Genomic DNA, 220,894 nt, shown 5'->3' on the forward strand with positions numbered 1-220,894 from the left:
TTTCAAACTTACAAAAAAGTTGCAAGTAAAGTACGAAGGACATTTTTCTCCTCCGAACCATCTGAGAGTAAGCTGACATGCTGCCCCATCGCCCTCGGACACTTGTATCTGCAGTGTGAGCCAGGACATTCTCCTTCTTCTCTACAACATAACCGCTGAAATCAGTAAGTTATCGTATTCTTACTCCCCGCCCAACCTCTTACTCTAAGCTTATCTGCAGCCCCCATTCACGTCGTCGTGCAAATTGTCCCAGCAATGTTATTTGTAACAAAAACATCTAATCCAGAATCAGGTGTTACAATCATGTTGTCATGTCTCCTTAGTCTCCTTTAATCGGGAATTAAATGAAATTTTAATATATGTAGGGTGAAGGAAAGTCAAGCCTTTGGAGGCCACCGGCTTTCCAAGGGTTGAGTGGAGCAGCAGATGGCGAGAGCCCTGCCTTGGAAATGAGGCCACGAGAGCCACCGCTGGAGGCTGGATGTCCTCTCCGTGGCCCAGAGCAGATGAAGAACAACCGCAGGCTTTTCGCTCAGCCGTAGATAACCCCGTACGGAGCTAAATCTTTGACAAGGCCCATCCATGTGGCTGACTGGGCCATACCGGCAGAAATGCTACTGGAAAATGGGTTACATCCACTGCTTGTTAATCTTAGGCTTTAGTTTTTATTATTATGATATCTAGTAATAATTATGATTATAGCCAATTAGATATTCTCAGTCAGCTTACTTTGCTCAATGCTTTAATTTTATCATCTTTTTTCATTTTTCCAACGTTACATGTGCATTATTATTAAGCCTATCTTATAAGTGAGGACGATGAGGCGTGGAGAAGTTAGACGAAGGTGACTGAAAACCACACAGCTTTGCCATCTGTGTGATTTTTACCTCCAGAGTTCACGTACCTTTTCATACATATGCATGGACACATTCAGTCTTTTTAATTCCTAATAAAATAAAATCAACTTCAATCTCCTGATATCTGATTCTTCCTTTTCTAAAAGAAGCATTGAGAAAGTGGGTTTTCAATTTCACACAGAGACCTGGACCAGCGCCTAACGCAGGAGAGCTGCTCAGGTTGTGCGCCTCCCCCCCCCCCCCCCGCCCCGCCCCATGCAGAGACCAGGCCAGGCAAGGTCTATGAGCCAGTAAAACATTTATTTCAAAAATTATTGGTGCTTAGATGACAAATGGGAAATAAGAGCCAGTATCTTGTACTTCAGCATGTTACTTTTTATCACTTTTTAAGCTCTGAAAAACCAAAATAAGATACAATTTCATACATGTGGACTTTTGAAATACAGAGTCATGTGCAAAGTAATGCTAAAGGAAAAGCTGGGGATGCTATTCTTTATTTCAGTAGGTTTCCTTTACCCAGAACTTGCTTAAGTGCTCAAGTTAGTCACTGGGCAACTCCTACATGCAAGGCACGTCAGAGCCATGAGTCTTAGCTTCTAGCGTCAGATTTCTAGAAGGCCTTCCCGTGCAGATGCCATAAGGACTCTGCGTGTAGCCCCTGCCAACGGCCTATGTGTGTACTGGCTCCTTTCCGGGGCCTCAGCTTGGGTCTTCCCCTCGCAGCAGTCATTTGCTCGGATGCAGACGCCCTGCCAAAGGACAGTGGCTGCTTCAACTCTCACCCCGGAGCTAGCAGCATATCAGAACTGAATCTTTCATCAGGGGGTTGTAAGTTTTGAGAGGAAGGCCAACATCTTATTGTCATTAAGGAATGCCAACGCCTGAGGGATTTCCTCTAGGAGAAAAGTGAAGGTTTCTGATCCATGGTCAACCATCACTGCAGTCAATGGGATTTATTGGCTCATAGGGCCCCAGGATTGAGGCCGTCTGGGGAAGGCAGCAAACCCAAACCACTCTAGGCCAGAGAGCAAGCTTCTTCTCTGTTGAATTTACAAAATTTAATGACTTGTTTTGGTCCATTAATAAAACAATTTCTTTCCAGCTAACAAAGCTAATATAGGAATGGAGAACTCATTTTTGGTAAATCTCTAGTCACCAATTTAAAGATGTCCTTTCGAAAATTACTTACTAGAAGATTTTCAGAAGAATCATAATATAGCTAAGAACTCCATCCTCAGTGCCTAGCTGGGTAGTTGGCTCATTGCTGGTCCTCAATTGAGTTTCATTGAAAAAAAATCACAGAAGGGGCGACTGCATGGGGTAAGTACAGGCTTGATTCGGGACAGTCCAGGGCTTCCCCATCCTGTCTCTGGAGAAGACAAGCCTGCAGGGAGCTCACAAGCCGGCAGACTAAGGCTCAGCACAGACTTTGCTGTTGCCTTGTGGTAGGAGGAAGAGTCAGGATCCTTCGACAACTCTCATCCGGTTAGCTGCCCAGAGCAATGGCTGGCGGACCTCCTTCTCTGCTTAATGCAGGTAGACCACGGAACCGCAGTCCTCAGGGAAGCTTCTCAGAGATGGAGACAAGCAGTGCCTCCCCTGGTGTTGGGCCTGTGCCACTGTGGCCAGATAAAAGGCCGACGTGGTTGTCTGTGACATCCTATAAGGTAGTACCAGGCGGGTCTGCAGGCTGCCCTGGCATCCAGCCCGATTCTGATGATCGCAGCCACGACTTGCACACACTTGGTCTGGGCTGGTCTTCACCTTCTGTCCTTAAGGGAGACCCAGGTCCACTGCCAAGATCACGCTTGTCACTTCCTGCTGCGGGAAAGTGAGTGTGTCCTTCTCATGATCTCACACACTTCACATGCCTGACTATACACTTAATGTTCACTGATCTCTGTTACATTTTCTAGGAATGTTTCATAATTTCTTCCCGGAGAGCCCATTCTATAATGTAACTCGATTAAAATCAACTAAACGTGGACTTCCTTTTGTCTGCAGGGATCCTGCCTACCAAAATAAACTGGATGGTGCCACTGGGTATCTTGTGCAAACATAAGAGACCTGTTTAGATCCCTGTGTTCCCTGAGTCTTGGAAAATGTGTGGTTTAACCTGTGGAATATTTCATCAGTTATATTTACTTCATTCAGCCTGGAGCCGGGGGAACTGGGTGCGGGTAGTCTTGAAGCCAAGAGGTTCTTACTGTTTCTCTTCGAATATCAAATGTTAAAATTAAACATTTACCTACTCAGTACACTACTTACTACTAAGAGGCAGGCTAGCTATTGCCTCTGTGTGCCAGCCGTCAGTCCTTGTTTCCTTCTGTCTCTGTTTCTATTTGGGACAGATCGTCCTTTAGCCAGTCAGCTACCATGTCAGCCATTTCCTGGTAAAAATGGAGGGTGAAAGCATGAGGTATTTTTTTCTCACAGAGTCGAATATCTCCTTCTGGAAAATCTTTCTTTATGTCTTCGTAGTACTCTTTTGGACACCAAGGATCTATAGTACCATAGTAAAATGTAAGCTAAAAGACAAGACAAAAACATTTTATTAGAAAACACGTGCCCCTCCCAATACAGATTTGACAACAGCAACCTGCAAGCAGCCTGCTTTCAAAGCAGCCCTTGTGCCTGGCCCTGTGACCTGGTCCCATGGCTCCCTCCAGAGAGTGGCTCTTTCAAGGCAGCGAGCCTTCATGGTTTGTGGGAGTGAACTGAGAGGCAGCTGATGGGAAAAAGCCCACGCGGGGAGAGACTTGTGTGATAGCTCACCCATGATTCACTACAGGACTCGCCAGAAAACTTGTGTACGTTGAGGTTGGGATGGACACTGGAGAGATGGTAGATGAGAATAAGGAAGAGTTATTGAGACAAAATCACTGAGTGACTGGGGACCATTCATTACACACTTAATAGTTTTCATACACCCACATGGTAGGCATATGGGACGTGTGCTGAATGCATGCAAAGATGAATTAGATAGACGAGGCTTCTCAATGTAGCAGATGAAATGTGATCAGAACCCTGTGAGTGTCTATGACATTTCTACAAATAGGCTCCATGCGCAGGAGAGCATATTGATTCAGTGGGGAGCTATTATAATCACACTTCAGGTCAGAGCAAGCAGGCTGCACGGAGACAGAATCTCCTTTGAGGCATCACTAAGATTAATCTATACCTGCTCATCACATGCACACACACACCACATGTACATGCCTATGCATATATGTATACATGTACACACACATACCTGTCTGTGTATATGCACACGGGCACATACATACATATATGTATACATATATGTATACGTGTACTTATGCACACATACATTTATGATAAATACACATATGTGTGTCTAGCTCTAGGCTGTTCTTCACTAAAAACTATGTTCTAGTGCTGAATTTCTGAAAAAAAAGGGCAACAAAAGTGAAATCTTATTCAGAGGGGTATATAGTGGTAATTTCTACAAAGAATAAGAAGTAAGTTTTAAGGACCGGTCCCTATGGCATCTGTTATCACCGAAGAAAGAGTTATGCCCGCTCCAGCCCTTAAGTTGCCAGTTAGTCACTTGTAGTTTCCATAATACACCAAATTCACTCACTCGCTCAAACTCTTGTTCATTAATCTGTGCAGCAAATACTTATGGAGCATCTACCCTGTACTGGGAATCTGGCGAAGAGATGATAAGACAGTTTCTGGTGGGGGAAGCCTGGAGGTGCTCCTACACAAGACAACGAGAGAGCCCAGATGAGGGACAGCTGGTGGGCAGCAAAGGTTCCCCAGAGAGTTGGTGCCCAAGTGGAGTCTTCAAGGTGGGGGAGTACACTGTGCAGAGCAGGCCAAGCAAAGTCAGAAGTCTGAAGGAGCATGGCCTGCTTGGGGAATTGGGAGTCATTACAGATGGCTGGAAGGTAAGACTGGTGGGCGATCAGACGGGCAAGGCAGAGAGATCAGGTCATGATCTCCTGTGCCGTCCTCAGGAGGCTGTACCTACTCTGAAGTCCACCAGAGCTAACAAAGGACTTCACATAATCAGGTCGGAATGGGAGGAAACTTTTTCCAGGTGCAGTGGTGAAGAGATTGGAGGGGATCAAATGGTAGCAGGAGGAAGATATGGGACATACGTGTTATTGCCCACGGGGTAACTGCTGTATCATCATTAAACCAATTGGCTGAATGTGAATAGGTGAAATGGCTCTGATAAAAACACTGGCCTTTATTACAATAACATTATGACTTAACCAGTATTTAAAGAGATGCTTAGCTAAAAACACTTTCAAGAGGAAACTACTTCATGTAGCACACTCCAGAGAGTTAATAACTAACAACTAAACATTGAGTTGCAGACGTATTCTGAATCACTTCATAGAGATTTTTCTGGTTGTCACCCGGAGTTTTAGTTTTGAATGATGCAAAGGATCTGGGGCATATAGGTTTCTCACTAATTTATTCTTCCCATTCTCCGATTTTTGCCCACTACAACCATTTCTGGGCACTCCAAAGCCCCTAAACCCCAAATCCACTTTTCCATGGCTCTTAGCAGAGTGTACTTTGTTTCCTGGGGAACAGGAGAGCTGCGCAGTTGCCTGGTTCTTTCCTCCTGGAGTCAGTCTTTCTACAGCTCCAATATGCTTCGACCTTACAACCAGTGGGTGACTATTCTCGCCAGTTGTAGACAAAGAAGTTTCCTAGAATCTCTCAGCAACCACCCCGCTCCAGCCTCTTCTTAAAATACTGTTGGGAGTACAAGCTGTCGGCAGGCATTAGTTGCTACCAATAAGGCTATAACGTTAGTTCTCGCTAAACCACTCCCTACTCTTACCACCAAGAATCCTTTAAACTACATCCAGGAAATCGTGTATGGGCAGCCACTGTGCACAGTTGCTCCACACTTCCTCACAGTATGAAAAAGTGTTGAGAAGTCCGGAAATCCAGACTTGGGCTTGAGTCCGTCAGGTCTGTCCCTCTGCTCCAGTGCCTGAAGATACCTGGATCCTGAGAAGGGCACTCTGGGAGCCCCCACACCAGTACAAGCGACAGCGGTGAAGTCTTCTGAAAAACCCTAACACGAAAGGGTCAGCAGGAAGGAAAGCACGGCAGAAAAAACCTCCCTATAAAATCTCTCTGACAAAGAGAACGACATCAATGCAAGCACCTGCTCTTTCAGACTATGTCTAGGGAGAACTTTGCATTTACTTTTCAGTGAGGAAACTACAACTTGAAATGTCTCCAATGAGAAGTCCAGCCTGACAAGCCTCAGCACTGGGGAGATGCCATCCTTCCCTTTGTGTGTGACTCTGTCAGCCAGATTCTTGGGCACCAACTCTCTGGGGAACCTTTGCTGCCCACCAGCTGTCCCTCATCTAGGCTCTCTCGTTGTCTTGTGTAGGAGCACCTCCAGGCTTCCCCCACGAGCAATAAACAAGGATGAGGAGGGACCCTACATCTACCTTCCAGTATCAAGAGACATGGCTGGGGGCACGCACTGCCAACGGCAGGTATTAGGAACCTCAACACAAAGTGACGTAAGAGCGCAAGACAGCGCAACAGTGAGGAGGCAAGACTTGCCATTTGTTTATCTGATTTTATTTCTCGATCCTCCGTGACCAGCAACCATTTAGAGTTGGTTGTATTGGGTTAAATCTCTAAGTGCTGGTGGGATAATGTCTCTTTTTTCCCAAGTTCTTCAGGCTATATTCACTGACGGGCTCTCTATGAAAATCTTGGCTTACAAGTACAGCACGTGGTTATTTCTAATGCCTTCACATACACTGGCTCAAGATACTTCCTGCTCCCTATAGATTATTAGTCACAGGCAATAGATCTGAACAGAGGACTCTGAACCCGTAACCCTAAACAGGAAACTGAGAAAGCATGGGGTGTATGGAGGTCGTGGGGGATGGGGGGACAGGTGAAGTAGAGAGAAATAACTGAACACTAAAGCACAGTGGTTAAGAGTGGTGCTGTTATTGTGTTGATATGTACAAATGCATCACAATGAAGAATAATGATCTGATGAAAACTCGCAATAATGTGCCAGGCTCTGTGCTAAGTAAGCTCTGTGCTCACTGAGTCCTTACAATAATACTTGAGGAAGATATTTTACCCCTATTTTACAGCAGTGGACACTGAGGCTTAGAGAGACTAACTTGCTTAAGTTTAAACAATTAGTGAGTTGCAAAGCTGGGCTCTAAGTCCAGAGAGAACATTCCCAATCAGCGCCTTTTACTACAATTTATCATTAACAACGAAGGGACCTATGCCACACAAACACAAAACCTGAATACCGGGATGTCTTAAACTGGATATGAAAACTGAGTGTAACAATCAATGACAGGTACAAACTCAACTATCTTTAAAGTCTTCTCAAAGTCTCTACAGTTCTGGGGTGCTGCATGTGGTAACTGCTGTGAAAATACTGGAATTGTTAACTAAGAATCCCAGGCTATAAGCAGAAGGCTTGAATTCAAAGTTTTGTAAGAAAATAAATTAATTGCTGTAGGTTATTTCTCTCTGGCACTTGCTTTGACATGCATGAGAGTTGATAAAAAGTATACATTATCAACGTGGAAATTATTGTGTTTCCAAATCGTTGTCATGTTATGTAGTCCATTTTGCTATTAAATATGAAGTTTAATTTTCTCAGTTCTAGATTTTGATTCCCCAGGACTGTGCTTTCATTTTTCCTTGTGTGTTTTCTGCACTATAGTCTGTGTTATTTTCCTTGAACTCTTCAGGGTTCCCCTAAGGAGACATGTCCCTGCTAAAATGTCCCCGCAAATTGCTGCAGCTTGCTGCCATATAGACGCCACATTTGTCTTTTCTCATGTTTCTTTTTTCTTTTCACTTTGTGTTGCTGAAACTGACAGATTCACCAAAAATGACCCTCAACTTCTGTCTCATCTGGTACTGGTTAAGTGGCTGAAGCTCAGAAGTAAGACAGCCTTGTCCTGGTGAAGCTCCCAGAGTAGGGAAAAACATAAGCATGTACAAACTGGCCCTTCAACACAACAGGCAGAGAGGTACGGACACAGTGTAGGAGCCCAAAGCAGGAAAACCTACTTCTGCTCTGAGAGAGTCTACAAAGCTTTTTAATTATAATAGAGAATGTATAGAGAAATGATACTAGAAACCATCTTATGAACCAAGTTTATAAATTTGATTTGGCTACTAACAAAAATCACTTTTAATGATATATCAACATCTTAAGATGTTAATCATGAAAAAGACATAACGCAAAAATCTCTATCTGGTGGTGTGTGTGTGTGTGTGTGTGTGTGTGTAGACAAGCTAATGCTGAAATTTGTGACAACGTGGATGGACCGTGAGGGCATTATGCTAAGTGAAATAAGTCAGAAAGAGAAAGACAAAGACTCTATGATCTCACTTATATGTGGAATCTAAAAAAGGTGAACTTATAGAAACAGAACAGATTTGTGGTTGCCAGAGGCAGGGAAGGGGTGGGGAGTGGGAGGAATGGGCGAAGGTGGTCAGAAAACACAAACTTCTGGTTATAAGATGAGTAAGTCCTGGGAATGTCATGTACAGCACGGGGACTATAGTTAACAGTATTATACTGTATATTTGAAAGTTGTTAAGAGAGTAGACCTTAACAGTTCTCATCACAAGAAAACAAAATTGTAACTTTGAGGGTAATGGATGTTATGGTGGTGATCATTTCACAATATATACAAATATCAAATCATTACGTTGTACACTTTAATGCACTGTTATATGCCAATTATGTCTCCATAAAACCGGGAAAAAAATCTCAATCTGAATTACTTCTCTCTATTCAACAGTCCAGTGGGACGACAGGCATTACAGAAGTCTCAGGTCTAAACAAGAAAGTTTTTCATTGTCTTAAAATTTTGTTTATTTACTTTTTCTTTTGTTAAGTTTATGGATAAACTGAATTTTAAAAGCTCCTTAGAATATAATTTACCATGTAGCCTAGTTTGGTGTAAATTAGTTCTTCTCAGTACTTAAGTGAATTGAACTTGATTCCTTCAAGTGGGCTGTGGGCAATCTGTTTCCACGATATAGTGTAGACCTGGGCAGAGTGGTAAGTGGTGTTTCTGGGGCTAGCATGTTCCGAGCGAAAGGGCTTCTCATAAAGCCTCTATGTTCCATTATGGTAAAACAATCTGTGAAATGCTGACGCTCATCATGCAGTACCATGGGGAGTACCGTGAGGCGGGGGCACTGCTAAGCGCCTGGGCCCTTGGCGTATCCGCCAAAATCGGAATCTTGGTTCTCCATCTACTAGTGCTGCTACCTTTGACCAGTGACTTAGCCTCTCTGTGCTTGTTTCCTCATCTGTAAAGTGGGGATCGAAACTGCTACCTTGTGGGCTGGTGTTGAGGATTAGAAAACAAAGCATATCTAGTACCTGACACACAGTGAGCACTTTTAAAGGGTAGTTGCTATTACAATGGGGACGATGACCAAAGGGACCTCTAGACCGAGACTATCTAATGGTGGGGGCAAAATCTGTCTAGATTCTTCCACACAATGGCAGCTGTGCCCAGGTCAAAGGAAAAGGGAGCCACATGACCTTAAATTAGTTTCTTAGAACATATATTTTCTTCTGATAAGCTGCTTTTGATATGTCAGGCTCAGAAAATATATGAGTATTAAATATTTTTCTAAGCCTAAAGCAAAGTCTTCTATACATTATTCATTATTACACACACACACACACACACACACACACACACACACACACGCTGCATTCCACTGAAACGATAGTGGAGAAAGACACTGGATGGAAGATAAATCATCAACCAATAAACAGTGAAGAACACCCCCACCTTCACCACTATGTACACTCAGCTTATTGAGTGGATTTTCACCCACTTTTACTCACAAAGGAGGCCTGGAACCTAAGGGGCAGTGCCATTTGGGCATTCTTGATGTGTAGCTTTCAAAACAAAGCAAGGCACCAGTTTTCTGAGACTGTGAGTTCCCTTCCTGGTAGGGCTCATAGGTGAGCCCCTGGGTTCTCACAACAGCAGATATAACGCCCCTGTGATCCTGGGCTGTGGGAGGCTCCTTTGTTAGCATTTCATAAAGAGCCATAGCTCCCTCGTGCTCAATTGATAGGCTTCCCAACTAAGGTTATGGGTTGATTTCTTTAGAAGAGTGCCCTGAGCTGTCACACTGTGTGGCCGGGAACAGCCAGCCAGCACTGAGAAAGCCAAAGCACAACGCTGCATGCGCTCAGGGAGGAGATGCATTTCCTCTGCCTTACTGTGAGAAATTAAGAAAAGTTGTGTCATTCCTGCTCTCTTCACTTTTTCTTTGCTTCTCTGAAAGAGCTCCCACTTGGCCAGTTTTTTTGTTGTTGCTGTTGTTGTTTCTTTTCTTTTTTCTTTTTTTAAATCAAAGAAGCAAAAGGTCAGACATAAAGCCGCCAGTTGCTCACCAAGGAGTCATATTAGTACCCAAACACCTAGGCTTCCTATGCCCCAGCTGGACTTCCTGCCCTGCCTTCATTTCCCTATTTTCATCCCCTTCCTGCTTTCCCAGGCTCAGGGTACAGACCTCAGGTCCTCCAGTGCATTCGCCTCTGGGGAGAATCCAGAACAGGCTGGAAGGCAGCAGTGGCCCTCTGCCTCTCCCCTCCCCCCAAAGTCAGACACTTAAGCCTCCACCTTGCAACCTTAAAGGAAACCTATTCTGTAATATAAGCAGCTCTTTTCAGTTATTTAAAAATCTTATCCTCTAGGGAACAGAGAACTACCAATCACAAGTCTTTAAAGTTTCACTGCAGTCTTTCTGAGCAAACATTTTTAGGAACTTGAAGAACTGCTACAGAAAGGGAGACAGTGTAGGAAATTCATTTTCCAATTTATCTTGTTTCCTTTCTTCCTTCTATCCCAAACTGGCTCAATTACCATTCTTAAGAAAGTGAGAATTAAAATCCCCAAAGATTGAAAAAAGTGGCTGAGGATGGAGGGAGGTGCAGGCACAATCCGTGAGGACAACTGAGCCCTGTTTCCCTCTGCAGGGCCCAGGGGAACAGTGGGAATCGGCACCCCAAAGGAGGAGCAGGTCCAGCCTGGTTCCTGACTGGACCACTTCTCAGTGGTTGGAACCACCATGCATCAAAGGCTTGCAAAGTGGGGCTCTCTCCCTGCTGCGTAAGGCAAGTGTAAAGGGCCAGAACCCACGCACTCCTGGGTGGAAGGCACCGGGCCATCTGGTGACTGGCTTCGTCTCTTTCTTCCCTGGGGCTAGAGTGAGGAGCTGACCCAAAGTGTCTATTTTCCTCTGGTGAGGCAGCAGAGTGTGAGGCATTGGGAGTAAATTTATCCTCCTGTGTTTCTGTTTCTCCCTGGTATACGCGTATGCCTCAGTAAAGTGGCAGATGTGCCAGAAGGGTCTTGCTTAACCAACTTAGAGAAATGGCCAAGTCCAGCTCGTCAGAATTCGCTGCATTAGGTACTGGGCCCAAGTCCTGGTGAAGATGAAGTGCCCCTGTGGTTTCCTTCACCACTGTCCTCCACAACGTCTCCCTGAGACACCTTACACGGGGCAGTGGCTGTGAGCTAGAATGGGATTGGGGCTTCAGCGTCCTTTGGCTACATATTTAACACATCAAAATCTTTCATTACAGAATGGAAATTTCTGTGAAGTGGTGTGTGTGGGGAGGAAAAGTTAGGCAAACAGTCTTCTTAAAGTACTCAGAGACATATCTAGGATATAATTAACTTTAATAATAAAAATAATAATCACCTTTTATTGAATGCTTAGTGCATGCTAGACACTCTTATGTGGTATTTATATAAATTGTAGCATTGTATTTTTGGAACAACTGTATGAGAATAGATACTATCACTAAACCATTTTATTCATGTAAAAAGGAGGCACAGTGAGTCAAGAAGCTTAACCAAGGTCACACAAGGGAGCAGGTGGCCGGGCTGGAGTTTGAACCTCAGGCTGTGACTCTGACGACGTGTTCCCCAATGTACCCTCCCCTCCTTTCGACCACGCTCCACTGGAGAGCTCAAGGGGATGCTAACACAAGTGCCTAAAATGAGGCTCTCAAGGTCAAAATGACTGAGATAAAAACAAACCTATCAATTTCCAGGATGATTATGACATTCTGAACAGGCTTCAAATTAAACAGGCAGAACTAACACAATCAGTTTCAGACGGAGGCTTGGCGGAAAGGCAGTGCTGGTTAGCGGGCCCAGGGAGCGCTTCTTATGCTCCACTAGGCAGGGCCTGTGCATGTCTGAAGGATTTGCATGCCCGAATCCGCAAACGCTGCATGAGATTTGTCCCCAAAGGCAACATGCACCTCTGGGCTCAGGTGGGCTAAGCAGGATGGCGGGGGAGGGTTGGGGGGAGCCAGAGCAGAGGCATTTCTGTTCCTGGGACACTTTGCCCCTTTCACAAACCACACTGTCGCCTGTCCTGGGCTCTGGGGGCAGGAGTAGCACCACTCTGCAGGCAGCCCCTCCAGCACTGCCCACCTCTGTCAGAAAGCTGTGTCTCCTGGGCTTTCACTGGGAACAATTGCAGAGCCCTAGTGACTGACAGTGAAGCTCAGACCAGTCTGGCGGTAGCACACACCAGCTGTTTCCATGAGCCTAGGCCAAAGATGGTCACGGCAGTTTAGAATTTCCCTCCTCAGTGAGTTTTAAATGAAAACTTCAAGTTTCTAAATCAAACACTAATTCACTTTTCTACGAATGAGACACACATCCCCTTGCAGTTTAGAACAATGACAGAACAAGGGAAAGCTGACCTCCTATTTGCCTGAGACACACCAGGTGCCTCATGAAAGCAGAGCAGACCCCAGAGGCTCCCAGGAGAACTGGGAGTGGGGTGGCGAAAATGTACAGTTGACTCTCTTACTTTGGTTTATTCCAACCTGGCTTTTGTTCCCAGCCCTTCCCCCTCCACTTCCGTCTTATTCATTACGTCCTCGCCTTCCTCCCAACCTTTAGGCTGTGCTTCCCCAGAATCAATCTTTAGATGTCTTCTCTCCTTACACGACATACTTCCTTAGGTTACTGTCATCGTGCTCATGGCTTCACATATATCCTCATCACTCTCCAATCATTCAGCCCAGACTATCTTCTAAGCTTCCTACCCACCTATCCTGCTACCTGCCAGGCATGTGCCCACTTGGAGGTCCCACAGGTATCGTAAACACAGCACCAAAATGACTCCTTTCCCAACCACCGCCCGCCGTTTGCCAGTGCTTCTCCTCCCACATTCCCGATCTTGTTACCAAATCCAATACAGAGAAGTCACCTCAGGCTCCTCCGTCACCATCCTCAGGTCCCGTTAGGACTAAGGGCCTTTGCTTCTACTTCCTAAATCTTTCCAAATTCTACCTCTGCTCCATCCCCAATCCCACTACCTCAGCTCTTGTAAAGGCCTTCTAAACAGTCTCCCCACCTAAAACCTCATTCTCTTCACACATTTCCCCCCAAGTAGTCCCCCTCATTTGTCAATCTAGCCACATTCCTCACTAGGGCTGATTGGTAGGAACTGGTGTCTCTGACCTGGCTGTTTGTTCACAGGTGGCATATGTTCTGATGGACCAGTGTCACATAGTTGTCTAATAATTTGAGTATCACCCTGATTATTACTTCCTTGCTCAAACCCTTCAATGGCTCCCCAACAACTCAAAACAATCTAGTCTCTTTAGTGTAGCATATCAGGGCGTCTTGCTCTCAGGCCAGTGCCCAAGCCACCATATCACATGGACTAACCTTTTCTAGTGTCTCTGAAGAAGGTCTTCTTCACTTGGGGTCTATAGGTCCATGTAGGTTCATGGGTAGAAGCAGCAGTAGAGGGTGGGGGGTGGGTAATGTAAACTTGGCTAAGAAAAAGATTACATCTTTATTTTTGCTAACCTCTGTCTATGAGTTAGTCTTTCCTTCAAACCATAGTAGCATTAATAATACCTATATTTTGTCACCTGTAAAATGATGGACATTTTTTGAATCACAGTAAACTATAGATAACAAAATAATATCTTATGCTCATCATACTACAAATTTACAATAATAATTATGATGGCTGTTATATCTCATTATTTAATGTGTTAATAAAGATGCACATATTACATATGACATATTTGTCTTTAAGATATTTTGATAACTATACTTCAATATAATTGGATTTTTTTGGTAATCGCGTGTACTTATTTTATGCTATTAAAAACATTATTCTGAGAAGGGGTCCATCGAGAGAGAACCAAAGAGATCTACAGCACAGTAAAGGCTTGGGGTCTATACTCGAATGGCTGCCCGTCCGCCCACTTGGGATACACTTGTCGATTGCTCACTAGGTCTCATGCACTGAGCTAGGCCCTATGCATGTCGTGGTGAGAAAACACAGCTCCTTACCTCCAGGTGGGTGACAGGGGAAAGCTGACCATTTAAATAGTGTGTGATAGGTGCAATAGTGATACTTGGAGCCATGGGAACCAACAGAAGGGACATCCAACCCAAACCAGGGGCTGGGGAAGGCCTCTTGGAGATGACACTGGAGCCAAGTCTTAAAGGACAGGTAGGGTTTAATCAGGTGAAGAAAGAAGACAACCATGGGGGTGGCCGGTTAGCTCAGGGTTAGAGTGCGGTGCTCTTAACAACAAGGTTGCCGGTTCGATCCCCACATGGGCCACTGTGAGCTGCGCCCTCCACAACTAGATTGAAACAACTACTTGACTTGGAGCTGATGGGTCCTGGAAAAACACACTTAAATAAATAAAAGTTAAAAAAAAACACCTTAAAAAAAACAAAAACAAAAAAAACGACAACCATGATGCCACAGGCCGTATTATACTCTTTTGGAAACAACTATGCCTCTGATTATATTTGCTCCAGGAAAGGGAAATAACTTTATGTAGTGATGAAGGACTGCAAATAAATACAACTGACACTGTGTACAAAGTCTCTAGACCTTGGAAAGAAGAAAGGAAGGAAAGACTGTGGGAAGGGAGGAAGGGAGGAAGGAAAGAAGGAAGAAAGGAAGGAAGACAGTCAGCCCAGAAGATTTTTCAGAGTTAAAAAGGCTCATTTTCCTCCAGAAAATAAAAAGTTCTCTTTATGTGGACAACGACAATCCAGCTGTAGAAATCTGAGTGTAGAACCGAATCCTGCTGACCACGGTCTGCTCATTCTCTAGGGGAGGAGAAAGAATGCAAAAGCCATCCACGTGATGCAGTAGAGGGGTTGTTTCTAGACTAACTTTCCTGCGGCTTCCCAACTGGATGGCACAAAAATACATTTTTCAGAGCTATTTTAAATGTTGAATAACTGAGATCTATTGTGTGATCTTTACAACAAAATGTATGGTTCAAAATGTCTTCACACGGGACAGTCCTGGATAGGTATGAAGTTTCAGAAGGCCTACATTTGGGTTGAAATGGGACAGAATATCCTTGATGGGAATATCTAAGGTAGGGACAGGTCTAGTTTTAGGAAGTGGTTTTCAAGTCTGACTAATTATCAGGGTTGTTTGGGAGGCAGGAGGCAATGACCACTGTCTTTCTACAACTACGTGCCCTTTCGAATTTCCTTATTTTCTCAAGCAGATGGGGACATATGTTGATTCAACTTTCTCCAATATTAAATTACAGCATATTTCCTCTTTTTCCATTACAGAAACAAAAAGTTGCAATAAACCTCCTGTCTCTGTACCTCATTTCACTTAGGAATTGGAATTGCATTATTCTAGTGGAGAGCTGGGAGAAATGATAATCAATTCATCGCAAGATAGTTTTGCATTATTAAACTAAACAATGCCTTGCTTTCCCAAATTCCACAAGTACATTGAATGCTATCTAAAACACAAAACCAAACCATTCCCTGTAGTTGGAAAAGTTTATTCCTCGGACTGAGTGTTAATATTAACCTTGAAACGTCTGCCATCTACTATTCTATCCCCATGTTTCTGCCATAAAAGTTTCAGTAAATGTACAGTCCTGACACACAGTTACCACAAGCAGACCTCTATCTGGGAATGATTACGCTTGCATATGGATTTAACTTAGGACGGGAATAAGTTAGCACCTTCCTTTGACCTCTTTCTGAGCACAACACACAAACGGAATCCAGGAATGATGAGTCTTTTACAGCAGCTGGCTTCCCCAGATGGTAGGATGGGCTTGGACACACGATGGGTCTCTTCAGTCAGCAAGTGTGAATTTTGGAAGCGAGCATCTGCCAGTCTTATTATTAACTGGGAGTTGAGTTGTTTTTATGAACTTCCAGCTTTGAGAACTTAAATGCATTTTTGAAATAAAATCACTTATAATTTAAGTGAAAAATAAAGTACTGTTTTTCTTGTATTTTCACATCATTCAAGAACTGGCAACAGTTGAAAGGCTGGAGAGAGAGTCCTTCTGAGCCCCCCCATCCCCCCACCACCACCACATTCAGCTAGTGAGGGTTTCCTTCTGGATCCCAAATTTCAACGTCTAGCCAATTGCTATGTGAGAAACATGATGCCCACTATGGCCACAGACACACACAGACGGGCGTTTTCACAGTCCTCTCTGGGCACGCCACCACGGATCAACATTCTGAAAACACTCTGTTAAAGAACATACACATTTCTTGCTTTAAGATAATTGTATTGGGAGATTATAGAAATGTGAATGAACACTTAGGCAAGTTTACAAATGTCTCAAAGTTTATGAAGAGATTCTAAACCCAGTAATGTAGCTAAAAGTGTCCTTGCAGATTGTAGATTCCTGGGCCCTAATCCTCAAGTCATAAAAACACACTGATTGGACCACTCAGCAGGGCTCAATTCATTGCACCCAGCAGATGTCACAGTTTAGCACTGACTGAGAAGCTCTAGATTAGCACAGTCGAACAGGAACATAAAGGTATAGATATACAATTTTAGAATTTCTAGTAGCTACATTAAAAAAAGTATAAAGGAATAGATGAAATTAGTTTTAATAATATATTTTACCTAATCCAATATATCTTGAAATATCAATTCAACATGTAATCAATATAAAAATATTAACGAAATATTTTACTTTTGCTTGGTCCTAAGTTTCTGAAATCCATGTGTATTGCACACTTCCGACACATCTCAATTCACACTAGCCACAAATAACCACATATGCAGCTCTATCCTATTTAGGATGGACAGACAGACAGACAACGGATGCTAAATATTTCAATCTTTGCCTTTCTGCACCTGTTTGAATAGAAAACTGTTCTTGGTGTCAGACCTGGACATTCCCACTCTAATGCACTGGAGGCTCACTGAGTCATAAGGTCACAGTAATGTTAGTTCTTTCCCTACGTTTTACTAACATTTTAATATAACTCACATATTCTATAAATATTATTGAGAATATTCTCTGTACAAGGCCCTGGAGGGAAGTATTGATTCTATAAATAAACCCAACAAAAATAGGTGGTAAAATATACTTAAGAAACTATGCAATCATCTTTACTTACTTTCTATGCAACTTTCAAGGACAGAATTACTTTTAACTAGAAGTAGAACTCTGTCTGAACTCTACAAAGCCCCGAGGTCTACAGATTCTAACCAATTCTAGCCTTTCATCTGCAGTACATATTTCTGCCCCTCTACCTACTTCCTGGCAGTACTGAAGTGATTACCTTAGGTAAATGTTCCTTTATGGTCTCGTTGTCTCTCTTCACGACCTCCATCATTTCTTGGCTCCCAAGGTAGGCAGCATTAACTATATTAAAAAAAAAAAAAAAAAAGTCAAGCACTTAGAATATACAGAACAAACACAATTATCTGATTAGTTGTAGTACATTCCTGGTCCCCCCTTTTCTTTCAGCAGGTGCTATCTGATGTGAGATATCAGCGAGGCCAAGCCAGGCATGTGAGTCAGGCAACATGTGTTGTTTCTGGAAATGAGACCATGTCCTACAAAAGAACCTCCGTTCAGCCTCACCTGGCTTCTCAACAGCAACGTTGAGCAGTGTGACAGCCTCATGTCAGATACCAAAGCAGATGACGTGTGTAATTATACCCGATCAGTGTGTTTTTATGATTTAAGGATTAGAAGCAAACTTTTATACATAAATCCTGTATACCAGGGAAACTTCACACAATTACTAATGTGAAACTATCCTGGCAATTTTTTAAAAAGGACACAACTAAAAAAATATGTTTATTTTAAAACAAGTTTAAAGGATCTCTAAGAGTTTTTAATGAGGGTTGTTAGTTCATTACACTGACTGCAAATTGAGCAAAGTGACCCTCACTTTCAAGATGTCAAATTACCTGGGAAAGAGAAGAAAGCCAGAGGGAACACGAATTTATGTGGCTTTATTGTGCTGGTATAAAAACTTTCATTTCATCTTTGTGCCCTGAATTCAATTTTATTGGTATTACACATTGTTGTTACTTTGCTTTCTTTTTTTGTCATCATCTGCCTGGTATATTTGTCCTTTGCTTTAGTTTCAATCTTTTGTCATTTTGTTTTAAGTATGTTTCTGGAAAGCATAAGTGGATTTCTTCAAAAATACAATTTGAAAATCTCTCTTAAATAAAAGGACCTAACATATTCACATATAAGGACAAAAAGGTATTTGGTTTGACTCGAGTCATCGTGTTTTGTATATGCTTTGCTTCTTGTTATTTCTGACTCTTCCTTCACCACCTTCAGTATGAATGATGAGTTTTCCTTCCCTACTTTAAAAAGTTTCTTTTCAATAATAGTTTCAAAGCATAAATTTCATTTTCATTGGAGTGGTTGGCCGTACCTAAAATGTAAAACCTACATTTTTTTTCTATTGCTATCTGGAACTAATCAGTATCTATCATCTCTCCACCCAAACAAGCCCTTAGCATACCTGCACTTTCCCCATGCCTTTCTCCCACTGTGAGTCCTCTTTGGCACTATAAGTAATACACTCTTATTCCAAAGGCAGCTGTCTCTGTGTCTGTCACTTTACTATACCTGATTAAAACAAATTCTGGACACATTTTAAAACAGAGAGGCAGAGCGGATGTGCTGGGAAGGATAGTGCAGTGGATTTTGGCAGGGCACAGTAGTGCAGAGGACAGAGCTGTAGGAAGGTGGTGTGGGGGGCGGGGGCTGGGAAGGAAGCTCCCGAGGTCTGCAGAGGGTTCCTCCTGAGTTCCCGCTAAGTACTGACCGACAGACACTAACATGTGCGAAACTGCCAGAAGCTGAGGAAAGAACCATCTGAAAGGACTTAAGAGGGAACAATCCCCAAACTGGGAAGAGTTACTGTTCTACCAGCCTAGTAGAAAATCTCATAATTAATGATATGTCAACTGTAGAAATCAGAGAGGCTTTTGCCTTGGTGGTGGGGTAAAAATTAGCTCTACATTAAGTGCTGTTCTGGTACCAACTAACAGAGCTTGAAAGCAAGACTAGAAAGGACCAAACTACTTCCCATAACATAACTGCGTCCCATAACAAAGCTCAAGAATATCTACATGAATACAAAAATATCCAGAATCCAACAAGGTAAAATGAACAATGTAAGGCACTGAATAAAAAGTTATCAAGCATGCAAGATAGGAAAATACAACCCAAAATGAAAAAAGTTAATCAAAACTGACCCAGAAATGACAAAGAAAATAAAATTGGTAAACATTCAAGAAATGGTGCTGGGAGAACTGGAAAAGAATGAATTGGACCACTACCTCACACCATATACAAGAATGAATTCAATGGATTATACTACAAAATGTAACAGCCAAATCTATAAAACTCTTAGAAGGAAACATAAGAGTAAACCTTTGTGACCTTGGATCAGACAATGGTTTCTTAGATACGACACCAAAAGCACAACTGACAAAAAAAAATAAATAAACTGGACTTCATAAAAATTAATACCTTTTGTGCCTTAAAGAGCACCATCAAGAAAGTAAAAAGATAACCCACAGCATGGGAGAAAATCGTATATCTAATAAGGATCTAGTATCCAGAATACATAAAGAACTCTTACAACTCAACAAAAAAGGGGCAAACAACTTGATTAAAAATGAACAAAGGATTTGAATAGGCATTCTCTAAAGAAGATATATATACAAATGGGCGAGTGGAAAGATGCATAACATCATCAATCATCAGAGAAATGCAGTCAAAACCACAATGAGATACTATATCACACTTACTAGGATGGTTATAAAAAAAAAAACCACACAAACAAAAACCAGTGTTGACAGGATGTAGAGAAACTGTAACCCTCATACATGGCTAGTGGCATTGTAAATTGGGATAGTCACTTTGGAAAACAGTTTGGCAATTCCTCAAAAGTTACATAGTTACCATACATCCAGTAATTCCACTTGTAGGCATAAACCCAAGAGAACTGAAAATAAAGGTCCATGCAAAACTGTACCTGAATGTTTACAGCAGCATGTTCATAATAGCCCCAAAGTAGAAACAATTTGAATGTCCATCAACTGATAAATGGAAAACCAAAATGTGAAAGCCATATGACGGAACGTTGCTGAGCAATAAAAAGTAATTTAGTACTGACACACACTACAACATGAACCAATCCTGAAAACATGATGCTATGTGAAAGAAGCAAGTCACAAAAGCCCACCTACTTACTGCATGATTCCATTTATGTGCAATGTCCATATAGGCAAGTCCACAGGGTATGTATGGGGTTTCTTTTTGAGGTGATGAAAGCATTCTAAAGTCAGATAGTTGTGATGGTTGCATTACTATGAGAATATACTAAAAACCACTGAATTGTGTGCTTTAAAAATAAGTTTTATGACATTTTAATTATATCATAATTAACCCTTTTTAAAAATTAAAAACATCTTGAAAGTTTTATAACTATTCCATATATTCAAGTAAGAAATATTGAGCATGTTAAGTAGAATTACAGAAGATATAAAAAACACCCATATCAAATTTCTAGAGATGAAAAATATATTGGATGGGGTTAATAGCAGAGTAGACCTCATAGAAGAAAAATTAGTGAATTGAAAACACAGCAATAGAAACCATCCAAAAGGAAACATAGGGATAAAGAAATTAGAGGAAAAAAATGAGAGAACAGAATATCAGTGAACTGTGAGTGAACTTCAAAGTGGTCTCATATACCATGTAATTGGAGTCGCTGAAGGAGGACAGCACAGAAAAAAATGTGAAGGAAGAATGGCTGAAAAACTTCCAAAATTCCTAAAAACCATAACCTACAGATCCAAGAAGCTTAAAAAGCACCAGAGCACAAGAAACATGAAGAAAATTATACCAAGGCATACAATAATCAAATTGCTTAAAATTCGCGGTAAAGACAAAAATCTTAAAAGCAGGCAGAGAAAAAAGATACATACAGAGGAACCAAGATTAAAAATGATAGATTTCTTCTTGAAATAATATAACTAGAAGACAGTGGAGTAATACCTCCAAAGTAATGAAAGGAAAAAAGTAACTGTCAACCTAGAATTCTATAGCCAGTGAAGACAGCTTTCAAAAATTAAGACAAATTTTTTTTTTAGACATACAAGAGCTGAAAGAATTAGCTCTAGGTGGAACTGTACTACAAGAAATGTTAGGGGAACTACTTCAAGCAAAAATATGATACCAGCTAGAAATTGAGTCTACACAAAGAAATATAAGGCATCATAAATAGGAACAATGTGGGTAAATTTAAAATATATTTTCTCTGTTATTTATATTTCGTTATAAGAAAATTGATTACTTAAAGCAAAAACAGTAACAACATACCAAAGAAGTGAAATGTATGACAGCACTATCAAGGTGACTTCATCAGTCTACTGTACCAAACATTTAAGGAAGAAATAATATTGATTCTACATAAACTCTTCAAGAAATGACTACTATCTGTCTGTCTGTCTGTCTGTCTATCTATCTATCTATGGCTGTTTGATTTTTGACAAAGGTAGCATTTCAGAGCAGTGGAAAACAGGGGGTCTGTGGTAGGCAGAATTCTAAGATGACACCAATATTCCTTGCCTTTCTATAATCCCCTCCCTTTTGAGTGTGGGTGGACTCTGTGAATGTGATGACATACTAGGTCCATGACGAGGTTCTATCACACAGTGGAAATGACTTCAAAGCAGATGATCCCGGTGGCCCTAATCTAATCACACGAGCCCTTCAGAATCTGAGTTTTCTCTGGCTGGTGGCAGAAGAGGAAGTCCGAATCACAGCACTAAAAGGATGAAATGTACCACTGCTGGTTTGAACACAGCACTTACGTGGAAAGGACCTGAGAGTAACCTCTAGGAGCTGACAGGGACCTGAGTTGATAGCCAGCAAGAAAACTGGGACCTCGGGTACAAAGCCACACGAACTGGATTCTGCCAACAATCCCAATGAGCTCAGAAGTGGGGTTTTTGACATGCACAGGTATAAGGAGGCTTCCGAGATCCAAGCAATGGGGATTCTTGAGCTGGGTGGGAGTTCAGTGGGAGTTTACTTTAAAACATTTATGTTTTAAGCACTTTTCCGTAGTGTCGTTGTTTAATTGGAAAAAGTTAAAAAATTAAAATAACTTGTAAGGAATCACATTTCTAAAAGTAAATTTTTCATCAGGAAATGTATCTTTATTCCTACTCTTTTTTTGCCTGATAATTTCTCATGTAAGTGTACTTTTTTTGTTGTTGTTTAAAAAAAGGAAAGTAGAATACCAGGTTGCCTTTCCAGTAATTGCCTCAAGGAAGCCATTTTTTTCATTCCTCAGAAATGCTCATAACACAACACAGTGGTCAGAAATAATAATACCAAATAGAAGTGTAATTTCCTAAGGGAAAAACACATTTCTTTTGGCAACGACTGTCAGTAGCGTTCCTGGAAACCCAGCAGAATTCAGAGTTTCAAGCACCACAGGGAAGGAAATATGTAGTAGCAGGAGTAATGGAAACAAAAACATGAAGGAAAGAGAATGATTTAGAAGAATGTTGTTTACTTTTGCTTCATTGCAAGTTTAAATACAGGTGCTAAGAAAAGATTCACTGAGGAGTCTAATAGTCTATTTTATTTACTACCATTGTCTGCAATCTGCTACAGGACTTCAACTCATGGTAGAGTGGCTGACGGTTTAAAATGGCTGAGTGAGGGCTAAAGTCAGAGAGCAGTAGGAGAGTCACGTCACACGTCAAAGGGTATCACTGGACTCCTCAAGTACACAGAAGCTACAACAGAAGGCTGTCTTTTGCTCAGCTCCACTGCCTATCTTGATGTCATTTTGTCCGTCCGAAAAAATCCCAACTCATCTATAAGTTCAATTTTGTTTACTTTCCCTTACTTATTTAGGTAAAACTGATCTCTCCTTTGTTCGTACCACTCGTGCCCTCCATCTGTTTTCATGATAGCCTTTCACGTCATCGATTACAAGTCTCCACATTTGGCTCCCTTACTTTGCTGGAAGCAACATAAGGGCAGGAGCTGTATTTCATCTAGCATCATCTCCAGTGCTCATGTGAGTGCTTCGTTCATGGCAGGTGTCAGTAAAGATTGTTAAATGAAACAAGTGGGAAGGGACTGAGGGAGGAGGGAGATGAGCTGGTGTGTTTTGGGGGTGAGGGGTCTGGAGAAAAAGGCTATGGCTGTCTGTGAAATGAGCAGGGGCTGCCATCGCCATGGACCCCAGAACTGGAGGCTGATGCACGCACACTGACATTGGTAAGCCCCGCTGGCAGGGACTAGAATAAGACTGAGACAAATCATTGCCAGCAAGAGGGAGCATCTAAGAGTTCCTGATGCGACTAGCCCTAAACTAGGCCACATAACACACTGGTGACAGCAGAAAGAGAAAAAGCAGTGAGAAGTGAAAACCACAATTAATGATAAAAGAGGAGATTTTAGGGAGATGTAGGAATAGCTTTCCGAAGTAGAACTTGGGGGTGGAAAGCCAAGTTTCTGCTGTGTTGGTGGTCTGTAGATTCCCTGGTAGGATGCTCCGATGCGTTTGGCTTTGCCATTACATTGGGGACATATTGCTGTTGGTGCCAAAGCAAAAGGGATTACTGGAGATGGGCATAGTTTACTTAAGTGAATTTTAAAGGTAGGAACTCTACCAGAGGTGGGTGTGTACACTGCAGTGTTAAAATGCGATTGTTATTCTGACCACGCATTACTTCTAGCGACTTTGATTTTCTTTAAAATGTCTGACAGTTTCTATACGTCCCAAGCATATACTGTGATGTTTACAAAGAAAAATCAATCTCTTAAAAATGCTCATTACAAGATTTCTTCGATTAGAAAAAGGGTTTGGTATATTCACCTCCATGATGGGAGGGTGGCCGGGGAGAGTAGCCATTAGTAAGCGCACAAATAGATGTGAAATAGCAAAAAGTTTTATTTTAAATTCTCTTTAAAATAAAAGGGGAACCAATACTCATCATGGGAACTGAGATAGGCTCTCCTGTGGTGGGTGCATCTCGACATGCTCTGAAGGGCCTGCCATAAATACACTGCACACCCTGCTCTGAGGTGGTCTTGCCAGGGCTTATGAAGCCCAGAGGTGCTCTGGAGGGATGTGGCTGTGGGGGATTTTAGTTATGGTGGGGAAAAGATGGAGTTAAGTGGCTAGGTTACTGGCTAACTAGTACGGATGGAGTTAACTGGCTAGGTATTTGGTGGGTGGGGTATGCTGGGGTTAAGTCCATGAAGATGAGTTCCAGGGCTGTGATGGAGTGGGGATGTATTAGATACTAGGTACCTACCCCCTCAAACCCTTATTTTCTCTTCGAGAGACATGGGACAGTCAGGGCATAGGATGTCTCCATATCCCTTACAGCTAGGGACGTTGCACAGTGCTGGCTACTAAGCTATAGGAAGAAGTTCCTGGGGGAGGAGTCCTCTTTCTAAATAAGACAAAGCCTCGTCAAGAATAAGTCCTCTGCTTTCCCCCGCTTTCCCTTCGTTCTAAATGTCAGACATGAGGCTTAGAGGGGCAGAGGTCACCATGTGATCACGAGAAGATGAGCATGAAGATAAAGATCTGTGAGCAAAGGACCAAAGAGTGGAAATCTAAAGAGCCCACATCCCTGATGGCACCACGACGACACTATTTACCCCTAGACTGTCTCCCTGTAGATTTCCTGGTGCAGGAGGAGAAGAGAGCCCCATCTGTTTAGGCCACTGTAACAATAGTTTTGTTATCTCCAGCCAAACTCAATCCTAACTGATTAAAGCAAGTAAAGATGGGGTCTTTGAACTTTCTGGTGCTTTTGATAATAGCACAGGGGTTGATGCCGTCCTTAAGCTATCAGATTCTGGTGCCTGAGTGGGGGATGATGGTGGCATCATGCCGTATATACACATACTAGGACTTCCCTGAGAGGGGGCAGAGGTAGGAGCTGACTGACAAAGAGCCTTTCCAGGGACAGCCCCTCCTAGCATGTCTTCTGACTGGTCACAAGGCTGGCAAGACGTGGCTGAATGTAGGGGAGTTAGGGAGGTGCAAGCGAAGCAGGGCTGCATGGTAGCAAAATTCTTGGGGTTGAGGACTGACTGTGAAACTGAATAGTCATGGAGACACGAGTATCCCGCACTCCAGCAGAGCTCTATGCAGACAGAGCTGCTCCAGCACAGTGAGGCTGGGCAATCGGAGAAGCACACACCAAGGGAGTTTGCCAGAAGGTGAAGCAGGACTAGGCATGCTCAGAAGCCCACCCAGATGAAGTCTTCTTACATGGGGGGAGTTCTTTGTCAGTTCTTATTTTTTTTCCAGATTATTTCCCACCTTTTCCTAATGTTGCCAAATGTGGCTTTTAACAATGTGAAAACCAGACCTAAAAAAGTAATTCTCCCACTCTAAAATTTCTGCAGAACTTAGAGAAATGTTTATTATTCATGTAATGTACATATATTATGTGTTTCTCCATAAGCCAATAATTTGGTTATTATAACCATCCACTTAGCCTGCAAACAGAGTATCTTATATATGTGACAATGAGTTCACCAAAGTGAAAAACACAACTCTAGATGTATGATTTTTTTTTTTAAATACAATTTTTTAGAGCGGTGGATAATTTTAATACATATGTAATTTTCTTTAAAAAAATAGTAAAACCTTAATCAAGTCATTTAATTCTAAAAGAGATGATATTCTAGTGCCATATCTAATCACCTTTTGTCCTAAATATTAATATTGACCACACACGCAAACAAACAAACAAGAAAACCATTTCCTTCATTGCTGAATTTTAGGCTAAACTTCCACGAATCATCAAAATTGCAGTTGGCTTTTATAAATAGATTTTCCTAAACTACACACATAAATCAGAGAATAGGTAACGTGGGAGTCTGGTTTTGTCTTACTCAAAAAATTATTCTGGGATTGAGTTAAACATAACATATTCTGAGCAGAAATTAGTGATTCTTTAGTGAAGCTTATGTGTCAACTCACTGAATAGTTAAGTTCCTTTCATATGACTGTACATGTTTTAAAAAGTTATTTCCATATTGATTATGGAAAGGAAAGATAATGAAAGTTTCTTTTACAAGAATGTATGCAACAAAGTAACGTAACCTACCAGGAATGCCCTTTGTCTCTGCACTATGTTTTTCTAGTTAGGTAACTGAAAGGAATTAAAACATCAATTTGGCCTAACTAACCAAAAGACCCTAGAATATTTTTTAAAGTTAATTATCTTGACCTGTGATACTGCTAAGCTGAAATATATTTGCTTTTGGCTTTGATCAGAAAATCCAATTTAGCTGTCTCAGTGAAAAGTCTATTTCTCATTAAATAGAAGAACATCTATTCTAAAGAAAATATGTAGTAGCAAACATTCCAGAATTAAAGAAAAAAAATCCATGTATTTTCTTTAAAAAGAACATTTAAAACCATCTAGTTATATAAATTGAGTGGATGAACACTGTGGTAAAGCTTGTAAAGGACGCTGATCGAATGAGGGCTACTCTTCTTTGAATGCTGGATGAGAAACGATGTTTCACTCCTCAGTCTGGTGAAGAGGCCAGTGCACAGAATCTCAGCCTGCAGGAAGGGGCATGCCATCTTTGCCAAAAGGGCAACAGCACTTGAGATACTTGAATATTTTTGTTCCTTGAATTTTTCAGGCCTTACTACAACAACAACAAAATATGTGTATAAACTAAAGGATACAGAAAATCAGTTTCAATCTAGATAGGGCAGGATTTATTATCCACTACTTGGACTGGCAAACTTCCTCCATTTGTTTCCGTAAGATTTCTACTGAAGTACAGACGTTACATAATGTGCAAACATCGCAAGGCCTCCTGAAAGTCAAGCTGGCATGTGAAAGGTCATTGTCTGGATGACAGTCAAGCCACAGAGAAGCAGGTCTGCAGTGGGAATGTCTGGATGGCACAGATGTGACCACTGAGAATCTTGGACCTGTTCTCCCTTGTCCTTGACAACCCCTCTCTTTGTATAAACCTGAAAATCATGCCACCAGTTCAAGTGGCTGGTTTGACTACTGATTACCCTCACCACTCATGGGATATACACTAGGGAGGAGTCCATGAATCACCTGCCAGGGCCAGTGTCATATAGGTACCGTTCTCTCTCAGCTGGGACCTTCTTCTGTTTGTAGGAAGCAAGGCAATAGGCATCACTTAAGGGATGCCAGGGAAGCCTGGGCAAAGGCAGCTTCTGTGGTAGTCACTGCAAGAGGAGGCCAGGGTGACGCAGGAGGCAGGTGGGAAGAGGCTACGACTGAGATGCGTGGTGAAGGATCATCCTAGGGTCACTACTAGGGGACTGAACCAAGAACCCTAAGAAGAAAGAAGACAAGTAACTCTTGCCTGCTTTTCCTTTAACCACTGTTATACAGGCTGAATGGGTAATGGGAAAACAGGGACCACTGAAGTATGTGTTACTTGGCTGAGCTCAGAAGGTCGATCTAGAAGGAAGAGAAGAGAAAATCAGAGAAGGAAGGGATGTCAGAAATAGGAGGGCTATGCTCCCCAAGTTTGTCTGCAATTGGTTGCTTGGAACAGAGATGAAACAATATGGCTGAGTGTTCGGTTTGGTTTTCAGGGTCGATTTTGCACATAACCTGTTTCCCCGAAAATAAGACCTAGCCGGACAATCAGCTCTAATGCGTCTTCTGGAACAAAAATTAATATAAGACCGGGTATTATATTATATTATATTATATTATATTATATTATATTATATTATATTATATTATATTATATTATATTAAAGACCCAGTCTTATATTATAGTCAAATAAGACCGGATCTTATACTAATTTTTGCTCCAAAAGACACATTAGAGCTGACTGTCTGGCTAGGTCTTATTTTTGGGGAAACACGGTGTGTACAGAGACATAAATTTCTGTACTTCAGTATCTTCACCTGTAAAGTGGGGACAGTAACAATAACTAAACCTCATTATTTCTGAGAAATACAGGTGAAATCTTAAAACAGCTGCTGCTGCAACTGTTGTTATTCATTGAAGAGTAATTATAAATAAAATACTAGCTAGACAATTTGTGTATATTATCATATTTAATCCTAGAATAATCTTTTAAAGGGTGGGATATTATAATCTCCATCTTATAGCTTAAGAAAGTAGGATTTTACTATGTAAATCATTTATAAATGCAGTATAAATTAGAATTAACTAAAAAGATAGACTACATTTAAAAACAATGTTAAAAAAAAGTAAAGTAGCAAAAACACTCCCTGGCACATTCAGAAAATAGAATCAGCAGAGCACCAAGTGTTAGATCACCATGACTATTATTTATTACTTTTATAATTTACCCCCTCTGAAAACATTTAAGGAGGAAAAAAACAGCATGCTCTACGGGAATATGGGGTCTGGTTTCCTTGGGCTGGTTTTTGCAAAGTTTTCACACTGGACTAACAAGACACACACTGGATTCCTCTAAGGACTCCATATGTACTATGTACAAAGAATTCTTTCTCACTGTTCTGCAGTTGGAGTGGAGAATCAGCAGGATAATTTTAAAATTAAAGCTTGAAATTCTGTCATACAGAATTCCCCTCACTCTAGTCTCATTTTATTTTTAGTTGTAAACTTTTGGAAGAAAAAACCTCAACAAATAATTCTTTGCTTGATATTAATCCACTATCTGAGATTATCCTCTGAACACTTTCTGATACAAGAATAAACCCATATATTTTGTAATGTGCTTACCAAGGCAGAACGGTTCCAACAGATTCAGGAGTGGAAAGTCACTCTGCACGTTCATCTTCTGAAGGACCACGCTGAGCAACCAGGACTTGATTTTCTCTGGACATGGTTTAAGCAGTAAGTAGCTGGAAACATAGAGAATGTACCGCAGCCAGCACAGTAACGGAGTGGCGATCCTGCCATTGGGTGACTCGGACATTCGCTCGATTGTTGGAAACAGCAGAAAGGAGCGAATTATCTACAAGAAAAAGCATATTGTGATGAGAAGTTTTCTAAGGGATAACCTACTGCTTTCTTGTTTCTTCTATATAGTACTGACAAATGACTGGGTTTCGGAATATGACTAAAGATCTGTGCAGGCTGAGAACCACCACCCACTACCTCCCACAACCAACCTGGGGAGGCTATAAGGATGGCCCTTGAATTGTTGGGGTTAATTTTCAAGGTGAGGAGGAAATCAGATTCCTAGATAATTTCTTGATTGTGAGAGCAATTCATAATCCCTTTGAAGGATTGATGAAAGTAGAAATCAATGTACCAGTTTAGTAATTATAACAACTTGATTCACTAATGATACAGAATAAAGTAGAGCTACACAAATACTCTAGTTCTAGTCAGCATTTCTTTTATTGATTATAATTGGAGATAGTTCACTCTTGAAAAGCTCCTCTATCCTTAATCTTACCAGCCCAAGATAATCTTTCACAGGGCCAAATATATTTCTAACCACCAAATTAACCTTAATAAAATGCAGGCCAGGGACAAGTGAAGGTGAAAATCTCTACTTATGTGGGAAAATGTTTAAGGACAAAAATATCATTTCAATTCAATTCATCAAAGTATCAGGAAATGTATTTTAATAGTACTCCAGAAGAAAAAAAGAACATCACTAAAATATTTTAAATTTACCATTATTTATCATATTAATATTTTAAAAAATATTAGGTTGGTGCAAAAGTAATCATGGTTTTTGCAATTATTTTTAATCTTTTAAAGTACAATTACTTTTGCACCAACCTAATAATATATGAAAATTTCTATGGGGGAACAAAAGTCTAAATAGTTAAGAACAATTCCTATCAATAATAGAGTAACAAACATGGAACAGATCATCAATGTTAATAACAGATTGTCGAAAACAGGAAATGAGAATGAACACAATGTTTTTCTTTTTTTCTTTATATATATATGTACATATATATATTTAATTATAGTTGGCATTCAATACTATTTTATATTAGTTATAGGTATAGCAATGGCCAGGCATCCATATAACTTGTGAAGTGATCCCCCATCAAGTCCAGTACCCTGTTTTTTTAAAAATCTTTTAAATTAAGTACAACATACATACAGAAAAGTGTACACAATACAAATGTGATATTTAACAATTAATTTATAAAATGAGTAGCTATGTGGGTCAAGAAACAAAACATTGCCAGCCTGGCATCTTCCAATCACAACTCCTTCCTCTGCTCACATCTTAAGCTCTATCCTGACTTCCTTACTTTGCTTTATATCATACTTATCATCCCTTAATATTATAATCACTTCTTTGTTTTGCTTTACATTAATACTTTTCATCCTGCTATAGACTGAATTGTGTCTCTGCCAAATTCATTCATATGTTGAAGCCCTAACACCCAACATGACTGTATATAGAGACAGCAACTAAGTTTAAATGAGGTCACAAGGGTGGGGCCCATAGATTGGTGTCCTTATAAGCAGAGACTACAGAGAGCCTGCTCTCTCTTTCCCGGGTTGGTGAATGCACAGGGAGAAGGTGGCCATCGAAAAGCCAGAAAGAAGCCTCACCAGAAACTGACTATGCTGGCATGTTGACCTTGGACTTCCAGCCTCCAGAACTGTGAGAAAATAAATGTGAGTTTGTAAGGCACGAGTCTATGGTATTTTATGGCAGTTCAAGCAGACTAATACATATCCCTTAATACTACAGTTAATTTCTGTCTGTTAATGAACTTTATATAAATGTAATCATGCAGGGTGTTTTCGTTTTACTTTCTTCACTCAACCTTGTTTATAAGATTCTTCCATGGTGATATATATAGCAATAGCTTATTGTCTTTGCTACACAGTTTTCTATTGTATGAACATACCCCAACTTATTTACTTGACTGATAGATATATGGGTTGTTTTTAATCCAGAGAAATGAAAAATATGATGCTATGAACATTTTTTACATGTCTCCTGGTGTATGTATGCATGTATTTCTGTTGACTATATCACCTCGAAGAAGAACTACTGAGTCATATGGTATCCATATGTTCAGCTTTAGTAGATAATTCCAAATAGTTTTCCAAAGTACTTGTACCAACTTACCCCCATGCCAACAGACGTGAGAGTTCACATTGTTACGTATCCTCATGACATTTGGTGCTGGCAAATTCATTTAGACTAACCTGGCGTATAGTGGTGTTTCACTGTGGCTTTAATTTGTGTTTCTCTGATGACTAATGAAGTTGAATAGCTTTTATATGTTTATTGGATATTTTCCATATCCTCTGAAGTACTTATTGAAGTTTCTTGCACATTTTTCTGTTAGGCAACCTGCCTTTTTTCCTTATTGATTTATTTGAGATACCAGTCCTTTATCTTGCGGTAGTCCTTGGTTTGCCTCTTCAACTCTTATAATTCTTTCTCTTTTTCATAATGGGGATAAGGTCTTAAGTTTGATGCAGTTGAATTTAACAGTTTTTTTCTTTTATAGTTATTGTTCTTTGTGCCTGGTTCAAGAAATTCTTCTCCAACCTCAAATCATGAAGATATTTTTTCATTCAAGATGCTGCTTTAGAAATTAGATAATGCTCTACCTCTTATCTGTTCTACAATGTGGGTTTTAAGCCTTTGGTTGTATTGAACTTCAGTGTGAGTCTGTTCTGTGACTCTGGGTGTCAGTGATTTGCCATTCCCCTCATGTATTTACATTCCTCCTGGATGAGCACTTTCCCCATGAGGGCCAGAGAGTAAAGGTGGGACTTTGTGGACTCAGTCCCTTTGTCATCTCATACAGTCCTTTATCAATAGCAACCTGTTTGATGGCATTGCTCAAATGTTAAAGTTGATCAGGTAGCACCCGTAATTCTGCCTTCATGTCTCTGTCTCTGTCTCTGAGGACTCTTTTCTATCTAGCCATGGCATAGCCTTGTTTCTCCTTGGTCAAATCTGTCAACTAAGTGCTCAGCCATTTCCTGTAGACTTTTCCTTTGCTCTCAACAGTAACTGAGATATTTCAGTTGTTTCTTTTTTGGTTACAATAATTTGACCTCTACTAGATATCCTCCTCTGTTACATAAGGAAGAATGAACTGTTCCCCAAACACCTCTATGGCCTTGATGGTGAATAAAAGACATTCTTTGGGAGCAGGGAGCCACAGCCTTTTCAGCTATTTTTTTTTAAATGCTGGATTGGCAACAACAGATTGCAAAATGCTCATAATGTGCTTCTCGAATGAATGCAGGGTTTCAGCCAGAATACAGGAGTTGCTGCCACCTCGGCATCTTCTCAAGTACAAAGCAGAGATGCTGGATGGACTGTGCTTACTAAAAGCCTTATGAGGCATTCTGGGTACTTGTGATGAGATCACTGTCGGCTCCAGAATGTCAGGGACGATCCAGAATCCTCCAATCAGAGCTGGCTGCCTGTACCATAATGGGTTTACACAAAGGTCATATCCAGTTGACCCTTGAGCAACATGGGGCTTTGAGGTGCTCACCCTGACCCAGTCAAAAATCTGTGTGTAACTTTTGATTCTCCAAAAACTCAGTCATCCCTTGGTATACGCAGGGGATTGGTTCCAGGATCTCCATGGATACCAAAATCCATAGATGCTCAAGTCCGTTACATAAAATGGTATAGAACAGTGCATACAGTTGGCTCCCCGCATCCAACGATTCGCAACCATGGATCGAAAACAGTATTTTCGATCCATGGTTGGTTGAAATCACAGATGGGAAACCCAGGGATATGGAGGGCTGAATATATTATTATCTGTGTGTAAGTGAACCCATGCAGTTCAAACCTGTGTTGTTCAACTTCACAAAGACTCATGTAAAGGCTAAGTGATCTCTATGAAGTCTAACCAGACAAGAAAAGTCACTTAAAGGAATCATTCTCCCTGGATGCCACTTTCAATGGCAATTCTGACTCAGTGCACTTAAACATGGATACAGAAGCAATGAGATCAGCTCTGGAATCCAGGACTTTTCTGATATTGGATAGTTTTCTTCTTCCCCTTCTAGCATAACACAGGGATACATACAACATTCCTGATTTAGGAGTAGTTGTGGAGGACACAGGGTAATCAGAGTACATAGCACAAGCATCGTAACTATAGTTATCTTCAGTTGCAGTTTTCCAGTGTCTCCAGGGCTCTGGAACAGGTCTCTCCATTCTTGCATTCAATACACAGTGGGTGAGCCACTGCTCCATCTCTGCCTTTCTGTCCAAAGATATTTTTCAGGACTGCTCCCAATGGCTAAGTTCAAGTTGACTGCTGTCTCAGAGATGGGCAATATGCCCTTCAGAGTGGCAACAATTAAGAAGTCTAACAATACCAACCACTTAAAGATGTGGATCAAAAGGAACTCTTAACATGCCATTAATTATTAGACACTCCCCTTCTGTTTTTGAAAGTACAATCATTTTAGTGGGTGTCTGGAGCTCACACGGCAAGTAAATTTTTATCACATTGTTTAATGTTAGCAGTTTAACTCAGGGAGCTGGCATTTCACTTGGATACCAAGCAGCATGCTTTCAGAGTCTGGGAGGCAGAAACGATGAAAAATCTTTCAGCAACAGGAGTGGTGCTACAATTAACCACTGATTTTATACCCACAAATTCAGAGTTCTTCCCCTATTTTGGGGGTACCTCTAATATTGTGAGGTCTTTTATTACCTTAAGTGCTACCAATGCTCTACCGGACTTCAGCGATTTCAGACAGGGGTGAATTCATACGAAGCACTCTTTGGTACTGAGAGAGGAAGGCTTTCTCACTGTCCCGCGGAGGCCTCCCAGCTGAAGGGCTACCTTCCCCCAGGAAGTGTTCCCTCGAGGCGAGGCCGAGAGCAGGTTTCTTGTTAGCAGCTGTGGTGGCAGCAAAGACAACGTTGAAGGAACTGACTTCTCAGTTTCATTCTCAGTTTCAGCTGAGCTTCAGTCCCACCTGGAGCTCTAGGAACGCAGTACAGTAAGGAAGCCAGGTCGGCCACAGTTCACAGTCACTGCGGGCCCTTGACAGGCAATATTCTTCAGTAATATTTCTAAGTCTTTCACATTGAGGCTCATAATCTACCTGAAATGCATTTTTATGTGTGGTGTGAAATATGGGTCTAATTTAATTTTTTTTTCCATATGGAAACCCAATTGTCCCAACACTGTTCAGTGCAAAGTCTGCCCTTCCCTTGCTTTTCTGCAGTGACCTTTTGTTGTAAATCCTGTGTGAATGGGTCCTTTTCAGGGCTCACTAATCTGCTCTACTGGCCCACTTTTCTAACTCTGCTCCAAGAGCACAGTGTCTTATTGACTAAAGCTTTATAATATATTTTGGTATTTGGTAGAGTAAATTAAACCCCATCTTCTTGTTCTTCAAGAACGTCTTGAGTATTTTTGGCTCTCTGCATTTCTATAAACATTTTGGAATTGGCTAGTCAAGTTCCACAAACATCTTGTTGAGATTCTGATTGAGATTGTACTAAATTTATAAATTTATTTGAGAAATAATAGCTTTACAATATTGAGTTTTCCCATCCATGAACACAGCTATCTTTAGTCTCTAAAAATGTGTTATACGTTTTATATGTAGTCATCATGTATTTTTGTCAGATAATCAGGTAATTATTTCTTATGCTTTTGTAAATAGAATATTTAAAAATTTTCATTTTCTAAATTGTTGCTTGTATATGACATAAATGATATTTGCCTGTTGATTTTGTGTCCAGCAAACTTACTAAAGTACCTTATTAGTTCTAATAACTTGTCTGTAGATTCTTTTGGATTCCTCATATCCACAAATAGTATTTCTTCCTTTCAAATCCTTGTATCTTTTATTTCTTTTTCTTACCTTATTGAGTTAGCCAAAACATTAATATAATGCAGAATAAAAATAATTCTTGCTCCTCAACTCAAAGGAAAAATTTTCAATATAATCATCATAAGGCATGATGTACACTGAAGGTTTTCTAGAGATATACTTTTTCAGATTAAAAAATTTCCTCAATTCCTAGTTTGCTAATTGCTTTTAAAAATCACAAATGGCTGCTGAATTTTATCAAATACCTTTTCTGTACCTATTGAGATGATACATCCTTTTTATATGTGACTATATTTGGTTTCCTAATATTTTGTAGGACTTTTGCATGTTGATGAGTAAGCCTGGCCAGTAACATTCTTTCCTTATTTATTTTTTTTCTAGGTTTGGATATAAAAGTTTTGCTAGTTTGAGAAAACTTGAGTTGGAGGGTATGGTCTCCTTTTCCATTATTTAGAGGATTTTGTAAAATAATAGAAGGATTTATTCTCTAAATATTTGATAGAACTCACCAGTGAAGCCTGGAGTTTTATTTTTAGAATGTCTGGACTATTGATTGGTTCAATTTCTTTAATGGCTTAGGACTATTCAGGCTTTCTATTTCATCTTAAATCTGCTTTGATGTTATTTTTTTCTAGGGACTTGTTCATTTCATTTAAACTTCCGAATGTATTGGCATAAAGTTATTCATCATATCCTGCTATTATACGACAATCTCTGGACCAGCAGTGATGATATTACCTCTTTCATTCCTGATATTGACCAAGAGTACCTGATAGAGTAAACCTTTTATAACTATGAAGGAACTCTCATCATTTCTAGTAATGTTTTTCCCTCAGGGCTTATTTTGTTTAATATCAACATAGCTACATCAGGTTTCTTTTGGTTAGAATTTGCACGATATAACTTTTCCCATTCTTTTACTTCCTACCTTTCTATATAACCTTATATTTAGAAGATAGAATTGGGTTTTTTATCTAATCTGACAATCTTTGTGTTTTAACTAATATGACCACATACATTTTTATTTAAATAATTGCTAATATTTTAGAGCTGAATCTAAAATGTAAATCTAAAATCTTATTTTGTGCTTTTTCTTTTTTGTATCCCCTCACCCCATTTTTTTCTTCTTTCTTACCATCTTTTGCTTGAGAAAGATGTAAATGATAAAAATATAATTGACGGTAAAGACTCAATAAATTGAGTAAATTATATAAAAATAAATAAAACATGTATGATAGTAAGTCACAATAAATCATTAATAATTAAAAAATTACATGACAATTTAAGTAATAAATAATAATAAGTAATAAAATAATACTTGAGCCAAAGATGTATAATGTTAGTAAGTCTCAAGTCCTGTGGTGGGGAAGGGAAGAAATAAAATAATAAAGGAAGACTAGGAATTGCTGGAAGTAGTGGCATAGTTTTAAATAAGGTGTTTAGGAAAGGCTTTGATGAAAGATGACACTTACACAAAGGCAGTTAGGGAGGAGGCTGGATAATACTTGGAAAAAGAGTTTTCCTAGGAGAGGGCAGAGCAAGTGCAGAGGCCATAAGATAGAACCTAATTTGGTGTAAAAACAGAACAGTATTGTCAGAGTGGAGTGTGTGCTCAAGTTATGATCCCAGGAGCAACAGGGGAACAGAGGATGTAGGGTCTAATAAGACTTCTGGTTTTAGTGTGAGTAGCTGGGAAGACTTTGAAAGGGTTTGGTAACAGGAGTGACTGTGTCTGACTTCCATTTTGCTAAGATTACGCTGGTTGTATTGTGAATACTGTCCCAGAAGTATTAAACCAATGAAATAGATAAGAGAAAAAAGTGAGTTATAAATATTGGAAAACAACAGTACCAGTACTTACGGCTTACCATGATTTATAGCTTCATGTGTAAAAATAATAGCTAAATACAAATGTAGAAAGTAACGTGTAACACTTACTTAAAACTTTAAAACCCAAAGGGACATTCCTTTATTTTTCTATTGCAAAAGAGATATTCTCCCACTAAATTAATTTATCAATTCAATTCATTCAATCCCAATTAAAATACCAGAAGATGACCCCTATTTTGAAATGTAACCAATTATAGTGTTAATTTAGAAAATAAAATGCGCTAATAACCTAAGAATTCTGAAAAAGAACAAAAAGAGGGGAGATTAGCTCTTCTAAATATTACACATATGAAGCTACAGTAGCTAAAGCTGTATGGTATCAGAAAAGGATCATGGAGCTCAAGGGAACAAAAAAAGTCTAGAAACTACAAACCTGAATAATACATACGGGAATTAAATTCATGATAACGTATCACTGGAGAAATAGAAAGAGGTGTTCAATAAATGCAGTTGGGAAAATTAGAAAACAGAATTATCTAGAATAGCAAAACTAGAGATGACTGTCCATAATTAGGAGTGGTTACATAAATTACCATGTATCCATACAATGGAATACGATGCTACAATGAAACATTAGGTAGATTTGCATGTGCTGACATGTGGATGTCCAAACCCTGTTTCTTCTAAACTAGCTGGTTGGGATTGTGAGTAAAAGGGAGTCAGCAAGCTTCAAATGAAACATTCTAAGCCTTTGGGGTTATATGTTCTTTGGTCTTTTTATTCTGAAAGTACAAAAGTAATTTTGCTTATTTTCATGTTGCTCAACTGTGTCCTATGAGTGATACTTGGAAAATTAGATGTCACTCAATAACGTAATCTCTACTGATAGAAATTTAATCAATTCTCAATCTTATTTTCTCCTCCAGGCAACTTCTAACCATATCAGTAAGTAACCAAACGAACTACCACCGGGGATTTGGTTAAAAAACATAATTCCAGAGAATAGTGTGAGGTCAGTACATTTAATCCCAATGCCTTAAACCTTCTGCATGTATAACAGCACTTCAGATGATAAGAGACAATATTCAGAACTAAGACTTTCAGATGCTACAAATTCTTCATTAGGAAAATAAAACTATATAAAAATAAATTATGTTCTGTTGTACTCTGTTTATGAAAGCAGAAAAATATGCTAAAACACATTAAAAATATTTTAAATGGGAAAGGTAGAAATAAATGTTTTTGACCGCCCCCCCACCCCTCCCAATCCAGTCAACCAGAACAATCAACTAATGAAAATGACCCGTTTTCCAAGAACTTTGATAATTTAGTCCTTTGTGGTAACTCACTGCTCAATTTAGTTTCAAGTTTATTCGTTTCAAAATAAGACTTCACTGAGTTTATTAAAATGTCCTCAAAGATTTAGATAACATAAATGGTTAATACAGTTACTCTCATACTAATACATGTACCATACAGATTCCATACTAGTTATGTAACCCACAGCACATAAGGAACTTCAGACTGATCAAATCAGCTGGCAGCAAAAGGAAGCAATCCATTACTTTGTATAAATGATCCATTACTGTGACCCATGTTAAACAAAACTGCATGCAAGGGAAACACTAAAAATACATGAGCAACTAAGGGGTTACATTTGGTTGATCTATATCAATAACAAATTGAGAACTAAAGTGCACTCTGAAATCATGGGAATGTCCTGAAACAATAAGGAAGTTCTAATATGTACTCTGAATGCATCATTGCCTCTCAAAAATATAAGACTAAAGATTGTTTATCACAATGAATACTTAGTTGATGAGACTGGTTTTCCTCTTTTGCTTTTGGAGAACAACAGTTATTAGCTGATGGGTGAAACTTATACTTCAGATTTGATAGGATAAGTCATAGTAATAAAAATGTCTTTTCTTCATATAGAATTCTATTGGCAAAAAAAATCACTGAGGTCAAGGAAACATACCCAATTTTATAACACAGCTGTGCAGAGAAGGTTTCCAAATCTGCGTACATGGCAAAAAACATTTTCTTATGTTACTGTCTCATTAAAGAAAGAACTTCTAGGCTGGCCAATTCATTCTACTCTAAGGAAACATTTTCATATATTTCATATTCTCATTTGAAATCTACGAGAGTCAACCTTGATAATGAAGCACAACCATGTTTTCATGAATCGTACAGGAAAGTAAATATACACATTGGGACTTCTTATGCAGGGCACTTTTGGGGGGACTAGAGACAGTACTTTGATGTTTGTTTTTCCTGAATTTATTATTATTATTAATCATTTTTCTGAAAGGAAGTTAGGAAACAATTTGAAGCATAGCCATAAGGTAAGGAATACGATGTTCAGGTGTGGTTTGTTTGGAATCTGTTTCATTAAATAGGACTTTTTTTTTTTTTTTTTAGAAAAACAAAGAGTAAAATCTAAAATATCATCAATTTTCCTGTTCAGATGACTTATGACATATGCACCCATTTTTCTGGGGTGCAGCAACGATGCCTATATTATGATCCACAGTACTTCAACATCCTCGAAACAACAGCATCACTGCTCCTTTCCCTGATTTTTTATTAGCTGAGCCCATCTGCTGCAGTCATGGAAGGGTGCTTCCCCACTGCACAAGTTGAAAACAAGAAACCATAGCATACAGCTTTTCCTTTTATGTGATTGCTAACATTGTTATGACATGTTAGAGAACATGCAATATAAACCAGACAGCTTTCACAGATAAAGTTGCTAGTAGTCAAAGCACAGGCCTAGAAATTATCCTAGTTTAGTTTATCTCTTCTCCCCATAAGGCCATGTTTTCCTCTCCTTAGGATAAGACTATACATAGCTTATTTAATCATATGTATGCAGTTTATAAACTGCAAATGCCATTCTATTTTAATGATCAAGAGCTTGCTTTTTGAGATCTTATATGTGGTCTTAATTTCACACATCAGTTAGACAGGAAAATGCCCCACAGTTGGGAAGTGCTTAGAATAATAGTAGTAGTGATAGCTTACTATCTTCTAGGAACTACACTAATGCATCTCATATACATTATCTCATTTAATATGCATAACAACCTTATCAAGTAAGTTTCTTCATTCCATAGATGAGAAAACAGAGGTTTAGCTGCAAAGCAACAAAGATGAAGTATGGACCCAAGCAGAGTAACTTCAGAGCTCATGCCATTAACCATTACATACACTATATACTTGTACACAAAAGAATTTCTTAGCAATCATTATTGTTTGGTGATACAATTCCCTATGGTTGAACCAATCACTACCATTATTGCTAGAGACAGGCCAATATTTACAAGTGTTTCAAAACATTCCGCTTCAGAAGTAACTAACTACAGATACTCTGAAGTAAAGTGTGAGATCCTTTAACTACTGATTACTGTAAAAAAAAAAAGTTATGCCACTTCAACGCTTTGTTTAAGATAGATGGCATTCATAAAATTGACCATTTCAGCACTTTTCATTCATGTGAATTATACTTAGACCTTCTGGGGCAGAAACTTTTCTACACTTTCATTACCTGAATGTAAGACAAGCCATTTCATGCGTTCAGTCTACACGTCAGGGTTGGTAATTACAAGGACTGCTTGCATATTTGCAGAAGTATTTATGTCACTTATGGTTACACTTAAACAATTGTAACAGTGTCAAAATTTTCCTATAACCCATTCTTCTCAAGCTTTTATCATTTTGCACACTTCACATTTATTTTATTTTTCAATTAGCAATAATCGCCTCGGATAAACCTCATTGGCTACGATACTGCCACTGTGCAAAGCTACACATTTATTTTATTTTTAATGCAAAATGCTCTTTTCCTCAGCTTAACATCTCTTGGAATCGACTTCTGTTTGAGTCTTTCATATTCAGAATCACTAAGAACTCAAAGAGAAAATAATGATGCTCACAGGCCCACTGGAGATTGTTCTTCACAAGCTGCTCTGTAGCACAACAATCCCTTACAGAGCACCTGCTATTCTGAATTAAACGGTGTCTCCAGGTAGCCTCCGAATTCAGTGACTGGTGACAATAGCAAGCCCATCCTTGCACCTACAGCTACAAAATTCTCATGTGACTCCTATGGCTTGGGTACGATCAGCTTTCTCTTGGTTTCCCATGGCAAAGCTACACAGAATCTGAAAGGATGACTCTGCTGACTAAAAACCTGCTATCTGGAAATTTCCTCAACTTGGAGCTGGTCAGGAAGCAAAACACCCCAATTGTTTGACAATGGGATTGGGACTTTCCTAAGTTAGAAACTCTAATCTTTAAAAGGTTAAGCCAAGGGGGCGGCCAGATGGCTCGCTGGTTAGAGCGCGAGCTCTGAACAACAAGGTCCCCTGTTCGATTCCCACGTGGGCCAGTGAGCTGCGCCCTCCACAACCAGATTGAAGACAACGAGCGGCTGCTGAGCTGCCGGAGGGGCGGCCAGCAAGCTCTCAACAACAAGGTTGCCGGTTCAATTCCTGCATGGGATGGTGGGCTGCGCCCCCTGCAACTAAGACTAAAAAAACGGCAACTGGACTTGGAGCTGAGCTGTGCCCTCCCACACCGAGACTGAAGGACAATGACTTGGAGCTGATGGGGCCTGGAGGAACACACTGTTCCCCAATATTCCCCAATAAAAAAAGAACAAAAAACGCTTAAGCCAAGAATGACTGAGAGGGTAGAGTCATTCATTGCGTCTACTGGTTTTTGTTGGATCTGTTCATCCATGCATTCATTAAAGATATTTTGGCACCTACAGTACACCAGACGCTGTGGTGAGTGTGAGACAAAATGGTGAACAAGACGAAGAGTGTCTGCTTTTAGAGAACTTCAAGTCTAATGGGAGAGATATTCATACTAATGCATGACAGGTGCCATGGGGAATAAAGAGTACATTAGAAACATACAAAATGGGCACTAGACACTTCCTATTCATTGTGTGCTAGGAACCTTTGAAAGGGGTCTTGGAAAGAGAAATTGTGTGACAAACATTCACTGAGCACCTATAGCAACAAAGTGCTGATGACACAGCTTAGTTATTTGGGGAAATCAGTAAAATGATTCTTCCCCACTTAACTTCGTTGAAAGACACTGTGAAACATGTACACTTCAGTTCCATATACTAAAATACCATTTTTATACCTGTATTATGATGAGGCAAAGGAATGTATGACACATTTTCAGACTGACGCAGAGTGGTACCACGGAAAGGCCATGGCTAGAGGCACACCCTGGGTGCAGGCGAAAGCACCAGACAACGAGGCATTTCTGCCACAGAAGCTGCCCAGCAGCACTCCTAGCTCCTCAGATGTCAAAAGGCTTTCTTGTTCCCTTTGATATGGCAAGAAGCAAACCCAACTCTTAGGGTAGCTAAGACCCCACGAGATAGAGAATAAAACTTGGGAAAACAAGCAGTTAACTCTTGGCAAAGGTTAGGCCCCAATAACTGAAGGAAGTACCAGCTTTGATAATGAAACAGGTAAGGATCTTTCCTCTTTTCAGTTCAGGAAAAAATAAAGGAGTATCAAAGACGTATGTATCTTAACATATCTTCTCCCCCACAGGTCTCTGACGGGGGTGTTCCTCCTGCCACTGACACCCAGACACAGCTCCCTGGGCAGCATTCCTCCTGGTGGTACCGTGACATCTCCTATGCTCAGCAAAACCCGTTAGTCCTAGAGTCCTCCAGCTGCCTCAGTTTCCACAGAGCTCAGAGATGGCACAAGTGCCTCTGGGAAGGCCGAGACCTTCCCTAATAAATTGGACGGCATTCCTGATAGCCTGTCAACATCTCTGCCAACTCGTAAGAGCACGTGGCACATAAATACAATAGGTCACTGATTTATCAATAAAAATGCCCCCATTGTATCTGAAAGTGCTATGTGATGGGAATGGGAATCATATATTCCGTTACCAGTTCAAATTTTAGTCAGCAATGAAAAAGTTCATTGATCTCAAAAGACCTTTAGGGGTAAAGCCCATGATATATTCAACTTACTCTCAAATGGTTCAGACAGAAATACACACACACACACACACACACACACACACACGCGCGCACACACAAACTGTCCCTTGGTATCCACGCGACACTGGCTCTAGGACCCCCGCAGATATCAAAACCCGAAGATGCTCAGGCCCCTTATAGAATAGCGTATCTGCATATAACCCAGGCACATCCATGTACTTTAAACCATCTCTAGGTTAGTTATAGCTAATACAATGTAAGTGCTGCGTAAATAATTATCATAGTGTATTGTTTAAGGATCAACTCTCTGGAATTATTTTCCCGGATAGTTTCGATCCCTGGTGGTTGAATCCACAGATTCGGAACCCACAGGTAAGGAGGGTCAACTGTGTATATATACTTGCTCTCCCTACCCCCTCATGCGAGTGCGTGTGCGTGAGAAAGAGAGAGTGGGAGACAGAGAGAGAGAGCAATGAGGTAAAATATTAACAACAGTAAATTTGGGTTAACTGCATATACTGTTCTATGTACTGTCCTTGTTCTTGTGACTCTTCTGTAAGTAAAATTAGTCCCAAATAAAATGTTATAAAATAAAGTGCAGTCCACCACTGCCCTCTATCCCCCAGCCATGGCACTTCCAATCCCCTTTATCTTGCTCCACTCTTTTTATAAAGGTAGTATCACCTTTGAATATATTAATTTATGCATATTTTTATGTTTATTCCCACCTCCCCTGTGCAGACTGAACTCTGCGAGGGCAGTGCCTGTGCCATCACGTCCACAGCAGGTGCTCGGTGACAGCATGGCGCAGAGCAGACGGAGTGGATGGAAGTATGGCTGAGGGGCAGCGAGTCCGCCAGGACGACTGCCTCATCCTGTACCCCCAAGCGACTCCTCCTTCCCAACCCCACCTCAGGACTGGAGGCTTATTCTGGATAGAAATTGAAGGAGACAGCTTTCTGACCTGGGTACACCAGATGGGGGGAAGGGACCACCATGAAAAGAGGGATTGTGTGAAACACCAAACACTAAATGCTTATACACTCCCATCTATGCCAACAACCGGCCTCGTATGCTGTTTCATTTTGATGGTGCTGCCCTCAGGCAGGAGATGTGGAGATTTTTGTTTGAGAAAACCAATGGCTCTAGAGAAAAACATACAGAAAAACATACATTGGGGAATACCACACACACAAAAAAAAGGTCAGGACACCTGCCCAATCACCCTACAGTGAAGCTGACTAGCTGACAAGCCTCACTCCCGCACAAAACCTCCTAGGATTTTCAGTGCTTCTTTCTTAAATATGACTAGATAACAAAAGAATGTCAGACATTTGAGGGAAGATTCATTTATAGTAGTCAGATGAACATAAACAAAACATGAGAAAAGGAATTCAGGTAAATAGAGACAATGCAAAAGTACAAAACTCCAAAAATGTGCTTTCCTCAGAGAGAGAAAGAGGAGTGAGCCATGAAATAGAAAGGGTACCACAACAAGGGAACAATGACTCGGAAATGATCTCAGAAATTATTTCCTTGAAGGCTGAAATCCAAAGTTTAATTAGATGAATCCCAAAATAAAGTTGGAAAAATATCCTGTATTTCTCATCGTATACAACTAAAAGAAAAACGAGATGGACAATGAAAAATAAATCAAGAGAATCATCTGTGAAGGTTTAAATATGAGTGAGAAAACAAGGAGAAAAAAATAAAAGAGAAGTTTTAAGTACATAAGGATGCCAATTTCCAGATTCAAAAGGATAAACAGTCCAAGAAATATCATTATAAAACTCAATAATGGGGATAAAGATTCTAAAACTGTCCAGAGGAAAAAAACAGGTCACATAAAGAATAAAAAACTCGAAATGGCACACTTCTCAATAGCAAAGCTTGAAGGACTCCAAGCTAGGCATCCGCTGGTAAAAGTAAAGATGGGGAGTGGGGATGGCAGACTAACTTACTGCAAAGCAATCTTCCTGCCAAGAACAATTAGAAAAGCTGGAAAACGCATTTTTTAAAAGTACCTTTGAAAGCCTCAAAGGCAGAGGAGATCTGACAGGCCAAAATTCGAGAAAAAGGAAACTTAGCGAGGTGTGCTGAAATAGTTATTCTTTGTTATTTAGCAGTTTGCGAGCAGCTAAGGAGGCAAGAAGCTGAGCAGAATTTCTGGTAAACTTCTCTGCCTCAAGGGTCAAAACTTGGGTGTTTGGTGCCCATTAAAGAGACAGTACCTAGGCTCTCAGGGGGAACTACTAGAGGGCTACCCCCTAGAAGTGTGATGAAAGGCACATAGCCCAGCGCTCCCAGAGGTAGCTGGGATTCAGCCTAATTCCTGACGGCACTGAAGTCATTGGTCTTTACTATAACTGCTAGAAAAAGCAAAAGTGAATCCCCCCGAGGAAGACAGGCACCTCACATTGTCCTAACAATTTTTCATATATATTGATAGGTATTCAACTAAAAAACAAACAAAAAAAACTGGAAAAAAAATCACCAAGCTGTGATGTTTAATTTCCTGTCAGTTTGACAGGCCAGGGGGTGACCAGGTATTTGGTCAAACATCCTCTGGCTGTGCCTGTGAGGGTGGTGGATGAGACTCCCATTTGAGCTGGGAGACCAAGCAGAGCAGACTGTGCTCCCGAGTATTAGTGAGTCTCATGCACCCCATTGAAGGCCTGAATAAAACCTAAATGCTGAGAGAGAGAGAACTCCCTCGTCTGACTGCCTTGGAGCTGGGACACTGGGTTTTTCCCCTGCCTTTGGACTCAAACTGAAACATCGGCTCTTCCTAGGTCTTAAGCTTGCCTGCTTTTGTTCTAGAACTTACACCATCAGCTCTCCTGGGACTCCAGTTTACTGGCTGCTGATCATGGCACTTGTCAGTCTCCATAATTGTGTTAGCCAATTAGTTATAGTTCATCTCTTTCTATATATACAGATATCCTACTGATTCTGTTTCTCTGGAGAACCCCGACTAATGCACAAACAATTAAGGGACAATGCAACATGACCAAAAACAAACAAGAAAAACGCAGAAAAGAAATGCAACTACATGAGACTTAGATATTGGAATTATCAGACATAATCTTTACTTATTTTCAAATATGTCATCTCTGGCTTTTTATATTTTAAGAATAAAAGTAATTGTACTTTAAAAAATTATTGACAGTACAAAGGAGAATAAAGTCAAACATGAATTTTAAAGTAAGTGTGATTAACATGATCAAATTAAATGACAGGATGTAGAATTTCAGGAACTGACAATTATAAAGGTAATGAAATGGAAATTCTACAAGCAAAAAATAGAATAACTGAAATCGAGAATGCAACAGATGGGTTTAAAAGCAGTTTTTACATAGCTGAATGATGTTGAGTGAACTGGAAATGGGTCAGAAGAAAATATCTAGACTGAAGCAGGGAGAGAAAAAAGGAGTTATTGTGTGTAAATTATACCTCAATTTTAAAAAAGAAAAGCTCCAAAATTAATAGGGAGAATCAAACAAATATGCAACACCTATAATACAAGGCGGAATATACAAGAATTATGAGAAAGAGGGTTATAAGGGAAGAATGTTAAAAATGACTGGGAAGAATCAGGAAAGAGTTCACATAGGAGTTTGCATTTGAAACGATTTTAAAAGATGGACAGAAGGCATCTGTTAGGTGGTGGTGGGAAAAAGCAGAAAGGAAGTGGACAGCGATAACTAGTAATAGTTGGGGGGCAGCACTGGGTATGTATGGGGGAGGCGCAGGGACTATGAAGGAGGCAAATTCAGGCCGTCTCTCTCAGAAGACCTTGGGGAGACTTCCTGGAGCTCCCAGAATACCAGAATCTGTCCCTAAATTTTTATGAAATCCCTTCTGAGTCAGTGTCAATCAATGTTCACATAATATTATTGAAGCCCTCAGAGGCTTTCTTTTCCATAGGATACAAGAGGCTCCTAGCCTTTTCCTGAAGGTGGTAGGTTTTGGAAGAGTAAAAGGCTGAATCTCTGACACTCAATTCGGCTTACTACAGAAGCTCCCATAACTATATTGGTGAGGAGATAAAATTCTTTGTTGAAATGGAGCTTCTGGACTGTCGACAGATTTCATTCATGTGTGCTCCCTATGATATCTGTTTGGCTGACATTGGGAAATGATTTACAGTCTGGTTTCCTAGGGACAGGTTGCCAGGAAAGACGCTGGCTTCAGCCTAGCCATTCATCAATATACCTCCTTGATACCTGATAAGCTGGCTTCTTTCCAACCAAATACAATTAGTCTGAACGGGCACGATCTCAAAGTAACAGCATTTTATTCTTGGGAAGCATCTTTCATTTAGTGCCTGCGAGGCTTTTTCCACTTCAGGGAATTATTTTGTGGCCTACGTTGTATATTGTTCACAGATTTTCCATACGAGCAAGAAGGGAGAGTAAAACAGCCTCATACACTCTGGGAAATCATATTAGATTTCCTGCCTTAAAGATCATATTCATAGTTCTCATCTCCACAAACTAATGGACCTAAAAAGAATCTACTGGCTGGAATAAACAATACCACATACACACACAAAAAAACAATGTCGGAATTTTGTTCATGTGTTTCTAGTCTCTTCCATGTTATCTCTTAGCTCTGACTGCTATTCCATCCACTGAGATTCTGAATGATCTCTTCTGTGAACACCCAGTTCATTAGCATAATAAGGTCTAAATGTGGCAAGGGACAAACTATGCTTTTCAGACCTGTATCCACCCAACTGCAAGGGTATTCAAAAAGAAAACACCTCTGCCTAGCATGGGCCACTCACTCATACCCCAGAGCCTCCTACAGCTCTGGCCACTATGATCTCATGGTCCGATATGACTGGAATACGGCTGTACTTTTTTGAATAAGGTCTGCTTCACTCTAGTAGTAGGAGTAACGATGATGCCCATCCCAACCTCTGATTCTGTTATCACATTCAAGCAACAATCAGGAGGCATGCCATCAGAAGGCACACCGATCAACCACCCAAATATTTTGGGGGCGGGGGAAAGGAGGGTTAATAAAAAGTCACAAGGAAGGCCAAAAGCCTAGCTAAGTGAGTGGATTAGGAAGAGGAGGTACGATAGGGTAAGAGGTTAGGATAGCTGCTACCGCCAGAGGCTGCTACCGACTTAGGGCCACTACTGGTCTTAGGGGTGGGTTTTCCTGCAGAGAAACCATGAAAATGACATTACCCTTTGCTTTCCCTTGTATTTGTTATCTACTGCTGTGTAACAAATTATCCAAAACTCTCTCTCTCCTCAACCAACTTTCTGCTATTAAGTCATACAATTAAACTGCTTTTTTAGAAAAGAAAATGCATAACCATTAAATGGTTATAACAGTGAAGAAATAAACCATTAAAGAAAATTTTTGGAACAAAAAATAAATTAAAAAAATCATCCCAAACTCACTACACAAATACAACTACTATATTCATTTTGGTAATTTTATTTTCAAGCTTTTTATTTTTTTTAAATATAGTTGCATTCATATATTTTCTCTATATTTTAACATCCTTCTTAATATTCTGTAATTAATTTTTATGTATTACAATGTCTTTCGAAAATATAATTTTAATAGTTGCACATTCTATACTCAACCTTTCCTTTAGAGTTGGACATTAGGATGTTCATGATTTTTTGTTACAACAAATAATATTTCGGACATGACTGTTTCTCTATTGTGGAGATTATTTTCTTAATATAGATTCTAAAGAAAAGAATTGGTTGATTCAAAGGGTATGAACACTTTTTATAGAAATTATTTTTTTCTGACAACACATGATCATTGCAAAAACAAAGTAGAAACAATGTAGTATCCACCTACAACACACCAATGCCTCCAGTTTCCCCAGAAATCATAAGCCACTGGTGTTTACCGGTTCAGGTTTCCTAAAAATGTACACAGAAGTATACACACACAAAACTAAACTTTTCTTTTCAATATTGCAATAGAAGCAGCTCATTTTGAAAACTGTCGAGGTATACTCATCAAACATTGTTAAGTACTACTATACTCAATAAACAGACACTAAGTACTTCCATGTATGGATTTATTAAGCACTGTGTCATTGTGTTACCTACACATTTTTCAAAAGATTTTTACTAGCTAGTTCTTCTTCAGTGAATTATCTGTTCATGTCCTTTGGACCTTTATCTGAGAAGCTGTTATAGTAAGTTAACCTTTTAGCCTAGTGGCTAAGAATATAGACTTTGGAGTCAAACATACACGGGTTCAAATCGTAGCAGACACTTATGAGCTGTCTAACCCTGAGCAAGTTACTTTTGTGCTTTCTAAGTCTCAGTTTCCTAATGTATAATATGGGAATAATAATAGCCCCCTTAGAGTAGTTGAAAGGTTTAAATAAGATCCATAAATTAAACAGCTCAAATTTTCATTTTTTCTTAAATAAAAACAAAATTGAAAGGGGGTACTTCATTATCTTCTCTGGTCTAAGCATGGAAACTCAAGGGACAAATTAATTAGTTTTAAAATGACTTACATAAAATCATGAACTCTTACATCAGATTTCTCTATAACAAATGCCTTTCTTTAAACAAGTTCACATTCTGTTTTAAAAAGCTACTTGTTGAGTTATAAAAGCAATTTGTGGTACATTTCGTATGTTAAGTCTCTCTGGATACTATACTGATCTTCAAAGGCACATTTATTTTTTTCTCCTACCTTCCTGAAATTTACAACTATATTAACTTCCATAATTGGAAAGAAAAACTTTTAAAGTAAGATCTTGCAAACCAACTGTAAAAATACATTTTTGAAGACAAAGAAAATCTGATATGGACTGTATTAGATGATATCAAAGAATTACCATTAATTTTGTTGGTGTGATAATGACACAGTTATATCGAAAAGGTCCTTTTTTGAAGATGCACAATGAAGTATTTAAGGGTAAACTATCATGAGGGCTACAATTTACCTGAAAGTATTTAAGAAAAAAAATGAGTTAAAGATAAAAGATTAGTAGCTATATTAATCTGGATAACGAGTATTTGAAAATTCATTATACAATTATTTTTATTTTTGTTTGAAATTCTTCATAATAAAGATTTAAAATGATCAGTTGAAAAAAAAGGTGTCTCTTTTTCCTTTCCATCTATATTAGCCTAGCTAGCGATATTCATACATCACCGAGATGGGCTGCACCTGAATATACCCTTAAAGTGCTTGAAAAACCTCTCCCAGGATGTGCCTGTTTCCCACCCTTACAACAAGCTGAGGTACCCGTGCTTCACTGAAGGCCCACTTACAACCGACTTGTGACTTCCGTCACCACAAGAATATTCTGAAAATTTGTTACAATGTCACATACTCAACTACTTCAGTGCCTAACGAGACAATAATACAGACACTGGAGTCTGCTGGAAATCAGAAGGCCACTGCAAAACAGAACGCTGAGAGCTTGCATACAAAAGAGCAGGGCTTAAATCAGCTTCCACTGACAGACCTCTGCTACCTGGCTGCTTAAATCTTGGAACTTAAGACTTCAAAGAAATGAGAATGAAATATATGGTCCCATGCCAGGTTTGACTGTGATAATTCAAGGAAATGAGAAAACACATCTTGGCAGTGCTGTGTTCCTGAACAAGCTGAGTATCAGCACCTTCACTCACGGGGGTTGCTGCTCTTTTGGATACGGTCAGAAGTGGAAAGAGCTAGAATACATTAAATACGGAAAAGATCCTTCCCTTGAGAACCTCATTAGTATTCCTCCCCCTCCAAGGGATGATATGAGAAGACAGACAGACCTGACATGTTATGAAAGAACCAAGGACAGGTTTAATTGTCAGAGCATCTCAAAACATTCTACGTTCCAAGCTTTTGGAAAGCTTAGGTTGGCTGTTCTCAAACTTCAGCATGCGCCAGAATCACCCAGAGCACTTGTTAAAACACTGATTGGTGATCCCAGACCTAAAGTTTGGGATTCAGTAGGTCTGAATGGGGCCTAATCATCTGCATTTCTAACAAGATCCCAAGTGATGCTGATGCTGCTTTGAGAACTACTGGCTTAGATAACTGAGTGAGTGCCTAGTGTCATCTATTATATTCTAGTCCTGGGCCAGGAAGAGGTGATGATAAAATGTGTTTAGGCAGTAAGTGCAAGGTTTTCTCTGGCCAGCAGCCACTTCACTTCATTTGCCATACCTGTCGCTTTAAACACATCTCACTAACTCCCAATATACTGGACCTTTGAGAGGATGAGGGGAATTTTCCATATCTAACAGTCTCATGGATACACAAATATTAAAATGGTTCAATATTTAAATCTGAAAAGTGTTCAGAAATTCTCAGATGAAATGCATTAGATAAAGTACTAAGTATTAACATGCATGAAGAATGTTCTATTATAAACCCCTGTTTTCACTTTCTTACAGCCTTCCAAAAAATTAGTCCTTTGTGGTGAAATTTTCCATGCTTGGTTTCAGCCCAAAGGTGATTTTTTTTTTTTTTTTGCAAAGTTTGAGAAAAATATATTAAATCGGTTTTGAGTTATGAAAAGATGAAAAAAGCCCACACAATTTTTCCACTTTGAAAGCAATTTCAGGATTTTTAAAAACACGCAGATAACTAAAAATGGCTGAAGTTGAAAAGTTGAAACTTTCCATGTGTCTGGTTTTCAGCAAGGTAGTCTCTTGGGTAGTTCAGGAAAGATAAAGTGTGCGCACACACATAAACAGATAAATATATATTTAAATAAATGCCTAAGTGATTGAGAAAACAGCATTTTATCATACTCAGTACAAGCTCTCCTCAGAGTAGGGGATTTATTGTTCTCTGAAATGGAGAATCTTTCACAAACCAAAGTATGTTTAGTTGCTGATTGCCTGATCCCTGTGGTTTTCACACACCAGGGTCACATGGACGCAACGGTGGAACAACTATGCACTGTATTTGCAGAATCCTCCAGTTCCCTTCACACTCTAATCTTCCCTTCTGCCCCAGCTCAATTCTAGGATTCTGATCACTGTCTCCCGAGTTCAATTTCTGCCCTTGGCCCATGCCTCAATACCAGCTCCCTTTTCTTCTCTGCTCTGGAACACTCACTCACATGTTCACCTTTGTCCCAATTCTCTCTGAATTCCCCCGGAAGCATTCACTTGCTTCCCACTAAAGCTCCCCCCACCTGCCCCCTTGTGTATTTGAAGAACTCAAGTATCAAAAACACAACAGTAGAAATCTTATGTTTAGGTCAAACAGGTTCTGGTAGCTGTCAAGGTAACTTACTCTAGCCATCTATAATTATAACCTTCCTAACTAGTTCCCCTGGAAAGCAGATAATGGGAAAGTTAGAAAACAGAACTCAGAGTCCTAGTTCTACCACTGATTAGCTAACTGACATATGGGTTAGACACATAACTGTTTGGAACTTTGGTCTCCTAATCTGTAAAATGGGGAAACTCAGGTTGTCATTTAACAACATGTGAACATGTTTTGTAAATTTCAAATGAATGATGGGTATAACTGTTAGTAATGATAATATATCAATTTAAAAAATTGCTTTAGGTTTCTAGACTCAAATGAAGAACCAAGTATAACACAAAAAAACACTTTTGCAAGGAAGGATGCAGTCAAAGATTAAGAAAAAGTCAATTTTCCTAGTTTTCAAATGTGCAGGCTTAAAAGACAAAATAGAAGGAAACCTGCTCCAACAAATGTTCCAATTTCTCTATCATTTTCAATCTCTCTCTCTCTCTCTCTCTCTCTCTCTCTCTCTCTCTCTCTCTGCTATTCCCCTCAGCATATGTTAAATTCTTTCCCACTTATAGGACAAAAATGTTCTCTTGACCAGTTTCTTGTTATCATCCTGTCTTCTCCCCTTCACTGGCCAACTCCTGGGTCACTATCCATTTATCACCTAATTTCCTGCAACCTCCTCCCATTATTTCACTAAAAAATGTTCTCTTCCAGGCCTTCGATCCCATTACAAATACCCGGAGCCTTAAATTCCCTTTCTCTTTAACCTTTGTTACACTCAACTCTGTTACCTCGTTTCAGTTATCTACTGGACATAACATACCATCTCTGAACTTATGGTTTAAAACCACAATGGTTATTCTGTCTGATTCTGTGGGGTCCAGAATTCAAACAGGGATCAGCTGGATTTCTGCTCCATGTGGCATGGGCTGAGTCATTACCTTGGCTGCATTCAGCAGGGTGGAAGGTCCAAGATTTTGCTCATGTCTGGTGCATCATGATCCCCCTATGTGGCTAGCCTGGGCTTGCTCACAGCATGATGGCCTCAGGTAGCTGGACTTCTTACATGGCAGCTGACTTCCAAGAGGGAGGAAAGAGAAGCCTCCAGTACCCTGATGGCCTTGGCTTGGAAGCACCAGACCATCACTTCTACCATATCCCATCGGTGAAACCTAGTCACACGCCCAGCCCAAGTTTGAAGGGGAAGGCAATGACACTTTACCTCTTGAGAGAGGAATGACAAAGAATCTGTGGCCATCTTTAATGTACCACATATCTATACCTTTCTTGACATTTCCCTTCTCTTAGTTTCTGTGGCATATTGGCATATTCTCATCGAGGTTAATGGCTTTCGATTTTTTTTACCTTGACCCACAGAAAGATATAAATTCTACATCTAACCTAGGATATCAACACACACTCATAAAAAATGAAACAAATGTTTAAAAATACATACCTTTATTAAAATACAATACATTTTAATATTTCCTATTCTATTTTACTCTATTTTATTATATATATTTTTTCAAACGCTGTCTTATTGTTCACAAACATATGCTTTCCTTCTCTGAAGAGGATATTTGGCAGCCTCACTGATGGCAGACTTGGTCATGTAACTTCCTCTGCCCAGTGCAGTGTGAGGAGTGACAATGTCACTTCCAGGCAGAGGTTTTAGAATGCAGTGTGTGGTTCACTATTTCCTTTTTATCCTCTACCGCAAAACTGGAATATTCCAGATAGAAGTTACTCCATCAATCTGGATTCTGGAATAAGAATGCATGGAGAGACCTATATGGGGGCAGTCTACTCTCAAAAGACTTGTACCATGAACAATAAACAAATCTTTGTTGTTAAAAGCCACTGACACTGTGTTACTAGTGTCCTCAGTCTATCCTATCTTGACTGAACCACTGGTTGAAACCCACTGAAGTGATTTCAGGATCCAATAATGGACTGCAGGCAATAGTCTTGAAAATTATTATACCTTTTACCTCTTTCTCGTCTTTATCCTCTTTGACCAAATAAAGTCATTCCCCTAATGTACATCTATGACCTGTTTCTTTTCTCTCTGAACTATTTCCCTTTGCAAATCACATGCACTGTCTTATTATTTCTCACCTGGACTAGGAAACCCCCCTATCGCTCCATTGTCCACTTTATACTCTACACTCTCTCCCCATTTCATTCCTCTTTTCACTAAGAGATTAATTCACCTGATGCAGGACTGTTATCATCAGATGTCCTTCAGTGGCTCCGTGCTGCTCAGGAAACAGAGTCCAAAGCTCCTAGTCCAAACTTTCTTGTCCCTGCATTCTATCCACCTATGTTCTCATAGCCCCCTTGCTCCCTTCCTCCACACTATGCTGCGTCTACCTCAGACCACTCACTGCTCTCTCCATGTACCCAGTGATAAAAACCATGTCTCTCTTTTTATACCGTTTCCACTGCTTACACTGTATAGCAACCCCTTACCACCAACACATCAAATTCTCTGCTTGTAAATCCTGACTCACCCTTCTCTGTTCAAATACCAGCTTTTCCATGAAGCTTTTTTTTGACCTTCCCAGTTAGAAGCCACCTCTCTCTTCAAAACACTTAGAGCCTACAGTACTTCCTCATTTGCCTTCCATTTCTTATCACATAATTTAGGGACAGGATTCTGACAACAGCTATTTTGACAAATGAGTTCTCTCTTATTCTCCCCCCCTCCCCAGATTACCTCGACTGTTGAACACAACTTAGTGATGTTATCGGAATGTTTCTCACAAGCATGTCTACCTTTGCAGACATGAAGGTTCATCAGAATAGTGCACGTGCTGCACAAAGAGTCTCAATAATCTCACAGTTGGTAGAATATTTGAATTGGTATTTTTCCCTAATGTAGATGAGATGTACTCCTGAATCGACATCTGCATGATGTCACATGCTGTTCTAACCTTTTCAGTAAAGGTTCTCAGCTATACTTGTGGTATACTTTGAGTATCTAAAATCTGAGTATCTAAAAGCACCGCTGGGGATCCAAAAAGAAACGAAAGAGAAAAAGGCTCTGAATAATAACAAATCCATGTACTTAATTTTGTCAATTTTACTCTCATGTCTTCATTTAAGACCTGTTCATTCTTACTTGAGATGAAATTCTAACGTGGTTATCTGTTTTCTCTACCCACAGCAAATCAGTAGCAATGAATTATAAGTAGAAAACTATAAAATAAACAGACAAGAATTTTTTTAAAAAAGCATGATCATTTCAGATTGTATTTTACTGTAGTATAATAACACTATCAAAATGATATTTTTGAATCACTAATTCCTCTATAATTAGTATGCATGTTGAAGAAGGCAGATAAGTAAATAATATAGTATATTAGACAATTTTTATCCAACTGGATAAAATAGTCTGGTGCTTAAAGGAGTGAGTTTAAGTAATCTGGAAATTTCATTTAGAGTGAAGATATTTTTGCCAGCCAGAAAGACAAAGGAAGCTCTATGTTATTGTGCATTTTCCCCAAAGGAAGGCCAAATAATATTAAAAAATTAAGTCTTGGAGGATCTGATATCTCTGGGAGGAGAGGAAGTGTTATCATCAAACACTATATACATTTTTAGAGGAAAAAAAAGTTAAATTACTTGACGCTAACCTCATGACTTGGTGCAAAGCCCAATTAAGAATCAAGGGCTTTAAAGCCCCAACCTTGAACTTTATGCAGACTATTTCTTGGCATAATCAGATGACACACTTTAATATACAGAGGATTAATATTGAGAGAGAATATTCTCGACAGTGGGGGTAAGACTGCTACATTTTTGTTCCCATGTTACTCCCCGCCACTCTGCCCAAATTGTTAAGAACAGCATTCTGGGGTCTCTTATTCCTTGAGCTGACACATAATGAGTCACATGAGTATACTCCAGGAACATCTGTAGGCTTTGCTTTATCCAAAGGTTGAAAGAGCCATCAAATACCTTCTTAGACTCTCTTTCTACCCATAGCTAATATAACTGTACCCCACCCCTGGATTCAGACAGAGCCAAGGCTGAGTCCTGGCAGGCACTTTTCTCTCAGTTCCCATCTATAAAATGAAACATGGACTAGGTTGTCTCTAAAGCCCATCTCATTCCTAAGGTCCTATGAGTCTAACATTGTGCTTATTATTGTTAAGTCATGATAGCTACTATTTAACAGTCAATCAATTACCTATTTTCTCAGGTTTCTTTTTAAATTCTTTATTCTGGACATTACTGTCAAGATATATAAAGAATTCCTATAATTCTATGGACCGAATTTGCTTAAAGAAAAAAATTTTAATACCAGATTTTTAAAAGAGCCAATTTTTTTAGTGTATTAAAATATAGGTCAGACAATATGTCTAAAATATGCAATAAGTCTCTTTAAATGATTTTAAGACCAAAGTTTCCTATAATTAGTTACAAAAATATTGTAAAGAACTGAACCAAAATGAAACCAAATAAACCAGCTACTAAACTACACATATGTCCTTAAAATCTTATGGGAGTCAAATATTCCAGTAAAAATAACAGAAGAGATGGAAACACAAGTTTCTTATTATCACACTTCATATGTTATAAAACATAACAGCTAACTTATTTTTGGCAAAATGATTAGGGATTGCAACACTCTGGCTTACACAAACTTATTTGATTGTCAACTGCATCTTAAATGGAGCGTGTCATGCTACCTTCAGGCATGCCGGCACCGTGCCGTCTTAGAGTGGCCTAGAGACACTGAAATGTCAACACTTCAGCAGGGATCATACCACCAATACGAACGGGGCCAGGTGTTTAAAGAGGGGTGGGGGGACTTCAACAATGTAGTTAATTGAAACCAGATAAAGCTTTAGAATCATAAAAAAAAAAAAATCATACAGATGTTCACGCTCCTCCCTGGGTGACCTCTATGGACAATTTATTGCACACGTTACAATTTATTGCACACGTTATTTTCTAAAATACACCCTTTTTAAGAAAACACAGTTTCACGTGTCTCTCTGAAAACTCTATAATCACAGTATGAGTTATGTCTCCACAACACACACTAGGTTAAGCTCATGTTTTATCTTTCTTTTCCCATTTTATCACTATTCCTACAAGGGCAAGAGCACCTGAAAGCCAGGCAATAATTAGAAAGTTACAAAGCTGAAGAAGAAGTAAGAAGCTACGTTAACCTCATGAGGCATTGCCCTTCTTTCCCAAAGACATTGTGAACACAGCCTAAAAAGAGAGATGGGTGTATGTTGAAAACCTGTTTTCAAAGATGTGCAAGAGAAACAATACATTACATGCAGAATGGAGATGGAGCGAACAAAAACCCCAAAACAGATCTGTGATTAAGTTAATAAACTCTGAAGGATTCAGAAAATAATACACACACACACACACACACACACACACACACACACGGAGATTTATGATAGGAATTGGCGCATGCTATTATGGAGGCGGAAAAGTCCTACAAGGTGTCATCTGCAAGCTGGGAAGTAGGAAAGCCAGTGGTATAATTCAGTCCAGGGCCAAAGGCCTGAGTACTGGGGGTGCCATTGGTTAAGTCCTGGAGTCTGAGGCCTGAGAATGTCCAAGGGCAGAAGGTGGATGTCTTAGCTCAGGAAGAGAGAGAATTCACCCTCCCAATGAGTGTCTGTTCCATTTGGGTCCCGCAATGGATTGGATGATGCTGGACCACAAAAGTGAGGGCGGACCTTCTTTTCTCAGTCTACTGATTCGAATGCAAATCTCTGGAAATGTCCTCACAGACACACACAGAAGTGAGGCTTTACCAGCTATCTAGGTATCCCTTAGCCCAGTCAAGTTGATACATAAAATTAGCCATCACAAACAGTAACACTATTATTCTTTCAAAAATGCAAGTACTCTTTCTTTAAATGTTTTTAGAGCTTTTAAAACACCTGGAACAACTAATAGCCAAAATTACATTTCATATCAGTTTTCTACATTTTATTTGACAGGACCAAGTCACTTCCTACACTGGGAAATAAGTTATATACACACATACCTATCTATATGCTTGATTGTATGTCACCCAAGTGAAATCTAACTGTAGTAGTGGTGGGACGAGCAGCATCTGACACAGCCCTCAGTGACCCTCCCCTCTTAGTATTCATGCTGTAGTGTAAATCTGCTCCTCGTGGTATTAAAAATCATACCCAGGGAGGCTACAGTTGTACTTTTCCCAACAGCAGTTAGAAGTGTGCCAAGCTGGTGGGAAAGGAACAAATTCCTAGTAGTTCCCAGACTCCAATGAAGATATTTTATCACATGGAATGAGTAAAGTCAAACTCCTAGGAGACAGAGATTCCAAGAAGGAATCCCTTCCTATGGTGCGTTCAGATGATCAGGTTCAATAGCACCCCGCCATGCTCCCACACATGCTGTCCTTACATAGGACAGTAGTTATCTCATCTATGGCTTAGTCTGCCTCCTCCATTAGACCTCAAAGACTGTCTTATTTACTGGGATGTCCTCATCACACAGCACATAACATAGCACAGTGCCTGATGTGTAGCAGGCATTTAATATGTTTAATATGTTTGCTGAACGAAGAAATATTTATGTTGTGACTCGCATCCACCCAATGGGTTATTTTAATGGAATGTATTAGTGAAAATATGAGTTTTTGTTTTGTTTTAAAGTCTCTTATAGTGGCTTTCCTGGGCACTTTAAGTAGGTCTTTGTGCCTCCAGTGCCTCTAGCACATAGTGGCACCTAATAAGTATTTGTGAGTGAATGAATGAATGAATGAATGAATGTCACAAAAAGGCTGCTGAGCTATAGAACTAATAGGAATCCATACTTAGGACTAAATAAAGATTTAGTGTTCAATAAAGATAGCTGTTTACCTATCAATGATGATGATGATAATAGCTTTTCTTCCTTTTGAAAAGAGGCATGAAGATTTGAAGAATACTCTCCCAATAAAGACAGAGTATTGTCTAGGTCTTAGCTAGTGACTGCTCTTAAATATTCTTTTATAAAAGACAACAAGTTAAGTTATATAACTTAAGAAATCCAAATAACTTTAGATTAAACATTGGAAAATTCCTCCCTCCTTCAGCATTATTTTTTGAGACTTTATGGAAATTGCATAAACGTAAGAGTCACACTGGCCCACAGTAATATGCAGAAAAGGATAAAGGCAGCTACCAAGTATTCTTTCTCCGTTCAATTTGTTAATTAAACAAGAGACAAAAGAGCAAAGGAAAGCTGAGGGGATTTGTGCAAGCGCAACAGTCACCTTCCGAGACGAGACGTACTTACTGGGAGCTCAGGGGCGCGCTTCAGAATCTGAAGGGCAACATAGCAGCCGATTGAATGGCCGATGACCACCAGTTTCATTTCCTTTGGCACATGAGTTCTCAGGAAAGCGAGCTTGTGTTCTACTTGACCATGGAGTCCATAGATGTCCTTAATTTCTTGAGCATTTGGATCTAAAAGCAAAAATATGAACATGTTTTCACTCAATGAGTGAAAGTCAATAAATTCACGAGGAAAAATATCTTGAGAAACAGTAACAACAGTAGTAGTTACCATTTATTTAAAACCTACAATGCCCTCTTAGCTACAGTGTTAGGCACTTTATTTAAATTATATCAACCAATCCTCACAAGAATCTAGAAAGGAAGTATTATTATCTTCACTTTACAGATGAAAACCCCAAAGCTCACAGACATTAGGAGATAGACTGACAGTCACACACCTATTAAGTGGGAGGCGGAGATTCAAACCCAGGTCTCTCTGTCCTCAAAGCCCATGAACTTTCAAATATTCCATGAACTGCTTTAGATTGAAATAAGGTTCTAAAATATTATGTTTCAGATTAAAGAACATTACAATTCAAATGATGATTCAAACGAATATTTCAGAGATAGATCTGGCTTTACCTCTGGAACTGCTCTGTAGATTTCCAAGATAAACAAACTACTTGTTAATGTTTGCTGAAGTAATGAGATTAATAGAAAATTACAATGTGCTATCTAGACATTATTTTATTAACAAAAACTAGAGGTTAAAAGACTATCTATATACTTGACTATATATTTTTATGTATATATTTTTATGCCTATTATTATTTTAACATACTCTGAAAAACTCTAGGAATCATTAACTTATTCTTCATAAAATACAGTAAAACACTACATTCAATTGCATCAAAATCAGAAGAATGATAATATGGAAATGATTTATACCACTCATTCTATAGGGAAAATGTACTCCAAGTTACAATCAACTAAGTACATTTGGAAAATGATGTTTCTAAGTTGAGAACCACTTGAATAGATAGATATTAATGCAATTCACCATCTCCTAATCAACATATGGTCCTGAATATGAATGATATGGACGGTTTCCTTTTAGAACCTGAGCCTATTTTTTAGACCCATCTCTGTGAATTCACTTTACAGCTCACTTACTGATTCTGGAGTTTATTTCAAAAGGTACATACCGTATAATCTGTCCCTAAATAGTTCATAGACGAATTAAGTAATACCAGTATTTCACATTTACTTTTCATCTAGTTCAAATTGGTTCACGCAGTTATTAAAAGTTTGTCAATTTTGGATCAAAATATTATGCATCGCTTATAGCTTCAGCACACAGGTAAATCTGATAACTAGTATTTTCTTCCATTTCATATAAACTAAATTGGCTACTTCGACAAAAAACAGTGACTAATTGGCCCATGGTAATATTGAAAATATAGATATAAATACAATATACTCCCCTTGTCTTAAAGGAGTCACAGTCTAATAAGAGGAAACAGAAATAGATAAAAACACAGTTATAAAATACCAAAGTAAGAGTATCTCAAGTGTTTCCTTGAGAAAAGAACAGGGTTTTATTGGATCACAATAGAAAGGTAATGACCCTTTGGATTCATAAAGACTGTGCCTTTCTCCAAGTAACGCAAGGTAAATACCTAGGAAATCGTCTTTACTACAATGCACTTGACTATAAATACTGGGGGTGCCAAAAAAATGTATAAAAGTGGACACTTTGGTCAACATTGCTCAAGCAGTAGTTTGCCATAATCAGAAGTGTGTGGACGCTGATGGGAACCACTTTGAGCACCTCTTGTAATTGCAGAAGTCAAACATGACTTGTGTTTATCTTTTGTTATGGTATATAGTGAGTATTATAATTAATACAGTTTTCCTCTCTTAAAATGTGTACACATTTTTTGGCACCCTCTGTATATAACTTTACATATTTGAATGCAGTCACAATAGTCTAAATTTAAGAATAAATATTTAGCTATATACACATACGTATGTGTACCTACACATTGAATATAGATGCATAAGTTTGTAAATCACCTATGACCACAGAACTAATAAGTGGAAAGGTCAGCGCTTCATGAGACTTTTGTTAGGACTGAGTCTGTAGGAAGTAATGCTCTAAATCTCACACCAGCATTTTTTCAACTCTCCCATCCTGCCCCTATTATTCCTCCAAAGTCATAGCTTAATAATAACTTTGAATGAACAACTTACATGTAGAGAGTGAAAGGTTGAAAATAGCACTTCATATTTTAAAGAATGCTTTGAGCAAGATGGATATACAGTTTACACTTTAAAGTTTTAAGAACACACAAAACAATATCACATGTTCGCCATTTCATATATGTAACTAAAGATATAAAAAGAGACATGACATTTACTTTAAATTCATGATAGAACTGGAGATGGAATACAGAAGATAGAACTTTTTCTGTATTGTTTTATTTCATTTATTTTATTAACAAAAATATGCAATTATGACAGTGTTAACAATCAACAGGTAGTGAATCACAGAATCTGGACTGTTATGTATTTGTACTTTTCTATAGTTTGAAAAAATTCCTCAAAATAAAAGAACACTTTTAATTAAGAATGCTTTGACATGCTATTCCTGGCTGTGTTACATCGATTTCATGGGGAAAACCACCATCCCCTTCTTCATCCCTCCCAATGGAGTATGAAAGCTCCAAAGGACTTTACTTGGGTTCACGCTACACACCAGTGACGCATGGATGAGGACCTCTCCAATTGCTTATGCTTACTTAACTCACTGATCCAAAGGTCTCCTTTTCACGACTGTCCCCTGAGTTTACTAAGCTGATGTGAAAGTACACGCTCATAATTTCAGTCTCAACCGTCCCCAGCTTCCTAAGCATTTTGCAAGCTCCCTTTGTCTACACACTGGTGCGACTCTGTTAGCCTTCAAGGTATGCAACAGTTACAAGGGCTACCTTCCTTAGAAAACGAACGGAAACCTTTGGAAACCCCAAGAGTGTCTTATAGAATAGTTTGTGGTGATTATTCTCTAAACGGATTTGGCTAAGAATTTCAATGAGGGAAAATATGGAGGCAGGGAGAGCGAGAGAGATTGATTCAGCAAGGAGAACATACGGCAAATAATAAAAGCAAAGGACATAAAAGTGTGACGTGTAATTTTGGACACAGCTATTTGTGTGGCTGTTTCTGGGGCTGTCTGTGGCTATACGGGGAGGTGGAACAAATAAGGTGAGAAAGGAAGGTTGAGACTAGACGAGGAGGCCAGTGAACGTCACCAAGGAGTCAGGACTCCGTTGTATGAGCTGAGAAGATACCCCAGGATCGCAAAGGGAGGGGCAGCCATCTGGTCTGCGTCACAGGACATTCGTGGCAGTGCCACCCTCCCCAGTCCTGCTACACTTCCTATTTCCATCTTCCTTGAGACTAATAATTTGCCTGATTCGTAACTTCTTTCCTAGGTCTCCCTTTCGTTTTTCTGTCTCTTCCCACCTACTTAAAGACCTCCTGGTTTATTTCTCATGACTGTGAGCCCCGAGACTTGACTGACTGTCCCCACCTTGGGCTCCTCCAGCCATTCCGCTTCATCTGCATGTTCCCCTGCCAAGCACAGTCCTGACAAGAGAGAAAGCTCTACTGGGTTTGCTCGCTCTTTCAGTTTGAAGTATTGGAATGTTAGTGGTTTATTGTTTCTTTGGATAAGCATGACCCAAATTCATCATTAGTTGAAAGATTGTGTAACTTTTAGATAATGTTTTATCAGCTGAAACTAAACCACTATGATTTCCAGCTTTTATGTTATACTTTTGAAACAAATGACTTGAAATAGTTGATAATGAATCTGCCATCAAGGAAGCTGACTACATGGTAAATCAAAGCCAGAAAGAGTTTATACTTCTAATTCCTCAAATTTTCTTTTCACACTTTTTTTTTAATCACCCCCTTCTGACATTGGTGAACATCTGTTCTCCCAATTATACTCAATTTATGACGGTGATAATGTGGTGCAACGAGAATATTATTTCCAACTGTTCATAATTTAACATGTGCTAATATAAAGCAAAACATTCTTTCAACATTTGATGTGTAGTTATAGCTTATGTCCTTTCTCTCAATGATTACATATTTTTCACACCATATTTTGCACGTCAGAAAACCTGTACTTTAGAATAATAATCTTCGATGATGAATAATATATCTGTCCTTCCTATCCAAAGCAATCTACTCTAGTAGCATGCATTTGCAAACATAACTTTCAATATGTAAAACAGATGGAAGCAGGACGGTCCTGGCGGAATGGGGGTGCCAGTGAGGCCCAGAGCCCACCTGCCCCTTCACAGAAACTTTGGGATACTCAGAACGCAGATGGAAAGTCACTAACCTAAAAGTCGGCACCCCTGTTTCTATGTATACGTCTGCAGCACCACACACAACAACCTAGGAGGTTGTCAATAAAGGCTTGATGATGACGACTGGCCCTTTCAACCCCTCTAGAAACCGCAGCTTCCTTTGGCCTTGTGGTGGCCCTTTGGGCTAATGCCTCTAGATGGCACTGTTCTCATTAGGTAGCATAGGGCCCAGGCTCTAATTACTAAGTTATTAACTCAATAGTACAGAAGCAGCCCAAGCGATAAGCATGCTCAAGATCAAATTATAAACAACAAGATGTCAATTTAAGCCAAGAATTAAAGACATTTCCCAGAAATTTGGACACAACAGATACTTTCTACCGGTTTTCCTCACCAGTGTTTACTGGTGAAGATCCACGGCAGTGGTTCTGAAAATGTGGTCCCAGGATCAGCCACATCCACATGACCTAGGAACTTGTTAGAAATGCAAATACTCAGGTCCCACCTCACATGAACTGAATCAACAACTCAGAGGGTGGCACCCAGTAATTGTGTCTTAATAAATCACAGCAGGGGATTCTGAAGCGTGCTCCACTCTGAGAACCCCTGCTCTAGGGTTACCCTTCGATTGTCTATTTTCACCTTTTAAAGATGCTTTTCAGGTTCTGTTCAAATGTCTGCTTTATTGAGCCTAAAATTATCTTTGGGCATATATGAAGAAGCAACTTAAAACAATAAAAATGTGTCTTTTAAAATATTTCACAGCAAAGCAAGTATTTGCTACACATTTTATTCACTTTCAGACACATTTCAATATGATGGTTGTTGAAATAGATGTTTTTAATCAAGGCAATAAAATCTGAATATTCAGTTTCATGTCACTACTGCTCTGAAACTTGTTCACTGCTAGGTAATCAATATTTACTTGAATTTTCAAAGTATACCCTAGTCTTTTAGCAAAGCGTAAAAGGCTGTCAACTAAATTGCATTCATAGAGGGACATACACATACACGTGTAGAGAACAAAAGACACTCTGAAGGAGGCACTGGGAAGTATTTATGCAAGCATTTGCAATGAGTTGTACTGTTTCATCTACACTTCATTTACCCTGCAAAGGGTCACAGACTAGGGTATCACCTGTGTCCGTGGAAGGGCTAACATGAGAATTCGCTCAGAGAGTAACTAAACCTGAAAACGTGGTCTCATTAGCACTTTGCACTAGCCACCTGAGATGACCAACCAACAGCACTAGAGCACTCACTGAACTAAGTAACAAATGTGCTGGCTTCTTGTCTAGGTTCTGCCACTCTCTAGCAGGTTATTTAGCTCTGTGGGGCCTTACTTACTCCTTCCTTGAAAAATAAGGGTTCAAGGTGGGATTTCATGTAGACACGTTTAGCTCTAAGATTCTATAATTCTGTTTTCTTCCTTTTAAAACTCCCCCCCCCCCAGTAGTGGAATCTTTCTAACATACACAAAAGTACAAAGATTAGCATAATAAACCCCCATGTACCGATTGTCCACTTTGTACAATTATTTTTTTTCTCCAGCTTTATTGAGGTATGGTATTACAACGTGACTGCTTTTAAAAGTGTACAATGTGATGATTTAATAAACATATACTTGTACATTGTAAAATGATTACCACAATCAAGTTGACACATCATCACCGCATACAATGTAGTGTGTCTGACATTAAGCTTTTGATGGACAAGGTATCCATTTCAAAAGACATCCATCTTGAATAAACATACTGCCAGCTGCATGTCACAGCATTAGCAAAACAACCAGATAAAGAACTAGGTTACCTCCACCCATGAAGATCCCTTTCAAAAAGACTTGGGTAACCTAGATAGCTGACTACTTGAGTGACCCATTTCTCCGTTCCTCTGCCCTACTTTCAGTTCTTATACTTTAGCCAAAAAAAGAGTGAACTCTTGAAACCCTAAACACTCCACCCTCAAAGCTGATAAAGGTAAAGCCCCAGGTCCACTCTCTCACTTTCTCTTCCTCTCCCCCTCCCCCATGTAGCCTTCAGAAACTATAATAAATCTCGTTTCTCAAAGTTCTCTGATGGCTTCTTGCTGAAGTACGTCCTGCAATCTATAACTAGAACCACAAGAGCCATCCCATCCATCAGTAGGGGTGCTGGGGGTGGGGAGAGTGTCTGTGGAGCTCCCTACCAGTGATGTGTGCCCAGGTGAGAGCGCTACTGTAACAGGCTCGGGACCCAGGAACAGACACTTTCTGTTGTTGTAATGGTGAGAACACTTAAGATCTGCTGTCTTAGCAAATTTCAATTACCTAATAGAGTATTATTAACTATCACCACCATGCTGTATATTAGACCCCCAGAACTTACCTTATAACTGAGTTAGTACCTTTGACTAATGTCTTCCCATTCCCCCGACCCCCCAGCTCCTGGCAACCACAGTTCTACTCTCTGGTTCTATGAGTTTGACTTTTTTGGATTCTACATATAAATGAGATCATACAATATTAGTATTTCTGTGTCTGGCTTATTTCACTTAGCATAATATCCTCCAGGTTCATCCATGCTGTTGCAAATGGCAGGATTTCCTTCTATTTATGACTGAGTAATATTCCACTGTATATATAAATGAGAATTAAGAGGAGGGGTCAAGAGCCAGGGACTTAAGATGTTCTCAGTAAGATGACACATGAAGAGTCTCATTTATGGCTTCAGGAGGGAAAAGAACAGAGGACCAAATTCCATACTAAATACACAACCAAAGAGTATCTACTCTGTGTGCACAAGGGTGATTTTGTTTTGTGCAATAAGTACAGAAGGTGCCAAACAAATGTATACACATTTTAAGGAAGGAAAAACTATTAAAATTACACTGATGGTAACTACTTTGAGCACCTCTTGTAGTTGCAGAAGACAAACGTGACTTGTATTCATCTTTTTTAATCAGTATATATTGAGTATTACAATTTTAATACAGTTTTTTTCCTTTCTTAAAATGTGTATAGATTTTCTGGCATCCTCTGTATAATGTGGTCTTGACCCTATTCCAGTTAATAGCCAGAAAAAAAGATATGGATAAAAATAGGAATCACTTCTTTTTAATTGTTACCCACTTCTTCAAATAAAGGAATTCTTACAAATTTAGCATACCTGCAGATGTTCATAAATGTGACAAGAAATTCTACTTAGAACAGAAACTTTTCCTCTGCTACTCAACAGAATCAAGCTTCAAGGGACTGGCTTCTAAAAAACGGTCAGGTAATACTTTTGAGAATGGACCAATGGCAGATACTAAAGAACAAATATTGAGTAAAAATGTTAAGAGGTAACTTGTATGTTTTACTATTGCTCAGGTGCAATGCCATATGTACACACTGACCTATTCTTGTGATCAGATTTGTAATGTAAATATATAACATTCCATTTATAACTTTTATAGACTGTTTATATCCCCTAAAATTCCAGTTGAGCCCTTAACCCCCAATGTCATGGTATTTGGAGATGAGGCCTTTGGGAGGTAATTAAGGTTGGAGGAGGTCATGAGGGTGGGGCCCTCACGATGGGATTAGTGCCCTTATAAGAAGAGACGGCAGATAGGTTGGTAGCTCTCTCTCTGTCATGTGAGGACAGAAAGAGAAGGTGACTATCTCAATCCAGGAAGTGGGCTCTCACCAGAACCTGACCACGCTGAAACCCTGACCTTGGACTTACAGGCTGCAGACTGTGAGAAAATAAATTCCTGTTACTTAAGCTACCTCATCTATAGTTTTGTTATGGCAGTCTGAGCTGACTAATACAATGATAAAAAGTAAAATCTAAATATCAACTTATGTTTAAATTCTACTATTTATTTCTCTATTAACACATTTTATTTTTCAGAATGGTTCTAGATTTATAGAAAATGTGAGCAGATTAGTAGAGCGAGTTCCCCTGTCACCAGCCCCTTTCCCCCTCCCTACCCACACATGGTCTCCCTTAGCATCAGATGCTCCGTAAGCACAAGATGCTAGTGCCATACGAGAGGCACACCAGAAGAGGAGCAAACTAGGCAATGAAGCCATAGCCACCTCTCTCCTAGTCAAATTAACTAAGGGGCACCCATAGGGCAAACGGCCCTTGAATGGAATGCTTCCAGAGAAGTTTGTATCTATAGATATAGATATATAGATATAGATTTACATGTATTTTACACATATAGATATAGACATGCATTTTTCCCCTCTATTTTTATTTTTTAGAAGAGTGAACATGCTGGAATTCTCTTAAGTTAAAAGCAGATAATTTGCATCTTCGTGCTCCGACTTCCTCCATTTAAAGGCTTCCAGCAGTCTACTACGCGGAGCCCTAGCTCTCTCCCGTTTCAAGCTTCCTCCCAAAGTCCCGTGCCTAGCAGTAGCATACCCACTGGATCTCTCTCCTGGCTATGTTTCTCCTGCTGCCTGTCACATCTCTGCACCCACCTCCACCCCTCAAAACCAAATTCTACTCAACTACCCATCTACCCATCAAAACCCATCTACTCCAAACAGTCTTCTGAAAACCATACTGAGTTCTCTCCATTGTTTACTCCTCAAATACCCACATGATCAGCAGGCCTGTGTATCACTGCATCATTCTCTAAATATGACAGTGAGAGCTTTAAAGTAAGAACCATGGCTTATAATACTTCTTCTCCACCAGCCCTCTTAGTAAACCCTGAAACTGTACTGCATGATCAATCAATATACAGTTGATTACTAGTTGGTAAATAGAGAAGGCAAGTCCTAGACAAAATGTATGATCTGCCCAAATTTTTACAGAGCATTACCTGCAGATGGATGAGAATGATTCTAACAATACTAAAATCATCAAAAGGTGACATCTTAGGCCAAGGCCATAAGCAGAGGTTTCTACTGGTGCAAGTCTTACACTTAGCAGGCTTTCTAGAAACATGAACACTCACTCTGTAAAGGAAAGCAGGTGTTGATAAAGACATACCATCCAACGTTGTAAGAATCTTCTTGTCTTTGGGGACCAAAGCATGCCCAGCATGACTGATAATCCAAACTGGAAAGCGTCTGTTTATTAAAGAGTACAAAGCCTTTGCAAATGTCACATAAAAGGCAGGAAAACCTGGGTTACCTAAGAAAAGAAACATAGACCTCAGGTTAACCAAAGCAATGAACTCACAGAAGATGATGTGCGGACTGAAAAGGATTTATTTCTCCTCAACAAATCTAGTAACATTTACACAGACACTTCAATTTTAATGTCCTTTATACCTTAAGTCTGGGAATAATCATTTAGAAAATTTCTGCTCCCACTTTGTTCTCCAATTGGTTCAAATAAATTCTTCCCCTTTCTTCAACTTAATAAATGGAACCACTAATTATAAAGCAAATACTCAAGTCCTAACACCAGCAACCATTCTTGGTTTCTCCATTTTTCACATCCAGTTCACTAATAAGTCCTGTCAAATTTGCATCTACAATACATCTCATCTTTGTCAACTTCTCTCCGTAGTATTATCACTTCTCTCTGGGTTTTCTGAACAGCCTCCTGACGGGTCTTCTATCCACTCTTGTCCCCTTGGAATCCATCCTTTAGAGTACCCAGAGCAGTATCTCCTAACCTCAAACCAAATCACAGCAGTACCCTACCTAACCACCTCTCAGTGACTTCCCATTGTCATTGAAGAGTCTAAAAGCATTAACACTGCCTGTAAAGCTCTTTGGGATTTGACTATTGGCAATTGCCAAGCTGCATGAAAACAAATTAGTGTAAGAATCATTCACAAGGAGAACTTGAAGGATTCTACTAAGTGTTTCCTTGTCATTCATCATAAGTATTTGTATTGTAAACAGATGTATAGTTTGATCTTTTGGGGAAAAGACCATCCAGCAGCACTACAGTGGATTTTTCTTGTATATGCACAGAGGGATTTTTGACATGGGTTTGCTATAGAGAAACAGAATGAATAAATGCTCTTTTTTTTTTTTTCTAAAAGAGTCAATCTGATACATCTTTAGGGAGAAAAGACAATTAAATGGGGTTTTCATCTTGCGATGATCATCTGTGATACTGTCTTTATAGATACAAGGCCATTTCCATCAATATCTGTTTCTCCAATCAATTTATCTACTTCTTTATACTATTAGGTTTTCTTCTCTTTGCAGTTACATGACATATTTTCCTGCACTGATGTCACCTCTGCCATCCTTGTCAAGTTTCACCGATTTCTTCTTCACTGGCCGTATCTTTTAGCAATGCAGGAAAGTGGACTAGAGCATAGACTCTGGAGCCAGATTGCCTGGGTCGGAATCCTGGCTTTGCCACTTACTAAGTGTGGGACCTTTGGCAAGTTATTTAACCTCTCTGGGCCTTGGTTTCTGTGTCCATCAAATGAGGATAATAAACATACCTCGTGTGAGAACTAAATGAATTCATACATGTAAAGTACTTAAACACTGCTCGCTACGTAAGTGCTGTATAAATGTTAGCTATTCAACTTGTCATCACTGTCTAGCCATGATGACAATACATGATGGCATTATCATTCATATTATTATTTTGCTTCTGTTGCATTCTGACCTAATGACCCTAGTCCCAAGTTCCTTTCTGTGATGGTGCTGGTGTCATCTTTGTTAAATAGGGTGAAAACTTCCTCAAATGCAGTAATATGCTCTTTGCTCAGCTGACCGACTACCGTGCAGCTAGAGGAGAAAGAAGGGCGGACGGGTGCATCAGCACAAGAGCTGTAGATGTGGATGACACTGTTTCATGTTTTACATTTAAATCTTTAGTAAGTGTGGAATATTTTTGAGGATAAAGTACAAAGTAGCAATCCAACTTCTTTCCAAGTGATTAGCCAAGTGTCCCAAGTACATTTATTATATAATCCATTCTTTCTGCATTGATTTGAAATGTCTTCTGATCCAATAGTGCATTCTTACATTAGCTTGCTAATTCTGATTCCAAAATAATTCCACTTATTTTTTCCTTTTCTCTCTGCCAGCACCATACTGTCTTGATTACTACATTGTGTTTTTAACTGGCAGGGAAAAAAAATCCTTTTCCTTTATTTTTTTCCCCTAAATTTTCTCGGCTGGTCTCATAACCTTTAGAATTATTTTCACCAGTTTCAATTTTTAAAAATCTCTTCAGAATTCAGATTGAAACTTTATCTCATTAATACATTAATTTAGAAAGATTTGATATTTCTTACATTACTGAGTATAACCTTCTTGGCCTGTATTGTCTCATGTTCAAATGTTTTATGTCTCTCAGCCAAGCTCTATTGTTTTCTTTACATGGCTAGAAAATAACAACAGCCAACATTTTTAAGTTCTATAACTTATTACACGCCAGGCAGCATTTAAGAGCTTTACATATATTAACTCATTTAATCCTCACATGAAGTAGTACTATTATTATTTCCATTTTACGGATGAAGAAACTGTAGAAAGTTTATGTAACTTGCCCAAGGTCACACAGATGATAAGTGCTCAATAAATATTGGATGACTGAAAGAATATACAAAAGAAAACAGTAATACTGAATTTGAAGAACACAAATTACCTGGCAGAGGATGTTCTGCATACCCGGTTTTAGTTAACCTTACAGCAGCTCTAAAAAGTAGTCGGCATTACCATTCGGGGAATGAATGGACGGCCACTTGCACCAACACTTACCACAGAGTAGGTGCTGAACAAATGGTAGCTATTATTACTATAATTATTATATTTTCCATTTTTTATTGAATCAATCGGACATGTAACATTCTGCAAGTTTAAGGTGTACAGCATGTTAAAACCTATCTACCATTAAGGAGAATCCATAACAACTACATAATTTAGATGCAATAGGACATATAAAACCAACAAATACTAGATAATACAATTGCTATAACACAAAATTTTCTCCATATCTCTGAGTTTCCCCCATAATGACTATAAGATCTTAAGCATCTGATTCACTGAGGATAATGCCAACTACTCCAAGTTCATTCGTTCTAGTCAATACTACAGCTTCTTTGGCATATTCTTTTCATTATCAATTATTCATTGACCACTTACTATGTGGAAGTCACTGTGTGAGGCACAAGATAGAGAAGGGCCTTCTTGTAATTTATATTCCAGCAGGAGAATATGTACACAGAACTAAATAAGATAACCCCAGAGTGTGCTAACTTCTATGAAGGAGCATGTGATAGAGAAGGGAAGAGATTACGATGGCCTGAGAAAAATGTCTGAGGAAGTGGCATTCAGCTAAGACCCAAAAGATGAGAAGAAATCAACTTTTGAAAGATTTGGAGGAAGAGCATATTGGGGCAGGAGAAGGACAGATGCAAAGATCCTCACCCAATAAAGAGCTTGGCTCTTGAAGAGCCAGAAGAGTCCACGATGGCCAGCAACATGAATTTCCAACTTGTAACAGACACAGCAATGGAAAATGTAATGCAAAATGTTTAAGTGTCATTGTGTACTTAGTCACTTAAATGTTATGGCTTATGTTACACTTTATGAACCATGAACTAAACTTCCTGGCTAGGAAGCCACAAAGAAAATTAGAAGGGGCTTGTTTATACAGCTAAAACCATATATATCTCCAGGTGTAGGGATGTTTGAAAACATTCCAATACAGTAATGCAAGTAAAACATTTTATCAAAGGCTATCAAGATGTACTGTAAACACATGCTTGAACTTATATATATAGTCAAGAGCCCAAGCAACATGTAACAGGCTGTGGTAATTATCTCTAGACCCCAATTGTCAATCAACTCTTACTATTCAACATCGCACACGTATGCCTTCCAATTAATCTTACAGGGGACAAAAACTTCCATATATCAAGTTAATGTGGCACAGCATCTCTATGGAAGGTTGTCACGTGGACAGAACTTTGGGCTTGTCCACGGAGCCTGGTCAGCTCCCTCTCCAATCACCAAAGTCACAACACAAGACACATCACATGGTTCCATTATCCCCATATGACCACCTGAGAATTACAGTGATTCAATATGTTCTATAGTGAGCTCTCAACTTGCCTCCCTTTGTTCATTTCACTACTTAAAGTCCAAGATTATTGCTACTTAACAGAAATTCTACAACAAAGATTCACTGCAAAAGATGAAACTAAAAGTTCCTCAAGGTGTGGATTCCAATAAATCACTCCTGATTATTAACACTAATTTTAAAGTGATGAATTAATTTTGCTAGCTACAAAAGCAAAGTGATTGAAAACGAAATATTATGTTGGTCTGCCAGAGATGGATTAAACATGTCGATAGTGGTTTCACAATCCTTGAAATACTGTCATCCTAATTTTCCCCATAGTATAAGTAGACTAGACTCTAAAAGAAAATACAATTCAAATCCCACAAACAACGAGCAGCACTAGCCTATAGCTCTCATGAACAACTCTAAGCAAAAGGGCCCAGGGCAGGAATGAGAACAGACGGGCAAACATAAAAGAACAATAGGACACTAAATGTGATCTGCAAATGTCAAAGCACTGCGAAATAATGAGACAATAAAACAACAAATGTTTTAAGCTTCCCTTTTTCCGTATCTTAAACCTGGCTCTCCCCTATGGTGGACTCTCTTCCTTTCAAGCCTCTGCCGTGGAGACCTCCCTATTTTCTAACACCTCATGTACCTCAATGAGAGCAAAGACTTTTACAGCACAGTATTCCTAGTAGCCCCTAGTATAATAAGTGAGTGAACAAACACCTCTGATGGAAAGTAGAGGGAGCTGTGTGCTCCACCTAACCAGTTCCCCTTATTACAACAACCTCTGCACTCTAAGCCTAAAGCCATCTACTTCCATCATCAACTTTTTATTCATTCTCGCAGATTCCCTGAAAACTTTGATCCTTAAATGACAGTTTTACTTGCCATCCCACGACTTAGGTGATTTCAAAATCTGGATGGACTGACTCAGCCAACACCTTTATCCCATAAATCAACGAATTCTGAAAGGCACGCCCTAGATCAGTGGTGTGCATGTCACAATCCCTGTTGGGCTTGTGAAACAGAGATTGCCCCACCCACAAAGTTTCTGTTCAGAAGGTCTGGGATGAGACCCAAGAACTTGCATTTCTAACAAGTTCTCAGATGACACTTCTGGTCTCGACACCAACTTGAAGAACCACAGGCCTAAATCGTTTCATTACCCAGAAATGGTTAACAATCAAAGCATCCTAACTCTGACAGCTCTTCTCCGGCTCCGTCTTCTGTCCTTTTAGACCTCACTCCCAGCCACAGCACCGCTCACAAACTAGCTACTCATTTTTGGTCGGTAACTCCTTCCATCCTGCATATATGCTATTCTCAACACTGACCACTTTCCAAGGCCCCAATCCACCCTCTGCCATCCTTACTCTCAACAGATCACCTCAACTAATTAACAGAGAAAACAGAGCTGGGAGGCAGAACTACTTCATTCCCTCTGACACAACTTCACACTGCTCCGTTTCAGTTACCCACTTCACCTCCTCACTCTAACCTCAGAAGGGATAGCCCTTCTCCAGTCCAACATACTGTTTCTACTTATTTTCTCAATCCTATACTCTGCCATGGCTGCCAAATCTCTGCTCCATCAAATAACACTTGTCATGCCTATAATTTCAAACTCTCCCTCACTAATGGCAGAGCATATGTATTTTTAATTTCAGTAGATTCCAACAGAGTGCTTTCCAAAAAGACTGTTATATTGTGGCAGAAGATTGGAGGTTTACTTCCAGAAGAGGTTAATTCAAAGGGAGATTTTGGATCAGGAATCTTAGGCCAGCTGAGAACAGAAGCACTATACTAAGGTTAAATTAAAGTGTTAATGAAACACTGAGACTCACACTCCTTTCCCTTGTTCAGCTCAAACATTAGCAGACAGACTTCCACTCCTTAAACAGGATATCAGAAAATTCCTTCCTGGGAAAACTGAACAATTCAAGAAATAACTACAGATACTGAAAGGTGGAAATCCTCCAATGAAATGCTGGGTCCCTACCCAATCACCCCAAGCTGAGGATTACCTAGGGTAACCAACTATCCTGTCTTGCCCAGGAAGATCGTGGTTTTAGTATCAAAAGTCATGTGTCCTGGAAAACCTCTCAGACCAGGATGGGGGGTATCACCCTAGGCACACCTGTGGATAAGCCCCCCTCCCCTAAAATTAAGCAAATAAAAGAGACAATTATTAACCCAGAGAAAACAAACAAAAATATACAAGAAATATAATCATAATACCCATAGGTTTAGCTATATAACATATAATATGATACGTACTGACAGCTTCATTTTATTTATTTATTTATTTATTTATTTATTTATTTATTTATTTATTATTATTTTTATTGGGGAAGGGGAACAGGACTTTATTGGGGAACAGTGTATACTTTCAGGACTTTTTTCCAAGTCAAGTTGTTGTCCTTTCAATCTTAGTTGTGGAGGGTGCAGCTCAGCTCCAGGTCCAGTTGCCATTGCTCGTTGTAGGGGGCGCAGCCCACCATCCCTTGCGGGAGTAGAACCGGCAACCTTGTGGTTGAGAGGACACGCTCCAACCAACTGAGCCATCTGGGAGCTCAGCGGCAGCTCACCTCAAGGTGCCGTGTTCAATCTTAGTTGCAGGGGGCAGAGCCCCCCATCCCTTGCGGGACTTGAGGGATTGAACTGGCAATCTTGTGGTTGAGAGCCCACTGGCCCATGTGGGAATCGAACCGGCAGCCTTCGGAGTTAGGAGCATGGAGCTCTAACCGCCTGAGCCACCGGGCCTGCCCTGACAGCTTCATTTTTAATCTCTAAGGCTGATGTGTGTGTGTGTATATATATATATATATATATCAGGTAGGTATAGGTATTTGAAACACCTTTTGAATTATAATTTTAATTTATAATTTTTTGAATTATAATTTATAATTCAAAAAGTGTTTTGAATACCTATACCTACCCCCTATATATCAAGCATTTACCCCTAACATTCTATTAACATTGATCCAGTAAAAGTCACAAGTGATCCAGTGGCCAAATCCCAGAATAAACATTCTACAGTAAACTTATAATCATCTTGAAAAAGAGACAAAAAAATTTAGAAAACTATTCTAAAAATTACAAAATTTAAAAAAGCATATTACAAAATTATATGTCTGATATGTTTCCAATTGCTATTATATATGTGTGTGTCTGTATGTATGTATATATATATATATATATATATATATATATATGACAACATAATATATATATACAATATAAATGCATAGAAGAAAAACAAAAAGCCCAGCCACTAAACTATTAAGGGTGGTTGTTATCAATGGTTTAAGTGATTTTATTTCCTTCCATAGGTTTTTCATATTTATTAAAATTTTTTTTGAAATCAGACGTTGTTATAGGTATCTGTATAGTCTCCTCATCCAGATTTTTAAACTTACCAGTAATAATGAAAATAAGCAGCTTCGGCCTGTTGGCACTTTGATCATTCAAGAGGTCGGTCCAGGGCCCACATTTGAGAACCTGGGTTTCAACTCCACAACATAAAATGAATTCCTCATGCACGGGAATTTCTTCCTTGATTTCTGAGTCCATTTCTAAATAAGGGGAGAAAAACAATATCAAGCGTCACTAAAATGTAAAACCTTGAGCCAAAGACAATAGTCAAGAATAAAAAAGGCAAATTTCAACATACTGAGAAGGAATGCCACAAGGTCATATGGGACATAGATGACTATTCAGCTCTTCTGGATTATAGGATTGTGAAAAACAAAGCAAACCACAAAAGTAGGGAGGAACAGGGAGGCGGGTCTTTGGTGAAATACATGACTGCAGAGGAGTGTGAATCAAAATCAGATTAGCCTTCCCACAACTCTCCTCTCCAGTCTAAACTGACGATGACAATGGGTAACTTCCACTTTCCCTCTGCTGGAATTCGCTTCGAGTTATGTGCTCTACCAGTGAGACAATCCCCCACCTTCACTGGTGAAGACTGGGGAAAATATAGAGGTCTGGCCCTTATACTCTCCCAGATAGAACTGCAAAGAGCGTCGGTGAACTTGATGGTCTCAGTGTTTCCCTCCTTTAATCCTCTCATCCCAAATTCTGTAAGCATGCTGTACGCATTATTAAAGCACTACATTATTAAATTATGAACTGGGTAGGTGGAAAACAACAGGATGAAACAACATCATGAACAATTTCCTGAATCATCAAGATTCCACAAGGTACGTGGAAAAACGCAGTCCCAAATGATTTATATCACTCCTCCCTCTCCGCTTCTGCCTTCCCTATGTCTACCAGCAAGACTGTTGCGCAAACATCCCGTGGTCTTTCTATGCTCTTCAACTATCCCCCATTCATTCATAGCCCTCCAGAGTCCAGATTCCAAGTACCCTTAGAGCTTTTTCTGCTCTTACCACTTTGCGATCCAGTCTGTCCTGTCCTTGAATTTCCTCAGTGTCCTTATGCTGTTCTGCTCCTATCACTTTGCTAAACTTTCATTCCCCGACCACTTCTGGAATGCTTTGCCCACTTGTGCCAATTTAGTGCCCCTGTTCCAATTCATTCTTCATTGCCTTCTCTGGAAAAATGGATCTGGGCCTTTTAAATATGTGCCCTCTGCCAGCTGACATGATGTGAAACTTTGTCAGAAGAGTGCCCTGGAGACACTGCAGAGGAAGGGGGTTTCTTTTGGGGTTTCTATGTATCTCACAGCAGGTTTCTGAAGCAATTCATTTTTTTAACCCCCTCTGCCGCTCAGGCTGTGAAGTCTTGCTAGTGCAGTGATTTCCAACTGCAGACAATATGTGTCCAGAAAACATATGGCAATCCCTGGGAATAGTTTCCTTTGTCACAGCTAGGGGAGACCTGGCATGTAGTGAGTAGGGGCCAGGGATGCTGGTAAACATCCTACAGTGCGCCGGACAGCCCCCCACAACAAAGAATCATCTAGGGCAAAAGGTCAATAGTGCCAAGGTTGAAGAAAAAACCAAACCAAACCAAACCTGCTCGAGTGCCAGGTGCCTACAGAGCACAGCTTTCTCCAGCATTTGGCTGCCACACACCTCCTTTCCCCAGCTCTTTACTCAGGAAGCAGCAGCCGTGTAGCACGAGTTCCACGCAGTGTAGCCTTGCGCCCCAGACCAGGTAGCTGCCCCCTAAACCCTCTGCTTAGCCCACACGCACACACTGGAGGCAGTGCCACGCTGGCCTAAAGAGCCAATCCCCGGCTCTTTGCCCCATACAGTAGCCTGGAACTGCCCTGGCCAGTAGGGCTGGGGGTTGCTACAGAGGGAGGTCTCTGCAAATCCTACTGCAGCAGTACCCATAGCAGTGTCCTACCTTCCTCAGTACCCACCTACCCGCCTCAACTCACCTGCACCCCGAGGGTGATTACTGTGGCCCTTCCAACACAGACACAACACATCTGCAGCTGCGCCGTGATTCACCGCACACCCTCCCACCGGTGTGGGTTCACCTGCTGACAAAGGGACTGCACATCAGCTGGGGCCCAGAAACCTACCAGATTTCTCTTATCATCCAGCGGGCTGCAACCACACTTTCTTCAATGAGATCTAAACCCACGTTCTCAGTTTGTCCTTCCTTGGGTACTTCCTCGCAGCCCTACCGTACCTTTTAGATGTCTCATTGTACAGTACCTTTATGGCTCCTTTCCTACCATGACTTAATCATGCTTTCTGTTAAACTATTTCAGTGACTGTGTTTCTGTCTCCTTGCTACACTGACATTTCCCCATGTGTCTATCAAATATTTCTCTTCGAATCTTTCCCATCTTAGACTCAGCACAAATCCTACTTCCTACTTGAGGTCTTCCCTGAGCACCCCAAGTAAGGAAATCTCTTTCTCTAAACTCATAGCACCCACCTTTCTCATAAGGTAGCCAGGTAAGCATTCCCTAGTAATCTCCACACTTGTTTCTTCATGCCATGCATGCCACACTGTCACAGCACAACTGTCAAGAATTCACTGCAGACACCACCTGTCCCTCCCCTGACTGAACACCTTAAGGCAATGGTGGCGAGGATATAGTGAAACGGGAGACTCCATACATTGCAGGTAATAATGAAACAGCCTTTACAAAGCAACCCGGCAGAACAGGACAATTTGATGCAGTCAATTTTGGGATCAATTCTGAAAGGGATACTGTGTATAGAAGAATGAGTGCATAGAATGCTCCGTATAACATGGAAGAGCTGAAGAAGCTAAATGGCCATTAACGGAAGAACGGTTAAGTAAATATGATAGATCGTTACATTGCCACTAAAATGATATGTATGACTCAACATTAAGGAAATGATTAAATAAATTATAATTCAATCTTATCATGATCCACTCTTATGTTCCATCAAAACTGCTCAGCTCTGCTAAACAGGTATAATTTATCCATCTGCTTTCTAACATTTCTAAAATCTCACTTCTCTATTCTGATGTGATGTTGCCTCTTCCATTTTCTTCATTTATACCTTTATATTAATTTTACTGTCATTTTAGTAGACTTAGGAAGGGACAAGAAACAAATATATATATATATATATATATATATATATATATATATATATTATTCATATATATTTATATATTTCAACCTCCATGCGTAACCAAAAGTCCAAAATGGATTTTCTTAAAGCTACTTAGAAAATAAAAGATTCTCACTTAGAAAGTGGGGATTCCTCTCCATTCAAAGTATATCGACTGACTAAATAAATAAAAGTATCATCTCACCTTTTCCTGATTTTTGGTTCACTAATAAATGTAACTATGACACAGTCTCCACAACTATCACAAAACACAGTATATTTACAAAGACCATATGACATTTATAAAGTGTTAGAAACAATATTAAATTTAGCCATTAGACACAGTATTAAATTAGAGAACTAACAGAGAAGACGCTGGATAACCTTAATACTTGCACCAGAAGAGAATCAGTTATTAACTATATTCAATTCAATTCACAAATACTTAACTTAGCAGATGACATCTTGGAGTTTGATTAGCCACAAAATTAATGAGAAATCATGTATATATGAAACTCAAGCATAGTCTATAAAAATTGGACAACAAACAAAACAGGAAATCTAAAACACCACCTCAATTAAACACAACTAAGAAACTTGGAGTTAATGTATGTATTTATAAAATATCTTTTTATTTAACTTTCACTGAATTCCACATAGCCAAATAAAACAGAAAGGAAAACTTAAAGTGGGAGAATTCAAATTATTCATTACCTAAGAATCCAAGGTAATTCAGTCCGCAAACAAGTGTCAGATGAACAAGGGACGATGTGTTCTAATGACATATTAAAGGCTGATGGCCCTGACTTCAGCCACAGCCCACAAGCAATCTTTAAAGAAATCAGTTTTGATAAGCAGCCAAGACTGAGGCTGGATAAAAATCAAGTGTGGATAAAATTTGCACAACGAGGCAAGCCTTACTTATGAAACTACAAGTATTCATCTGCTCATATTAATGAGTTTCTAATTTTACTTAGTAAAATATTTTTTTTCCCAATTAAATCTTATACAAACCTAGATATGAAACAAAAAAGCAGCACTTGCTCAGAATAAATTTTAGAGGCTCAAATTTATAATATTTATTTATTATAAAGTCAGCCACACAAGGAAATAAACTGAAAAAATGTAAAATAATATACCACACAAATACTAATCAAAGGAAATACGGTGTAGCTATACTGAAATCAGATTTAAAAAGTAAACTTGAAAGTAAGAAGTATATGAGAGAGAAACAGGGACATTTCATAATGACAAGAAGTCAAAGAAAACTTGAATAACAAAGTCAGAACCACCTTGTTTCAGAAATCAACCCTACAGCCTGACTTCTCTGTCACCATACAGAGCACCATTACTTTCCCAGTCACCTAACTCAAACGCTTCTTTGACAGCTCCTGCTGTATTCTAGGGGAACACCCACAGGCAAGAAAAAAGGAAGCCAGCAAAAGAATGAAAAGGAACAATGAGAAATGGGCATGAACTAAGACACATGAAGTGAGGTAACCTAGAAGGGAATTCTTCGAGAAAGTTAGGGGTTGGTAATGAAAGGTTTAAAATGCATAAATGTCACAGAGCAAGAAAACTGAGGCATTAGTAAGAACTCACATTTTAAGAGTATTTTCTATAAGTCAGGCACTGTGCTAAACACATTATAAATACTATACCATTTAATCAGACAATAATCCTCCGAGATGGGGATTGTTATCTCCTCCCTCGGTCCCCAACAGAACGCCTGAGGAGAAACTTGATTGAAAGCCATTAGGAATCTGCCTAAGGTCACACATTGGAATGTGGTAGAGCCAGAATTTGAATCCAGATGTCTGAATGAAACCAGAGCTCATGTTCTTGGTTTTAAATGTTTTACTTACATACATGGTTTCACTTAAATGAACAAATGAGATATACGCATAAGCGAGTTTTTAAAATGGTCTACTATTTTTCTTAATTTTTTTGCATACCTCATCACTATCTCTCTTTACCTCCATGCATATCACTAAATCCACGTTATTAACTCAGTATCAACTCTTCCATTTTTCTATAATCACATACAAATATACATAAGCATTTACATACATTTTAATAAATATGAGTGGTCAGTGACTGATAGGTAGGAACATATTATACATACTTCCATGCATTTTGCTTTTATATTTAGTAACACATTAAAATCCTGCCAAGTCAAATAGTATAACTTTAATTCACTATTTTTAATGGTTCTATAATGTGGATACACCATAATTCATATGGCCATCTCCCTGTTGACAGGCACTCTTATTATTTCCGTGTTTTGGAACAATGTTGCAATAAGTACTCTTAAATCCCCATGTTCTTACATGTATCCATATACACCAGTTCTTTTGTTTCAAATGGCCAGATTCCCAAATGTGGAATTACTGTGTTGAATTTTAATAGGAATTGCCAGATTGCTTTCCAAAAAGAGTGTAAAAATCACATTTCCTCTAGCAATCTAGGAAGTTATCTTTCCCCTTACATCCTACCATCAATAAGTGGTACCATTAATTTTCATATTTGTACTGTTCGGGTATAAACTGTCTCACTCTTTATTTTGCATTTCTTTGACTACTAGTATATTTAAACATCTTTTCATGTTTGCTGGTCTTTGGGATTTTCTTTTCTGTGAATTGTCTAGTCATATCTTTTGCCTGGGTTCTAAGTGCGTTATTGATCTTTTTCTTATTGGTTTGTAAGAGAACTTTGTACACTGCTATTAACCCTTTTCTGGGCTCCTATACTTTACCTATAGCTTCCTAGATGTTTAATTTTTATGATTCTAATTTTTACATTTAAACCTTTAATCCATCTAGGTAAGGATCCAAATGTTTCCTTTCAGATAGATCTACTTGTGCTAATACCATTTAATTAAAAAAAAAATCTATGCCCACTGATTTAAAATACAATCTTTTTCATACGTTAAATTTTCATACTGTTGGGAAAGAGCTTCTTCAGCATAGTGCTATGCTGTCAGTGAATATGGCAGTTGGGTCCATGGTTAATTTTCTTTTTTTAAATTAAAGTTTATTGGGGTAACAACTGTTAGTAAAGTTACATAGATTTCAGGTGTACAATTCTGTCTTACATCATCTATAACTCCCACTGTGTGTTCACCACCCAGAGTCAGTTCTCCTTCCATCACCATATATTTGATCCCCCTTACCCTCATCTACCAACCCCCTGCCCCCTTACCCTCTGGTAACCACTAAACTATTGTCTGTGTCTATGAGTTTCTGTTTCTCATTTGTTTGTCTTGTTCTCTTATTGTTTTTGGTTTACATACCACATATCAGTGAAATCATATGGTTCTCTGCTTTTTCTGTCTGACTTATTTCACTTAGCATTATAATCTCAAGATCCATCCATGTTGTCACAAATGGTCCTATTTCATCTTTTCTTACCGCTGAATAGTATTCCATTGTGTATATATACCACAACTTCTTTATCCATTCATCTATTGAAGGACATTTTGGTTGTTTCCATGTCTTGGCCACTGTAAATAAAGATGCAATGAACATTGCAGCACATGTATCTTTATGGATAAATGTTTTCAGATTTTTTGGGTAGATACCCAGGAGAGGGATTGCTGAGTCATACGATAATTCTATTCGCAATTTTTTGAGGAACCTCCACACTGCCTTCCATAGCAGCTGCACCAGTCTGCATTCCCACCAACAGTGTATGAGGGTTCCTTTTTCTCCACAGCCTCTCCAACACTTGTTACTATTTGTCTTGATGATGATAGCCATTCTAACTGGGGTGAGGTGGTATCTCATTGTGGTTTTTATTTGCATTTTTCTGATGGTTAGTGATGTTGAGCATTTTTTCATATGTCTATTTGCCATTTGTATGTCCTCTTTGGAGAAATGTCTCTTCAGGTCCTCGGCCCATTTTTCAATTGGGTTGTTTGGTTTTTTTGCTGTTGAGTTGCATGAGTTCCTTGTATATTTTGGATATTAGCCCCTTATCGGAGGCACTGTTTGCAAAAATCTTCTCCCATTCAGTTGGCTGCCTCTTTATTTTGTTGATGGTTTCTTTCACTGTGCAGAAGCTTTTAAGTTTCATATAGTCCCATTCGTTTATTTTAGCTTTTACTTCCCTTGCCTTTGGAGTCAAATTCATAAAATGCTCTTTGGACCCAAGGTCCATAAGTTTAGTACCTATGTTTTCTTCTATGCAGTTTATTGTTTCCATGGTTAATTTTTAATTGGTAAGTATAGAAATCAAACTGATAAAACCAAGAGTCAATATTATCTAAATCTCAAGTATGGCCATTGAAAATTACCTGTTCTACTTAAAATTGTCAGTGTTATTCAAGTGAAAAAGGAAGAAAGGAATGAGCTTTCCGAATCTGGAGCTATATCACAAAATTCCTATAAAAGTTTTAATGAGCAAATATAAATTTTCAAGTTCATTTTTGATTCCTGGTTTCTTTTTTCTAGAGTTTCAAAATTCCCATCCCACACATCATAGTCAAACTTTAGAAAACTAATAACAAAGGAAAAAAAAATCTTAAAAGCAGCCAGAGAGAAATGACGTATTACCTATAGGGGAACAATGATTCAGGTGTCAGCAAATTTCTCATCAGAAACTATGGAAGCGAGAAAGAAGTGGCACATTTTTCAAGTGCGGAAACAAAAGAACTGTCAACCTCGAATTTCATATCAAACAAAACTATCCTTCAGAAATGAAGGGGAAACAAAGATATTCTCTGATGAAGAAAAACTAAAGGAATTTGTTACTAGCAGATCTATCCTTAGGAAGTTCTCCTAAAGGCAGTTCTCCAAATGGAAAGGAAGTAAGTGAATAAGGTTTAACCTCAGTACAGGAAGAACAATGGAATGGGTAAAAGTAGTGGTAAATATAATGAATTATCCTTCTCCTCATGAGTTTCTTAAATCATATTTGGTGGCTGAAGCAAAAATTATGGCATCATTTGATGTGGTGTTCAATGTACGTAGAGGAAAAATGATTATTTTTCTATAAGACTAGGTCTCATATAACATGATATAATATAATATAATATAATATAATATAATATAATATAATACCGGGTCTTATGTTAATTTTTGCTCCAAAAGACGCATTACAGCTGATTGTCCAGCTAGGTCTTATTTTCGGGGAAACACGGTAATAAAATGGCTGTCTTTAGCCCTAATATATCAATAATTGCTTTAAATATAAATAGTCTAAATATACCAATTAAAAGGCAGAGATTGATAGAATGGATTTAAAAAGAAACATGACCCAACTATACATTGTCTAGAAGAAAGTCACTTCAGACATAACAATATTGTTATAATAGGGTTAAAATAAAAGAATGGAAAAAGATAAGGTGGGGGGATGATACAAGAAGGTAAAGGGAGTCAAATATATGGTGATAGAAGGAGAACTGACTCTGGGTGGTGAATACACAATGTGATATACAGATGATGTATTATAGAATTGTATACTTGAAACCTATATACTTTTATTAACCAATATCACACCAATAAATTTAATAAATAATAATAATAAAGTAAAAGAATGGAAAATGATATATCATGCTAATACTATTTTTTTAAAGAAAGATTGACTATATTACTATCAAATAAAATAGATTTCAGAGCAAAGAAAATTACTGTACAAAGTATATTTTATAATGATAAAAAGATCAATCCACCAAGAAGACATCCTAAATGTACATGCACCAGAGATTCAAAATACATGAAGCAAAAACCAATTGGCCTGAAAGGAAAAACAGAAAACTCCACGATTATGGTTGGAAAATCCCAGCAATAAAAATAACTACTAGACAAGCAACCAACAACATATAGAAGAACTGAAGGACACCATTAACCAACAAGATATAATTGACATATCTAGAACACTCATCCCAACAGCAGCAGAAGACACAATTTTTTTCAAGTATCCATGGGACGGTCACCAAGGTGCACTATATCCTGGGTCATGAAACAAATGTAAATGTAAAAGAATTAAAATCATATATCTTATGTCTTCTGACCATTATGGGAAAACTAGCAATCAATAATATAAAGACAACAGGTAAATCTCCAAACACATGGAAACTACAGTACATACTTCTAAGTAATGATGGACCAAGGAGGATGTTTCAGAGGAAATTTTAAACATATATAGAACTCAATGAAAATTAAAATACAAAATATCAAAATTTGTGGGATGCAACAAAAGCAATGCTGAAAGGGGAGTTTATAACACTATATGCTTACATTAGAAATGAGAAAAGGTCTCAAATCAATAATCAAGAAACTAGAAAAAGAAGAGCAAAATTAACCCAAAGCAAGCAGAAGGAAGAAAATGATAAATACCAGAGCAAAAATCAAAATTGAAAATACAGAAAAATCAACTAAATCGATATTTCTTTTAAAAAGGTCAATAAAATCAATAAACTTCCATTAAAAAAATAAAGAGAAGATGTAAATGACTAATATCAGGAATGAAATAGAGGCTATCACTAAAGACTGTACACCATCACCCTAATACCAAAACCACGCAAAGACAGTAAAAAAAGAACACTCTCATAGCTATACTTGAACAAAATATAAGCAAACAGTATTCAGCAATGTATTAAAAAGACTTATATCCCACAATCAAATGGGATGTAGTCCAAGTATGTTCAATATTCAAAAATCGATCAATATAATCCATCTCATGGTGCTCCAAGAAGAAAAATCATATGATCATATGAATTAACTAAATACAAACCAACTCACCCTGCAGTTGTACTCTTGGCCACTTATCCCAGAGAAATAAAAACATGCTCACACAAAAAGCTTCATACAAAGGTTCATAGCAATTCCATTGTAACAGCCCATAACTGAACACAACCCAAACGTCCTTCAACCAGTGAATGATTAAACAAACTGGCACAGCCATACTATAGACTACTACTGGGCAATGAAAAGGAACTACTGACTCATGTAACAATTTGGATGGATCTCCAAGGAGTTATGCTAAGTGAAGAAAGTCTTAAATAGTTACCTACAGTATGAATATATTTACACTACATTTTTGAAATAGACAAAATTATAGAGATGGAGAACAGAGTAGTGTTTGCCCAGGAGTAAGGGATTGGGGTAGGAGATGGCTGTCATTATACAGCATGAAGGAACCCTGTGGTGATGGAACAGTTCTGTATTTTGAATATACTGGTGATTATACAAAGCTATAGACCTGTACACACACATAAACAGTGCTTGTAAAACTGGTGAAATCTCAATAAACTCTGTGGATCATATCAATGTCAATTTCCTCACTTCAAAAGTGTACGGTATTTAAGAAAGATGTTGCCCTTGGGGGAGGTTAGGTACATGAGGACTTCCTTGGTTTTTTTTTTGCAACTTCCTATGAATCTATAATAATTTCAAAAGTTTTTTTTTTAACCCTAATAACACATTTATTTATTAAACTGCAACTTGTGTTAAGTGGAATGAAAGAGAAAAACTGGGAATTTTACCACATAGCCCTATATAAGCTTCAAGATACTGAAGTCATCATGTAAAACAGATGCATAAACAGAACTTTTTTACATCTGTATCCACCCATTAAAGTATTATCGATTCCATCTTTCTCCAGAATAACATGTCAGAGGAAGTAACCACCTGCTATATCCTGACTTGATGATAATCTCACTACTTGCAAAAAAACTACCTCCTTTTTCTGTAGTTCTTTCATTTGTGAAGTACATTTTCATCCTTCTCATCTGGCCTTAATAACACTGCAAAATAGGCAGTACGATTAATGGAGCAAGAAATTGAAGGTCAGTATTTTTATATTATTTGTCCAAGGTTATAGGACTTTAAAATGGTAAAATCAATTCTATCGTCTACTGACTCCTGCTCATAGTATTTTCCAGTCACATACTATTCTGAAATTGTATGCAATACTATAGAATCTGAAAAGTAAACTACATAATATTGTAGAGTGGAGATGAATACGATGCACTTTACCTCAAGATTCTCAGAAGGATCAGCCTCCTCCCCACACACCTCTCCCAAATCTGTTACACTGGGTAGCCTTGAAAATTGACTCTTCTACCAATCTCTGTCTGACCTTCACACTCCCCTAACCATACGTTTGAGGTTCAGCAGTAGTTGCTTTACTAATTGTCTATGGCACCAAGGTTAAAACGGAGCTTTAACAGTCTCTTGCTGCATTAATAAAGGGTCACGAGACTAGTAATTTTACAACTTTTTTTTTTTACAACTTTTACATTTTGTCTAACTTTGCTTTTTAATGACACCATACTAATCTCCAGTGAGAGGCTTCTCAAATCCGTGCAACTGGGTCAGAAAAGCAAGCTTATATGATGAATATAAAATCCATCACTAACCACTGAGGAAATATCAGAACTAAAGCACATACTATACTCATGATGAACGTGCTGAATTATCTTGACCTGAGAAAGGAACAGTTTTTTTTTCATAACTCCTTTGCTGCTTCTAAACCTATGAATCAAGGAACAAAGTGTCCCATCTGCATCTGTCTTGTGCAGAAAAATTAAAAACCCAAGGGTGAGAGTTTCCAGTTAAGGCGCCGAGGATAAATGAAAAGCAGTCTGAGTACTGCGCGCTGCAAAGACCATCAAGAGAGCCGTGAAGTGGGTGGGTCGTTCTATAACAGTTGACCTTTGAATGCTTAGTGTGTGTAAACCACTGTTCTCAATGTTAAATGAATTGTCTCAGTTAACAAAATAACCTTATCAAGGGGACACTAAGGTACCCCCGTTGTACTGATGAGAAAAACTGACGCACAGACTAGGTTCCGTAAAATAAAATATCAAGACGCACAGTAATTGTAGAGGCAACAGAAAAGCCCCATCGGTTTCCCCAAAATGCTGCACCCTAAATTCGAGAGAGCAAGCTCCGTTTTAACCTTGGCGCCATAGGGAATTATTAAAGTAACTACTGCTGAACCTCAAACACATGGTTAGGGGAGTGTCAAGTTCAGAGATTGGCCCAAGGGTCAATTTTCAAGGGCACCCGGTGTAGCAAAGGTGGACGAGGTGTGGGGGAGGCGGCTGCTCCTTCTGAGAACGCTGAGTCCAAACCTAGCGAGCGCGTACAGACTCGCTGACGGACACGTGGGGAAACAGAAACCCAGGGAGGAAGAGTGAGTTGCCCAGGGCTAGTTAGAGGCTTAGCTGGTAACAAAACGCAACTCTTTGGAAAACCCGCTCAGAGTCTGGCCTCTCCTAGTCCCTTCTTCCCGGCCAGGTGCCTAACGTCCGGGCTCCTACTCCCGAAAGGGGCCGCAATTCAGTTGCATAAATGGTACGTTCCCGCGCTCAGAGGAGCGATCGCTGCGCCAACAGTGAAAGGGGATCCCGGCCAAGTGCCTCCGGATCCCGGAGCGGTCTCAGCGCTGTTACTGACGCCCGTGCGGGCCGTCGGCCAAGGGCGGCGCCGGCTCTGCGAGGATCCGGAGAGAGCAAGGACTCCGGCTCTCGCGTACCTGCTCGGCGGTCCTTGCGCTCGCGAAGCCACCCGAGCGCGGCAGGCAGAACCTCACCTGTCAGCCAGGCAGGCAGCGGGCTCTAGCGTGACGGTCCTCGGAAGGCGTCACCGGGCCCGGAAGTCCCGGGCCCTCTGACGTCACACGGCCGCGCCGCGCGCAGCGCCGCGGAGCCTACGCCTTTAGGACGCGCGGCGCGCGGGCTTCGGGAAGATGCTCGCCCCTCGTTTGGGGGCTGTGGTCCCGATCCGGGAGGCCGCCGGGAGGGTATAACTGTGCTGGAACTTTCTCTTCCCTTTCATTTGAATTTCGTCCCTCTCTTATTTCAGTCATCCTTGATATACTTCCGGTTTTCCTGCCCCCCCGTTCTCCATTCCCCCCTCCTTTTTTTTCCTCTGCCCATTTTTCTCTTTCTCCTTTACTGGTTGCATCTCTTCCTTTACCCCCACACACAGGGAAGTTGATTCTCAGTTGCCTTTGTTTATTACCATTAATGCAGCCAGCCTCTGCTACTCCGCACTTTAGCCAAATGCTGACGACGTCTGTTCCGGACGTGTTTCGAACTTACCACCTGAGGACAAAAGTCACATCCGTTTTGTGAACTGTTGCATCCTCAGCGCCTGGCACATAGCAGGTGATCAGTATATATATATATATGTCCAAAAATGCAGTACTGCAGATGACATAGTTTTATAGCCAGGGGGAGAAGCAGACACGTAGACCAGCAAACCATCAGTGCATCTCACCTACGCTTAGAAAGGAAGACTTGCTCCTTTCGTATATAACATCTCTGTGGTAGGTACCACCATCCAATCACGTGTTGGAAGTAGACTGGTCATGAAATGATTTCAGGGGACTGGCAACCACACGCAGCACATGTAGGGAGGAAGTTGCAGTGGAAATAGTGTCAGAGCCTCTGCCCTTTCATGGGCAACATCATTGACGAGGAATAGAGGCAAAATGGTTGCATTTCTGATATGGCCCAAATCAACTAGGCAGGGATCCTTGAAGACAACTAGAAACTGCCACAGTTGTCGGGGACCATTTAGTGAAGGAAAAGAGAGTAGTTGAGGACACTTTTCAGAAGAGGTGGAGGGCCCACAATAGCAGTGAGAATGAGAGAGAAATGGGTAATGCTTAGAATTTTATGATAGGAAAGAATGTTTCTAGTGGATATTATGAGATAGTTAGGAAGACTTGGACTTGTTGATAAAATATGTTCCCACCTTCTTATTATTTCATTACACAGAAAGTTGAAACTCTGGGTTTAGACACCCTTTGAAGTACGATATGTAGATTGAAGATTATGTAAAAAGGAACAGGAGGAAGAAGAAGAAAAAAAAGTAAAGAAATAAGAAAAATAATACTTTTAAGACTTTCAAGGAGATTCACTATGTACTATAATGTAACTGCAACTTCAAATATTTTGTTTTAATCTATCAATGTGATCCATTAATCCCCCAATGGAACCACACCATAAAGAAGCTTTTAGTGGCATTGCAGGATACAATGAAGATGAGGAAAAGGTGGGAGATCTTGTTCAACTATCTTTGTAAATTAAAAACAAAGTAGAGATTGGGACTAGCTACAGATGAATATTCCTTTGCAGTATAGTATGTTCCCATTTTATTGTATTCCTCAGAAATGAATTGCTCTGTTCAGCGAGGTTTTTGTGAGCTAACTATACGGCTACAGTACTTTTACACATCATTCTTTCTTATTTTTTAATGGACACTTTATATTCTCCAGTAAAATAAGAATGGAATTTTTCATAAATCGAAGTATCTTTCCATATCATCCATGTATCCAACTCTTGTAGGTTGAATAATGGCCTCCAAAGGGAACCATATCCTAATTTTTGGAACCTGTGAATATGCTACGTTACATGATAGAAAGGACTTTGTAGATGTGCTAAGGATCTTGAGATTGGAAGATTATCCTGGATTATCCAGAAAAGCCCAATGTAATCACAAGGGTCCATATAAAAGGGAAGCAGGAGGGCCAGAATAAGAGACAATAATGTGACAATGAAAGCAGAGGGAAAGAAAAAAATATGATGGTGAAGCAACAGTCATAGTCCCAGTGAGACTGGGAGATGCTATGCTGCTGTCTTGAAGATGGAGGAAGGGGCCACAAGCCAAGGAATATAGGCAGCCAGCCAATTGCTGGAGAATGCAAGGAAATGGATTCTCCCATAGACCTTCCAGAAGGAACACAGACCTGTTACCACCGTGACTTTAGCCCAGTGAAGCTGATTTTGGAGTTCTGACCTCCAAAACTGTAAGGTAATAAATTTGTATCATTTTAAGTCAGTAAATTTTTGGTAATTTGTTGTAGCAGCAATTGGAAACTGATATAACGACTAAAAACAAAACAAAACAAAAAAAAAAAACCAGACCGTTTCTGTTTTACAAACAAGTGAATAATATTGGCTAAGTAGATTCCAAGTTTCAGAATTCTAGCTGTTGTCAAAATACTATGACTTCTCTTCCTTCCACCAATAATGACAGAAGCCCATTTTCTCCTGCATTGTATTTCTGTTCTGCTATTTGCTGAATATTCCTGTTTGATGTGACTTTTTGACAAGTAGTTAATCTTGACTGAAAGCTCATTGACTCAACTTATTTATGTTTTCCTCTAATGTTTAGCTTTCTTTGGACTTACCATGTGTATGAGTTTTTAAAGTTTTTTATAGTTTAAAAATGCATTATGTTGTGACCTTAAAAATTGCAAAGCAATTCTGTTCTCAACCCAAACTGATCATACTAATATATTTGTTTTGTATGCTCATGAGCAGCCTTAATGAGGACCCAGCCAACGATTTAACTCTCTGAATTATCCAATAGAGATATTGCTTTCCACGATACTGGGTACCACACAGCAAAGGAACTGAAATATCTGCTGTTCTGTTTCTCTGATATTGTGATTTTTCTGTTCAACTTTTGTTTTCTTAGATTTAGATACTTTTAAAAGACTCTCGTGCTTGCCTATCTTTTCATAGTGTAGTTCTTAAAAACCAAAATGTAGTCATATCATTAGCATAGAGTTCAAATCCATTCTTAGATCCCATTTTCATTCATGGTTTTCTTCAGAAATCTTAACTGAAATTGACAGAGTTAAATAAAAATTCAAAAGAAATGTTGAATTTCCAATATTATTAAATATCAACTTTTAGTTCTGGCATCATCCATTTTTGTGACATTTCAGAAAGTTCACGGAATCCCATTCATTTTTCCTTTTTTCTTTTTTTGTTTTGTTTTATTCTTATACCCCCCAGATGGTAAAACTGAGATATCTACCCTAAAGAGCATCTTGAGGGATTGAGTGGATCTATGAACTTTTGGCTACCCACATCTGGCCCTCTCCCTATGTTTGGGAAAATGCCCCACATGATAAGTCTTAACAACATTCTAAGCATTGCACTAGGCTGGGTTCAAGATAAATAACCCCTTGTATTCAAGGGGATGAGGTCATCCTCATAAAACTGTCCTGATATTGTAGATGTACTCATCAAGTGCCATATCAAATAGCATACTGTTAAGAGTCAGAAGAAAGGCGATTTAGAGACCTATAAATTGGGTAAGGAGAGCTTTTGACTGAAAGGGGTTCTTGAGTCCTGCCTTAAAATATTGCTAGTGCTTGCATAAAGAAGAAAGAAACTGGCATTCTAAATGAGGAGATCAATTTAACAAAATGTATAAAATAGTTTGAAATGGTATGATCCAGTGGGGAAAAGTTGACTCCAGTTTCTACTCTGCATAATCAAGACTAAATAACACTTTTACCTCAAATATTTTCACTAGGGTTGTGCACAGGTACTGAAGAATTGCTCTGAGCTTCTTCATGTCTATTTCAGCATCCTTTTCCAAACTTCTGTGCCCTTACATATCCCATGCTGTCTACCTAGAATGTTATTTTCTTTCCTGGTAACCCTACCCCGTTAGCTCAAAGAATTCCTACACAAGTTTCAACACTCAAATATGTCACATTATCCTAACTTTTCTGGGCAGAATTAGGCTCCTGGTTTTGCACGATAACTTAAACCTATCTATAACTTAACACTTATTACCTCTACAGTATGTTCACTTGAGTGGTTTTTGTTTTTCTGCTGGAACGTTTACAATTCCAGACATCATATTATTTTAACCTTAAATAATTCAGTATGAATCTCTAACAGATAACGACTTTTATAAGAAGAACAACAATACCATTATCACACCTCACAAAACTAACAGTAACTCTTTAATATCTTTTAATAGCCAATTCATGTTCAATTTCTCTAAAATAGATTTAGCTGAGTGCATCGTCATGTTTTCAGTCTGGGGCTTCTAGGGCAACATTAAGTGTTTGCATTTTATCACTGGAGTACCGTAATGTCATTTCATCTCATTGCAGAGCTTCTGCTGGTGTGTTTTAGACAAAACAGCAAGGACACAATTTAAAATGGAAAATAAAATGTAGGTAAAATAAAATTTCAGCCTTGACCATGACTCACAGCATTGCCTTGGATTTATTAGAGAATGTACTCTTTTGAGCCAGTTCATAGCCTTCTGGGGGGCAAAATCCATCTTGTCCATCAGTAGTCCCAGAAGGACACACAAAGTGCAGTTCTTGGTGGAGCAGCTTCCTAGGGATAGGAGCAGGACTCTTCTCATGGGCCTCTCTTGAGGGAGATAGACTATTGGCTAATGGTCAAACCAAATAAATTTTTAAGAAACCAACAAGCTGGGATATATTTTTTGCTCCTATTATTTCTTTCCCTGGTGAAGGACCTCAATTAGTTTAACATTCCTGGCCTCAACAACCCTAACCTTACTATGCCTTGGGGGGTTGGGGTCAGGGGGAGTAGAGTGACTTAGTTGATTTTTAAATTTTGGAAGAATAAACTATGCATGCTTCACTCATCTCTGCTTCTTGGAGCTAGCTTCCCACAGGGAGTAGGAGGTCTTTGCTCCTCTATGATATAACCTGGGCAAGTCTTCACCCTGTAGAACATTGCATCTGACTAAGTGGGTAGGACTTAGGGGTTCATTTTGCAGGCCCTTTTGACTCTCATACTAGCCATGGACCCTAATACAGCCTTTATCAAAAATCAAAATGTGTTTTTGCTCTCCATATGCTCTATTCCTAGTCTTATTTCTCAGTTTTTACAGAACCTCGATGGAAATAAAGGGTCTGTTTTCAGGGTCTCCTCAAATACAAATAACCATAAAATATTATGTGACTAAGCTGCTATACTCTACTGACTAATCTTTTATATAGAGTTTTATATTGATATTCATAAGTGGGATTAATTTGTGGCTTTCTTCTAATGTTTTTGTTACCAATACTAAACTATCTTCATAAATAATTTAGAAGTTTAATTTCTTTTTATTTTCTATGCTCTAGAACAATTTAAATAGTGTTGGCACTATCAATAATTTATATTTTCCTAAAAATTATCCTCTTAATTCATGTTCTCAAATTTATTTGCTTACAGTTGAGCAAAGTAGTCACTTATGAATCTTTCAGTTTCCTCTGTATTTGTGGTTATTCCATTATTTCCAACTTTGTACTTTTGTGGTATCTTCCGTTTCCCCACTTGATCAGATGACTTTTTGGATTTAGCAGTTCTTGGATTTGCATAATAGTTTTACATGTTTTTCTTCTTAAATTCATTATTGAATTTTTTATTTATTTATGATTCTTCCCTTGACATTTCCTTGATATTTTTTTCCTAACTTGAGTCTTATAAATAGAAATTTTCCAGCTATGAGTTTTCCTCTTTTGCTTTGTTTGTATTCCATGTTTCTGATGTTCTGATGAGTAGGGTCATTTGATAATAAGCAAGCCAATTTGCCCAGTTGAGAGATCTGTTGTCCTGTGAAAGAGATAATTGAATGATCTGTTGTTTGGATAAATATGTTTTCAGAAAGTCTCTTAAGCAATAAAGTTACTTCCAATAATTTCCTGCCCTTCTCACTGAGAGATGTATTTTTGTGCTACATTGATATCAGGCTTGGCCATGTGGCTAGTTTTGGACGAGGAAATGGTAATAGATGGCCCATTGTGGGATTCCACCACTGTGGAATTCTGTTATTCCTCTTTTCTCTCTGCTCCAAGATCAGTATGTTCCATATCGGGGTTGTTCCTTTGTCCAGGGTCCCAGAATGAAGAAGATGTGGATTAGAGGTGGAACCAACCATTACAGGACATGTAATGTGAGCAAGAAATTAATTTTTGTTGTAAACTGCTGAGATTTTGGGGGGGTTGTTTATTATTGCAGCATAAGATAGCAAAACTGATATAGCATGTATTGAATAAATAAATATAATATGTATATACTATATTCCCTTATATGTACCTTTATATACTACATTATATTTATATATACATATTATATGTAAAACATATCATGAATAAGTCAATATGATATAGTAACATCTTTTGAACAAATAATGTATATTTTATGGGACTTGAGATGTAATTTTTGCTAATTATTACAAAAAATTTTAGTTGTATCTTTGTTTCTTTTTACACATTGTGGTCATAATCAAGATTTGTTTGGTGCCGAGTATTTGGTCAAAAACGTTCCTCCATTACAACTTTGTTTCTTTGAGAAAATCTCATTGCTCTATATCCATCAGCTTTGGGACATGGTTCTAAACATTTACCAATATGTTTGCAATGTTTTGAATTCTGATTTTGTTGCTCCTTAAAACCAGTAGAAATGACCTGTAATCATAGTGACATAATAGATCTTTACAAATGTTGTCGGTTACAGAAGAAATTGTAGTCTCTTGTAACCATCAGATGTACAAACAATATGAGATATGAAGATTGTTTTAAAAAATTCTTCTAAATAGGGAAAATAAAATATTCTAATTTTTTTCTTGAAAACATAGTCATGAAGTCAAATAGTAAAGATTCATGCATTTTAAGATTTGTGCCTCTGATTAAGAAGTAATTGCTTACATAGCAATTACTTTAATATTATGTCTTAAAGAACACTATTGGTAGATCTAAGCAAAAACACGAGATGCCAAAAATATTTGAAAATAGTATTTGTAGTTCAATACCCCTTGCCTTACATTGTCATTATTTTATGTGGCAAAGCTGGCATAAGTGAAAATTTGGTTAATTGTCTAATTTTGTTCTTATAAACTCTAATTCTCTATATGTTAGAACAAATCTGAGTTTTAGTATGCTAATCTCTGAGTAATCAAATATGCTAGGGAAAAATAATATGCCGAGGAACTGCAACTACGGACCATATGATTTGCATTATTAGTACTTTCCATGTAATAATTCTACACATTGTTATCATTAGCAACACTATTTCAATCATGAATATCACCAAGTTCAGAAGAAATCATTTCTGAATTGTCTCTATTAGGCCATGATCAAGAGGAAAAAAATACAAGACCGAGTTTTCCTTTAGTGTTGTATCTGACATTTTTAAATAGACTCATTTTCTGTGGTTTCATGTAACCTATTACATTTGTCACTGGATGGCAAGGAGGCCTGTCTCTCATTAGCACTTCCGCTAGTACTTGAGAAAAATATCCTGGAAGAAAAAAGATTCAATTTTCCTCCCCCGATTTGGAGGCATTTGATTTTTTTGAGAATTTCAGTGAATATCATCTCTAATTTTAGTTGAATACCCTTCACCATATGATGTTTCGAGATATAACTAACATACTATCCGCCTAGAAATATGTTTCTCTTTGATCCTAAAAATGGCTTTTGATTAAAAAATTGGCTCTCCATTATGTTAAGAGTGAGATAGGATTTAAGTGGCGCTGGGGGAGACTGATCTGTAAAAGACAGAACAAAAGAATAAATCAGAATTAAATCTGTTACGTTTTTATCCACCTCAATTTTTTTTCTCTCCTTTATGTGTATCCGAGCCCCAATATTCCCTGAAAAGTTCCGCAGATTTGGAATGTGTTTATATTGAATCTCTCTCTCTCTCTCTCTCTCTCTCTCTCTCTCTCTCTCTCTCTCTCTCTCTCTCTTCTCTGTCTTTGCAAAGACGTTTTGGAAAATGTTTTTAGCCCAGTTATTTGCTTTGGTCCCTTCCTTTTTCTTCCATTACCAGAGATGTCCTTAGCATCTGTTAGTGACTCTTTATTGGGATGAGCCATTTAAAATGAGACAGAATTCTCCTTGCACCATTCACTAGTGAATATTTCCTAATGTAAGTGCTGAATGATTTTTCTGTTGTGAAAATCAGACTGTGTCACTTCCATGCTTAAAACTGCTCATTGGCTCCCTCTTAAAACTCACACTCCTCTACCCAGCATACAAGGTCTTCATGACCTGGCCCTAATTTTCCATTCTGGCCTCACCCCCCCACCCCTTCCAGGAGTCTAAACTATCTTGAGATTCTATACAAGCTATATTCTGATCCCTCTGTCTTTGTACATCCTATTTGTGTGGCCTGGGATGTTCTTCATTAACCAGGGAGGCTAATTAATTCTTTTTGTTCATTTTGTTTTAGCTCAAATGCTAAACCTTTTCTGTGAAATCTTTCCTGCCAGCCTCAGGCATCCTCCAGAGTCCCCACTCTACTTTGTACACACCTGCTGAAGCAGAGATGGCTAATTTACTGCCAATCCAATAACCATTCTCCCCTCCTTCCCTCATAAAAGATTCCTGATTTTATTTGGAGTGGCAGTGTGCCCAGTTCCCAAACTTCTTGTGATCAAGTGATCAATCTATGGCCAATGAAATACAAGTAGATTCTGAGTAGGACTTCCAAGAAATCTTTCCAAAGAAGAACAGATAGCTGGCACTGGCCCTTTCTTTCTTTATATGTGGACTGGAATGTGGGTGTGTTGGCTGGAGCTCCAGCATCCATCTTGGACCATGAGGCTCCCCTAGATGGTGGATTAGAGATGGTGGGGCAGAAAGAAGGAAAAATCTGAGATTGACGCTGTGAGGCTGCCTTAACAGCCTTGGACTATGTACCTCTGAACTTCTTTTACTTGAGAGATAGAGGTTTATTTATTGTGCTTAACCTGCCATTACCTAGATTTTCTCTTACATTCTAATATTGGCTAACATATCCATTTTAACAATTACCAAAATGTATAATATTGGTCTATTTTCAAATGTATCTTTCCCACTGTATTATTTCCCAGTAGGAGAGCTGGGGTTACCATGTTGTAATATAAAGTAATATAAGTATCATACTGAGTCCTGCCAGGGCATGACTCTTGGATTGGTGGTAAGGTGAGGTTAGCATAGGGTCTTCCCAAAAATTCATTCTTGGTGCCTATTATATAGGTAAGAGGCAAACATAAGGTCAGAACAACTGAAAGGAGAACTCAGTTGATAAAAGAAATACCTGGGCGTTTCTCACCCTTTCTGAACCTGAATGATGACAAGACTATGTTTGTATAAGGACACTTTCAGTAAGGGGTGTTCAAGTTTGCCTTTTTCTTCCTGGATAAATATGGGGACCTAAACTGACTGGCACATAGTAGATCACAAAGTGACAATGAGTAAGTCATAGCTTATAAGTCAATTTATTCTAGAGATGTGCTGCTCTCTGTGTATTGTAAGTGTTTAGTCACATCTAAGCCTTATTCAGGAGAGCCAGGGCCAGAGCCTGTTTCTGTCTTGGGCCTGAGGGTATGGAGAGTCCTTCTAAAATCAGCATGGTGATAACTACGAGGACCAACCAAAGACCACAAGAGTAAGGGAGAACTCAAGAGGAAAGTGAGGAAAGAGTGAGTCAGGGGCCAGCCACCTTTTGCACCAGGATTGCATGCTTCCAATGCAAGATCCTCCATTAAGGAATACTAAATTTTTCTGCAGTTATGAACACGTATGATGTTAGTTCTAGAAGGGCACATAGAGGTCATTTAGCCCAACTGTCTCATTTTACAGATATGGAACTGAGATCCACAGAGGTTGCATGAACTCACCTGTCAGTGGCAGAGCCAATTCAATGTTCTTTCCACTGTGCGATATCAATACCAGCTTATTGAACAAATCAATTTTCAATGAAGTAAAATACATTTAAAATTTGTGTGTTTGTGAATTTTTATGGAGGAGAAATCTTGTTCTTTTTAAAAAAAAATCAAATTTACAAGGGCATCCATGAACTATGGCATGAATAAATGTTGGGAGGATGGCAGTTTTCATGGTACCTTCACCTGTTTTCCAAGTTCCTGTGAATGGAATTCCAATAAGTAAGTCCCTCCCACCCCCAACTCCATCGACCCACTGGTTTTCTCCTGAAGGAAAGCAGCTTTTATTCCCACTGAAAACTTTTTTTGATATATCAGCTTACTCGTACTTAAGGCTTTGATGAGAAAATACCTTTACTATGGTAGGTGCTCAGTTCAGAGGCGTCTGGATTTTCTGTATCTGATTCTACCTGAATAGAGATGAAAGTTTGTTTTTATCACCATGGGTTGCATTAAAGGGCCCGGTGCTCTTCAGTCAATTCTGATATTTTGTTGTTCTTCGTAAGTGTCTGCTCAGTTCAGGGTGACAGTTTGCACCTGAAAATCCTCTCATTCACTATTATTTCTGACTTTGTTGATTCTGAATATTATGTTCGTTTCCAAAGTGATGCTTTTTCTTTACTTATTTGATGTTTTATGCATCATGCTTCCTTTACTCAGACAAAGTAGTTAACACAAGAAAATTTCCAAATGTTAACAACATTGACTGAATGAATAAACAACAGCATTTTGAAAGAAAGGTATTGACTCTTAAGTGCCGCTCCAGGTAGAGAAGCCAAGTCGCTGCTCGTCTTGACTGGGTCGTTCGAATCTCAGATCTGCTCCATGACTTTGAAATAACGTTTGTGGTATGATGCTGATGAAATAATAGCTAATCCAGTTTTGTTTCTGGTGTGTCCTTCTGGCCCTTCTCCCACCCAGTCACGTGGGCATTCCACGTTCCATGCAGCAAGGTAAGAAAGAGCAGAAAACAGAAAGAAGGCAATCCTTGCTTTTGTGTTTCAAGACTCTAAGCCTCAATGAAAAGGGAGGAAGTCAGTGACTGGACTCTAGACTGGAAGGCTACGTGGTGCGACAAAGCTTGGGGATGCCCCTTAGACTGGGAGTCTTGAAAGAGAAAGGCAGAGGATACGAATAATTGGGAAAGACTTTGGTGGAACAGGGATGCGCCTGGAAAGGAAGAGATGGCACGGCACCTGGATGTCATTTGCTATCCCATTTGAACAAGCAGCCAAGGTGTTCACTGCCCACAAGCCATAAAGGAGCAAGCCAGTGCACACAGGCAATGAGTCTCTTTTTGAGTATACCCTGGGTTGAGGAGCTAGGCCACTTGCTCTTGGGTTAGCTTCTTAATACGAAATTCCTTTGCAGTGGTCAACATGGCACCCATGGCCCCTTAATAGAAGTAGTGATGACCTTCTCTTCAGAGCTTTTGATTGGGCTCTACCCAGCCACACTCTGTGGAAACACCTCTGACTTGATGTCCTAGGACATCCATAATTCCTCTGAAGGAAGGCCATGTTTTGGTCTGTAACTCCCATGGTGAGTGAGAGCAAAAGTCTTGTGACCTTGGCTTTAGGGTGAACTGAACAGAATCAGCTCAAGATCCCTACCACATCTTGGACCGTGGTAAAGCATACCTCAGTTGTCTGACTGTGTTGGGAAGTTTTTAGGGAGTTGCAAATAGGAGTCTGGGTTGTTGTTTGCAAGGCTGAGTGGCAGAAAGAAAGGTCCTAGACGCAGGCGGTTGAAAGTCAAGCTGTCATAAGTTGGCAGGGGGAGGGTGGTCACCTGTGCCCACCCATAGCACTTTCGTGGGGCATCAGCTTTAACTGCCCCTTTTTTCATTCTGTGGGCCACGGCTGATCTAACTAGACACCACCCCTGCTTTCTTTTCTCCCATTATACTTAGAGCGTTACTCATGGGAAAGTTATCCAAGACATGGCAACGGGCAAAAGACATTGATGTGTGTCCTTTCCATGGCGTGCTGGATGTCCCCTAGTGTACACTTGGGCTGTTGTCTGGTTGTAGACAGGTGTACTCCTTTCACTGGTTTTCTGGGGACTTCCTGTAGGACTGAAGGTAACTTGTAAAAAACTGATGTAGCACATGTGATCATTGTCTAATACATAGTAACTAATACAAATGGAAATTGTCTGGTAGAGGTAAAATTGATTTCTTTCTGTAGAAAAGAAAAACCTAAACAATATCTTGTTGAGCTTTACAATGTTAATCAGTTTTACATCTATTAGCAAATCGATATCAGCCTTCAAAAGGTATTTCAGAAATACCAACTCCATGTGTATGTATTTATTATACGTATATATTTGAACAATGCATATTCAAATTTTCGTTTGAGCTTGTCTTAATATCTTACTGTTCCCTTACTAATTAATAATTTGAGTAAAATAAAATGAATAAAATCTTTGACTTACATTCATTTTGGATTTGCGTGAGTCTTATTTTAACATTTTGAACTTACACTTTAAGAGGATAACTTCTTGAGATGACGCTGACTTCTTGAGATGATTCTCTGACAGTTTTCTCCTTGTTTACCTCATTTAGAAGTTGCATTCTATTCTAGAAAACAAAATTCTTTCCATTGCTCTAAGTAATCATAACATTAGATGTAAACGAAAAGGAATGTGGTTCAGCACTGGGAGTACTAACTTCTCTTAATCATGGGACATTTTTGTTCAATAAAATGACTACCCTGGTTGGTTTAGTCTTGAAGAACAAGGTGTACTTGTAAACCAAATCAAACATTTTGTCCAGATTCTTATGTACAGAGCGGCTGCACATTAGCAAATGTTGATGGAATTAACATTATTATGAGAACAGACAAAAACCATCACTTCCTTCTTGCTATAATTATTGCTGAGCTGAGCACCATAAACCACATTGGAGTTTTTTTCAGATATGATGAAACAGGGATCATCCAGGATAGAAAAATAGTGATAAGCCAAGTATTGGTGATTATGAGGATTGAAATGGTCAAGAAATGAGGAAAGGTTTTACTGCTTGGGCAGACAATTATAAAGGGAGCAGTGGAAGGTAAGACAAATTAAAGCCTTTGACATTTGTTTCGGTTTCTTTGTTTTAGGTGTTCCCCCTCGCTCCCCACTTGGTTCTTAGGAATGCTTGCTGATTTAATTTGCTTTTTGAATGTGTAGGATAATGATATACTTTTAAAAGTGAAAGAAGTTTCAATCCCTTTCATTTACATTCCATTCTCCCTACTCCGAACTAGAGACAGACTTTATTGTTTTCTGGTTAATCTATCCTGTATTTCTTTTTTGTAATGATAAATAGATATGCTTTCTTATTTTCCTTTCATGCTTTCACAAAGGTAGTCTAACATAAATACTCTTTAGCGCTCTGCTTTTTTCATTTAATAATATCTCCTAGAAGTAACTCCACAATAGCCTACAGATCAGTCTTATTCTTTTTCACAGCTGTATAGTACTCCATTGTGTGTCTGCACCATCATTCAACCAGTCTCCTATGCTTGAATATTTAGGTAGTTTCCAAAATGTTTAAACTATAAATGATGCTACCATGAATAGCTTTGGGCATATGAATTTTTTTATTGTTGGAGTTGTATCCTCTAGGTAAATTTCTAGCAAGGGGATTGCTGGGTTGAAAATCAAGGACATACGTAGTTTTGTTAGGTATTACCAAATTTCCCTCCATATGGGGTTTTTCCCATTTTGCAGTTCCACCATCACTGTATGAAACTATTTCCCACAGCCTTGCTAACAGAGTAAGTTGTCACACTTGCATTTTTTTCAACATTATTCTGGAGTCCTAGCCACTTTATTTTTTTAAAGGTTTTTATAATTTTTATAAAAGTATAGTTAGCATTCAATATTATGTGAGTTTCAGGTGCACATAATAGTTATTCAACATTTATATACCTAAAGCAGTGATCACCATGACAAGTCCAGCAGCCATCTGACACTGTAGTATGCTATCACAATATTATTGACTATATTCCCCATGCTGTACATTATATCCCCATGACTTATTTGTTTTTTTACCTGGAAATGTTGACCAATTGATTATATTCCCTATGCTTTATTTTACATCCTCATGATAATTTTGTAACTACCAATTTGCATTTCTTAATTCCTTCACCTTTTTTTACCCTACCCCCAACCCCTCTCCCATCTATCACCCTGATAAATCTAGTACCCATCTGATACCATATGTAGCTATTACAATATTATTGACTATAACCCTTATGCTGCACCCTATATCCCCATGACTACTGTGTAACAACCAATTTGTACTTCTTAATCCCTTCCCCCTTTTCACCCACCACCCAACCCCCCTCCTATCTTGTAACCATCAAAATGTTCTTTGTATCTATAAGTCTGTTTCTGTTTTGTTTATTTTGCTCTTCAGATTCCACATATAAGTGAAATTACATTGCATCTGTCTTTCACTGTCTGACATACTCCACTCAGCACAATACCCTCCAGGTCGATCCATGCTGCCACAGATGGCAAGAACCCAGTCCCTTCTCTGGCTGAGCAATATTCCATTGTACATATGTACCACCTCCTCTTTATCCATTCTTCTATCGAAGGACACCCAGGCTGCCTCCACATGTTGGCCATTGTAAACAATACTGCAATGAACATATGGATGCACATATCCCCTTGAAGTAGTGTTTTAGGTTTCTTTGGATAAATACCCAGAAGTGGGATTGCTGGGTCCTTCTTTGTCTCTTGTTATAGCCTTTGTTTTAAAGTTGATTTTGTCTGGTATAAGTATTGCTACCCTAGCTTTTTTTGTTTGTTTTTTAATTTCCATTTCTCGAAATATCTTTTTCCATCCTTTTACTTTCCATCTATGTGTGTCTTTCAATCTGAAGTGATTCTCTTGTAGGCAGCACATGTAGAGGTTTTATTTTCTTATCCATTCAGCATTTCTATGTCTTTTGATTGGAACATTTAATCCACTTACACTGAAAGCAATTGTTGATAGACATGTAGCTATTGTCATTTTATTATTCATAATTTTGATCTTTTTTTCCCCATGTTAAAGAGGTCCCTTTAACATTCCTTGCAATATTGGTTTGGTGGTGATGCACTCCTTTAGCTTTTTCTTGTCTGGGAAGCTCTTTGTCCTTCAATTCTAAATGATAGCTTTGCTGTGTAGAGTAATCTTGGTTGTAAGTCCTTGCTTTTCATCACATTGAATATTTTATTCCAGTCCCTTCTGGCCTGCAAAGTTTCTGTTGATAAATCAGCTGACAATTTTATGGGAGCTGTCTTATAGGTTACTAGTTGCCTTTCTCTTGCTGCTTTTAGGATTCTCTCTTTGTCTTTTTTTTCCTTTAACATTTTAATTATACTGTGTCTTGCTGTGGGCCTGTTGGATTCACCTTGTTTGTGACTCTCTGTGCTTCCTGGACTTGTATGTCTGTTTCCTTCCCCAGGTTGGGAAAGTTTTCAGTCATTGTTTCTTCAAATAGGATCTCAATCCCTTGCTTTCTCTTTTCTCCTTCTGGTACCCCTATGATGTGAATGTTGTTATGCTTGGTGTTGTCCCAGAGGTCTCTTAAATTATCCTAATTTTTTAAAAATTCTTTTTGCTGTTTCAATTGGGTGTTTTCTGCTACCTTTTCTTCCAAATTACTGGTTTAATACTCTGCTTCATTTAGTCTGCTAATGATTCCTTCTAGTGTGTTCTTCATTTCAGTTATTGTATCCTTCACTTCTGACGGGTTCTTTTTTATGGTTTCTATGTCCTTTTTTATGCTTGCTATTTCTTTGTCAAAGTTCTCACTAAGTTCCTTGAGCATCCTTATAACCATTGTTTTGAACTCTGTATCTGGTAGGTTGCTTGCCTCCATTTTATTTAGTTCTTTTTCTGAAGTTTTCTCCTGTTCTTTCATTTGGGATACATTTCTTTGTTTCCTCATTTTGGGTGCCTCTCTGTGTTTGTTTCTATGTATTAGGTAGGGCTGCTATGTCTCCCAGTCTTGCCAGGTGGCCTTATGTAGTAGGGGTCCTCTGGGGCTCAGTGGCACCTGGTTACCTGAGCCAGGTGCTCCAGGAGTGTCCCTTCTGTGGATTGTGTGTGTCCTCCTGTTTATAGTTGAGCCTTGATTGCTGTTGGCATGTCAATGGGTGGTATTAACCCTCAGGTTGACTGGCTGTGGGGTTTGGCCACACCCACAGTTTATGGGCTGCTGTGCCGTGGGCTTGCCTTATGGAGCAGGATTCGCCCAAGTGGGCTCTGGTGCCTGTTGAGACTGCCCTTTATATGTGCTGGCTTGTGGAGCTAATTGGGCAGTGCTCTGTTGTGGTCCGAAGCCAACCTCCAAGGTTGTTAGTGCTGGGGCCTTTTGGGAGGGGCTCCAGTGCAGGCCAAGGTTAGCCACTGCCTGTGACCAGCCGGGGATTACCTTATAGGAGCTATAAAGCAATCCATGGTTGCTGCTGCCTGTGCTGTACCTGGAGGTACATGGGAGAGGCCACGCTGAGAACCGAGGATGGCTGCCACCAGTACCGGGTCTGGGGTAGCTCTGCAAAAATCCAGGACACTCTGAGACCAGCTGTGACCTGCCGGCTCCCATAAGTTTCACTGATAAAGCCTCTGGTGGTGCAAATTGGGTGAGGTGAGTTCTCAGCAGCGTGGAGCAATGGAGCTCACCAGGCCAATCAGGTTCAGTTTGGACCTGTGGGGGCGGACTCAACACAGGGAAAATGGCGCCCGCCTGTTGGCTGCACCGGAAGACAGCCCCACCCAGGGAAAATGGGGACTGTCCCTCCAGTCCTCACCCCGAAGTTACACAACCCTCCCTATATGTCTCTGATGCCTCCAGAGTCACCGTCCCTCTGCCGCAGCCTAGGGTGAGTGTCTGCGCGGGCCTTTTAAGAGGACGTCTGGGTTTCCTGCAGCTTTCCATCCTACCCAGATGGTCTGAATTCCCACTGTTTCACAGCTAGATGTTGTGGGGGCTCCTCTTTCTGGCACCAGCACTCTGGGCTGGGGAGCCCAGTGTAGGGCTTGGGTCCCTCGCTCCTCTTGGGGGAACCTCCATGCCTGAGATATCCCTCCTGATTTTCAACCTCCACACAGAGGTTTGGGACCAGCCTGTTTCGCGTCTCTAACTCTCCTACCAATCTCAACATGGCGTCTTTATATCTTTAGTTACAAAACTTCTGTTCAGCTAGACTTCAAATGGTTCTCCAGGTTGATTGTTCTATAATTTAGTTGTAATTTTAATGCGTTCATGGGATGAGACAAGCACAGCGTTTATCTCCTCCGCCATCTTGGATCCCCATCCTCCACACTTGCTTTTTTGCCAATCTATTGCCTAAAAAATGGTATTTCAGTGTAGTGTTAACTTGCATTTGTCTTATTACGAGTGAGGATAAACATCTTTTCATATGCTTTAGGGCCATTTTTGTATCTCTTTTTGTGGATTGTCTGTGTTTTGCCGAGTTTTATAAGGGCAATGGTAAAGCACGTGGTCTTTTTTTTCTCCTCAAATTTAAAACTTCTTTAGAATTAGAGATATTAGCTCTTTATCTGTAATGCTTGTTACAAATATTTTCTCCTAGTTTTATTGCCTCTGGATTTTGAGTTACAGTAATGAAGTTTTTTTTCTACATTGAAGTTAAAGTGGAACTCACCTGTGTTTTGTTCTAGTACTTACGTGGTTTCATTAAGCTGACTTTGGTATTCATTTAATTCCCATTTTTTTCTTCTTCTGAAGATTCTTTACCTTTTTGTCAAGTTAGTTACTAATTTTTAAAAAGAACTGAAAATATTTTATCCAGCAATTACAGTGGTGTTTACCAGGAGGGTCATTCAGATGACTGAGTCAAACATGATGGAAACAGAAGTACGCTAACCTCTTCAGCCCTTGAAGAAGACAATATAGTTTAGCTACCCAGTTCCTAAACCCATAGTCTTACAACATGTCAATACTTTTGGTAACTTGCTTTTGGCTTATCATACTTGTTTCTTTTAAAGCTCTTAAAAAAGAAAATGGTGCATTCTAACTTTTTCTAAAAGCTTCTTTCTCTGTTTGCTTACTATACAATAAAATATAGGTTACTTAGCTGAATCCATACATTTTTAAAGGAAAGACCTTAAACAAAGGCAAACTTAATTTGAAAATATGGTGCTTGAATTCTTTACATGATTAGCAAATGTTAAGACAATTCAAAATGTCCTCAACATATGAGCCCAAATAGAGCATAATATTCAGAATTAAAAATAATTGTTTGAGAAGTGAAATCCAAAGAATATTATTAAGTTAGAATTGTTTAAGTAGTCCTTATCAATGCACAAATGTATTTCATTAGATTATCAACTTTTAGACAGTACCTATACTACTTTCTCTGTGACCTAGAATTAACAAGACATAGTAGTCCACATTCATTATATATACATAGCTGTTTATATATATATATATATATATATATATATATATATATATATATATGTTCCTGGACCAAACCTAGTGCAACTGTTGTTCCTGGCAGTTGGAGATTTTGAATTCAACTCCACAGACATTTCTCTGAGCACTTTTATATATAACTGCAAAATATTTTACTACAGGTTCCAACCAAGAAAAGCTTAGTTTTCTATCAATTGATTTTTGGGTCTCCTATGCTCCAAACTTCATCATAAATTCTCTTATATTCTGGATTTGGTAAAAGGTTTTAGATGAGCTGTTGGTTCAAAGAGAAAAGTGCTAGAATTTTTACCAGACCAAACATAACCTTCCCTGCCAAAGGCACACTTTGAAAATCATTGTGATTCTTAATGATGAAGTGTGGGAATCTGAAAAGAAGCGTTGCTTAAAAAAGAAAAAGAAAAAATTTCCCCACAACATCCTCCTAAAATTGACAACCTATAAAGCGTGCTGCTCCTTCATTTCCTCCTTGACTCACTTCCTTGTTCCCAGCAGCTGTGTGGTCTCTGCAGCTAGCAGCACGCAGAGTGCTTAATCAGCAGAGAGGGACAGAAAGAACAGTCCACAGCAATAGACAGGACATGAGGACATGGTGGCAGATTTCTTCGATCAGAAGTGGTGTCAATGATGATCTGATCCTATATTGTTTAAATACATTTTAATATGGAATAAAACCCATGAAAGTCTTTTGTTCCCAGGTGAGAAAGTTGTCTTCATAATGGGCTGTAAATACTGCAGGAAGCTCAGGCAGCCGTCAGATTATTATTAAATTAATTCTAACAATGGGAACTATTTGAGGGCCAAAATTATGGATAATATCAAAGGAAACTCAGTACATCAAAACTACATAGTATTTCCTGTGAAATATCTCCGGAACATTTTAAGCTCCCTTTCTTTGCTGTGGCTCATGGTGGGTTTTGGATGGCTTTCACAGACGTGGCTCCTGTCTGAAGCTCACAGCAGTCTTGTGAGACAAGTGGCTTAGAAAGTGTCTGTGTCCTTGGAAGGGAGAGAAAGCTGAACCTTTGAAGGGTTAACGGGCCTTCGTAAGGTTTTCAGCATTTTTGGCATTTCATCCAGTGCTCTTTCCTATTACAACATGGGAAGAAAATAAGACTTAAAGCACAGGAAGAAAGAAAAAGGGAAATGAGTTTAATTTCATAGGTTGTTACAAATGATAGGTTTATATTAAAAATCTTTTTAAATGTAATAAGTTTGATGAACATCGGAACAGATTTCTTGGGGGAGGGATGCCTTAATTTTTAAAAAATTCAAATATAAAGTGAAAGTAAGCTTTGTGGAATGACAAAGCCCTTAGGGGGAATAAATGGTAACATTGTCTCTACTGGTTAGGTGGGTCTATTTTCACCTTACTGGAGAGACCCTTAGCATATCTCCCCACATGCAGTGAAATCACCAGTCCTTTCAGACTTTGCTGGGAGTGCTCCTACAAGAGGCATTTCTCTCTCTCTCTTTTTCTGGTGATAACGAACTTGGTTTTTATTGAGCTGAGGTTTTATAAAGGAGGAAAACCTTTTTAGAGGTTTTATTAAAACGAGGCATATTACCCTTATTGTAGAGATGAGTAGCAATTAAAAAACCAGAATAAAGGCAAAGATAAAGAGAAAAATTGAACTTTTTTTAAAAATAAAAAGCATAAGCACCCTACATACTAAAATTGTACACATCAAGTATTGGTCTGATCTTATACCAATCTATTTACAATTAAAATCACCATGGTTTTCTTACCTAGGTTAAACACGCCCAAAAAATTGTTATTCAAAGTATATGCTCCTTTAAAATAAACTCTTTAGAGAGCTCAAATCCTCAACAAACAAAAAGACCTTTTACCAACCACAGGTTATTATGATAAAGCCAAATTTATTTAAGAAAAAACAGATTTGAACACTTCTTTTTTTCCAGTTGACAAACTTTGAGAGATGTTGCTATTCAATGTGGCACACATATTAACAAAACCTTTTCGCTGACAGGGCATTATATTGAAATACCCTCACATACCTCAACCTCCATATATAAAAATACTCCTTTGGCATTAATGCTACTGTATCCTCTTGAATTTAGATTCAATTATCAGCAAACCTAAATTAAATGTAGCCACAACTTTAAAATAGTTGCATTAAAAAGAGAAGTAGTTAAAGGTCTCAGAAACATGACCTGTTATAATGACCAGTTATATCTAACATGCTATAGGAAGTTTAACACTATTTTAAACATTACACTTAAACTAATAAACAGTTTCATTTTGCCATTGAAATTAATAATGGTGCTTCACATCTAAATAGGTGTGGAGGTTTATTTCCCAACTGCAAACTGCCTAAGTGCCTCCTTCCTCCACTTTCCCATCTCCTATTAGCAGATTCTCAGGGGTACAGTGATCATGTGGTAAACCCCACATTGGAACCAACCTTGAAAAGGCTCCAAATTAAATATCCTCAGCAGCTTTATTCCAGTCATAGTACAAAGGAATCAGGTTATCACACCGGATTTTTCAAATTTGCAGATGGTTCTTAATTTGCCTGTTTGCTAGGAAAGATGAGAGGAAAACTGTCATCCACCATAATTAAAGTAACAGTGACCTGGAAAGCACTATATCATAAAGCAACATTTCACCAGTTGGTCTCATTGCTGATGTTTAAGTGACATCAGTAAATCTTTCACATTAGTAAAATGTAAGTTGAAATTTTCTCTAAAAGAGTGAAAATAGACACAGTTCTCTCAGGCACAGATAGAATGGCTTTTCCTTACACCCCGCACATTGGGGGAGAAGAGATAATTATTAACCTACATTGGGAATAGCTATACTTGATTCATTGCATTTTCTGGCCCAGTATCCATGCATTTGGGGGCACAGTTAGTTCTGAAAAGTTCCAAGCAGCGTAGGGAGAACAATTAAGGTATTATATAGTACTGACCATCTAAGCCTGGACATGAAAACAACTTCAGTATGGAGACATTTCAAAATACCTCTGCAGCAAGAGGACAAGAGATTTCAACTGAGTATCCATTGAAGATCAGAGATCTGATTGCATTGACTGAATTATTGCCTAGTCTTCCAGAAGGATGCCTGCCACCAATGTGCTCGAAGGCACCAAAACTTAGTGTGAATGTAAATAAAGAGCTCAACATCTGGGGATGGGGAAAGCAATAATGAAACACAGTTTGCCAGTCTCTAATCCTTTTGACTAAATATTAACTGATCAAAGAATTAAGGTCAGAATAGAAGCAAGCCTCAAATGCTGCTCTGTCCAGTTTGCATTTTAAAAAGCTCAAGTTTTATAACTGTTATTGATGATTTCTGGAAATTACATTTGATTTGTTTTTATAAAAACTCTGTATTCACAAGGTGCTTGGTGCTGTTCACAGAGGCCCTGTTCTATTTACAGTCCAAGTTATTTAAATACAGCCTCACCGAGTTGCTGGGTATTCTAAAATAAATGGCTATCCATTTCTTAACTGCCCCTCAAATTGGAAATTGTAATTACATGAGGCTCGAAGGCTAGCTCTGTGTGTTTTATTGATTATTTCTGTTGCTCTTCATCACAGATGGAATTTTTCACTGGGAATTCCTCAGAACTAAATCCATTCGTCCAGAATTCAGAGCAGTGAAAATAAATTTCACGCCATTGAGTAGGAAACAAAAAGAAAAAGGAGCGGGAGGGACCTGGGCACCAGCCAGGAGGGCCAGCTCAACTGGTGCTGGATTTTGCAAAGGTTGGCTCGTTATAACCTGTACGACATAGTCCTTTGGGATCCTCAGCTCTTTCAACTTCATTTTGTCAGTGAGAGGTCTGCCAGAAAACAGCCACCGCTGAGCACTCCTTCTGCCGTGCCCGGCTGCCTCTTCAGGTGGCATTACTATTAATATACCTGTGCACAGACCACGAGTTTGAGGTCTTTGCCCGTGGAAAGGCACAAACGGAACTGACATTCGTATCCAGAATTGGGAGGTGGCTCAGGGACACCCAGAGTCTTTGTGTCGCCCTTTTCCTCTGTCATATTGCTCGGTGGTGCCAAGCAATAGAGTGGACGCTGGTATGCGTTTCCCAGGTCCTCGTGGCACTCTGTAAGAGCACCGCGTGGTAATGTGACGTTTGCACCATCGGTGATCGCTTGTGCCAGTTCACGATCGCTGGTCTCAAAAGCATGTGCAGCAGCCTTCAGGGATCTCAAATCTCTTCATGGCCTTCAAAAGCTGGCACAGTGTCTCAAAACTTATCCCTCTGGTTGAGCAGTTGTCCATCCGTCATGGGATAATCGCTTTTCCGTTGGGGTTTCTCCTTTTTCAAAGGCTGGTTACGACCTAAGGCAACTCCAGTGCCCTCCGCGTTCTCGTTGAGGCTGCCGGAGGAGTCGTGCGGGGCGCGCACACACACACCCCCCCTGGGGACCCCCAGCGCGTTGTCCTCCACTCCCGGCGCTGGTCCCGGGCCCACCGCCGCCTCAGTCTCCTCAGGTGCTGCGGAGCTGGGGACAAGCGCGGAGGTCCACTCGCAGGCCCCGGCCCAGCCTCCAACCCCCTCGCCGCGCCACCCACCGCCTTGGCTAGGCCCCTTCCTCCGCGCCCACTTCTACCGCAGCCCCTGGGCCGCCCCCCTGCGGGCCGGGCCTACGCGCCTCCCTCGCCTCTGGCTCTGATCTGTCAGGCCTGGAGTGACACATCTCCCTCGCACAGAAGCGCCCGCCTCACCCCGCCACAGCCCCGCACGCCCGCGTCTCAGAGAGCCCTGCACCCTCCTGCGCCGCCCCGCCACCCAGCCCCAGCGGCCCCCGCCCCACGGCGCCCCCTCGAGGAGACATGTCTCCTCCTTACTTTGCACCAAGTGGCTTGGTGGCAGTGCTCTGGATAGCCAGTGCGGGTTTCTGCTTACCAGGACATTTTAGAAACCTCCCTCTGGGGCTTCAGTTGCAGGCCAGGGGAGAGGAGATGTTGAGAATAAGAGAAGGACTAGATGGGACTCAGGAGGCCTCATTGGCTGGTATCATTGTCTGAAAATTTCCTGACTCAGATCCTGGCCCAACACCATCATACACTGTGGGGTAGAAATCACTTTCCAAGGCTCAGATCGAGAATGCATTTTTATTCTTGGAGAGAAAACGAACGGGTAGAAGAAGTTTCCTAGGGCTGCAAATGACAGTCCTTTGCATGGCTGTGCTTTCTGCCTCTTGCCAGACACGCTAGGGCTTGTGAGTCTTGAATTGTAGAATAAAATCCCCATTCTTGTGTCTTGGCTCCTAAAAATTACTCTAGAAATGCAGTCTCTCGTTCATTTGGTTACATATGTACAAAATGCTTAAAGCACATGTGTGAACGGCAGTTAACTACAACAGCAATTAAATCAGCACTTCAAAAAATGGTTTCGGATAGTAAATCTCTTGAATCTTGATGAGGTGATTAAACCATATTCCAAGGAGTCCTTTGCAAATCCCACTTGAATTTCATAGCATGATGATCTGTGTTAACAGAGCTGTTAAAATGCAAGTTACTAAGAGTGAAGCCTGGTGAGAGAAGCTATGCCAAGTTGAGGCACTCTTTCTTTGGGTCCCTCAAAGTTCAAAGAGCTTTGCATTTCCCCTGTGGCTGGGGCTGGGGCTGGGGCTGGAGCCAGGGCCAGTGTTGACACATAAAGCAAGCTCTTTTAGATCACAGAAGGGGCTTTAGGAAGCTAAGTGTAAACCTAATAATGGTTGGAAGAAATCTTATTTACAATAAATCAAGACTTATCAGTACAAATTTGACCAAGTTATTGAATTCCTTTCTTGAGCAACCTCATACTCATTCCCTCCCACCCCATGTCTGTACCCTCTCTGAATTCTGCTGGCTGTAAAGTGTGTGCATTGATGCACACACTTAGGTCTACAACCTTGTCTAACGGTTCATCCCATTTACAAAAGTCACTTTTCAAAATTCAGCCCTCCTGAGGCCTTTGTGAGGCAGAGAAGAGGATGGAAAGAAAGGTGCCTTGCCATAAAGGTCTGTCTTCAGGCATCTTTCCAGGCTCTCATTCACTGTCCACACTGGCTGACAGAAAGGTCTTCCCTAGACACAAATCCAGTCATGTCACCCTCTTTTAAACGCCTTCTGGGGTATCACTCCAGCTTTATCTCCCACCTTTTCAAGCAGTCTACACTCACGCCCTCTTGTATCTTGTCATCTTTGCTCCCACTGGCCCCTGGTGCCTGGAAAAAACACAAACCAAAACATCCCCCAAAATATCTATTTAGCTTTCAGGGTTCTGTTTTTGTATCTTTTCTTTTGTAAAGACCTCCGTGATCTTCCACCTACACTCCCACTTGTAAGACAGAATTTGTCTTAGTCTTCTGTGTGTGCCCACAGAACACAGTGCTTACAGATTGTTACAGCTAAATATTCACACCCATGCGTGCACACACACACACACACACACACACACACATTTTAACTGTAGGTTAAGCTTCTTGTGGGGTAAGCCATATCTTCTTCCCACATATTAGGCAACACTGGCTCTTAGGAAATGAATTAATCAATTAAATGAACAAACGCGACAGTCCTAGAAGAACCACAAGGTTTCTGGTTATCTGAGAATTCTCTTTATGGAAGACAAAGTTACGAGTATCCCAAGTTCCAAGGAGTTTCATTTCCCCCTGACTCCTTAAGTAGAGATTAAACACAAAAATGTTGAGGGCAGGAAAGAGCCAATGGGGAGGCATGGGAGTTGCAGACACCTCAAAAGCTGAGGTCGCTATAAAGCTGGACTGTTCAGCTTTGTGATGCTTTGGGTGACATCATTTTATTCTCTTCAAGGAGAAACAACAAGTAAAGCCAGTACGTATCTGGCACATAGTTGATGCTCAACAACTATGTCCCTACCTCTGAAGAAGTGCAGTCTACCTGCTCCTTCAATTATCATTCCGTTACTCAACTAACGTTTATTGAGTACCTGCTCCTTTGCCAGGACTGTGCGCGGCTCTGGAGATAAGATGGGCTAATGGTGGGCACAATGCATTGACTTCGCAAAGCAGGCCATCCAGCAGCAAATATTAGTGCTCCCCAAGGACCCACCTTGCCTCTGTTCCTTTCTGTACATTCTTCCTGGAAGATACCATTTATTTTTGTGGTTTCAACTCTGCTCTAAAAGCTGACACTTTCCTGCCTATCCCAGATCTCTCTCCTGAGTTCCAGATTTGTATGTCCAATGCCAATTGGTCATCTCCCCCGCATGTCTCCAAAGCACCTCAAATACATGTCCATCATCTATCCCACTATCTTCCCCCAAAAGCTCAATTTCCTTTTCCTGACCATGTCATCAGCCGCTACTCCAAATCCTGGAACCATGGACTTCAATGAGTGTTTGAATGCTTCTCTGGGACCTTGCACTGGGAGAATATTTTGATATAGATTGTCCAGTCTTTGGCTTTTTCTTCTTCTTCATACCAACACTTTACCACTACGTCCCCATATCCAACCTGACTTCAATCTGATCAATTTGATGGCTACGAAGTTTCTTTTTCCCCTCCTCTTCCTCTCTGCAGCTGGTGTCTTAATTAAAGTTTTCAAAACCTCTCACACCTCTCACTTTTATTATTGGAATCCATCCAGAATAAAGTCCACACCCAGCTCACCATCCCAATCTACACGTTCTGACTCTGTCCCAATTGCTTAGCTTCCCCTGCTTCTATACCCCACCCCAGAAGCTCAATCTCCAGCAACACTGACTTTTTTTTTTTTTTTTTTAAATAGGCCCTTCTCTTACATGATGTCTTGCTCAAGGTGTTCCATTTTCTTGGAGGGCTTCTCTCTCTCTCTCTCTCTGTCTCTCTCTGTCTCTCTCTGTCTCTCTCTGTCTCTCTCTGTCTCTCTGTCTCTCTCTGTCTCTCTGTCTCTCTCTCTCTCTCTGTCTCTCTGTCTCTCTGTCTCTCTGTCTCTCTCTCTTTATTGGGGAACAGTGTGTTTTTCCAGGACCCATGAGCTCCAGGTCAAGTCATTGTTTTCAGTGTGGTTGTGGGAGGGCGCAGCTCACTGGCCCATGTGGGAACTGAACCAGTGACATTGGTATTATGAACACTGCGCTCTAACCAACTGAGCCAACTGGCTGCCCACCGGCAGCTCAGCTCCAAGCTCAAGCCATTGTTTCTCACTGGGGAGGGCCTCTCTCTTGTTCTAAACTTTGTGAAATCCTACTCAGCCTTAAAGGTCCAGCCCTACCCCCATCTCTCCAGTCTTCCCGTATCTCCTTTTCATCTCCGCCTCTCCGATACTTCCAGAGTACTTGCTTTGTATCATGATGGTCACAGCCGCCCCAGAAAAACTTAGTGTGAAGCGCTGGAAGGAGCAGGCTCTATCTGGTCTGTCTGATTCCACTTCTAATTTAAAATAGGGCAATGCCTCATTGATCAGAATCCCCATGATCTTGGATTATTACACGCTGAATCTGTGAATGGAGAACATCCCAAACCAATGCACCTCGGGCAGCTTTGCTGCTTGATTTAGCTAAAAGTGAAAAGTTATTTGGAACACAGAAGTGTCCTGTGAAAACAAAACAAAGCAACACCTTGGACTAAGTGTAGTAAGATCACTGCAGGAGTTTAAAGGGAAAGGCCAGGGAGCCGCTAACTAGGTTAAGGAGGTTTAGCTGGAGAGGATAATAACATGAGATGACCACAGCAGTGATAACATCAGGGCAGGTCCCTAAACTCTTGTCACATCGTTGTTTGGGGTGCATTAGGTAATCGCCGGACTTTGCTATAGCTGGTGTGAAATAAAGTAACTTGGCCAAGATTTCTGTGAAAACATGATGGCACGGAGACATTAGTGACCGTGAGTGGTGGTAGAACTTTATCTGGAATCCGATGATGTTTCACCCAGGGTAAAGTTCGACAGACTGAGAAAGCTAAGAAAGTAGAGCATCATTTGGACCAAAAGAAAAACAACTACAACAAAAACTTTACATTTTGTCAGTTACATTTTACCTCTTGAATTTTATGGAAAGCCAGTTCAAAACTTTGATTTTCTAGTAAAGCAGTGCTGTATACTACTAAGTAATAATGACGTTTGAAGTCATGTATATGATGGGAGATAAAACCATTCCCTAAATTAGTGGTGCCATTGAAACAGGCCAATGTTTCTCCGTTGGGGACGTTATGTTACTTAGTTATGAGGACAGGTGATAGCTGCTCTGTGTAGGCGTCCCTACCTCCCACTGCCACTGTCTGCGCAGTCTCTCCCTCCTCTCGCAGTGTGTATCCGTTACAGCATTTCCCATGTTGTATTGAAGTGTTTTTTCTTTGTTTGTTCCCCTCTAGTCTGAGGGCTCCTTAGGGATTCTCAGGCCATTCCTTCAATGTGTTTGCATTTTGCCTGACAATGAAACCCTCAGTTTTGTTTTTCCTTCTTATAATTCCCTTTCCTTAGTGAAGCCAGAGAGCAGAATAAGAACCAGAGAAAGAATTTCTAGACATTTTAACTGGAGTCCTCCCAGTCCAGAAAGGAAGGAGAGGAAATGTAGACGTCAGACAAAAGAAAGCTTGCTGGTGCTTCCTGAAGGGACAGGGGCCTGCTGTGTACCTTTCTGAGGAAGGAAGAGGCTGACTGCACGATTATAGGTCAGGGTGTAATGAGAGAGAGCTGCTCAGAACTACGAACTGAGTCAAACTGTACAGCTCTGGGGGCCAGGACACTGGAGGGGAGAAAGGGGAAAGCCTTGCCCAACGTGGAGAACAGGATTCCCCTCCTGGGTTGTCAGGCTGGCTGCCCGTTAGTGTCAGCAGAAGAGGGGCTGCGTAGGTAAGGAAGAGCCTGAGATGCATTGCAAGGGTTCTGCTCCACCCCCAGCCCCGCCAGCAGTACCTCTACTGAAGAGACCAGGCTTGGTGTCTACAGCCCTGTGTTTCATGCAGGGACCACCAGCAGGCAGCTGGGGCACCTGGAGTTCTGAGTGTGTCTCCCCATCATCTTACTGGCTATTAGAAATCCCTTGCTCTCCTAGTCTTAGGAGATTTGAAAGCCAATGAAGCAAACGAAGGGGCAACACTTTGTATTAGCATGTCTGACACCCCACCCTTAGCCCTTCACTCCTTTGAGCTAAAGCCTTTGTTAAAAGGTAGCTCTGCCTGGCAGGGGTCAGACATTAATTATCAGTCATTAAGTTTTTGACTCTTTCCTGAGTGACCCTATCTGAGAATGGAGTTTAGAGGGATGTTAGAAAGAAATGAGACCTGAGGTCTAGATGCCTGATGGAGCTTGTCAGGCGCCAGGGAGAGGGATTCCACTGTTTGTCTGAAAGACGAGTAAGGGAAGGCAGAAGAGGAAGACCAGAGACGCTGGGGAGCATGGTATTGGAAAGGCAGACAGAAAGGAGCAGACTCCCACCCCCACCCGCCCCCACGGGCCTTGCTGGCCTTGGTAACTGGGCTGGCCTTGGCCGGAAATAGATAGATTGAGCCAGAGACCCCAGCTTTCTGCCTGACCTGGGAGCCCCGCCCAGGCAATGGGTCTGGGAGCAGGGACAAAACTTGAGGCTATAATGGCCTTTCTCTCCACTGAGAGCATGAGTCAAGCTCATAAAGAGAGCTGGCAGAGAGGGGACTGTGCCAGAGAAAACAGGCAAGCAAAATAGGACTTCACCCAAGATTTCAGGCTGAGAAAATGAACACAGGAACATGGATTTCTTTCTGAAATTGGAGCTTGCCTACAAATGGCAAGACATGCAAAGGCCCTATTGGGGAAATAGATTACATGGCGAAAACTATTCCTTTTAAAATCAGTGTTAGTCTTCAGTGCACCTTGTTGTATCTCCCGAAACAAGCAGCCCTGAAAACAGGGTTTCTCAACTTCAGCAACTGTTGACATTTTGGACCAGATACTCTTTCTTGTGGGGGGGCTGTCCTGTGCATCTTAGGATGTTTAGCAGCATCCCTGGTGTGGGACAGAGCCCCAAAGTGCAGTTTCCAGGCTCTCGGCCTCACGTGGAAAGGTGCTGGCTCAGGTAGTAAATGGCCATCAACTGTGATTGGATGGCCATCAGCTGTGGCTAGTTGTTCGTCAGTTGTAACCAGTGAGCCATTGGCCACTAATATAACTGCCGTGGCTATGCTAGCAGAAAATGGGGGCTAGCAAGAAGATGGTAGCTGAGCTAGCAAGAGCAAATTGCAGTTAGCACGTGAGGTTGGTTGGCAGAGAAGCAGACGGCGGGTTGCAGATAGTGTGGCTCCTGCTTCCTGTGTCTCCAACCTAGCCGCCAGCGAGAATATAGTGGTATGACTCCCCTATCTATGGCTCCAGGGGTGTCCTTTTTGGCCTCACCGTGTCCTGCGTTCTTATGTGGGGAGCAGGAGCAGAGACCCCGCCGGCCGCCCCACATGACACCTGGTCTCTACCATTAGATGCCAGTAGCACCTTCTCCCCAGTGTGACAAAAATATTTCCAGACATCTCTAGATGTGCCATGGGGGTTCAAGCTCTCCTATGTGAGAACCACTGGCTTCAATGTTCTAAAGGAGGCTGTTTCTTTCTTACTTTGTTCAACTATTTCCTTATCTCAATTTATCTTTTTTTCATCACTGGACTCAGTTTATAAACCCTGCTTTACATAATTAATTAATTTGTTCATTCATTAGACCAAGTTTGCTTCTCACCAAGGTGGTGATGGTACTAAGAAATGACATTTTGGAAGTTCAAATGAGACAGTGTTTGAGCAAAGGGTAGATGAACCGTGTCTTCATTAGCAGCATAGTGATCACATTTGCAAAATTATTCACGGAAGCAGTACAGAGTGCTTCACTAAAGTGCTGACTTAAGAGTCAGAAGACCCGTAGTCGCGTCTCTGCCCACCTGTGTGAGCTCTGGTAGCTCAGCCTCTCTAAAGCCTTAAGTCCAAATGGGCTTAACGTGGTCGTGTGCCGTACACCTACACAGGTATCGTCATTTAGTATTTCCACTTTTATGAATCAAAAAGCACATATCAAAAATTCTCCACTGGGAAGCTTTCGGTTGGATAGTTTGGCTTGGTCTAAATAGTAATACCACGTGAATTGCATCAAACACAGGTGGGGTTCATTTGTGAGAGTAAATCCCCCACATAAGTATGAAAAAACAAAGAAACAGTAAAACAGAGATAAAACAATCTCAAAAGGGATCAATTTGATGAATAACTGCATAAATGTTTATAAGAAACATGAAAATAAAACAGAAATACCTTTAGCAAGTGGCTCAACCAGCAAAACACTTAGAACAATACCATACTTTATAAGAGGCTGCAGTGACTTCATAGAAAATGCTCTAAAAGTTAAACATTAAAAAAAAAAAGGTAGATGTAAGTTGCATATGGTAAATAGACCCCTGAGCAAGTTGGCTACGTGCAAATTCACTTTGGAGGGATTGATTTTAGGCCAACTGGCTTTAGTTAAATTGGTTTCTTAGAAAAGCGCTCTGGTGACTCTGGGGCTAGGTCAGTTTTTGGATTAAAAAGAAAAAATAGTAGGCAGATGCAGGAAAAATAAAACGAGGCAATGTTAAAGGACAGGTTTCTGCCCAAAGGTTATAACCCAGCGGGCCTGGCTCTTGATGGACGACAGGTCCAAGGTTGATGGTCAGTGGGGGACCCCTTAGCTCAGAGCCTTCCCCAAGCAGCCTCCCCACCCTGTACTGACAGCTCCTGCCCGACTTTATTTTTCCTCACAGTACTCTTCTGGTCCTGAGTTATGTATTTATTTGTTTGTTTGCGTATTGTCTGTCTCCTGAAACACACACACACACACACACACACACACAAGCACACACACATATGGACACATGTATGTAAACTCTTTAGTCACTACTGCCTTCTCCAGGGCTTGTCCTTCGTACCCCTTCAGAAGGCTTAGGTGATAAGTATCATTTATTCGTTTATTTAGCATCCCATGCTGGGCCTCTCACACCCTCCCTGGTCCCTGACAACAGCTCTGCCAGGCAGAGATCACATCACACCTTCAAGCAACTCGCAGATACAGTAAAGTGGGTTAAACAGATTCACACTAAATCTTTTTTTTTAAAATATGAAGAATCTGATGTGTAGAGTGGTTCAAAAGCACGCCTAACATCACACAGCTAATAATTAGCCAGCTGGTATTTAAAGCAAGGTTGTTTAACTGAAATCTTTCCCAAATGCCGTACTGCCCCAGAGAGCAATGAGCATCGGGCAAAGAAAGGTCTTTCTGTTCCAAAATGTCCTTCGACTTCCACAGGACCCCTATGGGCTTGAGTCTGGTCCATGCTTGGGTGCAGAACAGAGCCCTGGGAGGTCATCTTGTTCAAGGGACTCGCCTGGCCGAGGGGGGAGCCAACTGCCCAGGGTCACCAGTTCTGGACTCCAGTAGCTTTTGGAAGTGATGCTAGACTAACTTTCCACTAGAAGTATAACGTAAGCCACAATTAATTACGAATTTTCTAGTAGCCACATTTTATAAAAGGAAACAGGAACAGATAATTTTAATCATGTATTATATTTAACCCAATATATCCAAAATATTATCATTTTAACATGCAATCAGTATAAAAATTAGTAGATGTTAAATTAATTAAAATACACTAAAACTCAAAATTCAGTTCCTTACTTGCTCTGGTCACATTTCAAGTGCTTTGTAGTCACATGTGGCTGGTGATGGCGGTGAAGGAGGGCATGGTGCTAGAGGAACATGAGGTGTTGGTGGCAGTTAGGAGGAGCTCCCTTGTGTGTCTTTATCTGTAATTGCTCGTCTAGAATCCTGGAGCCTCTGGCATGGCAGCTCTGGGGCTCAGAGTGCTTACACAGAGGCTCAGTGTCCAGACAACAGGGCAGAAGCTGCATGACTTGAGTGACCTGGCCCCGAAAGTCCCGTTGGGGCACTTCTGCTGTGTTGTCCATAAACAAAGTTTGACTGGAATGTAGCCTTGCTCACTGCTTTCCATGTTGCCTGTGACTTCTTTTGCATGACAGTGGGAGAATTGAGTGATTGCGATGCAATATTTACTATCTGGTCCTCGACAGGAAATGTTTGCTGACCCCTGCTGTAAAATACCAACATTTTGGATGGGGTGGTATGGACTCTTGTTTTCAAAGGGCAGAGTAAAAATTAAGATGATGTTATCTTTTTGCCTTGGAAATCACCTCAAAGCAACACAGAGAACAAGAATCAGACATATAGACTCTATCTTCAACAAAAAAGGAAACATCTATAACCTTGAACCACAACCTAGGAGGGAATACAGTGGAGATCAAACAGGGGCCATGCGAGAAACCAAAATGTGATTCTTGTATCTGGATGTCTCAGAGAAACCTAGCAGTTCTCCAAAGTGAATGACCCATCCTGAGGGGTAAAATCAACCATTCCTTGAAACAATGGGGATGTCATGAGCAGAGTGATGTAAGAGCGCCCTTGAGCTTGCTTTGACACCAAGGATAGGCGGGGATGACAGGGCTGTATCACATAGACCCTGCCATATTATAAGAAGGGTGTAGGAGAGAGAAGCTGTGTTGAGAGCAGCATGCCTTAATCTCTACTGGCTGGGAGAAAAGAAAAGCTAAAAATTTACACGCACAACTCTTTATTCCTTTGGAGGTATATTAGTTTCCTAGGGCTGTCATAATAAATTTCCACAAACTTGGCAACTTAACAGAAATTTATTCTATTACATGAGTTCATGAGTTCAAAATCAAGGTGTTAGCAGGGCTATGATCCCTCTGAAGTCTGTAGGGGAGACTCCTTCCTTGCTGTGTCTTAATTCTAGTCTCTGCCTTTACCTTCACATGACTTTCTTCCCTGAGTCTCCATGTCTGTGTGTCTCAAATTTTTCTCTCCTTTCTCTAATATGAACACTAGTCATTGGACTTAGGATGCACCCTAAACCTGGGATAATATATTGAGATTCTTTCCTTAGCCAGGTCTGCAAAGACCCTATTTCCAATGAGGTCACATTCACAGTACCAGGAGTTCAAACGTGGACATACCTTTTGGGGGATACAATTCAGCCCAGGACAGAGGGCATAGTGGTTTTACAACATGGCCCCAAGTTCTTTAACACTCCTTCCATGGAGAGGGGATGATGGCTTCCCCCTATGAATTTGGGTGACCTACCCATTAAATAATAACTATTGATTCCTCTCTTTCCCTAGACCCTGGTAAACTTTAATCTACTTTCTGCCGCTATGAATTTGCCCATTCTAGATATTTCATATAAGTGTAGTCGTAGAATACATTTCTTTTTGTGTCTGGCTAATTACACTCAGCATAATGTTTTCAAGGTCCATCCACCTTTAGCATGTATCACAACTTCATTCTTTTTTATGCTGAACAATGTTTTTTTGTATGTACGAGTATATATATATATATATATATATATATATATATATATATATATATATACTTGTACCTTTTGACTATTATAAATAATGCTACTATAAACATTGGCATATAAGTATCTACTTGAGTTCCTGTTTGCAATTCTTTTGGGTGTATACCTATGAGTGGAATTGATGGATCAAATATAATAATTTCTAAGGAACCAACAAACTGTTTTCTAGAGTTTCCACCAACAATGCACAAAGATTCCAATTTCTCTAAATCCTCACCAACACCTGTTATTTTCTGTTTCATTATTTTTTAAATTATAGAAATTTAAGTAAATATATCATTGTGATTTTGATTTGCATTTCCCTAATGATGTAGAGTATCTTTTCATGTCCTTATTGGCTATTTGTATATCTTTAGAGAAATGTCTATTCAAGTCCTATGCCCATTTTAAATTTCAGTTTGTCTTTTTGTTGTTGAGTTCTAGAAGTTCTTTATAAATTCTGGATATTAAGCTCTTATCAGATATATGATTTACAAATATTTTCTCCCATTCTGTGGGTTGTCTTTTCACTCTGTTGACCATGTTATTTGACGAACAAAAGTTTTTCATTTCACTGAAGTCCAATACATCTATTTTTTTCCTTTGGTTGACTGTGTGAGCATTGGTTTTGATTTTTAGAGAGATTATTTGTTGATGTTAGGTAAGCAGGGTGGGTTGTACTGAACATTTAGAACTTTGGTCATGACTAGACCAGACTAGAAAAACTTGTTTATGGGGCTGTTTATGGACCCACAACACAGACGTTCACTCTGGATGGCAGAGGAGTTGTGAAAGAGAGTCCAGATGTCCCCTTTGTCTCATCTAGGAATGTTTCTTGGGACCATTAGTCTTTCAGTGAGTCTCAAATGGCCTCAGTTTATCTAAGTGGCTGACTCAGTTATGGGGGAAAATGATATGCTGTCTGTTTTAAATCCCTTTTGAGACTCCCTCTTATCCTGTACTATATACTTTCTCAGTGATACTTGTGCACAGAGAAAATGAACAATGACTAGTTTCTGTTTTACTTTTCACCAATTAAATTTAATATTCATTATCTTATCAATTTCAATCACACCTGCTATTTTCTGTGTCATCAAGAGGATATCATCTGAGTTGTATAAATAATGATGTCTTTTCAGCTGAATTGTCCTCAATAGTCTAAGGCCTAACGATGCATAATATCCCCAGTTTTACAGTTTCTTCCCCTAGAGATAACTTTTGTTTCTTTTATTTTTTTCCATTTCTGAAGGGCACAATAAGCTTGGGCGATAAGGGATAGCAGGTGTATGTATGTGTATGTGTGTGTGTGTGTGAGTGTGAGTGTGAGTGTGTGTGTGTGAGTGAGTGTGAGTGTGTGAGTGTGTATATGTGTATGAGTGTGTGTGAGTGTGTGTATGAGTGTGTGAGTGTGCGTGTGCACGCGTGCACATTTATATAAAAGTATTTGACTTTGTGGATGCCGGTGAATTCTCCAAGTACCCCAGAAACACAGAAAGTCATTTTTGCTCTTTCCAGACTTCAAATATAATTTCTTGCCATGTTTAGGAAGCAAAATCACAAAGAACACCCAATAACCTACGGAAAGATTTTGGGGGCCATTTCCAACTACTCTTTCTTTCAGAGTAGATTCCGTGAAAACTCCTCATACAGTGACTTAATCAGTATCAATGTTTAAAGACACACTTGACATGAGCCTTACAATTTCACTGCATTCATATTCCCACGCAAGTGCTATCAATGTGGAAGAAGTGATCTGAAAGAGAAGAATTTGGAAAATATTTAAATAAGCCATTAGTCCTGCCAACTCAACACCAGGGCATCTTGACCGCACATTTGGAACTACAAGAAACAAGTCATAAACCCCTGAACTCTGGGAATGATTACATCTGGCATGAGAAGAGGAAGGGTGGGGCCCGTGAAGCCAGCCACGGCAGATCCTCTGGGGTGCGCTTCCAGCCTTCCTGGGAGGAAGATAAACGGAGTCAAGGAGTCTGTGCAGCAGTTGAACAACAGGAAGAGAAGGGCAAGGGTCATAAGAAAGGGTAACAAGCAAACGCAAAAGAATGGGTCCAGAACTAAAACACTGCCAAGGACAGCTTCGTGCAGGTGGAGTACGATGAAAGAGAAAGAATAAGGAGGAGCAGAGCTTTTCTTCCTAGAGCCACCCAGCTAAACATGAACATGGATGTGAATAACGAGCGGGAGAACATCCTTCAAATTGCTCTGCAACAGACTCTCCTTAGTGGGGCCGTGACACAATTCCCTCTTATGAGAATTGTAGCCATTTATTTCTCTTGAATCTGTGTGACAAAGGGAGATGCAGAATGTTGGAGTGGTCCCTTCTCCCCATTTTGTGGAAGGAGACACCACAACTTTAGGGTAGTGAAACCCTCAGAGCAGAGATATTGGTGTTCTAAGAAAAGGGCTCGAACAAAAGAAGCCACGTGAAATCTAAGTGTATAGGTGAGCATGCGAGTATATAGACATCCCTGGGAATGCCTATAAATTCTTTTTTTTGTTTTTGTTGTTTTGACTCTGATAAGTGTTAGAGAAATACGTATCCTTCCATGGAACCACATGTGTGCTGCTCAGGAGAACCACCATTGGCTTGCCTTCCCCAACAACCTACAGAGAAGAGAGTGCAGCATCCATCTGTCTTTTCCCCCTCTCTCCCTGCTCCCACCCCAACCCTGGAGGAGGTAGGAGAGGGTGGCTATGAGAGTATCTGAAAACCAGACTATACGCTCTTTCCATTTCTTTCTCTTTGATCTTATACACTTCTTCTAAAACAAGCTTTAGTGTATATTTCTTTTACTGTGAATTTGCATGTTTATAACTTTTGTCCATTTTAATTGTTTGAATTTCTTATTGATTTGTGAGAGCTCTTCATATATATTAATACAATTGGCCCTTTCTTGTGTGTGAGTGTGCATGTGTGCATGTGTGTGTGTTTAAAGTTTTAGAGAGACACATGGGCTTCAAAAGTGCAGATACTGGATTTCCAATCAAGATGGTAGACTAGGTAAATGCTGTGCTCACCTCCTCTCAGGATCACATCCATTACAACTAAACTACAGAACTACAGCACATTGAGAATCGCCTAAAGTCTAGCTGAACTGAAGCCCTACAATTATGGAAATACAAAAGAAGAAGCCACCTTGAGACTGGTTCACAAAACCCAAACAAGCAGTATCTGGCTTTGGCGTGTCCCGTACCTCTGGTTGAGCAGCCCTGGCACTAGTGACAGCCTGCCTCAGTTTGAAGATTGGCCTCTTGAGGAATCTCCAAGCCCACTGTGGGTGGTGGCCATCTGTGAATTGCTTTGTGGTTCATGCCACGTGGCTCTGGGCAGGGGATAGGCTGTGGTTAAACTTGGCCTGCAGCAGGTCCCCTCCCAGGAGGCCACAGGGCTGGCACACCTGGTGGTCAGCTTTGGATCAAGCCAGAGCATCACCCAGCTGCCTCCAAGAATGACATACCCAAAGGGCAGACTGGGTAGTCACCAGAGCTCCACTAAAGCGAACCCTTCCCTGTAGGGTCAGCCCCTGCACCACAACTCCTCCACTGTAGTCACAGCCAGTCCTCACAACAAATCAGCCTGAGGGTCAATCCCTCCCATTGATGTGTAAACAGCAAGCAAGGCTCAACTACAACAGGAGGGCACACACAACCCACACAAAGGACACACTTGTAGCACCTGGCTTTGGTGACCAGGAAGTCTGCACCATTGGATCCCACAGGACACCTAATGCATAAAGCCACTCTGTTAAGACTGGGAGACATAGCATCTCTACCTAATATGTAGAAACAAACACAGGGAGGCAGCCAAAATGGGGAGACAAAGGAACATGTCCCAAATGAAAGAACAGAACAAAGCTCCAGAAGAAGAACAAAACTAAATGGAGACAAGCAATCTACCTGATGCAGAGTTCAAAACACTGGTTATCAGGATGCTCAGTGATCTCAGGGAGAACTTCAACAAAGAGATAGGAAATATAAAAATTGAGATAGAAAACATAAAAAAGAACCAGTCAGAAATAAAGAATACAATAATGGAAATGAAGAATACATTACAGGGAATCAACAGTAGATTCGATGAAGCAGACGACTGAATTAGTGATTTAGAAGATAAGGTAGCAGAAAATACCCAATCAGAACAACAAAAAGAAAAAAGAATCCAAAAAAATGAGGACAGTTTAAGAGGCTTCTGGGACAGTATCAAGTGTACCACCATTTGCATCATAGGAGTCCCAGAAGGAGAAGAAAGAGAGCAAGGGATTGAGAATCTATTTGAAGACATGATGACAAAATATTTCCCTAACCTGGTGAAGGAAACAGATATACAATCCCAGGAAGTGCAGAGTCCCCCAAAAGATGAACCCAAACATGCCCAAGACACATCAATAATTAAAATGCCAAAGGAAAAGATGAAAGAATTTTAAAAGCAGCAAGAGAAAAGCAGTTAGTTACCTACAAGGGAGCTTCTATAAGACTGTCAGTTGATTTCTCAAAAGAAACTTGTCAGGCCAGAAGAGATTGGCACAAAATATTCAATGTGAGGAAAAGCAAGGACCTACAACCAAGACTACTCTACCTAGCAAAGCTATCATTTAGAATCGGGGGACAGATAAAGAGCTTCTCAGACAAGAAAAAGTTAAATGAGTTTATCGCCACCAAATCAATATTACAAGGAATGCACGAGGGACTTCTTTAAGAAGAAGAAGAAAACAGAAGATAAAAAATATGAATAATAAAATGGCAATAATAACATATTATTAACAATTTAAATGTAAATAAATACTCTAATTATAAAATAGGGTGGCTGAATGGATAAGAACACAAGACCCTTACATATGCTGCCTATAAGAGACTCACTTCAGATCAAAAGGCACCCACAGACTGAAAGCAAAGGGATGGAAGAAAGACATGAAAATAGAAACAAACAAACAAACAGAAAAGCTGAAGTAGCAATACTTATACCAGACTAAATAGACTTTAAACCAAAGACTATAATAAGAGACAAAGAAGGACTCAGTAATCCCACTTCTGGTATTTATCTGAAGAAAAGCAAAATGCTACTTCGAAGGGACGAATGCAAACATATGTTCATTGCAGCATTGTTTATAATGGCCAAGATATGAAGGCAGCCTGGGTGTCTGTCGATGGATGAATGGATAAGGAAGATGTGATAAATATATGCAGTGGAATATTGCTCGGCCATGGAAGGGAATGGGTGCTTGCCATCTGTGGTAACATGGATGGACCTGGAGGGTGTTGTACTGAGCATAGTATGTCAGACAGAGAAGGACAGATGCAATGTGATTTCACTTACATGTGAACTTTAAAGAACAAAACAAACAAACAAAACAGAAATAAATTCACAGATACAGAGAACATTTTGATGGTTGCCAGATGTCAGGGGGTTAGGGGGAGAGTGAAAAAGGAAAGGGATTAAGAAGTACAGATTGGTTGTCACACAGTAGTTATTGAGGATGTAGGGTACAGCATAAAGCATATAGTCAATAATATTGTAGTAACTATGTATGGTGTCAGATGGGTGCGATATTTATTGGGGTGATAGGAGGGGTTGGGGGACAAGGTGAAAAAGATGAAGAGATTAAGAAGTACAGATTGTTCATTACAAAACAGTCATGGGGATGTAAAGTAAAACCTAGAGAATACAGTCAATGATATGGTAATAACTATGCATAGTGCCAGGTGGGTACGAGCCTACTCAGGGGAATCACTTCTTAAATTATATGAATGTCTAAACACTATGCTTTGCACCTGAAATTAATACAAAATAATATTGAATGTCAAAAGAAATCAAGTATAAACAAAGTAGAGATGTGATAAACAGATAAATAAACACACGTGCTGGCCAAAAAAAAAAAGAAAAACAGATGCAGATACTACTGCTCATTGGGCATCACTTCTGTGCGTCATTAGCATCCTGTAAATACCACGGATGCATGATAAGCATCCCAAACTGAGTGGAGGATTGGGAGCAAGTGGAAGTTAAATAGGTACCACCACCAAGTGGCTAAAGATCTCATGAGTATTTAGTGCCTACTTAGTCCTTCCATCCATTCCAGTCTTAAGTTTACTACACGTGGACTCTACTTCCTTTTTGCCTAATGTTTCTCACATGATACCTATTTCTATACTTAGTTTCATCTACCTTCCTTATTTATTTGTTTCTCTAAATTTTTTTTATTGTAGAATTGAATATTCTTTTTGAAACATCACAAACATTCATTACTTTCCCCAAGGCAGTTTGCAAAACATTTGGGATGCGATATACTCGTAGGAGGCACACTAGGTACAACTAAAAGGTTTCTTTCTTAAACTGAGCTTTGCCTCCCAATCTTGACCAGGTCTTTTGTTTTGGGACCCAGAGAGCCTGGCTGGAGAAACCAGCAGCATTCCTTCCCATCACGGTCCAGGAAAACCCGCATGTCAAGGTACCAAGACAATTCGTATGTTCTGACAGCAAGATGGGGGCTCCTCGGAGGCCATTCTGGCATAAGCCTCACAGAAAGTGTGATTGTTCAGAAATTGCAGCACGGCTGTGAATGGTGCCAGATTCTTACTGTATACGCATGCACTCTTGAGGTGTTGGTGGGGTGGATGGTGGCACCCCTACTCAGTTAATTCTGTACAAATCAAAACTGTAATAGGATAAAAATTAGAAACATAAACAAATCCCATCTTCCAACATTTGTGACATCCCATATAATTAATAGACAAAAGTGAAAACTTAAATTGCCCTCATAAAATGAAAATAGTTAGTGGAATAAACTTTATTCCTCCCTCTTAATAGGAATGATCAGGCTTTTATTTTACAGGGAAATGGGGGATCAAAGGCATGAGGGACCCGTTATTTCATGTCAAAGCAATGTTTTATTGGGGTTTCATGAATTAAAATAGATCAAGGTCTTTTCAAAGTTCGGAAACACACGGGAATAAATTTAGGAAGAGGATGTAGCATGGAAGGGAAGAAAGTTAAAATACTAACAGTTCTATGCTTCAAATCATAGGTCTTTGCCCATCCTCCAACTTTTGTGTTTAATAGAAAAGCAGAGATGAATCATTTTCATTAGCGAAGCATATTCTAATGTTCTATTAGCTAAATGGAAATCTTATTATAGTCCCTGGTGGAATAATTTAAGCTAGTATTCTTTATGTGGCTCTGCATGTACATATCTAACTTCAGAGTTTTAACCTAGATCCAAATCAAACAAAATTAGTTAATTTCATCTTTCAGTAAGACATTGTTCAACTAACACACAGGTGTACGCTTTGGAAAGAAGCCAGCCAGAAAATGCTTGAAATTGATGACAGAGAAATTACCAGACTTTACTAAAGACCATAGGCTAGAGTTTTAATTACTTAAAGCACCATTTATTCAAACAGCCGAGAGGGGTTTAATCTCAGCTGAAAGTGTTTGGGTAGGTCCCATGTTAGTTTCACCTTATTCTAGAATCTAAATCTTGTGTTTTTTTTCTACCCTATTGCTCTTTGGGTCTTGCCAATAAATACAAAGTTCTCATGAATTGAAATATGGGCAAACAAGAAATACTCACTCATTGTCTCGATACTTTTGATCCATTTGTCTAAAGCACTTAGGATGAACAATACTCACGCCTCTTTGTTCTGCAGAGAGAGCTGAAAATCTCCAAAGATTAGATTTTCTTGCAGAGCTTCCAATAATAATACTTGATTATACAAGAAATTGATGTAGTAATAGTTTCAGATAATAATAATAATGCTTAGCTCTGAAGCATTTGTCATCTTCAAAGTGTTTTAACTGTTTAATCCTCATAAAACCCCTGTGAAGTGAGGAAGTCAGCAAGCAGTACATCATTCTCACTGTTCCTAGTCTTGAACTCAAACCACTGAAGCGTGTTTGCTTCCTCCTGAATCACTTGGATCCAGCTGGGGTAGATGAATTGTGAAAAATGTTTCTTTCACCATTTCATTGTGTCTCACATAAACCATGAAGCTGGCAGAGAGCCGCTGTGTTCTTTTATTCTTATTTTGTTACATTATAAACATTAGCTCAATTATCTTAATGTCACAAAAATATCTGTAATAAAACTGAAACACAACCAAAGGCCTCTGCCTTCTAATTCTGGAACACTAGATTTGGAAGTATCCTTAGTTGTTATGGAAAGTCCCTTTGCTTGAAAGATAGTCTAGAAATCAGGGGAACTTTGAAGACTTAAAAGCATTTAAACTTCCACCAGAAGAAAGAGTTTGAAATTTCCAACAAAATTATGCAGATGTAAGAGGAAAATACTTAAATATTTTTCATAAACTGGAGTTATTTCTTGATTTTTAACATCAATTTGAGAAAAGGGTTATAGAATGCACGCCTTGCTCCTCAAGCCTGCTACTCCTGACTCTGAGTTTAAAGCTCTAGTTGAGCTTTGGTTTAGAGCATCCCAAGGACTATCAGTTGGGATAGGACAGCCTTTCCCGAGCCCGGAGGGCAAGGATCTATCTGTGTGCCAAGGGGGGTTGGTGTCCACCCTGTTCATTTCTGCTGACATCTTTATTCCAGCTGTCTCCTAAGCACATCAAGTAGGTACATGTATCTGCTAAGAGAATCCTCACACTGGTCCCTGGAGCCATCCTCTAGGAGCAGGCAAGAGAGAACTCAGTGAAGGAGAGCGGGAAGACCATATGCTTTGGAACCAGGGCATCCTGGGTTGGAAGCCCGGGTCCGGGGGCACTCACAGCCTCTGGAAAGCCCAAGTGGAAAGTGGTCGTCTCAAACTTTCCTCTGGAGTCTGCTATGAGGCCAAAGGGATTTCTCCATGAGAAGTTTGTCAAGTCTTTGAACTTGATAGACAAGCCCCCATCCTGCTCGGAGCTCCCTGGCCACACACCCCTGGCTCTCTATCAGACAGAAATCTGAGACGCATTCCCAGTGTGAAAACCGTCTCTAAGGGGTCCTCAGACTTCAATCTCTTCAGGGGTCTTGTGTTTAAAGCAAGTGCACGTGAGAATTCAATAAATATATTGTATTGAACGAATGAACATTTCTCATAGGGAATTGTTCCACAAAGAGGGACTTTTAGCACAGGAGGCCTTGCTGGGGCCTCTGAGAGCATGTGGGGAAGTAAGGAGGGTCAGGAGTGGCCAACTCTCAACTCCAGAGCTCCAGCCACAAGGCACATTGGATCTGCCAAGGAGCCCTGGGAATGTGGCCATAGTTCCCGAGGAGAACCCTGGAGTGGGGCGTTTACGTTCCTTTTCCCAGGGCCTTATTGCTGCTGCTGGTTGAACCCAAACCAAGATTGTGGCTCTTGTTCTCTTGCATTTCTTTTTTCCTTTGCTCCTCTATTGGGCTAACACAGCTGTCTGCAGTCTGACTAACTAGGGTGACCGTGAGCCAGGCCCAGCCTACTCCCCCAAACACGCCCTTATGTCCTCCCTTAGGGTAGGCCCCTTAGCTTCTCGCTGTTTCTTGGGTTTTCTGTCCCTCAGAGTCCTGCCCAAGGTCTGGGGTTTGAACCGTGTTCAGACACCAGGAAGCAGAGGGTAGGAGCCCATGGCTGCTGGTCTGAAGAGCTTTAATTAGAGGCTTCTCCAGACCACCCGCCTGTCAGCCTCTCCAAGCTCCTGCTGTCTGCATCCCAGAAGGGTCCTCACCGCCGTGGGTGGCAAACCACAGCAGGATGCCTGAAGGTAGGCAAGTGGGCCTGAGGAGGCCCTCAGACCTCAGCTGCTTTTAATCCTATAAAACTGGAACTTAATATATGAGCCAAGAAAGATAAAAAAAGGCTTTTGCACTGCATCAGTGTTCCATGTTGGACTCCAGATCCCATTGGGTCACATTCAACTACAATAATAGTGATGATGATAACGTAATAGCAGCAATCACAACAACCACATGGTGATAAAAGTGAAAAAGCAGAAACCAAAGGGAGAATCCCAACCCTTGTCTGTGGCTGCCTGGTGTGTGTGTGTTTTCCTTGTTGATTAAACATGAAGCCCAAGTAATGAGGCTGTGACTACAGGGCCTCCTGGTCCCAGCAGCTCTGCTGGAGGCGCTGCCAGTGCTATTGCTGGGTCATCCTCAGGCCTGGGTCTGGTTGCCCAAAGCCGAGGCTGACAGTCCCATCGAAATTCCGTTGACTTCTCCCCAGCTCAGTTAGCCTGAGGTTCCTGGAGACCCTGGCCTAGAGGGCCCAGGACCATTTGTCCAGGTTTCCTCCTGCGAAGACTTGGGCAGCTGGAGTCAGGATGACGAATTCACACCCGAGACCAAGTACCCAAGAGTAGACAGAACACTCATCAGAAAAAGCATTTTCTCATTCCCTTTTGCTACTTAATAAACACGGTACAAAAAATATGGGACCTTTCACGTCTGTCTAGGTGAAAACCTTCTCTAGACACACAGCAGCAGAACAGAGCTTGTCCACCACACCGTACACAGGCTGCCTCCCTGTGGCCGCCTCACAGCCCAGGCTTCCTTCTTACCTCCCCCCAGTCCTCTGAGCCAGCATCTCCCCTCCACACCCTCGTCTCTTCTTCTCTGGCTTCAGAGGATGTGGTGGGGCCTCTTCTTTTCCAAGGCCAGTCCCTCTACTTTGACCTTGGCTTCATTTCCCCATTTTCCCTTCTTTGGAACCATCCAATCTTCTGTCACGTATTTTTAACAGCTCCTTCCACTTGGCCTATGAAAGTGCTCAAGTCACTCTTGTCTTAAAACAAAACAAATCCATTTCATCATATTTCTTCAATCTCCATCCTCTCTTCTTTCCTTACCTCCCATTCACACTCTACCCTTTCTGCTTTTGCTACTTTATTTGTGTGTGTGGGTGGTAAAATATACATAACATAAACTTTACCATTTTACGTGTACCCTTCAGTAGCATTAAATAAATTCCCATTGTTGTATAACCATCACCACCACCAGTCCCTCTCTGATTCATTGTAATCTCGCCGTCACCTACATCACTGCAGCAACACTACTCTTGCTGAACTCATTAACAGCCTCCCAGTTGCTAAATCCAGTGGATACCCATTCAGGTCTTGTCTAACTGACCTCTCTGAGGCATGCGACAGTCTTTGAGGCAGTCTTTTGGAATGACTGCTGCCTCACGTTGTGGTCTTTCCAGCCTCTCATTCCCTCCACCCATCTGGCCACACCCACTCTCCATCGGGGTCCTCTTCCTCGGCCTTAGGTGTGGCAGCTCCTTGGGATTCCACCCTAGCTTTCTGTGCTACATGCCTGCTACATGACGCTACATGTCTGTTATCTTTTAGTGCTTTGGCCAGGTCCCTCCAGTGAAAGACATAATGGGGCTGTGGGGACAGAGTCCCAGAGAGCAGTTTCCAGGCTCTTGGCCTCACGTGGAAAGGTGCTGGCTCAGTTATTAAATGGCCATCAGCTGTGATCAGACGGCCATTCACTGGGGCTGGGTGGCCATCAGCTGTAACCAGTTAGCCATTAGCCACTAATATAACTGCCATGGCCACGCTAGGGGGTTGGTTGGTGGTTGGTTGGCAGAGAAGCAGACGGCAGATTGCGCATTTGTGGAGCCTGCTTCCTGTGTCTCCAACCCAGCCGCCAGCGAGACTATAGTGGTATGAACCCCCCATCCATAGCTCCATTGGTGTTCCTTTCTGGCCTCACCATATCCTGTTTTCTTGGGCGGGGAGCGGGACCAGAGACCCCACACGACAGGGGCACCCCTGTTCTGAAGCTGCATGTCCTAAGCCCAAGGCCTATCACAGTTGAGAAAGGTCTCAGAGAATATTATACAACACCCCCTACCCCAAAGGAACTTCTCCAGTAGCTGCAGGTAACTGAAGTGTGTCTGGTGGGTAGAGGAACTGAACAAGTTGGAAGATTTGGTGATTACAGTACAGACAAGAGATAAGTTAATTTCGTAGTTCTTATGAAGCAAAGAAGAAATCCCCAACTAACTACAGGCCAAACAGGTGGCCTGCATATGTAGGAAAATATATTGTCCTTCCATCTTTGTACCACCCTCAAGACTCTCCCTGATTTCTATAAGTAGAACCTCTGTTCTCCAGCTGCCAGCTATTTAGAAGAAAGAAGCAGTGAATCACTGTGTTCAGGGATGGGCAGTGTGAAAGAGAAGGTTTTCTTTCCCAGGGGAAAGAAAAGAGGTCCAAGGACAGGCATGGGCAAGGGCAGCAGTTGATGAAAGGCCCACAGGGATCCACTTGCTTCTTTTCTAAATTGAACAACAAGTGACATTAACACAGCCATCCAATGACCAGGTAGGTACATACAAACCCTGTCACACAATGGGAGCTTGGAAATCTTTGTAGAATGAGCAGGACCTGGCTAACTCAGGGCCTGGTGACTGCAGAACCAGCAATAGCCTGGCTAATCCAATGCCAGAACACCGTGGCTATAATCAGCTAGCCCTGGGAGTAGCTGTTGGTATCGTAGGGGAGGATTTTTGAGGGTTTAATATAATTGTAAACTGTTGTATGGTCAGTTCCCATGGGCAACAGGAAAACAAAAACCCCTGGGAATGATTGGTGATCCTCTTCACCTTCACCTTCAGGTAAACACCTTCACCTTCTGTCTCTGAACAATTTCTGCTTATCTTTCAAGATGCAACTACTCTGTGAGGTCTTCCCATCCCTGACAGAATGAATTTCACAGCCCCTTTTCTGTGCTCCCGTCCTATGCCCTTATGCAATACAATTTTTTTACATGTGTCACAATCACCTACTAACCCCTCTGTCTCATCCATTGGACTGCATACTCCCTGAAGGTAGAGCATCTACTTCTCATTGTTTCTAGGACATACAGAGTCCTCAGGAAATTTTGGATAAATGAATGAGTAATGGATGAATGAATAAAGATTTGAGGTGACTAGTTCTCAGAGCCAGACTGGGAAATCATTCCCTAACAATGGACGCACATTGTTGGGTGTGTGTGAAGCCTTAGATGGTTAAGGAGCATCAGAAAATTACGAAGCAAGGCAGACATTGGAATTTTGTAAGCCAGGCCTCTGAGATTGAGCACGTGTTATTTCACCAAAGGTTTCATGTGAAATATCAGGATGACACAAAATACTGGCACTCACTGGGTGAAGACCTCTTTCCAGTGTGTGGCCCAGACTCACCTGAGCTTTGATGTAGACAGGCAAGCTTGTACTTGTTTTGTTCTGTGTTGTTCTGAATAATTTCACTACTTTTCTTCTCCCTAAGAGACTGATTGACTTACGGAGAACATCTCTGATAAAGGAGTTCTTGTAACCAAATGAATTCATTAATTCACTAAAGAACATTTAAAAAGTGGTTGCAGGTCTTTGACAATGACTACGGCCCATGTTGGTTCACTTAGCCTGGGTTAGGCCATTACTTGGTCTGCTATAGAGCCCAGGATTGCCGATGTAACAACCCCTCCATCATACCAAAGGGTCTGAGTGTTGGCCCATGGACAGAACAAACATTAGCCCTTTCTATTGATAGCAAACCAGTTATTTTTATACTTTTAAGAAGCCCCTTGTCTAACTCTATGATGACAGGGAAGTTGGACCATTTTCTACCTAAAAGATGGTGTCCCCAGCCAAGGGGAGAAGACATTTAAGTTCTATATGTGCTGGGACAAAATGAGGAAAGGATTGAGGGAGAAGAAGACAAAAATTCTCACTGAAGGGAAACCCTGTCATCCTGGCTCTGAGAGCTGAAGTTTTGCCTGGAGTGGAGGAAGAAAATAGACCCCAGCTCCCTCAAGTCTGGTGGGCTGCTTAGCACCCCAAGTTGGAAGATCTAGGGCTGGAACATCCTCACTGCTTTTGTGTTATTTCATTAGGCTGTTGACAAATAAACACATGGAAACAATCCACAACCAGGCACTGATTACATTTCCTTCAAAGGCATGGCAGGCCCTATGTCTTCTGTGAAAAATTATCTTAATCCCTCATTGACATCTAACCCACCCTCGCATTTTCCAAAATGTCTTAGTCATGCTTTTCAGAGGGGTCTGACAGCTGTTCCTTCTACATGACTTTGCACACAGCGTCCGCCTCTCTCTTTTCTTCTACCCGGGATTAACTCAAGGCAGAAGGACAGCTGAGGTGGCCTCCAGCATCATCATCTGTGCCATAGATGCCACCCGCTTTGTGGTGGCCCATCCAGTAGCCCCACCCTTCGGGAGCCATTTCTTCAGAGGCAGAGTTAGTTCTCTTTTATTGGTTGTGTGTGCAAGATGAGAACCTTCTCAGTCAGATTGTAAACACTTAGGATATCAATTTCTATATCTTGCATCCTCCCTAACATTCTGCTGGCCACACAATGGGCCTCAGCCTCTGTCTTTTTGTTCATTGATTGAGGGTCTAGCAGCCTTTGTTGTATATAATGAACTAATTTCTTCTATGCATTTAGAATGATACGAGTTATGTACCATCCTTGGGAGAATAGGAAAATGGCCACTATAATAATTGTTCTGTGTTCTGTGGTTCAGATGAGCAATGCTGGCTGAGAAAGGCAGGCAGAAGGTGGGGTTACTCGTGGCAGAACCAGTGCCGAATCATCTAACATCATTCTGTCCACAAGGACAGTGATTGAACTTCTTTCGTGTATGTGGCAAAGGAGGATTTGCCAAGAAAGTAAAGATGCTTAGGCATCATGGTTCTTCACTTGCACAAGAGCTCCCTCAACAGCCCAGTACTTAATCTCAAATACCTAATTTAAAAACATTTTTCTTAGAGGGACCTCTCTCCCGTCTCCAACTGAAAAGGATTCAGGCCTCACAAAACGTGGACTTTGCCCTGCTCCCTGTGCTGTGCTAGGCTATGGGGGGGTGGGGGGGGAGGGCATCTGAGAAGTGTTGATGTAGGTTCTGTCCCTCCCAGACAAGAGATGTGACATTAATGTCAAAGATAAATAATTACCATGGAGTAACTCTTAGACATTTCTGCTTATGCCTTTCCTACCTACGATAAGTTTTAGACCAGCTATTTCTGTTCCAGCAATAGTCTGACTTCTTAGAATTGAACATATATCTGGTACAGGCATTGCCTGCAGTGTCCACAGGATAGCTGGAGGGAAATATTTCAATCATCTTGGCTGTGCCAGAAAAAACTGTAAATATGTGTTAACCTGCCCATCTACCCATCCACCATTATCCATCCAACATTTGGAGTCAGACCTGAGTTCAATCCCCCCAGCTTTGCTCCTTCCTAGCTGTGTGACCTTGGACTAATTTCTTTACTTTTCTAAGCCTCAATTTCATTATTAGTACAATGATGATAATAATACCTATGTCATAGGATTGTTGTGAAGGTTAAAAGAGTTAAAATTTGTCAAGCACTTAGAAAAGTAGCTGGTACATAGTAAACTCACAATATGTGTGAGCTTGTCTTATTTCTCAGTGTCTATGATATGGCAGGTCTGAGGGACACACCAGTGGGTGGGGTGTGCTGTCCCTAGGAAAGAAGCCAGAGATAAAATCTGCGGAGATCTCCCACAGTGGGGGCCAGCCAAGCCAGGCCAAGTCAGATGAGGACATTTTCTATTAGGACTTCCAAGAATATCCAAGAAATTTGTTCATCTTAGTTTTACCTCATCCCATGAAGCCTAGAAGGTGGGCCTAGGACGAGCTGTGAGATGTAGAGACTAGCCCACAGAGCCTAGATAATAAATCATCGTAGATTCCTTTTTTCTACCCCCTTCTTTAAGCCACTGGCAATTCCTACGACTCTACCTTCAGAATAAATCTTGAAGTTGATCACTTCACTCCTGTTTAACTTTGCTCTAGCGACACTGGTTATTGCCAGGGCCCAGAGATTTGCACCTGCTTTTCCGTCTCCCGGGAACACTTTTCCTGCAAATGTTCACATGGCTCACTCTCTTCCTTTGGATCTTTGTTCAAATGTTGATTTATCAGCACGACTTCCTTTAACCGTGTTATATGAAACCACTACTGTCTCCCTTTCACTCTTCATCTCTGTGCCCTACGTTGTGCTTCTTCAGGGCCCCATCACCACCCAATGTATTACATGCTTATTTGTTATCTCTCTGGCAATGGGTATTGAGTTATGCCACGTCCCCCCTTAAGCCTCCAAGATGGAGAGGAAGAGAGAAAGAAATAATTCCTCAGAGAGGAAAACTTGTCTTACCCGTTTTCTTGAAACTTCCTCCCCAGGAAGCCCCTCCTTATGGAAACCTCCTCTTTAGCTTTATAGGTTGTGAAATTCTAGGGTAGCCAGGGGGTTGAGGGAAAGTATGCAGGAAGTAGAAGAGCTGGGTATAAAAGAGGCTAATTAGTTTTTTATTGGTCTCAGAAAGTCATTGTATTAGAGCAACCTTCCCTAACTTGTATAACAAATGGTCTTACAGACTCAACTGCTTAACCCGTTACAGGTTCATTTCTTGCTCACATAGTCTGATGGGGATCAGATGGCTTTTCTTGCCCATTCTCTTCCCTGCAATAACTCAGGGATCCTAGCTCCTCTCATCTTACGATGTTGCCATCTTAAATATGTGAAAAGGGAGAACCCTGGTGAAGGCAAAACAGCCAGCCCTGAACTGCCTTAACCCAGAAGTGACACATGTCAATTCTGCTCATATCTAGTGGACAAATTCAATCATATGCCTCTGCCTGACTGTGGAGAAGGCTGGGAAATGTCATCTTCCTGTGTGCTCTGAAAGAGGAAAATGAAATAGTATCTGGCAAGCACAGTGTTGTTTCTCTGCCACAGTTGCCTTGAGAATGGTGATGGGCTCCTCTCAGGCCTACTGAGGAGTGAACTGGAGGTGAGGGAACAAGTTGTTGGCTGCATAGGACAGGTTCTTGAGGGAAACTGGTAAATGGGGAGCCCTTTGTTCATCTGAAGATGAAATTGGTGGACTGTGGCCCAGATAACCTCTCCCTTGGAATCAAACCATCTCTCTGGCATATGAGTCCCAGAGAGCTTCAAACTCAAGTCCTCACTGATGTGTGCCTTGCTGGGCATTTCCTTGGCAGTGTCTGGAGCCCTGGGGCCATGGGACCAGTGCCTCTCAGAGCTGATGCTGCAATGCTCCTCAAATAGTTCAATCCCATAGTATGAACAGCAGCCTAGAGTCAGGTTAATTTGGCGACTTGCACAGAAATTTCCCTGGGTCATTGTGAGTGGGGGCAGGAGGTGTTTCTTGGAGGTTTATCATTCCACATGTGTTTACTCAGGCTTTCCTGTAAGAGAACATACCTCCCCAACCTGACAGTCTGTTTAGGCACAGGCCCCGATACATGGTGTACTAGTTAAAATGTCCAATGTGGAAAGTATTATAACAGCTATGTAACCACCTCTGATTAAAAGCAGCTATTGCTTCAGATATGATCTGGGTTACCAGAAAATTGGGCATGTGCAAGGGCTGGTTTAATGCCTTTTTTCTTTTCTTTCCTCTTGTTTATCATTTTATAACCTTGGGAGGTGAATTCTAGACTTCTGTGGCCCCCATAGAGTGTCCCATCGCATTGACATTGCGTAAGCACAGCTACATGGACACATGAAAACCATATATGGTAGTAAGTAAGCTTTTGAGCATTGAAGTTTTTGAATGTTTCATTCTCAAGCTTTGTCTCATTACCTTAGAGGTGGAGATCCCTTTAACAAAAACAACAAACCAAAGCTAACTCAGTATTCTGATGACCTTGGCATTGTGTACTCAGAGTTCCTTAACAACCCATGATTATTGAGTAAGGAAACATGCCCTCCTGCAGGTTCCTTTGTAATATCCAAACAAACAAACAGACAAACAGGAGCGTGTAGCCGGGTTCCCACTTAGGGTCATGCAGTTTGTGTGAAGCATAAAGGTGCAGCCCTTCTGCTTGCCTTCCCTGCTCTCTGGTCCTGGGCTGAGTCAGCCCAGCGGATGGGACATCTTTTTGTCATTCGAAAGGGCCCTTTAGCCCAGAAGCACTCCACAGTGTGTCTGCCTCCAGATGGCTCTCAGGCTTCTTTAATGTCACCCAAGGAGACGAGACCAGAGGTGGAGGAATTGCTCCCCAAATGCAATTTTCCCCAAGTTCCTGACCTCCTCCATTTGCTTTTAGCTTCTTCGGTGATCTTCATGCCTGCACGTACTCAGTACACATGAAGGGTTCTCCCCACACCCACACCCTATAAGAATGTGATGTATGAGTGTAGCATGATAACATTTGTGACACTAATTTATGTGGGTTTTTTCCCCTCTACAGTTAAATATCTTCTCCTTCCCTCTCCACTCAGCCAGTGTAAACCAGCAGGAGGTTCTGTGCTCTGTCCCTCAGGAAAGGGATGGGGAAAGTAGGAAGCAGAGAAAACAAAGAGTTGTCTTGACATGTGTTTCCAGAAGCTGATACTCTTAGGGGAGCAGCGAGGACTCCGTGTATAATGGAGGGACCTGCAGGATGGGAGGGACACCCTGAGTGAGAGCAGAGATTCCCATTCCTGTCCCCCTGAGAAAAGCAGGGTTGGTAGACAGCTCTGTGGTTTACCTGTTGTTAATTCTGTCTGCGAGGATTTTCCTGCCCCAATATGACATCAAATGAATCCTGTGTCCTCACAGGTAGCACAGGACAGCTAAGAGGACTGTCAGGTCTAAGGGCTCTATGCCTGGAATGAGGGGTGTTCTGAGGACCTGTGTGGACTGAAAACTGATGACGAGATGGGACAATGGGCACTTTGAGAATGTCTGCATGGGCACGATGCTGCCGCCCACCCAGTCCTTTAGCTTCCCAGAGACACGATCTTCGGGAAAGCAGAGGTGCCTGAGATTAAGCTTCTGCTACCCCAATAGAGTGGGACTCAAATAAACAAAGTTATAGGAAAGCAGGTGAAACTGCACACCTCAGTGGTGAGCCGGAATTCAAACCTGCCATGAGATCTGTATAAACCAGATCTTCTCACCTTCCCCACTACTACCCGTCTCTTCACTCCCATCTCTCTACCTTCCTTTCTGTATTTCTATCATGCACCCACATTCTGTGAAAGAAACCAAGGAGTGCTGTGGGGCTGCTGGGTGGGGGGTGAGGGTGAGGGGCTATGGGGCTGAGCCCAGACATTACTGAACATAAAACTAATTTGAGGAAGAGCATCTAGGAGTGTCAGCTCAGCACAGGTTTTCTCACATTCCTGTAGCCTGTGGCCAGAATGAGATGTGGGCTCATGTTTTAACATCGAGCAAGTTCTCTGGCCCCTGGTATCTCAGGTAGCCATCCGTGGTTTTTCATTCTTTCCTTCTCTGTTGGTTCTTTATTCTCAGTCTGTAAACATGTCCAAGTTTCTCTTATCCTAAACAAACAAACAAAGCTCCACAAAAATAAAGAAGAACCCAAGAGCCCTCCTTTTGCATTCTGACTGCTTTAATTAACATTTAATCTCCTTTCTCCCCTCTCATTGCAGTGTTTTCAGGGATGGCTAATACCCCCCATTTCTTCACTTGTCAAGAATATCTTAATACATAGCAGTCTGGCTTTTACCACGCCACTACCACCACTCTTGCTAAGGTCACCATTAACTTTCTTATTTTCAAAACCAATGAACAACCATTCATCTTTATCGTACTAGACTTTTCCGCTGCATTTGATAATGTTCCTCATTCCCTCATTCATTCCCTGTTTCATTCGTGACACCTCATTCTCTTTATTGTCCTGGGACCTCTTTGCTTTTTCCTTCTTCGATGTTCCTCATGAGCCCAACTTCCTGAATTCTTTCGTTTCCTAGAGTTCTGTCTCAGACTGCCTTCTCTTCTGACAATAAATACATATTCTGGGCAACCCCATCTCATAGTTTTGGCTGCCACCTATACTGATGGCTTTTTTTTTTTTTGTCTCCAGCCCATACTTTTCAGAACTTTCAACTTTAATTGCCAGCTGGACATTTCTATTTCAATTTTCCGTAGGCGTCTTGTTGTCAACATAAGCAAATTTTCATTATTCGTGTAAGTCAGCCTCTTATCGGTCGTTGGATATATTATTAATCCTTTCTCACTGGACAAGTTCATCTTCTCTATTGCAGACAAAATGTTTCTTCTTTTTTCAAGCGAGGCCTTTATTTGTATTACTATTTGTTGCTTTTTAAAATTGTGGTAAATACGCATACCATAAAATTCACCATCTTAACCATTTTTAAGTGCAGTGGTATTAACTGCATTCACTTTGTTGTGCAACCATCACCAACAGCCATTTCTCCAACATTCAACTGAGACCCTAACTTGTAATAGAGGCTCAATATGTGTTTCATGAATAAATGACAGATATGACAAAATTCCTCTAGAGCAGCTGTTCTCAGACACTTTGGTCTCAGGAGCCCTTTACACACTTCAAAATTTTGAGAACCCCAAGGGCTTTTATTTATTTTATTTATTACTACCTACCATATTAGAATTAAAACTGAGAAGTAAAAATTACTAATTCACTAAAAATGCCAATCATAAACTACATATTATTAAAAAGAGCATATTTTTATGAAAAATAATTCTATTTTCCAAAACAGTAAGTGAGAAGAGTGGCATTGTCTTACATTTTTGCAAATCCTTTTTAAATATGGCTGATGGAAGACTTCTCAAGTCTCATATCTATTTTTACATTCAGACTATTGAGTTCTATTATTCTGGTTGAAATGAATGAAGAAAATTCAGCCTCACACAGACATATGGTTGGGAAAGGGAGGAGTATTTTAATAGCTTTTCCATATATTTTTGGATACTTTTCTGTGATTCTACAGCAAAACTCAACCAGTGGTAGTTTCTTAAAAGCTATAACAACATGGAATCTGAAATCACAGTAATAAACTTTTTATACTCTGTTGTATTCTATTGGGCTATGTTGCCATTTGAAGAGAATTTTTACACGTGCAAAGTTTTATAACATACTACATCAGTCATTTGGAAGCCACTGGTTCACTGAGTTAAGCCAGTCTTCCAAATGTTGACTGAGACATTTCATTGTACAATATCAAAAAATCACATTCATTAATATCACCACCCATCTTATCAGGAAGTTTCAAGTATTGGAAAGCTTTCAAGTTCATAATGGCAGATACATAATGGCAGATACAAATGTATAATTTTAATTTAAAATCTTGAATTTTATTAGTAGTAACAAAACTGTTAGTTCTTTTTGAAATGACAAGCTCACTTCTTTCATTTTCAAGAAAATATCTGCCAAGTACCCAAGTCTGAATAACCATAGTCAGCTTTCACATCAAGTAAAAGTTGTGCTCTCTATGAGAAAAAGAAAAGACTTACTCAGTTCGCAACTCAAACAACCGTACAAGTGCTTTTTCTTGAGTCAACGATGGTACTTCACTACACAGCAAAAGTCCTAGAGGAATACTTCCCATTTCATCAATGAAATACTGAAAAAAATCAGCTTTAATAGAATTAATAATTTTACTGCTTCATCAAAAACATCCTTTTTACAGCATATTTTATTTAGCTCAATATATCCAAAATATTATTGCAACATATAATTGGTATAAAATAATTATTGAGATATTTTACATTCTTTTCTTATGCTAAGTCTTTGAAATATTGTGTATGTTTTACACTCATAGCACTTCTCAGTTCAGACTAGACACAGTGTGCAATAGCCACATAGGGCTACTGTATTAGCACAAGAGTAGAGCTTTTCAAGAACATTCTTATTCAAAGCTGTTTTTCACCCCCTGTGAGTGTGAGTGGGTGAAGAATACGATGGCTGCTGACACATTTACCAATACCTGCATTCACGTTAAGTTGTCAGCAGTCTACTGCCCTGTAAATACAAATGTCAACATAGCAAAAATCAACTACTGTCTTGGTATTATTATGAAAATTGTCTTGAAAGCCCTTGGGGACACCAGGGCTCCAAGGACCACACTTTGGGAACTGCTGGGTAGAATGAAGTAGCATCAGTAGGATTGGACTCTGGTCATTGGCGGTGTCATTGTGCTGCCTCTGTGAGGGAAACATAACCTGGAACTACATATTTCAATAATAACGTACACCTCCATTCATTTCGGTCACATCTAAGTCTGAGTTATGTCCGTGATTCTGTAGAAAAGAAATTAACTGGGTCACTTTCTGAGAGCAGCCTTGAGAGTTGATTTCAAAGCTGGTTTTGTTTTGTGGAGTATCCATCTGCACATCTTGCTGTTGAAATACCATAGATCTTGTCGGTGGCTCAGGGAACAATTAGGAGCACGGCTGCAGCTTCCACATCAAATCAGGAAGGAGGACAAATGTTTGGCAGCCCCCTTGCCAGTGAGATCGGCTGATAGCTTGTGGGTCAGTGGAAGGTGTCCTGAGGGAAATGTGGGCCACGTGGATGGGGCAGGCTGGAGACTCTCCAGCTCCCGTCTGAATCAGTAGTAGAACTGTTCTTGCCTCAGTTTCCACAAGGAGCCAACACAGAGGAGGTTGTGGTTGCTGCCTGAACTGCACTTGTCCAGGGCTTCATGCTTCCAGGTTCTTTTCATCCATTGTGCCCTCTGATTTTTCACCCAGTTGTGAGAGAGAAGCCAGGCAAAACCTATGTCATTTGTCACAAGACAGAGGCTCAGAAGAAAAGTGCCTTGCCCAAGGCCACATAGGAGATCTAGGAGGTTTCCCTAGGTCACAGTTGTGTATGTGGGACTGGAATTTAGACTTCTTCCAGATATCAGGTCTCAGAAGGTTCTCTCCACCATTGCCACTGTGGCAAGTATGCATGCTCTGAGGGATGATGCTTAGCCCACTACAGGGTGTGTGTGTGTGTGTGTGTGTGTGAGAGAGAGAGAGCGAGAGAGAGAGAGAGAGCGACAGCGAGAGAGAGAGCTGTTACTCTTCAGGTCTACACAGAAAGACTTCTTCTGGGGTCTTGGAAGGCTCCCCAGCTCAGCATACTCCTTGGCACGTCTGGAAGAGGTAGATGGAGACAGGGGTCCACTTATCTCTGGCTAGGGGGCTCCCTTAATAGAAAAACTGGCTTCGATTTGGGGATGCTAGGAATGTGGGTACAGCAGGCTGATCTTGCTTTCCTGCTGGGTTGCAGATGGGTGGTATGACAGCTGAGAGGGTATGCAGAGGGTGCAGGTAGGTCCCACGCTTCTTTTGCTACCACTTCCCGCCAAACCACAGTGGTAAGGGCTGGGGATCGTATTATATCTGCAGTGGCTGATCTCAGCCGTCCCCTGTCGAAATTTCTGTCTGAAAAGTCCTGACATCTTTGAAGTTTCATGATTATTACCTGACTTATTATATTTTATTGGGTGCCCAGGTCTTCACATTGCTCCCTGTGGACTCCGACAGGTAACGCTAACATTTTTCTTGGGGAAAGTGTCTGAGTGACAGAGCAGACACGTTTTTAGCCATGCTATGGCCCCTCAGCTGACCGCCTCCTTGCCCTGCTGGTCACGCACACAGCAGCCTGCTCCACCATCCAAGCGGCTTAGCTCAGCCATTAAACTGTTTGAAGTTTTATTTCCCTCTATTCTTGCTATCTCAATGGGCAATCGCTCTCAGGACACTTTTTTTTTTAGTTTTTTTTTTTTAAACAAATAGCATTTTCTGTTCTGCTGAGAACACAGGCCGCTGGCCTGCAGCCTGGTTGTATTTGAGAATCAAGCCCGTCCCTCCCCCAGTCATCGGAACTTCATTCTTTCCCACTCCTTGTTTTTTTTTTTTAAAATTTAATAATAATATTTATTCCTGAGGGTCTCCAGTGTGCAGACCTGAGGTGCACACATGCCCCAGTTCATGTCACATGACCATCAAAGTTTGTCTTCTGTTTAAGGTTTATCCCATTTCTATTTGATCCTCTCGCTCCCCAGGAACCAACTTGCTTTGTAAGGCTTGATATGCCATGTGCTGCCTTCACATCTCTAAGGCACACAGGACCCCAAAGTACGAGCTGTGAGTCCCTCTGCTCTCACCAGATATGTCCCCACTGAGTGAGAAAGGCTCGCCTCCTCGCTAGTTCCCCTACCAGCAGGACCATCTGCACCCCACCTGATCCTCACTCAAGTGGGTTTCACCTCCCTGCCAGCCTGTGGAATTATTTAAATAAGCCCATCACATCCCTCTTGCGGGAACCAGGGCACCCTGCCCTCCTGGTACCGTAACACCTGCCTCCCACAGCCCCTTCTGGCTCACTCTGCTCCTGGGTACAGCCCTGAGTGGCTCTGCATGATGGGTAGTGTCCTCCTGCCTCAGACTGGGAATACATGTGACCAATAGCTCAGTCTCATCTGTGCAGTGCCAGAGGAACCCTCCTTCACCAATGGACTGAATAGTAGGTGATGGGAACAGCATTCCAGGGTTCTAATGTATGCACTTCCAAACCATCTTCTACAGTTTTGTTTAGACATGTATAGCCACTCAAAATAACTATTGTGTTTTACTTTGCATTAGGTGTGGCACTATAAATCTCACTGTTCTTACTGTAGCACTCTTTCTCTGTGCCTGCCACATCCCTTTGTCACTCGCTGTTTATTGCACCTCCTGGGACTTTTTGAGGGCTCTCTGTGGAAGAGTGGGTGGGGCAGGCTGGGAGTGCAGGTCTCCTTGTCCACGGGGGCAGCCTTTAACCAACAATCGTGGTCGTAATACCCGGCTTCCCTACCAGTCAGGCATGCTCTAGGCAGTTCCCCTGAGGATGGCACCCCAGCTGCCCACAGAGCTACCCCTCTCATTAACCAGCTCTTTCTTTCCTTCCCTCCCCTTCCCTCCCCTTCCATGTCTCACTTCCTCTCTTGCCCACCTGTGCTTTCTGTGATCATGACCCCAGTGACTAATTGCCCTCAAATCCTTGTCTTAGATTCTGCTTGTTTTTCACTCCACATTGTGTTTGAGAACTCCACCTGTTGCTACATGTAACTACATCCAGTTGCATGGAATCCCAACATGGACATTCACTACATGCCACACTTCCACTTCCCTGGTGACAGTCAGCTCTGCTGTCCATAACTGGCCTGCCACCCTCTCTCCTCTCTCCACGTGGATGGGTGAGACGGGGGAGTGAAGGTCTGGGCGGGGGGACTGCTGAGGTTTAGGGAGGATGCACACTACATGTCACTAAGTATTGTCAGGTTTCTCTCTACAGCGGCTGTGTCAGTTTATTTTCCCACCAGCAACATGTGAAAGTTGACTTTTCCCCATGTTGCAGGCTGGGTTCTCCAGAAGCAGGCAGCATGATAGACTCTGATGAGCAAGGAGAGATGTACTAGGGATCGTCACCTATGAAGGAAGGAGGAAGAAGTAAGATTGGGTAGAGGAAGAAGTCAAACTGGGACACAGGCAAGATGAAGCCTCAGAAAGTCTCGAGGACCCCGTGAGAAGCTCTAGAGCAGGGGTGTCCAAACTTTTTTCGACGTTTTTCACCAAGGGCCATATGCGGTAAAACACACAAACAGCCGGGCCACTCACTCGGGGTGAAGTACGTATTGCCTCACCTGGTGTATTTAAGTAAACTAAATATATTTTTGGAATTTGCTGCGGGCCAATTAAAAATGGATTACGGGCTGCAGTTGGCCCGCGGGCCGCAGTTTGGACACCCCTGCTCTAGAGTACCGCCTGTCAGTCCTGCCCTGGGCTGAAATGCAGGCCTTTGTCTCCCACTTTTCCCACTGCAGCTGAGGCTGACCTTGAACGAAGCTGTCTGCTGAAGGCACTCCTTGCAGCTCAGCAGCATGTCCTTCCTTGAATGGGGAGTCTGGACACACATCTCCCTGCCAATGGGACATGTGAAAATGGTACCTAATTGCTATTTTGATTTGCATTTCCTGGATTTCTGGTGAGCTTGAAAATGTCTTTTTGTGCTGATTAGTAAAGCTGCTACTCAGCCAGTAGGAACCAGATATTAAAATAGCAATTGTCTGAGCCCCCAAATATTCCCTCTTACCTGACCCAGCCAACACAGCCGTGGCTGGGACCCCCAGACCTCCCCATAATCCTGTATGCACACAGGTGCCTCACACCCCCGGGGGCCTCCATGACCCTGCCTCAGTGATTTAGACAGACTGTTCTGATTGTTTAGTGCCTGTGCCATATCCACTAACTGCTCCAAAAATCACCCTGAGAATGAGCTATTGTGCTTCCCTTTCTGTGACTTGCCTATTTATAACTTTCTCTCATCTTTCTGTGGGGTTTCTAAACCTAATCCAGGGGGACACTGTTTCCAGGTGTTAGGGATTTGATAGTGGTAAGTGTGGGGTGACAGGCAGGGAGGGAGGGAGAGTCTGGGCTGGTAGCGCCCTAGACTAGCACCCTGCAAGAATCAGCAGGTCTTCAGGCCAGGACCTAGAAGAGGGTCAGGCTGAGGAGAACGGGGGTCCCTTGGACACAGAAGAGCAGGGGCTGGCCCCTGGGTTTACTAGGAGCCTGTGTAATCAGTGACATTCCTCAAGAAGTCCTCCTGAGCTCCTTCTATGCGCCGTCTGTGGGCTGCATGGGGAGGGGCTGCCCTGCCACTGCCTGTAATCCCGCTCAACACACCCGCCTTTATTACTCTGGCCTTGTCCTACCAACCGTGGCCTGCTCCCGGCTCTCTCCCGAATGCCTACTCTTCACACTGAATCCTGAGTAGCCCTGATTTCTAAAACACAAATCTGGACACATCGCATGAATCTTTAAAACCCTTTTAAAGCCCCTCTTTTTTATTAATATTTTGCTATTCAGGGAGTATCACTGGTTGGGGTCCTTTTAGCTTTATACGATGGATAAAAATACAAATGCTCCTCACCAAAGGAGGAAGTTATATGTAGTTTAGTTGTTTAGAATGGTGAGCTTTTAGGTATAAGCATTTAAAAAGCATAAAAAGGAATTCTTATATTACTAAAATTGTTTTTGGATTATAGTACTCTGAAATGCTGGCATTCATTGTTTTATATTTTGAATGTCCATGGTTCTGGACCTGAACTTTTTTTCCCCCCCAAATCTGCCAAGAATACAAGGAAGGGCTTAAAATAAAAAATAAAATAAAAATGAAACTAAAGAAGAAGCTCCTCATCGCCTAGACCATAAAATGCCTTAGCCCAGCGCTCTAGCTCCTCCCTAAGCTCCCCAAACTCTCATCCTGTGCAGCACAGCCGTCTTCCTCACCCCTCCCCTGCCTATCTATCCTCTGTCTCTTCTCCATCCCCAGAATAGTTCTAGAGCTTCCATGGCCCTGTACCTTTGCTCATGGGGCTCCTTTTGCCTCGAATGCCTTCTCATTCTTCCCTTAGGGGACAGTTCCCCTGTGAGGCTTTCTTGAGTCCTAGTGGTTCCCCCATTGGGCTTTCCCAATGAGTGGGGCCTGAAATCAAAGTTAAGGAATGAAGCAGGTGAACAAGAAGGGTATCCCAGGCAGAGGGAACAGCATAGGCAAAAGCCTGGGGTGGGAGGCAGCGTGGAGGATTTGTGTATAGGCAGGCAGTAACTCAAGGGGGCTGAAGAGAAGAGAGGGTGCTGCGTATGTGCTGGGGGGACGATGGGAGGGTGGCCAGGAATGAGACCAAAGACATAGGTCGGGACCTTGTAGTTGAAGTGTGACCTACCTCTGGCAGTGGAGAGCCTCCGGGTGGGTTAGACAGGCCGAAGCTTAGTCAGCTCTTGGTTGGATTTCATCAGTCTCATCTTGTGGTTCTGCTCAGCAGCTTACCCCGCTGGGGCCCTTCTCCAGACTCTTGCATCCTGGTGAGCCCCCACTGGCCACTGGGTGGAGGGATTGGTCTTCTCGGCTCCTGGAAACAGGCTGCTTTGCTAAGAGTATTGCTGCAAGGGTCCCGGGACTTCTGGTTTTAACATAGCTGAATACAGGGCAAGCCTAGACTTGCTTCTGAGGCTTCAAGCCCCTGTTAAAGTTGTACCTTGTCTGAGTGGAACGGTCTCTGGGGGCCAAGGAGTGGGCATGGAAACCCCACAAGCTCAACATTTAAGCTAAGGCCAACTGCCTTTTGTGTTTCTACCAGATGTTTTGATTGCTTTCATGGCTTTCCAAACGCTGGCGTTAACCAGGAGGGTATAGGTGCCACCAGGATGGAGAAAAAGGGGACAGTGCCCAGCCTGAGCCAAAAGACCTCCTTAGGGGAAGAGCCGGTGCTAAAGGGGCCCCACAGAAGCCTGTGTTTTCATTACTAAGCAACTTTAGGAGGAGTGTGTTTGGGGAAAGAAAGATGGTGGGGTAATAAGTCTGTAATAATGGCTGCCATGTGGAGGGAAGGCAATGTTACCCAGCTCAGAACTAGAAAACATGGTTTATATTTTCAACAGTTGGAGAAAGAAATGAAAACTGAATATTTGCTGCACCTGTGAAAACATATTTGATCATGATGGCAAGTCCAGGATTCTTAGTGCGGGATTCATATTTCATAACTCGTGTTCAAACAAGAAAAATGATTATAATGTTAAGTATTTCCTGAGTTTATTTTGATGGATGACAGAATAAGTACTGTATCTTTCACTCATTAAAATACAGATTGGTGTAATTTAATAAATGAACTTAATACACAGATGTTCCAGGCTGTTTTAGCAGGGTGTATATTAATCAACTTCTTTATATATGATCCTCTTTTATATTTTTTAAAGAAACTTGCAGGAGCCAAGAATTTATTAGATTTGCATGCTCTAGGACGAGTATCCAATGTCAGGTACATGCAAGAGTGTATTAAGATGAAACGGAGCCAGAGTCTGCAGAATGGCCAGGCCGCCCCCAGGGTCGTCCCCAGGCTCCCGGCTGGCTCTCTGGGTTGTCTCAGAGCCCCCACTCCTGCATCAGATCTTGGGTCTCTGCTGAGTTTGCTTGCTTCTGCCACTGACTCAGGGCCACTCAGGGGTGCCTCTGCAGACCCATGTGGGAGGAGGGGTTCTTGGGCACTTTGGTGGCTCAGACTGGATAGTGGCTCTGCCTGGGGAAGAGGCCTGCAGCTCATGGGGGTCACTGGGGCCCTTCTCAGGTTCCCTGCTCTTCCCCAGTGGCCTGTCAAACAAATGTCACTGTCCCTTTTCTCCCTTTCTCTCGGCAGCATGCTGGGGGTGTGCTTTGTTCTATCTGTGCTGGTTTCACATGAGGGAAGCTTGTCTTGCTAACAAGACTAAACTGGAGATGGGAGCTGTGCCTTCTCCAGCCTCCCCCGCCCAACCTGTCCTCAGTGAAGCTGGCTGGCCTGTGCCTAATCAATGTGTCAGAGTCATGTCCTGACTCCCAACTGATGAGGCTTTGAAAGGGGACACAGAAACCCTGGCTTGGCCAGTCTAAAGGGTATTATTGGTTGCGAGGAGGAGGCAGCGTGAGGGCGCAGTGCTAACTTACCTGTCGGGTGAAAGGCAGAGAAAGCATGAGAGTAGAGAATCCTCTTCTCTCCTTTGCAAATCCTGTTTAAAAGTGATATGGGGTTCCAGGAAATTGCCTCTCTGGCTGGCATTTGTGCTGGGGAGGGCTGGGGGAAGTGTCTCAGGTCAGGTAGCTCATTTTTGCAGCCGGCTCTGTCCACACACAGCACAGTTTCTCTCAAAGAACCTTGCACACTCGCAGGAGTTCCGGAACTACAGTTATATGGCTCGATGCATCGCACTGGATAAGGACCCCTGCAGGGCCAGGGCCACATGTCATCTATGTCATTCAGGTACCTCTCCTGTCATTAGAATTTACCCCGACCCTCCATTCCCTCCTCCCATCCCCCAGGTAGATAGCCAGTGCTTGTTGGTTTGTATGGCACACATGAGGTCAGCCTGCCACCCAGAACACTGGCACTGGTGTCCCTCCAGGTCCCCCCAAGGAAGGGTGCTCCCTGGCAGCTGCAGGCTGAGCCGGCCCATTCCCCCTCCAGCCCCTCTGTGCCCCTTTGTGGCTCATCAATCACACGGCAGGTCCTGCGGGTGGGTAGTGGCTCTGCTGTCACATGCCTGTTTGCAATAAGCTCTGGCCATAATCATTAATCATTCATTGAGGCTGTGGTTAGCGGCCCTCGGTCAAGTGGATGGTTTCAAGTTTTCCAGGCTAAGTGCCTCTCCAGCAAGCATCGTCCTTAGCCCTTTTATGTGCAGCCATTTGATGTTCTGTGTCTGCCGGGCTGGCCACCAAGGCCAGGCTTTGTTTTGGAGGGTTGGTCTGAAAGCTCCCCTCAGGGCCGGTGGAAGACAATTCTGGGCCCCAACTCCATGTCCGCACAGGAAACAGAGCTTGGAGGATGAGTGTGTCTTGAGCATTCTGCCAGGCCTTGGGGATCTCAGAGAAGGAGAAGGCACCCATGCTTTCCTCAGTCCCTCGTTCAGGGACAGAGCTCTTGCAAGACAGTTGGCCAGCAAAACGGAATTTATTTGGGTTAGGAGGACTGGAGCAGGCCTTTGTGTGCGTCTCCCGTGAGAAGAGAAGCTCAGAGGCTGGGCAGTGGGTGCAGGAGAGCACTGAGGGGTTCATAGGAGCCGAGGCGGCAGGTGGGGGTAGCGCTGTGTGTAGCACTGTTGTGAGGTCCTACCGTGTAGTCTGAGCCAGGCCATCAATGCAGACTGAAGCCACTGGATAATGACATGGAATAGAAACAGTGGCAGCAATGAAAATCTTTTTTTCTTCTGGGAGAAATGTGAGAAAAACTAACTTTACATTTAATCTGTAAATGACAGTGTTTTCTGCAATTTACTAATATGGTCGTAGTCAGGAGTTCTTGAGTTCCTTGAAAAGATGCATAATACACAGGAGTGGGATGGAACTGGGAAAAATGGGACAAGAGTTCAGTTGGGTTCAGCAAACCCTTCCTGACCTCTTAGGTGCTAGGGCCTCGGCCAAGGGAGAGAAAATGTCCTGAAAATGCAGAGACAGAAGGGTTAGAACACTCGACACCAAGGGCCACACTCCACTCTTCAGCACCAAGGGTAGGGATTCCAGTGTCTGGAGCCACAGGGGCAGGGGCTGGGGGCTGGGGTGGGGGGGTGTTGGCCCCATTGAAATGCGAAGTCCACATTTCATTTCAGTCAGATGTTGCTGAGGCTGATACTTCAGCCTCTGTTTCAGTATCTTTCCCAGAAAATATTTCTTGCCAAGAAACATATCTACTGCGTTTTCATCCACTGAGGCCCTACTTTGAACAAATAATAGAGCTCTTGGTGTTCAGAGTCAAGAGACATTGAATCTGGGTGAGGGGATCAGGAATGGCTGCATAGAGCAGGTGGGGTTTGGCAGGGTCTGGAAGCACAAGAACAAGTTCTGCAGGAAGATGGATGGCACGGGGCCATAAGGGTACAGAGGATGGTCTGCATGGCTGCTGGCCAGGGTCCTTGTGGCACAGTAATGGGAGACGAGGCTGAGAGGCGAGGTGGCGGGAAGCCTGGCTTGCCAAGTCTGTAGCACTGGGGAGCCGTGTTCTGCTTCCAGATCACCACCCTGCCTGCTTCGTCCCTGTGCCGTGCACACCTCTCATTCCTGACACACAAGATGTTCTCTGCCACCTGAACAGCTGTGCTCCTAAAACATTTCTCTCTCTGCTTCTCTCACACTGTCTCCCCCACCCGGGAACCTTTTCCTCTCTTTGCCTCCTGGAGAATTTCTCTTCATCTCTCAAGATGCTGCTTAAATGCTGGCTCCTCCTTGCAGCCTAGCCTGATTGCCATGCTAGGCACGGATTATCCCACCCTGGGGAGCTGGGGTAGCGCTGTGTGCAGTGCTGTTGTGAGGCCCTACTGTGTGGTCTGAGGTGGGCCATAAATGCAGACGGAAGCCATTGGATAATGGCATGGAATGAAACAGTGGCAGTCACCACCCTCTGGGAGCTGGTCTGGGTGTGGGGGCTGAGGAAGATCTGAGACCTGCTTCTGCCACGCACTGTCTGGGCAACCACCTTGATTTCCCCATCTGTAAGAGGGGAAAACATTGCAATGAGTTTTGAGTGGCTACAAATGGAAGAAATCAAATGATGTGTGCCTTGCCTGCTGCAGAGCTTGGCCCAGAGTAGACGCTCAGACAAGGTTAGGCTCCTTCCGGCTGTGTGACTGCCTTCTGTCCCTGTCACTGGCAGCCATTTATAGGTCAGCCTCTGCAACTAAGCTGTGAGCCCCGAGGGGTAGATCCCCTGTGTCTGGTACCCGCCACGTCTTGCACAGTAAGTGGCAACCTATTTCAGCAGAATTCCTTCACCGTGGAGGAGCAAAGCTGTTCAGGGCAGTTTGTTGATGTGGGAATCAAGTTTGTTTGTTTGTTTTTCTTATGAATGTTTTGATTAAGCCGGAAACTTCCTGAAGTCATACAATTCTCCTATCCCCAGAGAAGGATTTGAATAAAGTATCCTCTTGCTGGAAGGAAAATTAGAGATAATTAGCCCAGTGGTTTTCAAAATTTGTGAAGGACTGGGACCGTTTTTTTTTTTTTCCCAAATGAAATTTTATATGCAAGCTTAAGCTCCATAAGCAGACAAAGCATTATTTATGAATATGTTGATAAATCACATCGAGAAATGTATTTATTATATAATTTTAAGCTTGTAACGAATAAGTAAAAGAAATCACCTTGACAAATGCATTTATTTTATCATTTCAAGCTTATAACAAATACAAAAGCACAATGAGATTATTTGGATGGGGACAAAAATGAGAAATGAGGCATTCTGGTGATCCCTAATTCACTTCCGTATTTCATTTTATTTTCACAGTCTAGAGAAAATCTTCCTTCACAGTGATGAGCAGGTCCAAATGATTACTGCTTTGTAATGGTTTGTCCTATAGCCCCAGTGCCCTTCCATTACCTGGACAAGTGGCAGGACGAGCTCTGTTTTGAGTCTTTCACAAACACAAGCTCACTTGGTCGCGTACGTTATTGTCAGTCCACACAGTGTTAAAAATGGCCCTCCCATCTATCTTACTTTTAAGTTCACACTTTTATCACAGCTAAATATATATATATATATAAATTTTTTTTAATGTAAAACTTTAAAGTAAAACATTTCTGAAACCCATAAAGTAACTCCTTGGGTCTCTAGAGCCCAGAGTGTGTGATATGAAATCACTGATTGAGGCAACAGATGAGTAAACTGAGGCCAGGGATGTGACAAGGACACATCAAGGCCACACAGAGAATCAGTGGTGGGCTGGGGTGAGAACCTGGGCCTCCTGCATCCCACCCCAAGGCTCTTTCATCTCTATTCTCTATCTCTCTTTCCTCCTTTGTATTAGTGAAACAGTAGTTTTTGTTGTTATTTGTTTTTTAATATGTCAGATACCCCAACTCTATAGTTTGATTTATATTTGAGTCCTTGGATTCCGGTGGTGAGCATGAAACAGGCTGCTCACTGGATTTAGTACTAGTACAACCCGGAAATCTCTCTCTGTGTCTTCCCTTCCCACCAAGAGAATTCTGCCCTGGTGACAGATCACTGAAATGGAATTGGCCAGCCGGGCCTATATAGTAATGATGATTTTATGTTTGTTCATCTGTCAGACAAGTAAAAGGCAAAGCTGGTAATTTGTGCTAACTAAGCTCTTTCATTATAAGAACTCAAGGGAAAGGGTGGGGAACAAAACATTTTTTTTTTGCACAGCTGTCCTGGATTCTGAGGATGATTGGTGTAGTTAAGGAGAAATTCTAATCATGTGGAGTGTATGGAAAAGTTTAAGGCAAAGATGATGGGTCATTTTCCAAGTGTTCGGGTTAGATATCAAGAGCTGTGCAGCTTCCTTTCCCAACTCCTGCTTTTCCTGGCTAGACCGATCCCACATTGGGCCTCCTTCGTGCTGCAGTTGTGGCCTCTGTGAATTCCCAGCTCACAGGTGGCCCCTCCCAGTAAGGCACAGTGAGGTAGTGAGTGTCACAGAGGGACCCCAAACTTTCCGCTCATCGCTCAAGAAGTCAAGAAAAAGCCTCGCTTTGGAGTGTGTTGGATGTTCACTCACAGCTGCTACAGTCTCTTCAACCTCTTGCTCTTGACCTCAGGTTCTGATTGGCAGGTGCTCAGCATCCGATTCCAGGCAGCATTGTAAAGGTGACCCCTCTTGTCTTAAGGCAGCCCTCTCTGGGATTATTCGTACCTGCAGGGAGAACAGACTGATGGTCCCCATCGGAGTCCTCTGTCCCCAGGCATCCTTTCTCCACCTGCTCATCCAAGCAGGCTTAAAACCCTTTCCAGGAGACAGAGACTCCCCTGCCTTGGCTGGAACTGAAGTTAGGGGTGATCATGCCCCAGAAGAGGGAGCTAAGGGTCTGATTGTCATGCTGGGTAAGTGGCTGGCATTGCCTCTTCCTTGAGAGCAGCCATTTCTATAGAGTACGGAAAGCACGAGGGCCCTGATCGCCAGAATTGTACAACAGGATCACTGAGAAAAGAGGAAGTAACCAAGGGAAGTTTGAGGTCTTCAGACAGACTAGGCCTCCTGATCTATTTTGCCCCAGGAAAAAGCAGGCGAAGAAAGAGCCCAATGCTTTGGGGGCATTTTGAGACTGTTTCCTGCCCCTTGGGACAAGGATAACCCTAGGTCAGACCACCCTTAACTAATAAGGGTGATGTTAATTCTTCAACTTTTCACAGATATCCTCTCTTTGTAAAAAGGCTTTGAGCTGAGCATTCTTAGCAAATTTCAGACAGGATTTGAGTCACATACACAGAAAGTGATTTACCTTTACACCTTGAAGAACACATCTGTTAGGCAAAGCAAAATTCTAATTGGGCCTCAAAAGGAATTTAAAAAAAGGTTTTTTATTCTTGTTAGAGAATAAGGCATTTCTTCCATATAAACAGTCTTTGCTAATCTCAGCGATGTTGCATTTGTCTCATAGATGCAGGGACCTGTAGAGGAAGAGGGTGAGAGGAATGTCAGCATATTGGTCTTCAGCATGGGCAACCCATGTGACCTTGTTTCAGTTGGTCCAGTATGGCTAAAGCGACAACCTGGTAGCATACTAGAACCAAACTTAAAGGAAAATGTCATCCTCTGAAACCAACGTGTATCATTATGGCTACTGCTGATCACAACTGTGGATGACAAGCCCCCTTCTCATTCCTCACACCACCCCTGAATTTCCTTGGCTAATTACAAACATCTCTGTATGGCCAAGTCTCTCAGGCATTTGGGGACAGGGAAAGCTGACTGCCTCTTCCTTTATTGGATTCAAACTCTCTTTCTGAGGAGGTTGTACGTGAAGAGTTAAAGGCAAGCCTGACAAAATAAACTGGGATCAAAATGTTTGCCAGTGAGTCTTTAAAAAAAAGAACTGCTCTTTCTCTTGGAGCCTTGGTTGACCCTTGTGTGTGAGGGGGTGGAATTGTCCCCAGGAAATGTCATAAACCTCAGAGGAAGCTGTTGACAAGATTCCAGCAAATTGGTTTTTGTTTATGTTCTGCAGGCAGAGAGTAACAGATGGACTTTGACAAACCTCGGGCGGATGAATATAATCTTCAAAAGGTAGGTTTCTTACTTTTTGTTTTTGCTTGGGTGGCATTACAAGCCCATGCTGTGGTGTTTCTGGGCACCAAAGTGGGGTCCTGATTTGACGGCCATTTATAAGAAATTATAAAGAGCAGCTGACTAGAGTCAGGAGCCCTGTGTGTCTAGGCAAGTCACATAACCTTTCATTTATGGTTTTCTCCATTGTAAATAGGGGGTCACAAAAAAGCCCTATCTACGTACATCTCTGAGCTTTTGTGAAAACTGGATAGGACACTGAAGGTGTGAAACACTTAGCAAGTAAATCAGAGGCATCAACAGGAACTCTGCAGGGATAGAACAGAGAGGGCGCCTGGAGAGGGCTGTGGTAACACAGGGCTCACCTGAGGAAGCAAAGGTGAGTGGAGGAACAATTGTGTTGACTCCAGAGAGCAAAGACATTTTTTGAGACTCCGGACATATGCTGTCTTCACTTGGAGGTCCACTCCTTTCTATTCCAGCCTCAGAGGTCTTCTGGTCTAACAGGAACAAAGAGCAGTTGTGGAGTTGGACCAAGTGTATCAATATCCTCAGAATTCCCTGAGCACGTGACCAGAGGAAACACCTCCTCCCCCAACTGGGTAAGGCCTTGTGCATTGAACACAAAGCACAGCCTACCCATCCCTGCAGTCTTTGCTGCCCAGTCTGCCTATGGTGCTGGGGCAGCGGATGCTGCAATGTATACAGTGAGGACAGCAGGAGTGGGCTCCACCAAATGAAGCACAAATGGCAGTAGTCCAGAAATATGGGGCAACTTTTGAAGGGGGTTTGTCTCTTCATTGACAGTTCAAAGAAAATCATGAAAGCTGCTGAATCCTGTGTTGTCTGGGCACAGAACCCAGGGAAGCACTAGTCTTCAGTGTTCAACTGGCTTGGCCGTGACCTAGGATCATAACAACCAACCTCTCATGGGCCATCTGAGCAGAGGCTGAGGAGCCCCTGAAACCCAAGTCTGGGCTGATTTCAGGGCCATTTGTATTTTTGAGATCCCTGAAATTGCTGGGCCGGGTATCTGGTGAATGAAGGTGCCCAGCATCAACCCTTTCCTCTCCCCACTACCACTCAAAAGAATCCAGGACTCTGGTCCAGTTATCTCCCCAACAGAGGGCAGACCTGGAGCTCTCCAAGGTGCTGACAGCCAAGGCCAACTCCCCCAGAGGGCACATTACACTTCAAATGTGCCTTGCAGCCCACTCAGGTCACTTGGAGGACCTTCTTTGCCTCCATTTTTGTGACCAGGAGGACTCTCTGATGAGCTGGAGTGGAAAAATATGGAGCTTAGGCCCTCCAGATTGGTGTGGGAACGTTGACCAAAGGCTTTGAGCACACCTGAGAATGTAAGAATGATGAACGCCCAAGATGCCTGGAGGAAACTGGCTCAGGAAATACCTTGGAAGTAACCACCCTTGAGTCATATTTGTCCACACCACTATATTCTCTAATCACCTCTGAGAAGTAGAAAAATGCTTATTTTTGGTGAAAGTCTAAACATGAGGAGGCATCGTTTTGATGGACAGTGGGTGTGGCCAGTGAAACCAATTAGAGCCTGTTTGAATCGTTAGGCCAGAGACAAGTATTGAATTAGGACAGTGATTTTCTCAATGGGAAAATCCTGAGGCTACATCTGCAAGACTTAGTGATTATTGGATATGGGGGTCGGGGAGGAGAGGAATTATCGTCGACTCTCAAATTACAGGCTTGGGAAACTGGGTCATGGAAATGCCATTCGCCAGGAGAAGTAGCAGAATTTTTCTTTTGGTGAGAGGAGGATGATAAGTTGTGTTTACACATGTTGAATGTAAGGTGTCAGTGGTACTTCCAGATAGGTTGCCCAGTAGGACTTGGGTACATTGTTCTGGAGTTCAGCAGAGAGGTCAAAGCCAGTGACAGAGATTTAGGAATCATCCAAGAAGAGGACATGGCTTAAGAGATGGAATAAGATTAAACCAACCAGGGAATGTGTGTAGAGTAAGAGGGGAGGACCGGGAATAGAACTTTGGTGGAATGCCTCCATTTTCTGGGTATGCTGAGGTGGAGGTGCTAAGTGCATCTTCCACAGGGCTGTCATCATCCACTCACAGATCACTTCATCACCAACCTCACATGATGCCAATCACCTCTTTCCCACTTGCTTCTGACATACAGACAGTCATGTGCCGCATAAGGACGTTTTGGTCAATGTCAGAACACATACACAACGTGGTCCCATAAGATGATAACAGAGCTGAATGTCCAGTAAGAAATGGAAGGATGTGTGGTTCAGGAGGATTTTTTTCCCTTTGATGGGAGCAATATCTGCGGGACTTGGCACTAGACTCCCTCCCACTCACAGCACCTCAATTTTGAGCACACAGATTACAACTCGATTAGTCAGCCACTGACCTGTTTCAGCACGGGGGAGCCTGTCCCTGCAGTGCCACGTGTTCACAGGGCGCTGCAGCCCTCCCAGGTCCAGCATGGTGGTCTTCAGATTAAACTGCTGTAAATTCTTTGTTGAGGACCTGAGATCCTGCACAAGGGCACAGGTCCACTGGAGCCACCTTAACAAGGATTAAGTGCCACGGCCACTTTAGTAAAAGCTTTCTGTGGTGGTGGGGAGCCAGCCTGTCCCTGTACTTTGGGAATATTTTCAGGTTGTAATGAGGTAAAGCATAGATACGTTTTATTTCTTCCATCATTTCCATGTCAGAGAGAGTCCTTTGTGCCAGATAGGATCGATGGAATAAAAAACAAATTCCCAAAATCAAAATATTGAGTCCTCAATTCTACATCCTCTCCATATTAAACACCCTCCTTTTTTATGAACACCACAAAGTTTCTTACTCTGTCCACTGCTCCAACATGGGATAGCCATGAATTGTTGGCAAAAAGTTCAGGTCGTCTAACTTTCTCACACAGCCTTTTCAGTACTTCCAAATAGTAAACTTGGTTAACTGTTTGTCCAGTTGGTACAAATTCATAATGAATAATCCCCCTGATATAAAAAAAAATGTTAGCAGCATTGTTGCAACAAGTTTGCGAACTTAATTTTAATCCTCATACATCATAGTTATTCAACAGTACCCACCTGGCACCGTACAGAGTTATTACCACATTGTTGATTATATTCCCTATGCTAAAGAAATGATCACGATGATAAGCCTAGCAACCATCTGACATTGTACCATGCTATTGAATATTATTGACTATGTTTTCTACACTGTATGTTACATCCTCAAGACTTATTTGTTTTATATTTGGAAATTTGAACCTCTTATTCTTTATCTTTCCCCATTTTAAATTTTTCAATGAGAGTAGATATTCAATATTATTTTACATTAGTTTCAGGTGTACAGCATAGTGGTTAGACACTTAATGTAATTTAGAAGTGATCCCCCTAGTTAGTACCCACCTGGCACTATACATAGTCTTACCATATTATTGATTGTATTCCCATACTTTACATCCCCATGACTATTTTGCAACTACCAATTGTATTTCTTAATTCCTTCACCTTTTTCACCCTGCCCCCAACCCCCTTCCCATCTATCGACCCAATAGATCTAGTACCCATCGGACACAATACATAGCAATTACAGTATTATTGACTATATTCCTTATGCTGCACCCTACATCCCCATGAGTACTGCATAACAACCAATTTGTACTTCTTCATCCCTTCCCCTCTTCACCCAACACCAACCCCTCTTCCATCTGGCAACCATCAAAATGTTCTCTGTATCTATGAATTTGTTTCTGTTTTATTTTTAAAATTTTGTTCTTTAGATTCCACTTATAAGTGAAATAATATGACATTTGGCTTTTGCTGTCTGACTTACCACAGTCAGCACAATATCTTCTAGGTCCATCCAGGTTGTTACAGATGACAAGATTTCATTCTTTTTTACTGCTGAGTAATATTCCATTGTATATATGCACCACCTCTTTTTTATCCATTCATCCATTCAGGGACACCCAGGTTGTCTTCATGTCTTGTCTGTTGTAAATACTGCTGCAATGAACATACGGATGAGCATGTACCCTTGAAGTAGCATATTGGATTTGTTTGGATAAATACCCAGAAGTGGGATTACTGGGTCCTTCTTTGTCTCTTGTTATAGCCTTTGTTTTAAAGTCTATTTTTTTCTGGTATAAGTATTGCTACTCCAGATTTTGTTTGTTTGTTTCCATTTTCATGAAATAACTTTTTCCATTCCTTTACTTTCAATCTATGTGTGACTTTCAATCTGAAGGGAGTCTCTTGTAGGCAGCATATATAAGGGTCTTGTTTTCTTATCCATTCAGACACTCTGTCCTTTGATTGGAGCATTTAATCCATTTCCATCGAAAGTAATTGTTGATAGGTATGTAGTTATTGTCATTTTATCATTAAGATTATATATATATATATAAGATTATATATATATAATCTTAAAGAAGTCCTTCTAAGATTCCTTGTAATAATTGTTTGGTGGTAATACTGGTTCCTTTCATTTTTTCTTGTCTGGGAAGCTCTTTATCTGTCCTTCTAAGGACAGCTGCCATTAGTGCTGACTTAGGGCTGCTCAGCCAGAGGTATGGGACATGCTCAAGCCAGACGCTGCATGTCTGGGTTCTGAGAGCCTTTGAGAGACCCGAGGAGAGTCTGCAGCTTGAGCCAAGGCAGGTGGTTTGTATGAAAAAGCAACTGCAAATGGCTTTGAGTGTGCCCGGAAGTTGGGTGGGGTGGGGCCTGGAATCACCAGGGCATGCTGATTGAATGGCATTAGTTGGCTTGATGGACACTCTGACATGGCGGCTGCCTGTGTCTGCATGCTGGGAAGCGGGAGGGCTCAACAAAGAAACAATGGCTTCCACCTGCTGCTTCATCCAGGAGAAAGCTGCTGCTCCAGACCCTGTCCTGAAGCCAGACAACTCAGTTCCCTACCATATGTCCCTGCCACCTCTCCAGCTGCTGCCCCAGTGCTGGAGCTCAGAGCCAGTGATTCCGACAGTGGGTAAGGCCGTTCATGACACCTTTAAGAGGAGTGCCTGGGACTTCAGCTGCCCTCTGTCTCACTCAGTCGCAATCTCTGCTGGTTTTCATAGCTAGAAATTGTGGGACTTCTCTCCATGGCACTGAAACCCTGGACTGGGGAGGGGTTGGGACCCCTTGCTCATTCCAGGATGACCCCCGCAACCGATATATCCCTTCTGATTTTTAATGGTCACACGTGGGTGTGGGACCAACCCATTCCGTGTCTCTGCCCCTCCTACCTATCTTGAGGTGGCTTCTTCTGCATGTCCTGAGTTGTAGGGCTTCGGTTCAGCAAGGTTTTAGGCAATTCTGGTTGTTTTGTAATTTAGTTGTAATTTTGATGTGGTCGTGAGAGAAGGTGAGGACAGCGTTTACCTACTGCACCATCGTGATTGGAACTTTTCCCGTTTCTTATCTTTTATACTATGTTTTTACTGCACCTTTTCTGTTTACATACGTTTAGATACACAAATACTTATGATTGTGTTACAATTGCATACAGTATTCAGTATAGTAACATGCTGTATAGGTTTTATCCTAGGAGCAATAGGCTAGACCATAGTGTGTGCAGTAGGCTACACCATCCAGGATCATGTAAGTGCACTCTGTGATGTTTTCACAACGATGAAATCGCCGAACAGCACATTTCTCAAAATGTATCCCCATCTTTAAATGATGCATGACTATATATAGGTATAGGTTATATAGACATAAATATCTATCTATCTATCTATCTATCTATCTATCTATCTATCTACATAATGTGATTGGCTAATGTGATTATGGTGATTGGTAAGTTCAAAATCTTCAAGGTTGACCAAGTTTGGGAGGGGGCGGTACCCAGGGAAGAGCCAGGGCAGTCTGGAGTCCAAAGGCAGTCGGGAAGCAGAATTCTTTCTTTCTTGGGGGATATTAATCATTTTTTTCCTCTTATGTCTCTCCACTGATTGAATGAGGCCCACCCCATTATGGAGGGTAATTTGCTTTATTCAGACTACTGATTTAAATGTTAATGTCATCTAAAAACTACCTTTACAGCAACATCTAAACTAGTGTTTCATTAAACATCTGGGACTGTGGTCTAGTCAAGTTGATACATAAAATTAATCATCATAAGACGGGACATCCAGTGGGAGCTTTACACCCCGATCCAGATGAGGGTAAATAAAGAATAACCTATCCTTTCCTAGTTGCCTTAACAGCCCAGATGCCCCTTCTTTCTCACCAAGCACATGCACTCGGTATGGAGGCACAGGGTTGTTGGTGTCCTTCTCAGAAATTGTTCCATATTACTCTGCAATCACGCTTGCTCATTCCAACCTGATCATTCTGGATTCTCCAACCTAATTCTCATTTCAGCCCCCCTTTCCTCTGATACCCCATTTTGGACACTCTTCTTTATTTTCTACCTGGAGATTCTCCCTCACAGTTGATTCTGGTGTTTGATATATTGGACCTTCCAGCAGCAGGCAATGGGAGTTTCAGCTCCCACTCTGTTCCATCCAGCCTCACAGGTATAAGAAGGTTATAAGACAAAAAAATTCTCATTTCCATTTCAAAGTTGGAAAACGTGAGATGGAGAGGAATTAAATTACTTGTCCAAAACATCTTTCAGAGAAAATCTAGTGCTGCCAACAATGGGGTTTTCTGCATAGTCACACCATTCCCCATCTGTGTTGAAATCCGTGGTGCATTTTTCAAGCTTAGTGTCCAAGACATCTCCAGCCTAATAAGAATAAGGTGCCCTGGGCTGGTTCCCAGCCAGGGCGGGAGTGAGCAGATACGCATTCCTTTGAAGCCGGTTTCAGATTCTGGAATGCTTTCCTGGAAACCACACAGTCTCAGGAGAGATTCATCACCTCCCGATGTTGCCTTAGGACTGGGTCAGGACAGGGGCCCAGGAGCCCTGAATGAGACAGTGTCTGCCCAGATTAGCAGCTTCCTGTGTGGTGACTGCAGGATTTACTCAGAGCTAGCCTGGGCAGATCTGGCTGAGATTCAGAGCGAGCCCCCACCTCATGTCTCTCTCCATCCTCCTCTCTCCGCATCACTGTGCGTACTCCCTTACAAAGCACGAGGGTGGAGATTTCATCCCTGGGTATCAGGACAGAATGCCCAGGGCCAGAGTCACAAGCAGAGATGCTCTTCTCTGGGCATGGACCTGGAGATATTCTCCTGTCCAGGAGCTGGGAAGAGGGTTTAGCTGCCCTGCTATATAATGACAGTGGGATGTCTTAGGAAGTCAGCTGTGGAAGCATTCATGTGAGCACTGGACAAGGAGTCAGGGACTTTGAGACCATGTCCCGATGATTCCACTCCCTTTCTGGTGACCTCAGGCAAGTCATAAAGTCGAGAATAGTGATGCCAGATGTGCCCTCAGGGATCATCTTTTTATTCCTCTCACTTTAGAGGTGGGGAGGCTCAAGACGTCATAGCATTGGCTTAAGGTCTCAGACTGAGGTGGTATCAGCATGAGAACTCAAAACTGTGTCCTGACCAATCCATTTGCCATTATTGCCTTGGTCCTTCCTTAATTTCTCTGGAACTCAGATTTTCCTCACCTGTCAAATGAGGACCAGTACCATCTGCCTCTCAGGAACATTGTAAAGATCAAATGCAATCATGGATAGAAAAAGCTTCTAAAAAGGTGAAAGTGTTGGGTTCTCAGGGGATTCCTGGATCCCAGGAGTGGCACCTACCTACCTGTCCTGATCTGGGTATATTTGCCTTCCCACACCTGACAGAGCCCAGCAAGGATGTAGGTGTGAATTCCAGGGCAAGGGATGGTGCCCAGCTGGAACCCACGAGTGTGTCATAACTGGTGTTAAAATACTGAGATGCTTGCTACGCCAGTCTCCCTGAGTGCCCTTCTGCCACCATGGTCCCTCCCTTCAGTTGCTGCTGGACCGTCTCACAATCCAGAAATTAAAGGTTAAACATCTGGCACAGAGGAGGTCTTGAGGACCTTGCTCTAGCCCTATTGACAGTCAGCATCCATTCTGATTGGCCAGTGTTCATACCATACCATACATGTTGGTAATTTATTGATATGCAGCAAGCCACTCTGAAACCTAGTGGCTTAAAACAACAATTTCTTATTATCCGTCACAGTTCTGTGGGTTGACTGGGGTCAGCTGGGAGGTTCCCCTGGAGGTCTCTCCCGTGACTACAGTCAGATGGTGGTTGGAGCTGACCTTACCTGAAGGTTCAGCTGGGCTGCACATCTAACCTGGTTCATTTCTGTGGCTGGCAGTTGATGCTGGCAGCCAACTGGGAGCTCAGTGGGGCTGTCAACTCAAGTGGGACCCCTGCATTTGGCCTTTCCAAGTGGCCTGAGCTTCTCACAGCAGGGTGGCTGATGTTTCGGAGGGAGCATCCCCAGAGACAGCATAGCATGCCCAAGGCCGGAAGGAGAAGCAACCTAGTGCCACCTCCACTACAGTCTACTTGTCAAAGCTGGCAAGGGTCCTCCTAGATTCAAGGGGGCGAAAGAGTGCCTAGATCACATGGCAGAAAAGCACGTGAGCGGGAGATATTGTTGCATTCATCTTTGGAAAATATAGTCTGCCTCAATCACTGTGGGAAAAACTCGCCAGGCTGGCCCTCGGTCTGTCTGATGTCCCTCTGACCTACCTTTTATAGCCCTTTCTCTTTCCTAGGCAGGGCTCCATGAGTTGAATGGGAGAAGCCCCTCTCCGCTCAGGAACTCTCTCTCCTCTGTCCTCCAAGAGAGAAAAGAGCTACCAGCACTTCTTCGCTCTCTCACACCAGAGCCCTCCGCAGGTACTTTTGACCAGAGTTGCACCAACAACACCATTGGACTCCATTTTCTGGTTAACCCAGAGGGTGATATTGACCTAAGAGTATGAAAGAGGCCAGTGTGAAACCTCATGCTCGTGGTGTGTGTTGGGGAACCAGGGGTGTGCCATGGCGGGAAGCACTGCTGTCAGAGGTCTGTGGGCAGACTTTGGCCCCTGCCGGAGACATGAGTTCTGAGATGGTAACTGAACACAGCGGTTGTGTCGTGGAGGAGCCATGCGAAAGCGCTTTGCCTCCCCTGACCAAGTCTAAGCACCATTTCCTGGCATTAAACCGTCACAGCTGTAGACAGGCTCGTGTCTACCTGAGTTGGATTCTGGGTCTGTACAGTTGCTCTTGCTGCTCAGAAAGGCTGTACTTGGTGTCACCTTCCACCGCCATTACGATCTACCGTGTTCCACTTGCCTGGTTTCCTTCCTTCACTGTGAAGTGTGGGTACATCTGCAGGCCATGTCTCTGCCATGTACTTCCTAGCAGTTCTCCTTATCAAACCTTTGCCAAGCCATCTTATGGAGAAGAATTTGTATGACCTTCCATTCCACTGAGGAAAAAAACAAGTGGCTTAGTCCCGCTCCCTTCCAACCAACCCCCGATGTGCTTTTTAACTGAGGGCAAAAATCTGTTATTCATAAAGAAAAACAAAGGATGATAAATTATAGAACCTTGTAAAATATATTAACATGAATCCACACTTTTCTTCTGGGTAATTGAATTTAGAGTGACATCGGCCAGACTCTGCTGCTTATGCAGGAATGCCAGTCTCCCTGGGTTGTGTTTCATTCTTTTAGTGTGATCCCACGAAGGAGTAGTTAAGTCCGAGGGCCTCCATTGTCTCTAGGCCAGCACGTGTTGTAATCTTGTCCACAATTTCATGACTCGCTCTGAATTAGGAGCTTCATTAAAATGATATGTCTCTCTCCGTGCTGTAAGTGACAAGTGACCTTCTAAGCAAATGCGGCCTCATTAGATGACAGGAAAGAATTAAATGTCAGGAGGCAGGATGGTAAGGTTTTGATATTTATGAAGGTCAAATGAAGGGTGAGTAATGTAACAGAGTATCCCACTTAAAGTCAGGCCAGTGTTCCCAGGAACTACTGTGGGGGCTACTCTTTGGTGCTGTAGGAAATGGGTCTTCTGTCGACTTTGCTGGCATTGCAAGATTGTGGGCTATCCATGTTGCATGAAGCCACTGCCATATTTTAATTATAATTGGAAGCCTGGTTGGGAAGAAACTGGAAAATGTCCAGAAATAACTTGTTTCTGCCAACTGTCATAATCTTCCACTCCAACCAATTATTCACTTGGCTAGTTGGAGTTTTGCCAAAGAAGAGGTCTCAGGAGACAGGCAGCTTTGCTCATCTGCGAATCCCTGTGATCTGGCTCTGCTGGCCTTCCTGTCTTTGCAGACCTTGTCTTTATCTCTTAGAGTAAGAGAAGTCTGGTTTCCAAAGCCACGCTCAGTGCAGCTCATCGGCTTGGCACTGCTCAGTGGGGTGAGGAAGGCACTTACGGCTGTAAGAGGTGGCATCCTGAGGTCAGCGTGACCCTGAGATCTGGAGGCAGGTGGAGCAGGAGACAGTTGGTGGGGGGTGGAGATGCTGCGACTCACTGGGGTGGTCCATTCCAGGTCCAAGAAGTTTGTCTCCTTGGGTTCTCAGCATCTCAGGGATTCAGGGCCACCTTGTAGGAGTAGGTTTGGCACAAGAGTACCCAGTCAAAGGAATAAACAGTGGACACGTTTTAGCCTGTGTTCCATTTCCCAAGCTTTGATGCCAGACTGCATCCACTTGGGGGAGGGCTCGGCAAACAATAGCCTGTGAGTCAAGTCAGGTCCACTGCCTGGTTTTATAAACAAGAATGTTTTGGAACACTGCCACACCCATTTGTTGATGTGTCATCTGTGGTAGCTTTTGTGTGACAGTGGAAGAGCTGAGTAGTTGTGACAGAGACCTTATAGCCTGCAAATCCTAAAATATTTACCATCTGGCCCTTGATAGAGAAAGTTTGCAGACCACTGATGTAGAGGTGAGGCACCTTTTTCTAATTTGCAGACGGCTCTGTCTGCCAAACCAAAGTTGCATCTGAAAGATAGGGGCTGTCTTTTTCTAATTTGCACAAAGGTGCCTTATAGGCTAGCAAGGAGCAGATCCCATCATGCCTCTGAGAGTGGGAGCTTGGAGGAGCCACGGCTTACACACGGCGCCTCACCCCAGTCCGCTGCAGGCTATTGGTGGCCTCCAGAGCTGGGCTGGGAGTAGAACACCACAGACTTATTGCTCTGAGAGGCTGTTTGGGGAGTATGGGGCTGGTTGTAGCAGCTCCCAGAGGTAAAACAAATGCTTTCCTTGTTCTTTTTCCAAATAACCGTAAAAGAGAAGGTTTGTTTTTAGATCTTTGTTGCTGGCCACTCCATAAAGAAACGCAAACCCTCTCATGAGTTATCATCAACCACTTGTTTACACAGCAGGGCTGATTGACACGGTTTATTTTTCTGTGGTTTTTATTCTAATCTAAAGTGAAACATGAACTAGAGAATTCATGGAGTTCCCTTCACCTTTTGCAGCCCAGAACCTGCAAAGGAGGTGACTTGTTTTCACTTGTGTGGATATTATATTCCCCACATGGATCTGGTCTCACCCCGTGAAAGATTTTCAGCTATACCTGAAAACCTGCAGGGTCCCTTGTCCTCCCCAGGGAATCTATGGGCAAAGCAGGACCAATGATTGGTAGCACATAAGGCTGGAGGGGAACTCAGAGTTGTCTTATCTTTTGTCACCTCTGGAGTCCCTTCACTGAGCATGTGGGAATCAGCCCCCGTGAGACCCAGCAATTTTCCCAAGGCCTCACAGGACTGCGTGGTGTCTTCTCTGGTCAACCACCAGGGGGCAGGATTTGGGGTTGAGGCAGAGGCCCCTCATGGCAGGAAAGCGTGTCCATGGTGGTCCAGATCCCAGGGAACGAGGGCCTGGTGGGAACGGTCATGTCAACAATTTCAGCATGTCCAATATGCGATTGCTCGCAAAACTCTTGTCATTCCTGATCGCATACTCCTCCCCACCCTGCTGGGCGGCTGACACCATTTCCCCACATCCATTAGCTGTTATGTAGAGTTTGGACATAATCTCAAAAAAACCTGGCTATGATAAATACATCTGGTGGTCTGCACAGGTTAAAGGGACAATACAATGGGTGCTTTTTACTTTTTTTTTGATAAAAGCAAACCAATAACAAACAAACGAACAAACAAAAAACCTCTGTCCTTGTCAACCGTGCAACAGGTCTACTTTTTAAAAGTTGGCTACACAAGATGAGAATGAAAGTGGCCAGGATAAAGGAAAGGTCATGAGGACAGAGCTGAGGGCTCTGAGGTGGGGGCAGCGAGAATCAGGGACGAGGAGGCCGCCCCGCGATGAGAATGCCACAGGCGGCACATCGTGTGGGACACAGAGCCGGAGCTGCCAGGCTCCGCTCTGCTCTGGAGGAGAGAGACTGCAAGATGGGCAGGATCCCGATCCCCTCGGGCCACTTCTAGGGGCCACAGCCACTCCTGCCAGATCCCAACGAGACGTGCGCCTCAGTTCCCTTCTGTCTGGCCTTGTGCTTCCGGCCTAGTGGAGGTTGTGGGAGCCCTAGAATTTGCTCTGGGTGTTTTATACAGGACACATGCAACCCCAAGTTCTGTTTGGAGCCTGTCACCCTCATGGCTGCATGCCATACTGATCCCCTGCCCCCGTATCTGCTCACACATCCCCATACGTACACACGTGGCATTACTCAGTATATCCGGCCTCTCAGTATTGGCTATGGAATCTTCTGCGGGAAGGTGGTTGGCTCTGTTTCACTTAACATCTTCCTTATAAGAAGGACACACCAAATAGCCTTACTCAGCAAGTGAATTAACTCCTCCAAAGTAAGCTGGGGTGCAGCAATGCTCTTACGAATGCTGGGCTCAGTATGTATGTGTACTTGTGTATGTGGGCATGTGTACATGTGTGTGACCTCCCAGTGACAGCTTTGTTGGCCCTCTCTGTCTTCACTGAGGGCACGTGTATGCAACGAGCAGCATGAGACATTTCAACTGAAATGAGGCAAGGGGTGAGGTCTGGGAGACAGTGGGAACGTTGGGACATGTCCCCGAAGCTATCTCTTGTTCTATGAGTCTCAGGTTTGGGAAAGACTCTCCTTTATTTGGGGAGGTTTGGCTAAGCTGCTTCCCTGCCCAGTGACAGGGGAAGGATTTGATGGTCTGTAAAGGTCTAGAAGAGAACAGCTAAAGTCCTTTACACACAGGCTGTCCATGGAATCAACAATGAGAGGAAAGCAAGCCCTGTCCTAAGCAGCTCAGGCCCAGACTGCCAGTCAGAAGCAGTTCTGGAAGGAAGCTTTGCCTTTGCGAGGAGAGTGGTTGATTGTGCCCTGAGCAGCCCTTCCCTGTGCCTCTCCCTCTCCCTGGGAGGTGGGTGAACCATCTGACTTTGGTGGAGGTTACTTTAGTCCGGGATCCAAAGCCCCAGAGCTGCAGTTTCTAGAGTCCAACAGACAGGATTGTAATTCTGTTGCTTCTTCTAAGGAAAGAACCCAGTCCTTGGGTTGTATCAGCTGGAAGAAGGAGTCATTTCTGCTGAAGTCAGAGCCAGGCCTTCTGAGGGTGCCGCCGGGTGCTGGGAGAGCCAGGTGTGAGCACTGGTGCATGATGGGAGAGATCGAAATGAACTGCAACGTTTCAGAGGGCGTGCAAAGGTTTCTTAGGTACTGGAGTTCTGCGCCATGGAGATTAGGTTAGCCGTGCAAAGCACAGATGTTCACGTGAATCCAAATCTTATCCTGAGTCAGACAGTTTTGCACAATAAACTTGTCCATTCCTCCCTCTGCACACATGCTGCTGACTTCCCCATGTTTCCATTCCTCCAAAATGCAGTTTCGCACATTCCCATGCCCCCAGCACGGCTTCTTCAACCTCCCACCCTCCCCAGGCCTCTTCTTCTTTGGGCAATCATCCCTGCGCCTCCCAAGTCAGAACCCTCACCCTCTGAGAGTCTGGAGGGTCTGTCTTTGCCAGGTCGATGGCCAGCAAGGGAAATAGCCCAGCTTTGCTTCCAGACTTTTCCTACAGACGATCTCCTCTCTCCTAAGGAACCATAATCTGTAATGTCGGCCAGTTTTAGGGAAAAAGAGATTTATACCCAAGAGCTTAACCAGGGATGTTGGGGCCGACGAAAGTGAGGCCGTGTACGATCGAGATGCCTTATCAGGAGGGTGACAATGACTGTGGCCACTGTGTGCCCACCGTGTGGTGTGATGCAGGCCCCAGGTGCTTGATGGATGAGTCTCTGCTCTTCCCAACTTCCCAGGGCCTTCTATCTTGCCATGAGTGGAATGGAATGTTTTAGGTCCCAGGGCTACATCTTTGTTAAAATCATTAGCATTTTAAATAAATGATTTATGCCAACAACACTTCATCTGTTCCCTTAAATGACCTGAGGCCATGACCACAGTCGCTTTTTACTTCTGCTTCCCTTTGGCCTCTGAGATTTTTGGGGGCTGGAAAGAGTTTCCTGACACTTAGGGGCTTTTGAGCACCAATTACAAATCAAGAAGGGAAGTTTTGGAGGGATGGTGCATCTATGTCCCCAGGGACCATATGAACAGTTTTTAATTTTTGATACTTAGATTGCATTTCCTTGTGCTATTGAATATCATCAAACAGTTTTGAGAACAAGAGAGCAAGAGCAAGAGCATATCAGTCTCTCTCCACTTAATGTGAAGTTTTCCCTTCTTTCTTTGGTTTCAGTGTCTGCTGCCTCTGAGTAATCAAGAGACATCTGACTGATAAAAAATATTTCTCCCCAGAGCCCAGAAGCATGAGTTCAAGGATGGCCTTTGCCAAGAGTCCATAATTGCATAATGGCTGACATGTGTGACAAGCACTTAGTGGTCTCACTGACAGAAGACCCCCCCAACCCCCCATCGGTCCAAGGAAGATGGAAAAGACTTAATGTGACCAACACTCACTTGGATCCTCATTCAGAGTATGGGAGGCACCAGGACGTATGGCCTGGAGAAAGGATGCTTTGGGGGGACTAGTCACGGTCGTCAAATTGCTCTAAGGGAAGAAGGACAGGAAATAGACTGTGTGACCCCAGAGTGCAGGGGTAGGACTTACAAGATGGGAGACTTGCAAAGGGGCAAATCTGAGGCCAACAGAAGGCAGGACTTTCTAACAAGCAAAAAGCAGTGTTGCCTCCAGTCCTGGGGAAAAACAGGAGAGGGCAGGGGAATACTCACCAGCAATGTTGCTAAAGAGTGTTCCTATAATGCATGAGACCTGAGAAGCCAAATGCACAATAAGAGCATGCAATCTGGTGGTCCTAATAAAATCACCCAAAACAAAACAAAATCCCAAACAAACCAAAACCCAAGCCACAGTAAAGACATGGTCTTAAAAAATGCTGAAATTGCTCATCTGTAGTGCAAAAATCATAAAACGGGAGGATGGAGGAAAGAATGGTATAAACTTAGAACTTTACAAGACATTTGGTTATCATGTATCTTATAAAAGAAGTGATGGTGGTTCATCCAAAGTTAGAGTGAAACCAGCCATCTTGGTCAGCACTTGATCCTCTTCTTCAGCTCAGAAAAGAATAGCCCCTCCTCGGACAAGGTCAAGCCAGTCCTGATGTGTTTAGGGGAAGGGTCCACAGGGCAGGTCCCTCTGGCAGAGGAAGATGGCTGGCTCAGCGTCCCTCCAAATCTACTATCCATGCACAGCCCATTCCCGATAAGTAGGATGGCAGCCAGGCAAAAGAAGGCCGCCCAGCGCCTCATTGCATGGCAAACCTCAAAGGCCTGCCTGATGTCCTCCATCACCTCATCCCACCCCCACCACATGTCCCCTCATCTCTGAGATAGTGCTGGTTGCTGGGTTGCAGTCCCACCCTTTTGCTGCTGCACAAAGGGCACACTCAGGCACCCCCACAATAAAAGCAACTCGAAGGAAGACCAGCTGTACTTATAAACAAATATCCCAAGCACATTAATCTGCTAAAGATTTTTATGAGGGGAAGCATAAAATTTCAAATAAAGGGCTAATGGGAAATATGTCCAAAATGTTGGAACTGGTGATGCTCTACAGTAGGGAACTGCCCGGATAGATCCATAAAACAAAATGTAACTAACAACTGATTCGGTTTTAAGACCCCAGCCCGCTCACTCCCACACCTAAGTTGTATATTTTATCTGAAGGGCTGTTTCATGTTCCAGAATCAGCTCTGTTTGCAAGTGAGCTGTCACAATTTTATGGCCTCGACTTTAAAGAGCAGGACATTTCTTTCCCGGAGAAGAAGGCTAATAGGAGGTAAAATGCAGGGATTATGGGCTCTCCCACAATCCAGGCTAGCAGATGCTCCTCTCTTCTGTAATCAAAATGAATGTTTTCTTTGGACCCAGCTTGGAAGGCCCCTTAAAACATCCCAGGAACAGGAGACATGTGCCAGGCCAGATAACAGATTGGAAGCAGACGGTGAGGAGAGCAGGTGTGCAGCTCTTTGGGGTACCTGCTCCTGTTCCCCTCCAGGACAGGGAATTTAAGAAATGACAAGGTGATTTTCCTTTTTTAAATGAAAAATGGGAGATGGCATATGGTTAGCATTGCTCCCTGCCCTGCCCTTCACCTCCGTGAACCATCTGCTTTCTTCCCCCTGCAGGAGCTGTGTGGAGCTCTGCTTTGCATTCTTTTCCGCTTTACTTTGTGCCAGGCCACTCTGGGCCGCAGGGGAGGACACCCCTAAATAAGAACCTTTGGAGCAGTGGGCAGAGCTTGGATTGGGGAATTAGAACGGGTTCAAATCCCTACTCAGTCACTTAACAGCATTGTGGGACCTCAGGCAAGTCACTCACTTCCTATTTTCTCATTGGGAAAAAAAGGGAAAAAAAAAGACACCATCACAGGTGCATTGTGGGCACTACATGGTGGCCCCAGTGAAAGCGCTTGTTTGAGCAGGGTCCGACTGCCAGGCGTCACAGTTAACTATTGATCATGAACAAATACTTTCCCCTACCCTGAGCTCCAGTTTTTTCTCACCTGTAAAATGCAGATAATAACCCCTTCCAGGGTTGTTGAGAAGTTTAGAGGAAATATGCACAGAAGTGCTTAGCAGAGTACCTGCCACACAGCAGGCACTCAAGGCATCTTTACTACCATTGCTAGTATTTAAGCAGGGATCATGCCACTTGGCAGACAGTCTAACTCAATCAAAAGTCCAAGAAAAGCAAAACTAGCCTGGCATATCCTGTTCCCCTTGCTTATCCTCTTGTTTAATTTCAATTTCAGCCCATCTCTGGTCCTTGATTGCTTCTCACTCTCAGACCAGCCCGTACACTTGGAGCCTATCCTGTGCGCTTGCTTTGCCAAGCTGGTGACGTTCAATACTGTCTAGGGATTTGGTTTGGAAACCACCCCAACCCCACCCCACAACCCACCTCACCATGCTGTTTCAGCTGCTGGATGTCTTAGACAGGACTTCCTGTGCTGACTCTCGCCCCTGCATCCCAAACACCAGCTCTGGGCTGCCCCACCTCCCTCAGGTGGGTCAGCTTCAACCCCCATGAGAAGAATTGTGGGTGCGGAATTAGTTCATCCTAGATCTTTCCCTTCCAATCGTGCTTTGGGGGGCCAAACACTACCTTCATCACCTGCTGTACTCACTCCAGTGTGACAGCAAAACAGAATAAAATAAACACAAAACAAACACACTTGCTAACAGCAATGGCAAGAAAGGCTGCATTGCAGATAGTGTCAGTGGTGTCAAGTGTATGCCACAGTCCCAGGATATGGTCTTGGTGGGTCACCCCTCCTCTAGGCTGAAATCATCTCATCTCATCCTCTCCCACACGGCCTGCCTCATGCTGCCTGTGTGGCTCTTCCGTTTTTCTTGATTTTCTTTGGTGCCATCTCCCAAGTGAGACTGCATTTGTGGAAGATGGATACCATGGCTGTAAACAACTTGTTCCCCCATATCTCCCATCACGGGGCAGAACCTTAATAAAGACTAAAATAAAGGAGCCCACGCCACATGGACAGGCCATGCTGGAGGTGTTCAGTTGAGGTCCCAGTTTCTTCAAGAGCTAGACGTGTGAGGGAGGAAGCCTCAGGACTTCCTCTCCAGCCGCTGGCCAGCCACCATCGGGTAAGGGGCCTGGATGAGAACCAGAGAGCTGAGCCCAGCAACCCCTGGAAACACGAGAAATAATAATAATTAATAATAAATAAGAATAATAAATACTGTTCATGATTTAATGCCATTGGGTGGGGGTGACTTGTTAAGCAGAAATATTGGTACTGAGATCACTGACCACTTACGTCTCTTTTGGCTCTTGGTATGGTCATGAGAGCCATAAGCTATGCCCCTTGGAGAGGCTGAAAGCGCCACCACCAGCTCGTGGTGGACGGTGGCTCCAGGCGGCAGCACAATCCTGCCTGACCTGCAGGATAGACCTCAGGACTGCCAGGGACCTTGGGCTGTGGGATTCCTCTGGCTGGACCCTTTGCCTGGGGAGCTGTTGGCGGCCTGGCCCTTGGGAATTGATCCACCCTTCCTTCTCCAGCAGAGCTGGGAAGACATCCAGGGCCAGCTGTATGCTTTGGAAAGCTACTTCTCTGGAGCCTCGGCTCTCTCTCCTGGGCAGAAGTATAAGATTAACCTCCAGTTTTACACCCTGAAACTCCAAGTACCATACAAGGTTCAGTGTTTTTCAGGTGCAAGTTCTTTATTTGGCTTTTAGCAAGATGAGTACAATAACAAACTCAAATATGCGGGTCCTTAGGGGGCAAATCTGGGAACCACAAGAGTAAAGGGGTTTCCAGTTACCCTCTGGCTTGCGCTGAAAGTCCTCACGCTCCCTGAAGAATGGGTGGGAAGGCTCAGGCTACGCAATGTCTGGGAATGGAGACTTGGAAGAGAGGACTGAGGTTCCCCAGAATTACAATACTTGCCTTTAGTGAGCGAGCAGGTGGTCAGACCGAAAGGAAGTGGGGAGGGCTGTAACGAGGGTGTGCGGTAAGCACGGTTCACTCTCTCAGGATGCGTTCTCAGCAGCTGTAATCATCTACTAGCCCTGCTATGGACTGAGTGTGTCCCCCTGAAATCTGTCATTGGAAGCCCTAAATCCCCAATATGTTGGCATTTGTAGATGGAGATAGTCAGGTTTATAGGAGGTCATGTGGGAGCCCGCAGGATAGGTTAGTGCCCTTATAAGAAAAGTAAGAGACCAGAACCCTCTCTTCCTGCCATGTGAGGACCCAGCAATGTGGGGGTCATCTGCAAACCAGAAAGAGGGTTTGACACCAAGTCTTCCCAGACATCAAATCTGCCAGAACCTAGGTCTTGAACTTACCAGCTTCCAGAACTGTGAGATAACTATTTGTTGGTTAAGCCACTCAGTTTATGGTATTTTGTTATTGTAGCCTGCGCTGACTAAGAAAAACCCTAAGAGCCTATTATTCACTTTGTTTTGTGGGCCTGGATGAACCCAAGTCGATTGTCTCCTTCAGCCTGGGCCTCTTACAAGTGAAGACCCCCATGGCTTGGGAACTTGCCCAAGGTCACACAGCTGTGTGGAGTGCCCTCCACTACATGGGTGGCCTGCCACAGCAAGGCCTTGGCTTTCAAATCTGAAAGGCATTGGCTTTTACTGGTCACTGTCCATTTACATTGAGGAAAGTAGAGAACAGAGACAATTATCCAGTGAATCCACCAAGCAAACCCTTTGAGAAAAGAGGGAATTTCTTGGCAGGAATTGCTTCTCTATGGGGATTGGAAATTCCTGATGTGTGCTCAGGATTCCGGGTCACTTTGTAGAGATACAGCCAAAAACATAATTAAGTCTCCTCCTTCCCCCTGTGTAATACAGCCCAGTTCCCTTGCAGCAATTGAATTCACAAGAAGCCCAACTTCAGTGACTCTGCAGACAAACTACTTAAGTTCAAGTGCTGACTGTGCTACTATTAGGCTGTGTGACCTTAGGTAAGCTACTTAACCTCTCTGAACCTCAGTTTTCTCACCTGTAAAGTGAATAATAGTAGTACCTCCCTCATGGGATTGTTGTAAGAACTTTTATTTCACTCTAGTTCTATCTTAGAGAAATTACTGGTTATTACTGGCAGTGCTATTGATTGTCATTATTTTTATCTGAACTTTAGTTTTTATTGTAACGAGGCTTGGGGAGCATATAGCCTGCAGAGGTTACATGATATTGTGTTTCATTTGGGCAGCATTTGGTGATTAATAACAATTTGAATTTGAATGTACTTGAGGGGGTACACACTCTCCACCTTGCCACAATCTTCACCCCTTATATTTCAGACATTTATGCCATTAGCTATGCCCCTTTAGGACCTTGGATTTGTAATTTACAATCTATTAGGAAGATAAATTGGACAGATGAGGACATAGTATTCAAGGATACAAGGCTCTCTGGTAAGGAAGGTGATGTCTGAAGTCAGTGAAGCCATTTTCAGAGTACACCAGGGTATCAATAAGACCACAACCCTTCCTCTTCTCCTGCTGCTGTACCCATGCCTGTGGTACAAGTGATAGATGCCAGAAAAATGTAAAACAGCGACTGCTCATGAATACTTAAATGTATGCACCAATATTTCAATCCTAGTCTGAAGGCTGGGAAAAACCAATGTCCCAGCTCTAGCAGTGGGGTGGGAGGAGTTCCCTCTTACTCAATAAAGCATCAACCTTTCTGTTCTATTCATAAGACCTTCGACTGATTAGACGAGGCCCACCCACACAGGGGAGAGCAATCTGCTTTACTCAGTCCACTGATTCAAATGTTAATATCATCCAGAAACATCCTCACATACACACCCAGAATAATGTTTGGACAAATGTCAGGTACGCCATGAACCAGCAAGTTGATACATAAAATCAGCCTCACACATACGCTCTCAGATGCACTGCCAGTGTGGAGATGTACCAGCCCAGTATTGTGGACAGTGTATGCTGTGTGTCTTCTTCCACAGCCACACTGATTCCTTGGCAGCACTGGCTAGTCCTGCTCCTGAGAAGGGCTGAGCATTGTGACATTTACTGTTTGGGGGCAGTTGTTAGCTCTCGGAGTAGAGCTCTGTGACAGAGGCTTCCCACTGATAAATGGCCCACAGTGAACAATTTCTCTTTGCTGTGGTTTCCTCACAGAATGATTTTCTCCAGATTTTAGTGGGATGGAAGGGCAATTTCAACACCTGTCACAGTAGCTGGGAAGTGGAGGCTGTTCACTTAAAGGCCCTTTGTCTTCCTTCCCAGTTCGGAAACCTACTCAGAGCAGTGGGCATGCATTTCCTTGTCCTCAGACACGTCCATCTCTAATGTAAGAATTTAACAGGCCCAGCCTTTCAGTTGGCAAGATTTTGTCCTCATGTTTGATCTCTCTTTTGTACTTATGTCTCCCGTGTGTTTATATTGGCCTCTGGCTGCTCAAACCCCACCATCTTTTTTTTTAAAAAGTGGCTACTTCTTCTTCTTCTTCTTCTTCTTCTTCTTTTTTTTTTAATTTTATTGGGGAAGGGGAACAGGACTTTATTGGGGAACAGTGTGTACTTCCAGGCCTTTTTTCCAAGTCAAGTTGTCCTTTCAATCTTAGTTGTGGAGGGTGCTGTTCATCTTCAAGTTGTTGTCATTTCAGTCTTAGTTTTGGAGGGCGCAGCTCAGTTCCAGGTCCAGTTGCTGTTGCTAGTTGCAGGGGGCACAGCCCCCCCATCCCTTGCGGGAGTCGAACTGACAAACTTGTAGTTGAGAGGACATGCTCCAACCAACTGAGCCATCTGGCAGCTCAGCTCAAGGTGCCGTGTTCAATCTTAGTTGCAGGGGGCGGAGCCCACCATCCCTTGTGGGACTCGAGGAATTGAACTGGCAACCTTGTGGTTGAGAGCCCACTGGCCCATGTGGAAATCGAACCAGCAGCCTTCGGAGTTAGGAGCATGGAGCTCTAACTGCCTGAGCCACTGGGCCGGCCCCAAACCCCACCATCTTGATGGCCAAAGAGGCCTGCTTCATTCTGGGGTCCAACATTAAGAGGCCCATTTTTTAAAGCACTTTCTTCAAAGGCTCTGTCAGTAATAAAGCTGATTTTGGGGTCCTCATTTGCCTATTCCTGCGTCTATTACAAGTTGGCTTGGAATTGTGGTAGGAAAAGAGATGCTACTGATTAGCTCCCTCAAACTCCAAATGAGTTTTGTAAGGATTAAGGAAGTTAATCTTTTACCTGTGACATGAGTTCCAAATATTTTCTCTAAGCTTTCATTTATCTTTTCATTTGTTGTTTGGTGTTTTTCTTCTTTATATAGAAATACTGTTCAAATTGATCAATGTCATATTTTATAGATACTGAGGTTTTGTGTCATGCTTAAAAAGGCCTTTCCCCTTCTGGATTATAAAATATGTTTTCCTCAGATAGATACCTGCTTTCATTTTTTATTTTTAATCCTTGTGAGGTACTACCTGATATGGCATGATACCAGGAGCTGGATTGGCCTCAAGGAAATGGGACTTTGAGAAGGGGAGAAAGAAGGAGAGAACACAGGGTCCTGTGCCTGATCTTGGGTGGGTGCTGTTTGGTATGCGTGGTCATGGGTCAGATGTAGGTCTCTAGAATTGCCTGAGCACTTAAGCAACCACAGCTGGGAGGAGGAAGAGCTGCAGTAGCCCCTCTTCTGGGGCCCCAAAAGGGGTTTTCTCAGCCCACTCTGTGAGTTGGGTGGCAGCAGGATTGGAGCCCGGATCTCCTAACCACAAGGGCTGGTTTTTTGGATTTACTGGTCCAAGCCCAGCTTGGTTCTGGTTGAACCAGAATGGTCAGGGGACAACAGGCCGAGCTCTGAGGCTGATAGTCCCAGGGTCCCCTCACTCTGAGCCCGCATTGCACGTTCCAGAGGTCTGCTGCTCAGCCTGGGCCTAGCTGAGCTCAGATCCTGCTCTGGATTTCAGGTCTGCTGGGATGACCAGAGAACCAAAGTCTGCAAGCATGGCCTTTGAGAAGAAAGTGGTGATTTGCCTCCTTTTCTCTGACTAAAATCAACAACAGGCTGCAAACGTGGGATCACTTAGAGACCAAAGTCTTTCTGCCTCGGGTACTTGTTACTCTGAGTTCCTTTCACATGTTATAAAGGAACATGCCTTTGGGGGAGCAGGGCCGGCCTCCTGCTTTTCTCTCGTCAGCCCCTCATGACCCAGCAGCCTGAATATTACGCGATGGGCATCTCAGTATCATCCCACCTGTCTACTGGCAGCCCCTCCTTTTCCCCACTAACCCATCCTTGAATAATAAAACCTTCCCTAACTTTTTGTATTTCATAAGCATAATTAAGCACCGAGAAGTTCTTTGGTCCTTCTCTGATTCTTTTTATATGAATTAAGGTGGGTCTGGATGAATGTGACTATGCCTTATTATAGAGGTTTGTGTGTTGTATGGTTAAATTTTATATATTAAATCTTGTACTATCTCTTCTATCAGTGATGTGGTTAATTCTACGTGATCTTTGGTTGCTGTTTCTTCCGAGCTACCTTCCCTTCCTGCTCAGAGAGCCCTGAAAGGCCTCCATTAGAGCTGTCGTAGGTAGTTGCACAGGTTGTACACTGTACAACTTCAAGGGGTTCCATTGATTTTATAGTCTATTGGCTCAAAGGCACCCCTGGACTTGAGGACTCCTTCCATTGTGAAGGCACAATTTACATAGGCAATTCTAATTCCTTCGTATAATTAATGACTCATATGCTATATCCCAGAGCCACATGGAAATGTTTCTTGGGTTACCTGCTGTTTTGGATTATCCATGCTTAACTCTTCCATTAATGTTTGTAGTGGAGAACTGTTCCCACTCTTTTAGTTGAGCTGAATCAAAGGGATAAGAGGAAAATGTCAGATTAAACTGATACACTAAGGTATGAGTGACTAACACACCACCGGAGCCCTGGAGAAATTGGGGAAGGCTATTTCATTTCAGATAAGGAAGATTTCAGTTGGAAAATCACAAGTAGGTGGTCAGAGGGGTAGAACTTTTGTCAGGGTAGGAGAAGGGCTATGTAAGGCCCTTGCTGTCTGCTGTGTCCCTAGGACCGATCCACTCAGCAGCCTACAGGCTGAGCAGAGGCTTTTTGCAGTGGGCGTTTTCAGTATTTTGTCTGTTTGGGAAATTAGCTTGCTTATGTGTCAGTTTCCCACCTCCTGCCTCAGCAGCAAGAGAGGCCTGAGAATTGTTCTTTGTGGCCCTCACTGCTGGGGGTTGCAGATATATGACTTAAAGCCAGCCGACCAAATGCACCCATTCCGAACTGGAGCAGGAGATGCCAAGAAGCAGGTGCCATGTAGAATTCCTCCTGGCAGAGGGGGAAGCACCCAGGGTCCAAGACCAATGTCCAGTGACAGCAGGGATTGAGAAGTGTGTCCAGCCGCAGGGTGGTGGCCTGGTCTGGCACACTCTGCCTTGCCATCCTCAGATCCAGCCTGCTTCCTGTTCCCATGTCTCCATATTTCCTGTGGATTCTGCAAGCTGCCTGGTGTCCTTCCTAAAAATCCCATTTCTGCTCACCAGAGTTGGCTTCTGTTATTCGCAACCCTGAAACCTGAGTGATATCCCGCCTGATCACCAAGGCCTGAAGTCTTAGTGAAGTCAGAGTGGTTCTCCCTGGCAAGCAGTCCTGTGCTGATAAACTATGTCCTTAGGGGGAGAAAACACCCCTGGTTTGTGGCATTTGGCATTTGCTGATTTCCATGGTATAAATATGCCCACCATGGTCGATTTCAAAATGCCAACCTTTAAACATCTGACTAGCAAGATTCCGGAGTATTTAGCAATCGGCTGTCATGAGCCAGGATGGGCCGATTTCGGCACAGCTCTGCTAAGTCTTAGAGCAATGCTGTCAGAGTGTGGCTTTGATGGTCAAGGTGACAGGTTTGGCACACTTGGGCTGGGTGGAAGGTAAGGAGGGCAGTGGTGAGGCGTGGTTGGTCCCTGAACTGGGGCAGAGACTGAGGCACGACCCCCTCTGGCCAGGAAGAGCCCTTTTCCTCTCTAGATAGGGAAGAAGCCTGTCTTGGCTTTTACCCTAAACATTGGCTGACTACTAAATAGGATACTGTGACTTCCTCCAACTGGGCATCAGTTTTTCCAAACAAAAAATGGGGTGTCACTTGCCATGGGAATGCCAGGAAGCTCTTTGTAGTTTTGAGAGTTGAGGTATGTGAGCTCCATAGGGACAATTTAAAACTTCTGGGGCTGTGGCTGAGGGATTGAGTCTCAGGAGAGGCTTCTGGCTTTGCATACTCTGCAGCATCTGCGTGATGCACGCCTGCTGTGTGTGCTGGGCCGGCTGCGTGTATCTGTGTGTGTTGTGTATGATGTGGTGGAACCAAGCCCTGGGGACATCCAGCCCAGGGTGGCTCCAGGCATATGTCTTGGATTACTCGTACTCAGCGGGTGAGCAGACGACAGAATTCTGTTTGAAAGGCTATAAAGAGGATTTGAATGTTTAATGAGTAAAGAATGGACAAAACATGCTACAAGAAATCCACAAAATGTCACTGGCATTGGCTGGCCTGCTCCCTCTGGCATGTGTTGACAGCATTTTGTAAATAGCCTGATTAATCTGTGTCCTCTTGTGACATATAAATTCATAATTTGCATTTAGGTTTTTTCCTGGGACTTAACGTGTTGGCCAGTTGCAGAGAGAAACAGAGGGGACACTGCATGACTTCCTGGCCTCACATCAGAAAAGCCCTGTAAATAGCTCATTGGCCTCCGAGAGCCACTGGTCTCCACACACCAGCAAAGGTTGCCTGACCTACAGGTTCTTGAACACTTGGCGCTTCTGCCCTGCTGGGTCCCAGCCAGCATTATTGCACAGCCTAGAATTAAGGTCGAGTGCGAAACTCCAAAGGTCTTGGGCAATGCCACCTGCCCTACTGGCGGGACTAGGTCCACGCAAGTGCCTGTTCCCTTCACCTGTCAGGGCATTTTCTCACCAATGAGCCCTAAAACGTCTGCATACATACTGGGGTCCTCAGTACCAATGTCCTACATTTACGGACCTTGTTAATCCAAGACTCTATTTTATATTAAGTTTTCCCAAAAAGGGACTGTAGTTCAGCTCACATTTGCTTGTTGCCACCAGATGTTTCTAGCATTCTTGGCTCAGGCCTCCCCTGGCATCTGTCAGATCTTGAAGATAATGGCAGTGTGGTGATGCCCAAAGGGTTAAATGGCCTGTTGTCACCACTTGGCCCCAAACTGCTCTGTGAAGGTTGCTTCTGGAGTCCTCAGTGCCTGAAGCTCCCCCAGGCCCCCAGGGCGCTGCTGCCCTCGTGGGAAGAGCAGTGTCAGACAAAGCTCGGGCACTGTTTGGAAACCAGGTCTCTTTGTCAGCAGACACATCACTTACTGTTTCTCCACCTCTTGCCAGACCCTGTTGCTGAGAACTGTGGGTATCTGCATTGTGTAGGGAGTTAGGAGGGGACCCCTGACCTGTCCCCCTTGTCTGGAAGAAATGGGCAAAATTCCATTTAAGATATAAAGCGGAGAAGGGAAGTCTGTGCTCAAAACATGCCTTTGTGGGGGAGGAAATTTCCCAAATCGTTCTCCTTTCCCCATAAAAAGCCCACTACAGGAATAGTCTAGCCTTTTGCTTAGCCTTGAATCAAGGTGACATCATCCGAAATGACTATTAGTCTGAAGTTAGAGTTTTGAAGGCCTAAAAATAATCCTCTTTCCCCCAAAATAAACATTGCATATTCTCTACCATAGGAGAAGAGGATTATAGACATGGGGTCCTCGGAAGGGAGGCTCCTTGCCTGGAGCCAAGATGATAGGTCAGGACAGGGAGGCCCCAGGGCTCTTGCAGAAGGGCAGGGACAGGACATCACCCAGGAGGTCGTCTTCCATTTGAATGCTTCAAGTGTTTGGTCACAGACCTTGGTGGGAGGGGCGGCAATGTGAGCCCCAGGGATTGCCATCTCTTTAGATTTCTGTGCCACTTGGGACACCCAAAGTCATTGGCTCGATTGTGGCAGGCAATTGCTCATGGTGGTAAGCAGGGTCCTGAAGTTCTTTTTCCCACAGGACCAGAGGGAAGACGGGTCCCACCAGGACAGAAAGACTCCATGCATTTCTGCCATTTGAGCCTTTGTGGATGATTCCCAGCAAAGGTTGGTGCGGAGCCAGGCAAGGAACACAGACTTGGGTGGGATCCGGCTGCTCCTGGATCCTTGAGGCTGCTTGAGAATGACCCGGAAAACCCAGTGAGGGAAGTGGGGAGAGGCTCTCTTCCGCTTCAGGACCAGATCACCACAGAGCCTCAGATAGTTTCCCAGAAGCACATGTTCTTTGGGGGCAGGGAAGATTCAAGGGAAGAGGATTTCCCTTGATCCTGGAGGGCACCTTGCATTTTGATGGGACATTTGACATGGGGACATAGTATAGTGGCAAAAAAAATACCTTGTGAAGTACTTGGCTTTTCCGTTTTTCTTGTAATGACTAAGGAATATGGGTAATAGTGCTCCTTTGTGTGCAGGCTTGGGGCTAGCCGGGGCTTGGGGGCTGTGTAATAGGCAGGGGTCTGAGTCACATATATTATTTGGCAAAACATGACAACACAGAAAAAAAAAAAATCCAGAGATTTTATATATGGAAGGGGCTGCATCCAAAAGTCCCCAATAACAAACTATTGCATCTAAATATCTTGCTTTAGGCTTTGGATTCCCAGCAGCCCGGGGTGAGTCTGGCTGAGAGGCTGCCTCCTAATTGCCCTGTTCACTCGGCCTATTATTACCAGTCAGGTGCCCAGAGCCCCAGCATTCCGACCGCCCACCCCACAACCCCTCCTGCAGGCCTGGCACAGAACAGGTGCTCAGTGATTATTTTCTGGACGGTTTAAAGCTACGTGTCTGCATCTGCCAGGTCAAGCATAGGTGTGAGTACCTGCTGTCTGCCTGACATTTTCCAGCTCTTGGGATTCTGGGCCCCAAACCGCCATCTCTGCTTAGCTTCAGGGAGGGCTGTGTGGAGGAGGGAGCATTTGAGGTGGGCCTTGACGGTTATGTAAGAGCTGAATTCATGCTTCTGTGGGGGCGAGGGAGCAGGGAGCTACTGTATCTGAGCTGCATTTGAGTTTCCAAATAATTTCATGTGTGTTTGACTCGAAAGCACAGGAACCTGTGACTGGTACACAGAGGGGACTCAGTAATTGTGATGAGGACGAAGACAGGCCATACGCCAGCACCCTGGGGCTGTGGGGCCCTGCTCCCTGGGGAGTTCCTTCCAGCAACTCCACTGGAGCCGGAAGGCACAGGTGATTGTGCAGGAGGCCAAAGCCAGGACCTCCCTCAGAAGGCCTGGAACGGGTTGGCATGTGTGCCATGCCACTAGTGCCCATGTCGCCGGCCCTCATGTGGGGATTTGTCACGCGTGGCAGCATGGGGCATCCACAGCCCTGGGGAGAAGGGCCCCAGTGAAAGGGGAGGTTTGACACCCTCCACTCTGATCTGAACACAGGTTTTTAATTTCCCTGTAATTTGCCCTTTATCCCTCCCTCTGGGCTGGCTTCCCTGTCATTTCATTTCCTGCAGTATTCTCATCTTACAGCAGAGGTGAAGAGAGTTGACCTCTTCTTGCCCCAAAGCTGAATAAAATACAGAACAGATTTTTGTGTGAATAAAAATAGGCTTGAATACCACCAGCCCATCACTTCGGCCTCCACTCAGCCCATCTGGCCTTGTTCTCTACCACCCACCAGCCCACAGCACAGGGCCGCAGAGAGGGAGCTGGGTCGGAGCCCGAGGGGAAGGTGGCAGGAAGGAGGTGAGGGGGCAGGACGCTGGTGGCGTTTGGACAACTTTAACCTCTCCCGTGAGGGATGGCTGTGGGGACGGAAACCTCCTCATAGGTTGCCCTTGCCAGGAGACCAAGGAGGAAAGATTGAAATGTCAACACCTGGTGGGAACGAAATTTCTGTCTGGAACATTTGGGAGAATTCCAAGAGGGATGCAACTGGAGCCCCTACTAGCAGAGTGGAAGGGATTGTGGCTTTAGAGCCAGACAGACATGTCTGTCTGCTCCTCGCTTTTCTGCGGTTGGCTGTGTGATCTTAGGCAAGGCACTTAATCTCCGCAAACCTCAGTTTCCTCATCTGTCACATGGAAAAGGTAAACATGTAGACTCTGTGTGGCAATCATGAAGGAAATCATGTAGATTTGGCTGTGAGAATGAAATTAAGCAGGATGTGGCTTAGAAAAGGTGAACGCTGACCTATGTGTGCTTTTTGTCCTTGAGGTCTCAGCTTAGAGGTCAGAGGGGCTGTCTCTGACACACCCCCTCCTTGTTTAATGCACCAGCTCTGGGCCATTGAGGGCTGCATTCTCTGCAGACCCTGTTGTTTCCTTGTTTCTTTGTTTATGAGTTTGCTCTCTGGCTCCTCCTAGAAGAACGGCCTGTGACAGCAGGGATCCAGTAGCCGACCATTCTGGCATAGAATGGGCACTCCACTGTGGGTTATTAAGTAAATGGATGCAAAAATGGCAGCTATTATTTTTATTGTGTCAGGGTAACTTTTAAACATATTAACTTGTTTTTATCCCCATAAATCAACATACTAATTTATGTGTTTTCCGTTTTCCATCCCCTTTTTAAGCAGTTAGCAGGCTATGTGCTCTGTTGCCTGGGGAGAGGTTTGTGGCTAAAAGCAGACGTTGTCCCTAAGATACTATCCTTCCTGGATTTTGTTTCCAAAAGTCTGAAACCATTGAAAAGATTATGTTAGTGGCTGGAGGGCTTGAGAAGACAGAAACGGAGGGAGGAGAGACAGAGAGATATAGGTAGATCAAGATAGAAAGAGAGGGAGAAGAAAAGGGAGAGAGAGGGAGAGGAAAGGGGGATGAGAAAGAGAGACAGAGAAAGAGAGGCAGAGACATTCTGGAGGAAACATAACGAAAGAGGGAAATAATCTCATCCCAGCCCTCAAGTCCAGAGGGAAATTTCTGGAAACTTGATGAGGCAGGAGGAAGATCTAGGGTTCTGGGAATAGCAGTGGATGCCCACGTACCCCCTGAGACAGCATCCTAAGGAAGTGGCCAGCACTCAGAGGAGGTGGCTGTGGGGTGCCTTAGGAAGCAGGACCTGGGCCTCAGGGTTTCCCAGTGACAGCAGTGACACTAGAGCAGCAGTGTGGGCCAGCTTCTGGGAGAAGCTGGTCAGGACGGGTGACTGATGACCACAGGGGCCTCCCTGGCTCCCCGAGGCCATTTATACCTCAGGAGACAGCATAGCCCTAGGATGACTGAAGGTAAATGTGGCTGGCTCAGCATCAGAGCTCAATTTTTCACCTTCCTCCATACTGTTTATTCACTGAGTCCTTTGAAAGGCCTGATGATGCATCCTGTGCTTGGAGAAAAGCAGGGGCGGGGGGCGGCATGTGTGAGCAGTGCCATTCCTAGTCTTAGATATGACAGGAACATACTGTCATATACTCACTGTCACATACCCCTATACTCACTGTCATTCCTGGGCCCAGGGCTTCATGAGTGATGAAGGTCAGAGGAGAGTATGTGTCTGGTATACAAGAAAGGTCATGATACTTTATTTTCCTACAGCACAATTAAATATAGTACAAGGACCCCTTGTAAATAGTTGACATATAGTATCTGTCACTTTTCATGGCTTCCTCTGCCAGAAGCTCAGGGCTTTGTAATCTAGGACAAACATGGGAGGGCTTGGGACATCAGAAGTGAGCAGCGGTTGCCACAGTGGTGGCTTCTGACCCAGAACCAGACATTCACCAGAGGGTGGCCAGCTCCTGTGTCAGCTGCAGGCCTGCTCTGCCATGAACTCCCAGGGCAGGCTTGGGCCCTGATGCTCCTTTTCCATGTATCTGGCTATGTGTGGAGTAGGTCAGGTCCCTTCCATCCTCCAGCCTCAGGATTTAACTCCGTTCGGGCAGTCTACTTCCTTCTGCCCCTCCAACAACCAGCTTCCAATTTCTTCCCTGCTAGACAAACTACATAATCCTCCTTGTGGACTTGGCTTTCAAGAGAATGTCACGTTCGTCTCACTGGCTGGTCTCCTCTTGCTCTGAAATAGAAGAGATGTCAACAGAGTACAGGCGCCAAAGGAAAGGACCAAAATCCGTGTCAGCTTCCTGTTGCTGTTGTAACAAATCACCACAAGTTGGTGGTTTAAGACAACACAAAAATATTACCTTACGGTTCTGTAGAAGTTTGACAGTGGGCTAAAGTTAAGGTGTCGGCAGGGCTGTGTTATGTTCGGAGGCCCTAGGGGTGAATCCATTCCCTTCCTTTTCTACCTCCCAGAGGCCACCTGCGTTCCTTGTCTCATGGCCCCTTCCTCCATTTTCAAGGCCAATAGCGTAGACTCCCTCTGACCTGCTCACAAAGAAATGACGTTAGGTTTGAATAACAGACAGGTGAGCCAACAAATGTAATATTACATGGTAAGTGAAGAGTGGGTGCAGGGAGGGAGCAGAGTGGGAGCTGGAGGCTCTACCAGGCCTTGGCTTAACTCCTTCACTGACTGGAAAACCTGAAGGCAGGACCTGGGTCTAACTCATGTGCTGGCTGGGTTTCCCTTGGAACTTAGCTTCCCTTGGAGCTAAGTTCATTGCTTTGCACCCCATAGACACCCAGTAAATATCATTTCCAATGAATGGATTCAACTACTTCAGAGTCATTTTTCTCTTTAGGGCCACAGTTGCTGAGCTGCGATGTGATGGGAGTAAGGGACGGGGCCACCATCTTCAGGGCTGAGCCCTGGCCCTGGGTTTGGAGGATTTTCTTTATTGTGATGCATTTTCCTCCATCAGAGGTCAATACCAGGATTGAAGCTGGAAGCTTTACATCCCATTGTGAGCCATCACCAGGAAGCCCCCCCCCCCCCATATCAAAGACCTAAATTTGGGAACCGCCCCTGAGTTCAAGTGGGACTTCAGGGTCACTGGGGGTTGCTCAGTGATAGGTGTCTCATCCTTTGAATATCTTCATAAAATAGTATGCTGGGATCAAAAGGATGGAATTGAGCAAGTGAAATACTGGGAAGAGTGTCAGGGTTGGGGGTGGGGGGCTGCCACCTGAGTCTGGGAGCTGGTCGGTTGGCTGCAGGAGGGAGCATCCTGGGACTCTGCCTGTGGGCTCCGGCTCTGAGATTCTGGTCTTTGGTCCAAAACTTCCCCTTGCAGCTTCCACCTGGTAAGACCCTAGGCTGTGAGCATCTTCTGCTTTCTGGCCTCAGATGGTCCTCCTTTATTCCTATCTTTTCCTTCACACAGAGTTTCAAAATGGGGACCTTATATGGGTTCTAAGACCCACAGGCTGCTGGGCAAAGCTGATAACAGGGATATCTGAAGCCAGAAAGCCCCTCCTAACAGGGCAGGCTATAAAGACAGGACTGAATCTCAGGGATGACTGTTTTCTGAGGGAATGAATGAAGGAATGACAGACAAAGTGAAGCTGAATGGTGAATTAAGGTTTCCGTTGGTACTTCCCCTAGACCATGATCTCCCTTTTAGACTGGAGAAGCTGTTTCCTTAGTGCCCACTAAGCTCTGGCAGGAGCTGGGAAGTACTGGGACAGCAGCACGTGAGACTAGACTATCCTCTGTTCCTTCAATGGCCATTCTCCAGGCTGCTCTTCCAGTCAGGCCTGACAACCAATTAGTGGATTGTGAAATCAATGTAGTGGATGGAGACGCAGCCAGCATTAAAAAGAAAAAAGATATGCAATCAAGTACATTTGAAATTATCAAAGTGTATGTCAGGAATAAGGGTACTACTTTGTGAAAATGTGTTTCACTTTTGTGTATGACATATAGTATATTATACGGGGTTGCAATGTGCAATGCGTTTCCTTCCAGGGGTCAAGGTAAGCAAGATTAGAGCATCCCAGGAATCTCTGGGGCATCCGATGCCCCGTGGAAGGAGATGCTGCAGCTCTGACCAGGCAACTCATCAACTATAAATACAGATGCATGAACCACACAAAAAGTTCCTTTCCTGAGACCTTGGGGGCAAGTGGAGGAGCACCGGTTGGGAGATGGGAGGCCAGGGTTCTGAGCCTGGATCTTTCCAGACCTAACTGTGAGTCGTGGGTGCATTGCTACCGCTTTTCAGACCTCAGTTTTTTCCTCTCTCAAATGGGTAGTTCCATTGTGTCTGTGTGCACTGCTGTCCTCTGGTGGTGAGCTCTGTAACTGACTTCCAATTTGGGTTTGTTGATTGGCAAGTGGCTGTCCAGATTCTGTTTTTTGTGAAAAGGGACAAGGTGAGTGTCACTCCCAGGTGGAGGGTATAGAACCCCCCCCCATGTGTGTTGTGAGGTCTCCTCAAAGGCCGCCACTGCTCACATACTCTGACTGAATCAATACTTTCATGTGATAGTGTACAGTAGAGACCTTCAACTCAAAGACCCATTTATCAATGAATATTGGGTAACTCTTTCAAAGAGAAAGAGTTACCCAATATTCATTGTGTGTGAAATTTGTGTGAAATTTGGCTACGGGAGGCTTCAGGCCGTGGAATTAAGGTAGCAGCCTTTTCCAGCCTCATCAGATGCTGGCTTTCCAGAGTGTGGGTGTTCATTGTGGGGACACCGCCTGGGGCAGTGCCAGGTTGAAGGTCAATACTTCTGGGTGGCAACTGAGAGGCCTGAGTCCCAAGATGGTGATGTTTCTTCTTGACCTTTGGCCACAGCCTTCTCCTTCCACGAAGCCATCATTACCACATGTTAGCAATGCGGAGTGAGACCAAGGGCCAAGGCTTCCTCCCAGAGGCTCCCCTTTGTAGCCAAAGGTGTGATGAAAGCTGCCGGCTTTGGGGCACTTGGCTGGATGCCAGGTGTCTGGGTGCGTCTTCTGGGTCTGAACTGTAGTTATTGAAGGTGCTGAGAATGAGATCAGATGATTAGGACACAGAGCTTATTTTTCTCTCCACTTCCCTCAATCTCTTCCCTTTTTGACGGTTATCAGCACATATTTGCATCTCCAGTTAAGGCTCTACTTAAATTCCCTTCAGTCTTTGACTCCACCTCTTGCAAGAAAAGTGATTTTCAAAACTATTTCTTACTTAAACAGCCTGTTGCATTGTTCTCAAATTTATTTTTAGTAAATTAAAAGAGGATTGAATGTTCCCAGTATTGTCTGTGGTTTGAAAAAGGTCAGTCGTAGGCAGGAGTACTGCATCTTCACCGCCCACCCCCACCCCCAACTCGCCACAACCAAAGTAAAAAGCTGGGATCATTGCATCCAATAGGTGCTTAATAATTGTTAAGTAAAAGGTCGAATGGACGAATGAATGGGTGGAAATGATGACACTTCAGGTGACTCTTCTGAGCTAGCAAGTCGCAGAACTGCGTGAAGCATTGGACGTGTGAACCCCACTGTTACATGACAGGACAGGTGGCCTGGAGCCAAGTCAGGGTATTTAATCCATGAGGCTGAAAGACCCAAGTAAACATTTGGCAAAATGAAGTCAAAGCACTTTTCAAAAACAATCATTTAGATTATTAAACCGCTATCTTATGGGGGCCTGAAACAGGAGTGTTTTATTTTTAAACAATTCACTTCCCTTCTGACTTCAGGAATTCCCAAGATGGTTTGGTTTTGAGGACATTACCAGTCAACCGCAGCCAAGAAACGATTAGCAAATGCCTGCTCCATAGACATGGGTCTGACTTCTGGGCTGAGTTCAAAGCACAGTTCTTAGTTTAATAATAATACAGGATTAGCTTTCCTTTAAAAATGTCCCATACTGGAACCATTTTGAAGAAAACACGGAAATATCTATGGAAGTTTGGGGGCACAAATGAAGACTTTGAGAAAACATTAAATGCATGTTTAAGTTCTTGGTCTATCCTCTCGTAATGAACCTTGCAGAAAATGTCCCACCCTTATTCTCTTGATGGGAAGTGGTGGTTGTTTCTAATGGGATGAATAAAGCAGGGCTTTACTTCCTCCCACCGCCAATCAACATGCTGAAAGTTGGTTGCAGTGCCCGTGGAACCAGGGAGAAGGAGTGGCATGGGACAGCTTTGCATGTCATTTGTTGCCATGTCATTGGAAGGAATCTGATTAAAGGTTTGGAAGAAACACTAGAATTCTAAAGAGAAATTTAGATCTGCATTTCCCAAAGCTATGGACAAGCATTGCTGGTAGCATGTGAAAATATTTTAGCCAAGACTTGGATAAATACTTCATTCTAATGGCACATATTAATGTTAATACATATTAAAAAGATATACGACTAATACATCTTACCTATGATTTCATGAATATTTTAAGAAAAGATTAGAGAAGCTGTTTAAGCAAAAACTACTGTGTTTCCCTGAAAATAAGACCTAGCTCTACAATCAGCTCTAATGCGTCTTTTGGAGCAAAAATTAATATAAGACCTGGTATATATTATATTATATTATATTATATTATATTATATTATATTATATTATATTATACTCGGTCTTATATAATATTATATAAGACCCTGATTATATTATATTATATTATATTATATTATATTATATTATATTATATTATATTATATTATATTATATTATATTATATTATATTATATTAACCCGGTTTTATATTATAGTAAAATAAGACTGGCTCTTATATTAATTTTTTCTCCTAAAGATGCGTTAGAGCTGACTGTCTGGCTAGGTCAGGCTACCAATGTTTTTGGGGAAACATGGTGAAAGAAAGAAAGAAAGAAAGAAAGAAAGAAAGGAAGGAAGGAAGGAAGGAAGGAAGGAAGGAAGGAAGGAAGGAAGGAAGGAAGGAAGGAAGGGAAAAGAAAGCATGCTAATTTAAAGAAAACTAATAATAGTAAAAGTTGTGAGGCTGGTACCTGAACAATGATGTTTGGGGAACAGATCTGAAGGGGACATTATGTTTTGCAGTACTCATAGGAGCAAGACTCAGATTCTGGAGCATCATTTGGAACAAAGATCCAGGACCTACCATCTACCTGGGGGAAGGCGCAGGTACTGTGCTGTGTTAGAGGGCATCGCCATTCTCTTCAGGTGTGGGGGCCTTTCTAGATCAAGTCTCTGTGGATCCACCCATGAAGACCCCCTGCAGGCAGTGATGTCTGCTCAGGAGAGTGGACCTTCTCTCAGACCGAGCCTGGACCTCAGAGGGAAGCTGATAGTTCCAAAGCCTTCCTCTCTGTCCACCTGTCAGGGATGTCATTGTTTGGCCCTTGGAGAACCTTCTACCAGGGCCATCATACCTCACAGTGCATCTGAGCAGAGACCCAACTAACAGGTATGTCTTCTGTACACTCAGGCCCTTCTACCCGATGGGTAAGTAAGCTGGCATATGAGCCCCCATTGCATCTCTGTCAGGATAAAGACGAGAGGAATGTGCTCTGCCTTGACTCACTTTCCCGTCTTGGTGATAGACAAGTGTCTTGGGAGGGCACTTAAGAAGACAGCTTAATTGTCGAGGTGCCTTTTCTGTGGAACTTCAGTCTTGACTAGAGAATCTACTTCTGAACCTGGCTTTGCTCAGGACCCTGGCTCTCTCAGAGAAGGAACTTGAAAAGTGCCCAGAGCTGGTGCTGGGGATGCCATTTGGTGGTCTGGGACTTGCTGATTGCTTTCTCTGTCACAAAGCCTTTGATTTCCACCGGCTCATGTGTACACATGTGGGTATTCTTGGTGGCCTGACCATTGAGCATAATTAAAAGAAATGATTGGCTTTCTCTTGATGCAAACATCTGGTTTTACTTGAAACAAGATGACTTAGCTGTTTCAGAAACATTCTTGTAACCCTGGATTCACATTTTCTTCTTAAAATATATATTTTCTCTGTTAGGGCAGCATGTTAATGTAAACACTCCGGGTAACTGACAACCGACAGTTTCAGAAGTATGTGGGGCTCCAAGCACCAGAGGAACCGCAAGAATGATTGCGTTTTTGATTTGATCACTGGAAATCTGTTTCAACAGTCACTCTGATTTAAACAATTACTCTGATTTATACTCCAAACGCTGTAATTTGCAGAAAATGTAACCATGTGAGGACATTTTTGTAGAGTATGTCTTGGCAACTTTGTTTTGTTGTGATGTCATTCCCTTTGGCTTCAAGGAAGCATTCAGGGACTCAGAGAAGGAAAACAGGGTCCTTCTTTCTGATGCACTTTCCTGACTGGTGGGGGATATGTTCTCAAGTCTCACCACTCCTAGTCCCCACGGCCAGCTCTGCAGGACTAAGAATGACATCCAGGAGAGAAATGAGGCCCAAACTTTCCTGAAGGTCAAAGAATTAAGGACCAGGAGTAGGCTGGCGGGTGTGTTGCCACCTCTACTGTCTACAGTTAGGGAGGTGGTGGGCAGCCTGCCCTGGCACCGCGTTCATTCTTCAAAGCCCAGCTGGACAGAGCTGGAAGACTGATAGGATAAGGCTTAACCTCTCTATTGCCCAGAAAGGAAGATCCAGAGAGATAGAGAACACTGCCCAGGTTCCAGAACAAGTGTCAGAGCCAAGGCATGGATCAGGTGCTTGGACTTCTATTCGTTGCAAGATTGAAATGTAGGCATGGAATTACAAGTTGGTCTCATTTTATGTGCAGAGAGTGTGTCTCAGTAAAATGAGAATAAAAAGTCATAAATCAAAAAACAAGTCAGCAGTCATGTTTTGTAGGGTGCAGCTTAAGAGAGCTAGTGTTCAGAGTATTAGCTGTTTATACTCCTCACCTCCACACTCCCACCGCCCATCCAGCTGGGTCAGTGCTGCTGGGGAAAGCTGTGGAGGGCAATTCCCTGTGGCCTGGCTCTGTCTGATGGCTTGGTGACAGCTCAACTCTCACAGGCATTAAAGGGTGTTTCTTACATGAAGTAGCATCATGCCTGTGGGGATAGCATCGGGATCCATAATGGTGGTTGGATGCCTGGCCTCGCTAACCACATCTTCCTAGACCATCTGTTATGGATTGTGTCTTCTCCAATTCATATATTGAAGATCTAATCCCCAATGTAATGATATTTGGAGGTGGGGCTCTTGGGAAGTGATTAGGTTCAGATGAGGTCATGAGGGTGGAGCTTCACGATGGGATTAGTGCCCTTAGAAGAAGAGGAAGAATCTCAATCTCTCTCTCTCTCTCTCTCTCTCTCTCTCTCTCTCTCTCTCTCTCTCTCTGATATAGCAGAAGGTGGTTGCCTGCAAACCAGGAAGAGTCCTCCCCAGAGCCTGACCATATTATGACTGAGTTTCCTTTGGTGCGGTTGCTGCCATGTTGGTAGAAGAGTGGACTTTGACATGAAATGAACCCAGAATCCCAATTGAGAAACAGGACAAAAGACTCTTCCTTCTGGCTTTCCCTCCAGTTGTCCAACATATTGGAGCCTCCCACCTTACCCGTTTCCTCTGCATGTTCCCCCTTCTCCTCATAACCTCTCACTGGAAGGGGTGAACGTCTAGCTTTTCTTCACCCACATACTTTCCTCCTCAGCAAATCTCACGGCCTGTCTACACTGCAGAAAAAACCCTACAATCTGAATTTCTTCAATTGATGCATGGTTCTCTCTCAAATTCATACTTATCTCCTGCCTGGATTTCTACTGAAAACATACCATGTGAAATAATGATGATGTATTAGTGAATGATACACTTGAAACCTATGTAATTTTACTAATCATTGTCACCCCAATAAATTTTAGTTAAAAAAAATGAAAGAAAGCAACCCGAAAAAAACTTCCAGATTTGCATAACTAATTGCCTTCTTCATCTTTATACTTGGATGTCTAAAAAGAATCTCAACATTAATGTAGTCAAATGAGGACCATTTGGCTGCATTGCCCCCCATATGTATCTTGGTGAACAGCACTGCCATTGACTCAGTTGCCCAGGCCAAAAAATTTAAGAGTCATCCTTGACTCTTTTTTCTCTCACACCCACATCCAATCCATCAGCAAATTCCATTGGCTCTAACTTCAAAATAGATCTTGGACCCAAAACACTTCTCATTATCTTCAGTTACCAGCAGCATCTAGGCTACCATCTCTCTCACTTGGACCAGCGCTATAGCCTCCTAACATGGAATCCTACTTCTGTTTGTGTCCCCATAGAGCAGAGGTTCTCATCTGTGGATGATTTTGCCCCCCAGTGGACATTTGGCAATGTTCAAAAACATTATTAGTTGTCACTACTGGGAGGGGTGTGTTTTGGCATATAGTGCATGGAAGTCAGGGATGCTGCCAAAACTTCTACAAGACACAGGCCAGCTCCCACCCACAACAAAGAATTGTCTTTGTCAGTAGAACCAAGGTTGAGAAAATGTCAGTAGTACCAAGGTTGAGAAACCCTGTAGCTAGAGTGATGTTTCGAAAGCATAAATTAGATCATGTCACTCCCATACTTAAAACAATATTGCTTTCTGATGCAATAAGAAGGAAATATAAATGATTTACTCGATTCTTTAAGGACCTATAGAAACTGCTCTCTGCAAAGCTCTCCCATTTCCTATTTCTCCATTCTGCTCACTCACAGTGCTTTACCAGCAATGGTCCTTTGTCTTTCTCCTGTTTTCTAAACTTGTTCCTGTCTCATGGCCTTTGTACTTGCTGTTCTCCTGCTTAGAACAGTGTTCTCTAGATCTTTGCTTGGTTGCTATCTCATCTCTCTGGTCTCAGGTTAAGTTACCTGCTCAATGAGTCCTTCCTGACCTCTCTCAGGAAAACAGGCCCTCTGCTCACCCCTGCAAAACACACATAACACACATCACATTATCCAGTTTTATCTTCTTTATAGCACTTACCAGTGCCTAATATTATCTTACTTTTGTTTGTCTATTTGTTGTCTGCCTCTTTTCTCGAAGTTTCTTGAGGATAATACAGTTCTTTTGGAGGAGTACAGAGAAGAGGCTCAATAAATATCGCCGCTTGCCTGCCTGCCTGTCTGCTTGATTGATTGTCACTACGTTGAATAGAAGCTAAAGTGATTTAGAACATCCTTTCTCTCTGGTCAATGCCTCGCTTTCAGGCCTATTGTCTTACTGTGAAATCGTATTTCAATAATATGAGCTGAATATTAACTCTTTCTCTACGCATTCCTGCTATAACAATATTAGTCACCCCCACCCTATCCCACCCAACCGATATATACCTTAGCTGGTTAATGAATAGGTCATCTATAGGGAAATGCAAAAGAGAAAAAAATTTAATTAATAGTTTAAAAAATATTACTCTGTGACATATATAAATAAAGTGTTCAATTTATTATTAACCCCCCCCCCCCCGCTTCTTCCAGGAGGCAAACCCCATCTTCCCTTCTCTTCTCCCAGAGGGAAACAGGACGTGTCCTAGCTAGCTGCCCTGTTTACACTGGCCCCAGGAACGGAGCATTGGTCAGCTGGCCCTTTTCCTATAACACAGTCATTACCTAAGGCTGTTCCTACATTGGTGAAAAGAATTTGTTTCCTTGCAAATTAGTAGAGGAAGATAAATGCAAAAGTGCTGGATTGTCAGACGCCATCTCACATAACAGGCTCTTCTTTGCTGGGGCAAAGCAGCCTGAGGTTTCACCGACACCGTAGGCAAGGTTGTGGGGATGTGTTTTGGGGTATGAGTGTGTACTGTGATGAGTGTGTATGCACACGTGTGCACATGTGTATCTGTGCCTGAGACAACCCAGAGGTGAAAGATCAAGAATTGGGAAAGGATTTTGTGTATCAGCTCAAGAAAAGGTGTGGGGACAAGCACATTCTCATTTCACTTGGACTGATAGCATTAGGGTAGGTAGCAGCTATTTGTAACATTTATCATTTATTTGCAAATGACCTGGGTTTAAATCCCTTTATTAGTTTGCTTTGGAAAAGATATTTAATTCTTTCTGAGCCTGATCTGTAAATTGTGGCTGATGGTCCAACAAGTACCAAAAGCTTAGTCTCTGCCATGATAAGACACCTCCTCCCTCCTCTCACCTTGCTGTCTAAGAAGATCTGCCATCCTTGCCTGATAGTTCTGGGGTCTTTATAACTCAGATTAAGGGTGTGAGTGAAGGGAAAACATGGAGGCTTATAGGATTTCTGTGGTAGGTGGCAGGGTGCTACTGGCTCAAGTATAAGGATGGAGTCAGAAGGCGGATGGGGAGTGGGAGATGGAACCTGTGCAGCTCAGCTGTGAGCAGTTTTCTTGCCTGATAGGGATGAGGGGAGAGAGAGAAAAAGGACTTGGGGGCATCTTAGCATGTGAGACATGATAAGAGAAGGGAATAGGGAACGATGATCTTTGAAAAGCTTCTCTGTGTGTTAGGCTGGTGCTGCCACCTCAGTACTTCCCCCAAGGGACCACAGCGCTGGTTGAGTCTGCTCTTCTATCACTTTGATGACTCCATGGAGGTGCCTTTGAAAAGGACATCACGCGGAGACAGTCCTGTCACCAGAGTGGAACCAGAAAACAGACTTTATTCAAATTAGAGCCGATTTCCGTTGTTGTTGTGAGGATTAAATGTGCATTAAATATGATTTTTGTGGGTAAATCTTCAGCACAAAGTTTGGTAAATAGAAGCACTAAGTAAAATGAAGCTACAATTAGCGTGCTAGTCACTGTCTTATCTCTCAAAAGACTGACATGACTCTGAAGGATTCACAGCCTTTTTTATTTAGCACTGACCGTTTGCTACTCTTGCTTGGTGTGGATTTTCAGCAGGTGCTGAAGTATAAAAACACTTTTTTTTTTTTTTGAAGTGACTTAAATCACAACTATTTGACTCACCATTCTGCGGGTCAGCAATTGGGCTAGGATTGCCTGGGTAGACCAGGCTTGGGTGGTTTTGGTTGGGCTGTCTCATCTCTGGTGAGCTTCCAGGTTCGCTGGAGGCTGATGGGTCTAAAATGGCGCACTAGGCTGGCTTGTCTTGGTTCCATGTGGTCTCTCATCCTCTAGCAGGCAAAGCTAGACTTTATTACTTAGTGGTGGTGACAAGGTCCCAGGAAAGCCTGTGGAAGTGTGTAAAACAGTTAAGGCCCAGGCTTGGAACTTGCATAATGTCCTGTTTTCTGAGTCCTGTTATCCAAACCAAATGACCAAGTCAAAGACATAGATTCCACCTCTTGATGGGACGAGCTGCAAAGAATTGTGGCAATTTTTGCAGTTGACCACAGGTGTCCCCTGTGCTTTTGTTAGCTTTAAGGATTTGCTTTCAGCCCTTTGAAGTTCATCAGATCATTGTAAAAGGGAAATCTGAGAAGAACCCCAGTGTTGGAGAATTATAAGGAATGCTTTTTTTTTTTAACTTGCAAGAAGTTTCAACCCCTCTCCCTCCCACCAAGAATTGATGGACTTCCACAGTCTAGTGTTTGAAAAATTATGTAATAACTAAAAGCTACTACATATTTAAGAGAGTTTTGAAATAAATTTGTATCTTTTAATCATAGGAGCATCAATATGCATTAAAGAAGTAGTTAAAGTTTATATGAAATAAAACATATTAAAGCTGAAGGCATTGCTTAATGTGCAAACAGTCTCATGGGTCCCTTATAATAGTCTGAGATATGATAAAAATCCAGACCTAAAGGGTGAGGACCACTGTTCTACATGAAATAAGTAACTGGTCGCATGTTATTTCATTCTGACCTCCTCTGACTCCATGGACTATGCACTTATGTATAGTGACCCTGTATTGAGAAAGCACACTACAAGCTTTCCTAGGCCTTTTATAGCCACTCACCCAACCCCCAAACTATCTTTCCCTCAAGTCTGTCAGTGAGGTCTGAAGTTCCGCCATGAAGAAATCACCTCCCAAGGTCATGTTTCCCAGGGCTAACATGCAGTTCCCCTGGGAGGGGGTACCACGCAGCAGTGTGTGCCTCCATCGGTGGCTTGCTCTGTAGTTCTGGCTGTAGAGTGGGGCAGGTGGGAGCAGCCCTGCTCAGCTACTAAACAGTGGTGAATGTTGGAAGTCCTCTTCTCTCTTCTGGACTTATATTTTCTTGATGAAGAAAGTGGGAATTTGACAGGACCTTTTAGGCAGGTCAGGATTGAAATGGGTGGCAAGGAAATGGTGGGCTTTCCCGCCCAGGCATAAATAAAAACCAGTTCTCATCTTTTTCTCCCTCATCTGTTTGTTCTTATCCAGCCCCTTCCCTTTGTGTCAGGACCTGATCTCCCAGCGATGCTACCATCACCTTCTCAGTTGGAAAAACCTTGACTTTAAGAGTCAGTGTCTTCTCTGGCTGGTGCATTCCTGCTTCACATTTGGGTTTTGACAGAGGGCTTAATGCACTGGGAACCTGTAACTCTAACACAAGGGAATCCTAATGAGGGACTAGTCACTCTGTTGTTGGAGCCTCCTGGCACATGCAGAGAGAAGATGGGGCAAGAGACCAAGGAAGGAGGAGGGAGGAGAGAAAGAGAGAGCTGGGTTTTGGTTTCTGGGGCTTTCTCTTTCTTAGCTGGGCTTTTTTGAGGCCTACCTATGTTTCTGCCCTTTGACACCATGAGATCCTTCATTACCTTCCAATCCATCTCCTTTTGACTTATGCCAATTTGAGTGGCATTCTTCACTAGCAATCTTGAGAGCATTGATTGACTCACACCGATTTCACAAATGAAGACACATCCACCTGCATTTGTCTGTGGTGGGGGCTGGCAGCTTCAGTGTTTAAGTCAACATAAAGCCTGGTACAGGAGAGCTATGCATTAAATAGATAATTACAGTGTAGTATGAAAAGTGCAATACAAAAATGCCTTTATGGAAGTCAGATTAGTGAAGAGAAGGGGGAAGGTGAATAGAAAGGGAGGTGCCATGAAAGCTGGGTTTTGAAGGATTATTAGAAGTTCAACAGGTGCAGCAAGACCAAAGATAGACATTTGCAGGGCTTCTAGATATCAGAGTTTGGGATTGCTCTGGCGTAGAGTGAGAACAGATGAGGCCAGGACACGGAGGATATCGCACATACTATGCAGGGCTGCTCAGAGAACCTTTCCAAGCTTGTCCATGGCTCTTGGCTGTTGAATTGTGGACATCTGAACAGGTGTAATTTCATTTTTCATATTTTTAGCAAAGGTACACTGATAAACAGTGTTGGCTTCTGAGCTGATAAAAGAACATCGCCAATTTATAAAACAGAATCCTTTAAAACATTCCTACCAAATGTTCTCCACACTGAACTCAAGGAGGATTTCGAAACTGAAATCTTGGTGGAAGCAGGTCTGCTTAAGGAATGGTTTCCATGCCCGCCTTGTCTCCCTGCTGCCCACAGCCAGCCCTTGCTCTGTAAGCAGAGACAGATGTTTGGAAACAAGAATGGGAAATGGTACAAACGTTCCTGTGTTAGAGCACTGCCATCATCCAACTCTGTGAGTGTGTCTGGCTTGCTGTCACATGTGTAGGGCAGTGGTGGAGACATGCGCTGCGGTCCGCAAAATGGCTCTGCCCCGATAACCAACCACACTTCCCAATCACACTCAGTTCGGAAGACGCTCACAGAGAACACAGGGAAATGGATCCTGTCCAGCCCGCCTCAGGGTCCCACTTCCAATGCCACCCCTGGTAGCCAAGCTCATGCTAGCATCACTTGTGATAGAAAATTGGAGCAGCCTGGAACTCTCATTTTTCCAAGTAGGATGTAAAAGAAACTTTAACATTTCCTCCAAAAAATGTATGTCAGGGTTCACGTTTCCTCCGGAGGGGCTGCTTTGGCTGAGGACTCCCTATTTCAAGCCTGATTAAATCCAGGAAGTGCCTGGGAATCAGGCAATGCCAACAACAGCCAGCAAGCTCAAAAGCTCGTCTAAATAGTTTGTCTGCAGCTACTCTTGTACTCTTTAAATCAGGAGGTCTGTCCACAGGTAGTTCCTGAATGCTTACTTTCTCCCAGTGTCCATATATCCATGTCCTTGCTGCCACCACCTCCCCCACCACTGCCTGCATCACGCTCCCCACCCTCAGTAGGGTTGTCATTACCATGAGTGCCATGAGCCCTCACTCTGGGGCTGTCCCATCTTGAGAAGGCTAATAAACCTGGAGGGCACGTTGTCTGCACGTCTGCTATCTGTCCCCTACCCTTGTCCTCCGGCAACTATAGAAGCAGCAGAGATAGGCCTAGCAGCTCCCTTTAGTACAAGATAGAATGAGCTTCTATAACCTGTCTCTCTGCATGGGGGCTGTAGGGCAGGGAGCTACACAGCTCATCTTGTAGATAGGAGAGATTAACCAGCAGTATATGCTATGCAGCAGCTTCTGATTGGAGTGTCATGAGTACGGAAGTCACGTTTTCTGGGTTAATAAGATAGGGGTTTTGAATTTCAGCTTTCTTGGAAAATCTGGGACGTTAGGGTATTGAGGAGGGGGACTAGAAAAGTGAGTCCTGTTCCCCCAGAAGACCCAGGTGGCTGAAAGCTGACATGTGACATCTCAGCCTTTGGATTTGAGTAGGTTCCTGGTGGCAGGTGCTCCAGAGAATATTCAGAGGAGGCCCCAGAAATGACTCCCACTGTCCTGTTGGAAATAAAGATGTTCATTTTATAGCTCTTGAGCCTTGTCCAGGGAGATGGTGAGGTTGGGTCCCTCCAAAGCAGTGGTTCTCAGCTGAGGTGATTTTACTCTCCAGGGATTTGACAATGTCTGGAGATATTTTTGGTTGTCATTGCCAGACGGAAGGTGCTATTGCCATTAAGTAGCTAGAGACCAGGGATGCTACTAAATCTCCTAGAATGCACAGGACGATGAAGAATTATCCAGCCTGAAATGTCTATAGTACCAAAGGAGAAACCCTGATTTGAGATTAAGATCCAGAGAAACTGCAGTGACCAAAGTCTAGGCTTGATGAAAGGTGAGACTGGCATAAGCAGTAGGGTTACTTCAGCAAAGGCAGGTGCAAGAGACACCTCAAGTGTATGTTGAATGAGTGAGAGGGATACCCAGACGTTGTATTTGATTCATGACATGTGGAAGGACACCAAGGTGACAAACCCTTGAGATGGGGCGTATGAAGAGAATGGGACCTTAGCTAGATTTGGTGACTCGTATTTGGGGGATGGTGAGAAAATCAATTTTGAGTTTACTGAGCTTGACACTCTTGGAATAGGCCAGCCAAGCTCACCAAGGTGCAGAAGTTGCAGGTATGACATACAAGGGCAGGTCCTCCAGGATGGACACCTGGGACAGACAGGCTCCTTGGGATGCAGAGGGTAAGACCCTTTGGAGAAAAGGTGACACAATGATTACTCACTGGAATGGGAGAGAGAAACAGTCTTCTTGGTTTCCTCCAATCTTGTCCCAGGAAACTTGTCCCAAAATCCTTAAGAGGCTGTTGAAATAGAGCCAGTTTGCTTTGGGAGCTCCTACAAGAGCTCCATTCATCGAGGTCATCTGACGTTTGGCTGGAAGCTGAGCTCATAGTTAGGAAAGCCCTGGTTTCAAGGCCAATTCGGAGGCAAGAGGGTAACCACAGGGAAGAAATCCAAGAAGCATACTGGAGGAAAGAGCTGGCCAAGTCTACAACTATAAAGGAGAGCATGTGAGCCCCTGGGCCCAAGGAGAGGAGGGAACAGTCTTAGGGCTTCAAATCCCAGCAACTTTCCAGGATGGATACCCAGGGTCAAAGGTCACAAGGATTGTTCTCTACAGCCTGTATTCCCCAAGACCAAGGCAACTTGAAAGCAAGATAAAGCCTATGACCTTCCAAAAATGGTCCAGGGGGAACTTTGTCCTTTACCCAAATAATCCAGTTTAACTCAGAAAACATGTTCAGGCCTGAACTGATATCCTGGAAGAAAAAAGATACCCCCCTTCTCCCACCTAAACTCCACAATGAGAAGCTGCTTGTCCCATGGAAAAGGCATTCGATTCAGGCAATAATAACGAGGGCAGAACAGGTGGCAGCCATTCCACTGGCCTGGGAGTTCATGGGCCGCCAGCTCAGAAGCACCTGCACAGATACCAGCCCCATCTCCTCTCCGGTTTGGGCTCTGTAGATGCAGAGGAAGCTGGAAAGAAACCGTGGCTGGATATGCCTGCTGGTCATAATGAATGTATCTGGAGGGTGAAAATGAATCATTAATTGAGATCCATAACAAATTTCTGTGTGTTATTATTTTTTTAAAAGATTTTTATTAAAAATATAGCTAACACACAGTATTATATTGTATTAGTTTCAGGTGTACACCATAGTTAGTCAACAACCTAAAGCAGTGATCAGCATGACAAGTCCAGCAACCATCTGACTGTACCACGCTATCACAATATTATTGACTATATTCCCTATGCTGTACATTACATCCCCATGACTTATTTGTTTTATATCTGAAAATTTGGACCTCTTATTCCCCTTTGCTTTCCCCCCCTTTTGAAAATTTATCAATTACAGTTGACATTTAGTATTATTTTACATTGATTTCCAGTGTACAGCATAGTGGTTAGACATTTATATAATTCAAGAAGTGATACCCCTGACTAGTCTAGTACCCACCTTTGTAACTTCCAATTTGTATTTCTTAATCCCTTCACTTTTTCCACCCTGCTCCCAACCCGCCTCCCATCTATCACCCTGATAAATCTAGTACCCATCTGACACTATACATAGTTATTATACAATATTATTAACTATATCCCTTGTGCTATACCCTACATCCCCATAATTACTTTGTAACAATCAATTTGTACTCCTTGATCCCTTCCCCTTCTTTTACCCACACCCCAAACCCCCTCCCATCTGACAACCATCAAAATATTTTCTGTAGCTATGAATTTGTTTCTGTTTTGTTTGTTAATTTTGTTCTTAGATTCCACCTATAAGTGAAATCACATTGCATCTTTTTCTGTCTGACACTCCACTCAGCCCAATACCCTCCAGGTCCATCCATGCGACCACAGATGGCAAGAACCCATTCTCTTCCATGGCTGAGCAATATTCCATTGTATATATGTACCACCTCCTCTTTATCCATTCATCCATTGATGGACACCCAGGCTGCCTCCACATCTTGGTAAACAATGCTGCAACACACAATGTAAACAATGCTGCAACACACAATGTAAACAATGCTGCAATGCACATATGGATGCACATGTCCTACTTGAAGTATGGTTTTGGGTTTCTTTGGATAAATACCCTGAAGTGGGATTACTGGGTCCTTCATTGTCCCTTCTTATCGCCTTTGTTTTAAAGTCTATTTTGTCTGGTATAAGTATTGTTACCCCAGCTTTTTCAATTTTTTGTATTTTTTTAAATTTCCATTTTCATGAAATCTCTTTTTCCATCTCTTTACTTTCTGTCTGTGTGTGTCTTTCAATCTAAAGTGAGTCTCTTGTAGGCAGTATATGTAAGGGTCTTGTTTTCTTATCCAATCAGCTCTCCTATGTCTTTTGATTAGAGCATTTAATCCATTTACATTGAAAGTAATTGTTGATAGACATGTAGTTATTGCCATTTTATTATTCATAATTTTTTTTTTCATCTTAAAGAAGTCCCTCTAAAATTCCTTGTAATACTGGTTTGATGGTGAGGAACTCCTTTAGCTCTTTTTCTTGTCTGGGAAGCTCTTTAATCTGTCCTTCAATTTTAAATGATAGCCTTGCTGAGTAGAGTAGTTTTGGTTGTAGGTCCTTGCTTTTCATCACATTGACTATTTCCTGCCAATCCCTTCTGGCCTGCAAAGTTTCTGTTGAGGAATCAGATGACGGTCTTTTTTTTTTAAATTAAATTTATTGGGGTGACAAATTATATAGGTTTCAAATGTACAATTCTATACTACATCATCTATATGTCACATGGTATGCTCACCACCCAGAGTCAGTTCTGCTTCCGTCACCACATATTTGACCCCTTTACCCTCTTCTACCATCTCCCCTTTCCCGCTTATCCTCTGGTAACCACTAAACTGTTGTCTGTGTCTATGAATTTTTGTTTCTTTGTTTGTCTTGTTCATTTGTTGCTTTCAGTTTTATATCCCATGTATGAGTGAAATCATATGATTCTCAGCTTTTTCTGTCTGATTTATTTCATTTAACATAATAATCTCAAGGTCCATCTATTTTGTCGCAAATGGCAGTATTTCATCTTTCCTTATGGCAGAGTAGTGTTCCATTGTGTATATATACTACGTCTTTATCCAATTATCTATCAAAGGACACTTTGGTTTTTCCTTGTCTTGGCCACTGTAAGAAATGCTGCAATGAACATTCGAGTACATATATCTTTATGGATCAGTGTTTTCAGATTTTTGGGGTAGATACCCAGGAGAGGGATTGCTGGATCATATGGTAATTCTATTCTTAAGTTTTTGAGGAACCTCCACACTGCCTTCCATAGTGGCTGCACAAATCTACATTCCCACCAACAGTGTATGAGGGTTTCCTTTTTCTCCACAGCCTCTCTAACTTACTTGCCTTGTTGATGATAGCCATTCTAACAGGTGTATTGACCAGAGGGCTATGTTCAATATAGAATTTCTGATTTTCCTGAAAAAGTAGCTTTTGGCTGTGAAAGTAGCATATCATCAGTGGTCTGCGTTTTCACTTTCATACTGTTTTTCCTTCCCCCTCGTGAGGCAGTAACCAGCCACATAGCACGTTTCCCTGAAAATAAGACCTAGCCAGACCATCAGCTCGAATGTGTCTTTTGGAGCGAAAATTAATATAAGACTTGGTATTATATTATAGTATATCTGGTCTTATATTATATTAAAATAAGACCAGGTCTTATATTAATTTTTGCTCCAAAAGATGCATTAGAGCTGATGGTCCAGCTACGTCTTATTTTTGAGGAAACACTGTACCTCCTCTCAGCCCACTCCATGCCCATCCTGTTCTTGTACCAGAGCTGAGAGAATTCTGTTGAGGCAGAAACATGGTACTCAAGCTGCCCTGTTTTCCTGGCCATCCAGAGGCCCCTACCTGTGGAACACAGCTTCAAACTTTCTGGAAGAAGGACAAAAAGGAAATCTGATTTGCTGAGAATCTTAGAATCACTATGGCCAAAATAAATGCTTGTTGTCATGGTGACAAACTGCAGACAGGATCCTCTTGGCATGGGGTGGCCAGCAGAGGGATGGATGGAGAGTCCATAAGCATTGCCTCTAGCGATTAGGAGCATATCTTTGGAGTTAGACTTGGGTTCACAGCTCTGCTGTATCTCCTACTAGCTGTGTGTCTTTGGGCCATTTGCTTAACCTCACTGAGCCTTAGTTTTCTCATTTGTAAAATGGGGATAATACCAACTTCAGAGGTTAGTGAGGATTAAATGAGACAGCACAGGCAAAATGCTTCTCTCAGTGACTGCTGTCTAGTATGTACTTGAAAAGCATTGGCTTTATTAGTATCAACATTGTCGGTGCTATGTTTACACTCTGCCTGATTTGTAAAGGCTGCTGTAGGCAATGCATTGAGACAGGGAAAGCTCACTACATGCTTTAAATAGCATCTGGGAAGAATCCATCACGTTTTGGAGATGCCAGCCAAAGAACATCTTATTTCCAGCCAAGCACCTTGTTTGTCCAGCTACAGAGTATGGCCTATTTATCTGAGACAAAGTCACCCCATCCCCATTTTTCATATTTACTTCTCAAGAAGTACAGCCAGAGGAGGAAATTAAGTTGTGGCTTGGTTGCAGCCCAAGATGCAGACGTTTTCCTTTTTGATAGGCGCATCTGCCCTTCCAGTGGCCCCGTGAAACATGCAGGAACTGAGACTCACTTACGGTCATTGGAGGAACTGATACCCTTTGAAAGAGAGTTGAGAGTAATGCACATGTCACGTGATATCTGCTATGCACAGCATAGAAGGAACAAACCAATTAACCGATGGAATGTGGAGCATCTAGGGGAAATGCAGGGGCATAGAAAGGCCAAGAAAAGCAACAAAGTGGGTCCCCATGAGGACAGAACTCAGCTGCTGATGCTAAATTTGGTCAGAACTAGACTTAGTGGCTTCGAATGGCTCTGGGTCATCCTCCTAAGTTCTCAGAATCCTTATTTTCTTTTTAGAATGGGTACATCCCTCTGTGAACTAGTAAGTTTCTACATTAGGACCCAAACACCAAGCCCTATTCCTTCTTTTTTGGATTTGCTGTTCTGGAGACAGAGGCAGGAATGCAGTTTCCAGGCTCTTGGCCTCATGTGGAAAGGTGCTGGCTCAGGTAGTAAACGGCCATCAACTGTGATCAGATGACCATCAGCTGTAACCAGTGAGCCGTTGGCTACTCTTATAACTGCCCTGGCTACGCTAGCAGCAGATGGTGGCTGAACTAGCAAGCGTGGATTGCAGTTAGCACGGCAGATTGCAGTTAGCAAGGGGTTGGTTGGTTGTTGGTTGGCAGAGAAGCTGCCAGCGGATTGCGGATCATGTGGCTCCTGCTTCCTGTGTCTCCAACCCAGCCGCCAGCGAGACTATAGTGGTATGACTCCCCTATCTATGGCTCTGTTGGGGGTTCCTTTTTGGCCTTGTCATATCCTGCATTCTTGTGTGGGGAGCGGGAGCTGAGACCCTGCATGATAGCTGTCATGCTGCCTTCTGTGGGAGGTGTGTCTGGATCTGCCTTGTTTGTTCAATTACCAGCTCAAACTGAGGTCGCTAAGTCTTATCCAGCTTTGAACCCCAAGGGATACTCTTCTATCTGCCACATGAGGTCAGAGTAAATTTTCAGTGGGTGCCTAGTACACCAAGTGAAGGATCTTTGGGAAAGTGGGCAGTCATCGACTAGGAATGTCCACTGTGGACAAGTCACACTCAGATAGGCTAATCAGGGACTAGTGCACAGTAAGTGATTTAGAAATGTGTATAAAGTGAATTGCCAAGTGAAGAGTGACTAGAATAGACAGCTGCTGTGTCATCCTGAAAGTTACATAGGCAGTTTGTTGTAGAGTATGGACTAAAACGCTATCTTTTGATTGACAGCTCTGAATTCTTTCTCCACGTGTCATTAGTTCTTGCCCCTGGTTCAAATCATGGAGGCTGTGGGAAATCACCAACAAAAGTGGGAGAGAGAATCTGCTAACGGCCAAAGTTCTTTCTCCAGCTCCTGCTTGATTTGGTCAGAAACGGAGGCACCTGAAGCCAGTCTGGGAAATAGACCTCAGCTGAAAAGAGACAGATTAGACCGGGGGACTCCTGGCTTCTCTACTATTCATAGCATTTGATGCAAGTTTCAACAGTGAATTGTTAGTCACATGTAGGCTCCATCTAGAAATCATTTGTTAATCAATGAGGGTGCTTTTTTTTTTGGTATGTGCAATCACATCTGGAAATGATCTAGCCCCAAAAATTGATGCTCAGGAAGATGATTAAAAAATTCTGATTGTGCCCAAATGAGTATGGAAATGCTTAATAATGAGCTGGGGTCTAGGGATGCCTGGGAGGCACATTTTTGAATCCTCATGGTCTGGGCTCCACTTGGGGCAAAGGGACCAACGAGAGCATTCGGGAGGTGCTGGTTTCCTTTGTTTCCCAGTCTGGTGTGGGCAAGCACTGTCCTGCTCTCCTGTTTCGCTGCTCACTCTTCTCCTGCTTTTCTGGACCGAGTTGCCATTGCTTCATTGGCAAACACATCACCTGTCTTGTTTCCCAGCATGGAGGGAAAGCAGGGAAGAGAACGTGGTGGTGACAGTGCTGGCATCTCACAGAAAGAACACGAGGATCCTGGGACTTGGGGATTACACTCCATGTCACCCTTGGAGAGGTTATGTGATCTAAATCTTTTTGAGCCTCTGATCCCACGTGACTTGCACAAGGTCACAGAACAGGCCAGCCGGCGCAGGGCTGCTAACTGGACCTGTGCCCAGCAGAAGCCTGCATGGAGTGAGCTAGGTCCTGTCAACCAGCAGAGGAGTGCAAATGTGGGGCGGAAAAGAGAGGGTGGTGTGCAGCCTGGGTCGCTGACCTGGGGACTTTGCTATATGTGGTGTTGGTGGAAAGGGCCTGACTGGGCCCTCTGACCTCCCATTTCCCCATTTCTTCCTTGTGAGTCTAGGGAACATGACTGCTTGCGTGGTTCTGCGGCCTGAGAAAAGGGGTCCTGGCCCCGCTTCTCAGCCAGCACAGTAGCCTCATCAGTAGCCCCGACTGGGCTCTAATTACTTCAGCACTTTCTTCCAGGGAGGCAGCTCTCCAGGACCCTTGGAGATTTTCTGCCTTTTGGCCTCTCTCTGAAGAAACTAAGGAAACTGAAGACTAGAAGGAGGTGGAGACTTTCCCAAGATTTCATGAGACTGGGGCAGAGCTAGGACTGGAAATAGAATCCTGCCCATGTCCCAGTTCCATCATTTCCTGATATTCTTCTCTTTGCCCCATGATGAATGGACATTTTTCTTACGCCCCTGACATCTGATCAATTTAGTGGTGCCTGACTTTTTCACCTTCCAAAAAGCTATTATTGCCCAGGCAATTATTATGGCAGACATAATTGAATAAAAAGCTAGAGAAGTAGGAGGAAACTGCCATATACAGAGAGAGCTGAGGCCACAGAAACAACCAGTGCCTTTGGAAGGGAAAGGAAGCAACGACCACTCCTGTCAGGAGATGGTGGGGCACTGACCCCTCAGCCCAGGTTTACGTTTAGTTCTGCATGTTTCCTATGAATCTGAGTTCTCACTGGCCCCACGATGCTTGTCTTCTTGACTGGGCTGGAGATCCAGAGCTTTCCTTGCATGGTATGAACATAACATGGTGAGAAGCCTAAGAAGGGGAGATGTAAAAACAGATAAAAAACAAAACCAAACCCCCAAACCCCAACTTGGTTCCTGTCACTCATTAGACAATGATGCTGCTGACGATCACAGAGGTGATTCCTCTGCAAGCAGACAGGTAAAAGCCAAGTGACCACCTTGTTCTGGGCACTGAGATCAGAGCACAGAGTTCAGGCTTCAGTCCAGCTGTCATTTCAATGGACGTGCTTTAGGCTTTGCAAACCCTTGGTGCTACTGAGTGGGCTGAATTTTTCTAAGTATGTTTTCTAGGGTAAATGATACCAAGGTGAGTCCAAGCACCATTTTGTTCTTGTCTTTTTCATCCTCTTGTGCTCCCGATGAGGAAGGCGAGAGAGCATTAGTGCAATTGCCCAGCAGGCTGCGTGGTGTCTTCCTCCTACTGGCCGTGCCTGAGGCTCTCTAGTGTCCAGCTGGTTGTCTGGGGCAGGGACTGCAGAGACGGAACATAGAGGGCCCCCTGGACTGCAAGGTTGGGTGGCGAGGCCAGGGGAGAAGATCCTCATTCTACAGAGGACTTGTGGGCCCAGAGTAGTTCCAGGTCTGCTGTTGCACACTGGTTCTCCCTCCAGTGAGGGACGCACAGTCAGCTTAACACCCACAGCTTGGGGAACGCTCTGTAAATTCCTATCTCAGATTGCATATTTTTAGCACCATTTGAGCTTGAGCTCAATATCGAAAGTTGGCTTGGAGCCAATTGTGGGACTTCCCTTGCACCTTGAGGTTGTGTCTAAAGTACCAGTCTCCTCCAGGTAGGGACAGCCGGTGTGCACATGTTGCCTCCTCTTCCCGGAGTGGCGGCAGGTGCAAAGGGACGATGGAGGTGAGAGGCAGGGATGCTTTAAGTCAACTGCCTGGAGACAGGAGGTCTTTGGCAAACCAGCTGCCTGCCTTGACCCTTTCAGCTGATGTTGACCTGGAGCTTGGTGGCTCGAGCAGAGAGATGATAGGTGGCAGGGAAAGGAGATGGACAGGACACATGGGGGTGCGAGAAAGGGTCTGAAACAGTGGCCCTGCCTTTGTTGAACTGATTCTGCTGGAGGCAAATGCAATCAGTATGCATATGGGATCATTACTCTGTACCTGATTCTGCACTGGGGTGAAGATGTTAGGGGAGGTGACGCTTGCACATAGGGAGAGGTGCCGGTCTCTTTCAGGCTCTCGGCAGGCAGGTGGCCCCAGGCGAGAGTGGCTTGGTTCAGTGGCTGTAGCTCTGCTGAATGACTCTAAGCACAGAAATTGGGTTGGAAGGCTCTCAAACAGCCCTGTTGGTCTTGGTCATCAGGCCCTTTGCGTTCCATTCGTCAGTGTCACCTCTGAAATTCCCCAGGGCCTTTCTGCATGGAATGAAACAGAGGTGCCACATGTGTGGCTGGAAGCGCATTTCCCCATCAATCAGGACCCCAGGCCTGCGGGAGTTCTTTGGTTGAGGTGGGTTTTATTTCAGGGGCATCTTACTAAAGTGAGACATTCCCTGGAGAAACTCAGGCCCCGGGGCCTGTGCTGGGAGGGAGTGCCTTCTCCGCAGAAACTTGTTGCTGTGGCCACCACGCTCAGGCACTGCAGCCCTTCCCTCAGAGGCTCAGCTGCTCCCCTGGCCATGAGAGATTAGAGGTCGCTGGAAGTTACCCTGATAAAAGTCCAAGCTGGAAGGGACAGGAGAGGTTCTGAGACCCAAATACCTCATAGAACAGAAGGGATGTCTGTGGTCCCAATAGAAGTCACAGAGGCCAATAGCTGACAGGCTACTGAGGCTTTGGAGGCAGAGCTGCCACAGGCAGAATCATTGGCACTTGTTTTGTTCTCTCCTAGAAGAGCATCTGACACAGAGCAGGTGTTCAATGAAAGTCTGTTGAATGAAAGAGTCTGGCCCATCTCTATTCCTAGGCTATTTTAGTGCTGTGACACTGGCTGGAGTAGGAGGCAGGGAGCTGAGGGAGGCCCCCCCCCATCTGTGCTCAGGCCAGGGTGTGTCGGGTGACCTGCACAAGAGTTCGTCTGGAAGCAAAGTGCTGTGACACACTCTTGTGAGGATTTCTATAACTGCTCCAGGAAGGCCACCCTCCCTGGGCATCCCTAAGCACCCCACGGACAGCAATAGGCCAAGTGAGGAACTCCGTGGCTCAGGCACCGCAGCTGGTGCCGAGCTGGGGCTCCCATGGAGCCGGCAGAACCAAAGCCTCCTCATCGCCTTCCTGACTAGAGGCTGAACACGTGGACTTACCAGGAACTCAGAGGCAATTGAGTCTGCCTGCTTGTGACCGGGCTATGTCTCTTCTAGTTGAGATGACATCTGTCAAGCAGAGCACCTGTGTGTGCTGGGTGCTGCAGGCTAGGTTGACAAACAACTTGCTCTTGTCCCCTTTCTCAAGGATCTGCCGTCTGACCGTTGCCTCTGAGCTCCTCTCTCTGCTTCCATGGCTCAGGTGGCGAAGCCCTGGGTTTCGAGGGAGCAGCCAAGGCTACCACGAACCAGGAAAGAGAGAAATTCAGAAGCGGAGGCTGGCAGTGAGCCTGGAATGGTGTCTCTCCGGTAGCTGCTAGGAGGCACTGGTCATGTGTGTTCATGCATGTGTACATTCGTGCCGGGGTTTGTGTGTGTGCATGCACATGCCTGGTGTCTTTATACAGGTGGTAAAAGGTGAGCTGAGGCACATTAAACATTTTAAGAGTTTATTTGAGCATGTGAAGAGCTTGGGGAAGCCACTATGTACCTATTACTTCAATGTATTTTAAAATTTTAATAGCTGGTATGGCCTTCCTTGTGCCAGTGGGACAGCAGCTCTGTTGTCACCAAAAATTAACTTGGGTGAGAAATGAGGGCAATCTGTTTAGGCTAAGGTGAGTTAGATTTTCAATAAAGGGCGTGTCAGGATCAGATTTCCATGTTAGAAAGCGTACTCTGTTGGCTCTAGACAAGTTACCTCATCCCCCTGTAAAACTGGGACGACCATACGCACCCTTCTGTAAAGTTGGTGCAAAGATGAAGAGGGCTTGCACCCAAGCAGTGTGCCTCGCACGGGACATTGTTGCTGTTATTGGTCATCCTTTGCCGTATACGTACGGCACAGTGCATGTTTCCAGGTATGGTTTTGGTGATCACACAGGTCTGGGTTTTAAGCCCAGTTTGCTCTTTACAAGTTGTAAAAGTGAAGCTATTCAACCTCTCTGAACTTCAGTGTCCCCATCTGCAAAATAAAGGCCACAGGATGTTATTAAGGGTTTGTTGTCATACTATTAATATTGCCTTACACACAGGAAGTAATCTATACATGAGTCTTCTTCTTATGGATGATGAGGATGACGATGATGATGGTAACAGGAAGGGTCCCTGTGCAGTCTGTCAGAAACTGGAGGCCTTTAGAAGTCACCTGGCTCCACCGTTCACCAGTACAGCTGTGACTGCTATGGTCTGGAGATACGTAACATGGGACGGACCTCAGGCCTCCCTGCATTGAGGGCCCCACGGAGGCATGAGAAGGCCAGTGCACCTCCAGCTGGCTCTGTCACCTGAGAATCCTCCTCTCCACATTATAAGGCTTGTGTAGATGCTGCCTTTGAGTTACTGGTGGAGGCAGAAATTCATTCAAGTCAAGGCCTCCCAGTACCCTAGGTAACAAATGTTATAGAAACTTACTGCTTCTTTGGAGATGGTGAGGGAGGTAGAAGCTGATGGCCCACTGGTTCTCAGGGAATAGCAGGTTTCCAAAGTCAGATCATCAGATAATAAAAATAGCAATTACTTATATAGCATTTACATTGTGTCAGACACTATTCAGAGCAACTGACATGTACTAATGTCTATAATTTTCACAAGAACCACTGAGGTAGATACAGTAGCCCCCTCCCACCCCCCTGCCTTATCTGTGGTTTTGCTTTCCGTGGTTTCAGTTACCTCTGTCAACTGTGGTCTGAAACTATTAAATGAAAAATTTCAGAAACAAACAATTCATAAGTTTTAAGCTGTGTGGCATTCTGAGTAGCATGAAATCTTGCACTGTCCCATGTGGGACATGAGTCGTCCCTTTGTCCAGTGTATCCACCCTGTATAAGCTACCTGCCCTTTCGTCACTTAGTAGCCATCTAGGTTACCAGATGGACTGTAGCTGGGTCACAGTGCTTGTGTTCAAGTCACCCTGATTTCACTCCATAATGGCCCCAAAGTGCAAGAGTAGTGATGCTGGCAACTGGATGTGCCAAAGGGAAGCTGTGAAGTGTATGTATGTATAAGAAAAAACATAGTACATGCAGGGTTCAGTCCTGTCTGAGGATTCAGGCATCCACTGGGGGTCTTGGAACATATCCCCTACAGATAAGGGGGGACCACTGTATTATTATTATCCCAATTTTGCGTATAACCAAATGGAGGTACAGAATAGCCCAGTGATCTCACAAGGCCACCCACTGGCTCACGAGGGAGCTGGAATTAGATCCAGGAGGCCTGTTCTCTCTGTGTCCCCTGTTGGAGGATGGGACCAAAGCACAAAGCTCTTTCTTTCCCCTTGGGGAGATCTGGGCTGAATGCTGGAAATTATAAGCGTAGACATTCCCGGCAAGGGGAAGCCCTGTGGCTTGTAGCAGGGCTGGGCAGCTCAGAAAGGCAGCTCGCTCTGCATTCCATGGCGTCCACGTGCAGTTGCTTGGAAGCCTCTGGGGAGCCTCATTAATCTTGATGTGGCCCCTCATGGGGACCAGCCCCACTTTGCCCTGCTTCTCCTCTCTGACTTGCTGAATTCTCACCCAGGAAGGAAACATGGCTTTTGCTTGGAGGGTGGGCTTCTGGCATCCCCAAAGTGTGTAGTTGGGACCAACTCTGCCCCAAAGTTGATCTACAAGGTTTTGCTGTGTCCCTGCCAGGGTCCTGGATTCAGTGGGCTCAGAGGGGATGAGATGTGTGAAGCCCAGGCCTGGACAAGGGGAGTGCACAGGTCACATGGCCAGGAGAAGAGAGCCCTGAGGGCACAAGTGCTGGGGGGCAGGGGTGGGCTCTGGGAGTTGGGGAACTGGGTCAGAGAAGGCTTCCGAAAGATGGGGGTCTCTAGGAGGTGGGCAGACAAGATGTGCAATGTCATTGAGTAAGGGGAGGGTTGGGGGTTGCTGGCGAAGCCCTAAGGGCCACATTTGCTGAACCCCATTTCTCATGTGTGGGGAGGGCTGAGGCCCAGCTCCTGGTGCTGGGCCACAGAGACCCTGTGCAGCCTTATCGATTCATCCCTGTGTACTTCTCACCCTGGCCCCTCTGTACACCCCATGGGGCAGGCCCCCAAAGCACATGGTAGGCACAAAAGAACTAATACAGTAAGGAACTGTAAGGAACAAAAGGAAGGGAACAAGAGCACTAAGGACAAGTAACTAGGTGTTCCCCACCCTGCACTTAGTGCCCCAGCAGAGCCCAGAGGGCTGGCCAAGCTGCGAGGACTGAGGTGAGGCCTTCAGCTCACCTAAGCTGTGTCTCCTCAGCCCCACAGTGTCCGGATTCCTGTCTGGGGGAAGCGGAACAGCTCTGGTGGCCTGCATCCTCCTCCAGGGTCCCATCTGCCGCCCAAGGCCCTGGTCTGAGGTCCTGGGGAGCCCTCCGCACCCTTCCCTCCCACACCATCCCAGCAGGAAGGAGTAGGGGGGGGATGCAGGGCTGTGCCAGCAGGAGGTCTCAGCCCTGCCAGGTGCCCCTCAGCCTTCAGCTTCCCGGGGGGCACCTCAGCCCCGCCTTGGCTTAAAGAGACCTCAAAGTAAACACAGTGGCATTTCCTGGGAGCTAGACCAAGGAATTAAGAAGTCTCTGCCCTCTTTCTCAAGGAAAGACCACAGAAACTTCAGGACCCCTCCCTCCCCTTCCTCTCCAAAATAGGTGAGTCTCGAAGGAATTTGAATATCCTGAAGAATTTGAAGTTTGATTTTCGATCTGTGGGCTGCTGGTAAAAACCAGTGGAGAGTTTCTGTCCCAGGGTGGTGGGCGTCCCCCGACCTGCCCCCTGAGCAGGCCCCAGTCAGACCCGATGGCCCTGCCCCAGCCAGGCTGTGGCAGGGGAGGAAAGTGGCTACATTCTCAGGAGTCCTCAGGGCTTGAAACTTAACCTCTCCTGGGGCTGTTTTATATTCTCACCTCTAGCTTTATATTTTGTTCAGAACCGATCACATTATACTTTAGCACTTAATTCAACAGCCACTGAAAATAAGCTCTTTTTAGTGTTTTCATCTTTTTTGACCTAAGATCAGGTCGGTGCCAATTTCCTTTAAAATAATTCATTACCTGTAGGCCACTGGCGTGAAATCCCAGCAGTAGCCCCACGGACCCTGTCTCTGTAATTCCAAGGCCTCTTCTCTCTCACCCTCCCCTCAGGGAGCCTTGGCCTCTGTGTTTAGACACTAATGTTTTTTCTCACACATTCATTGTGCGGCTTTCCTTAATTTGGTGTCCCACCGGGCGTCAGCGGGAGGCCACTCAAACATTATGTCAGTGATCTCAGAATTGAACCCCAGGGCTTTCTTCTGCCAGCGGCCTAAGCAGATGTGTGGCACACTTTATTAACTCAAGTACCCACGAGTTGAAAATTTCATTAGTTTGAGGGGAGGGCTAAGTCCCATCCAGAGACCTGGTCTGGACAGATTCTTTGTGTCAACCTGACCCCTAGCAAAACGGATTATTGTTCTAAGTGAGACAAGTGACCTAATGTTCTGCCTGTTACGCACACACGGTCTGTAACCTTTTAAAATACGAGTGTGGGAAAACAGCGCATTCTGCCACATCCCTGAGCGCAAATTCCTGACAGGTGGCAGCCGGGCTCTTAGCAACAGTACAAGCAGCCTGGAATTATGCAGGGGCCACAGGGGTTTCCCTAGGCCAGGTATGGGCCGGGTCAGGAGAAGGCCTGCTGCAGGTAAGGAGCCCACAGAGGCAGCAGCTCGGCCTCCTGTGCCACCCTGCGGCAGGCCAGGGCATGGCCTTAGCATGGTGGTGGGGTGGGAAGGGCACAGGAGGAGCCCCCCTCTGCATGGTTCCTGGCTTTCCAGCAGCCTGAGGGGCCTTTGCCACAGGACACTGGAGAGGAACGGGCAAGTGCTGGCTTGTTGGTTGTGTAGAGAGAGGCTCCATTTTGGGAGTCGGGTACAGCCACATCCCTGCTAAGAACACCCTGTGCAGACCTACCTGCTCACCTATTCACCGGGGCATCTCCCGCTTATTCTAAGTGACCTCCTGTTCTGCCTGTTTGGCACACATGGTCTGTATCCTTTCAAAACACGAGTGTGGAAGAACAGCACCTTCTGCCACATTGTTGACCACAAATTCCTGTCTTGTGGCCGTGGGGAGAAGGAAGAACACATTCCATTAAGTTCCTCCCCAGGCCTCCTCACCAAGGCCCTGCCCTGGGGCTGGATCAGGAGACAAGCTGCACCCAGCTGTGGCCTGGGCGTACCCACTGCTTGGGGATGAGAGGGAGGATAAAAGGCCAGGTCAGGCAGGCATACAGTCACCATGTGGGGTGTGGGTGGGGAAGGGAGGCAGCTCTGACCAAGGGCCTTGGGGAGGGCCCCCAGGGGAGAAGGGATAGAGCAAGGCTTGAAGAGGCCAGAGGGGTGGGCTCAGGAGGGGTCCTGGGAAGGAAGGGAACAGGCGTGGGTCTTGAATGGAGTGTGGGGGTGCTAAGAGGTGGCTGTGATCACCCACAGCATATTTGCTCTGGACTGTGTGCTGTTACTGGCCCGAGAGAGATTTCCACCCGAGAGGGCTCAGACTACCTTACCGTTGGCACCGAGGCCTCTAGTGGGGCGTGTTGTGGAGGTCCACCCATGGACACTCCCAGACCTCGTGGCTGCAAAGAATGCTTGATACCTAGGGACATGGCCCCCGGGCCTGGGTTTGGCCCTCCCCAGAGTCTCTGTGACCTGGCCTCCCAGAGAGCTGTGTCTACCTTCTGACAGACACAAAGCAGAGCTGGTTGTAAAAACTTAATTAAATGAAATATTTTAACAAGAAATTCCAAGAACAGAATGCCCTGCTTGTAAGCAAGCCCTCACAGAAATAAAAAGCTGACAGGAAGTGTGTGTTCTGTCCAACAAGAGAAAGTTTCTGCAAGAATCAAGCTAGGGCAGAGAGCTGGCCGGTGCTGGACAGGCAGGTGGACCAGGCTGGTTCTTGAGTCAGAGCTGGGCAGGGGCAGGGTCACCGCTCTGGGGAAGCCTGGAGTCCTGACCATGCTCCATCCTCACCTTGACTGAGCGTCACTGTGTGCCAGGCAGTGCTCAAGGCTGAGTGTGCAATGCCTTCAGCTGCCACCAGGTGTTTCCGTGCTGCTGTGAGGAAGTTATTTTACCATGTGAAGAATTTGAGGCTCAGGGAGATTATGTGACTTCGCAGATTTAGGTCCACCATATGACGGACAGAGCTGGGACTCAAACCTGGTCACCATGCTCCTCAAGTCCAGTCTCATTTCGCTCCAAACTGCCCTTTCTACCTCAAAGAAATGACTGGCTGGCCTGAAGTAGGGCACGACCAAATCCTGTGCTCACAGGGGCTGAGGGGGCAGGGATCCTCTTCACCACTCCGGGGAGAGGGCCCACAGACCAGATGACCCAGGCTGGCAGTGCTGAGGTGCTGTCATGTGACCAGCTTGGTCAGGCACGGAGGGAATATCAGACCTGATGGAGAACAGTGGTACTTCACTGTGGGCAGACAGATGGTTAAGGCTGACGGAGCTCAGGAGAGGGCTGGCAGGTCTTGGAAGGCTTCCTGGAAGAGGTGGGACTTGAGAGGACCCTGAATATTCCACAGAGAGTCGGGGGCAGGTGTTCCAGGCACAGGAAAGGGAGTAAGCAAAGCTTGGAGGTGGGTGAAAAAGCATGGTGTGTAGCCAAGGGGACAGGAGGGGCTCCAATTTAGATGTGAGAGTGGAACCTGGATCAGCTTACTCCCCAAGGAAACTTCACTTTCATGTATGTGTCAGTGATAATGAGGTGACAGGAAACAGCTCCTGTCCCCCTGTCAGTCTGGGGCCTCGCTGAGGAAAATGCACCAAATGTACTGTTAAAAAGAAAACCACAGGCTCAGAATGGTGTTGCTTGTGCTAAAGCCCATGATACCAAACCTAGACAATACCTGACCTAATTGCAATTTCAACCTTTCCCAGAAATATAATCTTAATGAGCCAACTTGAAATTTTCTGGTCAAGCACCAGTAAAGTAATCTGTCACATGGGTGGGCCCTTGCCATCTTCTCCACAGGAAATAGAGATAATCTACATGATAAAACTCTTTCATTCTCTTCCACCCTAATGAAGACATCCTAGCCTAGAAAACAATCCCTTGTTTTCTTTTGCTAATTGCTCCTCTGCCCCACCCTTCTTCCTATAAAAATTTACATTTTGCACACCACCTCTGAGGGTCTTCTAATTACTAGACGGGATACTGCCCATTGACTGCTGTGGGGGGACTCTTCTGAGTAGGCTGTTCAGAAATGGTTGGCTGTCCTGCTGGCCTGATGGAGGACTCCTGGGAGACCAGATTCCCACTCGGGTTTCGCAGGACTTTGTGGCCCTATGGGGATCCTGGAAAAGCTGGGCAGCCCTGGGAGAAGGAGGAGTGAGAGTTGGTGTGTCTGATTCTGGTGTGTCTGATTCTATCCCATATTATCGGGGACTTCGGAACTTCCAT

At 42.6% G+C, this 220,894-nt stretch overlaps 1 protein-coding gene, 1 long non-coding RNA gene and 4 pseudogenes across 6 annotated transcripts; 1 reads left to right on the top strand and 5 right to left on the bottom strand.

Annotated features, from left to right (window-relative positions):
- Window positions 1-1,138: 1,138 nt before the first annotated feature.
- On the bottom strand, window positions 1,139-89,251 carry LDAH (lipid droplet associated hydrolase). Of its 5 annotated transcripts, none has more exons than XM_074331739.1 (7): window positions 89,166-89,251; window positions 76,096-76,251; window positions 68,666-68,809; window positions 59,333-59,502; window positions 28,957-29,191; window positions 17,477-17,559; window positions 1,139-3,385 (listed from the first exon to the last, which is right to left on the bottom strand). In XM_074331739.1, exons 2-7 carry the CDS (start codon window positions 76,247-76,249, stop codon window positions 3,167-3,169), a joined length of 1,005 nt encoding a protein of 334 aa, XP_074187840.1. In that variant the 5' UTR covers window positions 76,250-76,251; window positions 89,166-89,251; the 3' UTR covers window positions 1,139-3,166. The 5 variants fall into 5 exon arrangements, with proteins under 5 accessions (XP_074187840.1, XP_074187839.1, XP_019612244.2 ...); XM_074331738.1 differs by lacking the exon at window positions 89,166-89,251 and adding an exon at window positions 88,735-88,877; XM_019756685.2 differs by lacking the exon at window positions 89,166-89,251 and adding an exon at window positions 88,678-88,821.
- Window positions 31,884-32,873, bottom strand: LOC141571747 (nuclear pore complex protein Nup88 pseudogene; annotated as a pseudogene).
- LOC141571748 (nuclear pore complex protein Nup88-like) lies at window positions 32,847-36,872 on the bottom strand (annotated as a pseudogene).
- Window positions 40,565-40,644, bottom strand: LOC141572021 (U4 spliceosomal RNA; annotated as a pseudogene).
- Window positions 89,252-89,390: 139 nt separating the features above from the next.
- Window positions 89,391-193,884, top strand: LOC141571510 (uncharacterized). Its single transcript, XR_012496264.1, has 4 exons — window positions 89,391-94,877; window positions 157,656-157,714; window positions 166,391-166,514; window positions 193,503-193,884. It is a non-coding gene; the product is annotated as an uncharacterized LOC141571510 (long non-coding RNA).
- LOC109455613 (ubiquitin domain-containing protein 2) lies at window positions 108,831-115,484 on the bottom strand (annotated as a pseudogene).
- Window positions 193,885-220,894: the final 27,010 nt, after the last annotated feature.

Source organism: Rhinolophus sinicus, linkage group LG05 (genome assembly GCF_036562045.2).
Source record: "Rhinolophus sinicus isolate RSC01 linkage group LG05, ASM3656204v1, whole genome shotgun sequence".
Lineage (NCBI taxonomy): Eukaryota > Metazoa > Chordata > Mammalia > Chiroptera > Rhinolophidae > Rhinolophus > Rhinolophus sinicus.

Bases quoted from the DNA above. Each gene is read 5' to 3' on its own strand.
- LDAH (XM_074331739.1), bottom strand. From the start codon at position 76,249: ATGGACTCAGAAATCAAGGAAGAAATTCCCGTGCATGAGGAATTCATT. The intron at 29,192-59,332 runs GTAAGTACGTCT...TTTTTCTTGTAG, and splicing joins AGCGCGCCCCTGAGCTCCCA to ATAATTCGCTCCTTTCTGCT. The intron at 17,560-28,956 runs GTAAGCACATTA...TTTTTAATATAG, and splicing joins GTTGGAACCGTTCTGCCTTG to TTAATGCTGCCTACCTTGGG.